At 46.8% G+C, this 213,261-nt stretch overlaps 1 protein-coding gene, 4 long non-coding RNA genes and 1 pseudogene across 15 annotated transcripts; 3 read left to right on the top strand and 3 right to left on the bottom strand.

The window, feature by feature from the left end:
• Positions 1-4,741: 4,741 nt before the first annotated feature.
• Positions 4,742-14,113, bottom strand: LOC146171999 (uncharacterized). The gene is made up of 3 exons (XR_014702718.1): positions 13,954-14,113; positions 12,439-12,564; positions 4,742-5,709 (listed from the first exon to the last, which is right to left on the bottom strand). It is a non-coding gene; the product is annotated as an uncharacterized LOC146171999 (long non-coding RNA).
• Positions 14,114-21,938: 7,825 nt separating this feature from the next.
• Positions 21,939-29,447, bottom strand: LOC146171998 (uncharacterized). 7 transcript variants are annotated; one of them, XR_014702719.1, is made up of 4 exons: positions 29,285-29,447; positions 26,940-27,888; positions 26,298-26,378; positions 21,939-22,393 (listed from the first exon to the last, which is right to left on the bottom strand). It is a non-coding gene; the product is annotated as an uncharacterized LOC146171998 (long non-coding RNA). The 7 variants fall into 7 exon arrangements; XR_014702722.1 differs by having other exon boundaries at positions 26,298-26,456; positions 26,940-27,065; XR_014702720.1 differs by having other exon boundaries at positions 26,940-27,065.
• Positions 29,448-38,673: 9,226 nt separating this feature from the next.
• Positions 38,674-41,041, top strand: LOC146171997 (uncharacterized). The gene is made up of 4 exons (XR_014702696.1): positions 38,674-39,180; positions 39,326-39,468; positions 39,610-39,743; positions 40,853-41,041. It is a non-coding gene; the product is annotated as an uncharacterized LOC146171997 (long non-coding RNA).
• Positions 41,042-46,089: 5,048 nt separating this feature from the next.
• Positions 46,090-52,545, top strand: LOC146171996 (uncharacterized). Its single transcript, XR_014702708.1, has 3 exons — positions 46,090-46,221; positions 47,621-47,746; positions 52,181-52,545. It is a non-coding gene; the product is annotated as an uncharacterized LOC146171996 (long non-coding RNA).
• Positions 52,546-58,273: 5,728 nt separating this feature from the next.
• RASSF8 (ras association domain-containing protein 8) lies at positions 58,274-180,382 on the top strand. 5 transcript variants are annotated; one of them, XM_084586168.1, is made up of 6 exons: positions 58,316-58,459; positions 60,337-60,410; positions 84,439-84,761; positions 92,514-92,761; positions 130,733-131,020; positions 175,892-180,382. In XM_084586168.1, exons 3-6 carry the CDS (start codon positions 84,463-84,465, stop codon positions 175,996-175,998), a joined length of 942 nt encoding a protein of 313 aa, XP_084442294.1. In that variant the 5' UTR covers positions 58,316-58,459; positions 60,337-60,410; positions 84,439-84,462; the 3' UTR covers positions 175,999-180,382. The 5 variants fall into 5 exon arrangements, with proteins under 5 accessions (XP_084442296.1, XP_084442297.1, XP_084442293.1 ...); XM_084586170.1 differs by lacking the exon at positions 60,337-60,410 and having other exon boundaries at positions 58,274-58,343; XM_084586171.1 differs by lacking the exon at positions 60,337-60,410 and having other exon boundaries at positions 58,303-58,459; positions 130,736-131,020.
• Positions 89,504-91,133, bottom strand: LOC146171995 (uncharacterized; annotated as a pseudogene).
• Positions 180,383-213,261: the final 32,879 nt, after the last annotated feature.

Genomic DNA, 213,261 nt, shown 5'->3' with positions numbered 1-213,261 from the left:
GCTCCCCCCGCAAAACAAGTAGCCAAACCGACACCTCCACCTGCGACGCCAAAGGCGCTAACACCACCCGCGGCGTCAGACACGGAGGAGGACGCTATGATCACTGAACAGTGCAGGCCACCTCCCCCTCAGAAACGAAGAGTTGGGGAAACGGATCCGCTGGCGGCAATAGAGCGTAGACTAGACGCCAAATACGGGGCGAGACTCGAGCGGCTCGAAACAGGCATGACCAACATCAGGCGCCCTAAACCGAATTCAGGAACAATCTAAACAAACAAACGCGGCTCTTGCTGCTATATCAGAAAGACAAACAGTGAGAGAAGGGATACTTGACCAATTCCAACATGGGCAAAACGCAACCAAATATTAATTCGACGGTATGGCAGTGGAACTGCCGAGGATTCCCGCGCAAGCGAGCGTTAATGTAACAACATCTCGAGCAAATAGTTGAAAAACCTCTAGCCGTAGCCCTGCAGGAAACTGGCAGAGGAGTAATTAAATTATCAGGATATCAAGCGTTTGCTAGTGGCCGGGGAGAAAAATCCCGGGTCACTACATTCGTCAAAAGGAACGTAGCGGTGATCGAACATGAAATTAGTTCTCGCGACATTGAGGCGGTTTTCGTTGAAATCATTACGGGCAGGAAGAAGGAAACCAGTACACCCAGTATTTTCGTCCTAAACATATATAGCTCTCATCAGCAGCGCAAAGTTAGGTTCAAGACATTATTTCGCAAAGCAATGAATGCAGCCGGAGCTAACCCGGCCCCTGCTAATTGTAGGAGACTTCAACGCCTGCCACCAAGAGTGGGGATATAATAGGCAAAATCCGAATGGCAGGCCGTTATGAAAAGGTTTTCACGAATTAAACCTCACCCTGCAGACAGACTCTGGCTGCCCGACCAGGGTGGGAAACAGTGTGAGCAAAGACACAACCCAAGACTTAACATTCACCAAAAACATAGAGGAGCTTAGGTGGAAGAACACAGAGCTCAACTTTGGAAGCGATCATTACGTCCTCGAAATAACGCTTAAACGGGGAGTCAAAGTAAGACGAGAAAAGATCATCAGCGCAATCGAATGGGAGAAATTCAGACAAATTAGGGAATCCGCAAACATGGACGAAAATATTGAAAATATCGACGATTGGGCAGAAACCCTCATGCACCACGTTAAATCCGCTACCTTTACCCAAGGGGGACGATGCACCGAAAACAGTCGACAGGAAACTCATACACATGTGGGAAGCAAAAAAGGGTATGGAAAGACGCCTCCGGTGTCAGAGATGGAACCGAAACCTAAGGCGAAGAATAGCCAGGCACAATAAGGAAATTGAGGATATGCAATTAAACTCTGCGAGCAAACCTGGTGTAACAGGTGCGATGAAATGGAGGGCCTTTCAAAGCTAGACGCGTGGAGCCTCTTACGATATCTTCTTGATTCCGACAGTTCGAAAACGCAATCAAACACAACAATAGCAAAGGCAAGACACGCGTTCGAGGGGACTGACGCGGAACTAATAACTAAACTTGTAGACACATATGTCGGCGATACAACATCTCTAGCTCCCTCTTAGGCAATACGCGGGCCCACCGAACGAGGCCCTCGACGCGCCCATCTCAGAAGCGGAAGTTAGAGCCGAAATCCTGAGCTTAAAGACGCGATCAGCTCCCGGCCCCGATGGAATAACAAATAAAATGCTACGAAACCTAGACGACGCTTCCATAACGGCACTCACCAACTACATGCAAGAAGTATGGAGTAGCAGTCGTCTTCCCCAGCAGTGGAAAACTGCAAACGTTGTGCTAATTCCAAAACCTGGCAAGCCCCCGAAATTGAAAAACCTCAGACCTATTTCTCTAACCTAATGCATTGGAAAGCTTATGGAACGCGTAATCCAAACAAGGCTAACTAATTTCATGGAGAAAAACGACCTGTGGCCGCACGAGATGGTCGGATTCCGACCGGGCCTGTGCATATATTGTCATGTTGTAATCGGAGCATTACGTCCTGTATACAGGACGTAATCCTCCGATTACAACATGGCATAATTGACTCGAAATCCAGAGACGCGAAGGTAATTCTAGCACTAGATATAACAAAAGCATTTGACAACGTAAAACACCAGGCAATTCTCGCGGGACTGCAGGAATTAGGAGTCGGCGAGAGGACATATAATTACGTAATGGATTTCCTGACAAACAGGACGTTGAAACTAAAGTTTCAGGACCTAGAATCCCCCACTGTCCACCTGGGAAGTAAAGGAACGCCGCAAGGCTCGGTGCTCTCCCCCTTCCTTTTTAACGTGCTGATGAGAGGCCTTCCTGCCGCTCTTGAAGTCATAAAAGACCTGAAGTTCAGCATTTACGCGGACGACGTTAATCTCTGGATGAACAATGGCAGCGATGGCAGCATAGAGGAACGCCTACAGGCGACGGCGGACACCATTGTGTCCTACGCGCCCGAGAGGGGTCTTGCGTGCTCTCCGCGAAAATCCGAACTTTTCATATATAATCCAAAATCAATGAGGTGCAAGGGCGACTTTAACGTAGAAATTAGGGTCAGCGGCAAAACCGTACCAAAACTCCAGCAAATCAGAATCCTCGGACTTTTTATTCAAGAGGACGGGTATAACGACGGAACGATAAAAAAACTCACTACCTACGCGACGCAAGTAACAGGGATATTTAGGAGGATTGCATTCAAAGGCAGAGGCCTCAAAGAGAGAAGCCTCTTCAGACTGATGCAGGCGTACATAATAAGTCTAATATAGGCACTATACTAATATGCTATGCCACACCGTTCCTCAACATCAGGATTAATGAAAAAGATAAGATAGACGCACTCATCAGGCGTTGCGTCAAGAGGGCGCTGGGTCTACCCATCTCCTCTTCTACGGAACGCCTGATAGAAATGGGATTGCATAATAGCTGGACGTAACTTGCTGAAGCGGTGAGAATCGCCCAACATGAGATTAATTCATGGCGGAAGTAGAATGGTGGAGAAGGCTGGGCGGCTGGGCCCAAAAGCGGTTCAGCGGTACCGCAGCAGCATAGCCACAGGTCGGGGGGCCAACCGCTCAGATTAAGAAATTGTACAACTACAAATTAAAAAGTATTAATCAACATAAAAAGAATAGACATTTTAATAACTTCGCTTTTGAATTGGTAAGGTATTTTATAAATACATTCTGAGCCGCCATGTTTTGTACGTATGGGCGTCTATGCGTCTTCGCTACCATAGTATATTAACTCTATGCCATAGTACATACAAGGTACATATACATTGGATTAAGAAGCTGACGTTGAGAGATTTTATGCGGACCTACAATGCCTTTTAGACCGCACCCCATCATCAGACGTCGTTTTTCTCATAGGAGACTGGAATGGTAAGGTCGGGAGTGAAGAAATATCCGGAATTATAGGCAAGTTCGGTCTTGGCGAGCCAAATCAAGCTGGGCAGAGGCTAGTAGAGTTTTGTCAAGAAAACAACCTGACCATAGCGAATACTCATTTTCAACAGCACAAAAGGCGCCTGTACACATGGACTTCACCGGACGGTCTGTACAGGAATCAGATCGATTATATTCTTTGCCGTCAGAGATGGAGAAGCGCTATACAAGCAGTAAAAACAAGGCCTGGGGCCGATTGTGGCACCGATCATCAGCTTCTTGTTGCCAAAATTAAGCTTCGATTGAGGAAAACGCAGAAAACTAGAAGGCCTTTCAGGTATGATCTGGATCAAATTCCATTAGAATATGCTGTGGAAGTGAGGAATCGATTTCAAGAATTAGATCTAGAAGACAGAGAGCCCGAAGAGATGTGGACTGATGTTCGTTATATAATACAAGAAGTTGCTACTAAGCTAGTTCCAAAGCAAAAGAAATGCGAGAAAGCAAACTGGTTATCTGAAGAGGCTTTGCAAATAGCTGAGGAAAGGAGGATGGCAAAAGTTATGGGGGAAAGAGAAAGATACAAGGTTCTCAATGCGGATTTTCAGAAAATAGCAAGGAGAGATAAGAATGCCGTCCTGAACATACAGTGCCAAGCAGTTGAGGACAACAGCCAAATAAGGAGCACAAGAGCTCTGTATAAGACAATCAGATATCAAAGGAAGCTTCTGTGCTAATCTGGGCCTGATAAAGGACAAATGAGGCAAGGACCTCACTGAAGCCTCAGAGATAAAGAAGAGGTGGCAGGAATACACAGAACTGTACAAGAAGGACCCGCATGTGCAAACCCAACATAAGACGGTTGTGATTACTGATCTAGAGCCGGGCATTCTGAAGAGTGAAGTTGAATGGGCCTTAGCCAGCCTTGCTAAGAACAAAGCTAGCGGAATTGATGGCATTCCAGCTGCGTTGCTTCAAAACCTCAACCATGACGCTGTTAACATTCTGCATACATTATGTCAGAAGATTTGGACAACCCTGCAGTGGCCTCAGGATTGGAGGAGGTCAGTTTACATCCCCATTCCAAAGAAAGGCGGTGCCAAAGATTGTTCCAACTACCGCACGATCGCGCTTATTTCGCATGCTAGCAAGGTGATGTTGAAAATCCTCCAAGGTAGGCTGCAGCAGTATGTGGATCGGGAGCTTCCGGACGTGCAAGCTGGGTTTCGCAAGGGCAGAGGAACTAGAGACCAAATTGCCAACCTTCGCTGGATCATGGAAAAAGCAAGAGAGTTCCAGAAACCCATCTACTTCTGCTTTATTGATTATGCGAAAGCGTTTGACTGCGTAGATCACAGCAGATTGTGGCAAGCTCTCCAAGAGATGGGAGTTCCAAATCACCTCATCTGTCTCCTCAGGAACCTGTATGAAGGGCAAGATGCCACAGTCAGAACCCAGACGGCCATAGACGTCCGACGGTCGACCAACGGACGTCCTTTTTCGGACCTTCGGACATCCGACGGAAGTCCGGTTATGTTCGATATACGTACAGCGGACGTCCGTCGGACTATCGTTCGTGGATCCGGATCGCGTCCCACGGACGTCCGACGGGCAGCCGGAGGCGGACATTCGGACGTTTCCCGGAACATGCTTGCAGGGCCCGCTATTGGTGTAAAAACTTGCCAATAACATTCGTGTAAAGCTCAGCAAGCATGTGCCATGGAAATTTCAGTCACATACTAGTGCTCAATGCCTTTGTCGTGAGAGTAAAGCAGACAATAGAATATGCAACAGGTTCAAGTTTCCTGTTGTCTGCTTTACTTTCACACACAAAGCACTGAACAGTAGTGTGCAATTAAAACTTCCATCAAAGAGGCACATATGCTAGCTGAGCTTTACACAAATGCGCCATTCCTGAAAACATGCTAAGTGCATAGGCATACCAGCATGCGAGGTTGTAAAAAAAGCATTTTTTTGGCTTTATTGCAAAAACTGCATGCATAAATAGTCTACACTAAAAAAATATCGATGTTAAGGAATGGCATGGTAAAATGCAGGCCAACTGGAGTATTAAGAATCTGCTTGAATAATTTTTTTTTAATTATCCTTGCCCGTGACAGCTCTTCCCTTGGGGAGGTGGTGGAGGAAAAGGTATTTATTGAAACCTAATATTTCGGAATTAGCGTGGAGATGATCGAGTTCTCTGTGGGCGGCCTCCGCAGGCCGGGATTCCAGGAGCAGTTACTATCCTGTGCATTTGCTCGATCAGCTGTTGCTGGTCTTTCAGGCCTAAGATGGAAAGAGCAGGCTGGGCTCCTCCTGCAATAGAAGGGAAAATGAAATTCAAGTTATCTGTGCTGAACTTTGATTACACATCTCCAAGGGCAACTGCCAGTTTCTCTCAATTGCTTTTACCAGGTGGCACTGTACGCATGCATCTCCATTCAGAACTGTCACATACTATATAGAAAGGTCATATAACTGCAGCAAAACCCATGCAGAATAACAAAAGATACAAACGTAGTTTGACCAGAACCTGGCATTCAGTATTTTAATGTTTTTATGTCGTCTTTTTATGAAGAAGGAACGCAATAGATTAGTAAGAAAGAAACCCATCAACGAATTAGCGGTAAGGGGGAGGGCAGAAGAGTTCAGAATCTCGCTACAGAATAGGTTTTCAGCTCTAACTGAGGATGGCGACATTACCCTAGAGGCAATGAACAATAATTTCAGAGATATCATTACTGAGTGCGCAGTAGAAGTAGGCGGTAGGATAGTTAAAGAGGATACCGGTAAGCTGTCTAAGGAGACGAAAGATTTGATTAAGAAACGGCAGAGTATGAAAGCTTCCAATCCAACAGACCAGATCGAATTGGCCGAGATATCAAAGCTAATCAATAAGCGCAAGGTAGCCGATATAAGGAAGTATAACATGGAGAAAATTGAGCATGCTGTAAAGAACGGGGGAAGCCTTAAAGCGGTAAAGAAGAAATTGGGCATAGGCAAAAACCAGATGTATGCGATAAGGGACAAGGCGGGCAACGTCATCACTAATATGGACAAGATAGTCAAAGTAGCCGAGGAGTTCTATACAGATCTCTACAGTAGCCAAAGTAGTCAGGACCGTAGTGAGATTGGCGGTAGGGAAAAACAGTCAGACGTTCCACCAGTGACGAAGGACGAGGTCAAGAAAGCACTAGAAACTATGAAAAGGGGGAAATCAGCTGGAGAGGATCAGATAACTACAGATTTGCTGAAGGACGGGGGGGATATCGTGCTAGAAAAACTGGCCACCCTGTATACGCAGTGCCTGGTGTCATCGACGGTACCGGAAGCATGGAAGAATGCAAACATTATCCTCATTCACAAGAAAGGGGACTCTAAGGACCTTAAAAATTACAGACCAATCAGCTTACTGTCTGTTACGTATAAGGTATTTACTAAGGTAATCGCCAATAGAATCAGGACAACCTTAGACTGCAATCAAGCAAAGGATCAAGCAGGGTTTCGGAAACGGTACTCTACTATCGATCATATCCATACCATCAATCAGGTGATAGAAAAATGCTCAGAATATAACCAGCCCTTATACATAGCATTCATTGATTATGAAAAAGCATTTGACTCAGTTGAAACCTCGGCGGTGATGCAGGCATTGCGAAATCAGGGGGTAGACGAGCCGTACGTGAAAGTGCTGGAAGATATATATAGTGGCTGCACAGCAACCATAGTTCTACATAAAGAAAGCAATAAAATCCCCATAAAGAAAGGTGTTAGGCAAGGAGACACAATCTCCCCAGTACTATTCACAGCTTGTTTAGAGGAAGTATTCAGAGACTTGGAATGGGAGCAGTTAGGGATAAGGGTAGATGGAGAATACCTCAGTAATCTGCGATTTGCTGATGACATTGCCTTGCTAAGCAACTCGGGGGATGAACTGCAAATAATGATTGATGACCTAGACAGAAAAAGTAGGATGGTAGGCTTGAAAATCAATATGCAGAAGACTAAGGTAATGTTCAACAGCCTCGGGAAGGAACAGCAGTTTACATTAGGTAGCGAAATACTGGAAATAGTAGGCGAATATGTCTACTTAGGACAGGTAGTAACCGCAGATCCAGACCATGAAAAGGAAATATCAAGAAGAATAAGATTGGGATGGAGCGCATTTGGCAAGCACTCGCAGATTATGACTAGCAGCTTACCGGTATCGCTCAAGAGGAAAGTGTACAACAGTTGCATCTTGCCTGTACTCACCTATGGGGCTGAAACGTGGAGGCTAACCAAGAGAGTTCTACTTAAGTTGAGGACAACCCAGAGGGCTATGGAACGAAAAATGGTAGGGGTAACGTTAAGAGATAGAAAGCGTGCAGAGTGGGTCAGAGAAATAACTCAAGTTAATGACATTCTAGTGGAAATTAAGAAGAAGAAATGGACATGGGCAGGACATGTAGTGCGAAGAGAGGATAACCGATGGTCGCTGAGAGTAACAAACTGGATTCCAAGGGAAGGAAAGCGTAGCAGGGGGAGGCAGAAAGTTAGGTGGGCGGATGAGATTAAGAAGTTCGCAGGGGTCAAGTGGATGCAGCTAGCACAGAACCGGGTTAAGTGGAGAAATATGGGAGAGGCCTTCGCCCTGCAGTGGGTATAATCAGGCTGATGATGATGATGATGATGATGTCGTCTTTTTGAACATGCCTCTGACCAAACATGGCATGTTATGCTTGCTGCTATGCGCGCTCAGCAATGCCCAAGACATGGAGTGCACATGCAGAGAAACTAAGCATAAAGGATGCTGTATATGAACATAAAGCACAGCCAGAGAATTGCAGTATTACACAGGTATGCATTGGCGGCAGAAACCTGCATTTTGAGCGGTTTAACAGGCAGATTTCTAAAGTCATTGTTCCTGCTCTGAAAAGAAGTGATCAATAATAACATCATTTAAAATTGTTACCTTTTTGTTCTGTAAACTGCACATTTCGCTGGTTTCCATGTGCCCTCTACCGAAGACATTCCCTGGGCGTGTCGGGGGTATATCGACATCAACATCTAGGCTACAAGCGTCTAGAAAGCGTCTCCTTAGAGCAGCTGCGACGAAGTAACTTATCTGATAACATGCAAGCTGCTGCAGCAGAATAAAGATAGACATTTGACATGTGGCTAAAGCCCAATGCGGAAGCATAGCCCGACGCAGTGATTGCGCAGTGTTCATGCTTCTACAAGAGTTAAAAGTAAAGTTAAAAGTAAAGTTATTTGTTTACCCACAGCGCTATATGTGACATTACAATAGCAAGGCTTATAGTCACACAAAACACAAAAAGCTGACAACCACAAGCTCCTGATGTATTACCGGCAGCATGCAGCATGGATGTTAGTTACTGAAACATGGCTGCACAATTCTGGCAACCAGCTGCGCATGTATGTCATGGATTTCTCAAAGACGCACAACAAATTACAAAAAAAAATAATGGTATTTACAAATGCAGCCAGCTGTTCACAAGAAACACTGTAGCTTATTTATGGGGAAGGTAGTGGGCGCCAAAGAAACTGCCCCTGTAAAGGCGCCTAATTTGCCCCTATGTAATATCGGGGACAAGTGTGTGGACTACACGAACTGCAATCAAAGCACATAACTTTCACATCAACCAGGAAACTCGGACCATACTTGCCGATGTGAAAGTTGAACGTTAGTTCTTTCATGTGTGCTACAGAAATAAGGTCACAATTTTACATCGCGATTCTAGTCCAAAATCTACACATACTGTCCAGAGACTTTCACCCCCGCAGTATAAGCCACCACTTGGGTAAGAGATTAGTAAAAGAAGTGTATAAAAGACATTAGTGCTGTTGGACAGCCATAGCTATAAAAATGGTATTGACATTGGAGTACTGCCTTAAGGCGGGGCCTAGGGCATTACAAAAGCAAGAGTTAGTGTCCGCTGGTCCTCATTTGAACGAACAAAATGAGGGGGGGGGGGAAGAAATCTACCTCAACTACATGTTTTGAGTGACACCAAGCCGCAGTTAGTATTAAAGATATCACACAGTTTTGTGGAAGATTTGGGAGCGCTTTGCTGCTTTCTTACAGGACTAGACAAAAGAGCTCACCATCTTCAGAAAGGCACGTTATATAGAAATGAGAATAGTGAATTTACTGCATCTGGCCACAACAACTTGCACACGGAGAGGAAGATGAACTGAAAATTTTATACATGAATGTACGTATTTACAACAGGTGAAACAATGACCATGATCTATGCCGAAGAGGAAAGAGATCAAAATTTAGCTCAGAACGAGTTCTCCAGGCCGCGGGGCCGTTTCATTAACTTCGGGACTCCGCCCACATTTCTCATCCCCAATGACAACGAACTCACACATGACTAGCTAACAAACATTTTGGCATGTCTTTCCACTTTCATAAGTTCTTCACCGTCTCCCTAATACAAGCAATGCAAAAGGGACAACAAATTCGTTTCACAACAAACAGAATTTAGAGAATGGACCTCGAAATGATTGGCTCACTAGGTCACATGCCAAACTCTCTCCCCTAAGAAAAAAAAAATTAGAACCCATCAAAACGGTGTCCCACGTGCGCAACTATTGCCCAAAGCTTGAATCCTTGGCGGCTCCTTTTACAGGGCAATTATTGCAATTATTGGCGTCCGAGTCAGCACCATTGCGGACCACATCAGAAGAGCCAACCCACATCCTCCCGCTCCGCATCATACTGTCACTGTTACACACTTGCCCTTTATCAACGCCGCCATCTCCCACCACTGTTGACATCCAGGGTTGGAATCCTCGAGACCCCACTCAGCGCGCCTGCACTGAATAATTGTCACTTTTATGGGCTCCCCAACAAGGAAGCGGGCCTTACACCCTTCAACCTGACAGTGTTTTTTCTTTGAACGATAAGCAGTTCTTCCAAAAGAGGTGCTCGTTTCAAAGCTGTGCTGCCTCCGGGTCATGGGTCCAGTCAGCGTACTAAGGACCCCTTAGTACGCTTAGTACTAAGGACCCCTTAGTACGCTTAGTACTAAGGACCCCTTAGTTGTATACTGTTCGTAAAGCTCTTTAAATAAAAATGAGCCCCCTACATGACACAGCAACGAGAACAAACTGCCTGTCCCCGCGTCTTCGAGTGCGACAGCAAAGTCCTCGGAAAAGGGGACTTCTTTCCCTCTCTGCCTACGTTTCCGTTAAGCACTGTAGTTGCTGTAGCTGCCTCTCTGTGCACGTCTCTCCGCCTCCTGTCCGAGGGCAAGTGGGAGACGGCCGCAGCTGGGCATTAACAGGTGACCCAAAAAGAGCAGACTAATAATGGTGCCTAGCATACCCACCGATCCCTTACAGAAATCATTAAAGAAATGAAAGCAACACACCAGATAACGCTACAATGTTTCTAAGTGCAAAGTCGACAACTCCAAGTCATATAAATATATGTACGTCTCCGCACATTAACTAGACAGAAACAGTGCAGAGAAAACTAATAATTCAGTGTCTAGCAACACTATTAAAAGGGGATAAAGGCCACGGGGGGCTGCGATTATTAGTACCGTTTTGCCTTTAAACTACAATAACATACTTGTTGCAAGCTTAAAATCAAAGATTCACACCTGTCCCACCCACAGCAATGAAACACACATCTGACTCAAGTCTGCAGAGAAAGAGCAAGCTAGACTATTGCAGACGCACCCTTGGTTATTTTTCTGGCATTTCTGAGGGTGAAGAATCTGACTTGTCAGTAGCATGTATATGAATAAGAATCCTATGACAGTAAATGCATCAGATTTTCTGGAGTGGCTTTTCTTTGCTGACCACATATGAGGTGAGCTATAATTTATCCAACTTGGCCTAGGTTTATTCTATGAATAACAAAGCTATAGCAGGTACACAGTCGTCCACTCAGGCTGAACATGCGAGTGCGTGGCATTCACTTTTTGAGATGCCACTGCATCCATCACAGCTGCACACCGTAGCGAAGAGGCAGACAGCGTGAAGTACCAGCCTCTAGTCCCTCTACCATCACTGGGGTCCCAAACTAGGGACCCCTTGTTTTTGTCAGGACAGGCCCCCTCAGGGTCAGCTAGTGAGTAACCTCCTGTATTTGTATCTGATGGAAATGTTTTCCACCACCACCCACAATACGCAGCTGCGCATCATAGCAGATGTGAAGCAACAGTTCCTGGTCCTTCTATGCATAAGCCACTTTGCCTTGATGCATGCCTGCGCACCATAGTAAAGAGGCAGACGACATGACGCAGCAGCTCATGGTACCTTTACACATGAGCCCCCCCCACTGTACTTCAATACGAACCATAGCAAATATACAGACTACGCCACACAGCAGCTCCTGGTCCCTCTATGCATAAGCCATTTTACCTCAATACGCACCTGCGTACCTGAGCGAAGAGGCAGACGTGAAGCTGCAGCTCCTGGGCCCTCCATGCACATGCCACTTAGCATCAATGCACGGCTGTGCACTATAGTAAAGAGGCGAAGAACGTTAAGCAGCAGCTCCTGGTCCCTCTACACATCAGCCATTTTGCCTCGATGCGCATCTGCACACCGTAACAAACAGCCAGATGTGACAAAGAAGCTCCTGGTTTCTCTACACAATAAACCACTTTGCCTCAATGCACGTCTGTACACCGGAGCAAAGAGGCAGATGACGTGAAGCTGAAGCGGCTAGTCCCTCTACGCACAAGCCACTTAACCTTGATGCATGGATGTGACGGATGCATTGCTATTTTGCAAACTGCATGCCACACATTCCCATTCAAGCTAAGAGTGGACGACTGTGTAAACGTAAAATACTGGTTATTTACTTCAACGGACAATGACAAAAAGTAACATGGTGGACAATGTAAAAAGAATTTGCTGCATAAAGTTTGTTGAAACCAGTTCTACATCCTACATGTAAACAAGCTAAAACCTTAATGTCGAAGGGATGTCCTGTGTGTTTAAAATCATCACGCTCAAACAACTTCAACACTGACAATCATGATTCAATATTAATAATATAGATAATGATACAATACTCACTTTTAGCCATACCAAAGAAATGAGAATGCAAAGGGATGTTGCTGTTTTTCCCCCGTGGATGACAGTTTTCCATGTTCAAAGTGCTGCTTCCTGTTGGCTTACGAAATCGGCTACAGCAAATGGCATCTGAAAAATTTTTGGAAGCCTCATGCTAGTCTTCAACGAGAAAAGCATTGCCATACAGAAGCAGAACACAAATACTTTTACAACACACTAAAAGCACCAACTGCGGTGCTGTTTTTAGGATGACTAGGTAGAGGTTTTGCTGTAGCAAGCCAAATGTTAGCCTTCAATAAGGAAAGCATTCCCATAGAGAAACAGAACACAAAAACTTTTACAACACATTAAAAGCATCAATTGCACAAATGCTTGTAAGATGACCAGGTACAGGTTTCTGCTATAGCCCACTTCATGTGACCAGCGGTTATCAAGAAGCCTTTATGCGAGCATGATGCCCTAGATTCAATTTATGGCTATCACTGTATTAACGAGCATGGGTTTAAAGCTACTTTAATATGATAATCTAAGAACATGGTAAGAGCTTTCAGTGCGAGAGATAAGCTCAGTATCATGCACTATAAGGTGCTGCATGGCTCTAGTGTAGCTTTGGCATTATCTCGCTGTCAATAATGCAATGAAGTTCTGAGGAGCCTTTGAATATCTGTAAGGACAAAGCAACAACAATTTTGTTTTCATCTCACTTTTGCTCAACTCGTTTGTTTTTTTGTTGTTTTTTTTTTTAGCCCGCGGCTTGCATGGCCTCCCAGTATGCCTGTTTTGCATAAAAGAAGGCGTTGCAGGCACCAGAGCTCACAGCCCAACTGTATCGCGGCGGCGGTATGTCAAATTCCTGCCAGAACCGCACAGAACAACGGGTCAAGAAAAAGACAAGTGCTGACTTTTTTTTTTTTCTCTTATCTCCTTGTCCGGTTGTTCTGCGCTGTTCGGTCCCACATGCATAACCAACATGCGCAAGGTGCTGTCCTGGTTTGTCAAAGCTGAAGGAGAGTACTAAACCTTTAGTTATTTAGTAGCTACAGCCGTTCCTTCTAGAAACTGTAGTTGCCGTAAAGCTCGAGAGAGAAAGATCAGCGGCTGTCCATTAAAAAAAAAAAAAAAAGAAAAGGAAGAAAAAGAGAGAAAAAAAAAAAAAAAAAACTTGCGACGTTTTCACAAGTGTAGGCATGTCGCACGATGGGCTCCAGGAGTGCAAACGTTTTCTCGTATAGTTTTTACAACTCAGCACGTTGCGCATGGTTAACAAATTAACTCCTTTAAAGCTCGGGCAGGCACTCCTTTATCAGAGACAGAGAAGTTGCGCGGCTTACTGGCGCAGCGTCCAGTAATGCCGAGAAAGATGGCCCTCAGACTTGAGGCTGCACTTTAGTTAGTCGGCGCGGAGCCATCCTGTCAGTCTCGCATAAAACACTCGACCGTTCGGCTGCCCAAAAGCTCACCACTATCGGTGCATCGCAAAGTTCCACTAAAGAAACAAAAGTTCGGTGAAATACTTACTTTGGAATCGGCGGGTGAACAAAGTGTGCCAGCCGCACCAAGCCACAGCAAAAACAATGCTAGCAGTGCATTACAGCCGTAGGTATTTGTAACTGCGCAGAAAATGCAGAACACGGAAACGTGAAGCCATCTTCCATGACTAAACTTCAACTTGTCAAGTGGATTGGATTGGCTCATTTCAGATTTTTTTGAGGATAGGTTCGGTTTCGTTCTTTTTGAGCTTGCTGCTTGCTGCGTCTATTCAGCCACTGATTAAAATTTCACCGAAGCATCATGATATAAAAATGTTTAATGGTCATTTAACTTTTAATCAAAAATTTTTGATGGAAGAATTCAACGATGAAACATGCGGAAAATAAAAAAAAAAACTGTTTAATGGAAACGCTTTCTATCGCATCGATTCGCTCTAGCATCATATAATGCAGACTTGACGGCATTACTGATTTATACGCAGTTCAGACGAGCACGACGACTACAAACTATATCATAGCTGTGTAAAAGCAAATCCAGTGGCGGACGTACGGCGGCTGTCCGCTGGGCGAACGGATTCGACCATCCGCTTTCGTACGTACGCCGGAATTCCGGCGGACGTCCGAAATTGGCCGCCGAGTTGCGGCCGAGTTCGGCTGTCCGTCGCACGTCAGTGGCCGTCTGGGAACTGGGCATGGTCTTACTGATTGGTTTCTGATTGAGAAAGGAGTGAGGGAAGGCTGCATACTGTCGCCCTGCCTATTTAACCTATATCCAGAGTGCATCATGAGGAAGGCCGGTCTGGACGAGTCTTCAGCTGGAGTGAAGATTGCTGGAAAACGTTTCAACAACCTTAGATATGCGGATGACACCACTTTAATGGCAGAAAGTGAAGTGGAACTCAAGAGGCTTCTGATGCGCGTACAAGAAGAGAGTGAGAAGTTTGGGCTTAAACTGAACATTAAAAAGACAAAGATCATGGCGTCTTGCCCTATCAAGTCCTGGAGCATCAATGGACGAGAAGTGGAAGCTGTGACAGATTTTCTGTTCTTGGGCTCCAAGATTACCTCGGAAGGAGACTGCAGCCATGAAATTAGGAGACGCCTGCTTCTGGGAAAGAGAGCAATGGTTAGCCTTGACCGCCTAGTAAAGAGCAGAGACATTAGTCTGCCAACCAAGATCCGTATAACTCGTGCTATGGTCTTTCCAGTTGTGATGTATGGATGCGAGAGTTGGACTGTGAAAAAGGCTGACGGCCGAAAAATTGACGCGTTTGAATTGTGGTGCTGGCGAAGACTCTTGAGAGTTCCTTGGACTGCCAGAAGATCAAATCAGTCGATATTGTCGACCATAAACCCTGACTGCTCATTGGAGGGTCAAACTCTAAAGTTAAAGCTCAGCTACTTTGGTCATCTGATGAGAAGATAGGAGTCGCTGGAGAAAGATTTGATGTTGGGAAAGGTTGAGGGTCGGCGGAGAAGGGGTAGGCAGCGAACGCGATGGTTAGATGGCATCCTCGAGGCACTGCAGAAGAGACCGGAAAGCATGGCGTGACATGGTCCATAGGGTCACGAAGAGTCGGACACGACTGAACGACTGAACTGAACTAAAGTACGTAGGTCGAGCACGGGTCGAACCATCTTGTCGAACCAAAACATGGAGGAAGGAAAGTTCTTTCCTTCCTCCATGCACTAAAAGCTATTTGACGTCACATCCGTCCAGAAAAGCTACATATAATAATAATAGTAACTATATTATTATCCTCCTTTCCACTCTGATCCTGGGCGCTCATACGTAGTTCACGGAGCCGGCTCTCTGCAAGTTCAGGTCGGCCGGCGCGGTCGGATTGCGTTCGCTTTGTAGGGCGGGAAGCATCTCGGCTCTCATTTTCTGCGGTTTTAAGGCAATCGAATTGATCGAATGTCTTCAGAGCTACTTCCGAAAACCAATACTGGCGAAAGAACACCACCTGTTCGAGAATGGTCATGTTTAGAACGTGATGCCGACGCGCGAAGTGCGCGCCGCTCGCGACGGAACACCCGCGCGTACATCTTTGAATTTCGCGTGAGTAGACGGTGTTTTTTTTAACGAAATTTATTGTCTCAGGGCATCAGTCGGTCATGTGATGATGAACTAAGAAATCATTAAATGAATGAAAAATGTTTAAACGTAGCTTTTCATTTACCTATTGCGTTCACACCTCATACCCAAACATTGAAAGTGCAGAGAGAACCTGAGAAGAGATTGATCGCCGTTACTTCTTTTTTTGTTCTTGCTGTTTGACAGCAGCATAATAATTTCTTCACGATTTCGCTTTACAGTTTAATACCATGACGAACACTTTTGTCCGCGGTCGACAGTATCTGCGGAGGTTCCAGGAGGCATAATGGTGCGGTACCCGGTATACTGTGTGGCGATTGCAAGTACTGTGCGGTTCTAGCGTGCATCAACGAAACCTGGCATTTAGTCGCAGAGGCCCAGGCCTCCGTCCCATAGGCCATGCGTGCCAGGGGCGGGGAGTTGGGGGCCTCCTACCTCTTTAAAAAACTAAAGCTCTTAACAACAACAACTGGAATGCATTTTGTACCTCCGTACCTCAAGCTTGGGGAAAGCCGGCGGGAAATGCTGGCACTCAACGGCAAAGCTACCGTAAATGAGGTCGTTCTAGAGTTAACATTTTTTACTGCTGCTAGTAATGATGGAACGGTCTATCGTCTGGGACAAGGAACTCTTGAGCAGCTTAAGCAGTCGGTGCAAGAAACGTTTGGCGCGGAACGATAGAACGAAGTTCCATGCTCCGCGTACACAGTATCACGGGCCGCCTCATTCCGTGACTTCGACTTTTTCAGCACCTTAAAAACTAATTTACAGATAAATATGCTTGTTCAAATCTGTAATTGGAAGTTTTGAACATATTTTGGCTTTGTGGCTCTGAATAGACACTGCATTAGAAATCCGGTTCACAGATCCACTAGCATTTTTTCTTTATTTCGCCTCCGATGAAACGCGGCTGGAATTAGATGCTGCGGCTGCGCGACTGTGTTGCTTTCCTGGACGTTACGTCCTTTAAGAGGACAATGCCACTCGATCTTGCACAGCATATACCAGTACACGCCAGATTTTACAGCGCAGAGCGCGTACTAAGAGTGCCCCAACCAGCGTGCGACTCCCCGAGTCAGAAGTTTATACCGTTTCCTCTGCTCAACTGGCAATAGTCTTATTTTAGCTCCTTGGCGTCTGTACGCCATTTGATCCATAACAAAACGAATTTCAGTTACAATACTCTCTCACAGCAACTATCCACTTCTGTCATCATTCTCCTCAGGTTCTCCCAGCAACGGTACGCTTAGGTTTCCTTCGCGATTGTGGCAGTCTTTCTCGTCGCCCGTGCGCTTATTTTTATTCTTGTAGTCGAAGCATCGCACAAGACCATTGAAGTCAATAAATGAGTAAATTACATTCACTGGGATAAGAAAACGCGAACGCAGAAGGAACACAGCGGCCGCAACATACACGGCGTCAGCTTCTTCGCCGCCTCAGTATTAGCCCCCGTCGGCCGCCAGGTGGCGCTACATGCCTCAGCAAACTCCACTTTGCATCAGGCGAGGAGGTTGTCGAAACGCCTCCTCTCTGGACTGTTGCAAACCGGTTCTGCTGCCGCCTCCACCGTGTTGACGTCAGGCGCACACAACAGCCCCGCGAGCAATATGGTGGCGCCCAGGAGGCCCTCGTTGCAAAGGTCTATAGGCACCGCAGGATGCCAGTGATGGCTTTTCACGCGGTATATCCTTACTTCTGCCGTTGATCATATATGTGCGTAGTCACGCAGCAGGGTGAGATGCGGCTCGAAATGATGCTGACACACGGCCGATGTTTCTGTGAGAGGCTTCTCCTGCCTTCACAAGCTTCGTTTCCACTTTCTGCGATGTTTGCTGTCCCTCGGAGCAGCAAACAAAGGTGACTGGAGCACCAGGATAGCCGCGCTTCGGCATCTCGGAGCAAAACAGTGCGAGTTGGTATTTTTCCTGGCCATTTCGAACTGCGCATGGTGCTTTTGAAGAGCTGAGATGTAAGGCAAACTGAAAGTTCGAGGGCAAAATCGCAAGAATGTGCAGACTGCACGGCGCGCCAAGCCTTCCCTTTGCGGACGCGCACGCGGTCATAGTAAAAGCTCCCATAAGCGCCGTCGAGGTTATGTAACGCCAGCCGGAAGACAGGTGGGGCTACCATAAGCGCCGCCAAGGTTATGTAACGCCAGCCGGAAGACCGATAAGGCTACCGTAAGCGCCGTCGAGGTTATGTAACGCCAGCCGGAAGACAGGTGGGGCTACCATACCCAAGCATCCTTGGCCGACCATTTACGTGTGGCCGACGTTCGGAAAATGGTCGGCAGCCTACAGTAAACCACGGCAAACGGTTGGCCCGGAGGTAGCCGCCAGCCATTTCGGCAAGTAGTTCGCAGCGGGCTTTGGCCCGACTTTTTGGGCGAACTAAATGCCGGGCACGGCGCCAGGTTAATGGCAAGAGTGCGGCAATGCGTCGGCCCGACTGTTGAGGCGGTACATTGAAAAAAAGTTATGAAGAGCACGACTACTACTTTTTTTTTAAATTTGCCAGTTACTTGGCTTTGGTTTTTCGCGATGTTATGTAATTTGCGCTTAGTATGGAACAAAATGATACATGCTATTTAGTGTAAATGTTTTGTTACATTAATTAATGCTATTGATTGTTTAACTTGTCGCTCACATTTTTAGTGAACCTTATCTGTTAGTAAAATTATTTACCGAGTTCTGATAAACAGCAAGCCACAAGGTGACCGCGATTTCATGTGTAGATCATGCCATTATACTGTTTGCTTATTACGAAGCGCAGCTGTAGGTGATGTAACATCAGTTATATTTTGGCGCACAAGCTCCCGTACACCCCATTTAGCCCGTATCACTCACTGAAATTCGTCCGCTATATGGCAGGGCACTTGAGTAGACGCAACTTCGCATTGTAAGGGAGGAGAAGGCTATTGTGTAAAATAAAAGAAGCGGACAGAAGAGAAAAAGCACACGGAGGCAGACATTATGCGTAGGGCACTGGCAAGCCTTGGCCACGGCGAACGCTCCGGCAGGCAAGCAAAGAGACAAATTCTAAAAACACTACTTCGCAGCAGGAGAAGAGAAATGCGTACACGGAGGGAGAACCGGGCGAAACAAACCGACCTCACGCTCGGACGTTTCGAAGGAAGAGCGGAAAAGAGGGGGGAAATGGTGGGAAGGGCGGGGCAACTGTGCCACCCCCGCAGCTCGAAAGTTGGTGCCGAGCGTTCCTGACTGGGCGAGAGAAGAGATGCGTACACGCCGACTTTGAAGAGAGCATGCAGTTTTGTGGCATTTGTATACTATTTTTGAAGGAGCTCTTTTCGAACAAAGTTGTCTTACGATCAAATACGTGAAGAAAAAAAAAACGAAGGAAAATGATTATTGTCCAGGTTATTAATCGCATACTTTTTTTCTCAAAACAGTCTGGTAAAGCTAAGAGCCGCGAGAAAACGGGCCAGCGTCCTTGGTTTTGTTTCTTTGCGTGTGGCCCATTCATCCTCTTTTACGACCTGCCGGGATGGGACGGGCGGCTCTTTTCATTTTTTTTTTTTTCGGAAGTCGGAGGTACAGTGAACTAGAATATTGGGTAGTGTGCTCACTCCGCGGCGGCTCTACGGGGAGCGGAGGCCCCGCGTACGTCGACAGGCGTCTGCTTCGCGGCGCCGGCACCAGGTGGCATCACGGTAGACTTCACGGTAGGATTTTGCTCCGCCCGTCGCTGTCAGCCGGTTCAATTTGTCACTGTGTTGTGTGCATTTGTGGTTTCGTTATTGCTCTGCTGTGCGCATGTTTTTTAGCGCTTATCGGAGGTCAATTCAAGCGTTTGTTCAGTAAAGGCCAGTCCAGGCTCTTGTTTAAGCTCCCGTCGAAAGTGAGTGTTGACTACACCGTCCGTCGGTTTTTTGCGTTATCAGAACTCTTCGTGCTTTTCTTTCGCACATGATGGGGTAAGCGGACAAGTGGCCTGTACTAACCGGTTACTTCACTGGGACAGACTGCTAATAATAATAATAATAGCAATCTTTATTTAGGATAGTTAGAACAAAATACACATACGGAAGCGCGGAAGCAACAAGCGGGCTTGTGCGGCGACAACCGGCAGCCGCTGCAATCTTCGCGCCACATCGGAACTCCATCAGAGGCAAAAAAAAAAAAAAGAGAAACATTTGGCACAACACACTATCAAAAATGCACCGATAACATCAGCACATATTATATGTTCTCTAACGCTCGAACAGCAACTCTCAATGTTTTGCGGGTGGTCAAAGAAAATACGTCGTCCGGTAGTTCGTTGAAGATGGCTGGAACATAATAGCGTCTTGTTGCTTTATCGTAATGAATGCGGACTGTCGGTTTAAGATAACGAGGAACATGTCTCAACGGTACCAGTTTCGTGTTTTTGTGCCTGTATGCACTGCTCCAAAAATATTTTAGTTCTACAATTTGTTTAAAATGATTGTCTAAAGAAGGCAAACCGGCTGTTCTAAAGACACTGCTAGGCAAATTCTCCTGTGGCATGTAGAGAACGCTTGTTGCGATGTTTTTCAAAACCCTATTAACTCCATGTGAAAGAGCAGTATAAAAAAAACACAAACACTCCCAGAGTTTTCTATGACGCTCTAAGGAAGCAGTGGGAGATCAACCTCTGTCACTCGGACAAGCGGCTGGATAAGAGCTGTGTAGCTGTGCTGTTTGTGAGCTTCATTTCGAACCTCGTTTCGTTCTACGGGGCTATGTTCATATTGTGAACGGAGAAGTCCGCATCCCTCGTGGGATCGTGGGAAGCCAGAATTATCCCCCGATGCCGCACCGACGCTATTGCCGAATCTGCCGGCCTATCTTTCGAAAAAGATACCGAAAGAAAGACAACAAAGAAAGAGGAAACTCACTGGTGTTGTAACTCATGGGCCCAAGAAAACAAAAAAGTCTGCCCGATATACCTGTAACATCAGAAGAGTAGGAATCGACCCCAAACGAACAGATTCTGAAAGTATTCTTGATATTTTGGAAGTGGTTAGAAATAGACTGCACAAAGAAGTTGGTTGCCCCGTTCACGCAGAAGGCCCATCTGAAGAAGTAATGAGGTTTTATTTAGTCACCAGACTGCACTTCTATGTGAAAGGGGTTAATTAAAAAAGGCAGAAAAACGAGAGCGGGTGAAACACCTGAAACTAAGCCATTGCTAAAGCTGCTGTGAAGTGCTGGAGCAAGTGAAGGAAATAAGCGGCAAAATGCGTGAACATAAATATATGCAGCGGTGACAAATCTGGTCATATTGACACGCGCATTAGAGCTAAAGGAATAAGGAGCGAAATGGGACGAAGCAGAGGACGTTGAAGTGCCCGCGTTCCTGATTCAGCTCTCTCGGTGCCCTCGTTCGGCGGTACAGCAATTTAACAATATGTTACAATATGTTTCATAAAGCAGTGACTTTATGTCTCTCCAAATAACTAATGCTGTTTGAAAACCTTGTGGTGCGCCTCCTGCTCTGCGAAAAACGCGAATTGTAAATAATGCATCTTCCCCAGACGGCCATAGACGTCCGTCGGTCGACCGAAGGACGTCCGTTTTCGGACCTTCGGACATCCGACGGAAGTCCGGTTATGTTCGATATACGTACAGCGGACGTCCGTCGGACTATCGTTCGTGGATCCGGATCGCGTCCCACGGACGTCCGACGGGCAGCCGGAGGCGGACATTCGGACGTTTCCCGGAACATGCTTGCAGGGCCCGCTATTGGTGTAAAAACTTGCAAATAACATTCGTGTAAAGCTCAGCAAGCATGTGCCATGGAAATTTCAGTCACATACTAGTGCTCAATGCCTTTGTCGTGAGAGTAAAGCAGACAATAGAATATGAAACAGGTTCAAGTTTCCTGTTGTCTGCTTTACTTTCACACACAAAGCACTGAACAGTAGTGTGCAATTAAAACTTCCATCAAAGAGGCACATATGCTAGCTGAGCTTTACACAAATGCACCATTCCTGAAAACATGCTAAGTGCATAGGCATACCAGCATGCGAGGTTGTAAAGCATTTTTTTTTTTTTGCTTTATTGCAAAAACTGCATGCATAAATAGTCTACACTAAAAAAATATCGATGTTAAGGAATGGCATGGTAAAATGCAGGCCAACTGAAGTATTAAGAATCTACTTGAATAATTTTTTTTAATTATCCTTGGCCGTGACAGCTCTTCCCTTGGGGAGGTGGTGGAGGAAAAGGTATTTATTGAAACCTAATATTTCGGAATTAGCGAGGATCGAGTTCTGGGCGGCCTCCGCAGGCCGGGATTCCAGGAGCAGTTACTATCCTGTGCATTTTCTCGATCAGCTGTTGCTGGTCTTTCAGGCCTAAGATGGAAAGAGCAGGCTGGGCTCCTCCTGCAATAGAAGGGAAAATGAAATTCAAGTTATCTGTGCTGAACTTTGATTACACATCTCCAAGGGCAACTGCCAGTTTCTCTCAATTGCTTTTTCCAGATGGCACTGTACGCATGCATCTCCATTCAGAACTGTCACATACTATATAGAAAGGTCATATAACTGCAGCAAAACCCATGCAGAATAACAAAAGATACAAACGTAGTTTGACCAGAACCTGGCATTCAGTATTTTAATGTTTTTATGTCGTCTTTTTGAACATGCCACCCTGACCAAACATGGCATGTTATGCTTGCTGCTATGCGCCCTCAGCAATGCCCAAGACATGGAGTGCACATGCAGAGAAACTAAGCATAAAGGATGCTGTATATGAACATAAAGCACAGCCAGAGCATTGCAGTATTACACAGGTACGCATTGGCGGCAGAAACCTGCATTTTGGGCGGTTTAACAGGCAGATTTCTAAAGTCATTGTTCCTGCTCTGAAAAGAAGTGATCAATAATAACATCATTTAAAATTGTTACCTTTTTGTTCTGTAAACTGCACATTTCGCTGGTTTCCATGTACCCTCTACCGAAGACATTCCCTGGACGTGTCGGGGGTATATCGACATCAACATCTAGGCTACAAGCGTCTAGAAAGCGTCTCCTTAGAGCAGCTGCGACGAAGAAACTTATCTGATAACAGGCAAGCGGCTGCAGCAGAATAAAGATACACATTTGACATGTGGCTAAAGCCCAATGTGGAAGCATAGCCCGCCGCAGTGATTGCGCAGTGTTCATGCTTCTACAAGAGTAAAGTAAAGTTATTTGTTTACCCACAGCGCTATATGTGACATTACAATAGCAAGGCTTATAGTTACACAAAACACAAAAAGCTGACAACCACAAGCTCTTGATGTATTACCGGCAGCATGCAGCATGGATGTTAGTTACTGAAATATGGTTGCATAATTCTGGCAACCAGCTGTGCATGTATGTCATGGATTTCTCAACTACGCACAACAAATTACAAAAAAAAATAATAGTATTTATAAATGCAGCCAGCTGTTCACAAGAAACATTGTAGCTTTTTTATGGGGAAGGTAGTGGGCACCAAAGAAACTGCCCTTGTAAAGGCGCCTAATCTGCCCCTATGTAATATCGGGGACAAGTGTGTGGACTACATAAACTGCAATCAAAGCACATAAGTTTCACATCGACCAGGAAACTCGGACCAAATATGTCGATGTGAAAGTTGAACATTAGTTCTTTCAAGTGTGCAAGAGAAATAAGGTCACAATTTGTTTACATCGCGATTCTAGTCCAAAATCTAGACATACTGTCCAGAGACTTTCGCCCCCACAGTATAAGCCACCACTTGGGTAAGAGATTAGTAAAAGAAATGTATAAAAGACATTAGTGCTGTTGGACAGCCATAGCTATAAAAATGGTATTGACATTGGAGTACTGCCTTAAGGCGGGGCCTAGGGCATTACAAAAGCAAGAGTTAGTGTCCGCTGGTCCTCATTTGAACGAACAAAAAGAGGGGGAGGGGAAGAAATCTACCTCAACTACATGTTTTGAGTGACACCAAGCCGCAGTTAGTATTAAAGATATCACACAGTTTTGTGGAAGATTTGGGAGCGCTTTGCTGCTTTTTTACAGGATTGGACAAAAGAGCTCACCATCTTCAGAAAGGCACGTTATATAGCAATGAAAATAGTGAATTTACTGCATCTGGCCACAACAACTTGCACACGGAGAGGAAGATGAACTGAAAATTTTATACATGAATGTACGTATTTACAACAGGTGAAACAATGACCATGATCTATGCCGAAGAGGAAAGAGATCAAAATCTAGCTCAGAACGAGTTCTCCAGGCCGCGGGGCCGTTTCATTAACTTCGGGACTCCGCCCACATTTCTCATCCCCAATGACAACGAACTCACACATGACTGGCTAACAAACATTTTGGCATATCTTTCCACTTTCGTAAGTTCTTCACCCTCTCCCTAATAGAAGCAATGCAAAAGGGACAACAAATTCGTTTCACAACAAACGGAATTTAGAGAATGGACCTCGAAATGATTGGCTCACTAGGTCACATGCCAAACTCTCTCCCCTAGGAAAAAAAAAGAAGAAAAAAATTAGAACCCATCAAAACGGTGTCCCACGTGCGCAACCATTGTTGCCCAAAGCTTGCATCCTTGGCGGCTCTTTTTAGAGGGCAATTATTGGCGTCCGAGTCAGCACCATTGCGGACCACATCAGAAGAGCCAACCCACATCCTCCCGCTCCGCATCATACAGTCCCTGTTACACACTTGCCCTTTTCCAATGCCGCCATCTCCCACCATTGTTGACATCCAGGGTTGGAATCCTCAACGAGACCCCACTCAGCGCGCCTGCACTGAATAATCGTCACTTTTATGGGCTCCCCAACAAGGAGGAGGGCCTTACACACTTCAAGCTGACAGTGTTTTTTCTTTGAACGATAAGCAGTTCTTCCAAAAGAGGTGCTCGTTTCAAAGCTGTGCTGCCTCCGGGTGACGGGTCCAGTCAGCGTACTAAGGACCCCTTAGTTGTATACTGTTCGTAAAGCTCCTTAAATAAAAATGAGCCCCCTACATGACACAGCAACGAGAACAAACTGCCTGTCCCCGCGTCTTCGAGTGCGACAGCAAAGTCCTCGGAAGAGGGGACTTCTTTCCCTCTCTGCCTACGTTTCCGTTAAGCACTGTAGCTGCCTCTCTGTGCGCATCTCTCTGCCTCCTGTCCGAGGGCAAGTGAGAGACGGCCGCAGCTGGGCATTGAACAGGTGACCCAAAAAGAGCAGACTAATAATGGTGCCTAGCATACCCACCAATCCCTTACAGAAATCATTAAAGAAATGAAAGCAACACATCAGATAACGCTACAATGTTTAAGTGCAAAGTCGACAACTCCAAGTCATATAAATATATGTACATCTCCGCACATTAACTAGACAGAAACAGTGCAGAGTAAACTAATAATTCAGTGTCTAGCAACACTATTAAAAGAAGATAAAGGCCACGGGGGGCTGCGATTATTAGTACCGTTTTGCCTTTAAACTACAATAACATACTTGTTGCAAGCTTAAAATCAAAGATTCACACCTGTCCCACCCACAAAAATGGAACACACATCTGACTCAAGTCTGCGGAGAAAGAGCGAGCTAGACTATTGCAGACGCACCCTTGGTTATTTTTCTGGCATTTCTGAGGGTGAAGAATCTGACTTGTCAGTAGCATGCATATGAATAAGAATCCTATGACAGTAAATGCATCAGATTTTCTGGAGTGGCTTTTCTTTGCTGACCACATGAGGTGAGCTATAATTTATCCAACTTGGCCTAGGTTTATTCTATGAATAACAAAGCTATAGCAGGTACACAGTCGTCCACTCAGGCTGAACATGCGAGTGCGTGGCATGCACTTTTTGAGATGCCACTGCATCCATCGCAGCTGCACCGTAGCGAAGAGGCAGACAGCGTGAAATACCAGCCTCTAGTCCCTCTACCACCACTGGGGTCCCAAACTAGGGCCCCCTTATTTTTGTCAGGACAGGCCCCCTCAGGGTCAGCTAGTGAGTAATCTCCTGTATTTGTATCTGATGGCAATGTTTTCCACCACCACCCACAATACGCAGCTGCGCATCATAGCAGATGTGCAGCAACAGCTCCTGGTCCTTCTATGCATAAGCCACTTTGCCTTGATGCATGCCTGCGCACCATAGTAAAGAGGCAGACGACATGACGCAGCAGCTCATGGTACCTTTACACATGAGCCCCCCCCCCATTGTACTTCGATATGCACCATAGCAAATATAGAGACTATGCCACACAGCAGCTCGTGGTCCCTCTATGCATAAGCCATTTTGCTTCAATACGCACCTGCGTACCTGAGCGAAGAGGCAGACGTGAAGCTGCAGCTCCTGGGCCCTCCATGCACAAGCCACTTAGCATCAATGCACGGCTGTGCACTGTAGTAAAGAGTAGAAGGACGTTAAGCAGCAGCTCCTGGTCCCTCTACACATCAGCCATTTTGCCTCGATGAGCATCTGCACACCGTAACAAACAGCCCGATGTGACAAAGAAGCTCCTGGTTTCTCTACACATAAACCACTTTGCCTCAATGCACGTCTGCACACCGCAGCAAAGAGGCAGATGACGTGAAGCTGGAGCGGCTGGTCCCTCTACGCACAAGCCACTTAGCCTTGATGCATGGCTGTGACGGATGCATTGCTATTTTGCAAACTGCATGCCACACATTCCCATTCAAGCTAAGAGTGGACGACTGTGTAAACGTAAAATACTGGTTATTTACATCAATGGACAATGACAAAAAGTAACATGGTGGACAATGTAAAAAGAATTTGCTGCATAAAGTTTGTTGAAACCAGCTCTACATCCTACATGTAAACAAGCTAAAACCTTAATGTCGAAGGGATGTCCTGTGTGTTTAAAATCATCACGCTCAAACAACTTCAACACTGACAATCATGATTCAATATTAATAATATAGATAATGATACAATACTCACTTTTAGCCATACCAAAGAAATGAGAATGCAAAGGGATGTTGCAGTTTTTCCCCCGTGGATGGCAGTTTTCCATGTTCAAAGTGCTGCTTCCTGTTGGCCTACGAAATCGGCTACAGCAAATGGCATCTGAAAAATTTTTGGAAGCCTCATGCTAGTCTTGAACGAGAAAAGCATTGCCATACAGAATCGGAACACAAATACTTTTACAACACACTAAAAGCACTAACTGCGGTGCTGTTTTTAGGATGACTAGGTAGAGGTTTTGCTGTTGCAAGCCAAATGTTAGCCTTCAATAAGGAAAGCATTCCCATACAGAAACAGAACACAAAAACTTTTACGACACATTAAAAGCATCAATTGCACAAATGCTTGTAAGATGACCAGGTACAGGTTTCTGCTATAGCCCACATCATGTGACCAGCGGTAATCAGAAGCCTTGTATGTGAGCATGATGCCCTAGATTCAATTTATGGCTATCACTGTATTAACAAGCATGGGTTTAAAGGTGACACGGCAGTCCATTATGGAAGGAAGTTAAATGGAGTTCTGAAGCAAAGGAAATCGACGATCTCCATTGATGGGCGAAGGGAGTACTCTCGTTTCCAATGTCCGAGTCATTAAATAACACATTTCTTCAACAATGTAATTTTTACTCCTAAATATATTAGTTTCTATTGCATAAAATTGTATTCTAACTCGGTTAGTTGCGTTTAATTGTCGCGACTGTACCATACTCTCCAACTAGGCGCTTGACGGCGCTTGCATCACTTCTCTTCCTCCGTGCTTGACGCGTTGTTTCGGTTTTGGTCTGGCGCGCTCGAGCATCTCACGTGTAGCCGTGCAGCACTTCGATGGACGACGCACATGTACCACCCTCGCAGCCTTCAGTAGCGAAGCGCTCCAGCCAAGAACGACTTGGAATGAAGCGGAGACGTGGGAACTGATACGGCTATGGGAAGACAATTTGGACTCAGGGGCGAAAAGCACAATGCCAAAGTGTATGACGCAATCGTTCACGCGCTCTGTGCAAACGGAATAGTTAGGACGCGGAAGCAGGTTCAAGCCAAAATTGACAACTTGACTCAAAAGTACAGGTATTTCAGTTTGTTTTAGACATTATTTTTTATATCTTTGTGCAAAATAAACAGCGCCTAATGGCCCCCTGTTGGCTGCTCTGAGAAGCTCGTTGCAAGCCGTGTGACACGGAGACAACTCCTTTAAGGCGAAACTCCCTGCGACTCCCTTGCGCTCCTTTAGTCCAAGGAAGTTCAAGGTAGTTCCGAGTCGGCCGTGTGACAGGGATAATTTATCTCCCTCGAGGTAATGGCTACCTTGGTTGAAGGGAGTTGAAAGGAGTTCAGCCGTGTCCGTGTGACAGAGGTAGAACATGGTAAGAGCTTTCAGTGCGAGACATAAGCTCAGTATCATGCACTATAAGGTGCTGCATGGCTCTAGTGTAGCTTTAGCATTATCTCGCTGTCAATAATGCAGTGAAGTTCTGAGGAGCCTTTGAATATCTGTAAGGACAAAGCAACAACAATTTTGTTTTCATCTCACTTTTGCTCAACTCGTGCTCTTTTTTTTTTTTTTTTTTTTGAGCCCGCGGCTTGCATGGCCTCCCAGTATGCCTGTTTTGCATAAAAGAAGGCGTTGCAGGCACTAGAGCTCACAGCCCAACTGTATCGCGGCGGCGGTATGTCGAATTCGTGCCAGAACAGCGCAGAACAACGGGTCAAGAAAAAGACAAGTGCTGACTTTTTTTCTTTTTTTTTTCTCCTCCTTGTCCGGTTGTTCTGCGCGGTCCGGTCCCACATGCATAACCAACATGCGCAAGGTGCTGTCCTGGTTTGTCAAAGCTGAAGGAGAGTACTAAACCTTTAGTTATTTAGTAGCTACAGCCGTTCCTTCTAGAAACTGTAGTTGCCGTAAAGCTCGAGAGAGAAAGATCAGCGGCTGTCCATTAAAAAAAAAAAAAAAAAGTCGCGACGTTTTCACAAGTGTAGGCATGTCGCACGATAGGCTCGAGGAGTGCAAAAGTTTTCTCGTATAGTTTTTACAACTCAGTACGTTGCGCATGGTTAACAACTCCTTTAAAGCTCGGGCAGGCACTCCTTTATCAAGAAGTTGCGCGGCTTACTGGCGCAGCGTCCAGTAATGCCGAGAAAGATGGCCCTCAAACTTGAGGCTGCACTTTAGTTAGTCGGCGCGGAGCCATCCTGTCAGTCTCGCCCAAAACACTCGACCGTTCGGCTGCTGTACAGAGCTGTTTCCTTACCCAAAAGCGCAGCACCATCGGTGCATCGAGAAGTTCCACTAAAGAAACCAAAGTTCGGTGAAATACTTACTTTGGAATCGGCGGGTGAACAAAGTGTGCCAGCCGCACCAAGCCACAGCAAAAACAATGCTAGCAGTGCATTACAGCCGTAGGTATTTGTAACTGCGCAGAAAATGCAGAACACGGAAACGTGAAGCCATCTTCCATGACTAAACTTCAACTTGTCAGGTGGATTGGATTGGCTCATTTCAGATTTTTGTAAGGATAGGTTCGGTTTCGTTCTTTTTGAGCTTGCTGCTTGCTGCGTCTCTTCAGCTACTGATTAAAATTTCACCGAAGCATCATGATAGAAAAATGTTTAATGGTCATTTAACTTTTAAACAAAAATTTTCGATGGAAGAATTCAACGATGAAACATGCAGAAAATAAAAAAAAACTGTTTAATGGAAACGCTTTCTATCGCATCGATTCGCTCTGGCATCATATAATGCAGACTTGACGGTATTACTGATTTATACGCAGTTCAGACGAGCACGACGACTACAAACTATTTCATAGCTGTGTAAAAGCAAATCCAGTGGCGGACGTACGGCGGCTGTCCGCTGGGCGAACGGATTCGACCATCCGCTTTCGTACGTACGCTGGAATTCCGGCGGACGTCCGAAATCGGCCGCCGAGTTGCGGCCGAGTTCGGTTGTCCGTCGGACGTCAGTGGCCGTCTGGGTCGTTTTTACTTTGTCAGAATTACATGCATTCATATTCTACCTGTCATCTCCATGTCCCTTTGTTGCAGCTTGGGTGTTTGTGAATATAAACAGTTGTTGCTGCCGACACTCCTTCATTCCTCGTTTATCCCTGGCATGAATCCCATGCTATTACTATTGACGTTAAGCATTAATGGAAAGAGCTGTATAACCCCCGAATATGCAGAGCATTATAATTTCTTTCCAGCGAAACAATGCAGGCATGAGTGTCATACACTACGTGAACGTCCCAACGAGCCAATTATAAGTGAATTGATTAACGTTGTTTGAACATGTGCACAGCACAGATGTAAAGTTCAATTCAAGGCCCGCTTAGCCATTTAAGCAAAACTCACGCAAATGTCGCGGTAATATTTCAATTTGTCGGCGCTGCTACTGCGACGACGGCCGAGCGCGGCACTGGCTTTTACCCGTGGAGCGCGCGCGCTTCGAGGCACCTACCGTGAAGAGAGGGGCTTTACCGTGAAGACGCGCGCAGCGCCACCGCGCGCCGCAGCGCACCGCCGCTCCCCGTCGACACCAGCGGGGACACCTCGAGCGGCGCCTGTGAGCACACTACCCAATATTCTAGTTCACTGTATCGGAGGGGCGCATTTTCGCAGCGAGCGGTCCGATTCTACAATGGACCGGAAACTACCCCTCTCTCCTCCCCCGCTTCTTGTCAACAGTTCTTGGAAGACTCGGCAGCTTGTGCTCGTGGGTGCGTGCGTGCTTTCAAGTTCATTGCAGAAGTGTAGAGCGCGACCAAGAGACGATCTCGAGCGCGCGAGGACGCTGTACGTGCGAACGAAATGTTGGAAATGTAAGCGCGTTTTCCAAAGTTGCGCGTTATTAGTTAAAATTACAAGACAGTCAACTTTGTTACCTTCAATAACTAGGCGCTGGACAACCAGACCTCTTTTTCATTCGCATTTATATATTGTCAGGACAAGTGATTGTAGTAGTTTTCAACCGCTGTATCCTTTCAGTAACTCCACCAAGCCATCCTGAAGTAACGCGCTCCTCCGGCGCGTTTGGACACAAAAAATTGAAGATGCTCCGCTTTTTCTGTGTTTTTTTTTCCTTTTTTCTTTTTGCTCAAATAATGGGTGTGGTTTCATGGGAACGAAACAGTTGATTTTTATTTATTTTATTAGTATTTCGCTTTTGTTTTACACATTGTTTTGAATTATGGCTTCTATATTTTCTTGCTTGTTAATGTCCACTCCTGGTCCGCGAGAGACATTTTCTCAACGCATCCTGCATATCAATATGAGTTTGAGACCCCTATGTTATATAGAGTGATTGAAAATTAAGAATATTTATTGAGAGCTACACGAGGTACGCGCAATAAAAGAGCTAATTGAAAAGAATTCTTTCCTGAAGCAGCTACCGCAATTTCGGGTTTTTGTTGTGGCTTGCAGACTAATATGGAGAACTTTTAGTTTTAAGGCGTGAACATGTATCGGAAGTGATTAAAGCGAATTATCTGTCGTACGTACTAAGCCGAGAGATCGCTTGTAGAATATGGAAGGAATGCTGCATAGGTCCAGAAACTTAAGACTTCTGCTTGAAAAGTACCAGGATAACAGAGTAGAAACGATCATGACGTCATAAGCATGAACTTCAACCATTTACATAGCAGGGAACCAAAGAAATCTTATTGATAAACATGGAAATGGAAAAGCACACTGGGCCCATAATGTTTCAGTAAAACAGCAAACAGTACCGAACATATAAGGTAGCGGCAAGAAATATATAATGCAGTGAGTTTCTGGTCACACGTTGTATATCAATAATGCGCAGCTGCAACAGGACTCCCTCGGGAGCTCTGACCACCTAACAAATTTCCAGACAGTTGATTGCTCGATCCTTTGTGCTCACACATATACGCGTGAGCCGCAGGCTTGCGTCTTTCAAGACAAGAACCGAGTTCAAATCACTTCGATATACAAGTGACCTTCCTGAGGTGGATGTGCCGCGTCAACAACCGCCGGATAAAGCTTTGCTCTCCAAGAGCTAACAGCTGGCTATATCTAGGTGAGACGCACTAGCATGGGGAACAGTAGACAACGGGGTCACCGAAAGAATACGATCGACCGCGTTCCCATTCTGCCAAATGATCAATCCCACGGACTTCACTACACGTTGTTCGAACGCTTCGCGCGGCCTTCCACTGTGCGACGAAAAAGCTCACGGCGCTAGGCAGCGGAATGTCCAAGCTGCGACGCAGTCCTTAAGGACACGTGTGTGAGACTCGACCTGACCAAAGTTGATACAGTGCGGATCAATATGCCAGCTGTAAAGCCTGTCTTAATTTGGTGGGTATCGAATACGCCACACTCAGCGCGCCATCGAAAGTCTCTTACAGAATGCGGGAGATTGGGTGCAACAGGCGTCTCCCACTTCGCATACCTTTGGCACATATGTATAGGGGCGCAGAATAGCAGAGCGCTTCGCAGAGATTAGATACTGCTATGGCTATCCATGCTCCGTCTACAAACATCTCCTCTAACTATGCGAACACGTGCGCCTGTTTCCCCTGACCATGCACTACAAACATCTGCCTTCTACTTCCAAGCCAGTATAAAAGTTAAGGCCGCCCAACGTAACCTATGTGATCCACTAACTCGGATACCAAATAGCGCACAACAAAGGGCATAATGAAGACAAAGCGGAACCCAAATAGGCGCTACCACCTAGCTATAGTGAAAATATAATCAAAGTAGATTGACTTTGCAAGAGGAATACACAAGAAAACACGTGCTAAGCCATGCAGGGTCGTATCATTGGGAGGCTGGATCAATAAACAATCAGGGAACAAAGATGTGGGAAAGTTGGCACCTGTGTGCACTACGCTTTATCAGAAGTTTCGCGCATACGTTAATTAGCTATAACTTTAGGATGAACAAGATGTCCGAGATTATTGAGTTAATAGTCTATCCCGACATCGGCACGAAGCCGTGTGTGACGCATGCACGTACGCACGCACGCACTTAAGCGCGTCTGCAGTCGCACAGAGTAAATTGTTCCACGACCTTACACAGTGGTACGATGGAATAGTTAATAATAATTGAAAGAAGGAAATAAAAATTAGGGGGACGCTCAAGCTTCCCCTTAACATTCGACGGGATACAACGCCTTCTCATTCTTCTCTATCTCTCTATTTCGGTGGACAACCGCAGTTAATTGTAAATTGGTTATAGGAAAGTAAAGGCGCAGTATCTGTCACAGATCCCGGTGGGAACCTGGACCGCATCTCCATATTTACTACCACATTCCGAATATTTCAGACAAAACTCGACGATACTCAAGCGAAAACCGGGTTAGAGAGGTGGCTTTTGGACCAAATGTGCTGTAACGCTTCGCATATATACATATATGCTGCACTCTCGATAGACGAAACTCGGGTATATTGCCGACATGAGGGTAAATGGAACAGCTTGGGACAAATATTTGCCCGCCTCAGTTAAAACACGGGGATTAGGAAAGCAAATTTATTCCTGATAAATCAATATGCCGAGGCCGACTGTCTTTGTCCAGAATACAAATGTGGTCCTGATAGTTTTCAAATAAAAATGAAAGGCACGTAAAGAGCCGATCGCCCGGACGATTCGCCTGTCGAACGTAACTTCCTGCGAACACAAGCATTGTGCAAGAAGTAACCTTCGGTTCTTTTGAGAAAATTCAAAGGGATTGCGTTTTGAGAATCCCGCGCAACATGACGAAGATCGATTGGCTTCTGCACCAGTGGTGGCCTACATTGTGTTAAATTCTTCAACGTCAGCCTCACACGCAGAAATATGGTATGAAATGCCAGAATATATATAAAGTTTCTCGAATCCCCTTTTCCCCAGCCGCGTATTCACTGCTGCTATAATATATCATTAAATAACATTGTGCATATCAAAGTAAAGTCTCCTGCAATACAGCAGGTTTCCCCTCTACTATCCTCTACGTTCCATGAGGCAGTCGGCTTAGCAGGAGAAAAAAGGAAAATTTGTATCATTGAAACAGCTATTTTTATGCAACATTGAGTTATACCGCTTGCATGATATATATTGACACTATATCATTTGAGCCTGCTGATAGAATTATACATTGCGCAACAGAAGGTGAAATTAACTGTTATTTATACATATTTTGAAATAAAGCTTTAACCGCGCACTAATTGAGCCGCGGCGGGTATGGCACACTCTGTAGTTGATCGCGAGTTGTCATGAACTTATGCTTGAATTTGTGAACTGGTAGGCGCTGATTGCCTGTTTGAAGCATACTTAGTATTAAGTGCCTAAGATTTGCGCGGTAACTGCTATGAACCTACGAATGTAATTGTCCATTTTTTTTTATGGTTAAATGGTAACCTCTGAATTTAAACAACCTCATAATAAAGTTAACCTATAACATAACCCTAAGCAAACCCACGGTAAACCGAAGAGATTATCATCATCATCAGCCTGATTATACCCACTGCAGGGCGAAGGCCTCTCCCATATTTCTCCACTTAACCCGGTTCTGTGCTAGCTGCATCCACTTGACCCCTGCGAACTTCTTAATCTCATCCGCCCACCTAACTTTCTGCCTCCCCCTGCTACGCTTTCCTTCCCTTGGGATCCAGTTTGTTACCCTAAGCGACCATCGGTTATCCTCTCTTCGCACTACATGTCCTGCCCATGTCCATTTCTTCTTCTTAATTTCCACTAGAATGTCGGTAACTTGAGTTTTTTCTCTGACCCACTCTGCACGCTTTCTATCTCTTAATGTTACCCCTACCATTTTTCGTTCCATAGCCCTCTGGGTTGTCCTCAACTTAAGTAGAAGTCTCTTGGTTAGCCTCCACGTTTCAGCCCCATAGGTGAGTACAGGCAAGATGCAACTGTTGTATACTTTCCTCTTGAGCGATACCGGTAAGCTGCTAGTCATAATCTGTGAGTGCTTGCCAAATGCGCTCCATCCCAATCTTATTCTTCTTGATATTTCCTTTTCATGGTCCGGATCTGCGGTTACTATCTGTCCTAAGTAGACATATTCGCCTACTATTTCCAGTATTTCGCTACCTAATGTAAACTGATGTTCCTTCCCGAGGCTGTTGAACATTACCTTAGTCTTCTGCATATTGATTTTCAAGCCTACCTTTCTACTTTTTCTGTCTAGGTCATCAATCATTATTTGCAGTTCATCCCCCGAGTTGCTTAGCAAGGCAATGTCATCAGCAAATCGCAGATTACTGAGGTATTCTCCATCTACCCTTATCCCTAACTGCTCCCATTCCAAGTCTCTGAATACTTCCTCTAAACAAGCTGTGAATAGTACTGGGGAGATTGTGTCTCCTTGCCTAACACCTTTCTTTATGGGAATTTTGTTGCTTTCTTTATGTAGAACTATGGTTGCTGTGCAGCCACTATATATATCTTCCAGCACTTTCACGTACGGCTCGTCTACCCCCTGATTTCGCAATGCCTGCATCACCGCCGAGGTTTCAACTGAGTCAAATGCTTTTTCGTAATCAATGAATGCTATGTATAAGGGCTGGTTATATTCCGAGCATTTTTCTATCACCTGATTGATGGTATGGATATGATCGATAGTAGAGTACCGTTTCCGAAACCCTGCTTGATCCTTTGCTTGATTGCAGTCTAAGGTTGTCCTGATTCTATTAGCGATTACCTTAGTAAATACCTTATACATAACAGACAGTAAGCTGATTGGTCTGTAATTTTTAAGGTCCTTAGAGTCCCCTTTCTTGTGAATGAGGATAATGTTTGCATTCTTCCATGCTTCTGGTATCGTCGATGACACCAGGCACTGCGTATACAGGGTGGCCAGTTTTTCTAGCACGATATCCCCCCCGTCCTTCAGCAAATCTGTAGTTATCTGATCCTCTCCAGCTGATTTCCCCCTTTTCATAGTTTCTAGTGCTTTCTTGACCTCGTCCTTCGTTACTGGTGGAACGTCTGACTGTTTTTCTCTACCGCTAATCTCATTACGGTCCTGACTACTTTGGCTACTGTAGAGATCTGTATAGAACTCCTCGGCTACTTTGACTATCTTGTCCATATTAGTGATGATGTTGCCCGCCTTGTCCCTTATCGCATACATCTGGTTTTTGCCTATGCCCAATTTCTTCTTTACCGCTTTAAGGCTTCCCCCGTTCTTTACAGCATGCTCAATTTTCTCCATGTTATACTTCCTTATATCGGCCACCTTGCGCTTATTGATTAGCTTTGATATCTCGGCCAATTCGATCTGGTCTGTTGGATTGGAAGCTTTCATACTCTGCCGTTTCTTAATCAAATCTTTCGTCTCCTTAGACAGCTTACCGGTATCCTCTCTAACTATCCTACCGCGTACTTCTACCGCGCACTCAGTAATGATATCTCTGAAATTATTGTTCATTGCCTCTAGGGTAATGTCGCCATCCTCAGTTAGAGCTGAATACCTATTCTTTAGCGAGATCCTGAACTCTTCTGCCCTCCCCCTCACCGCTAATTCGTTGATGGGTTTCTTTCTTACTAATCTATTGCGTTCCTTCTTCAGATTTAGGCTAATTCGGGACCTCACCATCCTGTGGTCACTACATCGAACTTTCCCGATTACCTCTACATCCTGCACAATGGCGGGGGTTGAACACATTATGAAGTCGATTTCATTTTTAGTCTCTCCGTTAGGACTTTTCCATGTCCATTTCCGGTTCTTTCGTTTGCTGAAGAAGGTATTCATGATTCGTAAGTTATTGCGCTCTGCAAACTCAACTAGTAACTCCCCCCTGCTATTCCTAGAACCAATGCCATAGTCACCTACTGCCTTGTCTCCTGCCTGTTTTTTCCCTACCTTGGCATTGAAGTCGCCCATTAGTACAGTATACTGCGTCTTTACATTTCGCATTGCCGATTCTACATCTTCATAGAAGCTTTCAACTGCTTGGTCATCATAACTACATGTAGGTGCATAGGCCTGTACAACCTTCAGTTTATACCGCTTATTAAGCCTAATTACGATGCCTGCAACCCTCTCATTAATACTATAGAATTCATCTATATTACCCGCTATATACGTATTGACAAGGAAACCTACCCCTAGTTGTCGCCTTTAACCGAAGAGATCACGTGCCTTTAAGGTTTATATGTTAACCGTCAATTACTTTTGCCAGTGCCCTCGAAACCTATCAATCCTAAACGCCCTTAAATTCGTTTCGCAGCCTCCGTGAGTTTACATTTCGTACGGGGTCAAGAAAAGAGGCGGTGAGCTTTTATGAGCTTTCATCCGGATCCGGTGCACTTTGCCCTGCGACCTTCTACTGATTTTCATGCATCCCTAGAACAAATGGACAAAATATATTTTTATCAGAAACTTGCAGCAGTTACTATGTGGTTCAATCGGTATTTACCAGCTTGAGCTCGAGGTCACGGGCTTTAGTCGAGCTGCAGAAGCCGCATTATGATGGAAACCAAACGCGAAAACGGAAATGTGGTTTGCGATTAATATGACAGCCCGAGGGGCTCTAAATAACCCACGTACTACTTTGGGAAGTATAAATACGCATGGACTATGTAATCTCTGCAAAAGCACTCATAATATACAGTGTTCTGCAACTTAACCGTCTTGGAAGACGGTTCCGATAAAGTTGCTAGGATTTCCACTGGTCGCTACGGAGCACGTTTTCTTGCTCCGGGACAACGATTTCGATTTCCACTGGTCGACCAAGATCGGTTGCGCGTATTCCGCTGGTCGTTTGGGGCAGTTCGGGACGCTCCAGCTCGATCCGCCGACCGAAGTCGGATCTCGGCGGAAGTCCTAGTCGCTGACGCGGTCACTTCCGGGTGCTGCTGGATTCTTTTGGCTGTTTTTGACCGTTTCAGCGACATCGGCAGAGGGCGCTGGATGTCACCGTATTTTGCGCGAATATGTCGAAGTGCGTCTATCGAAAAACGTCTGCAGCGTTAAAAACATGAGAAAGCAAGTTGTTGAGGGCCGCACTCCTGCCTATTTATCAAGCGCAAACATTTTGGCGCTGGGATGCGGCTACAACCTACAACCATTTGCTACAACTTTCGAAACCGGATCAGCTTTACTTCCGCCGCGCGCTCTACACGTTCCGCTGGTCGACCAAGGCTGATTCGCTCTGTAGCGCTTTAGGTCGGCTCGGACGCCCAGCTCCGATCGACCAGTGGAAATCGCCATGAAGCTGCAGGTGTTCTACTGCCCCACACTTGGTTTATGTGGAAGATATTCGGTTAAAAGAACATTACATACATTCACTCCAAGCCATATTTTTTTCATGCAAAGAACTACAGCCGCTGGTATCAAGACGAGGGCTCTACAGAAGCCGTAGAAAAAAGAAAAGAAAAGAAACTGCCTCGACGTTTCTTGAACGACGAGGGGGAGGGGGGGGAGGGGGCGTGAAAAAGAAAGAAAACTGCTTCTCGCTGCGCGGGACCCGCTGCCCCCCATCGGTCCATCTCTTCTCCCTGCGGCAAAGCGGAAAGAACTACGGGGAGGCGAAAGGCATCGATGCACCCTACCGCGGGGGGCGACAGGAATGCCGAAGCAGAGAGAAATAGCGGCGAAAAAAAAAAAAAATTGCATGCACCGCACACAGGGAGATTATCGCTGCTTTTGCAGCTTCTCCCTCTCCCCCCCCCCTCCTCCCGTCTTGAGGTCACGTGGCCAAATGGCGGGAAAACACATCCCGCGCGAGCTAAGATGCGCGGCGCCACTCAGTCGACGGCCAGCCTCCGTGGTGTGGGCGCGATGCCTACTGCCTAATTTTATCGTCCGCTTTTATTTCTCGCAAATTCAATCTGTCTCAACCTCCTGCAGCAGTCAGCGTTTGAAAAGAACAGCCCATATATGCAGCTGATGATTGCAGCCGCTCTGTACAGATTCTTCGTGCCGAAGTTCACCAAAACATGCGTAAGTACATGATCTTTCGGTCTTGATCAGAGGAGCTTTTTGCTAGATTCGATATTATACTGAACATAATAATGTATTGTTTTGGAGCATATGTTCGTCATGTTATATACTCCTTGCATCTTTCTTCATATATATATATATATATATATAACTGGTGTGGGCGCTTTGCTGAGCCGTTTGGAAACAAGGCTGCGGCTGGGTGCGGTGGCAGAATTGGCTCATTTTGCTGCAGTCTGGGTCCTTGGGTATCTCCTGCCCCAAAATGCTCGCCTTTTAATATGGAGGGACACTCACTATACCGATCAGGTAAGTCCAATTAGCACATATTTTGTTCGATACGGCTATATACTGCAACTGTTTCTGGAGCGCGTATATATATGCGCATCTTGTTACTACGTACATTTTTTTTTTTTTATAATCGATGTGTGCGCATTTCGCTCTGATTGCGCAGGAAGACGTGCTGAGCCGACTTGGAAACGATGCTGCGGCGGTGGAATTAGCTCTTTTCGCTGCAGTCCGAGGTCCGATCTCCTCTGCCCCAAAACGCCCGTCTTTCACTTCATATCGAAGTGCATGCACTGACATGTATACCGATCAGGTAAGTCAAATTAGCGCTGATTTTCTTCTATACGATAATGTACTACAACTAATTATGTATTGTTTTGGGCTTATGCGTATCTTGTTACTGTAAATGCATATTTTGTAATTAGTGTGCGCGTCTTGCGCTGATATCGTGCAGGGAGGCGATATTAGCTGATCTGGAAACTGGCTGCGACAGTGGAAGGTCGTTTCGCCGAAGCCCGAAGTCCTTGGTCTCCTCTACACTAAAACGCTGGTCTTTCACTTCTTCATGGCGGTGCACTTGCCGGACAGGTATTAGCGCTGATTTTGTTCGGAAAATTTGATTATCCGACTCACATCGATGGGACGCATGCAACCCAGTTAAATGTCAAATGATATCACTGATATAAATATTGCAGCACCCCTCGCCATATGAGCGATCAGAAGCTGTACAAGCATCATCGCTGCTGCCAAGCAAGCTCGTGCCAGGACTGAGTACAAGATTTATGCCGTGTTTATTATTATTATTTTTTTTTACTGCTGTAATGATGTCTATACGTGAAAATTGATGATTGAGTGATGCGGTATGCTGGCAAGGTAAGTGAGTCAGTGTGTTCATTTTGTGGATTTTGGAATTATATATGTGATGCACACAGATCTGAGCCGTTTCACATTGATTTTGCTCTGTGCGCTTGCTTTCTGGGCAAGCAGTTGTATTTTCATCGTGCGGATTATTTCCTGGTGCTTACATGATCATGAGGTGTTCAGCTAACTTGTTTCAAGCTTTAAACATTTACAACGGGTTCTATAAGCTTCTGAGAGTTGGGCTGTCTAAATAGCCGTCTTGGCTGATGAGACAATTTTTAAAATAATGCTCGGTTGTTAAATAACGAAAATAAATCAGATGACTTATCGTTAAATATCCGGTCGCTTTTGCTGTAAAAGTTCCATCTAGTTTGAGAAAATTAAGCTGTATTCTACGGAATAAACTTATTGTAGGTTTCATGTAAATATCGCGGAAACTGTTTGTTCTGCCGCGTTGGAATCCCTCATACTCGTTTTATGACAAGCGCGGACACTTGGTTTTGCTAGAATTATTAAATTGCCCGCAGGAACGCGCTTCGGGAAGATAAGGTTTGAGTGCGCTACGGTTGCAAATTGCAACATCATGACTCCAGCAAAGCGAAGTGATCGCGCCTTTCTCGCGGATTCACGGATCCTGATTACCTATTGCGGCTTTGCGCTAATGCGTTTTCAGTAGGGTCACATGAAGTCAAGCGCATAAAATATATTGATGTGATAGTGCAGTTGGTGGCAGTGAGCAGACATTATTTTTTCTACCTTTCCACCCTATATTTGCCTGCAATGTAAAAGTCTAGGCGAAAAGGAAATATTTAATTAAAACACTTGTCTTCGTACAGCTGACCAAGATGGAGCCTGCCGCAGATCCGACCAGTCGCAGACATCAAGTGATCGACAGGCTGCCAAAAGAAGGAGACCAAGCCCCAAGCCCATCTTCCATATGTGGCACACGCGCAGTCATATATCCACGCTTATTAAAAAGCAAATCGCGAGCTTTTTCTGAACGCTGTTGACAAATAAATTTTTCACCAAATACTGCAGCTTTTGTTTCTTCATGGCATCAGAAAAGTTACTGCTTTTCTTGATGCATTTGTATGTGCTACCCCGTTATATATGCATGAGCCACGATATATTAAATGCATGGCATGATACCTGCACGAGGGGCGATGCCGGCCACTAACCGGCGTCGGGAAGCAACCGGCCGACGTACGGTCTTTCGTCAGCAAAATGCTAGGGCAGACGGCAGGCCCACGTGCGGCAGGTGGTCGGTCACGTCGGGCCAAAAGGTCGGGCCGTAGTCGATTGCCGAAAATCGGCCGACGTTAGGTCAGTGTCAATCCGCGACGCCGGCCCTCATTCGGGTGCCGAAGGTCGGCCGGCCACTTTTCGGTCGGCGAGAAAGGTCAGCCCTATCTTTTGCCACACACTTTTTTTTTTGCTTGGGATAAGCGCCGTCGAGGTTATGTAACGCCAGCCGGAAGACCGGTAAGGCTACCATAAGCGCCGTCGAGGTTATGTAACGCCAGCCGGAAGACAGGTGAGGCTACCATAAGCGCCGTCGAGGTTATGTAACGCCAGCCGGAAGACCGATAAGGCTACCATAAGCGCCGTCGAGGTTATGTAACGCCAGCCGGAAGACAGGTGGGGCTACCATAAGCGCCGTCGAGGTTATGTAACGCCAGCCGGAAGACCGGTAAGGCTACCATAAGCGCCGTCGAGGTTATGTAACGCCAGCCGGAAGACAGGCGTGCCGATACTTGCAGCCGTGTCTCAAAGGAGGAAAACGTTGAAGCCCAAGTAATGCGGGAGGGTATTTTTGCATACCGTGAACGCGCAATCACGTGACACATAAGTGACGTGTGGCTACACGTCACTTCTGCGTGTCCTGTCGACGTTTTTTTTTATATTTTTTTTTTTTTTTTTTACTGGGACTGTGAGAAAAGCTCTTGACCGTCGGAGCGCGGCTTCGAGCTGGCGGAGGGAGAGCATCTAGCCGTCCGCACTTAACAGCACGCACGCTTTCTTCTGTAAAGCACTCGCGGCAGTTAGATTTGTCCACGCTATGGCTCCTCCTTCAACACAGTCTTCTCCCCTCCCCCATGGCTCCAAGCAGTAAACAGAATTTTCCTCCCCCGACGGAATGAGTGAGCGCAGATTTTGTGCGTTCGCAGTCTTTTGCTTTCGTTCTCTTTCTTCCGGTGGTCTGGCGGGGCTAGGTTCGAAGCGACGCAGGGACTTCGAGTCGCGAGTCTGCTTCCTCACTACAATGAAAACGTGCAAGAGTACTGACCTCATGTGAGGCCTCAAACATATTGAGTACCTGCGAATGAGATAAAACAGCGCAACGAACGGGACGAAACACGAAGAAAGGGAGACAAAGACACAGCTGGCGCTGTACCATGCAGGTGCTGTGCATTATGCAGTACCAACTAGCCCGGCATCAATTGCACTTCTGCGAATGAGCTTTTTGCACACACGCGCGCCCACACACATGCAGTTTTTTAGTGACAAAAAGCAAATAACTTTACAGCAGAATTGCGCGTAAACGTTGATGTTTGGAATTAAGCTGTGAAATTGTACAAGATGTTACTTAGCTTACGGATATGTCACTATATATATATATATATATATATATATATATATATATATATATATATATATATATATATATATATATATATATATATTGTGAGCCTTCCGTGGATGTTCTTTAATTTATTCATTCCATGATCTTCCTCTTTCATTTGTACATACCATCATCATCGTCCCGCGGCGCCGGCTCAGGCGCGCGCCTGGGCTTTGTCATCGGAGTAAAACGCCAGACACGGCATCCCTTGCTTTGCCGTCTCGACTTTGCCGTCTCGACCTGGCCTTCTTCCACAAGTGGTGGAGGTAGGACTTGATCCCCTTGCTGTTTTGTGCCCTGCCTCTCGCTGGAGCTACGTTCCGGTCGCTGTTTACCGCCTGCCACCATCGTTATGACCACCGAGAGTACCCACGAATCCGCAGCACCCTCTACCTCGGCTGCACCACCCCCTCCGACTGTGCCCACACGACAACGCGACCCGCCGCTGTTCGCTGGTCGTCGCGATGAAGACGTCGATGACTGGCTGGACACCTATGAACGCTGCAGTAACTACAACCGGTGGGACGATGCTCTAAAATTTCTGAATGTTTCTTTTTACCTCATTGAGGTCGCCAGAACCTGGTTTATTAACCGCGAACCCCACACCACTAACTGGAACACGTTCAAGCAGCAGTTCCGCCAATATTTTGCGGACCCAGCAGTTCGGAGTGAGGTCGCGAAGAATAAGCTCGCCTCTCGCCTCCAAGGTCCCGATGAGTCGTACGCGTCTTACATAGAGGCCATACTTGCACTTTGCCGGCGTATTAGTCCCACCATGCCGGAACCTGAACGCGTACACCATATCTTGAAAGGAATTAATTCAGTGGCATATAACACCCTGATTGCCCAGAATCCTTCTACCGTTGACGCCATTATTGCGACCTGCCAACGTATCGACCAGCTGCAGTCCTCCCGATTGCAGCCCGGCATTGCTACTGGCCCGACCTCTGCTGACATGGATCTGCGGGCACTGATTCGAGCCATCATCCGGGAGGAGCTCCAAGCCCTCAAGCCTGTCTGTCAACACGGGTGCGATCATTCTTCGGTACCTTCTAATGACGCCGGTCTCCGCAACATCATTAAAGATGAGCTGGCAACAATCACTCGGCCTATGGTGTCCGACCCTCCTGCAACCCGCCCAGCATCGACTTACGCAAACGTCGCAGCATCACCCCCTCCTTTTGTTCCGCCGCCACAACTGGCACCGCCCTACAACCACATCAACGCCGTGACGACGGCTCAGCCTACGCCACCCTATTACGCACCTTGGCGCCCCTCTCGCCCAGTTTGCTACTACTGTGGAATCCGAGGGCATATATCCCGCTTCTGTCGTCGACGCATTCAAAACGAGCGGCGTGGTTACGACGCCTTCGAAAGTGACGTACCCTCATATTATCAGCAGCGACCTATTCCCAGCCCACCTCGTCGATCCTCCCCACCTCCAGTATCTTCCTCTGAGCCTCGTGGGAACCATGTATCCCGACGCCGGTCCACATCCCCATACCGCCGCTCAGTTTCCCCTCTCCGCCCCGCAACCGTTCTCCCTGTCCGCCATCCGGAAAACTAAGTGTTGCAGTTTCCGGAGGTCAAACTGCACTCTGCGAACTTACTAAAAGTCCTCCTGATCGCCCGTATAACGTGATTGCTGTTATCGCTGAAGGTTTACCGGTTGAAGCTTTGATTGATACAGGGGCTGCAATTTCTGTTATTCACGCTGATTTGTGCTACCGTTTGCGAAAAGTGACAACACCATATGATGGGCCTGAACTCCGTGGAGCCAGTGACGTTCCTTTGCGCCCTTCAGCGAAGTGCACCGTACGAGTTGTTATCGACGGCATCCGCCATCATGTGCAGTTTGCTGTGCTCTCACCTTGTGCGCATCTGATGATTTTTGGATGGGATTTTTTGTCAACCGCTTCAGCGTTAATTTCTTGTGGTGAGCGTGTTATCCATATGACAGACAGCGATTTCTCATCTGACTTTCCTGAACGACATCATCCCCTCGTTGCCGCCGCTGATACTGTTTTGCCTCCTCAGTGCGAAAAACTGCTTACTGTTGTTTCTGACCACATAACTGACGGGGACGTACTAATAGCACCATCATATAGTCATCTTGCACGCGGCATCGCCTTCCCGTCAAGTCTTGTCCGATTCCACAACGGCTCAGCGACAGTAGTGGCCACTAACACTTCACGTGAATCCCTCGTGCTCCCAAAAGGAACTTCTCTGCATTGCATGGTGGATGTTCAACCTTTTTCCCTGATGGTGCTCACCGCCCCTCCGCCTCAGCAACGTGTTTCCTCAGACGTCTCTCTTTCTGTTCTCGCAAAGACTATTAATCCTAAACTTACGCCGAGCCAACGCCAAGAACTGCTGGCATTGCTTCGACACCACCAAGCCATTTTTGATGCCACTTCCACACCACTGGGACAGACTAGTGTTGCGCACCATCGCATCATTACTGAAGGTAACTCTATCGTTCGCCGACGGCCTTATCGGGTTTCCCTCTCTGAACGAAAAGTAATTGAAGAAAATGTAAATGACATGCTCCATCGCAATATAATTCGTCCCTCAACAAGCCCATGGTCCTCCCCAGTAGTGCTAGTTAAAAAAAAGGACGGCTCGGTACGCTTTTGTGTTGATTACCGCGCCCTCAACAAAATTACCCGCAAAGATGTATATCCGATGCCACGAATTGATGACGCCCTTGACTCTCTCCAAGGCTCAGAATATTTCTCGACCTTGGACCTTCGCTCAGGTTATTGGCAAATACCTATGCACGAGGACGACAAAGAAAAAACCGCTTTCGCAACACCCGATGGCCTTTACGAATTTAATGTTATGCCTTTCGGACTTTGTAACGCACCAGCGACATTTGAAAGAATGATCGATACTGTGCTTCGTGGCCTAAAATGGAGAACCTGTTCCCAGACGGCCACTGACGTCCGACGGACAACCGAACTCGGCCGCAACTCGGCGGCCGATTTCGGACGTCCGCCGGAATTCCGGCGTACGTACGAAAGCGGATGGTCGAATCCGTTCGCCCAGCGGACAGCCGCCGTACGTCCGCCACTGGATTTGCTTTTACACAGCTATGATATAGTTTGTAGTCGTCGTGCTCGCCTGAACTGCGTATAAATCAGTAATGCCGTCAAGTCTGCATTATATGATGCCAGAGCGAATCGATGCGAGAGAAAGCGTTTCCATTAAACAGTTTTTTTTTTTATTTTCCGCATGTTTCATCGTTGAATTCTTCCATCCAAAATTTTTTATTAAAAGTTAAATGACCATTAAACATGTTTCTATCATGATGCTTCGGTGAAATTTTAATCAGTGGCTGAATAGACGCAGCAAGCAGCAAGCTCAAAAAGAACGAAACCGAACCTATCCTCAAAAAAATCTGAAATGAGCCAATCCAATCCACCTGACAAGTTGAAGTTTAGTCATGGAAGATGGCTTCACGTTTCCGTGTTGTGCATTTTCTGCGCAGTTACAAATACCTACGGCTGTAATGCACTGCTAGCATTGTTTTTGCCGTGGCTTGGTGCGGCTGGCACACTTTGTTCACCCGCTGATTCCAAAGTAAGTATTTCACCGAACTTTTGTTTCTTTAGTTGAACTTTTCGATGCACCGATAGTGGTGAGCTTTTGCGTAAGGAAACAGCTCTGTACAGCAGCCGAACGCTCGAGTGTTTTAGGCGAGACTGACAGGATGGCTCCGCGCCGACTAACTAAAGTGCAGCCTCAAGTCTGAGGGCCATCTTTTCGGCATTACTGGACGCTGCGCCAGTAAGCAGCGCAACTTCTCTGTCTCTGATAAAGGAGTGCCTGCCCGAGCTTTAGAGGAGTTAATTTGTTAACCATGCGCAACGTGCTGAGTTGTAAAAACTATACGAGAAAACTTTTGCACTCCTCGAGCCTATCGTGCGACATGCCTACACTTGTGAAAACGTCGCGAGTTTTTTTTTTTTTTTTTTTTTTTTTTTTTAATGGACAGCCGCTGATCTTTCTCTCTCGAGCTTTACGGCAACTACAGTTCTAGAAGGAACGGCTGTAGCTACTAAATAACCAAAGGTTTAGTACTCTCCTTCAGCTTTGACAAACCAGGACAGCACCTTGCGCATTTTGGTTATGCATGTGAGACCGAACCGCGCAGAACAACCGGACAAGGAGATGAGAGAAAAAAAAAAAAGTCAGCACTTGTCTTTTTCTTGACCCGTTGTTCTGCGCTGTTCTGGCACGAATTTGACATACCGCCGCCGCGATACAGTTGGGCTGTGAGCTCTGGTGCCTGCAACGCCTTCTTTTATGCAAAACAGGCGTACTGGGAAACCATGCAAGCCGCGGGCTCAAAAAAAAAAAAAAAAAAAAAAAAAAAAAAAAAAAAAAAAACGAGTTGAGCAAAAGTGAGATGAAAACAAAATTGTTGTTGCTTTGTCCTTACAGATATTCAAAGGCTCCTCAGAACTTCACTGCATTATTGACAGCGAGATAATGCCGAAGCTGCACTAGAGCCATGCAGCACCTTATAGTGCATGATACTGAGCTTATGTGTCACACTGAAAGCTCTTACCATGTTCTTAGATTATCATATTAAAGTAGCTTTAAACCCATGCTTTTTAATACAGTGATAGCCATAAATTGAATCTAGGGCATCATGCTCACATACAAGGCTTCTGATAACCGCTGGTCACATGATGTGGGCTATAGCAGAAACCTGTACCTGGTCATCTTACAAGCATTTGTGCAATTGATGCTTTTAATGTGTTGTAAAAGATTTTGTGTTCTGTTTCTGTATGGGAATGCTTTCCTTATTGAAGGCTAACATTTGGCTTGCTACAGCAAAACCTCTACCTAGTCATCCTAAAAACAGCACCGCAGTTGGTGCTTTTAATGTATTGTAAAAGTATTTGTGTTCTGCTTCTGTATGGCAATGCTTTTCTCGTTGAAGACTAGCATGAGGCTTCCAAAAATTTTTCAGATGCCATTTACTGTAGCCGATTTCGTAGGCCAACAGGAAGCAGCACTTTGAACATGGAAAACTGTCATCCACGGGGGAAAAACAGCAACATCCCTTTGCATTCTCATTTCTTTGGTATGGCTAAAAGTGAGTATTGTATCATTATCTATATTATTAATATTGAATCATGATTGTCAGTGTTGAAGTTGTTTGAGCGTGATGATTTTAAACACACAGGACATCCCTTCGACATTAAGGTTTTAGCTTGTTTACATGTAGGATGTAGAACTGGTTTCAACAAACTTTATGCAGCAAATTCTTTTTACATTGTCCACCATGTTACTTTTTGTCATTGGACACAGTCGTCCACTCTTAGCTTGAATGGGAATGTATGGCATGCAGTTTGCAAAATAGCAATGCATCCGTCACAGCCATGCATCAAGGCTAAGTGGCTTGTGCGTAGAGGGACCAGCCGCTCCAGCTTCACGTCATCTGCCTCTTTGCTCCGGTGTGCAGACGTGCATTGAAGCAAAGTGGTTTATTTGTAGAGAAACCAGGAGCTTCTTTGTCACATCTGGCTGTTTGTTACGGTGTGCAGATGCGCATTGAGGCAAAATGGCTGATGTGTAGAGGGACCAGGAGCTGCTGCTTAACGTCCTTCGCCTCTTTACTACAGTGCACAGCCGTGCATTGATGCTAAGTGGCTTGTGCATGGAGGGCCCAGGAGCTGCAGCTTCACGTCCGCCTCTTCGCTCAGGTACGCAGGTGCGTATTGAGGCAAAATGGCTTATGCATAGAGGGACCAGGAGCAGCTGTGTGGCGTAGTGTGTATATTTGCTATGGTGCGTATCGAAGTACAATGGGGGGCTCATGTGTAAAGGTACCATGAGCTGCTGCGTCATGTCGTCTGCCTCTTTACTATGGTGCGCAGGCATGCATCAAGGCAAAGTGGCTTATGCATAGAACGACCAGGAGCTGTTGCTTCACATCTGCTATGATGCGCAGCTGCGTATTATGGGTGGTGGTGGAAAACATTGCCATCAGATACAAATACAGGAGGTTACTAGCTGACCCTGAGGGGGCCTGTCCTGACAAAAACAAGGGGTCCCTAGTTTGGGACCCCAGTGGTGGTAGAGGGACTAGAGGCTGGTACTTCACGCTGTCTGCCTCTTCGCTACGGTGTGCAGCTGCGATGGATGCAGTGGCATCTCAAAAAGTGGATGCCACACACTCGCATGTTCAGCCTGAGTGGACGACTGTGTACCTGCTATAGCTTTGTTATTCATAGAATAAACCTAGGCCAAGTTGGATAAATTATTGCTCACCTCATATGTGGTCAGCAAAGAAAAGCCACTCCAGAAAATCTGATGCATTTACTGTCATAGGGTCCTTATTCGTATACATGCTACTGACAAGTCAGATTCTTCACCCTCAGAAATGCCAGAAAAATAACCAAGGGTGCGTCTGCAATAGTCTAGCTTGCTCTTTCTCTGCAGACTTGAGTCAGATGTGTGTTCCATTGCTGCGGGTGGGACAGGCGTGAATCTTTGATTTTAAGCTTGCTACAAGTATGTTATTGTAGTTTAAAGGCAAAACGGTACTAATAATCGTAGCCCCCCGTGGCCTTTATCCCCTTTTAATAGTGTTGCTAGACACTGAATTACTAGTTTACTCTGCACTGTTTCTGTCTAGTTAATGTGCGGAGATGTACATATATTTATATGACTTGGAGTTGTCGACTTTGTACTTAGAAACATTGTAGTGTTATCTGATGTGTTGCTTTCATTTCTTTAATGATTTCTGTAAGGGATCGGTGGGTATGCTAGGCACCATTATTAGTCTGCTCTTTTTGGGTCACCTGTTCAATGCCCAGCTGCGGCCGTCTCCCACTTGCCCTCGGACAGGAGGCGGAGAGACGCGCACAGATAGGCAGCTACAGCAGCTACAGTGCTTAACGGAAACGTAGGCAGAGAGGGAAAGAAGTCCCCTCTTCCGAGGACTTTGCTGTCGCACTCAAAGACGCGGGGACAGACAGTTTGTTGTCGTTGCTGTGTCATGTAGGGGGCTCATTTTTATTTAAGGAGCTTTACGAACAGTATACAACTAAGGGGTCCTTAGTACTAAGCGTACTAAGGGATCCTTAGTACGCTGACTGGACCCATCACCCGGAGGCAGCACAGCTTTGAAACGAGCACCTCTTTTGGAAGAACTGCTTATCGTTCAAAGAAAAAACACTGTCAGGTTGAAGGGTGTAAGGCCCTCTTCCTTGTTGGGGAGCCCATAAAAGCGACAATTATTCAGTGCAGGTGAGCTGAGTGGGGTCTCGTTGAGGATTCCAACCCTGGATGTTAACAATGGTGGGAGATAGCGGCGTTGAAAAAGGGCAAGTGTGTAACAGTGACGGTATGATGTGGGTTGGCTCTTCTGATGTGGTCCGCAATGGTGCTGACTCGGACGCCAATAATTGCAATAATTGCCCTGTAAAAGGAGCCGCCAAGGATGCAAGCTTTGGGCAATGGTTGCGCACGTGGGACACCGTTTTGATGGGTTCTAATTATTTATTTTCTTTTTTTTTTTTCCTAGGGGAGAGAGTTTGGCATGTGACCTAGTGAGCCAATCATTTCGAGGTCCATTCTCTAAATTCCGTTTGTTGTGAAGCAAATTTGTTGTCCCTTTTGCATTGCTTGTATTAGGGAGAGGGTGAAGAACTTATGAAAGTGGAAAGACATGCCAAAATGCCAAAGTTAATGAAACGGCCCCGCGGCCTGGAGAACTCGTTCTGAGCTAGATTTTGATCTCTTTACTCTTCGGCATAGATCATGGTCATTGTTTCACCTGTTGTAAATACGTACATTCATGTATAAAATTTTCAGTTCATCTTCCTCTCCGTGTGCAAGTTGTTGTGGCCAGATGCAGTAAATTCACTATTTTCATTTCTATATAATGTGCCTTTCTGAAGATGGTGAGCTCTTTTGTCCAATCCTGTAAGAAAGCTGCAAAGCGCTCCCAAATCTTCCACTAAACTGTGTGATATCTTTAATACTAACTGCGGCTTGGTGTCACTCAAAACATGTAATTGAGGTAGATTTCTTCCCCCCCCCCTCTTTTTGTTCGTTCAAATGAGGATCAGCGGACACTAACTCTTGCTTTTGTAATGCCCTAGGCCCCGCCTTAAGGTAGTACTCCAATGTCGATACCATTTTTATAGCTATGGCTGTCCAACAGCACTAATGTCTTTTATACACTTCTTTTACTAATCTCTTACCCAAGTGGTGGCTTATACTGCGGGGGCGCAAGTCTGGACAGTATGTCTGTAGATTTTGGACTAGAATCGCGATGTAAACGAACTGTGACCTTATTTCTCTTGCACACATGAAAGAACTAACGTTCAACTTTCACATCGACAAGTATGGTGCGAGTTTCCTGGTCGATGTGAAAGTTATGTGCTTTGATTGCAGTTTGTGTAGTCCACACACTTGTCCCCGATATTACATAGGGGCAAATTAGGCGCCTTTACAGGGGCAGTTTCTTTGGCGCCCACTACCTTCCCCATAAAAAAGCTACAGTGTTTCTTGTGAACAGCTGGCTGCATTTATAAATACCATTATTTTTTTGTAATTTGTTGTGCGTAGTTGAGAAATCCATGACATACATCCATGCTGCATGCTGCCGGTAATACATCAGGAGCTTGTGGTTATCAGCTTTTTGTGTTTTGTGTAACTATAAGCCTTGCTATTGTAATGTCACATATAGCGCTGTGGGTAAACAAATAACTGTACTTTTAACTCTTGTAGAAGCATGAACACTGCACAATCACTGCGGCGGGCTATGCTTCCACATTGGGCTTTAGCCACATGTCAAATGTCTATCATTATTCTGCTGCAGCAGCTTGCATGTTATCAGATAAGTTAATTCGTCGCAGCTGCTCTAAGGAGACGCTTTCTAGAGGCTTGTAGCCTAGATGTTGATGTCGATATACCCCCGACACGCCCAGGGAATGTCTTCAGTAGAGGGTACATGGAAACCAGCGAAATGTGCAGTTTACAGAACAAAAAGGTAACAATTTTAAATGATTTTATTATTGATCACTTCTTTTCAGACCAGGAACAATGACTTTAGAAATCTGCCTGTTAAACCGCTCAAAATGCAGGTTTCTGCCGCCAATGCGTACCTGTGTAATACTGCAATGCTCTGGCTGTGCTTTATGTTCATATACAGCATCCTTTATGCTTAATTTCTCTGCATGTGCACTCCATGTCTTGGGCATTGCTGAGGGCGCATAGCAGCAAGCATAACATACCATGTTTGTTCAGAGTGGCATGTTCAAAGAGACGACATAAAAACATTAAAATACTGAATGCCAGCTTCTGGTCAAACTACGTTTGTATCTTTTGTTATTCTGCATGGGTTTTGCTGCAGTTATATGACCTTTCTATATAGTATGTGACAGTTCTGAATGGAGATGCATGCGTACAGTGCCATCTGGAAAAAGCAATTGAGAGAAACTGGCAGTTGCCCTTGGAGATGTGTAATCAAAGTTCAGCACAGATAACTTGAATTTCATTTTCCCTTCTATTGCAGGAGGAGCCCAGCCTGCTCTTTCCATCTTAGGCCTGAAAGACTAGCAACAGCTGATCGAGCAAATGCACAGGATAGTAACTGCTCCTGGAATCCCGGCCTGCGGAGGCCGCCCACACGGAACTCGATCATCTCGCTAATTCCGAAATATTAGGTTTCAATAAATACCTTTTCCTCCACCACCTCCCCAAGGGAAGAGCTGTCACGGCCAAGGATAATTAAAAAAAATTATTCAAGTAGATTCTTAATACTCCAGTTGGCCTGCATTTTACCATGCCATTCCTTAACATCGATATTTTTTTAGTGTAGACTATTTATGCATGCAGTTTTTGCAAAATGCTTTTTTTACAACCTCGCATGCTGGTATGCCTATGCACTTAGCATGTTTTCAGGAATGGTGCATTTGTGCAAAGCTCAGCTAGCATATGTGCCTCTTTGATGGAAGTTTTAATTACACACTACTGTTCAGTGCTTTGTGTGTGAAAGTAAAGCAGACAACAGGAAACTTGAACCTGTTGCATATTCTATTGTCTGCTTTACTCTCACGACAAAGGCATTGAGCACTAGTATGTGACTGAAATTTCCATGGCACATGCTTGCTGAGCTTTACACGAATGTTATTGGCAAGTTTTTAAACGAATAGCGGGCCCTGCAAGCATGTTCCGGGAAACGTCCGAATGTCCGCCTCCGGCTGCCCGTCGGACGTCCGTGGGACGCGATCCGGATCCACGAACGATAGTCCGACGGACGTCCGCTGTACGTATATCGAACATAACCGGACTTCCGTCGGATGTCCGAAGGTCCGAGAACGGACGTCCGTCGGTCGACCGTCGGACGTCTATGGCCGTCTGGGTTTGTGCTACTTGGACGACATTGTTGTCTTTTCGACAACCTTTAATGACCATCTCACGCGGCTGAATGAAGTCCTCACCTGTCTCGCTTCGGCAGGCCTTCAGCTCAACACCAAGAAATGCCACTTTGCACAGAAGGAAATTAGAATATTGGGACATCTGGTCAGTCATGACGGCATTCGCCCAGATCCTGAAAAAACAATCGCGGTCTTGAACTTTCCTCGTCCACAACGGACTACAGATTTGCGCAGTTTCCTCGGCCTCGCCTCTTATTTCCGGCGTTTTATAAGGCATTTTGCAACTATTGCTGCACCACTTCATGAGCTACTTAAAGCACGCAGCCCTTTCGTATGGACAGAACAATGCGAAACTGCTTTTAATGACCTAAAGCACGCCCTCACATCAGATCCTGTTCTTGCCCACTTCAGTGACAGCGCTCCAACTATCCTGCACACCGATGCCAGTGGTCACGGTCTTGGCGCTGTACTTCTGCAGCGTGATGCAACATCGCGTGAGAAAGTGATTGCCTTTGCCAGTCGGACTCTGACTCCAGCTGAGAAAAACTACACCATTACCGAGCAGGAGTGTCTTGCCGTCGTCTGGGCTGTCCAAAAATTTCGCCCTTATCTATACGGTCGGCACTTCACAGTTGTGACCGACCACCATGCTCTTTGCTGGTTGTCTTCACTCAAAAATTTGACAGGCCGACTTGGCCGCTGGATTCTACGCCTGCAAGAATACAATTTCGACGTCACTTATAAATCTGGTCGCCAACACCAAGACGCCGACGCTCTCTCTCGCTGCCCACTTACGGAATCAGCCTGCTGTTTTTCTTCGCAACGCATTTCTACCTCTGACCACAGCCGGCCATCTCTTCCCCCGACGCATATCACAACAGTTTCTTTTGACGATTCTGAGCACAAACACGCACTCCGCTCGCAGCAATTAGCTGACGCCTACTGCCGTCCTATCATCGACCGCCTTATCGGCGCTTCGGACCCGCCCAATGCTAGGCTTCGCCGACAGCTTCGCAATTTCAAGCTCGAAGATGGCATCCTACTCCGTTATGTGTATTGCCCTGATGGAACTCGCTGGATCCCAGTCGTGCCGCGTGTGCTTCGCCCATGTATTCTGGCGGCTCTCCACGATGACGCTACTGCAGGCCACCTTGGTTTTGACAAAACCTACGACCGCGTGAGAAAACGATTCTTTTGGCCTGGCTTATCTTCCACCGTTGCCAAATACGTCGCATCCTGCCCTCTGTGCCAACGTCGCAAACGACTGACTTCTTCGCCCGCTGGCCTTCTACAACCTCTTCCTTGTCCTGCCACGCCATTCGACGTAGTCGGCATCGACTTATATGGTCCCCTACCTCTCTCCGATGGGGGTAACCATTGGATTATAACGGCTGTCGACCACCTCACACGCTACGCCGAGACAGCACCTGTACCGACTGGTTCCGCTGAAGAAGTAGCAAATTTCTTTTTGCGATCAATTGTATTGCGTCATGGCGCTCCTCGGGTGCTCCTAAGTGACCGCGGTACAGCCTTCTTATCGAAAGTCGTTGCCGAAGTTCTTCAAGCGTCATCCACCCTTCATAAGACAACCTCGAGCTACCATCCCCAGACTAACGGGCTGACTGAGCGATTTCACCGCACCTTATCGGATATGATCTCCATGTACATCTCACCGGATCATCGAAATTGGGACATTATTCTACCATTCGTCACTTTCGCCTATAACACAGCAGTACAGCGGACTACCGGTTATTCTCCGTTTTTCCTCGTTTATGGCCGTCCTCCCACTACAATTCTCGACGCTTCCTTCTTCTCTCCGCCCGACTACTCCACATCAGTACCTACCCATTTTTTATCTCGTGTGGCCAGATGCCGTCATCTTGCCCGCCTCAACACGGCAGCGTGCCAGGAAGACCGCAAGACTCGCTATGATTCTACACATCGAGTGGTCTCTTTCCGTCCTGGCGACGAAGTACTGCTTTATACACCGTTGCGCACCCCTGGCCTTAGTGACAAATTCCACCACCGCTACATAGGTCCCTATGAGGTTATAAACCAAACTTCCCCAGTGAATTACAAAGTGACGCCTGTTGATACCCCAGCTGATCGACGCCACCGTGGAACTGAAATTGTTCACGTGTCTCGCTTGAAACCGTTTGTGCGCCGCGATGCATCGCTTAGTTAAGAGCGGCCAGGCTGGCCGCTTCCGACCCCCCGGGCAGATTGTGTGAGCCTTCCGTGGATGTTCTTTAATTTATTCATTCCATGATCTTCCTCTTTCATTTGTACATACCATCATCATCGTCCCGCGGCGCCGGCTCAGGCGCGCGCCTGGGCTTTGTCATCGGAGTAAAACGCCAGACACGGCATCCCTTGCTTTGCCGTCTCGACTTTGCCGTCTCGACCTGGCCTTCTTCCACAATATATATATATATATATATATATATATATATATATATATATATATATATATATATATATATATATATAGTTGTATGTACATAATTGAGGCGTAACTTTTAAGGTGCAAAAGCGGCTGATTGAGCCAAGTAAACGACACAGCAAATCTTCAGCACTCCCTCCGCTGCCTCTCAAGCCAAACCAGCCCATACATCACAGCTAGGGAAAAAGAAGAAAGGAAGCAAGCGTGCATACTGCTTTACCGAGGGCAGCTCCAAGCCGTCACTCGTTTGAAACCACGCTGTCTGCGTTGGCTAGCCTGCCCGCCCTTAAAGCCCCTTTATTGAGGGGCTTTATCCGCCCCTTCTTTCAACCTCTCACCACTAATAGAAAAAAAATACAGAAGAAAGCGTGCTTGCTGTTAAGTGCGGACGGCTAGATGCTCTCCCTCCGCCAGCTCGAAGCCGCGCTCCGACGGCCGAGCGCTTTTCTCACTGCCCCAGTAGAATAAAAAACAAAAACAAAAAAAAAAAACGTTGAGGACACGCAGAAGGGACGTAGTAGCCCCACGTCACTTTTGTGTCACGTGATTGCGCGTTCACGGTGTGCAAAAATACCCTCCCAAGTAATGCGCCTGTTTTCGCTCTGCTTGGCGCGGTCACCGTAGCGCGGTCGCCCATGCCGGGGTCTCCCGGCGGTCCGCCTGGTTAGCTTGCCGCTTGGGGCGCTGTCGTCAGTGGCGCCCAGAACATAAACAGTTATGCATAATTGAAAAGAGCGGCAAACACTAATACAATATGGACCTTCAAAGTTACACATTGTACTGCCAATTCATCAAAATGCGACCTGCGGCTAGAAGATTTTCAGTCTCAAAATCTTCCTGCATGGATTGTGCACATAAGGAGTTGGCCTCTCGTTCCTGTCTGTCACTTTCTTGGCATAATTAATTGACAAGAAGGATTCTGAAAATTTTTTCAGATACTGCATGAAGCGGACCTTATAACATGGCTGTTGTCAATTCCTTCCGGGCAACTCAATGGTGAATTCTCAAGCGCTGATTTAATCAGGATCTTAAGTACTTCGAGAACATTTGTGTGTAGTAGGTGCACGGCAGCTTTTTCAAAAAATAAAAAAAAATAAAAATTGTCCAATAGAGCAACAAGTTCATGGTTTCGGATAATGCCGTCCACTAGAATATTCCGTCATCTGTCGAGCAGTGAGGCAAGCTCCATTCATTCATTCATTCATTCATTCATTCATTCATTCATTCATTCATTCATTCATTCATTCATTCATTCATTCATAAAACCTTTATTCACGAGGATGACCTGAGGCCTAGAGGGGAAGGGGGTGGGTTAGGTGAGGTTGAGGGCGCCAGACTCCGACATGAAGTCTAGCAGGGCACTAAGCTTGCGCTTGGCGTTGGTATTGGGGGCTGTCCAGTCTTCGTAACTCTGAATGTGGTGAGCAGATCTGTAGCGTGCGCGGAGGCCAGCCGTGCCAGGACAGGTCCAGACCAAGTGCTGCAGGTCAACGGAGTCAGCAGGGCAGTTGGGGCAGCTGATCTTGGTTCGGCGCCATTGACTCAGGATGTCCGGTGTGTACGCTGCACCGGCTCGCGCCTTGTGAGTTAGAACTTGGGCTGGACGAGAGAGGCCGGAAGGGATCGGAGGAGTAATACCGGGGACAAGGTCCCGCAACAAACCCCTCCGCTCATGTTTAAGCCGCGTGATGACAGAGTCCGATATGATGAAGGAGACGGGAGAACAGTAAGGGTGGTCCGAGTTGGACGGGCCCACATCAAGGCTATGCCGGCGGTCTTCCTCTAGCTGCGCGCCAGCGGCCTCGTGGGCCATTCTGTTCCCAGTTCCTTGTGCGTGATGTCCAGGTGTCCAATGAATTCGTACCGAGACTTGTGAGGTCTCTCGCAGGTATCGGCAGCGCTCTTTGATGCTGTGTTGTACTGAGGTCTTGTCAGAACGGGCTTGCAGGGTTTTTATAGCCTCTTGACTGTCGGTGTAGATGTGGATGAAACGATCTGTTCCTTTGGTGCAGTGTTGAAGGGCCTCGTCGATGGCTGTTAATTCGAGTTCAGTTGCGGACCAGCACCTGCGACCACTGTGGCTAGTAGGCAAGCTCCATCCCGGGCGTTGACGCGCTTGCCTCGCTGCCCGACAGATGGCCCATGTCAAAATAGCTTTTCGACTCTCTTTTGCGAAAATTGTGCACGCCACCGAGAGCAGTTTTCTCTCGATTTCGGAAAATTTAGGCAAGTACCAATGTTGAATCACTTATCAGATAACGTAGACTATATTTTGCTAGTTTGCGAACGTTATTTCAGCTCGAATGGTGTAGTAGATTTTGCATAGGAATTTTTTAAATCCCAGCCCCCAAATATTCAAGACCTTGTACTTGTGCGCATTTGCCAACATAGTTTTCACAAACGAATTCAACTCCATTTAAAGAATTTTAAGCAGTGCACGAGAGCCAAAAATCACTTTATTCAAGAAGTTTTATCTTTATATCTCCGCCTTTAAGTTTTCGTCTGTTTAAACAACTCAAAACACGCGAACGGCGTTGTCTGCTGCACTGGCGTCGTCTGCTACGGCGCGCACGTCGGCCAAGCCGAGAAGCGGAGCCGCGCACATGCGCAAATGCGTGTTGCAGGCGGCAGCCGTAAGGATCGCTCACCACCAGTGACTCTTAAAGCCTCTCTATCTCTTTAGTGACTCTAGGAGCCTTTTAGTGATTCTACATATGGAAAGGAGGAAAAGGAAAAAGGTAAGGGCAGCGGGTTTCCAGCGCATGCGGCAGGCATCTTTCTATTGCCTCAACCAAGCGGTGACGTAGAGTCACGTGACAACAACGAAGGACCGCCTCGGTGTAGAGTGCTGTGAGGTTTGTCCACACTCCCTCCTCCTTGCCTCCTCGTCTACCAGTCTACAATTTTCTGAAAGTCTGAAATGTTGCGGGGAGGAACAAGTGTGTTCGACAAGAGCCTTTGACAACTTAGGGTGAGCCTTCATGGAGCATCGCCTGCGTTTCATGCGTCGCGATTCCTCCACGAGCGCTGCGTTTTTTAGTCAGTCTGCTTATCGGCCCGTTCGCAAACTCTGCAGCAGTCAACCGAGAATTAGGCCTAGGCCAGTACGCTTTTTGGATACCGGAGCGTTTACTAGCAATTGCGGCTTTGCGCTGTCAATAAGAGTGCTTGATCTGCCTCGATGCTACGTCTTTTCCTCGCAGCATTCATCCAAGGCGCTGTCGAGTCCGTAGCGCAAACTGGCTGTGGCCGCGAAGCGGGCCGGGATTGCTTCGTTCACTTGCACAGCGCTGTTTTTACTCGTTTCGCTATCTAGTCGCCGCATGCGGACGAAAAGGAGTACATTCGATTGCCCCGAGAGGAGATACGGGGCTCATTTTCAGAAGAGGAATGTGCCACCCGTATTCACCCTGCAGGTGATGCGAAAATTTGCGAAACGACGGACGCCGACACAATACTTGCGCCAAGAGGCATCCTTTCTGCCCCGAAGAATAACCACAGTCGCGGAATGAGAGCAGGAGTGAGAACATCCATTCTGCTTCAAATAAATAATCTTAAGGACGCCATTGTTTGTGTCATAGTGAAGCATTTGTGGCGATTCAGGAAATCGTATAGTTGCTTTTTCGTGCCTTAGGTTTCACATGTTTTATCGAAAGCAGGCGTGGAAGTGCTGATCCGTTCCCCTTCGAACTACTTTCCCTGTTCCATCCTGCCCCAAAGAGCAATGTTGCTTGTAAACTGCTCCATACTGGCTGCCTCTATGCTCTGCCATCAATTTAGCAGAATGCGGTCACAAAAATTGTGACCCAGTGCCTTTTGATTAGTGACCATGAGAAGCATGGCAGTAACATGCTGCGAGTTGCATGTACGACATGCTTAGGGGCCGTCATAGTCCAAACAATGGCAGCACACTGTGGCAGAATTATAACGCCACTCGTGCTGGGCCTAATACATAAAAAATTTTTATAAATTAGAAAAGCATATAGAGCATAAGAATATTTATCCACAAGTAAATTTCAGACATGCTAGAAGGGATTGGAGGGCATTAATTACGAAAAAATGGTCTGTGCACTTGGCATAGCTCCTTCTCCCAGTCTTTCGAATCGCCATTGATAACAGAAGAGAAGTCACCTCAGGCTGTTGGGAGCAACGAAGAGTCATACAAGTTGTTCTATTGCTAGCAGGTATTTTACCATCGATCCTCTTTGTTAATAACAATGTCAAGTCTGCATCAGGCAAAAGCGCACAAAGTATTATGAGGGTGATGCGACAAAGATGCTAATTGCTCGAAAAGCCATAAAGGGCCTATCGCTAATGTATTGAAATTAAGGTGCCGCGCAGTGAAAACATGAGAAGCCACTGGTAGAATGCTGTGAAGTAAAGAATCAGGAGGAGGAGTGCTGTGTATCCACCCAAAGGCACTGCTGACCCAGTGTCCGGTAATTTATCAGCACAGGATCAGAAAGGATATGCACAAGATTGGGAGCAGAAATATGCTGCTCATTGATGTGAAGTCTAAACTAGCGGTGGTGCATCAATGGGGTAAACTCACGTTTGAATCTGCGAAGTGAAAACAGCCAAAAGCCTTTTGTGAAACTTCCTTGATTCCATTTGATCCAAACTGTGTTTGATTTAAGCATTTGCACATGCTTTGGGACGAGATGTATGCACAGTGAGAAAAACATTGAATGTAAGGAACATAATGAGATAGTTCTGCATGTCAAGAATAGAAAATCGCAGTTCTTAGAAACATGCTCCAAATGGCTTTATTACTGCTCTGAGCGGTTCAAAAAGGCTGGAGTCTGATTCCACCAGTGAACATGATTTTGTGATGACTTTTTCTCTCAGCATGTTGCTTCTTCCACCAGACAGCAAGGCAGAGCAACTCAGTTTCAGTGCATTCTTCCTAAACTTCTTACTAGGTGAGTTGGTACATTCTGAATCTATTAAACATAACAGTAGCACTATTGCGTGCAGCCGCAGAATGAGTTTGTCAGGACACAAGCGCAGGCTGCAAACCGATTATTTGTGCAAGGAATAGAGGTGAAAACGATGGGAGCTATACCATCAGGGAGGTTAACAATCAGCATCAAGTAACACATGTGCAATGAAAACACGTTATCCTCCGATAAAAAAACTCCATTGTTGGCAGCTGCTAACAACTCAAACTCACCGGTGAAGACAAGGTGCTGATGCACCTACTGCCATATTTACTTACATGGTACACTTCTGTGACGTGCGCCGTCTTGTACCTACTCTTAATAAGCACCTTAATCTCTTCCAAACGAGCCACGCATCCTTTGGGGTTTCCTTTTTTTGATTGATTTATTGATTGATTCATTTATTGACAGGTCTCGGAAAAATGTGCAAACACTTTTCACACCAATAGCCAGAGGTTTGTTGAGGTCCGGTTGTCAAAAAGTATTCAACAGGCACGATGTTCAATAAAAGTTCACACTAAATTAAAATAATAAGAGCGGAATGACCGCACTTGTCACGAGACAAGGTTACATAAAATAAATGTAAATACATTAATATATATTCATGTTGCAAGTGTGGCACTTGTGTAGTACACTGTGTCAATGGCACTACTAAAAGAAAAATTGCAGTTTAGGTAAAGAACACTTTGTGGAAAAAAAAGAAATCGATGTAAATACATATAGATACATGCTGAAAAAGTGACAGTTGAGTGGAGCACGCTGTGAATGGTACTGCGGTGGAATCTACAATTTTGAAAATAAAGACCATGTAAAACCAGTTGAGTTCTTTGTTAAGTAGTAATGCTTGTTTAGAAAAATGAGACGATTGTTTTATGTGAAGCGGCAACCCATTCCAAACTTTAGTACCGATAAATTCCCATGGATATTATTTGGGGGTAAATTGAAGTTTCCTAGATTGACACTTTCGTGTTATACGATTGGAGACGTGGAACAGTCAGTCATGAAAAGGGCGGTTATACCTTACGACATTGTGTACGCATTCAGCCATGTTTTTGTCGTGCAAAAGTTCAAATGGCAAAATCTGAAGCTTAATTCTTAATTCTTAAAAATGCAAGCAGTAGTGCGACGCTTCAAGCTACGCCTCTTCAAGCGCAAATGACTGCACTACGCATCTGGACCTGGGCGCCCGTCGACATCGCCGACTTTCATGATTTCAGTTCTGGCGGGTAGTTTGATACTTGCCCGGATTGGCGTCTATCTCGCTTCTGTTGGCCCGTGCGAGCCATTCGCGTCTGCGTCGCTAGAGGGATCCTTTACCTTCTTGCACTCGTGCAGATGTATTTTTAGAATCTTGAAGAACCCACTGTCGGCCTGTCCGACCGCGCCAGCATCGTTTGCGTGCATTACGCGACCATGCAGATGATGCTGTGTGGCAGTGCCGTGCTGCGTCGTCTGCTGTCAACAACACATGGCGGATTACCCAGCATGCATCGCTTCATGCAAGCTCCCTATAGGCAAAACCCCAAGCTGCGACACAGTATGTAAGGTGGGATTTAAGGAATGCAGAATAGAGGATCCTCAAAGTCCCAGTATCGAAGTACTCCCGTGTTTGTAGCAATAGACATGAGTAGACAGAACTTATATGCTCACGCCAGTGCAAGTTTTTGTCAAATATACTGCTCAAATATTTAAATGTTTAATATACTGCTCAAATATTTAAATGTTTAATATACTGCTCAAATATTTAAAAGCTCGCAATTGTTGATGGTTATTTTTATATTTTCGAAATGCACATTTTTTTTGCCTAGAGTGGAATATGATATATTTAGTCTTTTTCGCAATAGCAGTTAATTTACTGGATACAAGCCAGGCAGCTAGTTTTTCGAGTTCAATATTTGTGCGACTCTCCGATTCTGCCAGGTTATCAGCCGTCACTATAATACATGTCTGCGTACATAATGATTTCAGCAGATTAGGCGACAGGAGGCATGTCATTTCATATAAGGAGAACAATATTGGTCTGAGCACAGATCCCTGCGGAACCCGGTAGTTTGCTTTTTGCCTCTATCGACCAGGATTCAATCTTTGGGTACAGCAGTCGAGCGCCCTAACCACTGCGATCGTGCTTTGCAGTTTGTTTCCCTAACTAAAGCAATGCAATTATCTCAGATTACTGAGGAATTCTTCAGTAACTTTCCACCTGTTTCCAGTCCTGGTCTTTGAACACACCCTGTCAGAAATAGCACTGGAGAGATCTCGCTGCCTAACACCCTTCCTTATGGGGATTTTTTTATTGCTTTCTGTATGGAGAACTGTGGTTGCTATGCAGCCACTGTAGGTACCTTCTGGTTTGGTTTGGTTTGTGGTGTTTAACATCCCAAAGCGACTCAGGCTATGAGAGATGCCGTAGTGGAGGACTCCGGAAATTTCAACCACCTGGGGTTCTTTAACGTGCACTGACATCGCACAGCACACGGGCCCCTTTCTTTTCACCTCCATCGAAAAGCGGCCACCGAGGTTGCCAAACGTGGGCGTGCGCCTTTTGCCTTTTTTGGACGTTGCAGTGGAACAAAATGGCCATAAATGTGCATTCACATATACACCCTCATTTTTCAGTGCCTGCTGTGGTTTTGACTGTGCTAGGTGCTTTCTCGTAATGAATGCATGCTATGTATAGACCAAATTTTTTAGCCTTTCTCAGGAATGGCCATTTCCTGCCGACTGGAGTGCCGCAGTTTTCTTTGGGACTGCGGGGATGGGGTGTCCCCCGCGGCCGCGCCTGTATGGTAGCAGCGATTTCCTAGCATTAGTGTGCTGTGAAATATTGCCGAAAATATTTTTATTGTACGGTTGTGTTGCGAAGTTTTATTTGCATTGTCACAGGGTTAAAATACACTCATTAGCTACAATACTTAATTTGACATTCACGCTAATGGTGCTGGCATTCAGTGTAAAATCGTGCTAATGCTGCTATTTTGATGCCCTACAGTCAAGCAACATGTGTAGCTCATATAGAATTCTCATTCCAATGCACTCTTCATACTTAAAAAATAAATAAAAAATAATAAAAGAATTGAAAACAGCTAAAATAGTACTGGTGCACGAACTAGAAAACAGGTCCGATATTGCTAAGTACAGGCACATCTCTATCACCTGCTCAGTGTCTAAAATACTCGAGCACATAGTCCTTATGCACATTAATGTTTTTCTTGAAACTAACAACATATTGTCTTCATTCCAACATGGCTTCTTGCATGGTTTTTTATCTGTAACTCAGTTATTAAAATTAGTGTACAACTTTTTCCAAACAGTAGACAATGAAGTCTAAGGTTTGACGAAATCTTGTCTGGTCGGGTAGCAAGGTCATTATTAGTACCAGGTTCATGGAACTGCTATGGGTGCTTCTATTTCTATCACTACCACTAACTTGACCATGGAAGCCATAAAAAACAGGGTTCTGGCTTCTTTCCAACCCCTGCTAAAAATCGTTTTGCGATATATTGATGACTGCTTTTGCGTTATCAAGAAGGACGCGGAGCACCTAAACAGTATGGAAGAGGCCAGCAAGTTCACTGTCTAGGAGGAGGTTGCCAAACGTGGGCGTGGGCCTTTTGCCTTTTTTGGACGTTGCAGTGGAACAAAATGGCCATAAATGCGCTGTTGCTGCCTCATTAACCCTTTGAGGGTTTTTGTTGTAAATGTACAGCTGCAGTAGTTTTCTGTCCCACAAGGCTTTTTGCTGTACCCTACGGTTTCAATCTTCCCTTTGAAATGCACCCTAATGAGGATGAGGTGGCAGCACCCTGGGAGGTGGTGCCACCTCAAGGACTTACAAGAAGCACTTGAAATTTATTGCGCTGCCTCCTTGCCAAGATAGACAGAAGTGATTCCTAGCTGCAGGGTGGAGCCTGGTCTCCAGGAAAATGGTCGCCCTGTGCCCTATTGGGGTTTGGGGTTTCCATTTCCCCACTCAGAGGAGGTGCAAAACTTGATTTGTATCTTTATGGAGGCTTCCCTGCAAGGGATAAATAGAACTGATTCCTAGCTGCAGCTTGTGGCCAGGTCTGTGGCAAGGCCCTTGCATGGTTTTGGTTGCCTCCCTCTGATCATAAAACAAGGCCCTTGCATGGTTTTGGTTGCCTCCCTCTGATCATAAAACTTGATTTTGATCTTTATGGCCACTCCTGTGCAGGGGCCAGAGAAACTGATTTCCATCTTTATTGGGGCTGCTGTTAGCTTGTTTATCATGGAAGCTCAGGAGGTATTCCTGCTCTCCTTGTGGTTTCCTGAGGTTCCTGAATTTGCAGTGTGGAGCAATGTTGACACCAAAGTAGGGTTCCAAACATTTTTCTACAACGTTTCCTTGACTTTATTCATATTGAACTTTCGAAATCTGCAATAATTTGACCATCTGGGAAAGTTTCTTTCCAAAAAATTCGACCCTCAAAGGGTTTATTCAGCGATCCCGCAAAGTCTGCTCACAACCTGAGAACCATGCCTCAGATCTGACTCAAGTATGCCGTGAGTTGGCCAGTTGTGGCTACCCTCGAAAATTCGTGGACTCCGTGGAGCGCCACTCTGTGTACCTGAAGAACCACGACCGTAGCCATTGCCAATCACATGTCGCCATTTCATATGTGCTGAGCGTAAGTGAGGCACTGGGATGTGTGCTGTGTACAGCCCCATCCACTTCTAGCTATAACAAGGTCGTCCCTGCTTTTAAATCGTCATTGCGTCTAACCGGCCGCGCAATAAAGCTAAGTGGCAGGCTATGTGAAGCAGCACGTCCAGCTCCCTCTGTTGCTTTGAAAGCAGCGACCGTGTCATAGCTAGAAGTGGATGACCCTGTACATACAACATTCACATTGTCCACATTCCTATCTGCAAGTTACAACACCAGCTGGTGACAGACAAACTAAGGAAAGAAAAATTTCCCGGCGTCGTATACAAGGTTCCCTGCACTAGATGCGACCATGTTTACTTAGGCAAAAGCGGGAATATTAAAAGGCACTTGAAGGAACACGTGAGGACGTCCAAAACTAGAGAGTCGGTTCCAGTGCACCTGCAGAGCACGCCGTATCAACTGCATCTACTTTTGCGGTGGCTCTGACTGGTCGAGATGGGATGACGTCATGGAGGTCTCGACCAGTCAAAGAGCACCACCACAGTATGTGTGAATGCGTGCCTTATATGTCCATATGCCAGTGAATGATCAATTACTAATTAATGGGTAATAATTTAATCAATGACTGATTAGTAATTAATGACTAATTATCAATGATCAACAGTAATTATTAATTACTAAATAAGAACTAATTACATAAATTAGTGGTCTAATGACTAATTAAGGAGAGGAACGGGCTTTCACGCTAGTATCTCAAGTCTCTGCTGATACAGAGGACGAAAAAGACAATCGCAACGATGGCCTGCGTATGCAAGCTGCCTCGGACGATTATTGGAACGTTCTCTAAGCAACGCTGTTTTCAGTGAACAAGGCTTTCCGTATGGAAGTCGGAACGTCTACATTTTTTTACCCAAACCTTTGGTCGGCGCTTTCCATTTTTTTTGGTGCTAATAATAATAGCAGGGGCTCAACAGCTGCACCAATTGCGCCATAAGCATAAAATTTGGGAAATTTGTGCCACACTGTGCCAATATTCCCCGACTAGCTGCAAAAGTTTGCCATACTCGGGGACAACTTTCTGCGGCCGTAACATGGCCAGTCACGATGTTTAATATACTGCAGCGCGTGTCTCTGCACGGGTAAGTTATTGGTATTTTTGGGCCATTCATGTACAGCAAGGTTGTTTTTATGCTATCTAGTCGATAGAGTCACTTTTCCATTGTCAGATAGTGTTGAAGGTGCATCTGTTATGACTTATGTTTTTCATTTTATTTCATTTATTGAAGCCTTAAAGGTCCGAGGGCATTACATAAGGTGGGGGCAATAACATTGTACAACAGCATACCAATGCCAGTTCCATACCTGCCAACTCTTCCGAATTTTCCGTAAAATGTACGAATTTTGACCAGTCTTATGATTTTACGAATATTGCGGGAAAGTTTACGGAAAATGTTTTATTTTCGGGGAAAAAAAAAATGCAGACATTTATTAACATCATGGCCTCCGAGATAACACCACACACTCGGAAGGGTAATCTCGGAGGCCATGCTAACACTATTATGGTACCTTTGGCGGCCACGAGAGGGCAACACATATTTGTGATATCATCATCAGCAGCTGCAAACGTTGTAGTGACTTCTATCATCTGTTCGGGGGAACGCGAATCCATATCCAAAACTCGATACCGCCTCCGCCAGGCTAGTGGCTGTTCCTTTGTTCTCATGTTTGGGCAACTTTGGTGTTGGCCTCTGTTTTTGCGTGATCTGCGGCCGCGTCCGACTCAGTGTGACTCTTAACTTTTAGTAGTAGCGGTTTCGCAGTGCAATGGCGGGCTCAAAGCCGCGACAGTACTTCCAAGTATTTTTGAAGTCGTACGCGGCAGAATTTCCGTGCTTCGTGCCGTCTAAGAAAGGAGAGAAGTTCGGATTTTGCACCACATGTGCCTGTGATGTTAACATTTTATATGGTGGCAAGTCCGACATAAAGATCCACATCGCTTCGAAAAAGCACCAAGGATACGTGCGAGCCACGGACAGCCAGCCGAGCCTAAGTTTTGTTCGCAGTGACAGCGACCTCGGTGTGATTCGTGCAGAATGTCATTTCACGGCGTTTTTAGTTGAACACAACATACCGCTCAGTGTCAGTGATCACGCTGGACCACTTTTCCGGAAAATGCTCCCCAAGTGCGAGGAAGCCAAACGCTATGCCTGTGGACGGACGAAGACGACTGCAATTGTTCGTGAAATGGCCGCGAACGCAGAGACTCCTTTGCTGGATGCCCTAAAAAAGCAGGTATTTTCGATTGCTGTGGACGGAAGTACAATAGGGATACGCAGCTTTACCCTATTGCTGCGACATACTTCGTTAAAGAGACCAGTAGAGTTGAAAGCCGCCTCCTTTGCCTCGGTACAATCCAAGGGGAAGCGACAGGTCAGAAAATTGGAAATCTGATTCTGGACTTAATGGAGTCCCGAAGTTTGCCTCTTGAAAACCTGTTGGCATTGTCTTCGGACAATGCCCATGTCATGATTGGGAAAAAGAACAGCGTTTCGACTGTATTGAGGGAGGCCCAATCAGCTTTGATCGGGGTTGGTTGCCCATGCCACCTCATCAACTTGGCCGCCCAAAAAGAAGCTGCATGTCTTCCTGTAAAGGTTGATGAGGCCTTGGTTGACATTTTTTTTTACTTAGAGAAAAGCTCAAAGCGGAAAGATGACTGAAAGACTTTCAAAGATTGCACGACGTCGACATCAGGAAGATGCTGAAGCATTTGCCGACACGTTGGCTGTCTTTGGGGAAGTATTTGAAGAGGCTGCTGGACCAGTGGAAACCACTACTTAGCTTTTTCTTGAATGAAACAAAACAGTGCAATAAGCAGAGCTTGTTTTTGGAGTCTTACCAGATTCCCAAGACCTCTACAAATCGCCAAGAACCCTGCACCGGCCTTAAATACTGCTGCACACCTTTCGAAGGCTGCTGCAGGTGTTGGAAAAAAAAGCACCGACTGTGATAGACCTTCACTAAAAAGAAGAGTTCATTCTGCACCATAAGCAAAGAAATTGAAACTTCAATGCGAGGCATCTGCAGAAGCTAGCCACGTGACCCGTGAAGAGCGCCTATTTCTTTTTTTGTCATCGGAGCTAAGCAGGGCATGCTGTCTTTTTCTCCAAAATGTTATACCTCTTTTTGAGAAGACAAAATGCCTACTTCAGTCACAGGCTCCTCAGATTCGTGTGCTCAGGGGCCTCTTGAACCGCCTTCTCGAGGATCTCTTGACTTGATTTGTGCGGCCAGGTGTTCTCAAGGGATGCCATTCATTGCCTGAAGTTGCCTATGGAGCTGTAGAGAATCAGAAAGATTATAAAGACATCGTCATTGGCATGACAACCTCCTCTGTAGTTGAGACGCTGACCTCAAATGAGAAAGAGCAGTTCTTCTCGGCTGTACGTCTCTACTTCACTGCAGCATGTGATTATATTCACCACAAGTTCCCGCTGGAAGACGTCAGCCTGAAGATGGTTGAAGTTGCCCAAGTGCAGGCTCTAGAAACTGCTTCATTCAGCAGTGTACTTCATTTCATTATGGCGTTTCCTGCTATTCTACCCCAGCAGAGTGGGGAAACAAGAGAAGGAACAATTGATGCACTCGAAGTGGAGTTTGCCAACATACAAGCTTACCAGATTCCAGCAGACATACTGAAATCGCCAAGGTGCGACATGCAGTGGTCGCAATTGGGAAGCATTCGAGATGTCGACAGATCGCCCAGATTCCGCAGAATCTCAATGGTTATGCTGGGCGTACTCTCCATTCCCCACAGTAACGCTGAATGTGAGAGAATATTCAGCTCTGTCAACAAAACTCGGAGTTTCGTTCATCTGTTTCAGTGAAAACTCTAGAAAGTCTGCTGATGGTGAAAGGACACCAGAGTGGCACCTGCTTTGAGCAAGCCTACACAGAGAAGTTTTTGAAGCAGGCGAAGTCAGCAACTGTAAAAGCGTTGCAAAAATAAATCGTGACACAATGGAGTTTTCGCTCATTATTCTACGGGACACGGATTTAGCTTGTGGGTGAGTGAGCAAGGGTGGCGCTAAAGATAAATTCTTGGAAAGTAAAAAAAAAAACAGCCCCCCCTCCCCCCCCCGGTCGCGGAGGTTTTACGAATTTTGAAATCTTCAGGTTGGGAGATATGCAGTTCAAAAAACAAAACAAAGAAGATGAAACGAACAGTAACAAAATATACAAGAGCAGACTAGTGGGCATGTCGAATAGAACACTGAAGGTGACTCGTTAGTTTTGCTCGGAAAATTTCGCGATCTTTGCATGAAGCAATTACGTCCGGTAAAGCATTCCATTGGGCTATTGCATCTGGAAAAAAAAAAAAGAGTTATTCATTGCTGCAGTGCGGCTAATAATCAGATTTATCGGGTGACTGTGATTAAGTCGACAGGACATTCTTGCCTAATATAACATGAGGTGCTAATATGCTAATTAATATGAGGTGATACCTGTGAAATTCATTTTGAGCCTCAGTAGGTCAGGAAATGCACAGCAGCCTTAGCTATTCCATAATGCTGCAGGGGAGCCTAAAGCCGGAACTGCATGGAGCGTTTTTCGTGAGCGAAAAACGTGACGCGCGGCATACGGCCGCGTTGCCGCCGACGCGCGAGCACCCGCACGAGAAAAATTGAGCGGCGGTGTCGCGCCGCGTTTTCCGGGTTGCCAGACCACATAACTCCCAAAGAGATGAGTTATCTCTGTTACCGCATATATAATATGCCCTTTAAATTACAGTACACTACAATAAAAACAATCATCATGTAATTATACAGCGACATTTCCTCCAAAGTGTATTTATCAAACTTAATTTCGAACAGCAACATTGCGTGCGAAACACTACGCGCGAACGAACACGATACGTGAAGCACGTGGCTCCTTGGACGCGTGCACCAGCTTTCCTGAGGAAACGAAGTTCCGCCGAAAAGGTTCCGCCGAGATGCGCGGAGAGCAGAGCCATCTGTTGGCAAACCAAAAAACCAAAATGACACGTGACTGCACGCTGATTGGTGGACGCCGGCCGTGACGTCAGTGGACGCGCCGCGCGAGGCGTTTTTTTCTACGAAGCGTAGAACCACGCGGCGGCGCGATTTCGTAGTGGGAACTAGTCGGAACGCGTCAGAATGACGCGCGCGTCCCACCATCCGCGCGGCAATCGCGCCCTAAATCGCGCCATGCGGTTCCGGCTTAAGATTACCAAAATTAACATTTACGGATGCTGGCACATCAAAATACTATAAAGTCTGCTCTGTGCACGAAATATATAACCTATTATTCTTAGTCATCGCCTGCCTCTCCTTAGTCAAAACATCCAGTCAAAACCACCGAGTCATCGCCAGCCCATAAGGAGTACTCATTGACGTGTCGAGCGCGGTGCATTGTGGGGCAGTGCGCCATCTTTGTGTTCAGTTTGAGCCGAGTGGGCGAAGCTGTCACTTGTTTCGCTGCCGTTCTGCACTTTGCGGCCAGCTATGGTACACTGCGTCATTGTCGGCTGCAATAGCCGGACTCAGACCAAGGAGCAGAAGCTGAAAAACAAGAAGGACCCTGGCTTCTTCAAGATACCGAAGATCCGACTAAATGAGTGTGACCGCACAAAGCTGCTGTCGGAAAAGCGTCGTCTCGAAAGGCTGGCTATAGGATAAACCGGCAAAACATCAGTGCAGCTCTCGACAAGTACCGACAAGTGTGCGCGTGGCACTTCTTGTCAGGTAAGCACACTAGCTCAATCTTCGATGTTTAATTAACGAATGTGAAGAGCACAAAAGTTGTAGAAAGTGCGTGCGGCATCACACAAAGGCGTTCAGACGGCCGGCGTCACATCGGTGATGGTTGTGCGTCCACGTACGAAGCACGTAAAAGCTCATTTCTGATTCTTCTGTGCTTGGAGGAGGAGCTGGCATTCTCGGTGGGTCGCTCGTGGTGCATCTCGCGGAAACATTGCCATCTAATTGGCGCTCATTGTCGACGACATGAAGTACATCTCTGCGATGGGTCGCGCTTCCGGACGTGGGGTGGAAGCCACTGATTTGTCTGCGCATGAGCGTTCTTCCGGTACCTGCTGGCCGTGTTTGATGTAGAAAAGCAGGTCTGCAACATGCTAACATGCCTCCCCGTTGCCTGCCATGCATACACAATGTGCAGCCTGGATTTCCCCGTCGTCCGCGAAAATCCATGCTTTCACGGGAGGGGCTCACAGACTGCGAATGGCTGACCTGCTCTGGTAATAAAGCGAGCAAATGCAGCGATTAAGAGAATCATAACTAAAAAGCTGAACGCTTACCTGCGGTAAAACGATGGCAGGGCCTTGGCCAACTTTCTTCAGCCATGGCCTCTTTACCCAGCCACTGGACACGTAATTATGGGCGTCCAGCGACTTGTAGGCTTTCAGTTGTTTACGAGAAACGAAACTTGTCCTCAGAACAAGGTAGTTATGAATGTCACACATCTTGATCCGCGGCCATAGATCGATGTCCTCAGCACAGTCCTGAGCGGATCCACGCCACACGCCTCGATTTTGGCAGCATCAGTTCAGTTCAGTCGTGTCCGACGCTTCGTGACGCTATGGACCATATCGCACCACGCTTTCCGGTCTCTCACTATCTTCCTAACATCACATAACTTCATCTGCAGCGCCTCGAGGATGCCATATAGCCATCTCTAGCAGCATACCTCTCCTTGTTTGCATCGCACAAACTTGCCGAATAGGCTGATGAGGGGATGGATGTAGGTTTCCTAGCTTAGATCTCATCTGCAGCAGAACAGTGAGCGCGCATGGACAACAAAAATACGGCGAGACATGTACGCTTGCACGGACAGCTGCGCTACGCGACCGATGACGAACATCAAAATGGCGTCGAGTGGGTGGTGACGCCGCTACCACGTCACATGAATACTCCCTATAGAAAGCATAAATCCCATGCCAAAACGGGGCCACTCGTCAGTTTTCTCTGCTTATAACTTGTGTTTAAAGGGACAGAACACTGGAATTTAGGTCTCGATTTTTTTCCGCCGCAGTGGAAAGATTGATGTGTAAAATGTTTGATTCCGTAACGGTTTTGTTAGAAACGCTGTAGAAAATTTTTACCGGGAATTTTTCGATCGAGCGTGCGCCTGTTTTTATGTAGTCCGATGCTGGAAACCATGAGCAGCGACCACGATGACTACTGGTGGTCGACAAAAAAGATTGAAGGCTCCGCCTTCTAGAATACGGGTCCGCAAGCGATGGTCTCGCCTGACGAGTGAAAAACCAAGTCTTTCTTAAAAACACCTGTTTATTCCGGATCAACTGAAAAGTATAAAATAAAAAAGAAACAGCATTGGTCAAAACTGCGCTGAAAACATGCTGTCGAAATGTGCGACAATGGACTATGCAGAATAAAATGGAACATGGGTCAGGGCTTCACCGCGGCAACACAAAACACACTGCGGCGCGGATAGGGCGAGTAGTAGGGGGCCAAAGCGTTGACGACGGTACAAAAGCATTCAACAGGATAGTTAAGCGGGCGAGTTGGTGATACATCATCGAAAAAAAAAAAAAAAACAGCGCGAACAAACGGGGACGACAGGAAGCCTGTTCCTGTTGTTTGTTCCTGTCGTCCCCCTTTGTTCGCGCTGTTTTTTTTTTTTTTTCGATGAGGTACAAAAGCATTGCTTTTCGCGTGGCCGCACTCATGCTAATACTCCTAAGGCATTCTTGTAGGCACCGCTTCCGTCTTCGTCTGGCAAGACCTCGCTCCGTCGTTCGTGTACATCCCGCTGGCCTGAGACGCTGTCTCGGCGCCCTTCGCTGGCTGGCCGCCCGGCAAAAAAGCCCCAAGCCATGCTCCTGACGCTCTTTATCTATCCTTGGTCTCGCGGCGATAACATGCCGCCCCTGCTCCAGGCAGCTCGCTCTTCCGTACTCGCGCTGCCCGGGCGGACACCAGCACAAACAGAAAAAAGCGCACGCGGTTTGAAACACTAAAAGGGACTGTGGGGCCCCACACTATCCCCCTCTCATGACGGGACACCTCCCGAGGTGTAAAACAAAAATAACGCGGGATAAGGACGGAACTGGTACTGCTGCTGGTGGGGCGCATGCTTGGAGGTATCCGCCGAGCGTGGGTAGCCGTAGTGCCTGGTAGGTCAAGTGGTTCTATGTGGCTAATGGACGGCCGTGGTAAGCTCAAAGATCGGCCACGTTGACTGGTCCGATTTCTCGACTACCCTGCACATGGCGAATAAAGTAAGAAAGCCGAGACATGCGCTTAGTTATCGTGTAAGGGCCAGTCCATCGTGGAGCGAGAGAAGCAGCAAACCCTTTTGCTGCATCACTTAGTGGGTGCGTGCGGCGAAGGACTTTGTCGCCGACTGTGAACTCCAAAGGTCGCTTTCCCTTATTGTACTGGTTACAGTGTTCCAGGCGGGCAAGGTCCAAGTTTTCCCTTGCCTCCTTCAGTCTCAGCCAAGCGGCTGGAAAGATCATGTGCGAATTTAGAACGGCTAAGACCCGGTAAATCACAGCCATTCAGAACATGCTCAATAGGGAACCTGAGCTCACGACCAAGGAGAATGGCCACTGGCGTAAAACCTGTTGACCGGTTTACCGTGGTTCTTGTGGCGAAGGCCATCTCCTGGATACGAGCGTCCCAGTCCTTGTGCCGCTTCGTGAATGCCACCATCGTAGTCTTGAGGTTTCGATTCACTCGCTCTGTAATGTTTGCTTGAGGGTGGTAGGGCGTAGTCTTTTTGTGCTGCACGCCAAGAACTTTGCAGGTGTCATTGAATATCCTACCGGTGAAATACGTGGCATTATCACTGAGCTGGGAAGCCAAAGCGAGTGAATGTTTCTAGTATTGGAGTCTAGCCTACTCAGGGGATACAATTCTACCCATTTCGAGAAATGATCAGTGATTACTAACAAGTAGCGATTCCCTTTCACTGATCTGGGATAGGGACCCATTATGTCGCAAGCCACGATTTCTCATGGGTATCGTCTCTCTACAGGTTGCATGAGGCCCGGTGGTTTCCCTTCCCTCGGCTTCGCGGTCTGGCAGGTATGACAAGTGCGGACGTATGTCAGGACATCTCTTTCATGCGGGGCCATGTTGCGACGCGACACAATTTGTCATATGTTTTCTTGCCATCGCTGTGGCCTGCGAGGCGTGTATCGTGGAAGTACTCTAGAAAATGCTTATGTAGGCCCTTAGGAACGACCACACGAAATGCGGACTCGCCACTCTCGGTGTCCGCAGCAGGTATATACCGCAGGATCAAGCCATCTGCTTCCACGTAGCTGTCGTAGCTTCCGTTAGGCGCCCGGCTCCTTGCAGGGTTGGTGCTGTTCAGGCTTTGGCGTATCTGGTTGCACTGGTCGTTTGAGAGCTGAGCGTCGAGGAGCTGTTGACGGGACACCAGTGTGCCCCAGGTGTCTGCAGGAGCTGTCACAGCATGGACCGCGGGTGCTCGCTCGCCCTTACCAGGAAGTGGAGCTCGGGACAGGGCATCGGCCACTTTGTTGAAAGTGCCTCTTCTGTATTCTACCCTTTAATTATACTTTTGGAGAGTGAGTGACCAGCAGGCTAGATGGCTAGCTGGATTTTGCAACCTTGAAAGCCACGATAGGGCCTGGTGGTCGGTCTGAATAGTGAATTCTGCGCCATCCAAATACTTGTCAAATTTCTTGAGTGCAAACACAATCGCGAGACACTCTTTCTCTGTCACAGTATAGTTCCTTTCCAGTCCCGTCAGTGTATGACTAGCAAACGTCAATGGGCAAAGCTTTCCTTGATGTTCTTGAAGCAATACCGCACCAATTCTGTACTCACTTGTATCCGTTTGTACTGTGAATGGCCGGTTAAGGTCTGGAAGCCGCAGGCGTGCAGTATCCGCGATGGCTGCAGACAGTGAACGGAATGATCCCTGCTCGGCCCGCTGTCCATGACCAGCGGCTACCCTTCCGGAGGAGCTGATGGAGGGGTCGTGCCAGGTCAGCGCAGTTAGGGATGAAGTGGCGGTAGAATCTCACCATGCCCAAGAAACGTTGGAGGCTTTTTATGTTGGTTGGTGGTGGGAGCTGCAGAATGGCCTGAAGCTTCTCTTCATCCGGGCAAACTGTGCCCTGTTTCACAATGAAACCAAGAAGGTTGATTGTGCGTGTCACCAGCTGAACCTTGCCGGGGTTAGTGGTGATGCCCGCATTCTGCGTTCGTTGAAGTACATTCGTTAGATGAAGGAGGTGCTCTTCTAAGCTTTCTGCGAACACTACTATGTCATCCATGTAGGCCATAGCGTAGTTAAATTTAGCGTCTCCGAGCACAATATCCATTACCCGTTGAAAAGTAGCAGGTGAATTGCACAAACCGAAAAATCGCACAAATTCGAACAGTCCCCGGTGGCAAGTGAAAGCCGTTTTCTCTACGTCGCAGCGGTCAATCGGGATTTGCAGAAAACCCCTACTGCAGTCAAGAGTTGTAAAAAATTTTGCTGACCCAAGTGTACATGACAGAGTCAACTGACGGGAAAGGGTAAGAGTCTCGCACTGTCACAGCGTTCAGACGTCGATAATGACATACAACCGTGCTGTGCCATCTTTCTTAGGCGCGAGAACAACAGGGAACGCCCAGGGGCTTTTTGATGGTCTCACCGCATTGGTAGCCACCATTTCGCCGAGGGCTCCATCCAGCAGCGCTTGCTTGTGGACACTCAATGGCCTTGGATTTAATCGGATAGGACGAGCATCGCCGGTGTTGATCCTGTGAGTTAGTACGTTGGCCTTCCCCGAAGCCTCCGTGAACATTGCTGCAAAGGGCCTGAGCACTGTCTCGATTCTGCATTCTTCTGCATGTGACCCCGTGGAGGAATTCAAAACAGTTAGAATACCACTTCCTGTGATATTGGCCGAATGGCCGTTCGTGGCAAGCAACTGTGACTGTGGCTCAGCGGCCTTGGTCTTGAATTGAAATGTTTTTGTACCGGCGCCGTACCGGTAGGTCCCCTTACTGAGATCCATCAAAATTCCTGCCTTCACTATGAAGTTACGGCCTAGTGTGACTGGCCAGGATAGTCCGGGGAGGTGTAAGAACTGCTGTCTAATCTTTCAACCATTTATAGTAACTGTTAGGCGGGCTGCTGGGTTGCGGGTACTATGTGAGTCAACGCCGTACGAACGGACATGTTTTGTCTCAAAGGAATTCTTTACCTGATTGCCGAAGACTGACACCGTAGACCCTGTGTCTAAAAGGGCTGGAAGTTCCAGTCCGGCCATTTTGACCAAGACTAGAGGAGTCTTGTCTGGGTTGACTTTCCTCAAAAGAAGTTGATGGGACTGCACTCACTGAGTGTTTGTTAGGGTTCCTCGGGGTCTGCCTTATTCATAGCAGGTGGTGACAATGGTACCTTCATCAATGGCACCTGGGTCGAAGGCACCTGGGTCCGTTCAGGCCGAAAAGGTAGCGACTGGATCAGCTCTACCGTTGGTTGGCCATGTCTGTGCGGCCTGGCCGCTGGATGGTGTGATGACCAAAACACCCTCCCCTGCGTTGTCCTGAATCTGCGAATCATAGGACAAGTTGTGCCCGGGTACGGTGCTCACGTCTCACCTGATGGCAAACCATGCTAGATGCAAAAATAAATAAATGCTTTTTCTCTAGCCTTTTTCCATTTTTTTTTTTTGGTCCCCAAAGTTTGAAGAATTAACCGTGTCAGTTTTATGGCTCGCATTGTTTCTTGTTTGGTTCTTTTTTTGCGTGGTAGCATGCCTTGCAGTACGAAGTGCCTATTTACAAAAAATAGGCACTCGCAGCGTCGGTGATAAATCGCCCTTGCTAGATTTCTTTTAAAGTACATATTCATATGGTTTGATACTCACATCTCTCTGTAATAGTGGTAATAGTGAAATGGGGATATTTTTTGGCTTTTGGATTTTCTGTTCTCTTGTATGTTCCGGGAAGATGGCAATTTAATTCTTAGAAAGATTCATTTCATACAATGCAACTAATGTGCTCTCTGTGGATTTCTGACGTGACATTTTATATGAGCAAGGGGCCTCGGAGTTATGTTTTGTCCATATTTAGCATTTTTCATGGCCAAAGCTTTAAATTATGGGGGCCATTCAGGACAGGGAAGAAAAGGAAGTAGTACCTCTGTTCTGACAGTGTTCTTTTTGCATAAACTCTGAAACATAATAGTGTGACAGTTCACTTGGGCTGCGTATCTTTCACACAATTTCACACAAAATGAGCAAAGGTTTATCTCGAAAGGCACTAAGCAAAAGGATCAAAGGGAAGTGTCAGTGCACTTGGCAATCTTTCGACAACAGGACTTGTCTGTAAACATGCAATTGTAGAATTATGCAAAAAGTCTGTTGAAATTGCATAAATGTGTAAATAATTATGTGTACAAAGTTTCGGTGAAATTAAGCAAGTTGGCTTTTTTTATGTGTGCTAGGGGCGATGACAGGGTCGTTCAATGCATTGCCGTTTTATACTGCTATGAATAATATACAGGTCTATAATTCTACTCGCAAAGTTTTAGTGCCTAGCGTGCGGCGCATATTACAAAAAAAATGCGATAGAAATCGGAATTGGGATGCTCCTCCCACCGAGAGCGACAGCCATTTTGAAATGCACGTGTGACATCACAGAAGAGACGCGGTGGAGCGTCCTCTTCATCGCAGGCAGCAATATCAAAGGACACGTCTCTTTTTTGATGGGGACGATTGACACAGTTGTTGACCCTCATGGAGAAGCAAGGTGTCTAGCAACCGGGAAAACCGGGAATTTCATGCACTGGGAAAAATCGGAAATGTTAGGGAAACCATAAAAAATTTCGCCAAGCCAGGGACAATGGCACGATATATTCTGCAGCACATTTTCATTTTAAGCTCTCAAGTATGTTATTCATGCAGAATGTTTTTTTGTATGTGTGTGTGCTGAGCGCACGGCTCCCGCAACGCAAGGCGAGGCTTGACATATTACTTTGACGCCAGCGCATGGCTGAGCTGCCACAAAACAAGAACCAATACGCACGTGAGTTGGGTACTCAATAAAATAGAATCGCTGCGTGAGAGTAATACGTTGCAAAAAAGAGGAATAATTGCACCGGTAGCGGCCAGCGTGAAAGCGATCGGCGAGCTGAGCTACAGCTGAGGTCCGTTGACACTCCAGCGGTTGACCGCTCACGTCTTCGCGGCCTTGCCGCAGGTTCCACACTTCGTGTGCTCAATAAAATTGCTTAACACCTTTATGTCCACAATCACGAACTTGGTACCGGCATCGCATTCTATGCTAACGCCGAGGCGAAACTTGCATTAGTCGCGAGCTTTCCTGACAGAACGGACTTCCGCCGTAGAGTAGTACGCGGCGGTGTTCAAATTACAGTGTAAATTGCATCCGGGATGCAATTTGCACTGTAATTTGAACACGTGGTGTTGTCATCGGGCAGCGTGCTTGATGTTCTCTGCGCATTTAACAAGTCTGCACCCGCTGTAGCTCAGATCCCGACGGCACGCTTGTGGCCGGCGTCTTCTGGTTTTTGTCCGACGGCCGTTTCTTACAGCTTCCAAAGGCTCATCGCATGCACAGTTACAATCTACTGTTTTCCGGCATCTCGATCGCAAATAAAAACTGCACGCAGCTGTGCATCGAGAAACACGAGCGCAAACGGAGACTAGCATGAAGCAGCGGCCACTGCGGCAAACGCAAGACACCAAGAAAAACAAAAATAACGCGCCACGCCAGCTAATGGGAGACGCGGAACGGCACGCGCACCGCGTGAGAGCTAAACAGAGACCATAAATGGCCATCGAAAAACCGGCGCATGCAGCCAGTCCGTTGAGCGAAGTCATTTTGAGATAGCGTAAATTGCGCACAAAGAAAACAGTTTTAAACCAAGCCCAAGATGGCGGTGATCAGCCGGGTGCAACGCCCGCAGTGGGCTCGGGAATTTCGAACAAAATTCCTCTTTTCGAGGGGCATTTCGTGGCTGCCGTGATGTTTTGAAAGTCAATTTTATCGCATTTCCTGACCGAATTCAGGGTTAATAATTTGAGTGCAGGTGCTCGAAAGGATAAACGTTCCGAAAATGTGTTTTTTTCGAAATCGATTTTTGAAGGACTCGCGTCTCCCCATGATTAACTCTGTGGCTGTTATCTTTAACAATATTCGCTACTGTAAGTCTTCAACTAATTTTACTTTCCAGCTCATTCTGCATTTATCGGGCATCTGAAAGTTTGCAACTTAGATGCAGTTTCCTTTAATGGCTGCGGGTGCCTCCACGATTTACACATAGGCACGGCCAGTCTCGAGACACCCTATATACACCCGAATTTTGACCTATCAAAACCGCCATTTTTTGATACATGGGGCCTATAGGAAATTTTGCAACTGTTAGTATCAAAGAGCTCTGCTGAGCTGTCATCAGTGCGGTTTTAATTCTGTGACGTTTTTATCCACCATTAACACTGACAAACCTTTCACTATTCTAAATTGGAGAATATGATTAATAAATAGCTTTTTGTTGGGGATTATTCGTCTATGCTCATTATCATCAGCAGCTACATTTTAGAGCCCCTTCACTAGTCGGGAAATTTTACCTGAAATAACCAGGGAAAACCTGGAAAAGTCAGGGATTTATGAAAATAGTGGTTTGCTAGGCGCCCGGAGAAGTGCTTGATGAAGATGCTATCGTACGAAAGTGGTATAGAGTAAGGCATGTTTTCTTCAGCATAAGGCTCGGTCACAGTCAGTAAGCTGCACGGTTATAGATTCTTTATATAGCTTATCGACGCCGTGATCTTTCGCATTATACCTGCCAACGGTCACATATCACCATAGTGTGAGGTTTTCGGCCCCGCGACGATGACAGAATTGATCTGCAGACGGTCGTCCGATCTGTTTTGGTCGGATTGGAGGCTGAGCGAGAACTTCACACTCGATGAGTGAATGTCCTGAACAGCTGCGCTTGTCTTTAGCTTGACCGTGTTAGAAATAGACTTCATATGTTCCCCCTTGTCATCAGCAATGACCTTGGCCAGAAATGTATGTCGGCGCCGAACTGCCAGCCCGTTCAGCAATGAGTAGGCCTAGCGCGACTATGCGGGGTTCGGGAGTTTTGGCGATTACGAAGCGCGCACATTACAAGCTTTAGCGGTTGCATGTAATTATCGAGTGTAGTTCTTGCAATAGCGACCCCAAATCGACGACTGCTTACATCACAAAGCGAGTGCACATTGAGCGTGAAGCGTCGATATATGTGACCCTGTCTAGCGAGCGCAGCCGGCAGCTGTCGGCACCGCTTGTGTGTATATCCGGCACAGGCAGGGGACGTAGCATCCATGGCGCTTCTTACAGCGAAGTTGTAGTTTGTGAACAAATAAAGGTGCGACCGGTGCGAAAAGAAGCAGGTAGTTTTGGTATTTCTAGCTCAGCTTGCATTTTATCTCGTGCGAATGAGAAGCATACATCCAGTTATTGCAAAATTTATGTAAACAAACATGCTGGGGGCGCAGTCGTAATCCGCCAATCGGCATGTTCCTGTGGGAGTTTATGGTTCACACACTAAATACTAAATGGTGTATGCTTATGTTGAAGCACTCATGAGTCATTTGCTGGAGAAATACTTGAAAAAAGCTAGAAAGACGCACATAAAAAACACAAAAAAACACTAGAAAAATGCAAGATGCTCGGGATTCGGGCGTAGTTGCGCGCACGGCGGCGACTGGGAGGTTCTTGTTCGTGCGGGCATGCAGTGAAGAGCATTCGAACCGCTTTGGGTTTTGCGAGTACGGGATTGAAGTGGTGGCGGCACATGCTTTCGTGTGCTGGCCGTGGCCAGACTGAACATAGTTTTGCAGAAATGCTTTACCAGCCGAAAATAATTTTTCTGACTAACACGGGCATATAACAGCAAGAGGTACCACTTCGCTCAAAAGTTGTCTTCCTCTAATGTCGCAAGCTGTGCTCTCGCATCAAGGTATGCTTAGTTTTTGCAGCGCAAAGCTGCAAGGGCAAGAACAAAGACAGAGGAACATGTCAGACGTTCCTCCGTCATTGTCCTTGTCCGGCTACGCGCTGCAATAACTATGGAAAACCAACTAGCCCGACAGCTTGTCTTCTTCAAGGTATGCTTGTTGGAGATTTACTCTTAGTTTTTGGACTGACACAGCGATGGCAATAGCTCAACAATCACGAACATAACGCTAACCCCGCCCCACTTTCGCGGCGTATGTACACGGCGGAAGGAAACATTGGACAAGTGCCTTTTTATATGCAGGAGTGCTTGCTGCTAAGACAAATGAACTCTCATTACGTAAGAATAATCTGCTTCTGATTGTATGCCTAAATTATACAGCATGAGCTATCGATTTCAGCCTCCTCGGCAATCTCTAGACGAAGCCCAATATAAGTCCGAGGATTTCTAAGGTCGCTATAGTGAAGGCTTCTCAAAGAGAAGAGAATACAGTCGTGCCTCGTTAATATGGACACTTTGGTTCCCGACCAAAACTGCCCATAAAGCGAGTCATCTATAATAACGAGTCATGAATAAAAACAAAAAGGATTTTATTGAGAAAAGAGAATTGTAATTAACGACTGCTTTTGTACATAACGGTGTGCACTGGACTCAAAATTTCACAGAAACCGGCACATTTGAGTGCATTATTCTTGTCATTGTTGTCTTCGAAAAATTGTAGTGCAGCCTGAAGCGACTCGCTTACCATGACACCCGTGATGTTGGGCTTTGTGTTGGTCGAACTTTCGAGCACGAACTCCCCACTGGGCGATGAATTAGCGTCTGATTCTCTACTCACCGCCACGTCCAAAATGTGCTCTTCACTGAGCTAAGTAGCCGCTAAGTAGCTGCTTGAGATTCTCCTGAGGCGAGGAAACAGCTGAGCTGTCGATACTAGTCCCTCGCAGCTTGGATTGACTGAGATGGCTTTTGCCGCTTGTATTCAGATTTCTTCGCGCCTACGTTCAGCTCTGTTCTTTTGCGTTTAACTCCCGCCATGCCAAAAGCCAGACTCAAGTTCAGGGCTACAGGCTCCTGATGCTGTGCACTTTTTTGCCTAGTTAACCTTTCTGCCTTTCCGTTCTTCTGATTCTTTCTTTTTTTGCCTTGTACTGTTTCTGTAAGAAAGCGAAGGAGTCAAGCTGGCAAGCTGCTATGCAGAGGGCTATCGAACATCCCATCTTCTTGGCGCCGTTTTTATGTGTTCCCATAAAACAAACACTGCAATCTGAAGTACAGTTTAGAGCGACGGCTAGCCGACTATGAAGAGCTCAGACCTTGTCAAGGCCGCATCGTTGACTCAAAGCGGAGCCGACATACGGACCGCCTAGTGTGCAAAGTTTGGCAGTTCGACAGCGCAACAAGGACGAAAACCAGGAGCATGAGAGGGAAGCGCGTCCAGGACGGGACGCCCGGTCCGGGTTGCGTGTTCGTACGTCGCCTCTTTTGTCGCTGTACTTTGTGAGCATGTCTTAACTCTCACCGAAAAACGTTAACGGCTTCATGGAACACACATTGCGCTTTGGGAAAGAAAACTTCAGTTCCCACCGCCACTGTAGGCACTTGTCTTTCTTCCTGTCATTTCGTTTTTACGCTTTTACCGGCCTCTCTGTTCACGTTCAGCAGAATTTATTGCAACCACGTGTTGCTGTTTTCCCGACTGCGGCGGCACTTCCGCTGCACCCAGAAGCCTCCTGGTTCCCCCTTTCGGGGTCTTTCTTACGCTGGCCCTCGGTTTGCTGTGTACGCTCCTCTCCGCTCTTGCGCTCCCCCCCCCCCCCCCCATTTTCCCCCTTCCTTAAAACGGCGACACGCCGGCTTTGGTTCTTTCCAACCCCACAGGACTCGTTCAGGCATCCCGCTGTATCGGCTGTCGCGTAGGTTCGCGGGCGGCGCGCCCTTCTTTAACTTGCGTTCGGACTACTCTGCTTTTTTTCAAGCACTGTCCATATTAACGAGACAAAAATACATGGGCCCAAGTGGGCCGTGTGCATTCTTCCCCTGTCCATTGTCCAGACAGCGAGTTTCCATATTAACGAGGCATAAATACATTGAAAAGGTTTCGTCCCCAGAAAAACTGTCCATAATTCGGGTCGGCCATATTAACGGGGGTCATATTAACGGGGCACGACTGTATGTGAATAAAATATTTTTGCTGAAGAAAGAAAAAAACTCAGTGACCACGTATACGGCGTGCATGCAAGAGTGCAGCCGACACCGCGAATAGCAGACATGCTCGTATCGTCAGCGGCCAATGGTTGCCAGACCAGAAAGCTGATTCTGAAATTAATAATAAAAATTCGTTTTAAAACTATCTACTGCACCGAACGAGCTCAAATTTCGAGGATTTATAATTTAACATGTGAGGAGTGAAATTCAATAATCAATTTATGCTCAAGTGTTAGCGGTCATGTCTCCTTTAAGATTGAAGACAGAGAGAACAGAGATAGGCACGTTGGTATAGTTACACGAAAGTGACGAGCTATGCAGTAAAAGGTTAAGAGACCTTCTGGGTGTTCCATTGAGATGGTGACAGACCAGCGCTGTGTCTCCTGCTGTGCAAAGAAGCTTTGTTCAGGCAAAGGAGTGGTGCAGTCCTTATTCTCGGGCGATCTCACATATGTGCACAACATTGAGCACTGCCATTCGTGTTGTCATTTTGCTGTGTCTGATAAAAAGCTGTGGTGTGGTGGTCAACATGCAGTTGGGCTCTGCTTAATGCCAGCAACATGCAAAAATAGCCAATTTTCCGCATGTCTCAGCTGCGAAAGCTCTCAAAGTTGGATATGTTCATTGCTGTGCACAGCACTTTATTGGTGGCGATTTTGTGCATTGATGTTCTTTGATCATTTTAAACCAGCCAAACGACGCGGCACAGGAAAGAAGAGCACAAGACAAGGCTGGACTAACAACTGAATATTTATTGAAGGAAAGAAGACAACGAAGACTCGTTCTGAAATGTGCGCGCACAGCCCAACCGGTGAGAAGGCAGGAAAAGGAAAAGAAGAAAATTCAGTCAAGGCCTAACTAACGATTTTTCTAACAGATCGAGTTCCTTACAATGAAGGCTAACCGATGCGTTAGCCACACACTTGTCCTCAGCCTTAGCAATGTAAAACGCCTCAATCCACTCTCAACAGAATTGTTTACTATTGCTATAAACTACACCCGTGTTACTGAAATCAGGCATACAAAGAGAAGGATCATCCTCCGAAGTCCAGCCTTGTCTTGTGCTCTTCTTTCCTGTGTGTCGTCTTTTGGCTGGTTTAAAATCAACTGTTACCAATTTGCCCAGTCGTCAACCTTGGTGTTTCCTGAGGAGGCCTTGTCTCTCACCGTCAGGTGGGTGCGCATGCTGTCCTGCCCATGGAGCTTCGGGTGTGGCTGGAAGGTGGCCCCCAGCGGGTGGTGTGTGGTGTCACCGAGGCCACCACTTGCCAGGATGTGGTGTACGCCCTGGCACAGGCCACCGCGCAGACTGGCCGCTTTGCCCTGGTGGAGCGGAGTCGGCGGGCGGAGCGGGCTCTGGCGCCCTCGGACCGACCTCTGCGGCTGCTCGCCCGATGGGGACGCTGTGCCTCGGACGTCCACTTCCTGCTGCGGCGATGTGGCCCCACCACCAAGGGGATGGACCACCACCCGGCTGCTCCCCTGGGATCTTCACTGTGAGCAGTTAGGGGCTGAACACATGATCTGGAGGCTAGCTTGTGCTTTTCTCGGCAACCATTTTGTTAGCGGTAAAAACACGGACACAAAGAACACGATACACAAGGGACACCCGCTAGACTGCAACTAGTGTTTATTTTATTTACACATACTGCAGTCATAGAGACCAAGCAGGGGGGCAACATTCAAAAAGCAAAAATAAAATCAAACACTACGCAAATCCAGCGTTCCGGCAACAATAAAGGAAGAAAACCAAACAGAGGGCAATGATATTGTTAAGTTTACACATACAATAAGACACTCTTTTCAAAAGCAGCGGCATCCTGAGCCGAAAAGACATTTGCTGGCAGTGAGTTCCATGTTGTGATTGTTCGGGGAAAAAATGAGTTTTTGAACGTATTTGTGCGTGCAAAGTACGTGGTAAGGTTATGGTTGTGGCTATTGCGTGTCTGTCGTGTAGAACGGGGGGATATATAGGGAGCAGCATTAATATTAAATTGACTAGAGTAAAATGAGTACAGAAATTTAAGCCTTGCAAGTGCTCTCCTTCTTTCTAGAGTGGATATGTTCTTCGTAGACATCAGAACGGATGGCGAGATAGAGCTATGGTAAGCGTTAAAAATGAAACGGACTGCTTTTCTTTGGATCATTTCAAGTTTCCTTATATCCTTTTTTAAGTGCGGATCCCATACGACGGAAGCATACTCAAGTTTCGGACGAATTAGTGTGTTGAAGGCAAGTTGTTTAAGTTCAGAGGGAGCGTGTTTTAATTTGTGTCTTAGAAGGCCGAGGTTCCTTGAAGCAGACGAGCAAATGCTATTAATGTGGCTGGACCATGAAAGGCGATTTGTAATGGTGACTCCAAGATATTTGTATTCGCTCACCTGTAGCAGTGGAAGATTGTTTATTGCGTAATTAAAACTGTATGGCGCTTTCTTGTTAGTAACCTGAAGAAGAACCGATTTGTCGCTATTTATTTTCATGGACCAAAGGGTGCACCACTCTAGGACATTATTAAGATTTGACTGCAAGCATTTTTGGTCGGTAGTGCTGCTAATTTTCTTAAACAGAATGCAGTCATCTGCGAATAGTCTAATACTGACTTCGGACGTATTTACGGAGTTAACCAAATCATTGATATAAATAAGGAATAAAAGAGGCCCAAGTACGCTGCCCTGAGGCACACCAGAGGTAACGGGTAAAATACCTGAATGAGATTTTTTAACATCAACGAACTGTTTTCTGTTGGAAAGATAGGTTTTAATCCACCTGACAAGTGCTGTTGGAAGACCAAGATGTTGAAGTTTAAAGATGAGCTTATTGTGCATGACGCGATCAAACGCCTTGCTGAAATCTAAAAAAATGACGTCAACCTGTCCAGCATTGTCAATCGATGAAGCGAATTCATGCACTGTAGTGACGAGCTGAGTAACCGTAGATAAGCCTCTTCTTAAACCATGTTGAAAGGGAGACAGGATGTTATTTTTTTCCAGAAATGACATAAGATATTTAGATATAACATGCTCCATAAGCTTGCAGGTACCTGAAGTTAGCGATATGGGACGGTAATTGTTAACGTTCAAACGATCACCTTTCTTAAAAATTGGAACAACGCGAGCTAAGCGCCAGTCATCAGGGACAACAGAATCCTCCAATGAAAGTTCGAAGAGGCGAGTTAAAATGTGGGCTAATGGTTCGGAATAACGGCGCAGAAACTCATTAGGGATATCATCAGGCCCCACTGCCGATTTCGTTTTTAAGTTTAGCAGCATGTTTAGTACGCCTTCATAGCTTATAAAGTCACCTGATATATCAGATCCAGATACCTGCAGTTCCAAATCTTGATCACTCGAGGCAAAGACAGAGTGAAAGAAACTATTGAAGTGATTTGCAATATCCACAGGAATCTCCGAACTGTACAAATACATGAATTATATATGACAATGAGCGCATGCAGGTGCCTCGTCAGTCACACATAGTCTCACCCCCCACCCCACCCTCTCTCCGTTGTGGCATGCGATTACGAAGATAAGTAATTTCTTTTTCTGCCAACGCAAGGGAAGGGGCGCTAACACATGTCGCCTGCCTTGTCAATTTGATAGGCTTCATTAATTTCTTTCTTTTTTCTGGGCCCCCACATACATTATGTCCGTGTTTTTGCCGCTAACAAAATGATTCCAACAAGAAATTACTAACTAGTCCAACTTGAAGTTTTAGCTAAGTTTCTCGGCAAGTTGAGGCACAGATTTCGGTCTTGAGCACAATGGGGCAGTTGGATGGAGAAAAATGCTGTCAACAATACATCAGGCTGCGCAATGGTCTGTGCTGCATGATTTTTGCCTCATTGGCTGTGATTTTTTTTATCAGGCTGGGAGCAAAACGAAGACCACTTTGGAAGCCCCCATTTGAGCTTGGACTCAGCTGCACAAGTACCTGTAACATCATCAGGTGGCTGAAAGTGAGCACTTATTCCACTTGCTGTGGAATAAGTGCGTGCGATCGCTACTTGTCCTCGCTCACCAACAGCTGCTGGCATACAACCATGCCAGGCCTAGCAAGGAACCTGGTGGGCACCGCTTCAGAGAACATGTTTCTTGTTTTATTGCGAAAACAATACTACTCGCACTTTCAAGCCTTCGCGTGACCCGGCCGCAGTTACGTCTTACCCACGTGACGCTGTGACGTCACACCCCACGTGACACACGGGCTGGCAGGAGCTGCCAACTTGGGTCTTTCGTTTCACATGGGACGGTAATGTCACAATCAGCCTGTTAGGACCCTGGCGTTCACGTTACCCCTATAGGCCACTAAGGCACATTCATACGGCTTGGTTAAAGCGGGGCTTTATATGTGGGCTGAGGAAGACGAAAAAGAGAAGAACGCTCGGTCACCCGCAGCTAATGCTTTCGCTCAATATTTGGTTCAGCAGCGTTGAACCCTTGTAATTTTTTCAAACCCCAGTGGCACAAGCTGTGTGTGAAAACACAGATGGGCATGAGTGAAACAAGCGGCCTATGGTGTTAAGTGAACAACGGTGAAGGCTGACGCTGGGAAGCAGTGGTCCCACATAGTCGAGGTCACGAGGGAAGCTCCAATGTGTGCCAAGTGTGGCACTCAGCCACATCGAGCTTAAACAGTGTTTTGCAACTTTATCGGGCACCATTTTGAAAAATTCTACCGCCTTAACCGGAGGCTTATTTACAGTGAAACCGCGCACAAAACTTGCTTGTTGTTGACCCTTTGGATGCGTATTAAGTTGGGCAATGGTGCTTACTTGGTTTGGCTGCACATGATGAAAAACCAGATCTCTCTACGTAAAGTTTGAGGCGGCGAAAGACGCCAGCACTGACTTTTCGGTGAAGATAACTGCCGGCGCCATCTGTCTTCGCTGGAGGAAAGCGCTACAACCACTGAGGTGAGCAATGCGTGCTGCTAGCTTTGAACGCGCCGTTCGGGTTGAAGACAGATGGCGCTAGCAGTTATCTTCGCCGAAAAGTCTGTGCTGGCGTCTCTCGCCGCCTCAAACTGCTAGAGAGATCGGGTTTTCCTTCATGTGCAGCCAAACCAAGTAAGCACCATTGCCCAGCTTAATACGCATCAAAAGGGTCAACAACAAGCAAGTTTTAAGCGTGGTTTCACCGTAAATAAGCCTCCTGTTGAGGCGGCAGAATTTTTGAAAACAGTGCTCGATAAAGTTGCAGAACACTGTATGTAATTGATTCACAGGGAGGGAAAGGGGTCACACTTCTCTCAGTGGACACCTAAGGGAAGGGAGAAAGGTGGGAGTGAAAGTGGCAAGAGAGAAAGAGGAGCTGGGCAGGGGAGGGCTACGGAGTAATTTCAACCATCTGGAGATCATTAACTGACATAATACAGCGCACAAATGCCTCTCTGTTTTGCCTCCATCAAAATGCGGAAACTCTATTTTCTGATAATGGTGGTTTTGGAATCTGTGGCTATTAATCAAGTTCAGCAATTTTCTTCTTCCAAAACTCAGTGCTTTCAGCATAATATTGAGTTTATTTATGGCACGGGCAGTATTTGCGCAGTAGCAGACAAAAAAAAAAAAAAGGCATATTTTTCATTGCGCAGAACCGTTGTTCTAGAGTACCAATCTTGGCCATGTTGGGTTCATTTGAAAGAGTGCACTCTCGGCTTCAATTTCCCGCCGCTGCTGCTGAGCTGCCCTCAATGGCCACTGAGAGAAACCACCACAAACAATAAAAAAAAAACATGAGGTCTGATTTGCTGCCGAGTGCACGTGACCGCAGTCGGGCCATCCGATTGGCGAATTCCGGCAGGCGTCTTCTGCTTGGCCCGTCAGCGGCAGCCCAGCCCTCTGTTCCGGGATGCCATTTTATTGGAAGGCGTGATCGATGAGAGACCATGCCTCTTACAAAATTTCGCTCGCGCTACAAATTTGGCAAAAAGAAATAGAGTGCGCACGATGACAACTTCCGAAAGTGTCCGGTGTCACCCGAAAGCTGCGAGGATATGCAGGAGCCTGCGGCGAGCGAAGATGTCACCGCGGTCGAAGTAGGCCTACCGAGCACGGCAACGTCGGCGTCGAGTGGCCGCGTCCGCTGTGACAGGATGTTGTTAGATTTGGTTGAAAGCCAGAAAAAAGCTGAAGAAATGATACAGGAGCTGGAGTTTACCGCAGCGATGATGATGATGAATCAACATTTATTGGGCCCGAAATAAATCGGGGGTGCAAGCAGGCACCAGACGGGGTGGTTCCCTAGTTGCAGGACCCATATGTTCCCGGCAGCTCCTGGCTCCTGTCCGTCAGTGCGAGCTGAATCAATAGGGCATGGCTGGGGTTGGGAATTGGGGGTATTGGCGGGAAGGGGAGGAGGGGGGTCTTGAGTTCTGTGCATTCTGCCAAAATGTGCGGCAGGGTGCCCTTCTCTTATTTGCAAAAAAGGACAGAGCATATCGTGTTCCGCAGGAGTATGGGATTGTCAAGCGATCCTGCCTGTGCTCGACGCAGGATCGTCTGTTGCCTGGTGAGTTTGGGGTGCGGTTCTGGTATTCTGCACGTTTCCTCTCGGTACATCCGGGTAATCTCTCAAAAGCTAGTAACCGGATGCGGTAGCTCTTCCGGCTCGTGCTCGCCCCGGATTGACAATTCTCGGGCATGGTAGTTGGCAATGGTGTTGCCAGTTACCTGCAAGTGAGCCGGAACCCACACGAGCTCTATGGCTCTTCTCGGAGGCTTGCACTTTGATAGAATGGCTGGGGCCGCGGAGGACATTACCCCCCCTGCAGAAGCTTCTGTAGGCTTTCTTTGAGTCTGTGACTACGATGTCCACGCTCGGCTGTGCGAGTGCAAGGGCCACGGCCGCTTCTCGGGAAACTACGGGGTCTGTTGTTTTTATGGACGTGCTGACAATCAGCCTGTCTTTTGACATAACCACCACCGCTGCACGGTCACTGTGTTTTAGGAGTGAGGCGTCCGTGTAGAGGACTCTGGGGTTCTCTTCCAGCTTCCAGGCTATGTCTTTGGCCCGCGCGGTGTGCCTTTCGTCGTCTTTTCCCCGGCGTAATGTTCCAGGGAAGCGGTTTGGTCTGAATGGTCGTCTTCCAGTCTTTTGGAAGGGCCACCTTGATGGGTGCTGGCTCGATCTGCCATCCTATCTTGCGTAGGATGGCTCGTCCGTGTTTCGTGTGACTGAGCCGGATTCTCTGATTAGAGAGGTGGGCTTCAATGAGCTCCTCTACAGTGTTGTGGGCGCCCATGTCTAGCAGTCTTTGCGTGGACGAGTATATGGGGTTGCCCAGTGCTTGCTTCGTTGCCTTACGAAGCATTGTGTTTAGGGTGTCCCTATTCGCCTTCGTCAGCTGGAGATACGAGGCGGAGTAGGTTCAATACCGTAGCAGCGCTCGTGTGTCCTATGTGTCTTCAATATGTCCTCGTCCTTCTCTGCGCTGTATTTTTCCATCGCGGAGTAGGTAACCCGCAACATGACGAACGCGCGTTTCAGGCGCATGGCATCGTCCTCTTTGAAGCCTCGGTTTCTGTTAGATACCTTCCGAATCATACTAAGCATCTGTTTGGTTGTAGTCATGATCTTTGTGACGGCTGCGTGTGCCTTTCTGTCGCTCAGGCCGAGGATCCTAATCTGCTGTGTTGGCTTGATGGCCGTTCCGTCAATGGTGATGATCACGTTTGGCGGTAGCTCTATCTTGGATTTTCCCGGTAGGATCATAAGCAGCTCTGATGTTTGGGGAGCACAGCTCAGTCCGCACGACTTTGTGTATTCGTGCACGGCCGTTGCTGCCCTCTGCAAGGCTTCCTCCATCCAGGCATCAGACCTGGCTCGGGCCGTCAACACTGTAATATCATCGGCGTAGATTGTGTGGTCCATGCCTTCAATTTGCTTCAGTAGATCGGGCAGGAGGGCCAGATTGAAGAGCAGGGACGACAAGACCGATCCTTGTGGGGTGCACCGAGCTCGACAGGGTCTGACTTCTCCTCCCCTATCCTGATGGTCGCCGTTCGTTTAACAGAAAATCTTTTATGCAGCCGAATGTCTTTTGTTCACACCTGGTCTCGTTCAGATTCTGCAATATGCTCGCGTGGGACACGTTATCAAACGCTTCCTTCAGGTCAAGGGCGAGTATCCTGCACGGCACATGCCTCGTTGCCAGCTTGACGACCAGTTCGTGAAGTTGGATCATCACGTCTTGGGAGCTGAGTGCTCCAGATTTTTAAAGTTGATTGTAATGTAAAATTAACCCCTGATGCCTAAATATATAGTATTCAAAATACTTGCATCAAGGTTTCTGTTTTTTGAGTTTGCTCGCTGGTGCTCATGTTGCTTCTTTACGCAGCTTGAAGGCCGCTACTACTGCCTTTCCTGGCACGGGCTTTTTTTGCAAAGGTCTCGAGACTTGTCTTTTTGAGCAAGGAAGCTTAATTCTCAAGGCCTTACAAGTGTCCGTGTTACAGGGCGGTATGGGACTGGCATGTGTACCACGTGTGCAGTGTCTGATGTTGCTGCTCGTGTTTTCAAGTGGTGTCAGCGACAATTGTAAAAGTAATTATTATTCGTAATTGGGAACTCGCACATAAGCCACTCTAGTTGATGGTTGTTGGAGTAAATTTGTGTGCAGTCTATGCTTGTTGAACTGGGTTTGTAATTGAGTGCAGTAGTGTGTTGCTTTTTTCCTGTGTTGTACAAGACTGGCCAACAGGTCTTATGAAGGAAGAACGGAAATCTGAGCTAGTTGGTGCATTGAAAATAAAAAAAATTACAAGGGTTCAACGCTGCTGAGCCAAATATTGAGCGAAAGCGTTAGCTGCGGGTGACCGAGCGTTCTCTTTTTCTTCATCCTCAGCCCACATATGAAGCCCTGCTTTAACCAAGCCGTATGAATGTGCCTTAGTGGCCTATAGGGGTAACGTGAATTCCAGGGTCCTAGCAGGCTGATTCTGACATTACCGTCCCATGTGAAACGAGAGACCCAAGTTGACAGCTCCTGCCAGGCCGTGTGTCATGTGGGGTGTGAAGTCACAGCGTCACGTGGGTAAGACGTAACTGCGGCCGGGTCACGCGAAGGCTTGAAAGTGTGAGTAGTATTGCTTTCGCAATAAAAACAGTGCTGTTACTTCAGTCAAACAGAGGAAGAGAATGACGGACAAGCGCTTGTCTGTTGTCACAGCGCTTGTCCGTTATTCTCTTCCTCTGTTTGTCTGAAGTAGTGGCGCAGTTTTTTGATTTTGTCTTACGAAGGGGTCCTCGCAGGCTTCGCACCCAGCAGCTTGGCCAAGCAGAGGTGCTGCCGCCACGCCTGCTGGAAGGAGGGCCCCGTCCCCGGAGGCCCCCACCCTACGACGAGGCCGTCACCCGCCTGGCCAGCAGGGGTGGTGACATGCTGGGGGATTCGCCCAGCAAGGCACGTCAACAGCCGCCTGACAGGGAGGAAGATCTACAGGTGGTCACCCTGCAGAGGGAGCAGGGTCTTCACGAGGAGCTGGCCCACAAGGATGCCGGTCAGTTGGAACAATCGGATGCAACCCCCCAGACAGTAAAACCTTGATAGTTCGAAAAATTTATGCGGTCCCGTCATTTCTAATGTAAATTTAACCACACAATTTCAAGTGGCCGCCTGCACATAGCCCTGTGAATTTGAAGGTTTTCAGTGGTCTGCTGGAATGCTCGATCCCAATTTCGCCAAAAACTAATGAAGCGACGGCCACGAATTGTCCCCACAAAGCAATGCTTGTTCTTGATATGGTTTTGTGCCGCAACCCTAGGGTTCCCGGCGCAGAAACCCACTCGTATGGTACAGCTTGCCGATAGCGCCCCTGCAGAGGTGGAGATGTGCTTCAGTGCAACACAGCCGTGTTGCACTGAAGTAAAATCTTGTTAATTTGGACTTCTAGGAATCGTAAAATATGCTCCAATTAACCGAACGTCTGAATTATCGAGAGTACAAAAAAAAAAAAATAAATGCTCGACTTTCATCAACATACCTTTATTGCATAAGATAATTGAGGTACTTGAGGTGACTTTTTATGGCAAATTAAAATTGTAAAGCCTCTTTGATATTGTAGTGTTCGATCTGTATTATATGAGACAAGATCTTTTCATCTCCATCATAATCTCATGACATGTTTTGGCCAGTGTTCTGTCCCTATAAGGCAAGGAGCTGAAGCTGCACTCCTGTCACTTCATTTGTGAGGTAGTACTCAACTGGGAGCCTAAAGAAACATTTGCATTTACAAATGGAACTTGAGACACATTTTTGTCTTAGTTTAGCTGAGGAACTGCTAAAATGGGTATATGAAAATATACCTGTAGGGGGTAGGCAATCCTACGAATACAAAGTGTAACAGATGAGTTGCCAGTACAGTGAGATCTTGTAGTCCAAAGCCTGCCTTTGCACTTCCCAGGTCGACAAAGCCATGAACAGCATCTGACTGCTTCTTTTCGTAGCTGGTGGTTTGCTTGAGAGACATTTCGTCCATCACCAGAGTAATTTTATGCTCGTTCGTTGCCAATCTTCGGAGGGGCTGAAGCCTCTCCAAATGTGGTCATTCGGCAGTGAAGAAGCAGTAGACGATGATCAGATGATGGTTAGGAGGAGAATTATATTTACAGAAGAAAAATAGTATACAGTCGAACCTCGTTATAACGAACACGGATACAGCGAATTATCGGATATAACGAAGTAAAAGCAAAGTTTGGTTGGCTGTGCTTTATTTCTATGGGAGTTCTATCTGTATAACGAAATGAAAAACTGAAAATTTGACACTAAATCGGTTATAACGAAGCATATTTCGTATTCACACGACTCAAAATCCGCAAAGAAGCAAAAAAAAAAAATTTTCCAAAACGCTAAATTTCGATTTTATCAATCGCCTCCACCTAAAATGTGTTTGAATCACCCGCGCTTTCGCACGCTACGCCATCTAGGGACCGCAAATGAATCTAGCATCAACGGCTGCCTAGCATGTGACCTGCACGTGATCGAACCACCGCCCGCATCGCCTCCACCTAAAAATGTGAATCACCCGTGCTTTCGCACGCCCCGCCATCTAGGGACCGCGAGTGAATCTAGCATCAACGGCTGCCTGGCATGTGACCTGCATGTGATCGAACCACCGCCCGCGTGCCCCTGCCCCTACTTTTTGCCGACCCGCGCGTGTGCTCACTTTCCTCGAGGTCGTGCCGTCGTCTTGCAGCATGGCGGCGCCGAAACGCAAAGCAGTTTCTCTTGAAACAAAGATAAAAATATTCAGGGCGGTTGACAGCGGGCGCAAGAAGAAAGAGATTGCCGCAGACTTCGGCGTTGCGCCTAGCACTCTGTCAACCATACTGAGCGCAAGGCAGAAGATAGAAAACGTGCACTCTGCAGGCGCCGTGAAGAACGACAGGAAGCGCGTCAGGTATTGTCACCACCAGGATGTTGAAGATGCCTTGTTCGCGTGGTTCAAGGACGTTAGAGCGCACATCCTGCCTGTGTCTGGTGCCGTGCTTCAAATGAAGGCAAGAAGTCTCGCTTGCGTCTTAGGCCACGATGACTTCTATGCAAGCAGTGGCTGGCTGCAGCGATTTAAAGACCGCCACCAGATTGTTTGCCACACCTTGTCGGGCGAAGAAGCAGCCGTCGATGTAGAGAACTGCGAGAAGTGGGCAGGAAGCTTCCGCATGCAACTGGATGGCTACGAGATGCACGATGTCTACAACGTGGACGAGACTGCGCTTTTTTTTAAGCTTCTCCCGGAAAGGTCACTTGTTGCGAAGAACGAACTGTGCTGAGGAGGCAAGAAAAGCAAAGACCGCGTCACCGTTGTTGTTTGTGTCAACATGAATGGGTCAGATAAAAGGCGGCTAACTGTTATTGTTAAATCTGCTCGCCCCAGGTGCCTGCGCAACGCCCGGAATGTCCAAGCAGACTATCGCTCGAACAAAAAGGCGTGGATGACGTCGTCACTCTTTGAAGCATGGCTGAAGGCCTTCGACAAAGACATGGTAGAGCAGCGCAGGAAAGGGCTCCTTATATTGGACAACTGCTCTGCCCATAAGGTGTCTGTACCACTTGAAGCGGTCCGCCTAGTTTTTTTGCCGCCAAACTCGACCTCAGTGCTGCAGCCATTAGACAGGGGCATCATTCGCTCACTAAAATGCTGCTACCGAAAGCGATTGGTTATGCAGCTCGTATTTGACATAGACAGGGGCATATCAACGGCCATAAACCTCAAAACTGCGCTGGACATGCTGTACGGTGCATGGAACGAAGTGGCACAGTCGACAATAAGAAATTGCTTTGTTGATGCTGGCCTAGCCTCATCCACTAGCGAGACTGAGCCCAACAACGTCCACGATTCTGAAGGTGAAGCGGACAATTTCGACGAGACGACATGGCGTCAACTGGCGGTTCCGAATGTTACGTTCGAGGACTTTATTGCTGCCGATGACAACTTGGCTGTGGTGCCCGAATTGACCGACCAAGAAATTGTCGATCAGCTGAAGATGATGCTACGAGCAGCGATGAGAGTGAAGAAGAAGGCGAAGAGCGAGCTCTCAGCAGCACCGAGGCCGCCGATATGGCGAGGAAATTGAGAAGGTACCTTGAGAACCTACCTGTGGCCAAATCAGCTGACATTGGGAAAGCGCTGCACAGTGTCGATTTCGTTGAGAAATTTATTCTATCGAATAGTGTAAAGTGCCGCCAAATGAAGATTACGTCGTTTTTTAAATAAATCAGTTCTGCGTGGCCTAAATCCCGATTTGTGTGCTCATTTTTGCTTGGCAGTGCAAAATGAAAGGTAAGGTTTCGCGTGTTCATACCACGCTTTAAAGAAAAAAAAAATGCTTTTTTTTTTCAGCTCTGTGCTTTCCATTTTAGGGTAGCCTTTACTTGGGTTTATAAACAGAACTTTTTTTTGTAGGAATTTGTGTGTACTTTTACCACGAATATCGGATATAACGAACGAATTTCTGCGCAAAATGAGACTTCGTTATAACGAGGTTTGACTGTACATTGGCAAACTGTAAATTACAGCAACAAGAGTCACACAGACAACTGTAACTTAAGGGGGGACGCGGGGATCAGATCGCGAAAATCGCGTAAAAAATCGATTTTTGGAAACCACGCGTTTCGGTATCTACAACACCTAATCTACGTTGTATCAAAATGGTTTAGCTGAAAACGCACTAAAAGTGCCTGAAAAAAATAATTTGTCAATGCACAGGGCGAAAAAGCAGCTTTAAATTGCGCAAAATCACCGAAGTTCGCCATATCTCGTCTTTCCCGCCACCGAGTGCCGCCATCTTGGTATCGTTCGAAAGCTCAGCGTCTCGCCGTGCCGTTTGTGAATTCTTCGGTCGTTGCCATCTTGTAACAATCGCACAAACACAAAAGAAGCGTGGGTCTGCCGGGAGTGGATCACGCGGGCCCTTTGATGAAAGCGCGCCTCCGATTGGCTGCCGTGTTGAAAGGCGCCCTAAAAAAGCGTGGGTCTACCGGGGGTGGATCACGCGGGCCCTTCGATGAAAGCGCGCCTCCGATTGGCTGCTGTGTTGAAAGGCGCCTTCCCATTGGCTGCTGCTGCGGCAGTGGGCAAGTTGGCAACCGCAGCGGAACACTGCTGTCTGCTTCACGAACCACGCCGGCGTCTTCATTTCTCGCAGCTCCCATGATAGAGATGGATCGTCGCTCGTTTGAGAAGAAATTTTTGACAAAGCACGCCTTCGGAAAACGGAAGCGCAAGCCTCCTACGGCGAGAAAAATACGGCAGCCAGCACGAGACGCGGAGCCGGCGGAGCACCCGACTGAACATGCGGATAGCGTGGCCTGCTATCTTGCACCGTTCGGCAGCAGCAGCGAAACTGGTAATCGCCCTATGCCATCAACGCCAATCACCCAGACGATGAATGACGCACCAGCGGAGGCTCTCGCACCGCGACGAGCGGCCGCGATAATCAAGTCAAGATCGCATCGTTGCAAGCGACGCTGGTCGAAGGTCACCATCGCCAGCAGAGACGGTGTTCTCTGTCTCGGGCGCATCGCGTGACTTGGACATCCAGCCTGCGGATGATCCCCAACCGTCGACGAGCTACAGTGGGGTGCCTGAAAATTCACTGGATTATTCGTCACCCGACCGTCGCACCATTCAGGCGCGCCACGAGCCGCGTTTCGTGTCTGCGATGACGGCAGAAGCGCAGGCATGCGGCGTTCGCGACTCCCTTCGCGCAGTGTCTGCAACTCAACGGAAGTTGAGCTTGATTAAACAGCAAGGCGAGGAACAACTTTTGGCTTCTTCTGACAGTGAGTTTATTCTTGTGCAAGTTTCAACAGTCAACTCTTTGCTCGCTAAAACTTTGTTCCCAAGTTGTCAACAGCGTTCTGTGAGTGTACTCTGCAGTACAAGACTCGGTTTGGCAGTGAAAATGGTGCTGTCATGCACTGCTTGTGGCCCAATCGAGTCCCAGTGGTTATCTCAAAGAACGGAAGGTGCACGGGTTTTTGATGTGAACATTCGTTCAGTGCAAGCTGTTAAAACAATAGGGAAAGGGCAAACAACTCTGAACGATTTCTGGGCCATCATGAATGTGTCCCATCGTGGATTACACCACAAGACTTTCCAAGGTCACTTGAAGGAATTGTTCAAGCCTTCTGCAGAGGAGGCTGCCGACAGCGTCTTTAGGGATGCCGCAGCTGCTGTGAAAAATGTTTACAGAGAGATGGAGGTTGGCTTCACAAAAAATGTGACCGTTGTTTATGATGGCACGTGGTTGACGCGCTGTCATAGCTCCCATATTGGGGTAGGGTGCATTACAGAGTTTTATACAGGGCTTGTGCTGGACAGCATTGTTCTTTCAAACTTCTGCCTTGGGTGCAGCTTAGGGCCAGCAGAGAGTGACCCAACACACCTTCAGTGGAAACTGCAACCTCGGTGCCAAAAAAACACGGAAGTTGGCTCTGGCAGAATGGAAGTGGAGGCCGCTTTGTAGCTTTTTGGCCGTTCATTGGCCAAGAACGACCTGCGATATACGGCAGTTCTCTGTGATGGAGACAGCCGTGTTTTCCAGGCATTGCATGATGAACAGCCCTATGGGTTTATACCAATCACAAAAGAAGACTGCATAAATCATGTCAAAAAAAGTATGGGCACAGGCCTTCGCTCCATAGTGAGTAAGGCCAAGAAAGGAGAACCACTCGGTGGCAGAGGTGGGCTCACGCAACAGCTGATAAAAAAGCTCACCAACTACCATGGCCTGGCCATCAGCAGGAACACCAATGATGTTGCTGCGATTCACAGAGCTGTCATGGCCACATACTGGCATCTACTGACCCCCACCATGAACTGTGCCCCCCTGGTCCACTCAGCTGGTGTGAGCAGAGAGCAGCAGAAGAGAAAAATGAAGCACAGCCTGCTCATAAATATAAGCTTATGAGCAGAGTTGCCCAAGCCATGCTGCCCTTGTATCAGCGCCTTTCAGACGTCCGCTTGCTAGAGCGCTGCAAGGATGGAAGGACACGAAATGCAGCTGAGAGTTTGCATTCTGTTATTTGGTCCACATTGTCAAAGGACGAGCATGCCTCACTTTTTGCAGTCGAGACAGCTGTAAATGAGGCAGTCATAAAGTACAATTCAGGGAACCAAAGAGCGTACTCTGAAATGTGTGCCAAGTCCTGGTGCCCTTGCCGTCCAGAGGGCTCAAGAAAAGGACTACGAACGCTCAAAGAAAGCTTCAAAAGCTCACCAAACAAAGAGGCAAAGGTGTAAGAAGATGCCTGACAGCAGTGATGTGAAATATTACAGCCCTGGTGCCGTTTAATAAATGTGCAGTGCTTGCAAAACTTTGCAGGCCGTTTTCTCAATTTCGTTTCTTTTGTCGATCACCTCGCTCGTGGAAAGCATAGCACTACAATGGATGAACCGATTTTGATCTAGATTGTTTTGCTGTGATCCTTAAATTGTGCTGTATTTAAAGACAGTCTTCAAATGTTTCTTTATCTTTTCATTATCTTATTATTTCACAATAAGTACATGGCTCTATGCAATGACACACAGTCGTGTGCATGTAATGTTTGATAAAAAATTATTAGTGCTTGAAGAAAAAAATCTAACACTGTCTTGCTGTAGATTAGACATTTGGGCAAGCATGCAAAGTATTCTTGGCTCTCTACCATGTTTTGTTACTGTGCCAGGCTTTCCACGAGCAGCGAACATATAAATTGCTATAAAACAAAAACTAATGAAGATATATTTATGAAACTTTATATTTGTTTTTTTTTTTTATTGCAATCTGTAGTACGTGTGCCAAATTTCAGCTCATTCTGTCAAGTAATAAGAAAGTTAGTTTTGATTCCCTCCTCCCCCCTTAAAAGAAAATAGACTCTCACACAGAGAAGTCACTCTACAAGCCCTTACTTTCCTATCGAGCGTTTCGGTTAAAGGCCTAGGGCCTGTAGATACGTGCTAAGCACGGAGCCTCTTTCTTGACTGCCGAACATGGTCCAAGGACCGCTTTTTGATGACAAACATCAACAAAGACTCGAGGGCGGTCGCCTTAAGGGGGGACACAGCTCTTTGAAACGAAAAAATCGCGAAAAAATCAATTTTTTGAAACTGACATTTTCAGAATCTGTAGCTATTATTCCTTTAATTCGCCAGGATTTATATCTCGCGGTACAGTATTTGGGCCACAGAATCAATTTATAGCATCACTGTCAGCTGAAATCCACGCAAAAACGTTTTTTTCCGAGGCCCTTGGGTCGTTTTCTGCACGCGCGATCGCAGCCATCTTGGTCTCGTTGGAAAGAGTGGCTTTTCTTTTCCCATTTTTCGCAAGTGCCTCCGCCAGCTTACTGGTGATGTCGAAATCTGAGCATAAAAAAAAGTCCAAACGCCAAAGTCCAAAAGTCTATTCGTCGAGCTAGGACACACGATTGAAGAGCGCGCTGTGATTGGCCGCGCAAAGTTCCCGTCGTCTGCTCCTCCGCAGGCGACGCGTCTCTCCTTGTTCAGTCGTAGGGTTGCGACGAGTGTAGCACGATGTCGGAAGCAACGTTGAAGTTTGCCACGAGTCACAAGTTTGGCAAAAAGAAGAAACGATTGGCCTACAACTTTAGGAAGCGCTCAGTTCCTTCGGCCGGTGTCGAGAATAGTCCGTCGCCAACAGCAAGTGATGCCGAAGCAGCGGACAGTACCGAAGTGGACTTAGGCCTAACCAGATCACCGACGTGTGAATGCATTCCGGACAGCAGCCGCATTCGGCGCGACACCGAAATATTGCAGCGTACGAAGTTGTTGCAAAGAGAAATGGAAGCCCAAGAAAAGCTACAAGTTCTTTCGTCAACACCGGCCACCAAGCAAAAGATGGATTTTTTTCACTTGCGCTGACGATGTTGCAGCCGCGCCATCGGACATCGAGACGGGCTTCGTTGTAGTCAGTTTGGACTCAGCGCATTGATGTCGCTTGTGAAGTGCAAAGTGTGCGGCGGTAGCGTCACGGTAGGGAAAGGTGAACGTGAATATGGCCTCGCCATAAAGATTATTATCGAGTGCGCGTGCTGCGGTGATGTTGTGTCAGCGTGGAGCTCGCCCCGTGTGAACGGAAAAGAGAAGTGCAACCCGTTCATTGTGAACGTCCTTGCTGCGCGTGCGATGCAAGCCACCGGGAATCGACAAACGGCACTCAATGACGTTTTTGCGACCATGAACATTTCGCACCATGGCCTCCACAACAAAACTTGGCAAAAGTATGTGAAGAAGAAGCTGGCGCCCGCGGCAGCTCTTGCTGCCGAGAAGCAAACGTCTGTGCGCGCAATCAGTTCGGTTGCAGGTTGCGAATCCTGGAAACATTGCTGTGTCATACGACGGTTCCTGGATGACGCGTGGCCACTCGTCCCATATCGGCGTCGGCACGGTCATCGAGCTGTTTACAGGACTGATTCTCGATTACGTGGTCCTGAGTAATTTTTGCGCTGGTTGCGAGCGTGCCCCAAGCGAAGGTGACCTGGCATACAAGGCTTGGGAGGAGACCCATGCATGCCAGAAAAACACCACCAAGAAGGCTGGTGAAATGGAATTTGAGGCGGCTCTCATCCTCTTCCAGAGATCACTGCAACGGCACAACCTGAGATACACCACCCTACTCTCAGATGGTGACAGCTGCGCTTTTCTTGCGCTGCAGGATGCTCGGGTGTATGGGTACATTTCAGTTGAGAAAGAGGACTGCATCAACCATGTACAGAAACGGATGGGCACGAGCTTGCAAAACCTCATCACAATACATAAGGGCCCTGGTTTGGAGAGCCTTGGCATTAAAGGCAAACTGACTGCGGACCTAGTGGCAAAGTTGACAAGCTACTATGGCTGGGCCCTGAATACTCACAAGGGTGATTGTGCAAGGAGTGAAGAGGGCAGTGATGGCCACTTATAGCCACATAACATCAAATGACTTGGTGTTGGACCACAGGACCGAGCTCATGGTGCTGGCAAAATGCAGCAAGAGCTAAGGGTGAGACAGCCCCTAAGCACCGCTACAATCTGCCTCTGCAGGCATGTGAGGCCTTGTTGCCCATTTATGAGCGCCTGTTATGAGCGCCTGTCTTATGAAAGGCTTCTTGAGCGGTGCTAACGGGGCAGCACTCAAAACACCAATGAATGTCTCCACTCCCTGATATGGTCACTGGCATGAAAAGAACAGCATGCCTCACTGTTCACGGTGCAAGCTGCTGTGGTTGAGGCTGTTATGAGATTTAATGCTGGTTGCCAAAACTCCTCTGCAGCAATATTGAAAGAGTTGCACCTCAACCCTGGGACACCGAGCATGAAGCACATGGCAGAGAAAGACCACCGCCGAGCAGTGGCATCTGCAAACAAGTGCAAGACCACTGTGGACATGCAGCACGCTTTCAAAAAACGCCATTTGGGGGGCCATAGTCATTCTGACTACATCCCTGGTGCCTTCTAGTCACTTACAAATGCAAAATATTGAAATATTTTCTCTAAATTTTTGATTAAAAGAGAGCCAATCTCTTTTTTCTTGTTTTCTGAAAACATTGATTCTTGACTTCTTGCTTATTTGCAGAAGCGATATCTCTGCCTTCAATGGAGGTAGAACCATAATTTTTGTTGTGGCATGTAGCTAAAAGTGCAAAGCACACAATGTTAGGAGCAAATTTTGCAATTTACGTTTTAAAAATTTTTAAATTTTGCTCTAGGTCAGACAGTAGGGCACCATTTAAATGGTGGACTTTGAAATGCTATAACATCGCTAATATTTGTTTTATCAAGAAAGTGCTCCTAACATTGTATACATTATGCTTTCTAGTACCTAGCAAAGTGTCAATATGAATTTTTTTCAGTGTGGTTACTTTTTCATTGTTTCTGCAAATTGTGAACAATTAATTTCATCTACCTTTTGAACTAATTGGCCAATTGGAAAAATATTACATATTTGAAATCAGCACAAGAAACTGAATCAGACTACTTAGTTTTATCAAATTTGGTCAAAAATTAAGAAAAATAGCTTTAAGAGCCATGTCCCCCGTGATCCGCCCCGAAAATGAAACAGCCAATCAAATTGAAAAACAAGCCACAATTCCAATGGGTTGGGAATAATCTTGGATCCAGGTCCTTAATTACGCCAAATAAAAATACAACATTCAAAACGCATACTCTCTCCACTCGCCGGTCCCCAAACCCTCTTACAAGGCGCCTGTCTTTCCCTCCCCTCCTCAGCGTGTTTGTGACGCGACCTTACAGCTGACGCCTTTGTGAAAGAAACTCCGCGGGGGATCTGGAGACTAGGCCACCCAGCCATCCCGTTCGAGAAAGGGGGGGTGGGGGCGGCACTGTCCCAGAGCAGTGTACAGTCGCTGTTGCTCGCACCCGATGTCTGGCGGCACAGCAGGAGGCCGCTGGGCTGAGTCGCTACTTGGGAGGGCCGAGGGTCGCGCCTATTGTCGCCTTCTGCAGGACATTTTGTAAGCACTTGTGGCAGTGCAAAAGGCTTCATTAGCGACGTCTCCCTGCACCCATGCTTGGCGCCACAGCGAGAGATCGCTGGGCGAGCCAGCCATAAAGTGGTTCGCAGAAGCGTGCCGCTGTTGTTCCTGGCTGATAAGGGTGCGTCTGCTGTTCGCTTCCTGGCGACACCTTGGGGTGAAGGGACGAAACAAACCAAGACTCTCGCCTGCCCTGCGGGGTGCAGTCAGCGCCCAAGAAGAGGGGAGAAAAGAAGAAAAAAAAACAACAGCGCTCGCTCCTTGGCCTCGGAGTGTGGGGGGTTCGACTCCACGCGCGAGTCGCTTTTCACTGCGGCCTTACAACCAGGGAGCCAAAGCGTGCCTAAAGATATTAATATTGAAATATACAGCGTGTTGCACAATTAGAGGCGCGATGTAGAATGCTTCTCCCAGCTAAACCGCGAAATCCTCACAGTTTAAATTTTGCACAAAATTGTCATTTCGTCGCTAGTATTTTTTAATACCAAATTTGTTTGGAGTACTTGCTTGACTCGATCAAAAAAAGTCAGATATTCCCATCGTATGCTCCGGCTACGACAGCTGCCCCATGGATGAATGGATGGAATATAGGAGCGTCCCCTTCGAAACGGGGTGGTAGGAGTAGCTATCATGCTCATTTTTCTCCCTATGTCTTAATTATTGTTTTAGATTGATTAACTATACCATCATTCTATTTATTAAATTTTTGTTTCTACATTACTAACGTTATGTCACTTCTCTGCTTTTAAACCACCAATCTTCCATTCGTTTTTTGCTAGCGTCCACTGCCGGTTTATTCACCCGGCCTCTGGTATCTCTAAACCCCAGAGCTTCAGGAAGAGTGACTGTGCCTGCATCGACTTACGGGTGGATACCATTCTATTCGAGTATAATATGGTCAATTGTTTCGCTGGAGTTACCACATACAGCACATGCGTCTTCATTGTTAAATTCTTTTTTTGTAGCTGCGTGTTCTAAGGCACCCTGATCTAACTTCAAAAAGTAGGGCACTGCCGTTTGAGTTATCAAAGAAAGCTTCCTTCCTGATCTCTCTTTTCCATTTTCAGTATAATTCCATACTCTGTTTCTTTTCCATCGAATTTATCCAATTTTTACCTTTTGTGTTTTTCACCTGTTGCTTAACGCTCTTTATTTCTCCGTCCTTGTGACTACAGTCAAATCCCATTACTACGAATACCAGATTAACGAATTTTTCAAATTAACGAATATTTTTAAAATCCCCAACTGATTTTCAATATTTTCAATGTAAAAATATTTCAGTACTACGAATTTAAACATAACACATATTTCAGATTAACGAACATATTTACTTTTTCCGCTATTATCAAGGAACATCAGTATAACGAATTCGGCTAAAATTAACAGCGCCGCAACTCTGGCATGAAACAGAAATCGCCGTTTCTGTGTGTACGTCCCATGGGCAGTAGCTATCATCATCGCCATATTTAGCGCCAACTCCTAGCGCCACCGCAAAGCTGTGGTTTAATATCCAATGGCTTAGCAGGCCTAGTGGCCTAGTCCTTGGCCTAGTCGCCTAGTCGCCTGGCTTTTTCTCTTTGTGTTGTGTGATGTTCGTTGGTCGGACGTTCGTGTTCACGTACGCGCGAACAGGTGTTTTTTGTTGCTGGTGGCCTTACTGCGAAAAGTCCGATGATGAATGCAGCCAACGACGGCGCCAAGAAGAAGTGAAAGCAGTTTTCACTGCAGGAAAAAGTGGACATTTTGCGAGAAATCGACGGAGGAAAAAACAAATCGACCTCTGCAGGCAGCGTGGCATTGCCCCATCTACCGTCGCGACCATTTTGAAGGATCGTGACAAGGTTACAAAACTTCACCGGGAATCTCAACTTGCTCCTACGAGGAAACGGCTGCGTCTAGGAAACCTTCAGGATGTAGACCAGGCTGTCCTCACGTGGTTTAAAGACGCCAGACTGCAAAACGTTCCCGTGTCTGGTCCAATGCTGCAAGAAAAGGCACATGAGTTTGCCGATGCACTTGAAATAACTGGGTTTGAAGCAAGTGCGGGCTGGCTTTTCCGTTTCCGTCAAAGGAACGGAATAACTTGGCAGGTGGTGTCAGGTGAGGAAAAGGCAGCTGGCAAAGAAACCGCGGATTCCTGGCGAAATGATTGTTTTCGTGAGGGGGCCGAGTCGTACTGTGAAGACGACATTTTCAACACGGACGAAACCGCGTGTTTTTACCAGCTGCCAGATCGGACAATGCACTTCAAAGGACAGCAGTGCAAAGGAGGAAAAAAGTCTCATCTTCGCCTAACAGTTCTGCTCTGCTGCAATGCAACAGGCACGAAGAAGATTAAACCGCTCGTCATCGGCAAGTATGCAATGCCTCGCTGCATGAAGAATGTCATGTCGACACCGTACGACTACCGTGCGAACAAACGTGCCTGGATGACCAGAGAATTGTTCTCCGAGTGGCTTATCAAACTCGATGATCAAATGAGGAAGGATGACAGAAAAATTCTTTTGGTTGTCGACAACTGCTCTGCGCACATCGTGAATGTTCGCCTGACACACGTTCGCCTAGAATTTCTGCCGCCAAACAACACATCTTTGCTGCAACCGCTAGATCAAGGCATTATAAAGAGTGTGAAGGCAGAATTTCGCAAGCGCCTTGTACAGCGGCTGATTATCAGTCTGCGCCTGAAGCAGCCAACTATAGTTAACATTCGCCAGGCAGCGGAAATGTTCACGGGATCTTGGTGGAATTTGAAGGCGTCTACCATCAGCAACTGCTGGCGGAAAGCAGGGCTTGTCAAAGCGCCTGTGCATCAAGACGACCTGGAGATGAATGACAACGGCCCGGAAGACCTGTGGACCGAGGCTGAGAAACTGCTGCCCGCTGTCTCTTCTTTCGACGACTACGTGGAAAGTGACAGCGCAGCACTAACGTCGGCGGAGTTGACGACCGAAGACATCATTGACAGCGTTCGCGACGTGTCCAGTGACGATGACGACCCGACGGAAGAGGACTGTGGATCACTGAACACCGATGAAGACGAGACCATAACGCACTCGGACGTTTTGATCCACATGAACAAAGTCCGCACTTTCATCGCTCGGTGTAGTGATGCGCCCGATGAGGTGTTGCGCAAAGTTGAAAGTGTAGAGGCATTTCTGATCAGTCGTGTGTGCTGCACGCACCAGCAGAAAATAACAGATTTCTTTAAATAAATCACTTTTGAAGTGGGTGCAACATTTTCATTTGAGCGCTCTCTTGTCTCTACACGTGTTTACTGGCAAGGTAAGTCATTTTTGTTCCTAGGCTTGACCACAGGCTCATAACCAGAGGTTTTTCATTACAACAACATTTCAAAATAACGAACGATTTTCGGCGGTCCCGCGTGATTCGTTATATCGTGATTTGACTGTAGCATACTTACTGGTTAGTTTCCTAGTTCTTTTCCTCCATTGTGAGTCAACGCTTTTTAGGTATAGGTATTTAAATACTTTAGCTGCCCATCTGTTACTGTCCAATTTCTTCAGGCGTTCCTCATATAATATTTTACTCTGATCTTCCCGTACTTCGAAAGATGCCCAGCCCATATCTCCCTGTACCGCCTCATTTGTAGTTTTTCCGTGGGCACCTATTGCTACTCGTCCGACGGCTGCCTGATTTATTTCTAATGTCGACTGTACCTCTGATTTTAGGCACAAAACCGCATTTCCGAAAGTAAGTCCGGGCACCATAATTCCTTTCCAAATACCCCTCATAACCTCATACCTATTGTATCCCCACAATGCCCTATGCTTCATTATCCCAGCATTTCTTCGCCCTTTGGCCTTAAGTGATTGCTCATGCTTTCCAATGTATGCCAATTCTTCGTTTACCCATACCCCGAGATATTTATATTCTGCTACTCTGGGTATTTCATGGCCTTGTATTTTAAGGGGAGGCGCGGGTCTAAAAACGTCGAAAATGATAAAAAAAATTGTTTATTAGAAACACCCATTTACTGAAGGTTTAACCTTTCGAGCAGCTGCACTCAAATTATTAACGCTGAAGTTGGTCAGGAAATGCGATAAAATCGGTTTTCAAAACATCATGGCAGCGGCGAAATGCCCCCCCGAGAAGAGAAAATTTGTTCGAAATTCTCACAGGCGTTCCAGCCGGCCGATTTCTGCGATCTTGGGCTTGGTTTGAAGCTGTTTTCTTTGTGCGCAATTTGCGCTATCTGAAAATGGCATCACTCAAGCGGTATGGCTGCGAGCGCCGGTTTTCCGAAGGCCGTTTATGGTCTCTGATTGGCTGTCACGTCGTGTGTTTTTCAAGCGCGCCGTTCCGCGTCTCCTATTGGGTGGCGTGACCAGCGTGCCATTTTTTTTTTTTTCTTTCTGTTTTGTGTTCGCCGCCGTGGCTGCCTCTTCGCGTGCATCTGCATTTGCGCTCGCGTTTCTTGACGCACTGTTTTGTGCCGATCGGTTTTTCTTTTTTCCTCTTGCGATCAAGATGCCGGAAAATGGTAGATTGTAATCGTGCACGCAACGAGCCTTTGGAAGCCGTAAGAAATAGGCATGGAACAAAAGCCAGAAGGCGCCGGTCGCAAGCGTGCTGTCGGGACTTGATGCCGGAAAACGGTAGATTGTAACCGTGCACGCAACGAGCCTTTGGAAGCCGTAAGAAACAGGAGTGGAACAAAAGCCAGAAGGCGCCGGTCGCAAGCGTGCTGTTGGGACTTGAGTTAGGAGCGTTACGACACCGCGGGTTCAAATTACAGTGCGAACTGCATCCCGGATCACGATACACTGATGCTGCTGCGGCGTACTACTCTACGGCGGAGCCGATGCACTGTGTTGAGTGGTCGGTGCAAAGTCCGTTTTGTCAAGAAAGTCAAGAAGTTTCACCGCGGCCTCAGCGCGGAATGCGATGCCAGTACAGAGTTCGCGATTGTCGACATGAAAGCGTTAACCGTTAACAACTTTATTGCGCACACGAAGCGGAACCTGCGACGAGATCGCGAAGATGCGAGCGGTCAATCGCATGAGCGTCACAACGGAGCTTTTCAGGGCCACCCAACTGTTTGCCACAGGCCCCCTTGGCACGGGACCGCTAGTTCTCTCAAGAAACCATTTGCAGGGCTCAACATATTATCCTTGGAGCTGGACACCCTAGCCCCGCACTCTCGTCGGCTTTAAAAAAAAAAAAAGGTTAACCCATAACTTTATGATTTTTTTTCTTTTTACAATTTCCTCATGTACACATCTTCAAAATTTTTAGGAAATGTTCGTTGGATGGACTGTTTTGTTTTGCAGGGGGACAGATAGGGAACACTGAAATAAAATCTGCACTTGAGGATTCCTCCCAAAATTTTCTGCAGTCAGAGTCAAGACTTCAAATGCGATTTTCTTAACTTCATATTTTTTGGCAACATGACTAGCCTTACGGAACTTTTCATTACGTTCTTGTGGTACAATTTTAATACGTCTTACACCGTTACATTTAGGAAGAACTGAACTGTGGAGCTATGCTATTTTTATGTTGCTAGGTTGAACATATGAAATTTGGAGGAGAGTAATGTCAGCTAATTATATTTAAAAATTATGGGGCATCGGCATAATTGGACATTTTTATATGGTAACGCCCCTCAGTTATAATATAATTAGCATAGCTCCACATGTCAGGTCTTTGGCTACAGCTACATTTTAATCAGAGCCAAATAATATTGACGGAAAGTGTCTTAATCACCCATAAGAAATGACCTAATTAGGAATCAGCTATGTTTCCATAGATTTAGAACTAATTGAGATATAGTAAAACAAATTATATTTTTGAAAACAGCAGGAGGAAATACATGTACACGCCGAATTTCATTGTGATATCATCATCATCATCATCAGCCTGATTATACCCACTGCAGGGCGAAGGCCTCTCCCATATCTCTCCACTTAACCCTAATAATAAAACAATTTGTTTTAAGACCAGTGTCTCCCCTTAAGCCCCTGATCAGTTGAGCCGTTGAAAATCATCAGACCTGACTTAATTGCGCTAAAACTGAAGCCTAGAGTGCCCCCTTTGTCTCCGCAATACTTAACTAGAGTTTGCAGAGTTTGCAATTCTTCCAGACTCTCAGCTAGCAGCACAATATCATCTGCAGTAGGATGCTGAGTTGGGCATGTTGGTTGAAGTTCATTTTGTTTATTTATTTATTTATTTATTTATTCATAATACTTTACAGGGCCCAGAAGGGCAATGAGTAAGGGGGGCAAATAACAGCAAAATGTGGAAAAGAAACTAATTAATACAACATGAGATGCAAAAGATGGATGGGAAAACAGCGCAAAAGGACGAAGGGCAAAGTAACAAAGGACAAGCAGCCTCTTTCATTGTGCGATATCGCATAAGTCAAGATGTGTAAAATGTGCATGTTCAGTAGTTTACGAGCTTCCTCTGTTATGCAAGAAAGTGTATATTGGACAGACCGGCCGGTGTGTCGATGTTCGGCTCAGGGAACACCTCAGATCACTCTCTGAATCAACGTATTCCGATGTAAAAAAGCACTGCCAAGATTGCACCAAGGCCAATGACAAAGTGTGCAGACCACTAGTCGCGCAAACGCGCATTTTATTCCGTCATAAAGATAAGGTGACAAGGGAGTTAATGGACGCATACCACATTCGCAAAAGACAAGACGAATGCGTTAGCCAGCCATTGTTAATGATAGTCCAAAAAGAAATCGCTTTTCTTGACGACACTTGAAGTGATTGTGTGTTTTTTAAGATTTTACAGTTGTTCGTTTGGCGTATTTCTGTTTTTTGTCTCTTGTAGCATTTTTTTCCTGATACCGGTTGTTGGGGTCTTGCTTTTTTCCTATGATATGGCGTTCTAAGGTATGCTCTGGACATGTGCGCGGGGAAGGATAGGTCATGTGATGCTATATATACATGTTTTTGATTTCTGAATAAAAATGTAGTTCCGAGTCAGAGCTCGTCTGTGTGCCCTTGTTACTTTGTCCTTTTGCGCTGTTTTCCCATCTTGCCCAACTCAGCATCCTACTGCAGTACATTTGTAGTGCACAGAGCTCTTTTACGTGTTTCAACTGACTACCCCGGCGTACATCGCCACGCTGTATACAGTGTGTGTATGCAGAGCCAGAGTGGCCGCCTGGCATTTCAAGCGCGGCCTGTGTCCCTCAGATCTTCAGATTATGTGCGGACCCTTGCAGCCGTCACCAAGACATCGAGGCGAATTGGTTGCATCCTTCGTTCAGAGCTGTGGCGACAGGCACGATACTTGAAAAATTGCCTATGGGTAGTCTGCGGAAGTAGTCTGCGGAAGATATGGGACCGAGAATCGACATAGTAGGATCTACAAGAAATGGTGCACAACCTCACAACAGACTGCGGAATTCTTGTGGGCTTCCGCAATTCCACACTTCCAAGGAAAAAGAGGACAGACAAGCAAGCTGTAAGAGTGCAGCTTCTGGGCGACGTACGCCTTCCGCTGCAACATAGTAAGACATTGGAAAAAGGGCCTAAGTACACCCAGGAACCAGTTCTTTCACGTGTGGAAAGATTGACCCTATCCAGAAGTATATCCAGGAAAGTCAAAGAGGATATGCGGCCAAGGTTCCTGGAGGAAAGCATCAACGCCTTGGGTATGTCAACTGGAAGGCCAGAACGGAGGGAGGACTTGCGTGGATTAGTGGAGTTTTTTCACAGCAACAATCTGCGACTTGTTTTATCGGATAAGGAAGGTCATTTTGTAGTGATTCCTGAAGTGTTGTTCAATAAAAAAGCTTCGGCAGCCATCAAAAAGTGTTTTAAACGGGTTAATGTTGACCTTGTGGATGGAGCGTGCCGTTTCACTCCTAAATAATTTGTATCTAGACTCGTTAGCCACCTCGGTTAAAAAATCACAGGCATCGAAATTGGACTTATTTTTCTCGGCTAAAACCCACAAAATTGACGTTCCCCTAAGGGCTATCATTTCCGAAGGTGGCACGTGGCAGGTTTTGGTTTCGGGATTCCTACAGGTACCTTTCAGTATGAACGGTTAATGATCCTTTTGGTACCAAGAATACAGACACACTGGTGAAGTATCTGAATCAAGAGAGTCCAGGGGGGTGTTCTGGGTTCAGCATTGATATACAGGATCTCTATTATTCCCTTCCACACAAGGGCATGTTGAAAGCTGTATGCAAGTGCATAGATGAAGAGAACTATGAAGCAAGTTTTGTGGGTCAGTGCGGAATTTCTATGGCAGTATTTCTTGAGCTTTTGACTTTCTATCTGAAGTCAACGTATGTAGGTTGGCGAGGGGATGTCTATGTACAAAGAAAGGGCATATGTATTGGTTCTAAAGTAGCTCCGGCGCTCAGTAATATTTTCCTTGCTCATGTAGACAGTGAAATCAAAAAGAAGGTTGGAGATATGGTTATTCATATATCAAGATTTGTTGATGATTTTTAGTGTTGGTACCCAGAGACTGTTTAAATGCAAGAGTAAATGACATTCTAAAGGTGTTTCAAGAATGTGGCAAAGGATTGTTTTTCACATTTGAGTTACCGATTGAAAATGCTTTCCGATTTTTAAGTTTAAAGTTGACATTTAAGGAATGACATGTTTGCTGGATGTATTTGCCAAGATCCCGAAAACCAATTTTAAATTTCGCCTCTGTGCATTCTAAACTAGTGAAAAATGTCAAGCCTAACAAATTCGTGTCATCACTGCGTAGCAGATAGTGTGCACTTGCAAGTGCAAAGGTCAGAAGCCGCCGGTTATCCAAAAGTAGTGATTGCTGCAACTTGCGAAAAGTTGTTACGAGCCGTACGTGAACACTTCTCAAATGCAAGAATAAAAAGTAGAAAAAAAAATTGCAGTAATTCCGCATGTGCATCGATTTGCTCATAATCTGAAAAAGGTTGCGGGAAGGTTTGATGTGGACATTGTGTTTTCTGCGCCACGAAGGTGGGGGGGACTTTGCAGCATGATAAACAACCGGTGAGAGAATTTGACAAGAAACAGCTCTTTTCATTGTGCGATATCACATAAGTCAAGATGTGTAAAATGTGCATGTTCAGTAGTTTACGAGTTTCCTCTGTTATGCAAGAAAGTGTATATTGGACAGACTGGCCGGTGTGTCAATTTTCGGCTCAGGGAACACCTCAGATCACTCTCTGAATCAACGTATTTCAATCTAAAAAAGCACTGCCAAGATTGCACCAAGGCCAATGACAAAGTGTGCAGACCACTAGTCGCGCAAACGCGTTTTTTATTCCGTCATAAAGATAAGGCGACAAGGGAGTTAATGGACGCATACCACATTCGCAAAAGACAAGACGAATGCTTTAGCCAGCCATCGTTAATGATAGTCCAAAAAGAAATCGCTTTTCTTGACGACACTTGAAGTGATTGTGTGTTTTTAAAGATTTACAGTTGTTCTTTTGGCATTTTTCTGTTTTTTGTGTCTCTTGTTGCATTTTTTCCTGATACCGGTTGTTGGGGTTTTGCTTTTTTCCTATGATGTGGCGTTCTGAGGTATGCTCTGGACATGTGCGCGGGGAAGGATAGGTCATGTGATGCCGTACAGTCGAGTCCACTTATAACAATATTCAAGTGCCACAAAATTTTTATTGTTATAACCGATAATTGTTATAAACAGTTTGCACGAAAAAAGGCATAACAACTGCAGAGAGGGGTCACGGACGGCAAGTGACATTCGAGCTCCGCCGAGACATCATTTTGGTGGCCCCGAAAGGGGTCTTGTAAAAAATGCGAGAAGGTTGTCGCGACTGCACCTCAGCTTGAGAAATCCCGAAGTAACGCTGGGGTGAAGAGAGAGAGAAAGACGAAAGTTTTATTTAAAAGCAGAGGAGATAGGAGCATGCATGCCCCTGGGTGAAATCGCCGCAAGCATCTCACCATGTACATCTCACTGGCTTGCACGAAAAAACCCCATGTCCGTTAACCTTGCTTGCCTCACGCGAAGCGTGTCGACATCCTTCTCCATGGCATCTAGATACACCACGTAGTGCAGCGGAAGGTCTCTCTCAAAAACAAAGCCCCAGAGGGACTGAATCAACTGCAGGGCCTCTTGCGAGAACAACGTTTAGGCAGCCTGCCCTACCGCGTCGTCGTCGCTGTCGTCGCCGTCACTGTCGTCGTCAGACGCCTTGTCGACCGCGTTTGCGCCCACTGTCAAGCGAGGACTTTTCTTTGTCGAACTTCTCAGAGGAGCGGATGATCGTCAACACTGTCGGTTGCGATAGTGCGTACTCCTTCGCGATACTGCAGTTGTCGTACTGTGCGCTTTCTTTTCACCGGCAACGTTTTTCGATAATCAGCGGATAAATCAGCCATCTTACGTTTCGGCGGCGATTTAAACGAGATGAAGAAACTGTGGCCAGGAACGACTTCGACGCAATCAAGTTGCACAAACAACCAAATCCGTTTGCAGAACTGCGCAAAATGAGGGGCGAGCGGGTGAGAGCAGATCAGGATCAGCGCTGTTGGCGCGTTGGCGAAGCCCATTTGTGTTTCGGAGGGTGGCGCAGCAGAGCTATGGGTGCATCCATTTGTGTTCCGAGGAGTGGAAGGGCAGCGGGAGAAAGGTGCGCGGGCTTACAATGCAGAGAAGGCCAGAAAACAGGTTCTGTGGTATGAGCGCGCCGCGGAGAGGGTGCAGTAGCTGGAATTTTTCTTTTTTTTCTTTTCAGGGATTTCGCATTCAACTACCTTTTGGCACGAGAACTCTGGGGCGAGACTTCATTGGTATAACCGATAATGTGGTGAGGGGGCATTGTAGTAAGCGGGTTATTTTACCATAGAAAAGATACAAAAGTGGACGGTACAGCAGGTTTTCATTGTTGTAACTGATATATTGTTAAAACCGGTATCGTTATAAGTAAACTCGACTGTATATACGTTTTTAATTTCTGAATAAAAATGTAGTTGTGAGTTAGCGCTCGTCTGTGTGCCCTTGTTACTTTGTCCTTCGTCCTTTTGCGCGGTTTTCCCATCCAAAATGAACAATATCGTCTGCATACATAAACCGGGGAGGCACTGCTCTACCGCCTTTCCACCTAATCTATATGACAGGTTGAAACCTAGGTTACTGTCTTGTATCCTCCGTTCCAGGTTTATCATATAAAGCATGAACAGCATCGGTGATAGAGGACAGCCTTGTCTTAATCCTTTGCATACTTTGACATCTTCCGTACTTCTTATCTCTTCCCATGTAATTTCTGCTTTGTTATCCCGGTATATTTCCTGTAGGAACTCTGTTATCTCATAACCGATACCTTCTTTTAAGGGGAGATGCGGGTGAAAAAAACCGCGATTTTTGCTCAGAATGGAATTTTGCCTCCATGTGAAGCCGTTGCTTGATAAGCGACGACACCACTTCTTCGGTGGATGCCCCAATAAATCTTGCCAACGACAGAACACCAGTTTCTCAAAGCAGGTTGTATGTAGATGGGGATTTTGCATACCAAAACAGCACAACTCCGGATCGTTTCCTCGCGCCACCGAACCTTTGGCTTGCTCGGAAATGATAGCTGTTCCTGGAGTAAGAGAGAGTTCGTGTCATGCTCTTCGACCTTTTCCAGGGAGAGTATGACATACTGTATTTACTCGCATAATGCTCGCACTTTGTTTTGCGGAAAATTGATGCTAAGTTGGGGGGTGCAAAAATTATGCGAGGAAAATTTTCGAGCAAATGTTTTGGAGCGCTAAAAGCAAATTTAAATGGTGTGAATCGGGATTCTTAGGTCAGCTTCCTTGGACTGCCAGAAGATCAAATCAGTCGATATTGTCGACCATAAACCCTGACTGCTCATTGGAGGGTCAAATTCTAAAGTTAAAGCTCAGCTATTTTGGTCATCTGATGAGAAAAGAGGAGTCGCTGGAGAAAGATCTGATGTTGGGAAAGGTTGAGGGTCACCGGAGAAGGGTAGGCAGCGAACACGATGGTTAGATGGCATCCTCGAGGTGCTGCAGATGAAGTTATATGATAGTGAGAGACTGGAAAGCCTGGCGTGATATGGTCCATAGGGTCACGAAGAATCGGACACGACTCAACTGAACTGGACTGATTGTAAATATAACCAAAACATTACTTTCAAGCAGAACTTACCCTTGTTATAAAAGTGCAGGATCACCAAAAGCACAAATTGCTAAAGCACTTTATTTACTGCACGCAGCCTCATCATTACTTCGCCCATTCCATGGTATAATGCTCACAGCAGAACTTACAGTTCTATTCTCGATCAGAGACTTGATTCGAGTCCGTATCGACACTGCAATTGCTGTCTCCAGTAGCGCAATATGCAGAACTCGTTGACGCTGAAGTGCCTGCTGGCAGCTCGGTTGCTATGCTGTAGCCCGTACTCTAAAGCTTTCAGCTTAAAGGGACACTAAAGACAGCCAAAGATGGTATGAAAATCTAATAAACTACATTTGGTGACACTGTCGCCGCATATCCGGCAGCAAAAAATCGAATAATTGCTGAGATATTGCGATAAGAAGTTGAGGTTTTGTCTTGTTCCCGCCGGTCGAATTCAAACTGTGCCGTCCAACTACGTAGTTGGAGTTGAGTGACGCACACTATGACGTAAGCGGAGACTCCGTGATGGCCCGCGGCGTCGCATCCCTCAAGGGCCAACATGGCAACAGCGTACTTGCAATGACGGCCTCAGCCGAAATAAATAAATCGATGAAGAGAGTAATTCACCGAGCGATGGGCCCATAAAGGAAGAAAAAAAACAAAAAACATAGAGCGCTTGTAATGCACAATACTTTACATGTTTCTCAAGCTTTTGCGCTCCTTCTTGCACTGTGTATAAACAAACCGAGCCCTAGGTCATCGCAACGCTTCCTGCATGTTTACATACAAATAAGATTTAGTTACCAGCAAAACATTGTCCTCGCTGCTGCGCTTGTCAGTTTTTAAGCTTCGTCGCACTTTTTTTCTTCAAGATTTGTGCTACAGCTCCGTGTTCAGCGAAAATTACGTCCACGGTAGCAGAACATGACCGAAGTGCCGGCGCCACTACATTTGCCAGCGCTGCAAAATTCCACATGTTAAAATGGATCCAATGCACAATATAGTGCGCATAGGCATCCAGAACATTAGTTGCAAGACGTGAGAGCAGGCAGCATGCGCCGATGATCAAGAAGTTGTAATTTTTAGACCGGCAGCAGAAACACTTTATTGTAAATGGGGCCATGACATAAAAACTAAAAATATTTCCACGCTTCCTGTGGCGCTGCGTAGCCGAGCGGTTAGCGCCCAACGTTACGGAGCAAGCAGTAGCAAGCTCGAGTCTTACCGCTTCTGTCAGTTTTTTTTTTGTTTTTTTTTTTTTTTTACATATCGATTTCTTTTTTTTAACCTTTTGTAATGTATTTCTGGTGCTTCGTTATTTTTAGTTTTTTTTTTTTTTTACATATCGATTTCTTTTTTTTAACCTTTTGTAATGTATTTCTGGTGCTTCGTTATTTTTAGTTTTTACTTTTTACCCGAGGCCCTTTTTTTCGCCGGGCGACGAGCGCAATATATCGACGCTCTCCTTGGTATGAGCGGCAAGTATGCCCCTTTTGTTTACGACGCCTGCAAATAGCACGTTGAAGGTCTTGTTGACGCAGTATATGTTGGTCAGATGTGCCATGATTTAGTGAACAATTGAATGATAATGCGTTTTTCCTTCGGTACTTAGCATATGTATGCTTTTCGTGGCGTACGTAGCTGCAGTCAAGCGGTCAGGTCGCAGTCGTCAGGTCGCAGTCGAAGCGGCAACGGCGGTGATATGTTGGCGCAGAAGTGTGAACGAAGGAGTGTGTCGGCGGTAGTGGATTTCGCTCGCTCGTGCCTCCGAATGCTCAAATGGGAACCATCAAGGGGCATCTGCTGCTCCAAGCTCGTAATTCAGGCGCTGCAGGTTCAAACAAACTATCCGAGTGCGCACGAAATGCCTGAGCCGAAACATAACCAAAACTGAAGTGGGCGCCTGTGGCGCCTCCAAGTATATTTTTGTATTTGCCTTGCAACGTTTACGTTGTCTTTTCGCCGTCATTTACGTATAATAAAAGCGTGTTATCATGTTTGAGAAAAAACGTACTACCGCATTCAAACATGCAACGTAATTCACATTTGTCAGCCTCCGGGATCCCTAGCGCGTCACGTGATTTGTAGTTGCGAGCCTCGGCCGTTTGGCTGTGGTGGCGATACCTGTATTTCTGTGATTCTTCTTTACTACCTTATAACAGCTCTGTTTTCAGTAAGAGCGGTCTTTTTGTAATCAGGAACTAGCATTCTATCGATGCAAACCCACTTCCTTTCTCTCTTTAGTGTCCCTTTAAAAGCAGCTGTATAACTTGCGTACCGCCCCACAGCGATGCGGCACCAAGAACTGTAGACGGTGGAACGAAGGAACAATGACAACGAGACGCGGAAATACCTCGCTGCCGACTGCATCATGGAGGTAAAAAAAAACGACGAGCAAAATCGATGATGATATACCCAAACACGCTATCGCTGCCTGGTAGCGCGTGCACACAACGAGGTCAGCTAGGTTCAGTAGCGCTTCAAAGACGGCGCTTGTTACTATTAGCAGACGACTCTCGCGGTGGTAATATTGGTGGTGTGATGATTATGCGAGGAAGAAAAAATACCGATTTTTGATGCCCAATGTTGGGGGTGCGAGCATTATTCAAGTAAATACGGTATATAAAGAACATTTTCAGGGCACTGAATACAGTCAAACCCGGTTATAACGAACTGCGTAATTCAACGCAATTTGTTCGCTATATAAAGTATTTCGCTATAACCAAACCCGTTTATAACGAACTTCAGTACCAAATTCCTTATACACGATGTCCAGACAGCGCAGCGAAAACGCACTAACTAAAGAAAAACCGTGCCGCTCACCATGAATCTACAAAAGAAGTTTATTGCAGATAAATGCTCACTTATTTGCAGTAGGCAGTGATCTTCGCCTGAACACAGCATTTAACTCCATCAGCGAGAATCGCACTTTCCACACGCGACATCATTTCCACAAACTCCAGTCCGCTTCCCTGTATTCCGGAGCAGTATCGGCGCAGCAGATCGGTAGCAGCGAGGGCTTCGTGCAACGTCGGGCGAGGGCGATCGTCCTCCGGCGGCGGCTCCTCGGTCTCCTCGTTCGCACCAGATGCCAGCATGTCGGCAACAATTTCCGAGTCCAACGGGCTCGCTGTCACGGCTACGTTGTCGTCAACAGTGAGAAAATCCTCCAGGGCAACTACTTCGGGCACATCGTCCGGAACATCAGCGAGTTCTTCCCACAGCGTGGCAACATCGCTGTCATCTTGCACAGTGCGCGCTTCACTAGCAGCTTCTGCATCCTCTCGACATAGTCCAGCATGGTGGAAGCAGTTGCGGATTGTGGATTGCGTCACGTCTTGCCAGGCACGGTTAATCATTTCTATTGCGGCCAGCAAATTAATCTTGAGCTCGTCGTTAACCCGCAATTTCACCAACAGCCGCTCAACGACGCGTTTCCTGTAGCCCAGCTTGAAAGCGCGGATGATCCCCTGATTGAGGGGCTGCAAAACCGCTGTTGCGTTCGGTGGCAGGAAACAAAGCTCGATGTTCTTGAGCGTGACGCCGCAGTGGTGCGCAGAACAGTTATCGAGGAGGAGGCAAATCTTTCGCCCGCTCGTTGCAAGTTCCTCGTCCCAGCCACGCAGCCACGCTTCGAACAACGTTCTGGTCATCCAGGCCTTAGAATTTGAGTTGTATGTGACTGGGAGTGAAGTGCATCCTCGCAGGCACATAGGAGACTTGAACTTGCCTATGACAAGCGGCCGCAGCTTTGATGAACCGTCCATGTTTGTCGTGAGAAGAACGGTGACTCGGGCCTTATTTAATTTGCCGCCATGGCACTTCTCATTCTTTAGCGCCAAGGTTCTGCTCGGCAGCAGTTGCCAAAACAAGGCAGTCTCGTCGGTGTTAAAAATATTGCACGGTTCGTATCTCTCCGTGACAACACGCCACACGTCTTGCACCCACTTTTCAGCACTCTCAGCGTCCACTGCTTGGCTTTCACCTGCAACCACCTTCCTGGTGATGGAGTAGCGGTCTTTAAATCGTTGGAGCCAACCACTGCCCGCTGTAAACCCCTCGACGTCCAGGACGAAGGCAAAATCTTTTGCCTTCTGTTGTAGCATGGGGCCAGAGACCGGCAGATTTCGCGCGCGAACGTCCAAGAACCATTGGTACAGCGCTTTCTCTACTTGGTCGTAAGCCGGCTTGCTGTGGCGAAAGCCGTCACCATTTGGTCGTTCCTGTGCATTGCCTCTGATGGCCGACTGGTTTTTCAAAATGGTGCTTAACGTGCTCCGCGGAATCTTGAAATGCGCGGCAACGTCAGACTTTTTTTCGCCGCGGCCAACGCGGCGAATTATCTCCAGCTTGTCGGAAAGCGGTAGGGCACGCCGCTGCTTCGTCGTCATCTTGCAGGATGTAGCGCCGGAATGCAAGCCAGCAGCAACGTAGGCACGTCCGGAATCGTGAGGATAGCAGCAGCACGACTTGCAAACGCGAACAAAGAAAGCTCCGAGGATGCGGGAAAGTTCGCCACTGATGCGTTCGTTGTTCGGAGGCTGCCTTCCCTTCGCCCAAACTTGAAACCAGTTCTGGCCGGTGTTGCTTCTTTCTCGAAGCGCAATAGGTCCGGAGCTGCTCGAACGTCTTTGATCACATGGTAGGCAGCTGCCGAATAGGAGCGCTGCAAAGAGAGGCTGGCCGATGGCGCGGATTTTAAAGGCTACTCACGCTACTCCGGGCGACGGCCGCGCATACGTACAGGAGGGTCCCTCGTGGAAGCTGCTGTAGAGAGCCCCTCCTGCGTTTTACGGAAGCGTGGCATCGGCGCAGAAGCAGCAGAAGCACCCTAGTGGGCGCGTGATGACATATGCGCTGTGTGAGACCTTGTGGAACGGAGCCGTCGCCAATCCCCCCCCATCTGACAACGGCATGCGCTAGAAGTATTGCGGCCCGGCAGCGTGGGCTGCCCGGAGAGAACTCGGAGCCGGCACAAAGGCCCGCCCGTTGGCGGGTGTTTGGTGACCGATCGCGCGCGCTGAGTTCGCTATATCCGATGTGTAGTTCGTTATAAAAAATACATTTTATATGCATAATGCTAGCGGAAATTCGAGTGTTCGATATAAAACATAATTCGCTCTATCCGAGTTCGTTATATTCGGGTTTGACTGTACTCCAATGCCATACATACCTGAAGAATTGTTAAGTTCAATTTCTTCATAATGGCTTCTGTCTTTTTGGCCTGCTGCCTAAGCACAGAAAGCTCTGCCTGCAGCTCATCTCCCTCTCTTTTTAAGTGTGCTGACTTGCTTCATCAGTTTCATCTTGTGTTTGTAAATGTTGGCCTAGTTTGCACTCCATGCACTACTGTATTTTTTTGCAGTGGAAGTTGGCTTAGGGGCAATGTCGTGGGAGGAGTCCAACTTCCTGCGCTCAAGTGATGTGCCTTTTGTGGGGCCCTCCAGAGAGACACTTTGAAGATCTCTGACTTGAGGGCTGTTAGCATTGTAGTGGGCATCAAAGAGGCTGCTGGAACATCTGCCGTAGTAAGACAGTTCCCAGCTCGAGAGCCATATTTGCATCCAGGCTGAAGCATGAACGTTACTTGCATCTTTAGCTTTCGAGCGCAATTAGTGAAAGAAAAGAAAATTATTTGTTGTTGGATTATTAAATCCTGCTGAATTGAACAAGATTTTTTTATAGAGGAAAGTTGATAAATATAGAACTGCCTTTGCACCTCTCCCTGTGGGCGAAGCTGGTTTTGCAGCTTTACACTTCACAGTACGCCTCTCCTTTTTTGTCTCCTGCTGAAGGTGTATGTGGGGTAGAGGGGGAAAACCGACAGCACAGCATCAGGCTTCAACCTAAGGGGGGATACGGGTCTTAATATTGTTACGGTGAAATAGCAAAGGGGTGTTTATTTACAGTGATATGGCAGTGGGACAAGGTGAAGCCTACTAGCCCCCAGGCACCAACGCTTTCTCCTCTTCTCCCAGACCAGCACAATCCTTCCTCGTCGTCAGTGACGTGACATTTCCCCCCCTACTCAGCCTAAGCCCTCTGGGCGTGTTCGTGAGTCGTGCGAGGCTGACACGGCTTCAAGCGGGCAACGTGACATAGTTCGGTTTTGGCAGACCAACCACCCGATGCTGTCAGGCGGGCTATTGCATAAGTTAAATCACTGATGCATTTGACAACCACATATGGGCCGTCATAGTGGGCCAAGAGTTTTTGACGTAGGCCATGGCGCCGAATTGGACGCCACAGCCAGACTAAATCACCTACAGAGTATGTGACCCGCCAGTGACTGGCATCGTATCGAACTTTAGAACGTTCTTGTGAAGCACCAGACCGTAACCGGGCGATTCTCCTAGCTTCTTCGGCGAGACAGAGGGTCTCAGCCAAGCAGGGGTCTTCACGGCTTGTGAAGGGCAGGATAGTATCCAGGGAGTAGCGTGGCGGTCTGGCATAGAGTAGGAAAAATGGACTGTACCTAGTCATCTCATGCGTGACGGTGTTAAACGCATATGTGATGAAGGGCAGTATGGTGTCCCAGTTCTTATGTCCTGCGTCCACATACATCGCTAGCATGTTGATAAGCGTTAGGTTGACGCTCTCAGTCAAGCCATTTGTCTGGGGATGGTAGGGCGTCGAGTGTCGGAAAGTTACGGCGCATAAACGCATGAGCTCTTCAACAACATCAGCAGTGAATTGTCGGCCCCGATCAGTGATGACAATTCGTCGTGGCCCGTGTCGTAAGATGACTGAGTGCAGCAAGGAAAGCGACACCTGATACGCCGTAGCAGATGTAAGAGCGGCGGTTTCACAGTAACGTGTGAGATAGTCCGCGCAGATTACAATCCAGCGATTTCCATCCTCGGACTTCGGAAGCGGACCTACGAGGTCAATGCCTACTTGATCAAACGGAGCTGTCGGGGTCTTCACAGGGTGCAGCAAGCCAGATGGAGTTGCAGTTGGAAGTTGGTGACGTTGACATTGCTTGCAACTGGCAACGTATTGTTCAATCGTCGAGCGCAATCTGGGCCAGTAAAATCTTTCTTGAGCATGGTGGAGTGTTCGAACCGATCCCAAATGCCCAGAAGTTGGATCATCATGCATAACACGCAATACGTCCGTGTACAGCGTCTTGGGAACTACGAGTAGGTATCGCTGGCTGACAGACGAATAACTCTTTTTCCATAGGAGGCCATCACGCACACAAAAACGGCTTGTAGGTACGCTGGCATAATCATCACCATCATCATCAGCCTGATTATGCCCACTGCAGGGTGAAGGCCTCTCCCATATTTCTCCACTTAACCCGGTTCTGTGCTAGCTGCATCCACTTGACCCCTGCGAACTTCATCTCATCCGCCCACCTAACTTTCTGCCGCCCCCTGCTACGCTTTCCTTCCCTTGGAACCCAGTTTGTTACCCTCAGCGACCATCGGTTATCCTCTCTTCGCACTACATGTCCTGCCCATGTCCATTTCTTCTTCTTAATTTCTACTAGAATGTCGGTAACTTGAGTTATTTCTCTGACCCACTCTGCACGCTTTCTATCTCTTAATGTTACCCCTACTATTTTTCGTTCCATAGCCCTCTGGGTTGTCCTCAACTTAAGTAGTACTCTCTTGGTTAGCCTCCACGTTTCAGCCCCATAGGTGAGTACCGGCAAGATGCAACTGTTGTATACTTTCCTCTTGAGTGATACCGGTAAGCTGCTAGTCATAATCTGCAAGTGCTTGCCAAATGCTCTCCATCCCAATCTTATTCTTCTTGTTATTTCTTTTTCATGGTCCGGATCTGCGGTTAGTACCTGTCCTAAGTAGACATATTCGCCTACTACTTCCAGTGTTTCGCTACCTAATGTAAACTGCTGTTCCTTCCCGAGGCTGTTGAACATTACCTTAGTCTTCTGCATATTGATTTTCAAGCCTACCTTTCTACTTTTCCTGTCTAGGTCATCAATCATTATTTGCAGTTCATCCCCCGAGTTGCTTAGCAAGGCAATGTCATCAGCAAATCGCAGATTACTGAGGTATTCTCCATCTACCTTTATCCCTAACTGCTCCCATTCCAAGTCTCTGAATACTTCCTCTAAGCAAGCTGTGAATAGTACTGGGGAGATTGTGTCTCCTTGCCTAACACCTTTATTTATGGGAATTTTGTTGCTTTCTTTATGCAGAACTATGGTTGCTGTGCAGCCACTATATATATCTTCCAGCACTTTCACGTACGGCTCGTCTACCCCCTGATTTCGCAATGCCTGCATCACCGCCGAGGTTTCAACTGAATCAAATGCTTTTTCGTAATCAATGAATGCTGTGTATAAGGGCTGGTTATATTCCGCGCATTTTTCTATCACCTGATTGATGGTATGGATATCATCGATAGTAGAGTACCGTTTCCGAAACCCTGCTTGATCCTTTGCTTGATTGCAGTCTAAGGTTGTCCTGATTCTATTAGTGATTACCTTAGTAAATACCTTATACGTAACAGACAGTAAGCTGATTGGTCTAATTTTTAAGGTCCTTAGAGTCCCCTTTCTTGTGAATGAGGATAATGTTTGCATTCTTCCATGCTTCCGGTACCGTCGATGACACCAGGCACTGCGTATACAGGGTGGCCAGTTTTTCTAGTACGATATCCCCCCCGTCCTTCAGCAAATCTGTAGTTATCTGATCCTCTCCAGCTGATTTCCCCCTTTTCATAGTTTCTAGTGCTTTCTTGACCTCGTCCTTCGTCACTGGTGGAACGTCTGACTGTTTTTCCCTACCGCCAATCTCATTACGGTCCTGACTACTTTGGCTACTGTAGAGATCTGTATAGAACTCCTCGGCTACTTTGGCTATCTTTTCCATATTAGTGATGACATTGCCCGCCTTGTCCCTTATCGCATGCATCTGGTTTTTGCCTATGCCCAATTTCTTCTTTACCGCTTTAAGGCTTCCCCCGTTCTTTACAGCATGCTCAATTTTCTCCATGTTATGCTTCCTTATATTGGCCACCTTGCGCTTATTGATTAGCTTTGATATCTCGGCCAATTCGATCCGGTCTGTTGGATTGGAAGCCTTCATACTCTGGCGTTTCTTAATCAAATCTTTCGTCTCCTTAGACAGCTTACCAGTATCCTCTCTAACTATCGTACCGCCTACTTCTACCGCGCACTCAGTAATGATATCTCTGAAATTATTGTTCCTTGCCTCTAGGGTAATGTCGCCATCCTCAGTTAGAGCTGAATACCTATTCTGTAGCGAGATCCTGAACTCTTCTGCCGACCCCCCACCGCTAATTGGTTGATGGGTTTCTTTCTTACTAATCTGTTGTGCTCCTTCTTCAGATTTAGGCTAATTCGGGACCTTACCATCCTGTGGTCACTGCATCGCACTTTCCCGATTACCTCTACATCTTGCATAATGGCGGGGGTTGAACACATTATGAAGTTGATTTCATTTTTAGTCTCTCCGTTAGGACTTTTCCATGTCCATTTCCGGTTCTTCTGTTTGCTGAAGAAGGTGTTCATGATTCGTAAGTTAATGCGCTCTGCAAACTCCACTAGTAACTCCCCCTTGCTATTCCTAGAACCAATGCCATAGTCACCTACTGCCTTGTCTCCTGCCTGTTTTTTCCCTACCTTGGCATTGAAGTCGCCCATTAGAACAGTATATTGCGTCTTTACTTTTCGCATTGCCGATTCTACATCTTCATAGAAGGTTTCAACTGCCTGGTCATCATAACTACATGTAGGTGCATAGGCCTGTGCAACCTTCAGTTTATACCGCTTATTAGGTCTAATTGCTATGCCTGCAACCCTCTCATTAATACTATAGGATTCATCTATATTACCCGCTATATACTTATTGACACGGAAACCTACTCCTAGTTGTCGCCTCTCTGGTAAATCTCGATAACACAGTACATGCCCATCCTTCAGTACAGTATATGCCTCATTCGGCCTCCTAACCTCACTAAGCCCTATGACATCCCATTTCATGCCCTCTAGTTCCTCTAACAGCACTGCTAAACTAGCTTCACTAGCTAGGGTTCTAGCATTAAAGGGACACTAAAGAGAGAAAGGAAGTGGGTTTGCATCGATAGAATGCCAGTTCCTGATTACAAAAAGACCACTCTTACTGAAAACAGAGCTGTTATAAGGTAGTAAAGAAGAATAACAGAAATACAGGTATCGTCACCACAGCCAAACGGCCGAGGCTCGCAACTACAAATCACGTGACGCGCTAGGGATCCCGGAGGCTGACAAATGCGAATTACGTTGTATGTTTGAATGCGGTAGTACGTTTTTTCTCAAACATGATAACACGCTTTTATCATACGTAAACGACGGCGAAAAGACAACGTAAACGTTGCAAGGCAATTACAAAAATATACTTGGAGGCGCCACAGGTGCCCACTTCAGTTTTGGTTATGTTTCGGCTCAGGCATTTCGTGCACACTCGGATAGTTTGTTTGAACCTGCAGCGCCTGAATTACGAGCTTGGAGCAGCAGATGCGCCTTGATGGTTCCCATTTGAGCATTCAGAGGCACGAGCGAGCGAAATCCGCTACCGCCGACACACTCCTTCGTTCACACTTCTGCGCCAACATATCGCCGCCGTTGCCGCTTCGACTGCGACCTGACCGCTTGACTGCAGCTACGTACGCCACGAAAAGCATACATATGCTAAGTACCGAAGGAAAAACGCATTATCATTCAATTGTTCACTAAATCATGGCACATCTGACCAACATATACTGCGTCAAAAAGACCTTCAACGTGCTATTTGCAGGCGTCGTAAACAAAAGGGGCATACTTGCCGCTCATACCAAGGAGATCGTCGATATATTGCGCTCGTCGCCCGGCGACAAATGGTGCCTCGGGTAAAAAGTAAAAACTAAAAATAACGAAGCACCAGAAATAGATTACAAAAGATTAAAAAAAATCGATTTGTAAAAAAAAAAAAAATGCCAGAAGAGGTGAGACTCGAACTCGCTACTGCTTGCTCCGTAACGTTCGCCGCTAACCGCTCGGCTACGCCGCGCCACGATAACCTTGGAAATATTTCTAGTTTTTATGTCATAGCCCCATTTACAATAAAGTGTTTCTGCTGCCGGTGTAAAAATTACAACTTCTTGATCATCGGCGCATGTTGCCTGCTCTCACGTCTTGCAACTAATGTTCTGGATGCCTATGCGCACTATATTGTGCACTGGATCCATTTTAACATGTGGAATTTCGCAGCGCTGGCAAATGTAGTGGCGCCGGCACTTCGGTCATGTTCTGCTACCGTGAACGTAATTTTCGCTGAACACGGAGCTGTAGCACAAACCTTGAAGAAAAAAAGTGCGACGAAGCTTCAAAACTGACAAGCGCAGCAGCAAGGACACTATTTTGCTGATAACTAAATCTTATTTGTATGTAAACATGTCAGGAAGCGTTGCGATGACCGAGGGCTCGGTTTGTTTATACACAGTGCAAGAAGGAGCGCAAAAGCTTGAGAAACATGTAAAATATTGTGCATTACAAGCGCTCTGTTTTTTTTTTTTCTTCCTTTATGGGCCCATCGCTCGGTAAATTGCTCTCTTCATCATTTTATTTATTTCGGCTGAGGCCGTCATTGCGAGTACGCTGTTGCCAAGTTGGCCCTTGAGGGATGCGACGCCGCGGGCCGCGCCGGCTCGCTAGCTATCACGGATTCTCCGCTTACGTCATAGTGTGCGTCACTCAACTCCAACTACGTAGTTGGAGGCCACAGTTTGAATTCGACCGGCGGGAACAAGAAAAAACCTCTACTTCTTATCGCAATATCTCAGAAATTATTCGATTTTTTGCTGCCGGATATGCGGCGACAGTGTCACCAAATGTAGTTTATTAGATTTTCATACCATCTTTAGCTGTCTTTAGTGTCCCTTTAAACGTTGCCAGGGTCAGTTTCCAATGGCGGCCTGTCCAGCGGAGCCAGGCTTTTTTAGCACCCCCTGCTGCATCACAGGTCTGACCGCCGCCGTGGTCAGTTGTTCCGCAGCCGCTGGTGACTGAGGGCCGGGGTTTTATGGAGCTTTAGGAGGTTGTGGCCAATTACTGCACCAGGGTGGCCAACTCCTGTTCTGGTGAGGGAGTGCGTTGCCGGAGGTGTTCACTGGCATCAGGTCGCACCCAAAACCTGTGTTGCAATTCCATCGACACGCGGATTTAAAAAATTTTTTTTTTCATCCGGTGGAGAATTGCGCAGCACTGGGTTTTGAACCCCGGTCCTCCTGCATGCGAGGCGGATGTTCTACCGCTACGCCACCGGTACGCCACACTGGCTTGGGTGGTGGCAAAGAGAGGCTGCAGACTGCTATCATTTTGCTGTCCCGTTTTGAAAAAATTTGTGTCGGGGAACGCTGGCTCGAGGGTCGATATATAATTGTCGAAATCGTCGCTGTCAGGTCCAGTCGTGGCCATTGGCATCCTTGAAAGACAATCTGCGTCTGCATGACACCTCCTGCTTTTGTACACCACAATAAAGTCATATTCCTGTAACCGGAGGGCCCAGCGTGCGAGGCGACCACATGGGTCTCGAAGGTTCCGCAGCCAACAGAGTGAATGATGGTCAGTTACGATAGTAAACGACCGTCCGTACAAATATGAACGGAAACACTGCACAGCGAAAACTACAGCCAGGCATTCCTGTTCGGTGACTGTGTAGTTTCGCTCCGGCTTGCTCAGGGTACGACTTGCGTACGCGATAATATGCTCTCATTCATCGTGCCGTTGGACCCTGCACCCCGCATCTTACCTTGCACCTCCACCAAGTTGTTACGGTGAAATAGCAAAGGGGTGTTTATTTACAGTGATAAGGCAGTGGGACAAGGTGAAGCCTACTAGCCCCCAGGCACCAACGCTTTCTCCTCTTCTTCTCCCAGACCAGCACAATCCTTCCTCGTCGTCAGTGGCGTGACAATATTGGTTTTGTTATTTATTACCCAAATTTTATGAAACCTCACAGAATTGTGCAGTTTTTTCTATTGATTTCAAATATGCAAACATTTCTCTTCTAGGGCAATTAGTTCTAAAGGTATTAGAGAATTATTGCTACTGTCTGCTCAAGTAATAAGGTATAAAATGCTAATCAGAAATAAATTTTAATATACAGATAGATGCTATAAAGTGTAAGGAATTCAATAATGGAAGCAGTTTTAAAATTGAGCTAATAATAGAGATTTAGCAGCCCACTGAACTTTGCATGGCAACTGTGTAAGGATTTCAAGATAAGATATAAGAGTTTTACAAGTGAAAATAAAAAACGTGTTTCCAACATTGCACTTCCTACACTTTAAAGTATCTACCTGTATATAAAAAATTAATTTCTAATGACCATTTTTTCCCCTATTGTTTGAGCAGACAATAGCAATAATTCTCTAATACCTCTAGAACTAATTGCCATAGAAGAGAAATGTTTGCATATTTGAAATCAGCAGAAAAAACTGAAAAATTTTGCGAGATTTTCATCAAATTTGGGCAGTAACTAACAAAGTTAGAGGTCAGTTCCATTTTTGATATGTTAAAACTTGGCACCGACTGGATGGTGCTGGTGTTTTGTTTGTCGTGTTCCGCCTTTGTAATCTGTACCCTGTATCGCTCCTATCTTGGTCCTGACCGGACTGATAGTATCACTAATAAATAAATAAATAAAATAAATAATACCAATGTTAGTGATACATACCGATACAGTGAAGTGTAAGCTGCACACTTTACTGCGGTCATTTGGAGTCTATAGACTTTTTTCAGGGCCTGCGAATTTTCCTCATTCTTATGAGAGCACGAAAACAGAGAGCTTGGACACAAGCTCTGAGGGAGCACACCTCTCAAGTATGAAATTTTTCAATTCAGAATAAAACAAGCTGAGGGTAAACATATATGACACAAGAAGGATCCATTTAATGGGTCGTGTGCCAAGAGCCAATATTTCAACTCTATTTTTAGCTTTCACAGCCATGCGAATGTATCAGTGATTGCTTACCTTCTGCTTGTCGAGAGATTCTTTTCAGCCACTGGTTCCGCAGTTCCGTGATTGGAAACTTGTGGAAGGATATTCCTTTCGCAGTGCCTCCACTTGATTTGCACAGCGGAACGCTGCAATATACAATTGTGGGCGATGGTGCATTGGTGCCCCACGAAAGCAAAATGCTGCTCCCACTAATAAAATTTACGACTTGTAGGCTGCGACACAAGAAAAATAGCCGAAAGCACGGTGTAAAGGCGCACACGAACACACGAGGAATTAGCACTACAGCAACCGCAAAGGGTCATTTATCATCTTATGCCAATTCATTCATACCTCGCACTATCATTGAATGGAATAACTTGCCATCGCACATCGCTACAGAAACTAACATAAAAAATTCCAAGAGCTACTTCGCTGTGACGGAAATGTGTAGAATATTTTGCTATTGTTTTTCTTTCCTCTTTTGATGCTATGCCTAATATTTAATGTTTCTTATTGTAATTGTTGTTGATAATTGCATCGTGTTTTTTACAATTGTATCATCCCCCCTATGTAATACCCTCCTTGGAGGGCCTTTAGGGGTAACCTGAATAAGTAAACACGAAAACACGCGACCGACGCAGCGTGGGCTGGGGGTAAGTTGTGGCGCCTCGGAGGGCAGCGGCGCTCGGGCCAACTAAACAAGCGACAAAAAATCGGGGGCCATGGTGGTGGCGCCGGTGAATAGGTCGCAAAGTTATAAAGCCGGTCGTGTCCAAAGTGCGCCAGATTGCAAGTTTTTGTGCCTCGAGAATTGAGCAAAATGCCACTGGCATCACTAACAAAGCGACCACCAGGCTAAAGAGCGGCCAGGAGAAGACAGCTTTTCAGTTACCTTAGGGGTATTGAAACACCAACAACAGTTGCGAGGAATCAAAGAAAGGGCTGGGCAACTGGAAATTGCTGTATAGGAGGCTGAGTATATTAAAGTACTGGTTTCACTTGATTATGGCAGTGTCTGGACCGCTGCCTCTCAAATAATATTGGTGTATCTTTTGTGTTTTATTGTGCTGTTTGCGCTTTCTTTTTGGGCCCTCTGCTATAGACTGCATATTGTTACGTCAATGACGCTGCGCCGCACGGTGTTGCGCATGTGAAAGAGAAGGACAAAGTGGACGGTTGCACATGTGAAAAAGGACAAAATGGTGGTGCGTAGACTCGTTTGGGGAGAAGCTTAACTGAGGCTGTGCTTGAGACTTACTGTATGTAGCTTTCATGCATTCCCCGTATATTCTGTAAATATTAAACCCATTTCCGTGTAAGAGTATTATTTTGTTTGAATTTCTCCCAAGTTTTCAAGCTCCCCCTCCATGCTGTGATTTTGCAGGTAGAGTAAAATAGCAGTTTTTTCATCATAATTTAATAGCAGTGTGGGGAAGCTGTGATTTGGTGTGTTGCAGCAGCCTCCTCCCTGGAGGAGCAGCTGCGTCTCTCCCAGCAGGAGGAGCGCACCCTCCGCTCGGAGCTGACCCTGGCCCGCTCGCTGCTGGCCACCTGTGAGGCCCGCCTGGGGCAATGTCGCCAGCGCTTGTGCCAGCTGGAGCCCGAGCTGCTCGAGCGGCGCCTGGCCGAGCAGGGACAGCTGCTGGCCGAGCGCCACCAGCTGCTGGCGCAGCTGAGTGAGGAGCTGCGACAGGCCAACCTGGAGGCCCTCTCCCTGGCCGACGACCACAAGCACTGGCTCGAGGGTTTGTTCGCCATCTTGTCATGGACCTAATTATGGTTTTATACTCCTGTTACACGCTCATTTTCAAAGGCGATTGAGTCGATAGCCTTCGAGATTTTCAGTCGTGATCGAACTCGGAGTTGTGCCGCTGTTACGGCAAAACTCGAAGGCTGTTGAAATAGTTCTAGTGTTTGGCGGCAAACTTTTGTGGCGCCACTATCGCTGTTTTCGGTTTTGCTTAAAGAACTAAAATCTCCCTATAAATGCAAAATAAAATATAGCTGTCACCTTTTTTAGAAACTGCAGGCGTTTAGTTGTTATTCAAGGACAACTGTTCCTTTTTTTTTTGAAACGCGTTGACGTTCATCCGGCTGTGCTTTTGATTGTGTTTGCTTTTCTCGGTGGCGCAGGTTGCAGTTGTAGAGAGTACATAAATAATGCGTCCTAAAAAAGGGCAATGCTATTTTAAAATTATTACAGATATTAATATTTTACCGCGTAAATTGAAGATATAAAATAATAACGCTTTTTCACGTTTTTGTATCGTAAACGCGCTGTTCACGTGTGTGCGTGATGCTCCTCTGGTCAACGCTAGCAACCTTGCGCGACGTTCGAAGGCCTTTAAGATCTCGATAGAGTTCCGAGCTGCTCCGCTGACTCGATAGACTATCGACTGAATGGTCATTGAAAATGCCCGTGTGGCAGTTCGAGTCGATAGACAATCAATTCGAGGGCCTTCGAATTGCCCGTGTGACAGTGGTATTAGATTTACTTTTTGTACACTCGAAACCTCCTATTGCTCCGGGGGAAGCGAAAATATTTGCTGTTGCGAGAATTTCTTTGTGGCAAGAACGAGACAGAAATGACAAAACGGCCTGTGAATCGAAAATTTACTTCCAAAGGTGGGTTAGCTCGCTTTGCCGGGCCTTGCCTTGGAGCAGTTTCAGTGCTCAAAGGCATCAGAACATCTCATGTGTTTGCCTTCTCTTCTTGTGCCGCTCCTTGGTCTTCAGTGTCATCGCACACGCTGCTGATGATAGACTTGTCGGTCATCTTTTTGTGGTCAATTACATTGTCATCCACTCATGAGGTCATCTGGGTTGTCAACAGCACGAAGTGCACTCCGTGCGCTGGCATCATTGTTAAGTGCGGCTTCATGCAAATCTTCATCTGGAATCTGAATCTGCACATGTATGCCTGCTGGGTGTTAGTGAATTCCGCATGCTTCACGGGGGAGGTGGGGATGGAAGGGGTAATTTTTTAGTTTTTGGCTTAGAGCAATGAAACTTAGCACACTTATTGGAAAGTGCACTGAATTAATAAATACAAAGTTTCACTAGCATAGCTCAAGTAGTTTTGGCACCAAAAATTTTTACATGCATCATTGTTATACAGTGAAAGCTCGTTGATTGGAACCTTGATAATTTTAATTTTCGGATAATTCGAACTACACTACTTGGTCCGGCCAAGCTCCATAAAGATCTGTGTATAAAAAAGCTCATTAATTTGAACTCGAGTCTGTTCAGCTACTGATAATTCGAACTACGCGCTGCTGCATCTGGGCGGCGCTTAGTTCACCTTTACGATTGGAAGGCATAATTAGAGGCTGCACACTTCCAAAACGGGGACAAAAGATGGAACCAGGTAAAACCTGGGAAGAGTGGGTAAAAGTTAAATGGCGCCATGAGGAAGGGATGGCGGCCGAGGCAAGGTCAGGGCATGGCCGCGGCGGCGGCTGCCTGCTCTCTCTTCTGCGCAACCTTCGTAGCTCGCAACTCAATACTCGTTAATTCCAGTGCTGTTAATTTGCAAATATGAATAAGTACTGTGGTCCCAGCCAATGCCCATGAAAGGCTGTGATCTTGGACGGGCACTATGGGTTCAACTTTTTTGTGTTTTTGCGACAACCATCCATCCTTCCAGCTATCAGTCGTCAACGGACCGAAGCACGCGAGTCAGCCGCGATCTTGATGCTGGCTTCTAGCATCATTGGCTTCAGAAACCGCTTGCTGCTATCGCGCGTTCCAATGATTGGAGTGGCAGTAGACGGTGCCCGCCCGCTCCAGTCCTTCATTGCATGATAAAGCGAACGAACGTACTGAAAAGGAGGCTTGCACAACCGGACAAGCGCTGGCACTTTGCCTAGTTCCTCCCCCTCCTCCCTCCTGCTGGAGCTAAAGTCAAAAGGTAAACACCCCGTTATCGCTGCACAACATCTTGGCGCACTGCCAAGAAATGTGCTGTGGACCGCAGCGCGAAACAGAGGGACACGCTAAAGACTGACACTTTTTTTTTTTCCAGATTCATAGGCACAGATCGCGGCTGGGTGGGTTCCTTATGCGAGTGTGTTGGTTACGCGACTAAATACAGTACACTTACAGTAATACAAATGGTTCTTAGTTTTTTCGATACCATTCGATAATTTGAACATCTGATAATTCGAACCTTTTTCCCGGTTCGAATTAATGAGCTTTTACTGTACCAAACTTGCAGAAAGCCTGGCATGACTACAAAACAAGGTTGCTTTTGCTGCAGTTGCTTTTAAAATTCAGTCATAAGAACAGTTCATGTGGTGACATTTCCCAAATCTTTTTATGAGCTTGATTTTTTTTACACAGAACATTACATCTATGCTTGCATAATGCACTCATTTTATAATTTCAAAATTCCCAAAAAGTAAAAAATGTGACCATATTCTAAATATATGGAAATGTCACTGCATAAAGAACTTACCAAGGAATGCAATGCAATAAACATCATGACTGAGGCTGATAAAACTTTATTCACAATAAGTGGGAGGAATAGGGGAAGTCAGCTAGCGTGCCGCAGGCCGTGGAGACTTTTGGCAACGCCGGCCCATTTGACGGCCTTGAATTGAATGCCAGGGTCATCGCTGGACCTTAACTCGTCCCAAGCTTCTTTAGAGGGATCAGGCAAGAGTGCTGAGGGAGGCTTATGGGCTTTGCACGCCCAGATCATAGGCTCGAAGTTGTCTTTCACCCCGCAAAACCGGCAGAAGGGATTCATATCCTTATTTATGAATTTCGATATGTAGTTTGGATTGGGGAGGGTCCCCGTCTGTAGCTGTCTCCATATTACTTGTTGTCTGGTCAGTGTTTTATGGGGTGGTGGGAGTGTTCTTCTCATTGCTTTGTAATGTGCAGTGAGTTCGTAGTACGACACGGCTGGCTCACCGAAGGGTTCCGGTTCCTGATTTTGCGCCACCGCTCGGCTGGCTAATTCTCGAGCTTATTGGTGGGCAGCCTCTCTCATTTCCCGGATTCCCCGCATATGAGCTGGGTTCCATATTAATTCAATATCTCTCTCGAGAGGAGATTCTCTCATTTCACTGAGTATTTGTGAGGCGGATTTGGAGACTCTACCTCTAGCAAAGTTACTGATTGCCAGTTGGAGTCGCTTACTATGGTTGTTGCATTAGTAAAAGCAATGGGCGTGGCGATGGCGGCCTCCTCCGCCACTAGGGGTCTGGATGTGGAAACAGTCTCCGCCATAACGAGTCTCGCTGGGTTGGTGTTGGGCTCTGTGACTCCACATATCGAATATTTGTGAGGGTCTTCCGCGTCTTCTGCGGCCTCGACGTAGATGACATCCTGTAGCCGGCTCAGGGTTTTGTGCAGGCTCTTAGCTCATGCTTTTCTTCGGCCTTGATGGGCGTTGGGGTTCATGTTCCGAGGAAGAGGTTTGATGGTGATCCTCTTTCGGATATCGCGTGGAATAGTTTGAGGCAGGTCTTGTAAGGGTTTGCCCTCAATACCTAATCTCTCAAGTATTGTCCTGCCGGCAGGCGTGCTAGACAGGCGCCTTATTTGGGCAGTTCGATGTGCTTCTTTAAGTTCCTCGTGGACCCCGAATTTGAAACGCTCTTCGTTGGGAGTCGAGCAAACTAGGCCCATTGCTGTTTTGTAAGCCATTCTAATGATGGCGTCGATTCTCTCAACTTCGTTTCTTTGGAGTTTTAAGTATGGGAGGGTGTATGTAATCCTGCTTATGATGAAGCGTCTATGAGTTTGAAGAGATCGTGTTCTTTCATGCCTCGTTTTCTATTAGTGATTCTTTGTATTAGTCTGGCTGTTTGGTGAACTGCCCATTTCAATTTGTTGATTGCTGGTGCGTTTCCAGAGTTTGTTTGTAGCCTGAGCCCCAGGATCTTGATCTCTTGAACCTCTGTTACTTCCATACCCTGTATAATGACAGTCGTCAAGGGCGCATTTAATTTTCCTTTATGAAACACTGTAAGCTCCGATTTTTCAGGGGAGCATTCTAGGCCCGCTCTCCTGACCTCTTCATCGATGACGTCTGCAGCTGCTTGAAGAGCGGCCTCGATTTCACCATGAAAGCCCTTAGTTGCCCACACCGTAATATCGTCCGCTTAGAGGCTGTGCTGTACTCCTGGTATTTTGACGAGTCTATCCGGGGTCTTGATTAATGCCAGATTAAAGAGGAACGGAGAGAGAACAGCCCCCTGAGGGGTGCCTCTGTTTCTCAGCTTTATCGAGTCGGATTTCAAATTGCCCACGTGCAGTTCCACCGAGCGCTCACTCAGAAAGGCCTTGATGTAGTTTTAAGCCTTTCGCCCAGGGTTAATTTCGTTTAGGTGCTCTAGTATAGCATAATGGGAGACATTGTCAAATGCTCTCTTTAGGTCGATAGCCAGGATGGCCTGTATACTTACCTTGTTAGTTAGATCTGTTAATGATGTCATGTGACAGTTGAAGCATGACATCCTGTGTAGAAAGTCCCCTTCTGAAGCCCTCCATTGTGTGTTAGAAGCAAGTATTCTTCGGCATAGTCCTGCAGTCTATTGAGCACAACATGCTCCATTAGCTTACCTAAGCATGAGGTAAGCCTTAGGTTATCGAGGTTTATCATCTTGTTAGGTTCTGGAATAGAAATCATCTTGGCGTGCTTCCAGGATTGGGGTGTGCTACCACTCTACCAGCACTGATTCAAGTAATCCGTGAGCGCTGTGACCGACTTTAGATCTAGGTTCCACAGCATCTTGTTATTGATTTTATCTGGGCCAGGCGCAGATTTTGTTTTGAGTTGAGACAGTGCGGCCCAGATCTCTGCGTCCGAGAAAGGCTCGTCAAGATTTGGGTTGTCACGTTCCGTGTAGTCCGGGTACAAATCTCCATCTTTGCTGGAGTTTACATATTTATCTTGTAGCGACGATAACAATTGTTCCCCGCTTCTGGGATATTGCATGATGATCTCGTCTATAGCGTTTCTGTTGACTGTCTTGGACGGCTGGATCAAGGAGGTGGCGGAGAAGGTTCCATGTGTTCTAGGTTCTTAGCTGCCCGTTAAGTTCGTCGCATACCTGATACCGGTTCTGGCGTGTAAGGTTAATGGCGTGATCTTCAATTTTCTTCTCAAGCCTTGCAATGCGTAACTTGAGCTTTCAATTAATTCTTTGCTTTTTCCATTTCTTCATGAGGGCGTGTCTGGCCTGGAGTCATGAAAATGCATCAAGCCATTGCCGTGTTACGCTTTCTGCAAGGAGGACGGTTGGCTTGAAAACATTAAAGGGACACTAAAGACACCAAAATATGCTATCAAAATCTAATAAATGGCATTTGGCGAGACTGTCTCCGCGTATCCGGCAGCAAAAAATCGAATTATTGCTGAGATATTGCGATAAGAGGTTGAGGTTTTTTTTTTTTTTGTTCCGGCCGGTTGAATTCAAACTGTTTTCTCCTACTACGTACAGTCAAACCTCGATATAACGAACACGCATATAACGAATGATTAAATATATTGAACTCTTCCGAAATATTTTTGTCAAACACATGTATTTTTAACTTCCATAGCGAACGCGGTTTGGCATAAAACGGATATTACGAACTTCGCAACGCCAAGCACTACCTCACTTTAATAGCAGGAAGCAGGCTTCGTTGCACTACATCTGTGTTGTGAGGCGCAGCAAACGTTCAGGGCTACCTCGTAGGCGCTGACAGCGCCACAGATGCCACGATGGCATTGGGAGTTGACATCCAAAGAAATCTATGGCCTCCGAGATCACCCCCGCGTGCCTGTTTGTACGCGCGGAGGTGATCTCGGAGGCCATGAGGAATCGTTCGCATCTCACAATCGCTGACAGCGCCGCTTCAGCAGCGGCGGCAGCGGTGCGATCGAATGTTGCTTTTGCCTTTCTGGCTTTTGCGTCTTTCGCATTTTTTGTTTTTTGGTGTTCGCAGCGGCGTCGCGGTGTGGCTGTTGTGGTCGTAGCGTTTGGCAGCGGCTGCGTCGGTCGTCGTGTCGAGTGTGTTGTGCTGGTATGCGTAGTGCTGTGATGGCGGTGAACGTAAAAAAAAGAGCAGCACTGACGTTAAAGACAAAGCTCGAGATAAAATCAGGGCCTTCAAGGCAGTTTACAAGAGGAGACTGATTGACACTCTTCTCGTGAAGCTTCTTATGAAGCAGGACTTGAAAATCAACTTGCTGGGAGCATTAAAGCGGCATGGGACAGCGTGAAAGGTGGAACGATTGCCAACTGCTTTTGGCACGCAGGTTTTGTGCCAGCAGAGGCCCGTGCATCAAGTGACGATGGGGACGATCCTGACGAAACAGAGCTCCGCGAGCTCGATGAGCCTGGAACGATTTTTTGCATTTTGTTGGTGACATGCCTGCAACAGTGACTGTAGAGGACTTTGTAGGCGGCGACAACATCGCGGTGACCATGGCTGTACTGACGGACGCCGAAATCGCTGTGGAAGTTTCTGAACATCCCGCAGATGAAGCTCAGGCTCACCCTGCAGACGATGAGAACATTCCGACTTCACAAGAAGCGCTTGCTGCATTGGATTTACTGCGCCGCCACTGCAGTGCTATTGAGAGCAGTGGGTTTGCCCTTGTTGAGTGTTTGCAAACTGTGGAACAAGGCGTGATACGGAACGCGATCAACACAAAAAGGCAGGCTGCGATAACTGCGTTCTTTGCGCGTAAATAAATGGACGTGACACAAGTAGGTATCATCCGAGTTGCTGTGCCTTCTCTGATTGAATTTCGGTGCTCTTGCGTGTATTTTCTACGAAATTTTATATTACGAATTATGGATAGAGTGAACTATTTTCCGATTTTTAACTGTCTGTTGTGACGAGGTTTCACTGTAGTAGGGTAGGAGGACGCACACTATGACGCAAGAGGAAAGTCCGTGATTGCTGGCGCACGGGGAGCGGAGAATACTTCGCAAGTGCGTGCTGAGTCATGATCTTCATACGATACGCTCTTAGGGTAGGCGCATCTGCTGCTCCGAGGTTGTAGTTCAGGTGCCGCAGGTCCAAAACAAAACTATCCGAGACCATACCAAGTGCCTGAGCCGGAACATAACCGAAACTTAAGTGGACGCCTGTGGCGCCGCCAAGTATGTTTTTTTATTTGCCTTGCAACATTTACGTTGTCTTTTTGCCATCATTTACGTGTGATAAAAGCATGTTACAGTAAAATCTTGTTAATTTGGGCCCGGTTAATTTGGAAATTGGGATAATTCGACCTGCTCACTCCCTCCCTTCAAAAATGTACATAGGGAAGAGGGGTTTATTGGGGGTTATTCGGAGGACTGGAGACGGCGACCGGTGACACACGACGATCATACAGTAAGGCACAATCTTGTCGGAATAAGACAGTCCGAGCTTCGAGTGCGCGCCAGCTGATCGGCCATGAACCCAGCCGTCTTCATCGTCGTTTTCGTGGGCGCTGAATCATCTTTTTCCTTACAATTGCCCCGGCGGAAAGAGGGAGCCATCCTGGCGACTTAAAGGGACACTAAAGACAGCCAAAGATGGTATGAAAATCTAATAAACTACATTTGGTGAAACTGTCGCCGCATATCCGGCAGCAAAAAATCGAATAATTGCTGAGATATTGCGATGAGAAGTTGAGGTTTTTTCTTGTTCCCGCCGGTCGAATTCAAACTGTGGCCTCCAACTACGTAGTTGGAGTTGAGTGACGCACACTATGACGTAAGCGGAGACTCTGTGATAGTTAGCGAGCCGGCGCGGCCCGCGGCGTCGCATCCCTCAAGGGCCAATTCTTGGCAACAGCGTACTCGCAATGACGGCCTCAGCCGAAATAAATAAAACGATGAAGAAAGTAATTTACCGAGCGATGGGCCCATAAAGGAAGAAAAAAAAAAAAAAAGAGCGCTTGTAATGCACAATACTTTACATGTTTCTCAAGCTTTTGCGCTCCTTCTTGCACTGTGTATAAACCGAGCCCTCGGTCATCGCAACGCTTCCTGACATGTTTACATACAAATAAGATTTAGTTACCAGCAAAATAGTGTCCTCGCTGCTGCGCTTGTCAGTTTTGAAGCTTTGTCGCACTTTTTTCCTTCAAGGTTTGTGCTACAGCTCCGTGTTCAGCGAAAATTACCTCCACGGTAGCAGAACATGACCGAAGTGCCGGCGCCACTACATTTGCCAGCGCTGTGAAATTCCACATGTTAAAATGGATCCAGTGCACAATATAGTGCGCATAGGCATCCAGAACATTAGTTGCAAGACGTGAGAGCAGGCAGCATGCGCCGATGATCAAGAAGTTGTAGTTTTTAGACCGGCAGCAGAAACACTTTATTGTAAATGGGGCCATGACATAAAAACTAAAATATTTCCAAGGTTCTTGTGGCGCGGCGTAGCCTAGCGGTTAGCGCCAAACGTTACGGAGCAAGCAGTAGCAAGTTCGAGTCTTACCCCTTCTGTCGGTTTTTTTTTTTTTTTTTTTACAAATCGATTTCTTTTTTTTAACCTTTTGTAATGTATTTCTGGTGCTTCGTTATTTTTAGTTTTTGCTTTTTACCCGAGGCCCTTTTTTTCGCCGGGCGACGAGCGCAATATATCGACGCTCTCCTTGGTATGAGCGGCAAGTATGCCCCTTTTGTTTACGACGCCTACAAATAGCACGTTGAAGGTCTTGTTGACTTGTTGAAAGAATGTTGGTCAGATGTGCCATGATTTAGTGAACAATTGAATGATAATGCGTTTTTCCTTCGGTACTTAGCATATGTATGCTTTTCGTGGTGTACGTAGCTGCAGTCAAGCGGTCAGGTCGCAGTCGAAGCGGCAACGGCGGCGATATGTTGGCGCAGAAGTGTGAACGAAGGAGTGTGTCGGCGGTAGCGGATTTCGCTCGCTCGTGCCTCCGAATGCTCAAATGGGAACCATCAAAGCGCATCTGCTGCTCCAAGCTCGTAATTCAGGCGCTGCAGGTTCAAACAAACTATCCGAGTGCGCACGAAATGCCTGAGCCGAAACATAACCAAAACTGAAGTGGGCGCCTGTGGCGCCTCCAAGTATATTTTTGCATTTGCCTTGCAACGTTTACGTTGTCTTTTCGCCGTCGTTTACGTATGATAAAAGCGTGTTATCATGTTTGAGAAAAAACGTACTACCGCATTCAAACATGCAACGTAATTCGCATTTGTCAGCCTCCGGGATCCCTAGCGCGTCACGTGATTTGTAGTTGCGAGCCTCGGCCGTTTGGCTGTGGTGGCGATACCTGTATTTCTGTTATTCTTCTTTACTACCTTATAACAGCTCTGTTTTCAGTAAGAGTGGTCTTTTTGTAATCAGGAACTGGCATTCTATCGATGCAAACCCACTTCCTTTCTCTCTTTAGTGTCCCTTTAAGGTGAGGGGACGACAAGGCAATCGTAGTATGGTTTAAGTCGACTGACATGAACAACTTCTTGCCCGCAGCGACGGTGGTCAGAAGAAGGCGTTGTCGGCTCCACAACGTAGTTAACTGGAGATGTACGCTCTAATACAAGATAAGGGTCATTATACTTCGCAGAGAATTTGGAATCAGCCGGAACAAAGAGCCAAACAAGGGTGTTGGTAGGAAAGTCAGAAGCAGGCTTGCCGTAATCGCTCTCATGTCGGTTATGATCTTGAATGTATATCCGACGTGAATGAGCGAGCCAGCTGACGGCACTGCTCAGCATTACGGGCAACAGCAGAAAGAGAAGTTTACTCTGAATTGTCAAGGTGGTAAGGAGGTATGGTGTCCAGTAGACAGGACGGCTCACGACTGTATAAGAGAAAGACGCCTGAGACGCTGTGTTATAGGCATAGGTGACGTACGGAAGCACCTGATCCCAATTAGACGCGTCAGAAGAAACGTACATGGCGAGCGTGTCACCAAAGTTCGGTTAAACCTTTCTGTGAGGTTAAATTTATTTGCATGATACTGCAGACCGCTTTGGTCCAAGCAGGATGGGCAAAGAAGTGTAAAGAAGAAATTACAAAGAAAAGGAGAAATTTTTGCGTGTCATGCACAGATACACTTCTACAAATAACCTGGAAGCATGAATTGGTACATATAGCCATTTTGATTATGTCGCCATCAAAAAAAAAAAAAAAAAAAAAAAAAAAAAACAACACCTCTCTAAGTGTTCAAAAACATTGCCAATGGCTTCTCTGAATTTTTCACAAGTGAAAACCTCCCCAGGCAGTACATTCCAGTCCCTGATTGTTCATGGAAAAAAGGAGAATTTGTAGATGTTGGTTCTGGTGAAATGGAGAGTTAAGCTATAATTGTATGTGTGTTGTTTTTCGAGTGAGGGATGGTGTGACAAAGTGTTGCCGATATTCCGAGCTTTCCATGATTTAAGGAGTGTAAAAATTCTAATCTTGCTATCTTTCGCCGGGTACGGAGCTGTTTTATTTTGTTCGTTTCGATAAGGAAAGATGGAGAATCAGAATTTCGGTATTTGTTGTAGGTGCCGTACTGCCCACCTTTTAACTTTTTCTACCCGCGCGATGTCTTTTTTTCGTGTGAGAGTCCCACACCTCAGCTGCGTACTCAAGTTTTGGCCGAATAATAGATTCATAAGCTCATTTATTTACGTTACTTGGTGCACCTTTCAACTTGTGTCTTAAAGAACTCAGATTTTTCATTGCAGATGTAGTTATATGGGAAATGTGATCACTCCATGTTAGCTGGTCATTAATTATTACGCCTAAGTAATGCTTCGTTATAACGAAATCAGCGGGACAGCGAAAAAATTCGTTTAAAGCGGTATTTCGATATAAGCGACCAGTTGACAGAGTCTTGACCAGTCGGGCTTTAATTGCACCAAAACTACAAGCAAGTCAAAATAAATATTTTCAGTGAATCAAAACTTTATTCATGTGCAAAAAAAGCAGTGAGCTTTGGTTGCTTGAAGTTCTTACCGGGCGGAAGCAACCCCTGCTCTAATTTGAACAAGCTCTACACGAGGCCGTGGTCGCCGCCCATACATTAAACCTTATTTCGTAGCAGGCGTAGGTACTCCCGTGTCTGCACCATAGTTGGTACTTCACGTGGCTCTTCGTCTGCTGGCTCTTCGTGCTCGTCGGGGCCACCAACAGCGTCAATTATTTCCGCGTCCGTCGCTGGAGCGACCACAGGAGCAGCCGCGTCAGCCAACGCGAATGTGTCGAAGTCACCGTCTACCTCTTCGCCAGAGCCTCGTACAAATCGCTGCAACTTTGGTCATCGTCAGGCTGGTCATCATCAGGGTCGGTAACGGCGGCACGGCAAAAGCCGGCGTGCAAAAAGCAGTTGGCGATCTTCGAAGGTGCAAGTTCTTTCCATGAAAAGTTTAGCAAATGGATCGCACCAAGCAAATCAATGCTGTAACTCTTGCTGGCATCGTACGCTGTGAGCATGCGCTGCAAAAGAGCCTTGCGGTACAGCTTCCGGGTGGTCTCAATGATGCCCTGATCCATCGGTTGCAATACCGCGGTAGTGTTGGCAGGCAAAAATTCCAAAGTGATCGCCTTGAGGTGGTCGATCTTCCCATGGCTCGGACAATTGTCAATGATGAAGAGCACTTGCCGATTCTTTGCGCCGAACCGTCTGTCCATTAGGCGCACATAGTCTTCAAAAATTGCAGCAGTCATCCAAGCTCGCTTATTGCTTCTGTAGACGCATTCATTTGGAACAGTTGCATTTCGGAAGCACCGCGGCTTCTCCGCCTTTCCCACTATCAACAAGGGAAGCTCGTCCTCGCCTGTTGCATTAGCACCAAAAAGCACTGTGACACGCTCCTTATTCTGTTTTCCTCCGGATGAGGATGCGCCAGGGGTCGTGAACATGCGATTCAGTAGCATTTTGTAGAAAAATGCTGCCTCATCAAGGTTGTAGATGTCTTTGTCTTCATATTTTTCAAGTAGAGCTTGGAGTCGATGTTGGCGCCATACGTCTACAGTGTCACGGCTCACGGCTGCGCTTTCACCAACAATCGTCTTCGAGGTAGCGCGGTAGTGCCGCAAATGCCGCTGCTTCGCTGGCCTCGCCGCCTGCGACGCTCGAATTCGTGTGTTTTCAGAAAGCTGTCCGTCGATTTCCACCGTCAAAAGAGCATTAAAGCTAACGACGGACTTTTTTTTCTTTTGTGCTAGCACCAGAAGAGCTCTTTACTGTGGTAAAAATTTGCTCATCGAACGCACCCATGCCAACGCGGTTTTTTGGCCACTTCAACATCCAAGAGACCGCAAGTTTCTGGCATCGCAAATCATTAGAAAAACGTCAATTTTGTGCAGATTCTATCACGGGGGACACCAGCGATACGATTCCGACCGGAGTTGATAGGCCGCGCGACGGCTGAGGACTGCCAAAGTATTGCTGCTCGTTGCTGTCGCTCAGTTTTTGGGTTTTTAGATACCCGCTCCGTGCGGTGCAGTTGCGCTAGCAGCAACGACAGGCATTGGCGTCACGTGACACATCGCCAGTGGCTGTTACCGCTGTATGCGCAAAAGTGACGCTGCCGCTCGGCGACGCCTCAGCAGGTCAAGCTCTTCGTGCACTTTGAGTAATGCAGCTTAAAATGCATGCATTCGGGTCAGGACCGGAAGATATTTCGAATAAAAGATATTTCGAATAAAGCGATATCGTTATAACGAGAGATTACTGTACTTTATTTATTTACTTTAGTCACATGTATATTTTTAAGGATGTAGACGAAGTCCAGAGGCATTTTTTTTCTTGTAATACGCATAAATACGGTTTTCTCAAGGTTCAGTGACATTCCTCATTGGTTACACCAACAAGCAACATCATTTAAAGCTGTATTAAGCAGGGCTTGATATGAACCGGAGCGAATTTCTTTAAATCATTTATATAAATCAAAAATAATAAAGGACCCAAGACACTCCCTTGCGGAACACCGGAGGTAACATTAAGTGGGGCTGAACAGAATCCGTCAATCTCCACATACTGTGTTCTCTGTTTTAAGTAAGCAGAAATCCAGTTAATGAGGGGTGAGGCACTCCAATTGTATTAGGCTTCTGAAGTAGTTTATTATGCGGAACCTTATCGAAAGCCTTGCTGAAATCGAGGTATATGATGTCAACTTGTCCGGATTTATCTAGTATTTCGCTAAAGGTGTGAATGGCTGTAATTAATTGCGTGACAGTTGAAAATTTCTCTCTGAAGCCATGCCGGCATGAACTAAGAGCTGAATTTGAATTTAGAATCTCCGTTATATGATTCGCTATTACATGCTCGATGAGTTTGCAGGAATTGGAAGTTAACGAGATTGTACGGTAGTTCTCCACCAATGAGCGGTCTCTGTTTTTGTGAATAGGTACAACTCTGGCCATGAGCCAGTCAGGGGGTAATGAAACAGACAACAATGATTCTTGAAATACCGTATACACGCGTGTAATGGCTGCACGCATGTAATGGCCGCACCCCGAACTTTAGAAAGAAAATTGGGGAAAAAAACTTAAAAAATTTCCCGAGTAAAAGCCGCACCATGTGTTTCAGGAAGTTGGGCAGTGCCGTCTACTGTGCGGTGCAATAAATACGGAACGTTTTGTGGTTACTACCGCCAGGTGGGGCCCGAAAATTAAGTGAAAGCCAAAATGAAGCGTAAGGTTAGAAGTAGAATTGCCAATAAGAATTAAGAACAAAATATTTGAGGAAAAAAAAAGTCGAGCATGGGGGCCGCGGCCACCACCTCCGTTACAAAGGGGGCGCTCCTAGCCGCAGCAATGCCCGCCCGTTACAAAGGGTGAGGCCAGCAAATCTAATCCAATCCAATCCAAGTCAGTTCGCTCCTCCGTTTGACAGCCATTTCCTCGATCGCCCGAAGCATATCACATGCGATCTCGCAATCTGAACACATCGCTGCCCTGATTTGTTCTGCGCTTGTGAGCTGAAGATTTTCTTTTTCCTCGAAGGGAAAATACATTAGTTATACCGCTCACTTTAAGCTGAAAGTGATTCACTATGCGAAAGAAGAAGGAAAAAGAGTGGCTGGACGAAAGTTCGGCGTTGACGAAAAATGTGTACGGCGATGGTGCTCCCAAGAAGATGCCCTCAGAAAAACAAATGTTGAGAGGCGCGCTTTCCGAGGGAAGCAGAGCATGTTTCCGGAAGTTGAAGACTCGCTTCTCGAGTACGTGACGGAGTCTCGGCGCAACGGCTTTGCTGTTTCGACTGAGATGTTGCGCATGAAAGTGCTAGACCTGATGAGTTCGGAGGAGGAGGACGACGACGACGAGGAGTGATGTTTTGGACACGGGACGAGCCTGAAATCCCGACGAGTTTAGCGGAGGAGGACGAGGAGATTTTTGACAATAATAAAGGCAGATACCACCGCAAATAATTTTTTTCGCTGTCTTTTTTCTCATGTAATCGCCGCACCCCCTGATTTTCACCCCAGTCTCGGAAAAAAAAGTGTAGCCATTACATGCGTGTATACGGTATTTTCACAAGGAAATGAGGTAGAGATTCTGCATAACGGTATATCATCAGGGCCTGAAGAACTCTTAGGATCGAGTCTAAGGAGCATCTCCACAACCCCCCCATAAGAGAACAACACAACATTTTCGCTTGAAGAATCGCATATATTGTTCACATTAACATTTTCATGACAGTGAGTGGAAAACACAGAATGGAAATAAGAATTAAAATGTACCGCCATTTCTTCTGAAAATGTGATGGCATTGCCATGCACAACTATTTGCTGGATAGGCCCCCTGCGATCCTAAATGTGGTTCCAAAATTTGCTCGGATTTTTTTTTTATGAACTGTGGGAGGGTTTCAGTAAAGTAACGCTGCCTGGCAGACCGGATTCTAGCAGATAATTCTTGCTTCAGTGTTTCTAAGGTACCAGATTTTGGAGACATTTCTTTTTAGGTACTTGATTTTTCTTTTTAAATGGATAATATGTCAGCTGATCCAAGGATTTAGTATCTTCTTCAAGCGTATCTTTTTGTCTGGGATAAAATTGACAATGCAGTGCTGACAGTGTTCCCTAAGGGGGGAGGTGCGATCAGAGCTAACTTTTTTGTTCTTTGACCTAGAGCAATGAAATTTGGTAGCCACACTCAAAAGTGTCTTAAATAAATAAATATGGAGTTTCATTATACCTTGAATAGTTTTCAAGTTACAAAATGTTGCATGTGTGCCGCTGGTGGAAAACCTGGCACTGTAATGAAACGTGCCAGGGAGCTGCCTTCAGTTTTAATCTTTGCTTAAAAGAGCCCTACAGGGTACAACAGTTCCAAAATTTTTTTACACCCTTTATTTTTTTTTACACAGAACATCATGTTCACCTTCACTAACTGTGCCAGAACTTGTCATTCAAAAATTAGCTGTAGAAAAAAAAACTAAGCCCTCAACCAGATATTGAAGACTGTCATACCCTCAAGCACACTTCAGGGAATACATAAAAACAAACAATCAAAATTGGTCCAGGCATTCTCACGCTACCCTCTCCACAGACAAAACAGAATGCCTAAAACACACTTTTGAGAAAACTGCTCTCAAAGTTTTCGGAGCAGTTGACGACTCTCAAAAGGAACCAGGACTGTAGTTTTCACTGTCTTTGTTTACACGTGACTTTTTGGGTCTCTGCCCTTTGAGTTCATGCACACGAGATGATTTTTTGGCTCGCTGTTGGTCTTTTTCCGCAGCCCTCCGAAGGGCAAGGGCACCAGGTTTTACGCCCAGTGTAGTGCAAAGCTCAGTATAGGCTCGCAAGTTGCCTGCATTGTACCTAACAACTGCCTCGTACAGTCAAATCTCGATATAACGAATCACGCGGGACCGCCGAAAATCGTTCGTTATTTTGAATTGTCGTAATGAAAAACCTCTGGTTATGAGCCTGTGGTCAAGCCTAGGAACAAAAATGACTTACCTTGCCAGTAAACACGTGTAGAGACAAGAGAGCGCTCAAATGAAAATGTTGCATTCACTTCAAAACTGATTTATTTAAAGAAATCTGTTATTTTCTGCTGGTGCGTGCAGCAACACGACTGATCAGAAATGCCTCTACACTTTCAACTTTGCGCAACACCTCACCGGGCACATCACTACACCGAGTGATGAAAGTGCGGACTTTGTTCATGTGGATCAAAACGTCCGAGTGCGATATGGTCTCATCTTTTTCGGTGTTCAGTGATCCACAGTCGTCTTCCGTCGAGTCGTCATCGTCACTGGACACGTCGCGAACGCTGTCAATGATGTCTTCGGTCGTCAACTCCGCCGACGTTAGTGCTGTGCTGTCACTTTCCACGTAGTCGTCGAAAGAAGAGACAGCGGGCAGCAGTTTCTCAGCCTCGGTCCACAGGTCTTCCGGGCCGTTGTCATTCATCTCCAGGTCGTCTTGATGCACAGGCGCTTTGACAAGCCCTGCTTTCCGCCAGCAGTTGCTGATGGTAGACGCCTTCAAATTCCACCAAGCTCCCGTGAACATTTCCGCTGCCTGGCGAATGTTAACTACAGTTGGCTGCTTCAGGCGCAGACTGAACATTTCCGCTGCCTGGCGAATGTTAACTACAGTTGGCTGCTTCAGGCGCAGACTGATAATCAGCCGCTGTACAAGGCGCTTACGAAATTCTGCCTTCACACTCTTTATAATGCCTTGATCTAGCGGTTGCAGCAAAGATGTGTTGTTTGGCGGCAGAAATTCTAGGCGAACGTGTGTCAGGCGAACATTCACGATGTGCGCAGAGCAGTTGTCAACAACCAAAAGAATTTTTCTGTCATCCGTCCTCATTTGATCATCGAGTTTGATGAGCTACTCGGAGAACAATTCTCTGGTCATCCAGGCACGTTTGTTCGCACGGTAGTGGTACGGTGTCGACATGACATTCTTCATGCAGCGAGGCTTCGCATACTTGCCGATGACGAGTGGTTTAATCTTCTTCGTGCCTGTTGCATTGCAGCTGAGCAGAACTATTAAATGAAGATGAGACTTTTTCCCTCCTTTGCACTGCTGTCCTTTGAAGTGCATCTTCTGATCTGGCAGCAGCTGGTAAAAACACGCGTCCGCGTTGGAAATGGCGTCTTCACAGTACGACTCGGCCACCTCACGAAAACAATCATTTCGCCAGGAATCCGCGGTTTCTTTGTCAGATGCTTTTTCCTCGCCTGACACTACCTGCCAAGTTATTCCGTTCCTTTGACGGAAACGAAAAAGCCAGCCCGCACTTGCTTCATACCCCGTTATTTCAAGTGCATCGGCAAACTCGCATGCCTTTTCTTGCAGCATTGGGCCAGACACAGGAACGTTTTGCAGTCTGGCGTCTTTAAGGGGGGACGCGGGCTTTGAAAGTCGAAAAATCGCGAAAAAGTCAGCTTTTCAAAAAGTACATATCTCAGCTGTATATGTTATAAACTACCTTTCCTATAATTATAAACGCCTAATTCATCGTAGAACTGCTTTAAATTAAATATACAACTGGGCACGGCAGCCCCAGAGTCGCGAGCGAACGGCAAAAGTACCCAAATTTCGCGCGCGCCATTTCTCTGCCGCTGAACCGAGCGCTGCCATCTTGGTCTTGTTTTGTTTGTGAATGCTTGCCCTTTTCCATATTGCCTTCGCCAGCGGTGTCTGCGGCGTAGCAGAAGCATTGCTCGCTTGTGATTGGGGGCCTCACAGGGATTGTTGAGCTTCCCGCGTCTCGAATTCGGGCTGTGATTGGACAAAGCACGCGCTCCGTGAGAACGCGGGGGATTGCGCGACTGCTATTGGCTGCTGTGCGCGCTGACGCGGTGGCCCCTCGCCGGCGCGTAGTCTGCTCCGGCTGCCTACTGAGCTGGCGTTCTTTGTGCGCTCGTTGAATCGCTTCACGTTTCACCATTTTGAGATCGCCGTGATCATCGCTCGTTACGAATTCTGGTGGCATGTTTTGAACGGTTATGGGCACTTTGTGGATTATTGCACGGTCGGCCACGATGCGCGCTAAGAAGTTCAAAACACTGCATACGTTGTCGTTCTGTGAATGCCGTCCGAATCGCGAAAAGCGTTGCCAACGGGCGCAGAGACGCTTCTATTAGTGCTGCTTCTGCTACATCACTACTAGACCGACTGCGCTGCCACTTCCAACTGCGTATCTTGCGCGTCAACGTAAGGAGCCGGCGTTTAAAGCGTGCCTGCTGTACCGACCATATCAGCCTCCCGTATCGCGTCTGTCATCGCAAGCGATAACGCTTCGTCAGCGTCGTCCGCTGTTCGCATGAAAATGCACTTTCCGAGGGAATCGGGGAGGTGGAGGCACAACGTGCTGCAGTGAAAAACAAACTTTAGACTTGAAAATGCTGTTTTAAACTTCAAGGGCCATTTTCTCAGAATGAATTTTTTTCATGGTATGGTTGCTTATTCCCGCAGTATTTCTGGAACCGCTAATCAGATTCCCACTTGGTTTTTTTTATTGTGTGCCTGAATAAATTTCCGAGGGCAAGACAAGCTCATTTTTTCAAATTATTGAGTCTGGAAATTATAATAAACAATCAAAATTAGGCTAATGCAAGTCCAATTAGTGGAACTAACCTCAATGCACTGCTAAAATTTTTCGGCAGGGAAATTAAAAAAAAGGGCTCTGTCTTGCCCTGTGGTACCAATTCAGGAACCTTCATGATGAATTTCATAGTGCCAACACATTTTGCAAGTTCACCAGGCATGGAACAAGGAACCCATGTGAACCATTCTGATATACTTCTCTAACTTGAGTACCAATGTGCGCAGCTCCATGAAACTTTGCAGTTATTCAAATGGCTGTGCCATGAGTCTACCCTGAAAATTTCATTCAATTATCTCAATAAACAACAAAGTTGGTATTCAAAGGTAGCCACGTGAGGCAGCCTGGTCTACATCCTGAAAGTTTCCTAGACGCAGCCGTTTCCTCGTAGGAGCAAGCAGAGATTTCCGGTGAAGTTTTGTAATCTTGTCACGGTCCTTCAAAGTGGTCGCGACGGTAGATGGGGCAGTGCCACGCTGCCTGCAGAGGTCGATTTGTTTTTTTCCTCTGTCGATTTCTCGCAAATTGTCCACTTTTTCCTGCAGTGAAAACTGCTTTCGCTTCTTCTTGGCGGCGTCGTTGGCTGCATTCATTATCGGACTTTTCGCAGTAAGGCCACCAGCAACAAAAAACACCTGTTCGTGCGTATGTGAACACGAACGTCCGACCAACGAATGTCACACAACACAAAGAGAAAAAGCCAGGCGACTAGGCCACTAGGTCTGCTAAGCCACTGGATATTAAACCACAGCTTTGTGGTGGCGCTAGGAGTTGGCGCTAAATAAGGCGATGATGATAGCTACTGCCCATGGGACGTACACACACAGAAACGGCGATTTCTGTTTCACGCGAGAGTTGCGGCGCTGTTAATTTTAGCTGAATTCGTTATACTGATGTTCCTTGATAATAGCGGAAAAAATAAATATGTTCATTAATCTGAAATGTGTGTTATGTTGAAATTCGTAGTACTGAAATATTTTTACATTGAAAATATTGAAAATCATTTGGGGATTTTAAAAATATTCGTTAATTTGAAAAATTTGTTAATCTGGTATTCGTAGTAACGAGATTTGACTGTATACTGCTGCTTTCTACAGTGAAGAGGGAGGCATGCTGCTGCTTTGATATCAATGTCCAAATCACTGAATGAAGACTTTCGGCAGCGTTTTGTGTCTTTTTGCCACTACACCAAGCCAGTAAATGAGGGTCGGACAAACGTTGGTAGACTGGTAGCAGCGCTTGCACTACTCTGCTTGAAATATTGTACTTGTGTGGAGGTTGTGGCTTGCCTTCTGCCTCAGCTGCACGGTGCCTGCACCAGCTGCGGGCACCAGGTGGGCACAGATCGTGATGGGGCTCAGAATCTGTGGATGCGATGTGATGTAGTGTTGCCATCACTGCCCTCTTCATTTCTTCCACATTTGTACTGCTTCTCAGGGCTAGGCCATAATAAGTAGTCAGTCTCTTTATCAACTCCTGCGTCAAGCCACCTTTCCCACCGAGTGCCTCTCCCTTCTTGGCTTTGCTCCTCCTTTGTCCTCCTCCACAGTCCTCCTTTGTGAGAGGTATGAACCCATATGTTTGTTCATTGCACAAGGCCAGGTAGGTGCGGCTGTCTCCATCACAGATTACTTTTGTATACCTGAGGTCGTTTCTGTCAAGGGAGCGCCCAAAAAGCTGCAGTGCGGCTTCAACTTCCATTCGTCCTGCGCTGACGGCGATGTTTTTTTGGCACTGGTGAGTCTTCTTCCATTCATGGAATGTAGGGTCATTTTCAGGTGGCCCTATTTCACGCCCAAGGCAGAAGTTCGATAATACTGTACAGTCAAGCACAAGGCCCGTGTAAATTTCTATTACACAGCCTACACCAATGTGCGAGCTGTGCCCACGCGTCAGCCACGTGCCATCATATACAACTGTAATGTTCTTAGTCAAGTTGACTTCCAGTTCTTCATATACATTTTTGACAGCCTTTACAGCACCTGCAAAAACTGTTTGTGCAGCCACTTCAGCAGCTGGCTTGAGCACTTTCTTCAAATGCTTTTGGTATGTCTTCTGGTGCAGTCCTCGGTGTGATACATTCATCACTGCTCAGAAGTCGTTCAGAGAAGTGGGCCCTTTGCCAATGCTCCTGATTGCTTGCATTGATCTGAGGTTTACGTCGAAAACCCTCGCACCTTGCTTTCTTTGCGAGGACCACTGAGAGCTGATAACACCACAAGAACACTTCAGCACCATTTTTACAGCAAGTCCAAGTCTGGTGCCCCAGTCTACTGCTAGGCTTGGCTTCCGGCAAATCGGGCAGAGGGCATTCCTAATCAGCGAATTTAGAGCACCCATTTGAATTACTACGAATTCATCTTCTGATGCAGGCGTTGTATCGGATTCCGGCAGCGCGGTAAGCGTGAACTTCCGCTCAGTTGCCGACATCGCACCGAGCGACTCGCGAACAGTGGTTGCGCGCGCTTGCGCTGTTTCCGCGGGCACAAAACTTGGCTCTCGGTGTTCTAGAATGGTACGACGGCCACTGCATGCAATGTCGGCACAGCTGCACTGATTGAAGGCATCCGCTGACGCGCCGTTTATCACTTCCGAAATGGCTTGAGTGTCACGTCGAAGAGCCTCACGCTGAGCACTAGCATCAAGAAAACAGTCCTCTTCTGACAAATCTGACCTGCATCGCAACTCCGTTGCGTTGTCCGGTAAGCTGCCGTAGCTTGTCGATGTCCCAGGATCCAGGGCGACATCGCTGTCACTGCTTGGCGGCTGACTTGATGAGGCACCGTACGGCACGCTGGCATCCGATGCCAGCGCCCGCATACCGCCATTCGACGCGTCCGGCTCATCGGCGATCACTTTCAGTGACTTCCATGCAGTAGGGGCTCGGCGTTTTCGCTTTCCGAACGCAGTCTCAGTCTTGCGTTTTTTTGGAAACGTGCGCCCCATGACTACTGACCATGTGCACGACTTACGCAACAAAACCGGCCTCGGTATCGAGAGCAGCGTTGGTCCTCTGCCCAGCAGCCCGCAACTGTTCAAGCAGAAGACATAGCGACGGATCCTAAAAGCTAGGACTCCATGACAAAGAACTATGAACGATAGCAAAAATGGTGAAAGGCAAAAAAGAAACACAAAGACGTCCGCGACGATGAAGCCGCGGCAGACGACAAGCCTTGCAGCAGCCGGAGGTGACCACGTGACCGCACGCGCAGCAGCCAATAGTAGACGCGTGACCTCTCACGAGCAAGCCTTGTCCAATTGCAGCTGCGCTTTTGAGCCGCGGGCAATTCGAAAGGTCTCGCAAGCCTTCCATACACACGCAAGCCACGCCTATACCGCTCCGCGGAGTCAAAGACGGCGGTAGTCAAAGCAAAATCTTATGGAGCCATCCTTCTTTTTCACAAGTACCACAGGAGACGACCATGGACTAGATGAAAGCTGAATTAGACCACGTTGTAGCATGTCGTCGACCTGCTTAGCAATACATGGCGCTCTGTAGGCGAAACACTGTAAGGGCGCTGGCGAAGACTGCCGGTGTCGATGTGGTGAACAACCTCGGTCGCACGGCCCAAGGAAGTCGTCTGCACATCAAACGAAGAACGGAACTGGTTGAGGAGAGCAAACAGTTGCTCACGCCGAGTCGGGTCGAGGTCACTGGCCGCAGATGGTTGAAAAAGGTCCCAACTCGGTACAGTCGAACCCGGATATATCGAACTCGAAAGGGATCGCGAAATAGTTCGATATATCGATAATTCGATATAGAAATTGGCTTGTGACGGCACTTACGATGCTAAAAAACGATACCGTATTTGTCGCATAATCAACCCACTCGCATAATTAACCCACCCTCCACTTTTGCACCTGAGAATTTGAAAAAAAAAAAAAGCGTGACGGCCAGCTCGCTCACATGCAAGCGATTGAGCGATCTCAGCGACGAGCGGCAGCGACAGAGCGAAAAATTTCAAACTTGTTGGAACTGCATTCCTCTCGCCGCTCCAGCCACCACGGCAGCTCAAAATAAGGTTTCTGTGTCGCCGTGGCAGAAATCGCGAGCGTTTTCGCTTGCATGTCGATGGCGCGCGTCACTCCGGTTTGGTCGTCTCATCCACAGCTCATTTCTTGGCAGCGTGCCAAGATGCTGCTGCGCAGCGATAACATCTGGGCGCGTTTATCTTTTGATAGCTCCTGCGGTGGCGGGGAGCGAACTTGGCAGAGTGCCCGTGATGGCTTGATTGCACAAGCCACGCCGCGCTTGGGGCGGGCGTCACGATTTCAGCAGCTGACCGCATGCTTTCGTTGATTCATACATGCAGGATAAATGACTCCCGCAAAAAAAAAAAAGAGAGAAAGAAACTGCCGCTGCTTAACGTCCGAACAGCACAACGATAAGAAAGGATGACTCTCAAAAAAAAAAAAAAAAAAGAACAGAGACAGCTGCCTCTTCTTAACGTCTGCAGACGCCATAGCCACGTCAGCCGCCGCGCGCAGAGGGTTCGCAACACACGCTGGAGAAATCGTCCCACTTCTGTCTGAAAACGGGCTGAGCTGGCTTGGCGCATGTGTAGCACGTGCTGAAGGACAGAGATAGCTCGGCAAAAGAATGGGCACACCCACGCACATGGCTTGCAAACATCATGTGTTGGCGCGCTGGAAACGAGAACTGCCTTTGGGGAATGGGTGCGGCGCTGCCCAGACCAGCCGTCCCCGAACTGTTCCTTCTCATTCATTCCGCGCATGGCTTGAAAATGTCACGCGGCAAACGGCCAAGTGTGATGCGATCGTCTTTGCGGAAGGCACACTTTCCAGTGCGTGGTAAGGAGTTCGATATATCGAACGACCTGTGAAATTAAGTTCGATATATGACGCGGCTTTTCTATACTTTTACATGGGATTTTCAAGGGGATATTTCGTGAGTTCGGTATAACCAAAATTCGATATATCCGGTTTCGATATAACCGGGTTCGTCTGTATATCGGAAGACTTGGTAATCGGCGTTAGGGAGGCTACGTGGGCACTCTGTGGTAAATACCCATCAACATCAAACGGCGAGATGAGGTCAGTAACTTCAATATGGCCAAGGCATTCGTCACGAAGTAGCGGGACCACAGCGGTTGAGGCATTCGCAACAACGTCAGCGGCGCCGCGGGTAATATCGATGATAGCAAAGGGAAGAATGAGGTTACGGCGAGATGCGAACATGGGAGCAGGCGCAAAAAGAACAATCCGTCTAAGGAAAAGGGTACACACACGGGAACAATCACAGAACAGTTGGGTGGAATGTCGGAGTCGTCGGCAACAACAAGTTTGGCGCAAGAAAAAGACGGCGCATCGTCAAGAACCGCACCACAGAGCGCAGAGAAGGCGACATTGGCGCGGGCGCAGGCAATAACAGCACTTTCTTCCAGTGCAATGCAGAGCAATGGGAAGCAGCAAACAGCTCTTAATTACATTTCTTTTCCGCAATAAACGTTCCTCACCGCGGTCTTGATGCGAGGACGTAGCAAAACGACGTACGCAAAAAAAAAAAAAAAAAAAAAACTGCCTGCATGTGACTCGCGCAGCCGAAATAGTGACACCTGAATGTGCTGCAACTGCAAATCAAAATGAAAGAGGCGACACTTGGACATTGGAAAGCAAAGAGATTACATTCCTGGAGGTTTATAGCCATTTTAAATTGTAAATGTGTGCATTGCACCAATGAATGTCTGTTAAATAATGCTCTGTTTCTTTTTTGCTCTTTTCTCAAAACATGCATTGTCGACCACTTGCAGTTTTGCGGCCCTAATATCTCGGCACCTATTGCAGATAGAGTAATAATTTCTTTTTTAGCATGAAGCCAAATATGTGGAGCACACAATGTTGCAAGTAGATTTTTTAATTTCTTGTTCAAAATTTTTTAAATGGCTTTTTTTTTTGTGACCATTATATGCTATATTTCGACCTTTGAACTTTGTTATGCAATAAAACAAGAAATAATTGCTTAATCAAAAAACTGCTTGCAACATTGCGTTCCTCATTCTTTCTAGTGTCCAGCAATGTGTTCATCTGAAGTTTTTCTTCAGTGATCATTTTGTAATTGTTCTTATAAGAATTGGACTAACTGGTGTAATTATCTCATGAAATAATTGTATCACAAAATAAATAATTGCAGTTTTGCAATCTGCACAAAAAACTACACAAACCCACCAAGTTGCATCAGTTTTGATTTGGAAATAACGAAAATAGTTTTAAGACCAGTGTCCCCCCTTAATTGGAGCCTGCAGTGCCAGCAGACGACGACGATGAGTCATTCGCCAGCCTGCTGTCCGTCAAAGTGAATCTCGCAGAATACACTTCCATCGATGACGGCGTTGTTGTCACTGGCCAGTTACCATGTTTACATAATTGTAAGTCAACCCCCTAAATCACATGTCCCGAAAGAAAAAAAGAAAATATACTGCTGTGGATGCTCTCGACAAACGAAAATTTATTGCCTGGCTGTACAACTCGTCTCCACTTCAAATCATGTATTTCGGCGATATATACGGCAAGCCTGGCCTCCAAGCTCTGGATAGCTTACCATCTGCATCCCTTGGAAGCCTCTTCGCTTTGCATCAAAGTTCAAAATTTGTCTCTCTGCCCCCGCTACCACTCCCGTTTAGAAGCTTCGAACTTGCGACCCACAGCGCAGTGGTTTCTTCGGCATAAATGATAGTCGCCTCCTTGAACGCTGCACGGAACAAGCGCCGAGTGCTTTTTGGACTGGAGAGCTCGTGACGAAGCATGTAGCCGGTCGTAAAGTTTAAAGTGTGAATCTGCAACGAGCCCAAACTCTGCGAATGATCGGTGTCTGCTCTTCCATCAACCCTCGGCACTCCCTGAAAGTGCCACCGTGTCATGTGACCCGACGCAACTGACGTGCAAAAAGGGAGCGTCGCCGCAATTCAAACAGCGGCTCTTCCTTAAACTATTGACACTCCCGCAGCTGCAGTTTGTGGTGCGCAGTAAAAGTTAAAAATTCTTCCCAAGAAGCACGCACAGTAACTGAATGTTGCACTTAAAGCCATAGAGCAATCAAATTCGCTGTCCTGATATGGTTTCCATGCTTTGGTTTCAATTATAAATCGATGCTCCAACTTCAGATTTTCGGATTTTAAAAAAGGGGTCGACTTACAATTGTGTAAATACATAAGCGATGATGAGATAATCAGTGATGCCGTCGATGTGGCAGGTGAGGCGCCCGGCAAACAGGGCTCGCTCGATAATGATGAGCCCCCGGTGCGTCATACCGCTACAGAAGTCGTGGATGCTCTAGCAGTTTTAGAGGACTTCTGTTATGATGCTCCTGGCAACTTGCTCGCCCTGGAAGAGTTGTCCCATGTCCACAAACTGGTCCTAACTGCCCGGCTTTCCGTAAAAAGTTAGCGAGCATTTCTGACTTCTTCACGAAGTAAAGGTGCGCAAAGAAAAAAAAAAAATTCACATGCAGTTTTTCCTGCTCATTCGATAATTCGACATTCGGATAATTCACATTTATTTCACTCCTGTGAGATCCGAATTAACGAGGTTTTACTGTATCGTATTCGAGACAAAACCTACGACCGCAGTCAAACGGGCAAGTAATTCACATTTGTCAGCCTCCGGGATCACTTGCGCATCACGTGATTTGTATGAAGTAAGACTAACCGGCCAAGAAGACGCACACAGGAAAAATCGACACAGATAGAAAGAGGCTGGACTACCAACTGATTTATTAGCAAGAACGGGGCTCGAATATATATAGGCGCTCAGTCACATGACCTTTCCACAATCGCCATCACATCCTTCCGTCGTGGAACCACAATTCACTTCCATCGTAAATTCTTTATCGTACCTACGCTTACCCAGTAATCACAACGTACATATAAAACTATAAAACAACACTATCTATGCAAAGCTGCGTCTGAAGGAACTAAAGTCATACACAATACAAACATTCACGTGATTACAAACAGGTGATTACAAAACAGATTGAATGAACCTGATTTCCTTACTTCATAAAGCAACAGAACAATCACTACAGCATGCATCTCCTTTCTGTGTTATCATAAATGCTTCAAGAACTTCACACGCTATTTTGTCGCGACTTCTGCCGAGAATCTTAATGCCGTCAAGCACTGGCTCACACCTGCACTCTTTACAGTGAAGGGGCAAATTAGACCCGGTTCCATTCCTTAGAGAATTCGAGTGCTCCAGTGCTCTGTCATTAACACAACGACCCGTCTGGCCTATATAGACCTTGCCGCAGGTCAGTGGTACTTCATACACCACACCGACCGCACATTCCACGAAGGGTTGGCCATGCCTCTTTTCGCACTGGGGCTTCTTTTTCCGCCTGATGCGTGCACACAAGCCGCTCAGCTTACTCGGGGCTGAGAATACGACAGGCACATCATACCTGGCTGCAACCTTTTTCAGACTATGGGCGACACGGTGCGTATAAGGGACCACCTGTGGTCTCCCTTTTCGAGGCTTAGCGGTGAAGCTTTTCTTGCCTTTCATTTTTTGTAACAGGGTCTCTGCTACTGCAGACACAACAGAGCACGGGAAGCCTGCCTTCTGAAGTCTGGTAATCTGATTATTAAAACTTACTTCCATCATGTGAGCGCAGGACTTGATCAGCGCCGATTCCAAGCAAAGAGAAGCGCTCACATGATGGAAGTAAGTTTTAATAATCAGATTAACAGACTTCAGAAGGCAGGCTTCCCGTGCTCTGTTGTGTCTGCAGTAGCAGAGACCCTGTTACAAAAAATGAAAGGCAAGAAAAGCTTCACCGCTAAGCCTCGAAAAGGGAGACCACAGGTGGTCCCTTATACGCACCGTGTCGCCCATAGTCTGAAAAAGGTTGCAGCCAGGTATGATGTGCCTGTCGTATTCTCAGCCCCGAGTATGCTGAGCGGCTTGTGTGCACGCATCGGGCGGAAAAAGAAGCCCCAGTGCGAAAAGAGGCATGGCCAACCCTTCGTGGAATGTGCGGTCGGTGTGGTGTATGAAGTACCACTGACCTGCGGCAAGGTCTATATAGGCCAGACGGGTCGTTGTGTTAATGACAGAGCACTGGAGCACTCGAATTCTCTAAGGAATGGAACCGGGTCTAATTTGCCCCTTCACTGTAAAGAGTGCAGGTGTGAGCCAGTGCTTGACGGCATTAAGATTCTCGGCAGAAGTCACGACAAAATAGCGCGTGAAGTTCTTGAAGCATTTATGATAACACAGAAAGGAGATGCATGCTGTAGTGATTGTTCTGTTGCTTTATGAAGTAAGGAAATCAGGTTCATTCAATCTGTTTTGTAATCACCTGTTTGTAATCACGTGAATGTTTGTATTGTGTATGACTTTAGTTCCTTCAGACGCAGCTTTGCATAGATAGTGTTGTTTTATAGTTTTATATGTACGTTGTGATTACTGGGTAAGCGTAGGTACGATAAAGGATTTACGATGGAAGTGAATTGTGGTTCCACGACGGAAGGATGTGATGGCGATTGTGGAAAGGTCATGTGACTGAGCGCCTATATATATTCGAGCCCCGTTCTTGCTAATAAATCAGTTGGTAGTCCAGCCTCTTTCTATCTGTGTCGATTTTTCCTGTGTGCGTCTTCTTGGCCGGTTAGTCTAACTTCATGCAATGCACCAACTAGCCCAACAACATGTTTTACGTGATTTGTAGTTGTAAGCCTTGGCCATTTCGGCTGTGGCGGCGATACCTGTATTTTTGTTCTTCCTCTTTGCTACCTTATAACAGCTCTGTTTTCAGAAAGAGTGGATTTTTTATAACCAGGAACTGGCATTCTATTAATGCAAGCCCACTTCATTTTTCTCTTAGTGTCCCTTTAAAGTTGCACTGCCACGTTTTGCCCATCAAAATGCCTCGGGGTTGAAACACTGTATCGCTACGCTGCACGCTTCCTTCTGGGTTGTTTCCGAGGGCACGGAACGCGGTTTCAGGCACCTGAATAGTGCAAATCACTTTAGGCAAACATTACTTATGAATTGCTTTGAAACGAATAAAAATAGCGTTATGCTTTAGAGCATGCCTGTGGCATTGAGGCCAGAAGATTACTCTTTCTGTTTGTCTAGCTGAAATTGCCAAAAAGCCCTTGAAGAGGTAGCCTTTAACTAACCACAACAAGATTTGTCGGCCTAGTTGGCTTGAATCTTGTAATGACACCAAGGCTATGCACAAAAAAGGACAACACAAAAACAGAGGCAACGACAAGATGAGCGCAAACTAACAACTACCGTAAAAACCGGTCTATAGGTCGGACCGGAATATAGGTCGACCCCCTAACTGACCAATTCTAAAAATGAAAAAAAATCTTTTTCAATGGTAAAAGTACCGAAAGACACCCTTACCTTGAAACAAATGCGACTCAACCGGTTGCGCAGTGGTGACAGTATTTATTTCCACTTAAATGCTGCTCGTATGTACACCCGGCCAATTTTTCAACAGTATCGCGCGACCATTGACCCGCGCACTTGTCAGCATCTTATCATCATGGCACGGAGCAGCGAAAGAAGCGAGAGTAACCGCAAGTGTACACATGCGCGTACCTCGTTTGTTTCGCCACTCAGCACCATTAATAAGGAACTGACAAGCACGCGGGTCGATGGTCGCACGATACTGTTGAAAAATTGGTCATGTGTATGGTACACAGAAAAGACACGAAGTGCGCAAGCGTTAGTCTTCTACTCAGAGTCATCAGAGTTGTCCAAACTGGAGTCGGATGACGAGTGCTTGTCACTGCCCACGTCCCACAGAGCATCATGCTCCGTGCCGTCCAGCGCATTGCTGATGCTGCATTTTCTAAATGCCTTTAGCACCATCTCTTCGGGCAGAGATTTCCACGCCGACGACACTCAACCACAGACAGTCGCAAGCGGTGGACGTCGCAGGCCGCCGGTTGGGGTGGTCGGGTTGTCGCCCAGCATCCATTCATTATAGAGCTCGCGCACTCTATCTTTAAAAGGCTTGTTTAGCACAACGTCTAGTGGCTGCAGCACAGACGTCAGCCCACCAGGTATGACCACGAGATCAGTCTTGCCATCGCACAGGGCCTGTTTTACGTCGGCTGTGAGGTGGCCTTGAAACGAGTCAAGAACGAGCATGTTCGCTCGCTCAAAGAGAGCACCAGGTCGCCGCTTCCAGACGAGCTGGATCCACTCCAGCATTAACGCTTCGCTCATAAAGCCCTTTTCATTGGCCCGGATGATGACATCGCATGGGAACTCCTCCTTCGGCAATTTTTTTCTCTTAAAAATGATTAAAGGGGGCAGCTTCTTCCCATCAGCTGTGCACGCGAGCATCACAGTTTTCATTATTACAGCGCAAAGACGGCACGGAACAAGAGTAGGACACAGCAGCGCTGTTGTGTCCTCCTCTTGTTCCGTGCCGTCTTTGCGCTGTAATAATGAATGTATGTAACCAACTCGCCCAAAATGTCGTATTATGGAGCATCACAGTGAATCGCGAGTGCTCGTTTCCTGTAGTTAGAAGCTTGATCTGCTTCGCCCCTTTCTCGGAAACAGTTCGGCTTGAGGGCATATCGAACCACACGGGTGTTTCGTCGGCGTTTCTGATCTGTCCCGTCATGTACTCGCGTTGGTGCCGGAGCGCAATCACATAGCGCTGAAACTCGATGAGTTTGTGTTCAAACTCTTCGGGCAGTTTCTGGCACACAGAAGTATGGCGCCGTAGTGCAAAGCCCTTCCTCTTCATGAAGCGCCGCACCCAAGATGGCAAGCCCTTGAACTGCGTCCTTGCGAGTCCCGAGGCACGCGCAATCTCTACTGCTTTTACGCGGATGCATTCGGCAGTCACAGGCAGCGACCTTGCACGCAGCTCCCGGACGAAATCCGCAACCTTGGCTTCTAGTTCCGGATACGGTGCAGTCCGTCCACGAAAGGATGTTTTCTTCTGGTTGGTGCAAGTAGCAATACGCAGCTTCTGACTCCGCCAGTAGCGAACGCTCTTTTCGGATACTCCAAATTCACGCTGTGCCGCCAGGTTACCGTGAAGCTCCGCATACTCAATCACCTTTTTCTTCAAGGCGACGGTGAATTGTCGTCGGCTTCCGCTCATTTTGAAGCAAAAAAGTCAAAAGCAGGCTTTTAGCAGATTACCTCTAGACTATGGTGGCTAGCTCCAGACAACGGAAACACAAAATGGCGATGCCACGCCGCGCTGCTGCTGACGGTGATGGAGATGTGATAGAGGCTGTTGACTTCAGCCGCTCATTGTTGCAAGACCTCCGTAGTTTTTCCGCCAATGACTTCATTGTTGCAAGACCTCCGTAGTTTTTCCGCCAATGACCGGTATATGAAACGAGGGTCGACTTTTCGCCAAAAAAAATAAAAAATTAGACTTATATTCCGGTTTTCACGGTGCTAGTTTATTCAGAAGTTTAACCTCTAAATATAAAACATATAAGCGCATGCGCAGCGGAAAGATCCACAGCATGCCTGATAAACGCGAACCTACAAAACAGATTTCAACAAGGCATACTCACTTCTGTGTAAGGCGATAGACGTATCGCTTACACAATTGTGCGCTTTGTTTATTAAAAAAGACTCAAGTATTTCGCGCGCCATTGCATTGCTGCCAAGAATCTTAATCTCATTCAGTCGCGGCTGGCACTTGCAACATCGGCATTGTTCAGTCAAATTTGTACTACATTCCTTATCCCCTAACGTGCACACATGCTCCCCTGAAACAGGAAGATGCCGTAATGGGAGATGCTACTCAAAAGCATTTTTTTCCTTAATATTGCTGCTATGTGAATGAAAATTGCACCACTTATAGAGATTGATCTCTTCTTTCTAAATATGCTTTCAGTTTTAAAATAGCTTGATGCCTTCACTCCGGCAGCGGTGACGTTCCGGAAACAGAAGCTGCTACGCAAATAATATAGCCTCGATCCGGCATCAGTTTAGCTGAGGAGCGGCACGCAAGGCCGGCACCGGTTTCGAGGCTATAGAAGGAAAACTTAAACAAACAAGATGGTGGCGACACTGCTGAAAATGTGTGGCAGTTGGCCTGGCTGAAGCTTGGAATGTCCGAAAAATCGAATAGCCCTCCCTAGAGTGTCCGAAATTTTGAGCCGCGTAATACATTGATTTTATAAGGTATGTCCTGGTTCCGGGAAAAAGTCTGAATAATTGAAGCATGTCCGAAAAATTGGGTTTCCGAAAAAGCAGTTGTCGACTATATAGTCGAACCCGGATATATCGAATTTTGGTTATATGGAACTCATGGAATATTCCCTTGAAAATCCTATGTAAAAATATAGGAAAGCCGCGTCATATATCGAACTCAATTTCACCAGTCGTTCGATATATCGAACTCCGCACCACGCACTGGAAAGCGTGCCTTTTCCAAAGACGATTACATCACCCTCTGCCGTTTGCCGCGTGACGTTTTCAAGCCATGCGCGGAAGTAACGAGAGGGGACAGTTCGCCTAGGGCAGCGCCGCGCCCATTCCCTAAAGGTGCGCACATTTGCGGTTATCGTTTCCCGCGCGCCAGCACGTGACGTTTGCAAGCCATGTGCATGAATGAACCAGAGAGAACCGGTGGGAACGAGAGGGGAAAAACGCGACAGAGCGAAGCGCAAGGTTATGCCCATTCTTTTGCCGAGCTATCTCTCTCCTTCCTCTTTCCCGGCCTTCGTTCGCAGTAGCACGCGCTACGCATGCGCCAAGCCAGCTCAGCCCGTTTTCAGACAGAACGTCGGACGCTTTCTCCAGCGTGTGTTGCGAACCCTCTGCGCGTGGCGGCTGACATGGCTATGGTGCCTGCGGAAGTTAAGAAGCGGCAGATCTATCTTTTTTTTTTTTTTTTGCGAGAATCGTCTATTTTTATAGTTGTGCTTTACGCGCGGCGTAGCGCAAGATATGGCGTTACGAAGCGGCATTTTTTTTTTTTTTTTGCGGGAGTCATTTATTCTTGCATGTATGAATCAACGAAACCACGCTGTCAGCTGCGATCATGACACCGGCTTTTAGCATTTATCGTTTCAAAAGCATTTGCAGCTACTGTATTACGCTTTCCAATGATTTTGTTTCAGTGGACTAGGCCCGCCCCAAGCGCGGCGTGATAAATCGAACCAGGCTTGTGCAATCAAGCCATCACGGGCAGTCTGCCAAGTTCGCTCCCCGCCGCCGCAGGAGCTATCAAAAGATAAACACACCGTGATGTTATCGCTGCCATGAAATGAGCTGTGGATGAGACGACGAGTGTGACATGCGAGCAAAAACGCTGGTGATTTCTGCCGCAGCGACACAGAAACCTTGTTTTGAGCTGCCGCAGTGGCTCGAACTTCAGAGGGACGCAGTTTAAACAAGTTGGAAATTTTTTGCTCTGTCGCTGCCGCTCGTCCCTGAGGTCGCTTAATCGCTTGCATGTGAGCAAGCTGGCCTTAACGCTTTTTTTCGCCCAAGTTCTTGAGTGCAAAAGTGGAGGGTGGGTTCATTATGCGAGTGAGTTGATTATGCGACAAATACGGTATCGTTTTTTCGCATCGTAAGTGCCGTCCCAAGCCGATTTCTGTATATCGAACTATTTCGCGATCCCCTTCGAGTTCGATATATCCGGGTTTGACTGTATATATATAGCAGGGCGTTTGCCAGTGTGGTATAGCCATGGAGAAGGAGAGCGAAATTGCTGCTCAGCGGCGCAGAAGAGCGGAGAAGCTTAAAGGGGTCGTGAAACGAAAATGCAGCTGCCCAGTTGCAATTTTCCTTGCTTCAGTAAACATTAGGCATGCCGATTCCAAAATATCTCGTCGAAATATTGCTTCTGCATTTAATACTACCATTCTGAAATCAAGGCATTTTTGCGTTCCTGAAGCGACTATGCGACCCTGTAGGCCGGAATTAGAAGTACTCGCCTACGTCATGTTTAGCCATTTGGAAACGCAGATATAATCATTATTTTCCATAAAATAATAGGTTCCTGTTAAAGTTAGCAAATAAAAATATAGTATATCAATTATTCGCTCACGCAAACGCATTTCTTCAACAATCTGTACCCGGGCAATACCTCGTTACTGTCACGTGACGCGCGGTCGGCGGCGGCGGCGGAGGAGGACGGGTGGTGTCTGCTTCTTGCTGCGCTCTGGAACAGCGAGAGGTGACGCTCAAGTTCAGGTTTTCGGTAACGACGACTATACCTCGCTCCGCCGGGTACTCCAAATGACAATGGTTCCAATCTTATTTGTTGTTATTGTCTTCTTTTTCTTTTTTGAGAACATTCGTGATGGAGCAAAACGTCTTCAGCAGTCTCATACCACCGGTACAACGTGGTTGTGCGGCCGCTGCTGTAATTTTTTTTTATTCGTGGCGTCATTAAAGATACGACGTAAATACGGTTTCAGGTCAAAGAAATCGACAAGTGTGTTCAATCCGAGTGGTGGGTGGAGTGTTTCAGGAGCGGGCGCCGCGGCGCGTACTCGTAAATTAATTGCTCGCCTCCGCGCTGCATCACTGAGAATAGCGTGTCGAGCTTCGCTTCCTTTATTTCGGCTGGATGACCTGAACTATGGCACTACACGGAAAGCCGGAAACAGAAAAAAAAAAAAGTTGGTACATTGTACTTGGGTGGCCCTTTCACCCAACGCGTTGTCGCAGCTTTGCTCCCCCACCTTCCCGACAACTCTTTCGTAACCTTTCTACAACGTCTACAGTGCTAAGACTTCGCCTATTTTTCCTGTCACCGTTAGGTTCTGGGTTTAGGCGTGTTGTGCGGGTTTGAGTGCTCGCTATGCCAACCGTGTGCGTCGTGAGATTGCAGCACGGCTTCTCCGAGTGGAAGTAACGTTCGCTTTCACAAGTTTTGGCACACCGATTGGGTTCATGTGTTCGTACTACTTTCTACTGGAAGTCCTAAATGAACCTCGGCGTCATTCGAAGCCTCGGCATGGACCGGAAACGAAGAAAGCTCACCTCAAACGATGCGTCGTACCGACGCAAAACCACTGGCCCAGTGCATTGGCAAAAAAAAAGTGTAGGTCGCGTGATAAAGGCAGTAAAAGTAGTTGCGATTTGTAGCCTTACAGATATGCCTATTTGAGAACTACTCGACTCGCAGAAGCCACCAGTTCTATTTGATTGTTTCCTGCCAGACTGCCCTCATAGCAGTAATATGCGCATTTTTGGATTTTTTTTTTATTTTGAACGATACCGTGAGGCCAGCACAACAGATGCCCCTACCAGCATATCGTACCACCCAGAACAGGCCCCTTGGTTCCACTTTGATCACGTTCTTTCCACAGCACTCTAGTCCCATAGAACCTGATGAAGACTCCAAAGTGGAGGATCATGTTGAGCAGAGCTCAGAATCCTTCACATCATTTAAAAGACATTTCTAGGGTAAAAATTGTTCACCTCAAAAGCTCATACGCCCCACGTCCTTGCATTACAGTGGTGTGATTACCAGATCAACCATCCAGGAGAAATGCATTCACGCAAGTGTTATTGATTGGAAAGACGGCTTAAAAGTTTAATATCTGACCTGCTACAGAAAGAGAAGAACAAATAGGGTCGTGACTTGATTAAAATATATACAGGAATAGTAACTTGCACCACAGTCACGAGTCGAAGTCCTGTGTCATGAAAGCCTGCACTGCCTGTAGAGCTTCCATTTCTGGCCAACCGGCCAATAAGTCCTCTGAGAGAGGCCTGTTGCCAAAACACTTCAAAGAAGTAACTCGAGTTATTGTTTTGCACGCATATACTGGGACACACCACTAGTACACGCTCCACAGTCTCCGTAATGTCACATGTGGAACATTCTGGGCAGTCCGCCTGTCCAATTAAAGTGTAAATATTTGTGTGTGAAACCACATTTAGATGCAGTCTATGGAGAAAGCGTGCATAATGGCATATAATTGGCAAGTCGGTATGGATCCACTAAAGCACTACCTTGTGGCCTTGAGCACAAGTAGATATAAGGAACTCAGTGATGTGTAGTGCCAAAGGCCAAAGGCTGGTAAGGGTGTGGTGTTGAAAACTTCCAAAAATTTGTAATGCAGGCTTTGAAACTGTGAATGCACACCACTTCTAAAGTGGTTTCCCATAGATGTGGAAAGCCTCTTACCAAGGGGCCACAAGCTCAGCAGCGGTTTGTGGAGAATTATGCCCTAAAAAAAAAAATGTCATGTTCTCAGTGGCATCACCACAATTGTAGGCGACGCTTGTGGTGATACAGATCTGTGTATACATGGATAGAGTTGTAATATTCTCACTAGATGTATGTCAGATTAGGTTGCTTGAGTCTACTAATTGGTACCATGGATTTCTTCAGTATCCCGAGAACATGCAAACGCACCAAAGGTTGAGCCATTACACACAGAGGTTGGGTGGGGTGGTATGGGAAGTCGTAGCGTGTTAGCATTTGTAATTAATGGCAGCGGAGTGTACGTGAAAAACTGCTGTTCAGTTGCTCGTCATCAGTGGGTGGCAACGGTGTTGTGCAAGTAGTCGTAAATACACACAAAGTGGTTCGTGTGACAATTATGTAGATATTGGGCAGGCACGTGACATTCTGAAGTAACAGCGCAAAACGTGGATGGGAGCACAAGACGAGAAGACGACACAATGTCTCATCGTCTTCTCGTCTTGTGCTCCCATCCACATTTTGCTCTGTTACCTCAGGATGGAAAATCAACAAGCCCAACCTGCTATTCTGGCTAACATGCCATTGTTTGAGGTGCATTGCGGCAGCCAAGGTTTATCCCAAGCACCTGCACTTCAATGTACATGTTAAAGAGTACTGGGAGTGGTGCTCATATGGGTGTGTACCATTTTCCTGGCTCGGGCGATCAGATTGCAGGCGGGCTAGCACACACAGCCCAAAGCACATGTAGTAGAAGTTTGGACTGTCGAACCGCGAAGTCTTCAGTTCAATTCCTTCCCTTATATTTTTCAATTTGTATGAGTATCATACAGTCTGTGCTTGTATGGTTAAATTGCGAAGGTGTACATATCACCTGCTCTCCTGACCAACCTAACTCTGCATAAGTATTCACCAAGCAGTTTTCGTTCCATCAAAAGGCTTTCACAATATTCAGCGACACAAGCAGCTACTCAGACAGCATCAGTGTAGCATTCTTGGAGCTTCGCAAATCTGTGGTTACATTGTTTACTAGCAAAACATGCATGGTATGTAGATATGTGCACTAGGACGCATAAGATGCCGTGACAATGTGGGCTGCTCTTACGTCTACAGCTGCCCTTTAATCCTGTTACATTCTAGCCTGCAGTGAATTCAGCAGCAAGATTTCACAATTAAATCATCCCAACTTTATATTTCCAGACTTGACCCCAGCACCGACGAAGTGCATTGTATTACCAGCATTTTGGTGGCATATTCAACCAGCAGGCCAATTAACTCAACGTCATGCAGATTCTAGTGCAGATGTTTCCATGCAAACTATGGGTATCATCAACGAAGGAGGCTTTACTATACATACCTTTTCAGCACGCTGTTTTATGACTGGTTAAAGTCTGGTACATTTCAAAGTATAAGGCTTATATTATTGTATGCATGTCTACAGATTGCAGATTATGTTGGCTTGCTTCTGAATGAGACTGCAAAATGCTGCAAACAGTGGCCACCTTTCAAAGCAGCTTTTGCAGAAAACCGTTTGATTTTTCTATTCCTCATGAGCCACTATTTTTCGAGGCCGTGTAAAGGTGAACGCGGCAACTAGAAAATCTCGGTTTGTCAGTGCCACTTTTTAGTACATTTGGGCATTATCTAATGTTACCAAATGAGTGTTAAAGAGAGACATGTTGCTTTCAAAATAATTTATTGGTTGGCTGCAGGTTCATCAGTGCATACAAAATTTTTAGGCTAGAAGGAAGTTGACCTAGAGCAAGACATCTTTTATTCATGCTTCTTTGCGGTCTTCCTCTCTCCTAAATATACAAATGTGTATATACAGCTTCACAATCATAATGTGTTGAGGTCAGTGCTAAATAAAAAAAAATGCATCCGACAAAGGTATAGTTAGAGATTGAGTACACAAAATTCATTCTAAGTGAGCCTATATATGTCTTGTAGATTCCAAGGGAAGGCAAGTATAGCAGGGGGCAGCAGAAACTCAGGCAGGCAGATGAGATTAAAAAGTTTGTGGGGATCAGATGGATGCAGCTGACAGAGGATCGGGTTATTTGGATAGATATGGGAGAGGCATCTATACAAGCAGGTATATACACAACTGCACAATTATGATGCATTTGCGGTCAGTGCTAAAAAAAAATTCCACCCATCAAAGGTATAGGTGGGGAGTGAGTACACAAAATTCATTCTAAGTGAGCCTATATATGTCTTGTAGATTCCAAGGGAAGGCAAGTTTAGCAGGGGACGGCAGAAATTCGGGCAGACAGATGAGATTAGGAAGTCTGCGGGGATCATATGGATGCAGCTGACAGAGGGTCAGGTTATTTGAAGGGATATGGGAGAGGCATCTATTATGATCCCTTCCCCATTATGATGTATCTGCGGTCAGTTCCAAAAGAAGAAAAATTCCACCCATCAAAGGTAAAGGAAGGGAGTGAGTACAAAATTCATTCTAAGTGAGCCTATATATGTCTTTTAGATTTCAAGGTAAGGCAAGTTTAGCAGGGGGCGGCAGAAACTCGGGCAAGCAGATGAAATTAGGAAGTTTGTGGGGATCAGATGGATGCAGCTGACAGAGGATCGGGTTATTTGGATAGATATGGGAGAGGCATCTATACAAGCAGGTATATACACAACTGCACAATTATGATGCATTTGCGGTCAGTGCTAAAAAAAATTCCACCCATCAAAGGTATAGGTGGGGAGTGAGTACACAAAATTCATTCTAAGTGAGCCTATATATGTCTTGTAGATTCCAAGGGAAGGCAAGTTTAGCAGGGGACGGCAGAAATTCGGGCAGACAGATGAGATTAGGAAGTCTGCGGGGATCATATGGATGCAGCTGACAGAGGGTCAGGTTATTTGAATGGATATGGGAGAGGCATCTATTATGATCCCTTCCCCATTATGATGTATCTGCGGTCAGTTCCAAAAGAAGAAAAATTCCACCCATCAAAGGTAAAGGAAGGGAGTGAGTACAAAATTCATTCTAAGTGAGCCTATATATGTCTTTTAGATTCCAAGGGAAGGCAAGTTTAGCAGGGGGCGGCAGAAACTCGGGCAAGCAGATGAAATTGGGAAGTTTGTGGGGATCAGATGGATGCAGCTGACAGAGGATCGGGTTATTTGGATAGATATGGGAGAGGCATCTATACAAGCAGGTATATACACAACTGCACAATTATGATGCATTTGCGGTCAGTGCTAAAAAAAATTCCACCCATCAAAGGTATAGGTGGGGAGTGAGTACACAAAATTCATTCTAAGTGAGCCTATATATGTCTTTTAGATTCCAAGGGAAGGCAAGTTTAGCAGGGGACGGCAGAAATTCGGGCAGACAGATGAGATTAGGAAGTCTGCGGGGATCATATGGATGCAGCTGACAGAGGATCGGGTTATTTGAATGGATATGGGAGAGGCATCTATTATGATCCCTTCCCCATTATGATGTATCTGCGGTCAGTTCCAAAAGAAGAAAAATTCCACCCATCAAAGGTAAAGGAAGGGAGTGAGTACAAAATTCATTCTAAGTGAGCCTATATATGTCTTTTAGATTCCAAGGGAAGGCAAGTTTAGCAGGGGGCGGCAGAAACTCGGGCAAGCAGATGAAATTAGGAAGTTTGTGGGGATCAGATGGATGCAGCTGACAGAGGATCGGGTTATTTGGATAGATATGGGAGAGGCATCTATACAAGCAGGTATATACACAACTGCACAATTATGATGCATTTGCGGTCAGTGCTAAAAAAAATTCCACCCATCAAAGGTATAGGTGGGGAGTGAGTACACAAAATTCATTCTAAGTGAGCCTATATATGTCTTGTAGATTCCAAGGGAAGGCAAGTTTAGCAGGGGACGGCAGAAATTCGGGCAGACAGATGAGGTTAGGAAGTCTGCGGGGATCATATGGATGCAGCTGACAGAGGGTCAGGTTATTTGAATGGATATGGGAGAGGCATCTATTATGATCCCTTCCCCATTATGATGTATCTGCGGTCAGTTCCAAAAGAAGAAAAATTCCACCCATCAAAGGTAAAGGAAGGGAGTGAGTACACAAAATTCATTCTAAGTGAGCCTATATATGTCTTTTAGATTCCAAGGGAAGGCAAGTTTAGCAGGGGGCGGCAGAAACTCGGGCAAGCAGATGAAATTAGGAAGTTTGTGGGGATCAGATGGATGCAGCTGACAGAGGATCGGGTTATTTGGATAGATATGGGAGAGGCATCTATACAAGCAGGCATATACACAACTGCACAATTATGATGCATTTGCGGTCAGTGCTAAAAAAAAATTCCACCCATCAAAGGTATAGGTGGGGAGTGAGTACACAAAATTCATTCTAAGTGAGCCTATATATGTCTTGTAGATTCCAAGGGAAGGCAAGTTTAGCAGGGGACGGCAGAAATTCGGGCAGACAGATGAGATTAGGAAGTATGCGGGGATCATATGGATGCAGCTGACAGAGGGTCAGGTTATTTGAATGGATATGGGAGAGGCATCTATTATGATCCCTTCCCCATTATGATGTATCTGCGGTCAGTTCCAAAAGAAGAAAAATTCCACCCATCAAAGGTAAAGGAAGGGAGTGAGTACACAAAATTCATTCTAAGTGAGCCTATATATGTCTTTTAGATTCCAAGGGAAGGCAAGTTTAGCAGGGGGCGGCAGAAACTCGGGCAAGCAGATGAAATTAGGAAGTTTGCGAGAATCATGCACCTGGCACAGGATCGGATTATTCGGATGGATATGGGAGAAGCATTTGCCCAGCAGTGGGTGCAGTCAGGCTAGTGATATCAACAAGACTAACAACTGGATGAGTTGGTACTGATTCATCTTAAAACCAGCCAGAAGACGAAACACGTGACAGGAACACAAGACAAAGTTTTACTAACAACTGAAATGTTGCTGAAGGAAAGAGGCAAAAAAAGATTCGCACAGAAATGCACGTGCACGAAAAACCCCCAAAGCAGTGAAAGCGTGGAAAGCAGAAAGGGTCTAAAAAATCATCTAAAAAAAGCAAATTCTTTATGGTCAAGAACCACTCGTTACCAAAGGGAAGCCACAGATCCAAATCCAAAGGCACACTATACTGCAAAGGCTAAGGACGTGTGTGTGGCTAAGAAATCAGTCAACAGTCTTTTGGGGCCTTTTTTACATGTGCATCTCTGTGCAAGTCTTCTTTTGCCTCTATCCTTTAGTAAAATTCCAGTTATTAGTCCAGCTGTCCTGCAATTCTCTCTTCTCATGTTTTCTGGCTTGTTTCAGAATGAATAAGGTGATGACTCTACAAACCTTGCGCAAACTGGAAACCAGTGTAACTGTCAGATGGAAACCTTTCCCTTATTTGGCTTGCATCACAAATAGGGAGGACTTTACTGTGATGTCTGCCGAGGCATCCCCAAAACCAGTGCGCAAGCTGGCTGTAGCAGATGTAGCGGTGCCTCCTGTTGACAAGAGAAAAAGCAATATTCACTTTTCAGCATAGCAAAATGAAAACATCATTTAGGTCTTTTACAAATTTGAAAGTTATTCATGCATCTGCACAATTAATTCCCGTCTAACAGAAGCTGTACAGTGCAACTTTCACTGTCAATTTATTCTCCCTGGAAGTATGGCAAACTTTGAATTCTGCTGCAGGTGATTGAGAGAGAATGAGACCCACCCAATATTAGAACTTCAGTGCAATCATAATTTGCTACTGCAGCAAAATAATGCCTGAAGGAAATGCAGCTTTTGACTGACAAAACCTGGTAGTCGTCTTACACCCTCTATACTAGTGTTGTGGCCGATGTCAATGTCCACGCTGATATCATCCGCATAGCACGAAGATGTTAAGTATGCAACTTATGCATTAAGCAGCTCTGTGCATGGAGTCATTCTATTCGAAGGAGCCATAAACTACCAAGTCCACTTCTGTCAACGGCTCTCAGTTGTTTTCCCACAACCCGCCACGTGCCAAACTTCCTGCAAGTGCCGCAAAACTACTCTATAACTTCATTTGCTAACTGTAAAATTTCCAACACTTACTCAAGCTGTGGAAGTTTCGGTGTACTGGCCTTTGGAACAACGTCTTTCTTTTTTTTTTCTTTTTGGTTGTCACATTTCAGCACATGTAAAATGTTAGTGTCAAAGCATTTTGGAGAGGTTTAACTGTGTGAAGGTGTTGATGATGGTATTAGTGAAGTCAATTTTTTTAATTATATTTGCACACTATACAACACTCACCTAATGCAAGTGGGTAAAAAAAAAACTAGCAAATAAAACTTTTGAGTGCTGGTATGGTGATTGTTCTGGCAGCAAGTGGAGACAGGCTATAACAACAGTTGTCGAGCTAGTTAGTGATCGTCTGCAGAAGCCAGTCCTGCTCTGTGTGTTTTTCTCTTCTGTGTCGTTTTTTAGTGCATTTTCCCACGGCTTCTGCAGGAGACAGGCTACTTCACTGCATGCGATTTCACTTAGCACAGAGTCCTCCGAAATGAGATTGCTATTGTACTTATTTACTGCATTTCCTGTGGCATTCCTTCTGTATTTATGTTTTGAATTGCTGCACATGCAGAAGGTCATACCTGGCTAATAAAACAAGCAAATGTGTCCGGACAGCGGTTTCTTTTTTTTTTTTTTTTTTCCGTTACTTCACATCAATGTGCATGCCCTTTCCATTTAGCAAGTTCACACTATCAGATGATGCGTGTTTTCTCATTTACTCGTGCATGGAATTAAGCAAACCAGTAATTTGCATGGTGAAACGTCATGCTCATGCGCACCTTCAACGAAAACAAGAAAAATATGAAAACCAGCGATGTTGTGTTCGTGCTAACGTGGCGCAATATCGACACTGTAGACAGTGTAGTTGATCGCAAGTAAGTAACGTTAAAGGGGAAGCTTTCTTTTATTAACACTGCCTTCCGCAATAGATTTCATTACATTATTAACAGCAGCAAGTACATTGAGCTCGTCCCGGGTCGTTCGACACGATCCTACCATTCTTTAAAAGTGAAGGAATACTCATGCCGCACTGAAACATACAAGAATTCTTTCTTCCCCCGTACTGTGCGGGAATGGAATGTCCTCAAAGCGAATATTGTAGAGGCTTCTACTGTGGAGTCATTTACGGAGTCTCTTAGCAATTCGTAACAATTTTGCAGCATTCAACATTTTCATTTTTTTTTTTTCCCCAGTGCTCATTTTGACGCCAGGCGTCGTCTAATATTGTATAATGTTGTTTCTTTCGGTATTGTGTGCTGAGTTGCGTGTACCTCAGGGAGGTTTTCTTTTTGTCAAAGTGTATTTTACACCCACTCCTGCTTAAGGCTTTGCAATAAAGCCAGCAGTCTTCTGTAAATAAAAAATTATTATTAATAATAAATAAAAATTACAGCATTTCTTGCTCGAGAAAATGAAAAACAGGTGGCCGCTTGTTCAAGTTATGTCGCCTTTCGCTCAAGGTTCTTACCTTGTGTTCTCGACTAGCAGTCCATGATCAACAAGCATTTGGAGTAAATGCGGATGATCTGTAACACCCAGAAGCTGCTTCAGCGACGTAGTCGCCGCCAGGATCTCGCCAGATGCTCTCAAGAGCAGTCGGCATCGGCACGCACCGCCCGCAGCTGCACCTGTTCGAAAGCTTCGGTTAGCGATTGCACTCTCGCAACGGTCAAACGTAGGCTAGGCTGCAAGACTCGGACATACATACCAATGCGTAGTTCCGAAACGGCTGGGATCGGGAGGCTGACGGTCGGGGCTTCTGCAAGCCGGAGTTGTGCCGCGGTTACCGCGGCTTCTCGACACAAGTGTTACTGTACCGGTCGCTCGCAGGGTCTATCTTCGCCGACCTGGCACCCGAAAAGTTGCGTCGGCGTAAGGCTCAAAGCCCACGATGTAACCATGTTTTAACAGTAGCGACTATATTCTAGTTCACTATAGTAGCACAGCGACGCTGGTACCCACGGAGGAACCTAGGCTAGGCGTCGGCCATATTAAAAAACCCTGTGTGAGCGTAGAGTAGGGTACAATTAAAACCTCTAAAATACACCGAGCTTGGTCAACTTTGGCTCAGCAGGCTCCGGCAACGGGAGCTTCTCATTGGCTTAGCGCTATGACGTACTCTGTTGAGTTGAGGAGGACGCGCGCTAGGAAACCGAAATTCTGTTTTTGTCGCTATTAAATCAACGCGGGCGATGAAACGAATCGAGGTATATTATATGATGCAGGACAAGGATTCCATTTAACCAAGCCGTGCAAAATTTCCGGAAAACGTTTCACGACCCCTTTAAGGGGGACATGGCTCTTAAAATTACTTTTCCAATTTTTGACCAAATTGATAAAACCCGGTATTCGGATTCAGTTTCTTGCACTGATTTCAAATATGTAACTATTTTTCCAATTGGCCAATTAGTTCAAGGGATAATGAAATTGTTCATAATTGCAGAAAGAATTCAAAAATAAACGCACTACAAAAAGTTAACACAGACACATTGCTAGATACTAGAAATCATAACAAATACAATGTTAGGAGCACTTTTTTGATATAACAAATATTAGCGATGCTATAGCAATTCAAAGTTTTCAATTTTGCTCTAAATCACACAAGAGTGCACCCACATTTGGAACAGTGAACTTTGAATTGCTATAACTTTGCTAATATTTGCTATATTAAAAAAGTGCTCCTAACATTGTATTCATTATGCTTTCTAGTACCTAGCAAAGTGTGCATGTGAACTTTTTATTATGTGGTTATTTTTTCATTGTTTCTGCAAATTATAAACAATTAATTTCATCGATCTCTTTAACTAATTGGCCAATTGGAAAAATAGCCATATATTTGAAATCAGTGCAAGAGACTGAATCAGAATACCAGGTTTTATCTTTAGGAAATACTACTGGCAGAACCCCTCTGGCCACAGGTCTCCTCTGAAAATGGTGGTTACCACAAATTGTCAGTGGGGGCAGAGACTGTCTTGGCTGTGAAGCAGGTCACTGAAGGCAGGCATTCCGTTTGCAGGTGGCTTCTTCAACCGGCCGGGCAGCACTCGCAAGATAGTGGGATCTCCGCGACAACTGGAGAGTGCAGTGCCAACCAGCAAGAACCCCAATGGTGTGTGGGTGTGAGGGTGGACGCTTTTGTGGTGGCTGGTGCCAGTGCTCTTGCAAGTGTGCTGCCTCCCTTGGTGCTGCCCTCTTGGAGACGATTCCCTCTCATGTGGTGGTATTTCTTGCACTGGGGGCAGCTTCCAGAATCTTCTGGTGGCAGCAGTTCTTGGAAGAGCGGCAGCTGCTGGGTGGCACAGGGACCACATTGCAATTTGGAGGACTTGTGTTGCTCACTAGCCTTTGAAGGGACCAGGAAATGCTATTCTTCAAGGCTCTGTAAAGCAGACGAGTGATAGGGGCTCCACCGTTTTTCAGCTAGCTTCATTGGCACTGGCAATATAGTGTTCTGCAACTTTATCGGGCACCATTTTGAAAAGGCTTATTTACGGTGAAACTGCGCACAAAACTTGCTTGTTGTTGACCCTTTTGATGCGTATTAAGTTTGGCAATGGTGCTTGCTTGGTTTGGCTGCACAGGATGAAAATCCAGATCTCACTACGTAGAGTTTGAGGCGGCGAAAGACACCAGCGAAGACAGATGGCTGGCGCCATCTGTCTTCGCTGGAAGAGAGCGCTACAACCAACCAACTGGAACATGCCGTTCCAGTCAAAGACATATGGCGCCAGCAGTTATCTTTGCCGAAAAGTCGGTGCTGACGTCTTTCGCTGCCTCAAACTCTACGTAGAGAGATCTGGTTTTTCATCACGTGCAGCCAAACCAAGTAAGCACCATTGCCCAATTTAATACGCATCAAAAGGATCAACAACAAGAAAGTTTTGTGCGCGGTTTTGCCGTAAATAAGCCTCCTGTTGAGGTGGCAGAATTTTTCAAAACACTGCTCGATAAAGTTGCAGAACACTGTACATGGTGCTCTCCCTCCTCAACTCATAGATTCTGAGGCACCAGAAGAAATGTAAGCTTGAGGTATGGTTAGGAAACTTCAGCTTGCCACATGCACCATGGCATGGCGCCTGCAGTGGCAAGCTCCAAATGTTTTTTTTCTCTGTGGTCTGTGCGTGTCCACATGCAGCATTTTACAGTTTTCAGCACAACGGCACACTGCCAAAGAAAAGAAAAACGAAACGCAGGGATGACTGGCAACCTACAGCAGTGGACAACTCTCTACTTTTATGAGGAGGCTTCAAAGTTATTGTCCCTTATGAATTTTATTTCCTCTGCAGCAATCTGGAAGTGTCACCAAAAGACGTGGCACTTCAAGTGTCCAATGAGCGAGCGCGCCTATCAGCCCCACTGGCATCAGTGGGGAGGCTTGCGTGCAGCGATGCGTTGTCTAGATCGGCTGCACTGTTTAAAAATTATTTGCAAATTATTGGCTCTTCGTAAAGCTTTAAAATTTTAGTCGAATACTCACAAATACCACCTGTGTGGATTTCTTGCATTAGAATTTTACCCATTTCAGGGGCCCTTTTAAAAAAACGTGATGCACACTACTGACTGGTGGTTTACTGCTGGTTTGAAGAAAAACAAGAGAGGGAAATGGATTGCCTCAATCAGTAGTTAACCTTTTAACCGCCAACCCCGAGCTGTACTCGTCATGGCAGATCGTACCAAAATCGCCAATGAGTTACACTTGTCCGGCCCGATATTGTGGTGCGGCCATCTCGAAAGACAAGTTATGGTCGTCAATTGCATTGGTTGCGATTTTGAACACTAGAGGGAGTTAGTCGACCATAAAAGATGCATTTTATACCTTGGCGCCTGATTGAAGGCTCAAAAGAGTCATTTCACAATGCGCAAGCACTGTGGGAAAGCCACCCTCGTGAACAGTTTTTTTTTAACTTTTAGTGTTAATTTCAACCACAAACCATCGAAGTAATATATTTTCAAACCATAATTACATGGAGAAGATTATGGTCACTTATAACAACTGTGGGAAAGCCACCCTAGTGAAGTTTTATTTTTTAACTTTTAAGTGTTAATTTTAACCACAAACCATCGAAGTAATATATTTCAGAACCATAATTACATGGAGAAAATTATGGTCACTTAAAAAAATTGGTGATTTTGGTACGTTTTTCGGAAAATAAATTGGTGGTTAAAGGGTTAAGGGAGCACAGACAGCATGTGGTGCATTGAAACCTGACTCCTGGTATGAAAAAGATGACGTGGAAAAGGATCCAAGTGTGAACCTTTGCATGACCAGGTTTGAGGACACAACTGTCTTGGAAAGGTCCAGAGACATTCTGACTAGAGAGATTATCGACGCATGGGTCCTAGAGCTATTTCTGTTATTTTTTGGCAAATTGTAATAAAAATTCACAACTTTACTGAATTTTTCACGCTGATTTCAAATATGCAATTCTTTTTGCTGTAGCCCAATTAGTTTTCAAGGTAATTACTAATTAACTTCCATTGTTTAAGGCCTAAATTTTGAAATAATGTATAGGTAAATACTTAAATTTAAGACATGTCTAGGTAGCCAGAAGAGTAAATGAAATGTTAGGAGCAGTTTCCTAATATGTTAATTAGAATTAGCACTCATATTGCAGCCTCATTAATTTCAGTATACAAAGTGTGTAACAAGTGATAATATAACTCGTGAAAATAATTTTAGCTTTCAAAAACAAAATCTTCCAACATTTCACACAGCATACATTCAGCTTCCCATTGCAAAAAGAATTTCAGCTCTATGTGCTTTGGGTGCCGAGATATTGAGGTCGCAAAAAGCAAAAAAGAAACGGGGAATATTTAACAGAAGTTTACTGGTGCAATGCACATATTTGCAGCACGTTTTCTGGCTGCGCGAGTCGCATACAGGCAACCTTTTTTTTTTGCGTCGTTTTGCCACATTCTCACATCAAGACCGTGGTGAAGAACGTTCATTGCGGAAAAAAAAAGTCATTTGGAGCTGTTTGCTGCTTCCCAGTGCTCTGCGTGGCACGGGAAGCAAGCACATTGACCAAAGACTATGAACACGATTCGATCGGCGCAAATGTGCGGCGAGCGCTATGACGACGTGTCCCCGCAGTTTACGCACCGGAGAATAAGTTTGACGGCGAGTTCTTATTCACGATCACCTTTTTCAACGCGAGTACTGCCGCCATATTTCTTACACTTCGCCAGTTTTGGCAAACTGTTTACATCTGACGATTATGAACTCCGCCTCGCCAAGCGGACTGTCCGCTGAGCTGCCGCCATCGTCACGAAAACAATTCGACTACCGCTTCGTCACTGGAGTTGCCGCGAGTTAAAGCTTTATCTGTTTTGAGCTTATCTTTCTGCCCATCTGTGGCCTGCGATATCACTGTGTCGCGGCGGGTGCGGCCGCTGGCAGTAGCAGCAGTCCTCCATGCTGAAGAACACGCTGGGCCTACTTCAGGCTCGTGCGCTCGATCGTTCGGTGCACAACTTTTGTCGGCCTCAGTTCACACAGCCAGGGCAAGGCATCACTTGAGATGATTATCCAACAATTTTTTTTTCTCTTTTTCCCAAAATCTCGCCGTGTATGCACCTCGCGGTTCGGAACCAAGCGTGACCGGCGTCATGTCTCCGCAGTCTCCCTGCGGCTCGAGCGCGTTGAACAGACACCGCCAGCCAGCTCCACCAATGCGGTGACGCTCTGCCGTCATGTGCATTCCGAAAGCCAATGGGAGTATGAATGCTATTTTTTATGCGACCAATGGGCAAATGGAAACAGCAGAGGTGGTAATTTTAAGACGAAAGGGGGCTCTTTCGAATGGGACCAAGATGGCTACTGCACCGCGCACGAAACGGGAGCTACGCCTCGCGGAAAATGGTTGTTTCGGTGGCCGTTTTCGGCCCAAATTCGGGCAACATCGATTATATAAATTGGCACTGTGACTAAAATACTGATTCTAGAGATAAAAAAACTTAGTAGATGGGTAGATAATGAGGTACTGATTTCGAAAATCACATTTTCTAAAAAGTGATTTTTTCACGATTTTTTGGTCCGAAAGACCAACGGATCAGGAGGGAAAATGCATGAGTGTGCTGTCTGTAGCCCTGAGTAGGAAGGAGATGCAGATGCTACTTCAGGACAATAGGGGAAGAAGATAGGGGCTTGTTTTCCCATGGTTTAGCTTCTCTTTTGCTCTTTTCTCTCAAATCTTTTATTCTCAGTTTTCTATTTTAAGGTTCTTTTTCGTCAAACATTTTAGGTCTCCTTTTTTTCTTTAGTCTGAATGGTGTATTCTTTTTCATGCCAGAAATAAACTGCCAGTTGTTGGTGTGCGCATCAATGGTGGGGACATTTCTCAGTCCCAGGAGTTTGGGTGAATGCTTAAGAGTGCTCACTCCTTTGCAGCCATTTCCTGGTCCCTTTAATTTAGGGACCATATTTTGGGTGAAAGCCTAGTTGGGTGCAGCTTTGACAGTGCCTGTAAATGCCCACTTTGTTGCCTTGAAATATATATTTGATTCATTTTTGCTTCACCTTTTTATTCACTGCACCACCTAGAAAAGGCCCAAGGTATGAAGGTGAGTGCCAGGTGGATTCTCTTCAGATTCATTTCCCTTAAGTTGCTCAGGAGTGTGTCGCCATGCTAAAAGGAAATGGTCCACGTAACAATACAGCTGCCACATTCGTGGATCTATACCGGTGGTGCACTGGTTGTGAGAGAGTTGCACTGCGTCATCTAATGCAAAGGGGTGGCCTGAACTGATGCACCACTATACTCGGGGACACTTTTTCTTGGCAATGGAGTCAAAGCTACAGAGCTGAAACAAATCTTCCTACACAGCTGAATATAGTCCCTAGTTGCATGAGCAGTTTCTGCAAAAACAAATTGAAATCTTAGCTCTAGTTATTTACAGTATATTTTTTATTACAGAAATGTTTTTCCGGAATGAAGCTCTTATGCCTAAAAACTTTTCTTGGTTCCGCCGGGTTTTCTCATCTCATGTCTGTTGCGGGTTTTTGATAAGTCCCGACTTTGCAGACAGGATGGCGACAGCCGCCTATTGGGGTTGTTCCGGTTCGTCCACTCCGCAAGGGTTGGAAGCGTTTTCACCAGACAAGATTCAAGTTCAAGAGACGCTGGCTGTCGAAGCAAACGATAGAAATGATCTGCAACGTCTATGCAGACCGAAAGCCGCGTGGTCAAACTACCTAGCAGAGTGACACGTTTAAAGGCCTCCCTACCTTTGCGCCCATTGCCAAGAAAAAGTGTCCCTGAGTATAGCACAGTTCTTCCCTGTTCCTTTTGTTGGACAAGCAGCTCCAACGTGAGGTGGTTTCTCACATAGTTGAGAGGCAACACTTCTCAGCGGGAGACCCTCATTGCTCTCTATGATGTTTGCAGAATGACTGCTGTTTAAATGGGGATCTATCAGATATATTATTATGCACTTAGAATACGACCAATCACTCATTGCTGCTTCGCCGCTCCTCAGATTGCTGCACAGACATTCACAGCCTCTTCTTCCTGTGGGATACACAAAGGAAATCTCTTGAATCACAGAGTTTTGGTTTGTTGCATTGTTAGCAGCAGCTGTGAACGTTTTTTGATGCTTTGTGTTAGCATCATTTTATTTTTGACACTGTTCGCGTCGTCTGGCACAAACAAAATTGCTATTAACAGCGTGCAGCTTCACAAAAACAGTATGACGATTGTTGTATTTGCATGTGTATGGGAGTTTGGGAACTATCAAAAAAGAAGGAAAAATATTCCCCTTGTAATTTGTTTAAGCAGTAGAACAATAGAAATTCAAAGCCTTCAAAGTTAGCATGCTGCAGTGGCCGTTGTGCAAAGCTGCTGCAACTTTTGTGCTGCCAAGTCTTGTGCTCTTTCGTGGTCCACTCTGCTCTTTCTCCCTCAGAAGCTTGTGCTGCCTGTTCTTGTCCAGATGTTTCCTAGCAGCTGTCATGAAGAGCAGTGAAGAGAAAAGCTTGTGTTGCACAGTAAAACCCAGATACAGTACAACCTCGTTAATTCGAAGTCATCGGGACCGCGAGAAATCTTCGAATTAAGCGGGTTTTCGAATTAACCGAACACACCAAGAAATAAGACTTAGGCAAAAAAATTCGTTGCAGGAACGTGTTACCTTTATTCGGCATATTTTGAATTACTACTGAAAGTAATCAGAGATGCTGGTTTGCCGCGACCGGTAGTTTGCGGCTCCTAAGGTCATGCTCTCGAGTTAGTCAAATAGACGAAACATCTCTGAACTTCCACCGCGGCACTCAACAAAACTGCGGATAACGTTCAGCGATGACAGCGATCGTCGCTGTCATCGCGCATGTTCGTACCAGCAGTGATCTCACTCTCCAAGTCAGAGTAGCCTGTCTGCTCTTCGCTCTCAATGTTGATATACTCGGCGAAGCCGACTGCGTTGGACTCATCCTCTGCGCAGAACGCATTGATGCGGTCGCAATACTCTGCTCCTTCTTCGTCTTGCCTGCGCTCTTGCCTGCTTCCTGGATCCAGCAGAACTTCTGCTGCAGCGTTAAAGTCTTGTACTTTGGCATTTCTGCACTGCTACGGTCACAAAGCTAGCACTTCTGCACAGTCCCGCCCAAAAAAACGGCACAGTAGCTGACCCCTAACCACAGCGCACAACACAAAGAAATGGCGCAGGCGAGACCGGCGCGGCGGTGGTGGTGGCGTACTTGCAGCGTTGGAGGCACGGGGGAAGAGTGGGCGAAGCACACCAAGGGATGGAGTGGGGGCGAGGTCACGTGATAAAAACCGGTATGCCCGCCGTGTTGCGGTGAAGCACGTCTTCTCCTCTGCAGGCGCGTGTTTCGGCGGTGTGCGAGGCGCACTGTGGACCGATTTTTGTGCAGAGAGTGCTCCGGCTGGGGCGCTTCGCCTATAAATCATCACCATTACTATGTGGCTTTGCCTCGCGGCTCCGTAGGGCCGTTGTTTCGCCGGTTTTGCGGCCAAACATGGATCAGGCATTGCCGCATAGCAGTCCAACTTTTCGAATTAACCGGGCTGGCGCAGGCTGCCTGTTCGAATTATCCGGCCAAATTTACATTGGAAAATACGGGACCGCAGAAAACCTTCGAATTATCCGGGATTTCGAATTAACCGAGTTCGAATTATTGAGGTTGTACTGTATATCAAACTCAAATGGGATATAAGTATAAGTTAAGTCGTGAGCTCTGCTGTGTAGGGCCACCCAAGATAGACAGGTCACAGCAGAGAGTTCTGACAAATTGTGATCCACTGGAGAAGGTAGGCAACCCACTCCAGTATTTTCTGCCAAGAAATCCCTATGGCCAGTCACAATAGCATTAATGATAGGGTGCCGGAAGATGAGCCCCCCAGGTTGGAAGGCGTCTCGCATGTTACTGGGGATGAACAAAAGGCGATTCCTAGTAGCTGGGCTGGGCTAAAGCCACAAGGTCGCTCAGCTTTGGACGTGTTGGGAAGCGACCGGAAAGTCCGACGCAAGTTAAACTGGATGTTGTCAAGCGAGAAATGGACAGATTGAACATTGATATCTTGGGTACCAGCGAGCTCAAGTGGACCGGAATGGGAGAATTCAATTCTGGTGACCATTATGTCTTTTATTGTGGTCGAATCCAGGAGAATGTTCGTGATATAATACAAAAAGTTGCTACTAAGGTAGTTCGAAAGAAAACGAAATGCAAGAAAGCAAACTGGTTGTCTGAAGAGGCTTTGCAAATAGCTCAGGAAAGGAGGATGGCAAATGTTATGGGTGAAAGCAAGGTTCTCAGTGCGGATTTTCAGAGAATAGCAAGGAGAGATAAGAATACCTTTCTGAAGACACAGTGCAAAGCAGTTGAGGACAACAGCCAATTGAGGAACACAAGAGCTATATATAAGGCAATCAAAGATATCAAAGGAAGCTTCTGTGCTAAGCTGGGCATGATAAAGGACAAACGAGGCAGGGACTTCACTGAAGCGTCGGAGGTGAAGAGATGGCGAGAATACACAGAACTGTACAAGAAGGAGCCGGATGTGCAAACTCAACATAAGATGTGATCACTGATATCTAGCCTGGCTAAGAACAAAGCTAGCGGAATTGATGGCATTTCAGCTGAGTTGCTTCAATACCTTAACGATGACGCTGTTAATGTTCTGTTTTAACTTATGTCAGTAAATTTGGACAACTCTGCACTGGCCACAGGATTAGAGGTCAGTTTACATCCCCATCCCAAAGAAAGGCAGTGCCAAAGATTGTTCCAAATACCGCACTCGCGCTTATTTCGCATGCTAGCATGGTGATGTTGAAAATCTTCCAAGGTAGGCTATAGCAGTATGTGGATCGGGAGCTTCCGGACGTGCAAGCTGGGTTTCGCAAGGGAAGAGGAACTAGAGACCAGATTGCCAACCTTCGCTGGATCATGGAAAAAGCAAGAGTTCCAGAAGCCCATCTACTTCTGCTTTATTGATTATGCAAAGGTGTTTGACTGCGTAGATCACAACAGATTGTGGCAAGCTCTCCAAGAGATGGGAGTGCCAATTCACCTCATCTGTCTCCTCAGGAACCTGTATGAAGGACAAGAGCCCACCGTCAGAACTGGGCATGGTCTTACAGATTGGTTTCCGATTGAGAAAGGGGTGAGGCAAGGTTGCATACTGTCGCCCTGCCTATTTAACCTATATGCTGAGTGCATCATGAAGGCCGGTCTGGACGAGTCTTCAGCTGGAGTGAAGATTGCTGGAAAATATCGACAACCTTAGATATGTGGATGATACCACTTTAATGGCAGAAAGTGAAGTGGAACTCAAGAGACTTCTCATGTGCGTACAAGAAGAGAGAAGTTTTGGCTTAAACTGAACATTAAAAAGACAGATCATGGCGTCTTGTAGTCCTGGAGCATCAAGGGACAAGAAGTGGAAGCCATGACAGATTTTTTCTTCTTGGGCTTCAAGATTACCCTGGAAGGTGACTGCAGCCATGAAATTAGGAGACGCCTGCTTTTGGGAAAGAGAGCCATGCATGGCTAGCATTGACCGCCTAGTTAAGAGCAGAGACATCAGACTGCCAACCCAGATCCGTATAACTTGTGTTCTGGTCTTTCCAGTTGTGATGTATGGATGCGAGAGTTGGACTGTGAAAAAGGCTGACCGCCGAAGAATTGACGCGTTTGAATTGTGGTGCTGGTGGAGACTCTTGAGAGCTCCTTGGACTGCCAGAAGATCAAATCAGTCGATATTGTCGACCGTAAATCCTGACTGCTCATTGGAGGGTCAAATTCTAAAGTTAAAGCTTAGCTACTTTGGTCATCTGGTGAGAAGAGAGGAGTCGCTGGAGAAAGCTTTGATGTTGGGAAAGGTTGGGGGTTACCGGAGAAGGAGTAGGCAGCGAAAACGATGGTTAGGTGGCATCCTCGAGGCGCTGCAGATGAAGTTAAGCAATGTTAAGAAGATAGTGACAGACCGTAAAGCGTGGCGTGATATAGTCCATAGGGGCACGAAGAGTTCGGACATGATTGAACTAAGTATATTATTTCAATATACAGAAATCGGCTTGACGCCTCTTGGAATCGTGACAAATGGTGTCACATTTGCTCATGTAATGAACCCGCTCGCCATTTTCCCTGCTGAGAATCTGAAAAAAAAAAAAAAAAGCCTTAAGTCCGTGCATCCCTGCATTTTGCGGGGCAGTCTTGAAGTCCACTGTGCATTCCTTGGCAGTATCAAGCTGCAGCGCGAGTGGCATGTTTGAGTTCCTAGGTATAAAAGAAAGGGGGGGGGGGGGGCAAACTGGCAGTGCCAGTGACCTTGACACAGGTGGCTTGCTCAAGTCTGGGTTTCAGTATGTTTGCTTTGCAGCCACACTGCTGAACGAGTGTGCTGAGCTGGCTTTTCAGCGCAACTTGCTGCGAACTAAGATGGGAAAGGAGCGAAGAACGGAGGTTTCTTCCATGCGCAGAGGAAGGCGAGAACTTGAATGCCCTTCGTTCTTTCGCGTTTCCCCAACATCATGGCTGCATGTATCAGCCATTGACAGACTGATTCCCCCTCGTTCTTTCACACGGGCTTGCAAGCGTCACATGGTGCTGTGCGCCAAATGATCACGGCAAATCAATATGCACATCTTTGGGGGAAACATACTTTTCAGGGCGTGACACTATTCTAGACCAGCAGTTGCCAAACAGGTTCTCTCTTGTTCCTTCTGTACGTGGCCTGCAAATGTCATGCAAACAACCTAGAGTGATGCAATCATCTTTGAGGCATGCGCACTCTCCAGAGTGGAGCAGAGCTCAGTATATTGAACAAGCGGTGAAAATGGAATTCATTATACAATGCAGCTTTCCTATACCTTTATATGTGATTTTTGTGAGAATAATCTACAAAAAAGATTTGCAGCGCTAAAAGACGACAGAGAGAAAAAGGATGCACAGGACGGCGCTACACTTTCAACAAAGCTTTAATTCATGCAAACACACAGAATATACATGCAGCGGGTGAAGGGAAGTTGTCATGAGATGAGCTATAATCCCATATCTATCTAAAGGCATATTCATTACTGTGCAGCACCATGGTGACAGAACTCACGCAGCCAGACCCAGTTCTTTCAATATGATATGATTCTATGGGCTGTTGGGCGATAGCGTCCTTACATCGTTTTAATACAGTCGTGTCGTACAAAAGGGCTCTACACGTGCCATCATTACATTTTCTGTAATGTAAGGGAAGGTTGGAGCCGGTGCCAGTCCTTAGCGAGTTCTTGTGCTCCCGTAGCCTATCATTAATACATCGGCCTGTTTGGCCGATGTAAACCTTGCCGCAAGTGAGAGGGATGCTGTAAACTACTCCCTCTGTGCATGCCACATAAGGCTTTCTGTGCTGCTTGTTGCACCCAAGAAATGCTTCCTTCTCCTTGGACGTTTTCTGGCACAACCTACCGAGCTTGCATGGAGCGGAGAATACCACCGGAACCTTGAATTTTGTGGCTACCTTCTTCAAGTTATGGCCTACACGGTGTGTGTATGGGACCACTACAGGTTTAATCGGTTTTGCAGGCTTATCACTTTGTACACCTCTTCCTGCTTTCAATCTTTGCACAAGGGTCTCAGAGACAGCTGATAGTAAACTAGTGGGAAAGCCAGCAGATTTCAGTTTTGTGATCTGTCTTTCGAAGCTAGTTCTTTGCATATGGCAACATGACTTGTTGAGACTGGATTGCAGGCAGAGCGATGCTATCGCTCGTTTCACTGTTTTAGAATGCGCAGAATCAAACGGTAAAAGTTCCTTCCTGGCGCGCAAGCTGTACATCCAGCATACCTGGTGTCCCATGACAGTGATATGTATATCTAAATACTGTAAACTGTTATTAATGGGAGCTTCATGAAAATTCTAATGACTTGCTGTGCTGTTTAAAAAGATTTAAAACTTCTGCCAAAAAACCTGGATAGGTGGAAGCGGGCTGTTTCTTCAAAACAACCAGGAAATCGTCTGCGTATCTAAAAACCTGCAGGACCTTTTCACGGTTTAAGACATCAGATAAAACCAGATCTATCTCAGCAAGAAAAATATTGCACAAAATTGGAGCAACACATGATCCAATGCATATTCCCTTCTTTTGTATATACAGTTGATAACGGAAGGAAACAGTTGAAGAAAGGTAAAATTCTAAAAGCGTCATGAAATTATCAACCGATATTCCAGCGGCATTCTGGAATTCCACAGCACCTTTTTTATCAATGCAGGAAATGACTGATTCGAACAATTCCTTAATGCGGGATGGAATAAAACAGGTCAACAACATCAACAGAAAATATGTAGCCTGTCTGAGTGTTGCCTTTGAAAAATTCAATCACATCTAACGAATTCTTTACCACAAACGGGTCACATACTTCAAGCAGAGTCAAAGTTTTCAAAACGAAACGGCTCGCCAGGTTCTGCCATGATCCTTTTTCGCTCGCAGTACACCTGAACGGAATGCCATCCTTATGGGTCTTGGCTGTAAAAAACACCGAGAGACTATTGCACTCATTTCCACTGATAGCTTTCACAAGTTTAGAAATCCCAAGCTGTTCACGCAAAGAAGCGGCCCGATTCCTTAATTTTGCTGGCTTAATGTCCACACGACGGAAGTTCTTGTTGATGGCTTGCACTGCTTTTTTGTAGAACGTCATGGATGACCACACAACGAATCCACCGTCTTTATCTGCTTGTAGCAGTCGCAGGTCATTGTCATTGAAGAAGGTCACGACCTTGTCTGATGAAGTTCTAGACCGGTTTACAACCTTAGAGACACACTTGATAAGGCAGTGCACACCATCCAAACGGCATCTTTCTTCATCTTGTGGTTGTGCTTTGTTGGCTACTTGTCTGTTCCAAGGCCAGGAGCTGTTGAAAGAATTGTTGAAAGTGTAGCGCTGTCTTGTGCATCTTTTTTTCTCTGTGTCATCTTTTAGCGCTGTAAATCTTTTTAGTACCTATGAACCAACAAGCCCAGCTTGGAGTCTTGCTACAATAATCTACAAGTTTTATATAAACGTTCGAAATATCCATATTCGGATTTAAATGTATTTACAGTCTAATCCAGATATATCGAACTCAAAGGGGATCGCAAAATAGTTTGATATATCTATAATTCGATATACAGAAATTGGCTTGAGACGCCACTTGCCATCATGAAAATGATACTGTATTTGTTGCGTAATTAACCCACTCTCATAATAGCCCCCCCCCCCCCCCCACACACACACACTTTTGGACCTGATAATGTGAAAAAAAAAAAGAGTTCGGAGGCGCATTCTTCCTTTCGACCGTCGCATCCATGGCTCATTTATTGGCAGCGCACCAAGATGCTACGCAGCGATAACATCATGACGTGCTCATCTTTTGACTATACTTTTGATAGCTCCTGCGGTGGCAAGGAGCGAACTTGGCAGAGTGCCCGTGATGGCTTGACTGCACAAGCTTGGTTCGATTTATCACGCCGCGCTTGGGGCGGGCGTAGTCCACTGCTAGCTGCAAATGCCGTTTGAAGCGCACAATGCTAAAAGGTGGTGTCATGGTCGCAGCTGACCGCATGCTTTCGTTGATTCATTGATGTAAGAATGGACTACTCCCGTAAAAAAAAAAACCTGCCGCCTCTTGGCATTCGCAGCTGCCATAGCTACGCATGTGCAGCACGACAACATGAGACGCGCATCGCATCAGCCGCCGCGCACAGAGCGTTCACAACACGTACTGGAGAAAGAGTCTGCCACGGTCTGAGCTGGCTTGTCCGCGCATGCGTAGTGCGTGCTGCTAACGAAGACCGCGAAAGAGAGAGGAAGGAGAGAGATAAAGATCAGCAGAAGAGTGGGCACACCCTTGCGCTTCGCTCTATCGCGTTTTTCCCTCTCCCGAACACTACGCTGCATTGGTTCCCTCTTGTTCCTCCGCACATGACTTGCAAACATCATGTGCTGACGCAGGGCAGCGATCACCGCAGATGCGGGCGTGGCGCCGCCCCAGACTAGCTGTCGCTGAACTGTGCCCTCTCATTCCTTCCGCACGTGGCTTGATAATGTCACACGACAAATGGCGAAGTGTCCAATGCGTGGTGCGGAGTTCGATATATCGAACGACCGGTGACTATAGTTTTACATGCTTTTCTGTAGTTTTACATGGGATTTTCAAGGGGATATTTCGTGAGTTCGATATAACCAAAATTCGAATTATCCGGGTTCAACTGTATAGTGCCTAGAATATACCGGCTAGTGTGCCATGCACTGGCAGTTTTCCATAGCAGTGGTTCACAGTCGTGAGTGTGTTGGGACCTCCTGTGACAGACCCTGTGGCCTGACTTGCAGACCACAGTGATGTCAAATTCTTGAAGACTTCAAGGAGTCATTCGTTTTAGTTAACATGGAAACTCTGTCCCTTTATTAGTCATATCAGGCATTCCTGTAGGGTGCATTCTTGGGCACTTGATGTTCCTAATCTAATTACACGACTTTCCTCTCGTAATGTCAAGCCATATTCGTTTGCCTTTGACTGGTGATCTACCATTCTGTAACTAACACTTTCGATCAACAATATCCCGTTGTTTGCCGTATACTCTGTCACTATCTTGTGGCAAGGCGTACATTGACCACACCGGCCATTGTGTCTGTAAACGGTTAATGGAGCACAGAAATGATCTTTCCGGTTCATTGTCCAGAAACCTACCAGTGCGTTGTCTTAAAGGGGTCATGAAAAAAAATTAGCTGCACGGTTGTAATTTTTCTTGCTTCAGTAAGCATTAGGCATGTGGATTCCTAAATATTTTGCGCAATTTTGAGTCTACATTTAATAATGACTGTTTGAAATGGCCTTTTCGCATTCCTAGAAAGACCATGCAACCCTGTAGGCTGGGTTAAGAGTTAGTGCCAATGCAATCTATTCTCATTGATGTCATGTTGATACGTTCAGAAATGTATACATACTACATAGACAGTTTGACTTCATTAGACCTGAAATAATAGGTTTCTGTTACTTAGCCAGTAAGAATAAGAAAAGAGTGCACTTATTTTCTCGCGCAAACATCTTCCGTCCATTTATAGCATGAGACCGCAATCGAGTCAGCTGTTCATGCGGTAATGGCTGCGTCCGGAACCTTCGCTCTCTTATACTTCCTTCTGCCGTACTCAACCTTCGCCTCTTTTTCCTGATCACTTTTGGTACGGGGTTTGAGTGCTCGCTATGCCTCGTGTGTGTCGCGAGATTGCAGCACGACCTCTCCGAGTGGAAGTAATGTTCGCTTTCACAAGTTTTGACACACGTATTGGGTTCATCTGTTCGGACCACTTTCTACTGGAAGTCTGAAATGAATGTTGGCGTCATTCGAAGCCTCAGTATGGAAACGAAGAAAGCTCACCTCAGACGAGATGTATCGACGCAAAACCGCTGGCCCAGCTTATCGGCAAAAAAAGTGCAGGCGTCTGAGGTAAGTTCGCGTGATAAAAGTAGCAAAAGTAGTTTCAATTTGTAGCCCTAACATTCAATTGCTAACAGATATTCTTTTTGAAAACTCGACTCGCAGAAGCCACTAGTTCTATTGGATTGTTACCTGCCAGACTGCCCTCATAGCAGTAATATGCTCGTTTTCTTCTTATGTCACAAACATACATTGTGTCCATATAAATAAGCCGTAGTTTAACCACGGCCTATTTTGTGTTTCCAATGTTCAGGATCTTGAAGAGGGAGCAGGAATTGATTAGTTTCCTATTTTCAAGTGGTGTAATCGAATGCTTAAAAGTTGTTGGTGTAGCAGCAGGGTTGTGTCGGTTCCAACATGGGGTAATGTTGTGGAGGTGTGTTAAGTTTTTGAGCCAGTGAAGGCAGTCATGTATTTCACATGCAGTTAGTGATAGTATGGGTGATATCAACTTGGCAGTCATGTCCATCATTAGCTGATATTGAGGTATCCATCGATAATGTATGAAGAGAAAATTTATCTGAAATATAGTGTCTTATTTTATCATTGTTTATATTGTTTGTTTTATCAGTAATGTTATATTTGCATAAAAAATTGCACTTGGCATTACGTTTCATTCTCATTTCACCAACTCTCTGGTATATACAGGTGCACGCACACCGTGAGGCCAGCACAACAAGTGCCCCTACCAGCATACTGTACCACCCAGAACAGGCCCCTTTGTTCCACTTTGATCACGTTCATTCCACAGCACTCATAGACCCATAGAATCTAGAATCTTGTCCCATACAGCTCAATGCTTTATATCATTTAACAAGACATTCCTAGGGTAAACATTGTTCACCCCAAAAGCTCGTATGCCCCATGTCCTTGCTTTATGATGCTATGATTATCAGATCAACCATCCAGGAGAAATGCATTCACATAAGGGTTAAAATGTTATTGATTGGAAAGGCAGATAGGCTGACTGAAAATTTGAGAATCTGACCTGCTACTCTGTACAGGGAAAGGGAAAGAGAAAAACAAAGGGTCGTGACGATTAAAATACACGCAGGAATAGTAACTTGCACCACAGTCCAGAGTCGAGCCCTGTGTCATTAAAGAAGCGGTAGAATGCCTGCACTGCCTGTAGAGCTTTCCATTTTTGGCCAAGTGGCCAAAAGTAAGTCCTCTGAAAGAGGCCTGTCGCCAAAACACTTCAAGGAACTGACTCGAGTTATTGTTTTGCATACATATACTGGGACACCACTATACACGCTCCACAGTCTCCGTAATGTCATATGTGGAACATTCCAGGCAATCCGCCTGTACAATTGAGTATAAATATGTGTTTGAAAACCACCTTTAGGTGCAGTCTGTGGAGGAAGCATGCACAATGGCACATAATTCCATCAAGAACAGAAAATGATGTCGGGTCGAGCCTTCTAAGATTGACGTTTCCAGTGTCTGGCTAGGCCCAATAAGTCACTGCAGCACTCCTGATAAAGCTCGAAAGAAGACAAGTGGTATCTGTTCTAGTAAAATGCACAACCGTTTGGAGGCCACTGCTGAGGGTGCCGTTTGGTTCAGCATTGCCCTGCTTATTTCCATCTAGCCTGCAGTGTGCATGGATCCACTAAAGCACTATCTTGTGGCCTTGAGCACAAGCAGATCCAAAGAACTCAGTGACGTGTAGTGCCAAAGGCTGGTAGGGGTGTGGCTTAGAAAACTTCCAAGAATTTGTAATGCAGGCTTTGAAACTAAATACACCCACTTCTGAAGTGGTTCCCCACAGATGTCGCAAACCTCTTACTGAGGGGCCATAAGCTCAACAGTGGTTGGTGGAGGATTATGCCCTAAAAAATGTGTTCTGAGTGGGCATCACCACAGTTGCAGGCGACACTTGTGGTGATACAGATCCATCTGTGTATACACGGATATAGTTCTAATATTTTCACTAGATGTATGTCAAATTAAGTTGCTGGAGTTTACTAACTGGTAGTATGGATTTCTTCAGCATTCTGGGAACATGCAAACGCACCAAAGGTTGACTCATTACACACAGAGCTTGGGTGGAGTGATATGGGAAGTTGTAGCGTGATAGCATTTGGGATTAATGGCAGCGGAGTGCAAGTGAAAAAGTGCTGTTCAGCTGCTCTTCATCAGTGGGTGGCAATGGTGTTGTCCAAGTAGGCATAAATACACACAAAGTGGTTCGTGTGACAAGTATGTTGATAATGGGCAGGCACATGTCATTGTGAGGTAATAGTACAAAACGTGGACGGGAGCATAAGACTAGAAGACACGTCTCGTCTTGTGCTCCTATCCTCATTTTGCGCTGTTACCTCAGGATGGAAAAGCAACAAGCCCAAGCTGCTATTCTGGCTTACGTGCCATTTTTTGAGGTGCATTGCGGCAGCCAAGGTCTATCCTAAGCATCTGCACTTCTACGCTGTAAAGCCGCAAGCCAAAAATGTACACGTTAAAGAGTACTGGGAGTGGTGCACATATAAGTGTGCACCATTTTTCTGGCTCGGGGGATCAGATTACAAGTGGGCTAGCACACACAGCCCAAAGCACATGTAGCAAAAGTTTGGACTGTCGAACCAAGAAGTCTTCAGTTGAATTCCTTCCCTTATATTTTTCCATTTGTATGAGTATCATATTGTCTGTGCTTGTGATTAAATTGCGAATGTACATATCACCTGCTCTGCTGGCCAACCTCACTCTGCATAAATATTCACATTCACAAAGCAGTTTTCGCTCTATCAAAAGGCTTTCACAATATTCAGTGACACAAGCAGCTACTGAGACAGCATCAGTGTAGCATTCTTGGAGCTTAGCAAATCTGTGGTTACATTGTTGTTGTGAAAGCGTTGTCAGTGGTCACGCCGCTCCCGGGTGATGCATCAGACAGCGTAGCCAGGCCAAAGAATGCCGGTTTATTTTCGGATCAAGGGGTATTATATAGCCAGAGGGGTGAGGGAAAGAATGAAAAGATCGGTGCCGTCACCGGTTCATAGTTGGCGATTTATCGCTTCTGCTATCAGCAGCATCCCTTCCTCCTAATAACCATAGCGATCCACAGGTTTCTTGACCCGGGTTGACCTGCGCAGCTGTCTCTTGGGGAGCAGGGTCTGCGGGCTCTGACGTGGATGCGTTGTTCTGTATAGCCAGCGGATGGTCCACTGGTTCTGCTGCTGGACTGTCTGTACCCGTGAGTGTGGATCCCTCGACGTTGCGCTTGCGGATTTGATCAGCATGACGACGAACCACCACATTATCCTCCGTCTTGACGGTGACTAGTCGAGCGCCTGTTGTCGACTTCACCTTTCCGGGTGTTCACTTGTCACCAAGACCGACTAGTACAGGGTCACCTGGAGCGAAACTACAGCTGGTGTCGTCCGAAGCTGGCGTAGCTGCTCTGCTCTGGACAGGTTTGTTCCTGAGAGGAAAACACATATGTCAAGTCTGGTGCGTAGTCGATAACCTAACAGTACTTATGAAGGTGATAGGCTCGACCCAGTCAAAAAAAAAAAAAAAATCAATGGGCCCAATTGGGAAGACCAGTCAGATTGAATTGGTTCTGCCAATCCCAAATGGTTTGTCTAATGGGTACTGTCCAACCCAAATGGTTTCTCCACTCCCAATTGGGAAGCCCAGTTGGTTTCCTCACTCCCAATTGGGATGCACAGTTGGTTTCATGACTCCCAACTGGGAATGAATTCTGCCTTGGGGCATTCCTGTAGCGACACAAAACTCGTGCGAGTGCGGTTGAGAGATCCACTCCAGGCATCTTAACCCATCCTTAACCGTTCTGACCGCGCGCTCTGCCAGCCCATTGCTTTGTGGGTGGGTGGTGTTCGAACGTGGGCAATGCCGTTTCGGTTCATGAATTCGGCGAAATCCGACCCTGTAAAGGGCGTGCCGTTATCTGTTACTACAGTGCGCGGTAGTCCGAACTAGCTGAAGAGCGTACGCAGCGCGTTTACCGTGCTGCTTGACGCACGCGAGAGTGGAATGGCCTCGATTCATTTGCTGTGGGAATCTACCACGATCAGTAACATTTTGTCCCTGATAGGTCCAGCGAAATAGAGGTGCAATCGGGACCACTTTTCTTCTGTAGGCCCAGTTTACTGGCTCAGTGCTGGAGGCATTGGTAAAGCCTGGACACAGTTTCTGCACTCATTGGCCATTCGGCTAATGTCCCGGTCGATCTCCGGCCACCAAAATTTGGACCGCGCTACCTTCTTCATGGTGCAGACGCCCTGATGGGCTTCGTGCAATATCATCAGCAGTCTACCGCGTGCCTGTTTGGGGACTACTACACGATGCCCCACAGTAGGAGGCCATTCATGTCGCTTTTTTAGTAATGCAACATCTCAGTGTTACCGTAGCAACATGCTTTGTGCCAAACCTCATGGACGTACCTGCAGACAAGTGCTAGTACCACGTCCGTTGCTGTGAGTGACCGCAGTTCCTCTAGTGATGGCCGACTGGTCCCACCGGTCTATGGCGAGGACAAACTCTGCGTCTCCTTCCGGTGCGGTCTCCGTTTCCTGCAAAGTTTGAGGTAAATGGCCTAGGGTGTCCGCGTTAACCATCATTTTACCGGATTTGCAAAGCAGCTTGTATTTGTACGCCCTGTTACGTTTCTTCACCGACAAGTGGGACAGCTGACGCGGCCACCGCATAGCAACAGGCAGAACCGCGAGCGGATCGGCCATTTCGACGCCGTTCATCGGCCGCGCAACGCTTCCTCCCGCGGGCAAGTCTCGACGTGATCCTGCCACGCGCCAAATGTGTGTGCGTGCGTGTGTGTGCAAACGCCGGCCAAGCCTGGAGCTCGTGAGAGAGTGCGCCGCCCTCGCTCGTCTACAGGAGGTGGAGGAGATGCGGTCGGACCACCTGCTATTGAGTCATCCCTTAATTCGTGTCCAGACTTGTCGGGCTCTCCATTTCCTGTGAGGGCTTTCCCTTTCCCTGTGAACTGGAAAATTTATAAAAAGCAGCGGCCGACTCCGCTGAGATAGAGACTACTTTGGCGCGCCGTTGAGACGACGCTAGACACCAGCTGTGTGAACGTGTCTGTATTCTCTCCGGGTCAGCTTCTCTGCCCGTTTCTTCATGATGTTGCAGTAGAGGTTGTTTCGTTAGAAGACGCCTCGTCTTTGCTGGGACCGTTGATGCCGCCCACGGAGCCGCCAGGCCAACGCTACCGAGGGGCCGCGCGCCGCATGTAACAAGTGGCGTTAGCGGTGGGCTGAGCACGCGAACCTCAACCGTAACAACTGCTGGCAGCGGTACGATACTCAGGCGCACGCGACCCAAACCTAACAACTGGTAGGCAGCGGTGGGACGACCAAGCCGTAACCGTGGTCGGTGGGATGACGACGACCAAGCCGTAACTGGCGATACCGTCGTCCAACGTGAACAGCGGAGGGACGAGGACGACCAAGCAGTGACCGCGGTCGGTGAAACGAGCCAGGCCTGACCGAGGTGCAACATCTGGTGGGAAGAGCGGAGATGTCCCAGGCGTGACTCGTGAATCGAAGCAGCTGAGCGGAAAGTCGGGAGCAGTGCAACGAGCCCTGTGTGATGACTGGTTGCCTGTAGCGGAACGACTGCGTTGGATTCTTGGCTGCGAGGTTTGGTGAATGCGGGACTTTCTTCTACTGAGTTTTGCCAGGCTTTTGTTAAGTAGAGAACAGAGCTGGTAATTGTGTTGTCGTTGTTGCTGGGTTAATTGCAGCAAGGCAATAGTGGGCAGTAGAGAAGGCAGCACTCGGAACAGCCGTGGGTTTGGATTTGAAGTCGTTGCGCAAACCGAAATTGCTGGAGCTTGCGGAGGAGTTGGGTCTTGATTTGTCAGACAAACGCAGAAAACCAGAAGTGTTAAAGGCTATTCTTGCGTTGAAAGCTAAAGATGACGAGCTTTCGGAATGCCTTGAGATCATTGAAGAACGTCACGAGAAAGAGGAACGTGAACGCCAGGAAAGGCTAGAGAAAGAGGAGCGAGACCGTCAATTTGCTATGGAAATGAAACGTCTCGAAATAAACGCGGGACGCGCTGGTAGTGCAAATTGGGCTCACGGTGCTGGAGAACGGGAATCTTTCAAAATGAGTGACCTGATGCGGCCGTTTAAGCTTGGAGGGGACATTGGTTTGTTCCTGATTAACTTCGAGCGAACGTGCGAGAAGCTTAAGGGTTTTCTCGGGAAGCGTGGCCACAGCGCTTGCTCACTTTGTTACCCGGTGAGGCGGCAGACGTACGTAATCGCTCGCTTGACAAAAGAGGAAGCAGAGGATTAAGACAAAGTGAAATCGAGTCTGCTAAAAAAGTGCAGGCTGTCAGCAGAAGCATTCCGTCGGAACTTTCGAGAGTATGAGAAAAGCAAGCAAGAAAAGCAGAGTTTGCCTACAACGTATTCAGATATGTGGCGCAAAAAACACAAGAGAAGATACACGTGTGTTGTGTATCTTCTCTTGTGTTTGTGTTTTTTGCACCACGTATCTGAATACGATGCAGCACCAACTAGCCTCTCAAGCCGTTATTTTGCCTACAAGCTTATGTCAAGCATGTATGAGTGGCTTAAAGAAGAAAAAGCGTATGGTAACCACGATAAGGTTCTGCAGTGTTTCGGGCTGGAAGAGTTTTACAGTCGGTTACCCGAGAACGTGCGGTACTGGGTCATGGATAGGCCAGATGTTAGTACGGTAGATAGAGCCGCCGAGCTAGCGGAAGAGTTTGTGAAGCGTCGGGCTCGTGGAGCTAAGGACGGTCAACAGGGGGAATTCGGCTCTAAGTTTGAGAGGCCGAAGTTCAAGCCCTTTAAATCTAAGGAGAATAAACGTGGTGCGGATGCGAGTGAAAGCAGTCCGGCCGACGATAAAGCGACGGTGGTAACCGAAGCCGAACGGAAAAAGAGGTTCGAGGCAAGGCAATCGCGCGTCTGTTATACGTGCCAGAAGCCTGGTCATTTTTCGGCACAGTGTCCAGAGGCAAAACCAAAGATCATGTTTTTGTCAGTATGCCGAAGTGACGAAAACATGAAGCTTCTCGAACCGTACACTCGAGACCTCCTCGTGAACGGGAAAAAGTGTCGAGTACTTCGCGATTCTGCGGCTACCATGGATGTGGTTCACCCCTCTTACGTAGAACCAGAGATGTTCACGGGTGAGTGCGCGTGGATCAAACAGGCCGTGGAAGCTCGTAGCGTGCGTTTGCCAATAGCCAAAGTGCTTATTGAGGGACCTTTCGGGGCACTTGAGACAGAAGCGGCGGTGTCATCTGTGCTTCCTCCTCAGTACCCGTACCTATTTTCAAACAAGTCCGATCACCTCTTGCGCGAAAATGGGCTTGTGTTTGGAGAGGGTAGCGTACAGGCCTTGACCAGATCTAGAGCTCGGGAGCTTGCTGCAAAGGCGGTAGTACCGGAGAGGTGGTCAAGCAATGAGAAAGGGTCGAAGGCACAGCACGCTGAGATTAAGACCACGTACGCCGTAGGTGAGCCTGAAAAGTCAAAGGTACCAGAGTGTGAGACACAGCTTGGGGAAGCGGCCGAGAAACGTGACCGCAGTAGTGAGCCGACCGATCCTCGAACAGAAGAGCATCGTGTTACCTTGGTCGAGCCGCTAGCTGAGACGGTTAGCACAGGCTTAATCGGCGAGACAGGCTTAATCGGCGAGAAGTCCAAAGTGACGCCGTTAAGCGAGGTGAACTGCATGCCGACCCAAGTAGCTGTAGGAGATACAGTTCCATCAAATGAGTGTGGGGAACTGGTAGTAACTGAACCGTCTCTCGAGTCGAAAGCAGAAGCTTGTGTAGAGCGCGACGGAGATGGGAGTGAGCTAGACAATGAGAAAATTTAGGTTTCCGAAATCAGCTTCGTCGCAGCGCAAGGCACGCAGAAAAATGAAGTGTCGATCAGGGAAACAGCGCAGCCCGCGAGTTGTGATCAGCCAGGGCAGACCGACGAGGAGTGCGCGTACGCTGTAGAGAGCGAGCCTTGCGAAGGCGACAGTGAACGACCAGTCGTGCCCCGATACCACGCTAGGTTGTATTCGCGAAAGCAACCCCAGTGCGAACGCGGACGTAGCACCTATGGCCCTCACACAATCCGAAGCGCCCCAGCTGTCGAAGGAGCTCGACCGTGCGCCGATTAGCTCTCAGCGAGACGACACACTGAGTGGCGAGCCGCCAGAGCAAATGCCTAGAAGTGGGACTGACGCGACTGACGTCAGCCGTTGTTTTCGTTCGGACTTGACTGAAAGTGAGTCCTGCGCTGCTGGCCGCGATGCAGACGCGGCGCCGCACTTTGACCACTTTGACGACACCGTTGTCCCCCCCCCCCCCCCCCCCCCCTACTAGCTCCGGTTACCGCTAGCTTGTCAGAGATGGTTCAGAAAGAAAGCAGTAGGCTAGTATTCCAGCGCTGCCGACGAAAAAAGCGAAAGGGCAGGCGCGAGAAAGAATGCTGCCATCGTAAGGAGAGCAAACTCAAACGATTACGAAAAGAAAGCAGAAAGCCTGTGTTCCAGTGCTGCCGCAGAAAAAAACGGAAAGGCAGGCGCGAGAAGGAATTTGGAGCAAATTGAGGCTATCCCGAAAGAGAAAGCGACTATCCCAAAGGCACAAATGCGCCCGTGCCCAGAAAATGCGTGACTGGTGCGCAACCCGTAAGGAGAGGGATAGGTTATTTAGAAAAGTGAGCGACTCAAGCTCATGTGTTTCATTGCACAGAAACAGGAAGGTACGGTTGTTCCGTGGAACGAACAGCCGAAGCTTTAGTGAAAAAAGGTGATCTCAACGGTAACGCCGATGGCTTAAGTCGGAGCCCCAAACGTGAGAAGCCTGTATTCACTTGTTGGTGTTTTTCTTCCTGACATAGGATTTTTAACATTATTGTATTGTATTATCTTTGTTCGAAGTGACGTTTTTGAAAGCGCAATTTTCAGATTTGTGGACGCGTTCCAAGTGCCGCTGAGCTGCCCTTTAATATAGATGGGGGCATAAGAGGGAAATAGTCTGGCATAACTTAGTGAAGATTGTGCCGTGCTTGCTGGCTGACCGGTTGAGTTTTTAGCGTGGTTGTGACGTTGTGGGTTGTCAGCAAACTCTCCTGAAGACAAGTTGCAGAGTGCCTTGGAAACCGGACTTGCCAAGGACTTCTTCAGGCTGTTTTGGCTCAAGAGAAGCTGAGTCGGACGACCCGGGCTAGCAGCAACATCCCGATCCCTCCGGACAGCGGATGCAGTCCCCTGCCCTTCGGGATCTCCCTTCCCCGGCGGGGCAGTCTGTTACGTTTCTCCACCGACAAGTGGGACAGCTGACGCGGCCACCGCATAGCAACAGGCAGAACCGCGAGCGGATCGGCCATTTCGACGCCGTTCATCGGCCGCGCAACGCTTCCTCCCGCGGGCAAGTCTCGACGTGATCCAGCCACGCGCCAAATGTGTGTGCGTGTGTGTGTGCAAACGCCGGCCAAGCCTGGAGCTCGTGAGAGAGTGCGCCGCCCTCGCCCGTCTGCAGGAGGTGGAGGAGATGCGGTCGGACCACCTGCTGTTGAGTCATCCCTTCGTACCCAGACTTGTCGGGCTCTCCATTTCCTGTGAGGGTTTTTCCTTTCCCTGTGAACTGGAAAACCTATAAAAAGCAGCGGCCGACTCCGCTGAGATAGAGACTACTTTGACGTGCCGTTGAGACGACGCTAGACACCAGCTGTGTGAACGTGTCTGTATTCTCTCCGGGTCAGCGTCTCTGCCCGTTTCTTCATGATGTTGCAGTAAAGGTTGTTTCGTTAGAAGACGCCTCGTCTTTGCTGGGACCGTTGATGCCGTCCGCCGTCCACGGAGCCGCCAGGCCAACGCTACCGAGGGGCCGCGCGCCGCATGTAAGAACCGGCGTTAGCGGTGGGCTGAGCACGCGAGCCTCAACCGTAACAACTGCTGGCAGCGGTACGATACTCAGGCGCACGCGACCCAAACCTAACAGCCCCCAGCAGAAGAGCCCATCTTTGTATGCTCGCGGCGGCCATGACTGGGATCTGACGATCCATTCGTAGAAGGCCGAGCAGTGGCCGATGATCCGTCACGAGGGTGAACTCCCGGCCAAGGAGGTATGCAGTCCCTGGCAACGTTACTAGATACTTTTAGATTTCCCAAACTCCGGCGCGCCGCTTGACGCTTCTTCGTTGCGCTCCGCGCGGGGGCGCGCCCGACGCAGTTTGCCTAAAACTCCTTGATACTTTGAAAGTTACGCCAACGATTGAACTTTGCCGCCGCCGCGCTACCTCCTCGCCTCCTCCTCGCCCCTTGCGCGCCCCTTCGCTGAAGGCCGGCTCTCCGCCCGATTTCCTGAGCGACGATTGGTCTCCCTGCCGTTGCCCTTGGAAACCAACGCGCGTCCGGCGTTTTCCTAGTGTTTTCTTTTTCCTTCGCGCCATTTTTCTCCTAGTCTCGGCGAGCGAATATTGCGCGCTGTACTTTTATTGCAGCCTGCAAGCTCTATGCCGTGCTGTTGCGCGTACAACTGCAGCAAGCGGCCTGAAGATGGTTATGCGGTACTCATGATACCTCAAGGCAAGCGTGACGGCTTGTGCACGAGTCAATTGATTCACAAGATTTGTCGAAAGAAGTTTATTCCTAGAAAGAACAGAGTTGTTTGCGACGTAAGGTGCCTTTCTCACTCCCCGTAATAACGCGTCACCTGACGCTGCGTTTTTTATTCCTGCTTGCTCCTCGATATTTTTGCGGCGGCAACATGTTCATTGTATAAAAATAAGGTTGTCCTCTGCAGCATGCTGAATATTCTGCGAGGCTCCAAGGCTCCATCCTTTAACACGCTGTCGACTCATGTACAGTCAGAAATAGGGCACTATAATCTGCTTTTTGCTGTCAGAGATAATGGAAAATTACAGTCTCACGATTGCATTTGTCGCGATTATGCTAGGATCCCTGGCCTCCTTCACTAAAAGTCAAAATTCGGGCTTGTAGAGGAGCTAGTCTTTCCAGCTTGTACTTGTAGTGTGCGTCGGTTACTCGGGAGCAATGAATGCTGGCCCTGAAAAACTCTTTGGCAAGTAAACCCGAGGTATTGCGGGTAATCTGCACTAGTTAGGTCGTACGGCATTTTTTTTTCAATTCTTGAATGTGTCTTGCCATGCTTCGACGCACGCGTGGGTTAAAAAGTATGCGTTCGTTTTATCAGGAATACGGCCAATGTGCAGGAGGTGTTCACATGATCACACACGCTTCACTTTGACCATGACTACTAGGCGTTGGCAGGTTACCTTCGCTTTGAAAGCTGGAGCTCTAAAACCGTGATTCCGCGTATTCATTTACTGCGAGAAAAGTTTTCCCATTGATGTCAAATCAGCCGTAATCATTGCAGCAATTTTCTGTATTTACGAAATTTAAACAATCAATATTGATTATAGGTATGATGTAAAAAATAGGGGAACATTTTGCGAGCAACAATTCTTAGCACTGTAACATATTACTCATTTCAATTGTATGCAAGAAGATTTTTTTTTTCACCTTGCCTGAGTGATTAACTCATCGCTCTCTATGTTCTAGCTACATTTCACTGAAGACCAGTTTGAGTCGCCAATATTACACGAACTCGAAAAAAAAACTGAGGCCCAACGCAGTTCCATCATTTTTCTCTTACCTACCTGTCCTGAAGTAAAGGAAGCCTCCTCGACAGAGACATGAACCTCGCGCTGATAGTAGTCAGTTATTTCAGTGGCTTGCTCTTTTCCCACCTCCATTTATGAGAAAACAAGAAAGTATAAGAATTAAAAGTCAATGTATAGTTGTCTCGTCAGATATTATGAGATAATAGAGATATGACTGACAACGTAAGTCAATGAAAATTGAAGTATATCAATGGGTCATGGGACGGCATCAGATTAAATAGTGATGGTTATGAATAGTGATAGGTAATGATGGTGGCTGTTACGGATAATAATAGTAAATGATAGTAATAGGCCCGGATAGTGAGGTGATAGTGTTCGTTGCGGATAGTGACAGTTACGATAGGTCACTAGCATTAGTAGATATAGTGATAGATAGGATAGCGATAGTTAATGAATTAGCAGTTATATGCTTTCTCATTTCCGCACGTTGAAGACCTATGTGCACCCTGTCATTTTTTTATTTGGTTGTTGCGTTTAATGAAATCACGCTCTTTTACATAACGCATGAGGCTGCAGCATGCTTGCCCCAGAACTTCAGTGTGTCGGCAATAGGGCCCACCACTTCTCCCAGTGTACCCCGCTGTCTTTTAACCACACGCGAAGTCAGTGAGTGGCCGGGACTCACTGCCGTGGCAAACCTGTTCCTTGCCTCGAAGCGGCAAGGAACAGCTGAAAATTTGGTTTTATACAAAACTAACTAATTAACGCAGATTATCGCGGATCGCTAACTAGCAAAGTGCCATTACACTTGGTCTAAGCTTTCCAACGGTATTACGCTTCGATGTTGCTGCTAAAATTTAGTTTTTAATTGCAATTTACTAAATACCAATTAATTTGGCCCAGTAATTGATCAAAATACATGTACAATTAACCAATAATCCAATCTCATGGTTGATCACGTGACATATACTATGCTTAGAGAGATAGCTTGACAGTAGCGAAATAGACTAGGTCCTGCTTTGGCCTTCTTTGATCTTGAAGTTCAAAGCCCCAGCCTGGATCGTTTTCCGACGTTTTACCGCGGTGACAGATTTCACGCTCTAAAAAAAACAAACACAAAGTCAGAGGCAGTACTAGATTAGGTGCACAAAGTAAAACCTTAATATGTGACTTAAAAAGTGTCTGTAGCACAGAACTCGCCTGAAAGCTTTGTTTATCAGTATTCCCCATTCAAACAGTTCTAAGAAGAAACCAATCAATTCATGAACTTTACTTTCGGCATTCTCAATGCTTTTCTCGCAATTATTCAAAAATTTTGTGCGCTCCTGGAGCGCAGACCTGGCCCAAAAGCTCGCGCTTCACTCACTGCTGCGGCCGGCCGGCGGGCGTCAAGGAGAAAAAGCGTGTCGTGCGCAGCGCTCGCACCCGCCGCGCGAGGAGAATCGAGGAGGAAAGCGCGGCACGGAGGAGAGTGTCGCTACTTTCAAATTATCAAGGGACTTGTAGCGAAATTGTAAGATCTTTGCCGCCGTTTCCCTCTCCCGGCGCTTACCTCCTCGCTCCTCTACGCTCCCCTCTCCAAAGAGAGAGTGAGGGCGGGTTTTCTGGTTTGTCGTTGGCTGCCGGGCCCCCTGACGTGACAAACACGTCACCATACGTCATCAGCGCGCGCAAAATCTTGTTTTGCTTGTTTTTATTTTCTCGCTGCCGCCATTAAACGATTAAACTGCCTCGTCGTACCGTTCCTGTGGCTTGCGCGCGTGCAGTTTCGTGCACGCGATGCCGTGCTGCTGCGCGTTTCAGTGTTTAAGTAGAACAGAAACAGAACATAGAATAGTAGAACAGAATGACTGCCGTGCTTCTCTGATTACCAACACGGCACCGGCAAGGTTAATTGAGTTGAAGAACTTTTCAGTCTCACATGTCACTGACGAACCCATCGCCAGCCGTAATCGAAACCGTAAAAATTGCTGAGAACTTTTTCCGCAGTAACAGAGAGGGTCTCCTCAAAAATTCAATCAGCACTGCACAACTGCAGGCCCGGATAAAAGATAGCATTTCATTGGTATCTTGCTTCCCAGCCTGCCACGATGTTGTAAAAGAGATTGTGAGTGTTTTCGTGAAAGTACGGATCCAGATTTTTGTCCGAGATGAAGCCTCCAAAATATTTCCAGTGACTAGTAGTAAATGCGGTAGCAAAAGCGTAGGCATGCGGGTCGCTGCAGCTCAGATTCGGTGACAGTATGCATTCGTAATTTCATGTTTTATTAATTTGAAACATTTGTGAAAGTTGTGGTTTGAAAATCTCCATACTGAAAGAGGGTGTTTACTGTCCTTTAACAGGGATAATAGCCCTCTCCAAGTTGCACAAAGAACCACACAAGAGCACAGCCAGCCTAGGCCTTCCACAAGCGAGCTCGAGCAGCGCAGCGGCACTTTGTCGTCCTTATCCTCGTCTTCGTGGTATTCTCGCCTACTTCATCCTTGTCTTCGTATATCCTCGTGTAGTTCACTACAATTTCCCCCGGGGCGAGGTGGAGCCATCCTGGCGACCTATGGTGAGGGCAAGAGGAGCGGATCGTAGTACGTTTTGAGGCGGCTCACGTGCACAGTTTCGCGGCCGCGATGACGCATGTCCGAAGAGGTAGTGAGTGGCTCCACGATGTAATTCACAGGGGAGGTTTGACGGATAATGCGGTAGGGGCCGTGATACTCGGTTCGAAATTTTGATGACAGTCCCGGTGGGGTGCCGGGAACCCAAAGCCAAACAAGGGATCCTGCAGGAAAAACGTGTGGCGTCTCATCTTTGTCGTGGTGATGCTTTTGGCGGCCTTGAGATTCCGATGTAAAACACCGGGCCAACTGGCGACATTCCTCCGCATGTTTGGCAACGTCTGAAAGGAGAGTACACTCGGAGGAGTCAGGACGATATGGTAAAATAGTGTCCATCGTGGACGACGCCTCACGCCCATAAAGGAGGAAAAAAGGGCTAAATCCAGTAGTTGACTGCGTGGCGGTGTTGTAAGCGTATGTCACGAAAGGAAGAACAGCGTCCCAGTTCGTCTGATCGGCGGCAACGTACATCGTGAGCATATTTCCGAGAGTACGATTGAAGCGCTCAGTCAGCCCGTTAGTTTGAGGGTGGTAGGCCGTTGTGGTCCGATGTATGACGCGACATTCGGCCAGTAGAGCTTCAACGACGTTGGATAGGAAGACGCGTCCTCGGTCACTTAGCAGCTCTCGCGGTGCGCCGTGGTGAAGAACAAAATGATGGAGTAAGAACAGGGCAACTTCACGGGCAGTAGCGGCGGGTAAAGCGGCGGTCTCGGCATACCGGATGAGGTGGTCGATGCCGGCGATAATCCACCGGTTCCCAGAAACCGTGCAGGGAAGTGGCCCGTAAAGGTCAACGCCAATGCGGTCAAAAGGGCGGGCCGGGCATGGAAGTGGTTGTAAGGGGCCAGAAGCACGAGGTGTGGATGACTTCCGGCGCTGACAGGCGATGCAGGAGCGGACGTATTTGCGAATATAACCGTACATGCCGCGCCAATAGTAGCGTTGAGAGATTCTTTGAAACGTCTTGACGACACCAGGATGGGCACACTGAGGGTCGGCATGGAAAGAGGCGCAAATTTCATGTCGTAAATGGCGAGGAATGACGAGAAGCCACCGTCGACCATCAGTCATATAATTGCGGCGGTAGAGAAGACCATCTCGTAGGGCAAAGTGTGGTGCTTGACGGCGTAAAGCCCGAGAAGGTGCAGCAGCGTTAGAAGTGGACACGACGTCGATAAGAGAGGCGAGCCACGGGTCTTTGCGCTGCTCCGCAGGCATGTCAGCGATGATTAGAGAGGAGAGGACGGGATCAGCCGCCGTAGAGCAAGCAGGTTCGTTGGAGAGGGGAGAACGAGACAGTGCGTCGGCGTCCATGTGTTTACGGCCAGAGCGATATATAACACGGATGTCAAATTCCTGTAGGCGGAGAGCCCATCGTGCGAGGCGGCCGGACGGGTCTTTAAGAGAGGACAGCCAACATAACGCGTGGTGGTCCGTGACGACGTCAAACTGGCGACCGTAAAGGTAGCGTCGGAATTTCGTCAATGCCCACACAATTGCCAAACACTCCTTTTCCGTAACTGAGTAGTTGCATTCGGCTTTAGAGAGGACACGACTCGCGTACGCGACGACGTATTCGTGAAAACCGTTTTTTCGTTGTGCCAAGACAGCTCCGAGGCCAACGCCACTCGCATCAGTATGGACCTCGGTAGGTGCTGTCGGGTCGTAGTGGCGAAGGATTGGTGGCGAAGTCAAAAGACGGCGCAATGCGTTGAACGCTTCGTCGCACTCGACCGACCACGCAGTTAAGTCATTGCTTCCTCCGAGTAGTTTCGTCAGGGGTGCAATTATTGAAGCAAAATTCTGCACGAAGCGCCGAAAATAGGAGCATAGACCTATGAAGCTTCGAAGTTGCTTGAGCGAAACCGGCTTAGGAAACTCCGCCACTGCGCGCAGCTTGGCCGGATCAGGGCGAACACCTTCCTTAGAGACGATGTGCCCCAAAATAGTCAACTCCCTGGCACCGAAGTGACACTTCTTGAGATTCAGTTGCAGGCCGGCGTCAGTAAGGCAAACCAAAACTTGCCGCAAGCGCTCTAGGTGCGTAGCGAAGTCGGTGGAAAAGACAACAATGTCGTCCAAGTAGCAGAGGCAGATGTGCCACTTGAACTTCCGCAAGATGTTATCCATCATCCTTTCGAATGTGGCGGGCGCATTGCACAGACCGAAGGGCATCACATTAAATTCATAGAGGCCATCCGGCGTCACAAATGCGGTCTTCTCTCTGTCACAGGCGGCCATTGGTACTTGCCAGTAACCTGAACGTAAATCAAGAGAGAAAAGTACTAGGCACCTTGGAGGCAATCAAGAGCGTCGTCTATACGCGGAAGGGGGTAATTGTCCTTGTGGGTAATTTTGTTGAGGCGCCGGTAGTCGATACAAAAGCGAAACGAGCCATCTTTCTTTTTCACTAGCACCACTGGTGAAGACCAGGGGCTTTGTGATGGACGGATTACACCACGTTGTAGCATGTCCTCAACTTGCTCATTGATCACGCGACGCTCTGCCGCTGACACACGATAGGGGCGCTGTCGAAAAGGCGAGTTAGAGCCGGTCTGAATGTGATGCGCGACTGTGGAAGTACGGCCGAGAGGTGTGTGGGCGGCGTCAAAGGCGAAGCGAAATGTGTAAAAGGGCCACAAGCTGAGTCCGGTAGGTGGAAGGAAGAGCGTCATCGATGGCGGTTCGGAAGAAGTCGTCTGGCAACGAATCAGGCGTCGGATCGGACTGCAGAGCATCAATGTAGTTGCTGCGGTAGGTCTCGGAGGCGTCCAGGTCAGAGAGAAGGTGGGCTGGTTGAATAGAACCCGGAGATTCCCCACGTAGCAGAGTAATCGGGTGCGGAGACGGATTGTAGATGAGTAGCTTCGTGAAGCCACCGTGAACATCGAGAACAGCAGATGGCAGCGGCAGGTGCTTGCGGTGGATGAAGGATGCAGACGGCGTAAATAAAACACTAACGTCTGACACAGCAGGACACAAAAGAGGCACAAGGGCACAAGCCTCTGGTGCTACGTCGACATCTTCAGCGATGGTGAGCTTTTGAGGACACACTGAACGGTTGTCGTCGGGCAGTGCGTCGCACAGTGCAGAAAATTCTACTTCAGCTCGGGCGCAATCGATCACGGCGTTATGTTTAGACAAGAAGTCCCATCCGAGGATCACGTCGTGGGAACAAGATGACAAAACGACGAACTCGACACTGTACCAAATACCTTCAATGACGACACGCGCTGTACATGCTGCTAAAGGTGCAATTCTCTCTTCACTGGCAGTGCGGAGTGACAAACCGTTAAATGACGTCGTAACTTTTCGTAATCGTCGGCAGAGTTGCTCATGAATCACTGACACCGCAGCACCCGTATCGACCAGCGCATACACGGACAGACCATCGATAGAAATCATTATAACGTTCGTGGGAGAAATATGAGGCCTTGAGCTTTTCGCAGAGTACGCAGTTCTTGCCTCAGGAACCGCGGAGCTTAGTTTCCGTCATCAGCAGGGGGTGGTCGCCGGCGCATTGGTGACAGTGACCTGCGACGTGGAGAAGGAGAACGATTGGTCGTGTACGAACGCTGTTCGGCGGCGTATGCAGGAGAAGACGGAGCAGAACGAAGCAGCGGTGGGGAGTACTCCGAAGACGCAGGCTCGGGACGCGCAGCCATGCGGCGACGGCACCGACGGGCCACGTGTCCAGGGCAACCACAGTAGTAACAAATTGGGCGATTGTCAGAAGTACGCCACGGGTTGTAATAGCGCGGAGTCGCAGGATGAAGCGGAGCCGTTTGAGGAAGCGGTGCATGGCGTAGGACAGGCTGCACGGGTGGTAACGGCTCAGGCGGAGGCCGCGCAGCCACTGCCGCGTAGGTCAAAGGGGCTGGGACAGACGGTTGGCTATATTGTAGTGGTGCTCCGACGTATGTCAAAGGAGCGACGGCAGGAGCTTCAGGAAGCGTAGGAAGTGCTTCTGCGACTTGTTCGCGGATGACTTGCTGCAACTTTGGCGCCAAAGAAGAGGAAGCGTCAGGACGATGGGGAACGAGGGACAGTTGACGGGCAACTTCTTCTCGAATGAACTGCTTGATTTGTTGCAGCAAGGGGGACTGTTCTGCGTCAGCTGTTAAAGCTGCAAGAGGCTCCTGGTGTGAGAGCGAAGAACGAGTGATTTGACGGCGCTTGCGTAATTCCTCAAAATTTTGGCATGCATTGATGACGTCGACCACGGTTGCTGGGTTTCTGGCCAGAAGCATCTGGCACGCGTCATCGTCGATTCCTTGTAAAATATGACTAATCTTGGCTTGTTCTGTCATTGAAGCGTCCACGCGCTTGCACAGATCTACAACATCTTCAATGTAACTCGTAAAATTTTCGCCGGGTAGCTGTGCACGGCGGCGCAAGCGTTGCTCAACGCGCAGCTTGCGCACTGCAGGCCTACCGAAGATATCGGAAAAAGTAGTCTTGAAAGCAGACCACGAGGAGATATCGGCCTCGTGGTTGCGGAACCACAGGTTGGCAACGTCCGTTAGGTAGAATATCACGTTATTTAATTTGAGACCGTCGTCCCATTTGTTGTGCGTACTGACCCGCTCATATGATGACAGCCAATCTTCCACGTCGTGGTCGCCGGTTCCGCTGAAGATAGGAGGATCACGCTGGCGCAAAGCTCCAGCGCAAAACACGGCGGATGAGGGGCCGGTTGGACTGGGGGTGGTAGCGTCGGTCATTGCTTGTGTCGGGAGTGTGCGGCTTCGAAGCTCCAGGACGGCAGGAAATCCTGACCTCCACCAAGTGAAAGAGGGTGTTTACTGTCCTTTAACAGGGATAATAGCCCTCTCCAAGTTGCACAAAGAACCACACAAGAGCACAGCCAGCCTAGGCCTTCCACAAGCGAGCTCGAGCAGCGCAGCGGCACTTTGTCGTCCTTATCCTCGTCTTCGTGGTATTCTCGCCTACTTCATCCTTGTCTTCGTATATCCTCGTGTAGTTCACTACAATACAATTAATATTTTGCCTGTCGCCTGAATGAATCTGTAAATTATTCAAAATTTCTGGTAACTGCTTGCACTTTTAAAGATGTTCTCGTGCATATCTGAAGCTTATAATCATCGAAATTAAAATTGGATTGTAGCATGTGTGAAAAATGTTTCTACGAAAATTATTTGCTTGCACTTCGTTTTCATATCTTTTCATTTCGTTAAGGTTTCTCAGCATCTTCCAATTGTCTAACAGCGTTTTTCTGTGCATTTATTTTTATTTTAAAATGTGTGTTTTCAATTAATGTGCCTGCGCCAGTCTTAGGACCCTTTTCAAAGCGACCTGTGCTGTGTCAGTAAAATCAAAGATGCTACTTGGTTCCAATGTGCAACAGTGTTTATCGCTACATTTCTTCTGTATTTGGAACTGTGTATTTTGTATGCGCCACATCTTACGACCTTTAAAGCAAACCAGTATTGTGACAATAAAATAAGACCCTATTTTGCCTGAGTCACTTTGCCGATCAATTGGTCTTGCGAAGAAATAAAAGCCACTTTTTTCACCTACACTGCCTCTGATTAGCAGCTGTAGGAACACTGCTTCATCGTTTTCTTAAAGATGTGATTTGAAAATGGAAGCATACAACAATCGACGCTTTTACATATAGGTTAGCCAGAAGCGATGGATGTTAGAATTCGCCGGTTTGCCGCTCACGCGCAAAGATGCAGAAGATTTCTGAAGGGGCCATTGGCTCTCATTCAGGGTCATCTATCTGTCACTCAACACATATGACACCATAATTGCCTGCTCAGTTTATTTCCCGTTCTTGATGCTTCAGAGTATCCGAGCGCGATGCTGAGTGCAAACATTTCTTGCCGTTTTGAGCACGTGTCTTCTCCTTCCTTCTTTGTTATTGCGAACAATATGTGCCGCTAAAACCAAACATAACATTTCAAATCGATTAGTAGTTACCTGTGCAAAGCAGATTTAAAAGAACGCTTTAAAAGGCAGCACAAAAAGCCCCCGCCATTCACTATCATTGACCCTTCCGCGGCGCCCCTCGAGCGCAGGCAGGTTCAGCGTGCCGTGCGCAGCGGTCCCGCCGGTTGGAGAGTGAAATCAGAGGAGAATTGAGGAGGAAAGCAGCCGAAGGGAGGAGAGTTTCGCTACTTTCCAGATAGAGGGGCTTTACCTGAGTGTAACATACACTCACTGAATCCAGGAAATGATTACGGTGAAAATAATTAAGTAGTGTTACCGTTGTCATGCTGTCACCTCGTGGCTCTGCTTACGGCTGGTTTTGTGGCTATTAAAAATTAAAAACAGCACATGATGCAACCTAAAAGGGAACACCCCCCCCCCCCCCCCCCCCACCAGGAAAGATATTGGTAGCTCATTTTGACTCTGGCAATTTAAACAAAATCAAAAATGTTGCACATGTAGGATTCGAACCTATTGCTAAGTGCTCAGGTAAGTAGTGTTAATCAATCGCGCCACTTTTTTTTTTCTTTATTGCCGGTCATCACCAACACAAAACAAAACCAACAAAAACGCGCTACAAACAGAATGCTCACAGCAGAGCGGTTACCACAAGCATGACGCTTAATACAGAAGCCGGCAGGGAGTTGCCTTTGCCAAGTTAAAATTCCTTCAGCTCGCATAGTGGTTCGACTCTTGAAATCCAGTCTGGCACAGTGGTCTTCAATTTGTGCATTTCAACCAATGCGTGTATACTCTCGCGAAAGTAGAGCCTTGCAGGGCGGGCGTCAGGGTCACAGTGAAAACCCGCCATTCTGGACCGCCATAGACTGTGCAGGCCTATTAGCATAACCGTATCAAGTGGAATCCCATCATTATTTTCATTTGGCAGGAATCTAATCCCGTATGAGTCTAATGGTAATTCTTTTTTAACAGTTCGTTACAGCACATCCCAAAAATAGACGCCCTCCCAACAGTGCAGAAATACATGGTATATTGTCTCTGGCTGTTTACATATTAAGCAAAGTGAACCCCATGGCAGATAAAAGCCCTTGCTTTAAAAAAACGTTCGTACCGATAATGTTCCTGTATGTAACTTAAAGAAAAACGTCTTTACCCCAGGAGAAACTGGCATTCTTCTGACACGCTTCAGTACGTCTTGACCGACCTATACGGTCGCTATACAAGGCTCTGTACACAGGAACAAAGAAGAAGTCGGCACAAACAGCTTTAAACAGGTTCTTCTTTTTCACTGAACTTAAGTATTCTGTCGAGAAGCGAGCTGACAGAATTCGAACACTGCTGACAACCTCTTTGAAAAAACTAGAAAGACGCCCTGGCATGCTTTCCGTAGCAACAAAGAAATTGGGCAACGCCCGCGCTAGCCTCACTTGGCACACAGTGGGCAAAAAGGGGTCGGTAACGTCGCGAAATAAAATAAATCTGTTTGCAAGCTGGCGCACAAATAAGTGAGCAAGCCCGAGACCACCGTCTTTAATTGGCCGGAACAGGTTATCCCGACTACATCTTTCCCAGCTTGATGCCCATACAAACACAGCAAAGATTCGGTGTAGCTTTTGAACACTCAACCTAGAACAATGAAGTGCTTGCATGACGTACCACACCTTGGCAACAAAAAATAGATTACACACAGTGGCTCGTGCAAAGATAGACAGCGGCACTCCTTTCCACTTGTCAGCCTTCTCCCGTATTTCCTGAACTTAGGCGTGCCAAAATGGCTTGCTGTCTTCATAGAATTCTAGAAGTACGCCCAAACACTTCACGGGTGTTGTAACCCATGTAACGTTGGCAAAAAAGTCAGGCGTTGATGTTCACGCCCCGTGCCAGAAGCAAGACACTTTCCCCAGTTTACTGGACTTCCTGTGGTCGCACTAAAATTTTTCACAACTTCAACTGCGGCACAAATACTTTGTTCGTACAAAACACTGCCACATCATCAGCGTACGCCAAAAGTTTGACCTCAGACATGTACAGTTGAAAGCCCTGAACAGATGGATTTTGCATAATAGACAGGTATAAAGTTTCGATATAAATGCAGAATAGAAGAGGGCTGAGAGGACAACCCTGACTTACCGAACGCCGCGCATTTATGGGTTCCCCTAATACTTTATTAACAATAATTCGCGTTGTGCAGTTTCGGTACGCCAGGGCTACGCCCTCTCTGATAATAGAACCGACATTGATATAATACAATATTACAAACAATGCATCATGTGGAACACAGTCAAACGCCTTTTCTAGGTCGAGCTGAAGA

Source organism: Amblyomma maculatum, unplaced genomic scaffold (genome assembly GCF_055883805.1).
Source record: "Amblyomma maculatum isolate TAMU_Amacu unplaced genomic scaffold, ASM5588380v1 scaffold_15, whole genome shotgun sequence".
Classification (NCBI taxonomy): Eukaryota; Metazoa; Arthropoda; class Arachnida; order Ixodida; family Ixodidae; genus Amblyomma; species Amblyomma maculatum.
Note: the sequence above shows the minus strand (reverse complement) of the source record. Positions and strands in the feature narration are given on the sequence as shown.

Coding starts and splice junctions, on each gene's coding strand:
- RASSF8 (XM_084586170.1), top strand. CDS start 84,463: ATGGAGCTTCGGGTGTGGCTGGAAGGTGGCCCCCAGCGGGTGGTGTGT. Junction 84,762..92,513: donor GCTCCCCTGGGATCTTCACT/GTGAGCAGTTAG, acceptor GGGTCCTCGCAG/GCTTCGCACCCAGCAGCTTG. Junction 92,762..130,732: donor GCTGGCCCACAAGGATGCCG/GTCAGTTGGAAC, acceptor GGTGTGTTGCAG/CAGCCTCCTCCCTGGAGGAG.